The sequence below is a fragment of the Molossus molossus genome, unplaced genomic scaffold (genome assembly GCF_014108415.1).
Source record: "Molossus molossus isolate mMolMol1 unplaced genomic scaffold, mMolMol1.p scaffold_m16_p_1, whole genome shotgun sequence".
Taxonomy (NCBI): Eukaryota; Metazoa; Chordata; class Mammalia; order Chiroptera; family Molossidae; genus Molossus; species Molossus molossus.
This window is the reverse complement of record NW_023425344.1, coordinates 29013477-29275253: the sequence shown is the minus strand read 5'-3', so window position 1 is coordinate 29275253 and position 261777 is coordinate 29013477. Positions and strand designations below refer to the sequence as shown.

Here is a 261777-nt window from a genome sequence, read left to right as displayed (position 1 = left end):
TGAATATTTTTGCATTAATTTTGAATTTTTAGAAAAGTACACTAAGTACTATCTATATCCATCACTGAGAATTTTGGCATGTCCTTAAATTTGTGCTTGCCTCCACCTGGTCCTAGCCCTGGTTAAATTTAGCCCAGTAGGTCTTGCTGGTCACCTGGTTAATGGTTTCTTTAGGAAAGAAAGGCTAGTGGCTATAAAAATAATCTAAAGGAATCAAAGTCTATTTTTTAAATATGCAATTTGAGTCCTACAAAAATAAATGAAAGAAACAATGAAATTCTCAACCACAAAATAAACCAAATTTTAGACACAATTCCAATCCTTTATTTTCTAACAAAGCCAGGGTATTTCACCTAACCAGCCACCAGGTGTCTCTGTAAACTCCCTGCTGGTCCCTGCACGGGATGTTGAGGATAACGTCATAAGTGAAATCTGCGGTTTTCAACCAGCGAAGAGCTGGCGCGCGCACGCGCACGCAGCACACACAGTTTCAAATATCAGACCTACAGAGATCCATCCATTCATCCATTCACCCAGGATTGCTGGGTAATAGCTAAATGTTTATTATAAGAGCTCTTAACCTATCTATGAGATAGGTTATTAGAGTCAGTCTGTCAATATATTTTCTAGAATGTTCCTGCATCAGTCTTTCCTCATCTCTTAGATTAATCTCTAACAGAGCACAACCCTGCAAGACCAAATCAGAGCTTTCCAGGAGCATTTCAGATCTATCTTCACCCAGCTTGTAGGACTAGGTCTCTCGACTCATTCCTTCAGGATGGGAAATTTTGAAAACAGTATTCAAATCACTTGCTTATGTTAACAAAACAAAAACAAATTCATGAAGAGCTGTAGTCAAGGCCCGAAAACAAAGTGGTGGAAATGCTGTGCCATTCTTTAAAATAAGTTTACTTAGGCGTGTTCTCAGCCCCTCCCTTCACACCACCTCACCCTGCCCTCAGAAGGAAATGTAAACAGTGAACTGACTACTTCCTCTGACCTTATTTTCTTCTGAGTTTATTCTGCGAATCAGCCCTTTTTCATTCAACACCCAAGAAGGACCATAGATACTTCCTCCAAGGGTCCGAGAAAGTGACTCTTGCAGGAAACCTCTGTGATGATGCTTCTTGAGTTTCCCCAGCTTGTCCAAGACAGCATCCCCTCTTCATTTTTAAATTACTACTAACAGCAATAAGAGGAGCAGTGGTTAACGTTTATACAGTGCTCACTACATGCTTGTCAGCGTGGTAAGAGACCCTGACAAATGGTATGTTCTTGAAAGGTCTTTGCTCTGGCCTTCCATGACCATCGTGCTCACCTGGTTTTCTCCTAGCTTTCTGGGCAACTCCTTCTCATCTGTCCCCTTTTTCAACATTGGATTTCTCGGATTCAGTCCCGGTCCCTCTTCTCTTGGTCAGTGGAGCAAAAAATTGCAGCAGTTAAAATAAAATCTCAAACTACAAGAAAAGAAGAAGCCATAATGGGTTCTGACAATTAATTGCATGTCCAGAAGAGGGGTGCCAGCTGCAGGCTTGACCCCTCATCACCAGGTAGATAAATTCTTTTTTGTTGCTATTGTTACAGATGTTTCTCCTTCCCCCCCCCCAGACTCCCTCCTACCTATCCTGCGCCCCCTACACCCCCCCCCCACCTCCCAGCCAAGCATTGTTGTCTGTGTCCATTGGTTATGCATACATGCATGTGAGTTCCTTGGTTTACCTCATCCCTCCCCGTGAATTCTTTATATTAGTGCTTCTCAATGTTAAAGTGCAATCAAATCACAGCATGGGGGCGGGGGGGGGGCAGGAATGTCTTTTTAAAATGCAGGTTCTGAGTCAACTTGTCTGAAGTGAGATTCTTCCTCCCACATGATGCTGACACTGCTGGTCTATGGGCCACACTTGGAGGAGCAAGGCTCTGGAAGACTCTGTAGTTGTAATGAGGTACGGATAAAGCACACCTAAGTTGCCAACTACACCAACAGACCAGATCAATGATAACAATGGCTGACTTGTGGGAATACAGATTGTGAAAAATTAAAAGAATACATCTTCTGGTTTCAAATTTGATATCTATTTGAACTTAAAAGGGACTTAAAAATTCTGTGACACCAGAAATAAGGCTTATTTTTTAAAGCGTTCAATCTAAAGATTAACTGTGCAGGTTTGAATTGCTAAACCCAGTATCCCCACCAAATATCAATGACTTGCTAAATCAGAATCTGCAACTTTGGCTAATATGAAATTTTTTTTTTGAGGGGGGTGAATCTGTGTGATTATTGCAACCATAAACCGATATAGAAAGAGGAATTCCAGGAAGATATACAATAAAAATAAGAATTAAAATATGGATAACAATGAGTATGTTGAACAAACAATCTTAAATCCATGGTAGTAGCAATTTTAAAATATTTTTATAATAGTTTCTGTAATTATTATTATAATTAGTGTGTATTTTGTCAGCTTTTTAAGATGTTTGATATGTGTATTTAAGAAAATCCAGTGTGTTCATGTTGTGATTTTAATTGAATGAATAGAAGAACTTAATTTAGGCTTGCAATCAACACTTAAATGTTTACAGAAAATTATTTTCTTAAAATCATAAACTTTGCTTTATTAGTTATATACATACTATACAATGAGGAAGATGTTGACTGTTGAATATTGAAAAGAATGCTAATTGCTTAATAAATTTCTGAGACCATCTTGTTGATCTTTTTTTTTTTAAAAAAAAAGAATAATTTATTGACTCTTAGAGAGAGAGGGAGAGGGAGACAGAGAAACATCGATGTGAGAGTGTAACATCAATCGGCACAACCAGGTATTGAGCCTGCAACCCGGGCATGTGCCCTTGACTGAAATCAAAATGGCAACCTCCTGGTACGCAGGACTACACCCCACCAGCTGAGCCACACCAGCCAGCGTTTGTTGATCTTTGAGTGTATCCCACACTCCAAGTTCCCCACTAAAGCAAGACTTCTGCAATTCCTTCTTCTTAGAAAGTGCCTCCCCCAGTGTTCACGCATCTATTTGTGTGTTAATGTACTTACTGACTCTCTTACCCTGGACTGTGAACTCTGTGCCACTATAATCTTTATAGCCCTAAAAAGTTACTTATAGTATTTCATGTGCAGATGAGGAAGGAGGCTTGAGAGTTTTAAGTAACATGTCCAAGTGGCAGAGCTGGGATGGAACCACGGTTTCTCTTACCTGCAAGCCCATGATGATTATTATTATGCTGAAGCCAATCAACACGACTCTAATGATCATGCTGCTCGGGTACTCTGCTGTGGTCTGCAAACACAAAGCCACACAATTACAGAAATTCCCAGAGCTTTTTCCCATAAGATTAGGACAAATCTTTAAACACTGCTTCCTTAAAGGATCAATCATGGGCGAACATAATAAAAATAGAGAGCTATAATTTAGGCCTTAATATAAATTATGTCACTTGCCCTTTATATAATTCATACACCAATAAGAAATTGAAGGTCGTGCCCTGGCCGGTTTGGCTCAGCAGTTGGAGCATTGGCCTGTGGTCCAGAGAGTCCCAGGTTTGGTTCCCACTAAGGGCACGTACCTTCATTGCAGTTTGTCCCCGGCCCTGGTAGGTCGTGCGGGTGGCAACCACTCGATGTGTCCCTTTCACGCCGATGTTTCTCTCTCTCTTTCCCTCCCACTCTATCTGAACAAATAAATAAAGAAAGAAAGAAATAAATCGAAGGTCGTGCAAAGTGATATTCCTAACTTTTTTTCATGGAAAGACAGGAAAGCACAGTAGTTGATTGCTGCTAAAAGGATTCTGTGTCCAGACTCCCTGGGTTCAAATCTTGGAACTGCCACTTTTTAGTTAAGTGGGCTTGGGTACGTCACTTAAATTCTCTGTGTTCAGTTTACTCATCTTCAAAGGAGGGCTAATGAAGGACTTAACATGAGGTTGTTCTGAGGATCAAATGAGGTAATACGTACAAAGACCTTAAAACTGTTACTCTATCTCTAAAAATGGTAGCAAACATTTACTATGCCTCTGACAATTTATTACAGACACCCAACTAGTTAGTTAAGAAATCATCTTGACCCCAGTACATTGGACTTTCATGTCTTCTCCACCGGATCAGATCACTGCCTTATCCATTTTGTCTGGGACTTGCTAACATTTTACCCTGCAGGCATGATATCTCTCTCCATGTGCCCTCTTCCTCATTTCCACTGTGGCATTTCTTTTCACTGTGTAATTGAAAACTCAGCTGCAGAAGAAGGGTTATTTACAGCTGGAAAAAATTAGTGTTATTTAGTTGGAGCTTTTCTGCAACCATCAGTCATCACTATGAGAGCATGCACATCTCCATTGCAGCATCACTCTGTTTTCCCAGTGCCTTGTAATCATTAATTAGCTACTCAAAACAATCTTTATTGAATGTCTGCGAGAGAGAAGCCTGATCCAGCCCTATTCGATCAGCATCTTCCTTGAGCTCAAATTCCCTCACACCAAGCACTTACCGACAGCTCTACTCGCATGGCTTGCATGAGCTCTAGACATGGCCAAAATCTAACTCGCCCTGGGCACTGACCTCCCCACCCACCATCTGTGCCTGCGTTTGTTGAATGGAGCCACCATTCCCATCTCCTGTGCAAAAACTGGGAGTTGTCCCAGACTCCCCTCACACATCACCGCATCTCATCTCTCACCAGAACTGATCAGCTCCATCTTCTAAGCCCACATGGCCTCTCTGTCTCCCCTGACATACAACAAGGTAGTGGACTATTGCAAATCACCTCAGGGCCGGTCCCTCTACTTCAGTCCCTCCTCCCCTGGTCCCTCCTTCACATTGCCACCCCCCAGATCTTTTGAAATCTGACCGTGTCACACACCCTCCCCATTTGAAATCCCTCCATGTCCCTTCACCGTCTGTCCGTAGGGTGGAGTCACACTCTGAGACCCAGCGTCTCCTCCCTTCACAGCCTCAGCTGGGCCTTCCCCACACACTCACTTCCTGCCATCCGCACATCGCTCTAAACCGAGGGGCTGGCTGCACTCCTTCACGCCTCTGTAGGTGTGGTCCCCTCAGCCCCAATACTCCCTGGACCCTGCCCAGCCAGTGAACAGTTTCTCCTCTTCCTAGACCCATTTGCAGGGCCGCCTAATTGTGAAGCTGTTTCTCAGCCTCCACGGGCAGCATTCTTTCTATACCTCCCACTCTGTGCTCTTGAAGTCTCTCCCCCCTCCTTCTATTCCGATGCCTATCTTATCATTTAATGGTTTACATGTCTGTCCCCAACCAGACCAAGCACCTCCCAAATGCTGTATTTGTCTTGGTATCCCCAGTGCCTGGCACATAAGAGGCGCCCAATAAATGCTCATGAAATACACGATTGTAGTGGCAAGAGCTTGGGAGGCCTCCCGCTGGGCCGGCTTCCTCCCGTGCCACACCTCCCAGGCAGTGCTGGGGGCCTCCCTGAGCGATGGCACTGCCTGCTGTCCACCGCGACAGGATGGTGGCAGCTGAGTGCTTCGGGTCTCAACGCCCCTGTGCACGTACCTCTGCCAAGCGTGGCTCCCTGAGGCGCCTGAAGAGGAAGATGAACAATCCCAGATGTGAATGCTCCTGGCAAACAACGCAGCCCTTGTTTCCAGGTGCATTAGGGTCCAGCTTGTCGGAGAAGAACCCTGTCTTAGGGGGGCTGAGCTGTGTTTGGCCTGGGAACCAACAGGTTCCAGTCAGAACAGAAGGAGCTGATGCGGCCCAAATCCCGTGTTGTAACAGCCAAGGGTCATACATATGTGCTCAGATTCTAAGCTCCTAGAGAAAGAGATCTGTATTTAACTCATGTTAGGTTGAAAGTCCCCTCCCCCCGCCTGATCCAGGGAAAATGTCACTTACTTGGGTGTTTTTGATGAGAATAAATGTTTTCAAATAAAAATTAAAACTGTTTTCTAGTACCAACAGGCCCTGGGAGGTAAGTTCTGACAAGAATTGTGCTGCTAAATTCACTCTTACTGCAAATATTTACTGAACGCGGGCAGTGAGTTTACAGGTTAATACACTGTCCCTTCCTTCAAGGTGCTTATGAACTATTTGAAGAAAAAAGACAAACTTCTAAGAAGAGCTGAATAATAACATAACAATATTCAAACAAGTAATATAAGAAGAGTATGCCCTAAAGCGGTGACTTACTGCCAAATGAGAGGTTCAGAGTGCAGAAGACATTGGCCTCTAGGGTGGACGAACTCAAAGAACACAGAGATAACGGGGCTCTCCCCTGGCAGGTTGGACAGCCCAGGGGAGGGCGTGGGGTGGGGCATCTTGGTAGAGAGAAAAGAGCAGATCCTTTGGAATCTGGGGGTTAAGTTTCTGTTTTTCATTTCTTTTTTTTTTTTTTTTTTCTTTTTCTAAAAATAATAGTTTATTGATTTTTTTTTTTCCACATCTTTATTGTTGGATGTAAAATGTATTACAGATGTTCCACATTTTTCCCCCATTGACCCCCTCCTCCCCCCCTCCCGCCCCCCTCCCACCTTTTCCCAAACTATTGTCCGTGTCCATTGGTTATGCATATAAGTTCTTTGGTTTATTTCTTCCCAACCCCTTTCCCTTTGAGGTTTGTCAGTCTAGCAATGAATTTGTGCTTCTTAATCCCTTCACCTTTTTCATCCATTCCCCCAACCCCTTTCCCAACTGGCAACCAACAAAATGTTCTCTGTATCTATGAGAATGTTCCTGTTCTTCCTGTTCATTTTGTTTGTAGATTCCATTGTTGATAGATATGTACTCATTGCCATTTTGTTTGTTCATACATTTTATCTTTTTCTTTAAAAAGACCCTTCATCATTTCATATAATAACGGTTTGGTAGTGATGAACTCCTTTAACTTTTTCTTGTCTGGGAAAGTTTTTATATGTCCATCGATTCTAAATGACAGCTTTGCAGGATAGAGTAATTTTGGTTGTAGGTTCTTGGTTTTCATCACTCTGAATATTTCTTGCCACTCCCTTCTGGCCTGCAAAGTTTCTTTTGAGAAATCAGCTGACAGCCTAATGGGAACTCCCTTGTAGGTAACTAGCTGCCTTTCTCTTGCTGCTTTTAGGATTCTCTCTTTGTCTTGAACCTTTTGCATTTTGATGATGATGTGTCTTGGTGTGGGCCTCTTGGGGTTCATCTTGTTTGGGACTCTCTGTGCTTCCTGGACTTGTATGTCTGTTTCCTTCACCAAGTTAGGAAAGTTTTCTGCCATTATTGTTTCAAACAGGTTTTCGATTTCTTGTTCTCTCTCTTCTCCTTCCGGCACCCCCAAGATGCGAATGTTGGCACGCTTGAAGTTGTCCCAGAGGCTCCTTACACTATCCTCAGTGTTTTGGATTCTTTTTTCTTTTTGCTGTTCTGGTTGGGCGTTTTTTGCTTCCTTATATTCCAAATCGATGGTTTGCTCCTTGGATTTACGTACTCTATTATTGAAGCTATGTAAATTATTCTTTATTTCAGTTAAAGCCTCCTTCGTTTCTAACTGTGCAGCGATCGTTTCTGACTGGTACTTTTTTATGCTCTTGAGGCCCTCACTGAGTTCATTGAGCATCCTTATAAGCAGTATTTTGAACTCAGCATCTGTTAGGTTGCTTATCTCCATTTCGCTTAGTTCTTTTCTTGGGGTTTTGTTCTGTTCTTTCATTTGGGACCTGTTTCTTTGTATCCTCATTTTGGCTGCCTCCCTGTGTTTGTTTCTGTGTATTACTTAATGAGAAGTATGGGGCTCGCTGAGACCAGATGCTGCTCGTTTGAAAGAATTTAGGAAAAACCTGAAGCAGGATCCAAGACAGGCCAATCCTATGGTTAAGCAAGTAGCGACAGCTTGGGTGGGCTTGAAAGTTGTGTGGGGCGGGGCGGGGCAGGGCCTCAGGGAGTCAGCAGGGCGGGGCTACCAGTGTGAGCCAGGTTGCTGGAGTCCCAGATATGGCGACTGTCTGCCGCCCCAGGGAAGGGCTCACCAAAGGAACAAAGGCCTCTTACAGCACGTTTGTCCCGGAGAAAGCCCCCTCTCCAGCCCTTGCTCCAGTGCCAAACAGCTCAGTTCTTCCCTGTATTTCTCTGGTGCCCCTCGAGCTGCCTCCCCTCCGAGCTTAGAGGGAGAGAGTCCGAGGAGTCCGTGTGCGGGCCCTTTAAGGAGCTGCCTGTGGCTCCAGCCAGGTCAGCTTCCCTGAGCCTCAGTTTCTGCTGGTTTTCCAGCCAGAAGTTATGGGGATTCTCTTCCTGGCACTGGAACCCTGAGCGGGGCACCTGGTGTGGGACGGGGACCCCTCAGTCCTCAGGAAGGACCTTCCCAGCCGCGGGAGCCTCCTGATTTTTATCCGCCACACTTGGGTGTGGGACCAGCCCGTCGCGCCGCCGCGCCGCTGCCGCCACCCCTCGCGCCACCGCCCCTCCTACCGGTCTGGATATAGCTGCTTTTTTTTTTTTAATTCCGTAGCTGTAGGACTTCCATTCAGCTTGATTTCAGGCGGTTTTGGATGATGGTTGTTCTGTAGTTTTGTTGTAACTTGGATGTGGTTGTGGGAGAACGCGATACTGCGTTTCCCTACGCCGCCATCTTGACTGGAAGTCCTGTTTTTCATTTCTTAGCTAGAGATCTCAGGCATCTGTAAACCTCTCTTCCCTCAGTTTCCTCATCCGAAAAATAAGACTAACGTGTCCGCTTCATGGGCTCCATGTATCACTCCAGACCGAAAACATTTAGCATAAACAGATGTGTTAAGCCCTCAAGAGCTATCACAGGAGGAGGGTCAGTAAATATTGGTCCTCCCTCTTTCTTTATCTCCCAGGTGTCTGTCGCTTTAAAGGAGGGGTGGCCAGACTCAGTGGGCCATGAATAAGTGGAATGCAGGACATGGGGTCAGAAATTTGGAGACCGAACAAGCTCTTCTTCACCCTCCCCTCTGAAACATTCCTGCCCTCCTGTGCCACCTGCTATAAGAAAGTGGGTCTGTCGTTCCTGGGGCCAGAGCTCCTGATATTAGCAGCCTCTCCCTTGAGCTGTGATGAGGCCTGGCAGGAGCCAAGGTCACTTAATTTTTTTAATTGCAAAAGAGAACCACTAGGGGGCCTAGAAGTGAGAGTTGGGCTCTGACCCCATTGATCAGGCGGAATGCCTTTCCCCCTAGCTGGAAAATGAAGTCAGTGTCAACAAAGCAAACATGTAGTCCAAGAACAATACTTTCTGCATCTTCTGCAAACTCTTGGTAAAGAACACAGCTCCGTAGAGCCTAAAACCATTCTTAACTCAGCCCATCCTCCACAGCCTATCAGGCTGGGCCAAGGGTTTCTGAGCCCAGATTCCATTTTTCAATGTTGCCTCCTGATTAAAAGCCCTTTGGCTCAGCAGGATTATCTGTAATGATAGTAAATGGCTCGTACGACGATCAGGCAATCTTTTCACATCTTGAGCTGCAATCCATCTGGTAAGCCTTGTCACTGTCTGCATCCAGAGCCCGGGATTCTCAGCAAAGCCATCCACCTGGGGTTGTTGGCGTGGTTCTTGTTCTCCACCCCCACCTTGTTTCCCACACCATAAGCAGAGACTTGGATATCTATCTACTCTACCTACTTACAGCAATCTTCATTAAAATCAATTATCCATTTGCAAAACAAAAAAAAACCCTCAGGCCATGGTGCCTGTGAGGTTACAAAAACTCAGTTCCCCATGACCAAAACTGGGTGGCAAAGCTTATTTCCCCGTAGCAGGAGCCTGCTTTCACAAGGGTTCCTCTCTTACATTTTCTTTGAGACACGCACACTAAAGCAACCATGGAAATGAGCATGATTTCTCAAGCAGGTTGCCTAGAAACCACTCCCGTGTTTCTGAAACTAATTTAAACATGAAAATTTAGCTCCTGACTCATGCCAGGAATGCATGTCATGGTTTTCTCAGTATTTTACTTTCTTTTTCTTTCACATTACAAAATAATGCAATGTTTATTGAAGAAAAATGGAAAAGAATATAAAAAAAAAAAAGTCTAGGAAGAGAAAAATCCCCTATAATCTCACTATCAGAGGCAGCCATTCCTGTCATTTGAGGGTATTTCTTCCAAGCTTTTTTTTTTCTATGCATTTTTAATATTATTTATATTAGTACTGAATTTACATAGATGGTGTTTTTTGCACTTAGGGTATTGTCAGCATTTCCCCATCTGGCTACAATTTTCAGAAACCTGATTTTTTTTTTTTAATGAATACATTATATTACAGGCCATTCTCCTTTATTTATTTAACCATTCTCTTAATGCTAGACATTTAGGTTATTTCCAATCTTACACCATTTTAATAAATGTCATGATCATTTTAGTACAGAATATTTATTTATCTCTATTCCCTCAGGATAAAGTCATAAATGGAGTTTCAAAAAGTCTGAACATTTTTAAACCATTTTTAAAAAATGAACTAATCCATGTTTATGATTTTAAAAAATTTAAACAGTACATTAAAAAGTAAATTTCTGTCTAGCATTTCCTATAGGTAACCACTGCTACCAGAAGCTTTCTATGAATATAGAAACACATATATATCATTTATTTATTTGATACTATAATTGTTCTACCCCACTTGCTTTTTTTCACTTACTGGATCTTGGACAGCTTTCTACATCAATCCAAATTGATCTATTATTTTTAGAAATTGCACAATATGCCATCAGATGATGTACTATCTCTTGATGCCCTGGACAGAACTTCTTGATGCCCTCAATACATAGTCAGTGAACTGGGCTCCCAGCAGGTGGTCTGACTCTACATTGTCCACACACACACACACACACACCTTTGCTGCAGGAGGGGACGGATGGTGGCAAAGGTAACAACAGCCTTACCTGGATGGAATTAATCGGTATCATGGTCTACAGAGGTCTCAAATCTTTTTCGTTTCTTTTTCTTTCTTTCTTTCTTTTTGGTTTGTTGTTGTTCTTTTTTGTTTAACTGAAAGTTTTACCAAACTGGTATCCTTTTACCCATCTTCCCCTATTTCCCCCACATATGTGATACCATGCAGTATTTGTCTTTCTGTCTGGCTTATTTCACTTAACATAATGCCCTCTAGGTTCATTCATATTGTTGCAAATGGCACAATTTCCTTCCTTTTAAGGCCAAACAATATTCTTCTGTGTGTATATGTGTGTGTGTGCATGTATATGTAAAACATTTTGTTTATCTTTTCATCTATCAACAGATACTTAGGTTGTTTCCATACCTTGGCTATTGTGAAACATGATGCAATGAACATGGGAGTACAGTTATCTTTTCAAGCTGATTTCATTTCCTTTGGGTATATATACCCAAAAAGTGGGTTTGCTGGATCATACGGTAGTCCTATTTTTAATTTTTTGAGGATCCTCCATGCTGTTTTCCATAATGGCTACACCAAATTCACATTTCCACCAACACTATATAAGGGTTTCCTTTTCTCCACATCCTCTCCAGCATTTGTTATCTATTATCTTTTTGATAATAGATACCCTAAAAGATGTGAAATGATATTTCATTGTGGTTTTGATTTCCTGATATTGGTGATGTTGATCACCTTTTCATATACCAGTTGGCCATTTACATGTTTTCTTTGGAAAAAAATATTCAGGTCCATTGCCCACTTTTAAATTTGATTTTTTTTGCTTTTGAGTTGTATGAGTTCCTTATATTTTGGATATTAACCCCTTATCAGATATATGGTTTGCAAATATTTCCTACCATTCCATAGGTTGCCTTTTCATTTTGTTGATGGTTTCCTTTGCTGTGCAGAAGCTTTTAGTTTGATACAGTCCCACTTGTTTATTTTTTGCTTTTGTTGATTTTTCATCTTCAAATTTTTCTGATCTCCACACTTATTGATTAAAATCTTGAGTATTCCCTGGCTGGTGTGACTCAATGGGTTGAGCATCGTCCCATGCATCAAGAGGTCGCAGATTAGATTCCCCATCAGGGCACATGTCCTGGCTGCAGGCTCGATCCCCAGTAGGGGGCATGTATGAGGCAGCCGATGGATGTTTCTCTCTTTTTCTTCCTCTCCCTTCTCTGGCTCTAAAAATCAATAAAAACATATTAAAAATTTTTGAGCATGTACACCGTGCCATTTATGTATATCTATTTATTTATATATTATATACATATATTACTTTATGAATATAATATTTACGTGATGGAACAGATACAAAAATAGACATTTTAATGGGTTGAATTAGAGATGAGGTAGACATTAAATTTATTTATTAATTTACATATATAATTATATAACAATAAATAATAATAAAATTATTTTACTCTTCTTGATAAGAGCAATGTGATTGAATATGCTTTATTATATTTTAAAACATTGGTTTGACATCTTGTATAACAATTATTCTGGGGTCTGATTCTAAGTTCAGTTTATTTCTGTAGTTGATTTTAAGGGTTGACATCACAGGAAGAGACCCCTCACAAACATATGTATATCCCAATGGAAAAAAAACATTGCTGGCTCCATTTATGGTCCTGCCCACCAAAAATGCAAAGTTGTTTTGGAGATTTACTTGTGCTTGCATTGATAAGATTATTTTTAATTCAGGGGTACTTTGGAGATAGCATTTAAAGCTATTTATCTATTTTATAAGCTTTTGCTTAATTAAAATTAAATAGTATATTCCATAAATCCATTTAACAAGGTGCATGTCCAAAACAGACTCTCAGTCTTCCACTTCAAACCAGCTCCGCCCACCGTCTTCACTGTCTCAGTTGCTGACAACTCCATCCCCCCAGTTAGTCAGGCCAGAAACCTTGCGTCTCTTCCTTGCCTCCTTTCCTTCTCCCAGCTTCACGTGGGATTTGTCAGCGAATGCTATTAGCTCTACCTTCAGCACATAGCCAGAACCTGAGCACTTCCTGACTCCTCCTGTGACTGTCCTTGTCCACGCCACACCTTCTCTTACCTACAGTTACTACAACGATACCTTGACCATTTGCTCTGCTTCTTCGCGTTCCCCTCCTCAATCCCTGCATCATCGGTTCCCTGACAATGGTTGTTTCCTGCTGGTCTATGATTTGTCATGTCTGTATCACATATTTAACATTTTATTAAAATAGTTTTTAAATTGAATTTAATTTCTTTACTTTGCCCTAAGCAATAACATCTGTGAAATGACAGGTTTGTTGTGCTAGTTATATATATGTGTGACATAATTATTACCTTAAAAAAATGTTTGTATTGTCCGGCTGGTGTGGCTCAGTGGTTGAGCATCAACCCATGCACCAAGAGGTCGCCGGTTTGATTCTCTGTCAGGGTACATGCCCAGTTGTGGGCCAAACTCTCAGTGGGGGGCATGCAGGAGGCAATTGATGCTCTCTCTCATCAATGTTTCTATCTCTCTCCCTCTCCCTTCCTCTCTCTAAAAATAAATAAAGAAAAAAATTAAAATAAAAAAATGTCTCTATCAGCAGAAATGCATATCGCACTTGAAGAAACATTGCATTATTTCATTCAATCCCCCCAATGAACCAATAAAGGAGGTAATAATATTATCCCCATTTTATAGATGAAAAAACTGAGGCTCAGAGAGGTTAAATAGCTTCCTCAAGAGCTTCCACCATAGCTGAGATTTGAAACAAGGTCTGATTGACTTAAAGACAGTCTCCTCCAGTTTCTCCCAAGGAGAAGGAAGGTGGAGACCCCAGAAGCTAAGGAAGAAGAGCAAGTTTTTACAACAAAGGGAACCATCAACAAAATGAAAAGGGAACCCACTGTATAGGAGTACATATTCACCAATGATATATCTGATAAAGGGTTAATCTCCAAAATATATAAAGAATTTATACAATTCAACACCAAGAAGATAAAAAGTCCAATTGAAAATGTGCAAAGAACCTGAATAGATACTTCTCCAAAGAGAACATACAGATAGCCAAGAGACAAATGGAAAATGCTCAATGTCACTAATCATCAGAGAGATGCAAATGAAAACCACGATGAGATCTCACCTCACACCTGCCAGAATGGCTGCCATCAATAAATCAACAAAAAACAAGTGCTAGAGAAGATGTGGAGAAAAAGGAACCCTCACACATTGTTGGTGGGAATGTAGTCTGGTGCAACCACTGTGGAAAACAGTATGGAGTGTCCTGAAAAAATTAAAAATAGAACTGCCTTTTGATCTAGCAATCTCACTTCTAGGAATGTATCCTAAGTATCTAAAAACACCAATCAGGAAGAATATATGCACCCCTATGTTCACAGCAGCATTATTTACAATAGCCAAGATCTGGAAACAGTCCAAGTGTGCATCAGTAGATGAGTGGATAAAAAAGCTATGGTACATATACACAATGGAATACTACGTAGCCATAAAAAAGAAGGAACTCTTACCTTTTGCAACAGCGTGGATAGACCTGGAGAGTATTATGCTATGTGAAATAAGTCAGAGAAAGACAAATACCATATGATCTCACTTATCTGTGGAATCTAATGAACAAAATAAACTGATGAATGAAATAGAACCAGGGGCGGATACAGGGAACAGACTGACAGCTGTCAAAGGGGAGGGGGAAGGGAGACTGGATGAAAGAAAGTGAAGGGATTAGCTGAAGAACATTTATGCACAGCCCACAGACCCAGACCACAGTGTGGTGAAGGCCAAAGGGAGGGGAGGGGAGGGGCTGGGTGGAGGTTGGCAAAGGGGGAGGAGCATCTGTAATAGTGTCAACAATAAAAATAAAGAATAAAGTTTAAAAAAAGAAGAGCGAAGACTCCTAGTGTGACATGCACATCCTCCTTTCAGCTCCCTCTCACTTCCTCCCTTTTCTTCTTTGTTTTCAATTTCTAAGAATGTCTCCCTCTCACCAAAACAGAACATTCTAGAATGCACCCCTTATGAATAAAGGCTGCCAACTCCATGTCAGGAATAAAATTCCTTTTGGTAATGTTTATCATGTCTAACATGATGATAAAGAAATCCAGCTGCTTGTGGTTGGGTTGCAGTGGGGGAGGAAGAACCGGAGTCCCTGGGGAGTCCCACACACACCTGTGGGAAGCTCAGTAAAGTGGGCTTATCACAGCCCAGGGGGCTGCTGGGAATAGGAACCTTAACAGTTACCTGAAGTGATACTCATAGCTGAGAATTATGGCAACAGGTGTGGTTGAAAGAGAAAACCCCAGACTGCCACTCACCAGCTGTGTGACCTCCGGCAAGACACTTCTCTCTGAGCCTCACTTTCCTAATCCATGAGCCAGGACAGCGATCTGTCTCAGAGGGTGATTGTAGCATTAAATGAGGAACCTACAAATTAGTGCTAAAACATGTCACTATCACCCTGGCTGGTTTGGCTCAGCAGTTAGAGTGTTGGCCTATGGACCAGAGAGTCCTGGGTTCGGTTCCCGCTAAGGGCGTGTACTTTGGCTGCAGTTTGTCCCTGGCCCTGGTTGGGGTCGTGTGGGTGGCGACCACTCGATGTGTCTCTCTCACATGGGTGTTTCTCCCTCTCTCTTTCTACCTTTCTTCCTCCCGCTCTATCTGAAGATAATTGCAAGAATGTCCTCAGGTGAGGATTAAAAATAATAATAAAACGTGTTACTATCATCATTATTATTATTAGTTACTGTAAGAACAAAAAGGGCCTCATGTTCTGAACTCAGTCAGCTTAAAGTAAATTGTAGTATAACCAATACTGTCTCTTCTACTTGAAAACTTGACTTAAAAAAAAAAAAAAAACTGAGGCGAGAAAGCAATTCCTAAAGCAAAAGGAAATTGTTAAATTTTGAACTACCCTTGACCTCAAAGTCCCACTTCATACATTGTTTCCTTTTTCCTTAATATTCTAGCCCAACATGTGTAACCCTTTGCGTCTGCCCGGGCCGCACAGGAAGTATGGACAGGACCCACAGCACATGTCTCTGCCCAAATTAGTTTCACTTCCTCCCAAGCAGGCCAGGTCACTGCAATGGCGAGCTGTTCTCCACAGTGCTGGGGGCTGCATTTGTGATTTTGTCAATGCAGGGAAGGCAAGGGACTTAACTCAGAGAACTTGGTGATGCAATAAAATTTAAGCTGCCAACTGAACTAGTACCTCATCATATTTTTTGTCTCCTTTGCTTACTCCAAATCTAGCAGGCATCCATGTTCTCATTAACAAAGCCACCAATAAGCAACATTCATAAAGAATGTTGAGTAAAGCAACCTTTGACTACTACCTAACCACCATCTGACCTCACTAGAGGGAAGCTACCTATTGAAAATAGCAGAGAAGAAAGATAAAAGGGACCTGGGTCTCCAACATCATGGAGCTACACACGAGCTCTGGAAAGCTTACGTATGATGAAATCATTAAGAAGCCTTCTGAAAACCAGATGTCCCTGTCCTTCTCAGGACCACTGCCATCCTCTGTGACTGCAAATTTCACCTCCAATCTCATCTGCTCCAGCACCAGCACAAACATGAGCCCTGTTGAACTACAGGTAGCCCTGGGAGCATCATTGTCTCTGCCTCACCGATGTTTCTATTTTATATCCTTTCCTGCTCCTGTCTGGAGAATGCTATTCCATTACCTGAGAACTATTCTGTAGAAAGAGTTCAATTGACCTAGAGGAGAGGACACCATTCTTGTTATAGTTGGAATATGATATCTGGGACCCCAGCCTGTCCCCACCACCACCACCACTGAAGTGTCAACAGCTATGTCTTAGACAATGTCTCCATTTCAGAGGATTTTATCTGTCTAACAAATCAGTTTAGTGTTAAGGGACTCGGAGCTGTCAGATACCCACCCACAGCTAAGAGAGAAAGAAATAAATGAAAAGATCCGTTAGCGGCCACTTTGTGCCAAACAATTCACATTTGTCTTATGTCTAAAAAGCTGTTCTTTGACTTTGAATGGGTTTTCCCTGATACTGTCAGAAAACATTTTACCATTAAATGGAAATAAAGGTGAAATGCCTCTCTGAAGAGGCAGAAGGAAAGAGATAATAACAAAAGGAATGTTGACACAATTTTATTTGACGCTTGATGACCTTCAGTGTCACAGAGCGGTGCTCTGGGAGCTATTTTCCCCTTTGATCTTGCAGAACAGTATGAATGGACTTCGAGGCCATCCATATCAAAGAATAACCGAGGTATGTATGGCAAAAGAATTTTCCAGGGAGGAAAAGAACACACATATTTAAGTTAGCAGAAACCTAACTCCTCTGTCTGCCTAACAATTAAGTTGTAATTCCTTCTCTACTTCCTATCCTGCCAACCAATTACTCAGTAATATCCTGCAGTGTAAAGAGCAGAGTAAAATTTAGTTTTCAGAGTTATCTCATCTTTTGCCAGGCCAGCTCTCCCTATGCACACCTGTTACCTGCTTCTTGCACAATCCCTTCTTCCTCAGGGACCAGCAAGTCACACTTATTTTGTAATCATCTTCAAATTGTGGGGCCTTAGGATGATCTGATGCAGGGATACAGTCTTCTCATGTCTCTCACTTTCTTTTCTGGCTTTCCTGCCTCCCTTACAAACTAGCCCCTTCACCCAGATACTTCCATCTCCAACAGTTTTGTCCAAGCTCTTGCTTGCCTCCACCTTCTGATTAGGCTAGCCTAGAGCATCCATGAGGCTGAAGGATATGGAATGAACATAAATCACCAGAACATCAAAATCCTGGCTTTGTGTTTCCTAGCTGTGCCATGTTTGGCAAGTTATTTTATTTTATTTTATTTTATTTTTTTTTATCCTCACCCAAGGACATTTTTCCATTTTTTGTACAGATAGAGTGGGAGGGAGAGAGAGGAAGGGAGAGAGAGAGAGAAACATCGACGTGAAGGGACACATCGAGTGGCTGCCACCCACACGACCAACCAGGGCCGGGGACAAACTGCAACCGAAGTACGTGCCCTTAGCAGGAACCGAACCCGGGTCTCTCTGGACCGCAGGCCGATGCTCTAACCGCTGAGCCAAACTGGCCAGGGCGGCAAGTTATTTTATTTAGCATTTCTGCTTTAAGAAAAAAATAGTTATAACACTTTCACATAGGGTTTTTGAGATGACTCAATGAGAAAACGTACGTACCATTGATAGCACAGCAAGTGCTCATTAAACAGTAGTTCTCTTCTCCCCCTGTCTGTTCCCCCAAAATAGTCCTGGTTTGGAGGAGTCTTTGTCAGACTACACTAAAGAGTTTGATGTTATTATTCCCTGAATTTCATTCAGTACTTCCATTCATCATTCTAAGGAACACAATAACATGTCGTTTTTGGCACCTGCCCCTGGGGAGGTAGTAACATCTCTTTTTTTGTCAGAAGTCATTTCCATAACTGGTCCTTTACTCTCACATAATGCAGCAGGATCTGCTTAGTTCAGAACTGTGAGGATCCTCAGTGGTTTCACATTTAGTACCAGGAAGCCTACTGGCCCCTTGGCAGCCAGACGGTACCGACCGAGAACTTCCCGCTTCTCTTCCACTCCGAGGGCACTGCTGAGAAAAGGGTAGGGCGGCCTGCTCAAGTGTGGCCTTCAAAGACGAGGTCGGCATGAACATGAGGCACAGTAGCCTGTGAACCCGAGACACGTAGCGGTGGGGAAAGTGGCCCCTAAGGAGCTATGTGTACAAACTCACCTACAGCCCGAAAATGGTACCACCTGCAAGTAGAGTCCGGGAGACGCTTTTACCATGAAGAGGGTTATACCTTATCTTAGCTCTCGGGGCAATCTGATTTGATGCTTTCCTCGTGGGTCCCATTTACAAGGAAAAACTACTAAATAGAGATATATTTGTTAAGATTCAGTTGAGGCTACTGTAAAAAAGAGAAACAAAAGTGGAAGTTTATTTTTCTGATGTAACAGCCTGAGCATAAGCTTTCCAGAGAAGGTATGGGGCTCCTTGTTGGAAACCCAACTTCCTCCTATTTTTTTTTCCTCTGCTATTCCCATTATATAGCTTCCATCTTGTGATGTCAGATGGCTGCTCCAGTTCCCACCATCATATCCACAGTCCAGCTGGAAAGAATAAAAGAAGAGAGGGCACCCTGCTTTACTTTATTTTTATTTTATTTTTTTATTGTGTTATTTTTTTCCAATTTTTATTGATTTATTTTTGTTTTCATACCATTGACCAGAACTATCACATGATGATATCTAGCTGCAAGGGAGGCTGGGAAATGTAGTCATGAGTCCAGCTGGAACATTACTATAAAGAAGGGGAGAATGTAATTAAGGGATAGTTAGCATTCTCTGCACAAAGGACCAGACAGAAATATAAACCAGTGAAGCCTGCTGGGTATAAGGATGTACACATATTTTGTGGGGGTGGTAGAGTCTAAATCCGACAGGAAAGTCCCACTTTGAGGGGCAGCCACTTTCACTGAAGTAATACTGTCATATAGAAATTCATGCTCAGTGTTCCAGATCTGTTGGTTTTCAAGAGAAGCCAGAAACCACTATATATATATGTACATATATATGTATATATATATATATATATATATATATACACACACACACACTCTCTCTCTCTCTCTCATTTAAAAATGTTAGCTAATAATAATTTTGTTTAACACGTATGGGCCAAACATATCTGTGGACGAGCAATTTTGGACCCTATGATTTGCATGAAATTGTCCATGTGCTTAACTCTCCGCCTTAAATGCAAAATTTTTGAAGCCCAAAGTTAGAGCTGAAAGACAAATAAGGTTAATAAAGAACTGTGGTCAAGATAAACTCTTTAAAGTAAATATGTTTGGCTTGTTAGTTGGACATTGAGACAGGAACATCATGAGTTGGTCATGAATTTCTTTCATCCTTCCAATATCATATTTCACTTTTAGGTGTGAAATCATTTTACTCTCCCTCTGCGTTGCAAGGATCAGAGAGTTAGTTAACCAAATAAATGTACTGGAGGAAATGCTCAGCTCCATTTTTCACTTGTTCGATGGAAATGACGTATGCATCAGGTACAAAATATAAGGTGGGGCAAAGTAGGTTTACAGTTGTTTGTATGGAAAACAATACAGTAGTTAATAAATAATACTACAAGAATAAACTCTGTGTTTCATGTGCTCACAACTGTGAACCTACTTTTGCCACACCCTGGATGCCACTCAGAGCTCCTGCCGTGGGAGCGTAATTGTCGCCCCAGATGCTGCCCTCTGGATCTACCACCATGTTCACATGAAGGCCACACGTCCCATGAGCTGCTCCCAAACAACGACTGAGCACAGAAGGGGGGTTTCTCCAATGGTTGGCTCGGGCTCCAGAACTCATCGCCTGGCCGAAGCTTCCTTATAAATTTACTGTGGTCAGAGACTCCTACAAGCCATCCTTGTTCCTGTCACAGGAGGCAGAATTCTCCCCCACTCTCTCCTGCTCCCTCCTCCTTTCTCCTCAACAGGCTAACCCTTCATAGATCCCTTGCATATGTAATCCCTTCGTGACATTTGCTTCAAAGCAGACACGAACGAACACATGGCGCTAGTAACAACAATTCTAGGAGCAGTGGTAATTTACTGTGTGCCACGTACCAGGCACTCTGCTCGCACAGGTACAGTTCTCAGAAGTAGAAACAGATTCCCTGGCAATAATAATAATAACTCACTTTATCGAGCACTTACTATGCAACCTTCACAAGAATTCTAAAGTGAGTCGTGAACTGTCGTTTTGATTTTTCAGACGTGGAATGAGGTAAAGTAACTTGCTCAAGGTCATACATCCAGTAGGTGATAGACCCAAGTTTGTCCTGCTCCAAAGCCCAGTTGCTTATATGTCAGATATTTGGGTAATCCCTTCCCAATTTCTGCTGTATTCCAATATTACCACATACCACCCTCACAACTTATATTATTTATGAATAGCAAATGTACAATTATTTACATAATAGTTTTCTCTAAATTAACTGATTTTTTAAAACTGAAATATATTTATTTTTAAAAGAAGCATAATATCATAAAGAACAAATTGTTATCTCTTGCCATAAATTAAAGATATTCCTAAAAATAATCACAATAAGAACAACACAATATTACCAAATTTTATCTAGACAATATTATAACATTTAAGTAGATACTATAACTAAAGACATCAAATCTGAGGTCTGCACTCATTCTGTAGTTTTTTTTTTTTTTAAGAGAGATTAGCAAGTGTTAGATGTTAAAGAAGTACTAGCTTCAAATGAAGATTGTTTTTTTGACAAAACCAGAAAACATTGAACATTTTTGAAAAGGGACTGACTTTCTCAGTCTGTGACTCAATGCTATGCCCTCATGTCCTTAAAATCATCCTGGGTGATACGCTTTGGGGAAGAACTGATGTGAAAGTGGAGAATAAACAGTTTTACATAACTGTCCCTTGCCCCCAGAAGAAGAAATTAATGTTGTTACTTCTCAGCCCCCACTGGTCCTCAGGGCACACGGCTGTACCCTCTGGTTTATCTGGAGGGTGCAATCTTTGAAAAGTAAAACAGCTGGAGCCTACAGCTTGCGCGAACCCTGCTTCTTGGGCAGGTGTATCCGGTAGAGAAACAAAACATGGCTCTGTGGTTAGGCCGCCCAGCACCCTGGAGCTCAGCACATTCACAATCAGCCTGCCTGGGAGGGGGCCGAACCACACACAGCGACAAAGTGGGCTCTGTGAAAAAGCCTCCCAGCCTCTTTGGGTTTGGAAGAGGGTGTTGATCCAGAGCTAAGCAACACTGATGAAAGAGGGCAGGCCACACCATCTGCTGGGCTCTCCCGGGCCCCTTCCGGCCCAGTACTCCATAACATGGAGGAATGTGCTGTATGTTACAGAGACAGCAGATGAGATCCCACAGCCACAGATCCCACAGCTTTGCTGCAGTGTAAACACATTTCAGGAAACCATACCCCCATTCTCTCTCCACGGTTTAAGTCAAAAAGAAGAGCCCAGCCCTGGCCGGTTTGGCTCAGCGGTTAGAGCGTCGGCCTGTGGTCCAGAGAGACCCGGGTTCGGTTCCCGCTAGGGGCACATACCTTGGTTGCAGTTTGTCCCCGGCCCTGGTTGGGTCGTGCGGGTGGCAGCCACTCAATGTGTCCCTTTCACGTCGATGTTTCTCTCTCTCTGTCTCTTCCTCTCTTTCCGTCCCACTCTATCCAAACAAAAAATGAAAAAATGTCCTTGGGTGAGGATTAAAAAAAAAGAAGAAGAAGAGCCCAGTATCTGGCCACTGAATTAGACCGTGCTCTGAACCCAGCAATGAGGTGTAGGGGGCTTGTCACCAGCCCTCCCTTCTGACTCTGAGCTCCTGAATCAATTTCCATTATGTATCATTTGTATTTGTTTTGGTAAAGGGTTGGCAAATTTAGCTGGACCTGGAACTAGAGAAAGGATGGGGATGCCATAGTGCAGAAGTTTTGGATCCTCATTCATTGTCACAAAATCTTAGTCTTGTGTCCAATTTGCAGATGGGAACCCTGAATCACTAGAAACTGAAGTGAATGGCTGAATGCTGAGGTCTGACAGTGAGTCTGCCGCAGGTTCTTCATGCTGTACTTATGCAGATTTCTGAACTTTTGCATATTATTCTTCCGAGTAAATCACCATCCCCAGTAGACATAAGTAGTAGAGGAGGAGGAGGAATAATGAGCATTTATCCAGTGCTTAACACCTTAAAGGCCTCATCCAATTTAATGCTAAAACTCATATGGGATTAATAGATTGCTTGCTTGATTGTTCCCTCTCTGCCAATGAGAAAATTGAAACACAAAGAGGTTGTCAAAGATCATCCAACACAAGGATTCAAGCCCAAGTGCTGTGACCTCATGTTTGAACTCATAACCACTATGCTGCCTTTTGAGTCAGACATACTGGAGTTCAAGTCCAGGCTCTGTCTGCTAGTAACTGTGCAACCTTGAGCAAATCACTTAACCACTCTGACCACTGTTTTTTTTATCCCCCCCCCCCCCTTTATTGATTTACAGAGAGAGGAAGTGAGAGGGAGAGAGAGAAACATTGATGAAAGAGAACATTGATTGGCCGCCTCCTGCATGCCCCCCACTGGGGATTGGGCCCACAACCAGGACATGCGTCCTGACCGGGAATCGAACTGGCGACCTCTTGGTGCATGGGTAGAGGCTCAACCACTGAGCCACACCAGCCGGACTGTTTTCTTATCTTTAAAGCACCCACCACTTAAGGCTTGCAGAGCTCAATAAATGTTGAGTATTATTAGCACAAAATGGTGGCTCAAAGGATTGATCACTTCCTCTTTACTTCTCTAGTGACTGCCCTCTTTCCAGTTACTCCCAGCTGTTGAGAAAAGCAGAGCCTTCCATTTTACCTCAGCCACCCCCACACGGCTAATCGGGGGAGGGGAAGCCATACGACAAAAACTCGTCCATCCTCGCACAGCCTTTCCTCTTTGGAGCTAATGCAGGGTCATGGCAGGCCCCACAAAGCACTTTCAGAACCATCAAGGATGCTTAAAGGCACTGACAAAATTCAGGAGATAGATGGCATCACTGAGCTGTTTGTCATAGAAGGTGATGTCCCTAATATGGGAGCCCCCGAGAACAAGTCAAATTGGGCTCAAGGTCTATGTGTGCCCCAGGACATTTCACAGAATGAGTCCACTGTGAGAAGTAAATTGAGGAATTGAGAACCATAAAGTTTGCAGAATTTCTACATATGATGGTTTTTAAATGTCTGTGAATTCTTTGACAATGTTCGTATCAAGAGGTGGAGTGTAATTCCCTTACTCTTGAATATGGACTGGACCTAGTGACACTGTGTGACTTCCAAGGTAAAGTCATAAAAGGTGTTTTAGGCTGCCTCTCCCTCAGGATTCTTGATCTTCAAACCCAGCTGCCATAGTAGGAGGAAGCCCAGGGGGCAATGCAGAGGCAAGTGTGGGTGTTCCAGTCCTCAACGCCAGGGGGGGTCCTAGAGAACACACAGCCTGTGAGATTACTCTGGCCCCAGTCACCTTCTGACAGCCACCCACGAGGGACTCCAAGCGAGAACTGCCCGCTGAGCCCAGACAACAGTAAGTGATTGTTATGTTGTGCTGTAAAGTTTGGAGTGGTTTGTTAAACTGCAGTAAATAACAGGAACACTGCCATGTATTTCACAAAGCTCTGCCTGTGGATCACCGGTAGCTACCATGAGCTTTATGTTACTATTGGTTGTTGTTTCTCAGAAACTATTAGTTTAGCACTTATTTTGATGATGCATATGAATTGATTTTTGTTAGGTGCTTATCAAATGTTTTTATGATCCATGGTATGCATTTTAATCAACTTATTTAAAAATAACTTCATAATGAGAACTGTAAATGTAAGTCACCGAATATGTACTCCTTCGGGAAAAGCAGCTAGGTAGCCTTTTCTTAGAATAAACCTGAGGAGTCTTTAACTCCCTAAGCCATCAAAAATGGGGAAGTTTTAAAGGAATTGACCCTTGAAGTCCTCTTTGAAGCAGGACTGGAGCAAATTGGCAAGCAGAGCCATGATCCCTAGCAGCCCCTGTGTATCAGGCTATGAAATAATAAAGCAGAGGTTCTGTGCAAACCATCAGCCAACTGCCCAGTGTTTTCTAGGAGCTAACTCTGTCTTCAACACTTATGGATATAAAAGTTCCAACTCTTAGCAGCTGCAAAATTTAATGGGTAGCTATATGAACATTAATACACACATCTACATACAAACACACATACATACACAAGTCCCCACTGTCTTGACTCCTGTGTGTCCTGAACAAATTTCTTAACCTCCTCGTCTCAGTTTTTTGTCTCTATAATGGAGATAACAATAATAGCATTTTCCTCATAGATTGTTAAAAAGTAAATGAGCTTAGAATACTAGAATTAGAGCAGTAGAATAGAGCATGCTCAATGAATATTAGTGATTATAATGACTCATACAAATACATACACACATAGAAAAGAGACTGGAGTAAACTGCTCCAAAGAATTGCTGTGTTGCCCTGGCCGGTTTGGCTCAGCGGTAGAGCGTTGGCCCGCGAACCAATGAGTTGTAGGTTTGATTCCAGTCAAGGGCATGTACCTTAGTTGTGGTTGGTCCCCAGCCCTGGTCGGGGTCATGCAGAAGGCAACCAGTTGATGTCTCTCTCAAATCAATCAATCTCTCTCTCTCTCTCTCTCCCTCCCTCCCTCTCACTCTGTCTGAAAATAAATGGAAAAACATCCTTGGGTGAGGATTACAAAAAAAAAAAGAGTTGTTGTGGTTATTCTGGGTGAAAAGATTATGGTTGCTTTTTGTTTCCTTATTTATACTGTCTTATATTTTTAAAACATCGTATAATAAACCTGTATGTCTTTTATAAATTTTTAAAAAACATCATTTCAATAGAAACTACAGTATAAGAAAAACCTTTAAAAAAAAATGGAGGTGGTTACTGCAAAGATCATAGAATTATAAATAACATTTTTAATGTTTTAAATTTATTTTTTAGTGTTTTAAATTTTGTTATTTTTAAAATTGAATTTATTGGGGTGACATTGGCCAATAAAATCATATAAACTTCAGTCATACAACCCCACAACACATACATATATTGCTCACCACCTAATTTTCTTAGTTAATGTCTACCATGACGAAATAACTGCTTGAGCTAAAGCTGACCCCTAATTTTCTTAAACTGACTTAATTAGTAGAATTTTTAGGGCTAGGAACATGAAGATGGAGGCTGAACTGATACTCAGCCATATAATACAAAATCAAGATGTCATCATGCTGTAGAGTTTCATTGGATGATTAGATGGAGATTAGGGAGAACATCAGTCAGTAGTCATAGAGGCTTCTCAGAGGTGGTGAGGCTCAAGGTAGACACAGGAGAATGGGGGTCTTTTCCAGGGTCCTGGTTCCACACACACACACACACACACACGCACACACACAGAGTTGAGCTCTAACTACACCAGGTTCTAAGGGAATAAAGAATGATCCTGCCCAGCCAGTGTGGCTCAGTGGTTGAGCGTTGACAAATGCACCATGAGGTCACCAGTTTGATTCCTGATCAGGGCACAAGCCCAGGTTGTGGGCCCCATCCCCAGTGGGGGGCATGCAGGAGACGGCCAATTGATGTTCTCTCTCATCGATGTTTCTCTCTCTCTCTCCCTTCCCCTTTCTCTCTCTCTAAAATAAATAAAGAAAAAAATTTTTTTTAAAGAAATGATTCTTATCTTCAAGAGTTTACTGCCTAATCATGAAAGCATACACATAAACAAGTAATCTTCCCATTTAATACAGGAAATGCTAACATAGCTGCACACACAGGTGCCAATGGGGGATAGACAAAGGACATTAACACACCCTGGGGTTCAGACTGGCTTCTTAGAAGCAGAATTTTTTGAGCTAAGGGTTGATGAATGTCTTAGTCAGCTTTGGCTGTTCCTATAAAAAAAAAAACAACAACCATAAATTAGGGGCTTAAACAACAGACATCTCTTTCTCACAGTCTGGAAACTGGAAAGTCCAAGATCAAGGTGCTGGCTAAGGCAATGTCTGGTGAGAGTCGTCCTTCTAGCTTGTACATGGCTGCCTTCTTCCCGTATCCTCACATGGGGGGCGGGGGGGGGGGGGCTCTGTTCTTCTTATAAGGGCTGTAGTCCCGTCACGGGGCACCACCCTCATGACCTCATCTAAACCTAATTACCTCCCAAAGGCCCCTTCTGCTAATGCCATTACCTCAGGAATTACAACTTCAATATATAATTGGGGGAGGGGGGACACAAACATTCTGTTTATAGCAAAGGACGAGTGGATCCCAGGCATAGAAAGATGGGCATTCCCAGAGGCAGGAACAGCATAAACAAAGGAACAGAAGTGAAATGACTTGGTGTGCAGAGTCAAGTATGAGCAGATTGGTATTACCAAAAGAGTACTTATCAAACATTTTCCCACCCACAGAATGCTGTCCTCACACAGTAATAAAGCAGGTTAGCTGTGTAGGGGCAGTAGCCCATAAGGCGTGTCCTCACAAGGTCTCAGGCTCCGAGGCTGATGGGGGAGGACTGGATGCAGCACGGAGGACAGAGAGGACCACCCTGCTGTGGCCGCAGGCTGGGGCCAGGCCTTGGATGGCCTGCTGTTCTCAGCCTTTGCAGGAATGCAGTGAAGCACCCTTGAGGGGTCTGTCTGAGAAGTTTGTGCGCAGATTTGTGCTTTGGAAAGAGGAGTGGTTCTGTTTCTCTGAGGAACTGATTCATACAAGGGTTTACCTCATTGTCCAGCTAGCTGAGGGAGAGGCAGGAATAAAATGTTATTTTTGTAATAATTTATTAATTCAGCTTCACCACAGTTCCTCCCACAGTGGTGAGTGCAGGAGCAGGAGCAGGTCATGGTCTTAATTGGCATTCCTAAGGCATGGCTCTGATAACTATGCTTACCAGCTTGCTCAAAATCTCCAGTGATTCTTTGTAGCCTTCCAATGAAGCCCCAATTACATGGTCCAATGTTCAGGGGCCTTTGTGCCCTGGGTTCAATATCCATTCCCAGTTCTACCTCTTAAAACCAATAAATGATTATTGATACACCAGTATTCACTCTCTCCCCTAATAAGATTGTGCCTCTACATCCATTGTCTTGTGACTTCTAGCCCCCTGCATAGGAATAGGATAGAGTCCTGCTTCACTGATTTGGGGCTTGTCCTTGTAACTTGCTTTGCCCCATGAAATATAATCAGATGTGAAATCTACCCATTCTCCCAGAAACTTCAACTGCTGTGCAGTTTGGCTGAACTAAGGGCAAGAGGCCTCTAGGAAGATGGGGAAGACGAGTGTAGAACTCTCTCACGAAGATTGTTTTACTTTTCAAGTAATGGAGTAACAGCTGCCCACTCTCAAACTTGTTCTCGGAAGTCCAGATTTTCTGCTCTGCTCTAATGCGAAATTGTTTCATTCTAAGCAATAGGCAGCCTGTGTTTCTTGAGAGTTTGTGAAGTCATTTATGATTTGGGGTGTTTCCATTACAGACCAAGGGATTTCTTTTTTAATCTTAACTCAGTGTTTTTAGGAAAAAAAAGTCTTAAATGATGTCTTGTTTTCTTTTTGCCATGTAGTAGAGAAGGGGGAAAAAAATCTTAACAGGTGGTGCCAGACTCCCAATCTAAATATAAAATGTCTTTGTTTAGGGCAATAGCTTTGTAGGTCATTTGTGATGGAAAGTGAAACCCTGAGACATGGGAGAACAGGTGGGGGGAAAATGAGAGATGGCTAAACTGTTTTGCATTAGAAATAATAAGAATAAGGGCAAAGGCAGGAGGCAGGGAGAGAGAGCTGAGATTAAAGGGGAATGGAAAGAGGCAAAGAAGAAAGAGCAAAAGATTAATCAAAGGGCAGGAGGCTGGAAACCAGATTGGTTGAAGCAGATACCTCCAGTGGTCTTCAAAATCCTGTTTTCCCTTTCTGGCATGATACTAGAGTTTCAGCAGGGCACATGACTGCCCTGTTAAAGACTACATTTTCCAGAGTTCATTGCAGCCAAGGTGGTCACATGACTATGTTCTTGCCAATGGAATGAGAATGAAAGTGATGTACACAATTAATTGCTTAGAAAGAAATCCTTGGCCTCCATTTCCTTCTCTTCTCCTTTTTCAGTGGGCTTTTGTGGATGTGGTTTGACCATGCAGATGAAGACACTGCTATTCCCAGAGGGTGGCAAAGCAACAAGATATAAGGAACATTGGTTGGAGTTAGAGCCGAGAGTAAAATTGCCATTCAGCCTGGACAGAGAGAGAGAAAGTCACAGTAGTTTTTCAGCAGGGGGGAAGGAGGAGGATCTTGCTGTTTCAGCAGCTTAGCCTACATCTTAACTAATACAATGGCAAATCACCCTTTTGAAAAATGGAGATAACTATTACTCAGTTTTTAAAATTTTGTATTTTTCTGTGCTGTAAATTCTCCATCTTTTGACTTTCGGAGAAATGTGTTACAACTGTAAAGGCCTGTGTGAGTATGAGGTGTGGTAGAGAACAAGGAGAGTCTCTGGGTCCATAGCTGGGCCTACTGAGCACAGACAAGAAAGAGAACACATGCACCATGGTCCTGTGAAAAATGACATGAGTGGAGCCATATTAAAGTAGGGCTGGAGTAGCCATTTCAGAGGAACTGCCCTGCATGGCCTGTTTTATTTATCTTACAAACCAGACCAACATTGCAAGAAGTCAGTAAGAATGAAAATATCCTGTTTGCAAAGACTGATGAAATTGGACTTTGCTGATGATTAAATCACTAACCAATCAATGAAGTTCAAATCTAGCCTTTTGTCTGATGACTGACTCTCAAGCCGATCTATGAAGTACAAATCTAACCTTACCTTATCTAGCATCAATGAACTTTTCTTAATACAACTTACTTCATCTTCTTCCCTCTTTCCCTTAAGAACCCTGTGCCCCTCTCCTAAAGAAGGGAACATTATTTGGGCTTCTGCTTAAATCTGTACTCCCAGATTTGCGATTCTTTTGATCCCAAATAAGCACTTTTGTTGTATTATTGTATTCTAGACTTATAGCATATTTCCAAACCTAGAACAAATACTCCAAAAATTTGTATGAAACCACAAAAGACCCCAAATACCCTCAGAAATCTTGAGAAAGAAGAAGAAAATTGGAGGTATCACACTACCTGATATCAAACTATACTAAAAGACCATAGTAATCAAAACAGTGTGGTACTGGCATAAAAACAGGCATATAGATCAATGGAACAAAATAGAGAGCCCAGAAATAGAACTACATCTTTATAGTCAATTAATATTTGACAAAGAAGGCAAAAATATACAATGGGATAAAGGCAGTCTATTGAAGCCCTGGCCGGTTTTGCTCAGTGGTTAAAGTGTTGGCCCACGGACCAATGAGTCTCGGATTCAATTCCAGTCAAGGGCATCTACCTCAGTTGTGGTTCATTGCCAGCCCTGGTAGGAGTCATGTGGGAGGCAATCAGTTGATGTGTCTCTTTCACATCGATGTCTTTCTTTCTCTCTCCCTATCTCTTTCCTTCCTACTCTATCTGAAGATAAATAGAAAAATATTCTCGGGTGAAAATTAGGAAAAAAAAAAAAACCAGACAGTCTATTCGATAAATGATGTTGGGGAAATTAGACAAGATACATGCAAAAAATGAAACTGGATCATCTTCTTATACCATATACAAGAATAAGATCAAGTGGATTAAAGACTTAAATGTAAGACTTGAAACCATAAAAATCCTAGAAGAAAACATAAGCAGTAAAATCTCAGACACTTCTTGTAGAAATATTTTTTTCTAATATATCTTCTTGGGCAAGGGAATCAAAAAAATAATAAACAAATGGGACGACATCAAACTAACAAGTTATTACATAGGAAAGGAAACCATCAACAAAATTAAAAGACAACCCACTGAATAGGAGAACATATTTGCCAATTATACATCTGATCAGGGGTTAATATCCAAAATTTATAAAGAACTTATACAACTCAACACAAAAAAAAACAATCGAATTAAAAAATGAGCAAAGGGCCCTGGCCGGTTTGGCTCAGCGGTTAGAGCGTCCGCCTGCGGTCCGGAGACACCTGGGTTCGGTTCCCGCTAAGGGCATGTACCTCGGTTGCAGTTTGTCCTCGGCCCTGGTTGGTCGTGCGGGTGGCAGCCACTCGATGTGTCCCTTTCACATCGATGTTTCTCTCTCTCTCTCTTCCTCTCTCTCCCTCCCACTCTGTCTGTACAAAAGATGGAAAAGTGTCCTCGGATGAGGATTAAAAAAAATAAAATAAAATAAAAAATAAAAAAGTTGTTGTTTTAAAAAAAAAAAAATGAGCAAAGGGCCCTGGCCAGTTTGGCTCAGCGGTTAGAACATCGGCCTGCGGTCCAGGTTCGGTTCCTGCTAGGGCATGTACCTCGGTTGCAATTTGTCCCCGGCCCTGGTTGGGTCGTGCAGGAGGCAGCCACCAGATGTGTCCCTTTCGCGTCGATGTTTCTATCTCCCTCTCTCTCTCTCCCTCGCTCTCTCTCCCCCTCCCTCCCTCCCACTGTATCTCAACAAAAAATGAAAAAATGTCCTCGAGTGAGGAGGATAAAAAAAAAAAAGGGCAAAGGACCTGAATAGACATTTCTTTAAAGAGAACACACAGATGGCCAATAGACATATGAAAAGATGCTCAACATCACTAATCATCAGAGAAATGAAATTTAAAAGCACAATAAAATATCACCTCACACCTGTTGGAATGGTTGTCATCACATATCAACAAACAAGCTTTGGTGAGAGTGTAGAGAAAAGGGAACCCTCATGCCCTGTTGGTGGGAATGGAGACTAGTGCAACTACTGTGGAAAGCAGTATGGAGTTTCCTAAAAAAATTAAGGATGGAATTACCTTATAACCCAGCGATTCCACTTTTGGGAATATACCCAAAGACACCCAGAACACTAATTCGAAAGAATATAGGCACCCCTATGTTCACTGTAGTGTTATTTACAGTAGGGTACTTAGAAGTACCCTGAGTGCCCATCAGAAGATGAGTGGATAAAAAACCATGGTACGTTTACACAATGGAATACTACTTGGCTGTAAAATACTGTAGATGGAAATCTTATCTTTTGCAATAGGATGGATGGACTTGGAGAGTATTATGCTAAGTCAAATAAACCAGTCAGAGAAAGAAAAATACCAGATGATTTCTCTTATATGTGGAATCTAATGAACCAAATAAACAAACAAAATAGAAACAGACTCACGGATAGAAAGAATAGGCTGACAGCTGTCAGATGAGAGAGAGGATGGTGGGCTGGGTATAAAAGGCGGAGAGATTAAGCAAAACAAACAAACAAACACCTCACCCTGGTTGGTTTGGGTCAGCGGTTAGAGCTCGGCCCGCGGACCAAAGAGTCACAGGTTCAATTTCAGTCAAGGGCACGTACCTCGGTTGCAGTTCGGTCCCTGGCCCTGGTCAGGGTCGTGTGAGAGGCAACCAGTCTATGTGTCTCTCACATTGATGGATGTCCCTCTCTCTCCCCACCCCCTCATTCCCTCCCTCCCTCCCTTCCATTCTGTCTGAAAATAGATGGGAAAATATCCTCGGGTGAGGATTTAAAAAACAAACAAAACTCATAGACACCGACATCGGTATGGTGCTTACCAGAGGGAAAGATAATATCAGATAATAATGCAGCATTAAAAGAAATAAAGTGATAGAGATTAACCAGTAACTCTTGAAAATGAGGCGGCATTGCCACCAGCATCCCGGGCTTTCTGCTAGGAGCCCTTGAGAGAGCTTGAGCGGAGGACCTGGTGAACACACACCCCCCAGGAGCCTCCCAAGGGCCACACTTCACCTCACTTCACCCTGTAAGGCTCACTGCTGCCCTGTGAGATACTGTTAGGGCCCACTTCTCCAGAGGTGGGTCAAGTCCTTTGCTTCAGGTCACACAGGTATAGGACAAACCTGGTCAGAAGATGCTGACTCTAAAGCCCCTTCACTTGCTCACCACTCTTTTCTACTTCTGGTCTATGGATAAAGCATAAATCCTTTCCAATCAAATCCACCCTCCTCCCAAAGCTCCCACCCACTCCTGTCTGGGAGCATCCCCCAACCCCTACCCCCACCCCCATGTCTCCCGGGGAGAAGTTAAAAATCCAAACACAGCCACTAAAAGCCGCAGGGCCTGAGGGAAGCCATTTATCCCTAATTCCCTAACTGTTAAAAGCAGCATAACCATGACAACCCACTCTCAGGGCTTTCATTAGAGAGTCCAACAGCGAAAACCAGCCTAAATCAATGTGAGGAGGAGAGGGGTTCCATCCTCCCAAGCGCAGCTGGTTCCATGCTCCACCAGCACTCCGAGGTGCTGAATGCACCCCCGACCCCCGCAGGCTGGCTTCAGCCCGCGAGAAACTGCCCATCCCTCTGTAAGAGCAGCAGCTCCAGCCAGCACCTCTGCACACTGCTGGGCCCGTCCGGTCCGGGAGAAGGTCCTCTCCCCAGCAGGTAAGCGTCTAAAGGAGGAGTCACACGTGCTGTCCTCACCGTCCAGCCAGGCAGCGTCTCCTGCCCAGTTCCAAGGAGAGAGAGAGGAGCCGGGCAGAGGGAGAGGACTTGGGTCAACCCTTCTCCATTTCCACTCTCGCTCTCGGTTTTCTCTCCCTTTTGCCATTTCTCCAACAATTTGACCTCGGAGCCTTCCCTTCTAGTATGTCTCTGGGGTTCTCCTTCCTGTTGGCAGTTTCGGCCGAAAGTATTTGAAATACAGGTGTCCCCTGTTATCCGCAAGCAGGGCGTGCCTCCAGCTCGCTGAAGGAGGCCAGAATCAGCCCAGGTAAAGCACAGGTGCTCGTGGACACGGTGCACAGCCCTGGCGGCCTGGTGCGGGGACGCCGCGTGTCCTTCAGGGAAGGGACTTGGTGGGGTCACGGTTGCTGCGGGGGGCAGGGTGCTGCCAAACACACGCTGAATGCTATTTTCACTTTTTTAATATATAAAATAAAAAATCCTCTTCGGATTTCTTTCAGTTAGCAGAACAGGTACTAGTGTAGGTCTTTTGTAAATGTAATGACGTAATGCAAACTCAAACAGCAGGGGATGCCTGCCCAGGTTTTCCTAGTCATCCAGGTGTGTCCGGGCAGTAGGGGCCCTGCCTCCACCTACTGCCTCCAGGCCAAGGAAAGACACCAGCTCTGCCGCCTGGTTTTGTTTGGGCCTCCGCTGGATTCACTAGGACGCCTGGAGAGGGAAACATGCAAACACTCTGGCGGCAAAGTGCATTGTGTGCACCGTGGGCGACCTTCTGTAGGCCAGCGGGGCATCTTCCCACCTTTTATTTCACCATCACCAGCAAGACTGAGGATGCCCCGGAAATGGCCAAGCTGAGCTTTGGGCTGAGTCTCCACACAGCCCGCCCATGTGCTAAGTGCATGTCCTCATTTAAACTTAATTGCATTAGGCGGTGCATACTACTGCTCCCTCATCCAATAACAAATTATTATTTTACAGACAGAACATTGATATTTAGAATGTTTTTTGTTTTTTTTTATCCTCACCCAAGGACATTTTGCATTTATCTTCAGATAGAGCGGGAGGGAGAGAGGGGGGAAGAGAGAGAGAGAAACATCAATGTGAGAGAGACACACCCAGTGGTTGCCACCCACACGACCCCAACCGGGACAGGGACAAACTGCAACCGAGGTACGTGCCCTTAGCGGGAACCAAACCCAGGACTCTCTGGTTCACAGGCTGACGCTCTAACTGCTGAGCCAAACCGGCCAGGGCTAGAATGCTTTTTAAAAAATATTTTTTATTGATTTGAGAGAGAGAGGGGGGAAGGGAGAGGAAGAGAGAGACAGAAATATCAATGAGAGAGAACATCAATTGGCTGCCTCCTGCATGCCCCACACTGGGGATTGGGCCCACAACCTGGGCATGTGCCTGACCGGGAATCAAACTGGTGACCTCTTGGTGCACGGGTTGATGTTCAACCAGTGACCCACACCAGCAGGGAAGATATTTAGCATGTTTAATAACATGCCTGAGGTCACTCGGAGTTTTAGTCCTTAAACTTTTTTTTTTTTGTGGTATGTGCCCCTAGCAGGAACCGAACCGGGGACTCTCTGGTCCGTAGGCCGACGCTCAACCGCTGAGCCAAACTGGCCAAGGCCACTCGGAGTTTTAAACTGAGGTCACCTGACTATGGCTTTCACTTCCCCAAATACTGTCCCCTGGTCTAGAGGAGTTATAGAGGGGATTAGACCCAAGTTTACTTTGGGCCCAGAATTGATTTGTCAACATGAAGTGACATGGGTGATGTTGTGTCATGGGGATTATTACACATATACGGTAAAATGGTCACAGATGCCTTGGTGAATGGAAACTATTAAGTGTCCCTAAGCTTGCTCCAGGCGCTTCATGGAAACCAGGGCTCTCACTGACTCATGTGTACTGCCGATACTTAATGGTGACAGCAGCCTCCTTCTTTGATGTGGCTTTGCTCTCAAGCTCATCTTGCCAAACTGCTAGAGAGAAATACAATTCCTTCCGTGGGACTAAATTCCTACTCATGTTGGCTGCACCACAGAGGAGGACGAAACGCAGAGAATTAAAGAGAGCAAGTGGCTGAGCTTCTAGCTGCGCTCGTCAGGAAGATGGGTACCCCAACCTGTGCAACCTCACAATCTGCCACTCACTGTGGACAGATGGAAAATGCGTGAAGCGTTGGACGGCTCCCCTCAAGCTGTCTTCACAGCAAACAGACCGAAGCACTGTCAGGAAAAGAATAAACACTGTGAAATAAGAACCTTGTCAGAAGAAACGAGAGTCACTCGAGTTTTCTTTCTCAGCCTTGTACTCTGCACCCCAGGACCTGAAGCCTTCCACAGCCTGGCCCAGCATAATCGGGGGCCTCACTTCTCTCTCTTGGCAGCGCCCCAAGGGCAGGAACATAATAGCCTCATGTTCCACTATTTCCCCAGCACGGAGCATAGCGCCCACCAGAGAGTGGGTGCTCAGGACCCTCTTAGTGAATAAAGCTGTGGAAGTCTGAGACCCTGAAGGCAACCTAAAGAATCCTTTGAAATCAAACCCATTTCCTCCTGGGAAACACGGACCTTTCGCTTATGAAAGTACAGGGGAGGACATGTGGGGACAGAAACTAGAGGGGACTGGGGCAGATGATCGCCAGACACTCCTAAAAGGAAAAGCATGTGCCAAATACAGTGGGTACTTATGTAATGTGATCAGAAGCGCTGCTCTACATTTTCAACACCAGCTTTTATGTGGGTTAAGACATTTCTGCTTCCTTTGTTTGAATTTGAGACTTACATCCCCACTTAGGTTCTCAAGCTCAAGGTTGAGGTCTGGGAGGCAGCCTATTGGAGCGTACCAGCAGCCAGAGCCCTCACAGTGGCACATATGCATGTGTGTGTACGTCTGTACGCCTATATAGAGGCTTATCTGTAGAAGATATATGTGTAGACTCTAATTATAATCACACCACCACTGCAGCCTCTGAAGCTGTCTCCCAATAAATAAAATTTCTCTTATTCGGCCAGTGTGGTTCAGTGGTTGAGCATCGACTCATGCACCAAGAGGTCGCTGGTTTGATTCCTGGTCAGGGCATATGCCCAGGTTGTGGGCCAAATCCCCAGTGGGGGGCATGCAGGAGGCAGCCAGTCAATGTTCTCTCTCATCGATGTTTCCCTCTCTCTCTTCCTCTCACTTCCTCTCTCTCTAAAATCAATAAAGGAAAAAATAAATAAATACATACATAAATAAATAATAACATCTCTCGTCTCTATCTTGGTCTTAAACAAGTTAAGAAATAAAACAGAAGAGAAAGCTGGAGGCCAAGATGTCACCTCTGTCACTGGTAAAGCTAGTCGGAAGACATAGCTTAGCGTGAGAGCTAAATGAGCTCGCTTCCTGAATCGAGAATCAGGTGGATTTCCCCCCATGTCCAACAGTGCTCACCAGGAGCAGGGCTGGAGAGAGGCCAGCACCGAGGGACCTGTCTGGAGGACTTTCGGCATGAATGATCAGAGGCAAGCAAACGCTCTCCCTGGGCAGGTCCAGCCCCAAGAATGCAGAAAACTGAGCTGAACATACCCAGTTGTTTTCCCTAAATTTACCAACGAGATGAGGCAGTCCACCTCCAGGTGTGGCATGTACAAAAGGCAGAGAACGAGAGACCCAGAGTTACATTCATCAAGCTCCCTTCACAGGAAGGAAGTATCAGGAGTAAGAAAAAAATGTTTCCCCAGTAACAAGCACCTGTAACATTTAATCACATGGATTAACTGTTTACATATTGTCTCCCACTTAGGACTAGGAACTCCTAGAGGGGAGGAATTGTGCTTTATTTATCTTTGTTTGCCAAAGCTTTGTATTTGGAAGGCGTGCGAATGAATATGGACCCAGAGACCAGACAGCCCTAGGTTCAAATCTCCTCTTCGGCCAATTGCCGTGGAAGCATGAACAGATTATTTACCCAGAGTTTGCAGATGGATAGCCCACAAACCACATCCAGCTCAGACATAATCTGTTTGCCTCACACAGTGTTGGCACACCACTGTCTTAAAAGCTTGTAAGTTAGTTGACAATACTTAAAACATAGGCAATTTCACATAAAGATCTGGATTTCTGGCTTCTCTTGAAAACTTGGAAGACCTGAGGTGGTAGATTGATTGCAAAAATGGCTTCAGTTTTTCACCCCTCCTTTTGTCCACACACTTTGCAATGTTACTCTATAGTTCTTTCCAGAAAGGGTTGGAGTCCATATCCCCAGCCTTTATCTCTGGATCAGCCCTGTGACTTGCCTTGGCCAACAGAATGTGACAGAAATGACAGAGTGCTGGTTCTGGTCCTGGAGCCATGAGGTCTCGGACACCTTTCTTTCTCTCTTGGACCCCATGTAAACGAGCATGGGCAAGCCTGGTGGAGGATGAGAGATCATATCAAAGACAAGTTGTCTCAGTTGTCCCAGCTGAGGCCCAAGCTATGTGAAAGAACCTAGCCAGATCAGCAAAGCCAACCCACAACTCACCTGCTAGCTGACCACAGGTGCATGAGTGAATCCAGCCAAGCTTACCAGACCCACCCACCTGACCCACAGATTGCGGACAATAGTAAATGCTTATTGTTTTAAGCCACTGGTTTTGGGGTGGTTTGTTATGTAGCAATAGCTGACTGATACACCTGGCCATGTTGGGCCTGTTGAGTGTCCCTCATGGCAGGGTTTAACACGGATGAGCAGCTCCTGGAGATGAGGCATGAATTTTGCAGCTGCCCATGGTTCCTGCCACTGTTCTCTATTGTCTCTCTGACAGGGTAGCTGAGTGATAGTTGACATTTATTATCACTCTTGCGCTATTGTTTCTCTCATCATTGGGTTAAGAGTAAACAACCATAGTTTTCATAACCATGATTATCAATAGAGATTGAGAGAGTTATATAATACATTTAAAATATCTTCTTACACTTATTCCATTTATACGTACCTCAGTTTGAGTTCTTGATTTATCCCCTCTGAACCTCAGTTTTCTCTGTACAATGGGGTTAAATACACATTCCTCAGAGGGTTCTTTAGGAATTGCCCGGTGTAGAAGGATAGTATATTGTTTAGCACATAAACTCCAGAGCCAAATTGCTAGAGTTTAAATCCTAGATTTGCCCTTTACCAACTAAATTCACACACAGTGCCTAGATAAGTGTAAACTGCCCCCGATAGATGTTCAATAAAGTGACTGTAGTCTTTTACCTCTGTAAGAATTATATTTTTAAATACGTTTTTATTGACCTATTTTTATTAATTAATTAATTTATTTTTGTTTCAGATGTTTCTCCTTTTCCCCCACTGATTCCCTCCTCCCCCTCCATCCCCACCCTGTCCCCAGCTTTGTTGTCCATGTCCATTGTTCATGCATACATGCATATAAGTTCTGTGGTTTATCTCTTCCCTCCACCCCCTCTTCTGGGGATTGTCAGTCTGTACCCCACTTCCACGTCTCTGGGACTACCCCATTCCTCAGACTGTTATGTTCATTACATTCCACAAATAAGTGAGATCATATACTTGTTTTTCTCTGTTTGGCTTGTTTCACTTAGGATAATACTTTCCAGGTCCCTCAAAGGATAAGAGACCTTTCTTTCTTACAGTTGCATAGTACTCCATTGTGTATATGTACCACAGCTTTTTTATTCATTCGTCTACTGATGGACATTGGGCTGTTTCCAGATCGTAGCTATTGTAAATAGTGCTGCTATGAACATGAGGGTACATATATTCTTTCTGATTGGTGTTTCAGGCTTCTTAGGGTATATTTCTAAAAGTGGGATCACTGGGAGAGAGAGAGAGAGAGAAACATCGATGTGATAAACATTGATCGACTGCCTCCTGCATACCTCCTGCCGGGGATCAAGCCTGGACCTCTCAGTCCATGGGACAAAACTCGATCCACTGAGCCACACTGCCTGGGCAACCCCTGTAAGAATTATTTCTAATCTTTACATTGTTCTAGTAAGTTATTATCAATCAAAGCTAACTTTAAAGGATATTATTAATTTAGAAACATTTAAGAACTGAGAGGGACCAAAACAATATCAAATTACTGAGTATTAATAACTTTTATAAGAATTATAAAATATTTATGCTTACTGATCAAGTTATAAACACCTTTTGAAGACACCCCAGAGAAATAATAAAAAGGCAAAAAGCACATAGACATTTACAGCATCCATTTATACAATGAAATATTTAGCCATAAAATCAATATCACCAGGGAAAACATGAAAATTTGTTCAGAAAATAATGTTAAGTGAAAAAGTATATAACAAAATAGTATATATATATATATATATACACACACTAATTGCAATTCTATAAAACTATATGTTGAGAATGATTGGAGAAAATATTAGATAATACAAATTGTTGCCGTTACAAGTTTATAAGATTTTAATTAAATTATTAACAAGTATACTATAATGTTAAAATTCAGAAAATATAGATTGTTATACTACACTATCATTTTAAAAAGTAAGTGTGGCCTATTTCCTCAAACTAAATCATAATGTCTTATTTTATTGGTATTATTCATCAATAAATTTAATTGAGTGTTAGTATGTTTTATGGGTAGACATAAGAACAAGCTATTGTATAAGCAAAAAAAATTTCCCTCCTAAAACCTGCAATCTGAATACTTATACTCAGAGTCTTTCCCTCACTCCCACAAACCTACATTCATCCCTCCTTGTCATTAAAAACCAAACAGAACGAAACACAACTGCAACACTTCTAGTTCCAGATAAGACTATGTCAGGAGAAACAAACAAAGTGTATCCTCACCAGTCACTGCACGGAGAGCACGTTGCTGTGTTCACCACAGGGAGAACAGCTGGTTCTCCCCGGCTCCATGTCGTCGGATGGAACATTCCCCCCGTGTCACCGGCATACTCGGCTATGGCACGTCTCCCTCCTCCTGGATGCTCCCACTGAATAGAAGCCCCTCTACACACTCCAACATTCTTCCAAGACAGTTGGGATGCTTTTGTGGTTTATATTAAAAATGGAGCCCTAGCCCGTTTGGCTCAGCGGTTAGAGCATTGGCCTGCGGTCTGGAGAGACCCGGGTTTGGTTCCCGCTAAGGGCAGGTACCGCGGTTGCAGTTTGTCCCCGGCCCTGGTTGGTCGTGTGGGTGGCGGCCACTCGATGTGTCCCTTTCACGTGGATGTTTCTCTCTCTCTTCCTCCCACTCTATCTGAACAAAACATGGAAAAATGTCCTCCAGTGAGGATTTAAAAAAGAAAAAAAAAGGAGGAAAGGGGCTAGTGATTGGGGACAGCTTACTGAGCTGGGTGAGACTCAGTTCTCTTCCTGTATCTGCCAGTTAATATGGACTCTGTTTTCCCTGTCTGTAAAATGGGATGATTCTTTTTGCATCTTCCTATTTCACAGGTGGTGGTGGTGATGGTGATGATGGTAAGAGCAGCTCATGAATACCTACTATGTGCCAGACCCAATGCTAAGCTCCTAACGTTCACTTATCTCACTCAATCCCCACAAAAACCCATGAGAAAGAAATGTCTATTATCCCCAATTTACATTTAAGAAAACAGGGTTTGGAAAGGCTACATAATTTGCCTTTGGTCACACAGATAACAAGTAACCATGAAAAATTTAAACTCAGATCCATACAATGATCCTGAAACTAAGCTTTTAACTTTTATGCCTACATCTTTGATGTAAATTTGTAAAAACATCATAGGAAATCATGTTAAATATGCAAAAAAGCTGGAAGACACATATTATAAAAGTAATAAAAGGACAATTTCATCTTATTCTTTGTATACATTATTAGATTCCAAAATAAGTTTTGTTTTCTGAAACACTCTCCCCTACTTATTGAGGAAAAAAACAAACAAAAAAAGGTTTTTGGGTTGTTGTTTTTTTTAAATTGCTCTCCATCCCAGGAACTTGCAGTCCTGTGACGCCAGCTCAGGGCACCAGAGGGGACCTTCACGTCATAGAGACCAGCTGCCTCCTTTCAAACTGAGACGCTGTGCCAGAGCGCAGAGGGTCATGGTAAGGCCACAGGGAGCTCCAGCTCCAGCCTGATTTTGCCAGGCTTGTTGAGTTTCCCCCTGGTCCCTTCCACAGAGCTTTAATCTCTGTTCAGATGGTTCTTGGGGGTATTAAAAAGTTCACCCGCCCTTCCCTTCCTGTCTCCCTCCCTCCCCCGACTCCCACCGACCACATCCTTGGCCCTTGGGTCATGGTCAAGCTGTACTGGCTGGGCCTCCGCTTTCACAGAGCTCTGCACACAGGAGCAGGAAGGGCTGCAGGTGTGAACTCTGACGAGATGCTGAGAGACTTCCCCCAGACCCCAGTTGTTCACCACACTCCGATGATCTCATGCAGTAGCAGAGGAATAACGTATAACTAGATGAAATAAAGAGCTCTGTAGAAATACAACTGACGAAGGCCCCACTTTAACATTTCAGTGAGACCAAAACTGAAAATTCTCTATGGCACACTCCCCAATCAAGCTTTCGCCAACACCCTTTAGCTAAAACTATTCTTGATAAGGTAACTTCTTCATTAAAATATCCAATGGACAACTCTTTGGTCTCTTTCACTTGAACATCAGAGCATTTGACACAGTTGAAGACAGGATCAGTGTCCAGATAGTGATGTCACTTGGCTGAGAGGTCCATTAATGTCCCAGTGACAAAGGTCTGGCAGTTAGCACCAAAGTGAATCAGCATTGTAGTTGTTGAACATATATGTGTGCTTAAGATAACTGTGTATAGGTCCCCCTATGAAATAAGTTCAGATCTTCTCAACTTCACTTCTTTTTCCAATTACAGTTTACATTCAATACTATTTTGTATTAGTTTCAGGTGTACAGCACAGTGGTTAGACAATCATATACTTCACAGAGTGGTCCCCCTGGCCCCATACATAGTTGTTGTAATATTATTGGCTATATTCCCTATGCTGTACTTTACATCCCCGTGACTATTCTGTGACCACCGACCAGTAGTCACAAAATAGTCAACTTAGCTTTTTTGTTGTCTTTAGGAAAAAGCACCAAGTCTGTATAAATCTGTTAACAAAAATCTGTTTAACCTAATAGGATGTAATATTATCAACTTCCACACACACCTCTGCCACTTGGTGAGAGTCCATGATGCATCAGGAATTGCATAGTCTAATGGTTTGGGTCATAGGCTTACTGGAGCCTTTTGAAGCCTCATTACCTGGGTTCAAATTCTGGCTCTGAGGTGTCCCAGCTTAGGGAACAAGAGAAATATAAAACACATAAGGCGCCCTGGCCGGTTTGGCTCAGTGGTTGGAGCGTCGGCCTGTGGTCCAGAGAGACCTGGGTTTGGTTCCCGCTAATGGCACGTACTTTGGTTGCAGTTTGTCCCCGGCCCTGGTTGGGTCGTGTGGGTGGCAGCCACTCAGTGTGTCCCTTTTGTGTCGATGTCTCTCTCTCTCTCTCTCCTTCTCACTCTATCTGAACAAAAAATGGAAAAATGTCCTCGGTTGAGGATAAATAAATAAATAAATAAATAAAAATAAAACATGCAAGGCTACCATGAGCAATTGCATAAGCTGCTAACTGCAGAAAAGTGCTCAGCCAACAAGTGAGTGGCGGCCACAATTTTGCCCACACTCCCCTCACCAAGCCCTGTGTCCGGTGCAGGGTTACGTCCACCCGAAGGAGGAGGCCCACAAGATGTATCTCTTCAGAGGAAGGGATTTTTTTTCAAGTTTACACAAGGTTATCAAATGGCCTAGCAGCAACCCCAAAACTAGGTTCTCAAGAGGCAACCCTGAAATCGGGGCCTCAGTCTTCAATGTAATTCGGTTGTGGGGTCAGTTACATTTAGAACCCCAGAGCCTAAAACACTGCCTGGCACACAGCACTCAACAAATATTTGTTGAATAAATGAATGTAAAGCAACCTAAGAATAAGATATAAGTGATGACTGTTGTGAAATATAGCAAGTTTTCTCAAAGTGTGATCCAGAAACCCCTGGGGCTCTCCAAGACTTTCAGGGGACCACGAGGTCAAACCTATTTTCATAATGATACTAAGGCCTTACTCGTCTATTTCACTTATTCTCTACAAGTGTACAGAGTTTAAACAAAGTTTATTGATAGGGTTTCAGATTCCACATTGCAACTAACCTTTAAGAAACTACCACAACGCCCTGGCCGGTTTGGCTCAGCGGTTAGAGCGTCAGCCTGCGGTCCTGAGAGACCCGGGTTCGGTTCCCGCTAAGGGCACGTACCTCAGTTGCAGTTTGTCCCCGGCCCTGGTTGGGTCGTGTGGGTGGCAGCCACTCGGTGTGTCCCTTTCACGTTGATGTTTCTCCCTCTCTCTCCCTCCCACTCTATCTGAACAAAAATGGAAAAATATCCTCTGGTGAGGATCCAAAAAAAAGAGAAGAAATTACCACATCAATTTTTGAAGTACAATCAAAGAAAAATATCCACAATTATCTGAAAAGGCTATTAAATATACTTCTCTTTGTTCTAAATACATATATGTGTAAAGCCAAGTTTTCTTTAAATATTGTATCCAAAACTATACTTTGCCAATTACACAGGATTGAATGTAGAAGCAGATATAAACTCAGCTATCATTTATTATTAGATGTTAAAGCAATTTTCAAAAATATAAAGCAATGGCATTTTCTCACTAAAATGTTTTGCTTAGAAAGATACAATTATTTTTCACTTATGAATGTGTTCTTTATGTTAACATTTAATGAATGTATTATAGTTAGTTTAAATGAATCCATATCTAAATATTTTGTTATAAATAATTTATCTGCTGTAATTTTAATTTTAATATTAAAATTAATAGCTAGAACTCATATGAACAAAAACTCCAGGTTTTTCAATGATTTTTTTTTCTTTATTGATTTTAGAGAGAAAGGAATAGAGAGGGAAAGAGATATAAACATCGATGACAGAGAGCATCGATTGGCCTCCTCCTGCATGCCCCCCATTGGAAATTTTGCTCACAACCTGGGCAATCGAATCTCTTAGTGCATGGTCGATGCTCAACCACTGAGCCACACCAGCTAGGCTCAGTGATTTTTTAAGAGTGTAAAGTGGTCCCACAACCAAAAAGTTTGAGAACAGCGGATATGAAGCAAACTCTAGATTATCAGAATTACCTGGGAAACTTTGTAAAAATACAGATTCTGCGTCCCAGCCCTCCAGATTCCGTTCCGGTGGCTCTGTAAAAGGGCTCTGAGAATTTGTATTTCCTAAGAACTCACCCAGTAATTCTGATCATCCATCACTGATAGAAACAGTAAATATAATAGAAGTTTGGGGACATATAGGATCCAAATGTGCAACCACTGTCAGCGAAGACTTTGTTTATCCAACATTTACTAAGTACACACTAAGTTCCAGGCCTCGTTGAAAATATTGGCCAAACACAGGCTGTGTTCTGAAGCAACCCACAGACCCGTGGGAGAGACAGATAGGGCAGGCAAGAGTTACAGCACACAGCCATGGGGTCGGTGATGGGGAAAACAGGGTGCTGTCTGCAGAAGCAGGGCACCCCGTTCCAGAAGAGCTGGCCTTAAGCAATGAGAAGGATCTGTAGAAGGGTGACAGGATATTAGGAGTGGTGACCTGGAGGCAGAGAAGGTCACGATGCCATGTGGTGGGCAGTATGGGCTGGCATGGAGGCTGGCTAGAGGAGAGAGCAAGATATGGATAGACAGGGTGGGTGGGTCAGACGATGGAGAAGTTTAACCCCAATGAGTGAGCTTCTTGCAGTTTGGTGGAGATATAATGAGAGACATGATTTAGGGCGACTACTCTGGTGACATATGGAGAGCGAGGGGCTGGAGAACGGGACACCTGTGAGCTGGAAGTTAGCATAATGTGATTCTAGGAGTCATCAAACCAGGTGGCAAAATAAACAGCAATGTTCATGCCCATTGCCTGAGAAATTAGATAATCTGCTGAAAATCAGACAGTGAGATAGAATAACCCTTCCCTGAACTTTCTGCGCCCTTTTTGTTTGAATTTTCTGAATCACTTTATAGCAGCGGTTCTTGAAATTTTAGGGTCATTGACTCTTATGAGAATCTGATGAACATTTTAGACATTCTCCCCAGTGGGTAAAAAGGAGAAATAAAGCCAAAAAAAATGGTGTATGACCAGGCAGGATTCTCTCTACTTCTATGTTCCCTTACCCTCACATCTTCCTCCTCCTTTTTTCTAAAAGAGGTGTCATTTGATGAGGGAGAAAGATTCTCTCAGCAGGATAAGGCACCAGAATTTTCCTATACGAAATAGTGAATAGCCCTGGCCAGTGTGCTCAGTGGTTAGAGCATCAGCCCGACCACTGAAAGGTCAAGGGTTCAATTCCAGGTCAAGGGTATGTACCTGGATTGCAGGTTCAATCCCAGGTGGGGGCGAATTAAGGAGACAGCCAATCCATGTGTCTCTCCCACCCTCCCTTCCACTCTCTCTAAAAATCAGTGGGAAAAAAATATCCTCTGGTGAGGATGAGAAAGGGAAGGGGAGAGGAAGGGAGGGGAGGAAAAGGAAAAGGAAAAGGAAAAGGAAAAGGAAAAGGAAAGGGAAGGGAAGGGAAGGGAAGGGAAGGGAAGGGAAGGGAAAGGAAGGGAAGGGAAGGGAAGGGAAGGGAAGGGAAGGGAAGGGAAGGGAAGGGAAGGGAAAAAATCAACAGAGAAAGATTGGGGGTAGAAATTTCACTCTGAAGTCCAGGAAACAACCGCCTAGGAGCGCAAAGAAGGCACCGCAGGGGAGGAAGCAGGCACAGAGCCCAGTGGGGTGGAGGAGGGTGGACTGGACCCTGCAGGTCTGAGCCTCGGTGGAGAAAGCGCAGAGCTGCGCTCAGTGAGCGGGAGCCACTGCCCAGGGCTGAGGCTTCCTGTCTGGGAAGGGCCTGCACCTTTACACTCCCCAGACATTGTAGCCACAACCAAGGGCAGGTTTTACCTCTTCACTTATCTCAGTTCCTGGTGCACCTTCCTCTTCCACAGCACTTGAGACCGGTCTTCCCCCAACCAGGCTGCTGGTCACAGTGGTGCAAGCTGCTCACTGAACGAGGCTGGAGGCGGAGAGGACCGTGGGGACAACCCGGCCTGTGCTGCACTGGCCAAGCTCTGTGGCTGGCCCGGCGTGAGCACCCAGAGCTGGCACCTTTCCTGGTTCTCACCAAGGCGCCCTGCAGGTTAGCCGCTGCACCACCTGCCTAACCTCTGCTCTTCCTCCTCTTCCTTTGCCACAGGGCCCATGGCAGAGAATGGTGTTCGTAGGTCCCCACAATATCATGTTGTCTGGGGACACGGGCCAGCCTCCCATGTCCCCTCCTCCATCTCCCCCTCGGCCTCTCCGGAGCTCCTGGCGCGTGGATTCCCTGTCTCAGAAAAAGCAGACCGAGGGTGAAGGACACAATGACTCACTACATGATAAGTGCACTTTCACCAAGAGCAGAAAAGAAGAAAACACACCCAGGCAGAACAGGCAGCCTCCCTTGCCCCTCAGCCCAAGCTCAGGAAGAGAAAGGCTTGAAAAAGGCCAGCCCCACGCTGAGCCTGAGTGACAGGCGCAGCCGAAACCACAGGGGAGCGCTGCCTTCTCCCGCCCGGGCGGGCGAGCACACCTTGGCCGGGGTCCAGCGCTCACACCTGCTGTGGCTCCGACTCAGGGTAAGGCTGTCGCCCAAGCTCATTCGGGCCTGATTCCCTCCTCTCTACCTTAGGAGCTTTGACAGTGTGGGAAACGCCAGTGCTACCCCACAGGCCAGCACACACACACACACACACACACACTCACACTCTCTCTCTCTCTCTCCAGGGCTTGGGCTCCTGCTCCCTCAAGCATCATTCCCTCAAGAGCAAGCTAAGCCCAGAGCTGGATTTGGAGCCGAGTAGGGACCTGGTACTACAGGGCCTTTCACTTCAAGGAGACCAGGAGCCCATAGTTATCATGTTAGTGGTGAACATTTATGGTGCACTTAATTACAAACCAAGCCCTTTCCAGTCAATACCTCACTTAATTCTCACCTCTTCCTGAAGTATTATTCTCTTTGTTTCATAGATGGAAAAAAGGAGGCTTGGAAACATAAGCTTGCCTAGAGACTCCTACCGGTTCCCGACCCATCAGTGATCTCCTCCTTCTCTTTAGACGTAACCACTGCATTGTGACCTCTCCTTAAGGAAGGGGCCTCAAGGTGTCCCCGTCAGAGATTCACACTTGAGAGGAATGGCCAGATAACTATTATTAGACTAGACACAGGAAAAAAAAAAGGATGTCTGGTTAAAGGTCAACTAAACTGCTATCCGACAGTCAACTGGGTGTGGAGGTGGGTGATTGGTTTCCAGAACAAGTCTTAATCCCATCAGAAAATCACAAAGGCAATTGCATAGGTAGAAGGAGGTTTTGAATTATATCACACACCGAAGGGTCTGTCCCAGACCAATTGTCTGGGATAGCTGTTCTTTTTAATGCTATTATGGTGAACATCACATTATATTGATGTATAACATAATTATATAATGATAATACATAATCACGGTGTCACAAAAATCCTGAGAAAGTCAGGATCGTGCTATATCCCTGGCCTATAACAGGTGCTTAATAAATGTTTATTTGGAGAATGAAAGAGCAAATGAATGAACTTTCTCAAACAGAGGAGAAATGAGTGATCTATATCTATACCAAGGCTCAAAGTTCAGTCCAAAGACCAGGCAGGGTAGGTCTGCAGACTGTTACTGGGCCACGCAAGATAAGCCTGGGAATCGAGAGTATATTCAGAAAGATTTTTGTAGCATTTGGATAAGTTTATTGAATCTAATAATAATCTAATAATAAAAAATGGAACTTGCATTTTATATGTCCTCTTTAAATCTCATTTTCCGCTGTTTATCCTTTGCCTTTCTTCTTCTTCTAGGAATTCACTGTGCTTTTAAACAGCATTGGTCTGCAATGATTGGAAATCTTTTTTTAAAAAGGTCTTTTACCACAGCAGTTTAATCAGATGATCACAGACCCATCGGAAAGGGCAGACAACTGTATCACATCAGAAATTCCATTCCGAAGAAATATCCTGACAGGAAGAAACCCTGAGTCTGACCGACAAGACCTTCAGCCCGCCAGCTCTAACAAGCCTCACACAACGTGACCTGTCGTATTTTGGAGGGGAGGGAAATGGAGGTGTCCGTCCAAGTCTTCTCATCTACAGCTTCTTAGAGCCATGCCGCAGCTTGGAGGCCCGGCGCCTCACTCTCCGGCCTACCCCACCCCCAACTGCAGAAGGAACCAGGGAGAATCAAAGATGTCTGCATCAAAGCAGAGCAAAATCCGAGGCTCTGTGTTGTGGCAGGATGGGGGTTTTCTCCCCCCCCTCGCCCCTTCCTCTCCCTCCTCCCCAGCGCCCCCTCCCAGCCCTTCCTGGGAGGAAGTCTGCTAAAAGGGAGCAAATTGACTCTTCTTTCTGACAGGTGTCAATAGTAACCAAAGAAAGGTGGGGTTTTTTCATAGCTTTTTCCCTCTGAAGGACTTAAGCCTCCTCCAGGGACCTTCTATATAGAGTCCAACCCTGCGTGAAGGGCAGAAAAGGTAGAGAAAGATGGGGGGAGGGTGCAGGTGAGGAAAGAGAGGGACCAGAGAGAGGAGAGCTGGGTGGACGGTTTTCACCCCATCTAATGAACTTACAGGTGACTTGGTAGGAGAGTAAAGAAATCTCTGGACTCCACATCTGTCATATTAAGATTTTTCTTTCTGGGACTGGATGTTCCCACCAGCCCTCCAGTTATGTAACCAAAAAGCCAGTGTGTGGCATCAAATGGATGGGACCATTATCGGAAGTGTGGTGTTCAGGGACATAGGCTTCAGCCAGATTGGGCTGTCTTGACTCTGACACATGCTGGGTGTCTGACCTTGAGTCCTCTGTAAAATGGGGATGATAATAGTGCCTTTATCTTGGGTGCTTGCAAGTAAATATATTAACTTATGTAAAGCACATAGTGCTAGACGGATCTGTGGTTTTTACTATGGCTTTAAGGAAGGACACACACACACACACACACACACACACGTACACGTGCATTTCCAGTACAAAGTTCAATAGATGCCGTTAACAAATGTGCTGACAGGTTCCTTGGGAGACTGGGGCAGTCGCCATGCTGCCTTTACACACAACAGCGTAGGAGTGTGTATACTCATTAACACGCTGACACGGAAAGCCGTGCACAACACAGTAAGTGAAAAAGCAGATGGGAAATCAGATTGTACCATACGATCCTATTTTTGTAAAATAAACACATATGTGTATGAGAAAAATTCTGGAAAGATAAATACAAAAAAATGATGGGACATTATCAGAGTGATTTTTTTAAATGTATTGTTGAAAGTATTACAGATGTCCTCTCCCCCCTCCCCTTTCCTCCACTCCTCTCCTGCCCCCTCCTCCCAGAGTGATTTTTTTTTTTTTTATCCTCACCCGAGGACATTTTTCCATTTTTTGTTCAGGTAGAGTGGGAGGGAGAGAGAGGAACAGAGAGAGAGAGAGAGAAACATCGATGTGAAAGGAACACATCGAGTGGCTGCCACCCACACGACCGATCAGGGCTGGGGACAAACTGCAACCGAGGTACGTGCCCTTAGCGGGAACCGAACCCGGGTCTCTCAGGACCTCAGGCTGACGCTCTAACCGCTGAGCCAAACTGGCCAGGGCTCCCAGAGTGATTTTTATTATTGTCTCTTTGCATTGCTATTTTTTCTAATATTTTCAACAATAAGCATGCAATATTTGTACAATTTGGTGGGGGATAGATATAGAAGTATAGATCTGTATAAAGCATCTCTTTCCTTATGATCCCTTTAACCTGCCCCAACCCGGCTGGCTTGCAGATTTCCCTTCTGAGCATCCCAGTGGAGGGCAGGCGAGCATCCCCCAGGTTCCCCGGAACCATGGAGCCCGGCCCTGAGCTGTTCGGGGCTCACGGCTCTGGCTGTTGAGCTTGTCGGTGCTGCTGGCTGCCTGTTGTGTCCTGTGTCTTTCCGCCCCTGTACTGTTGCTGGCCTTTGCCTCTGACATTTTCTTTCTTTTTTTTTTTTTAATCACCTGCCAATGCGCTGACATTTTAAGCAAAGGGTAAACCTTTAAACTCCCCTCACTGAAACTGAAACAAATAGACACAGAACCCATAGCTCAAAGGTAGAGGCTGGAAGGTCTGAGGCCTGAGGGAAGAGCTGAGACCTGGTTCTCCAGTCCCAGTTTTGCCTGAAACCAGCTGTGCATCCTCAGGTAACAGTAATCGTATTTTTATATTATATTAATTATATTATATTATATTATATTATATTATATTATATTATATTATATTAGTATACTATATAATTACACATAATAACCTTCTTCCCAATCCAAAAGTATAAGTCTGGTAACAATATAATATAATATATCATATTACGTATTAAATAATATAGATAAAATACCAGATAGTATAATAATAGTAATAATACAATAAAAACAATAAAGAAGCAGAAGAAAATGCCCTGGTCATGTTGATTTAGATGTTGGACCCTCAGTGGAAGTATATACGGTAACAGAGGAGAGGAAAAATTAGTGAGTCTATGGGCGGTATCCAGAAAATTGATGCAAATATGGTTTGGGGCCTGGATTAGCAGATAATTTCCTTCTTTCAGGCTTTTCTATTTATTGAACAGAGATATAATAATCTATGTCTGTTTAACTCACATAATGAGTGTTCAGCAGACAACCACACAGTGGGGGTCCATTTAAAAATACCTGTTCTGCCCTGGCCAGTTTGTCTCAGTGGTTAGAGCATTGGCCCTTGGACCCAAGAGTCTTGGGTTTAATTCTCAGTCAAGGGCACATACTTAAATTGCAGGTTTGATCCCAAGCCCTGGTCAAGGTCTTGTGGAGGCAACCAATCCATGTGTCTCTTTTACATCGATGTTTCTCTCTTTCTCTCAATACCTCCCTTCCAATCTCTTTAAAAAAAAAAAAAAAATCAATGGAAAAAATATCCTCAAGTGAGGATTAAGTGTGTGTGTGTGTGTGTGTGTGTGTTCTGATAATAAAGATGATCAGGGCATGGAAAAGGAGACCTCACTTCTGGTCAGCAACTGTGTGTGTGGCCATCGCCTTTGTGGGCCTCATCTCTTTCACTTCTACTTCACAGGGTCATCCTGAGCCTCAGACAAAAGCCTGGTGGAGTGGGAAAAGGGGAGTTTGGAGCCAAGAGATCAATGTATGGTCCTGGTTCTGCCAAGCATTAGTTAGTGCACATAGATGAGTCATTTAGTCTTCTCAAGCCTTAGCTTCCTCGCTTGCAAAATAAGCCAGATACTAATAATCCACAGTGTTGTGAGGTCACATGGGAAAATGTACACAGCATGCGTGATAACCTAGAGAATGCTAAGCAGATACTGGCAATTATTATCATAAGACATGGAAAAGCACTTTGGACACTTTTATTTTATTTTATTTTATTTTATTTTTAAAATCCTTACCCAAGGATATTTTCCCATTTATTTTCAGATCGAGTGGAAGGGAGAGAGACACAGAGAGAGAGGGAGAGAGAAACATGGATGTGAGAGAGACACATCTATTGGTTGCCTCCCACACGACCCCAACCAGGGCCGGGCACAACTGCAACCGAGGCACATGCCCTTGGCTTGAATTGAACCTGCAACTCTTTGGTCTGTGGGCCGACACTCCAACCACTGAGCCAAACCAGCCAGGGTGCACTTTGGATACTTTTAAAGTGCTGTGTGGAGGCATGTGTGAGACGAAGATAACGAGGATTGATTCACCAGGAAACAGAGCCCAGCATCTGCTATAAGCACGGCACCGGTTCAGATGCTGGGGCAATCAAAGGTGGGTGGAGGGGCACCTGGCTGCAGAGAGAAATGATGAAGAGAGGAGAAAAAGGAAGCACAGGTGATGTGTGTACAGTGATTTATTTGGGGCTTTCTGAAGACTTTTTAAAAAAATGTCTTCAGTCAAAATCCTCAGTAAATCTCCCTGAGACAACAGCTCTACCCTCCAACAACTGCCGTTGGGTTCATTCCGATGACTCACTTGCAAACTGCCCTCTGCCTGCTTCTGTCAGTTTGAATTCCCACAGAGGGGCACCGTGCTGAGTTCTAGTTAAACAACAGGGCTGCGGGGCCAGCGTGCCGGCGGCACCTGCAGACGGGCCCTCGCTGCGTGATCTCGCTGCTTCTCAGGCACGTGCTGCCACGTGCACTCGCGGACGCGGACTCGCTCTGCAGTGCCCAGCAGGAGAGCTCTAGCCTCTACTTTGCGTCCTATCTAAACCCTGAATTCTAGTCGTTTCCTTCCTGCTTTTCAGAATCCGTTGGAAACCACTTGCCCCATAAGCCCCATCACCGCTCTGCTTCTGTTCATCGCATCACTTTTCTGTTCCAGTCCCTCTGCGAATTCATTCCCTGGAACAGTCCTAACCCAGCAGGCAGGTGGCTTGGAATCCCCGGTGAAGACAGTCACTTCGAGGGGGGAACTGGGTATTGAACGCTGATTATTGTAAAAAGCCTGTGTATCCTTCACTTGGGGCCAGCAGAGGAAAGGTTAAGCCTGCTATTTTTTCAGAAGGGTGGTTTACTTTTATTTTTATTTTTATTTTTTTATTTTTTTATCCTCACCCGAGGATATTTTTCCATTTTTTGTTCAGATAGAGTGGGAGGGAGAGAGAGAGAGAAACATCGATGTGAAGGGACACATCGAGTGGCTGCCACCCGCATGACCAACCAGGGCCGGGGACAAACTGCAACCGAAGTACGTGCCCTTAGCAGGAACCGAACCCGGATCTCTCCGGACCGCAGGCCGACGCTCTAACCACTGAGCCAAACTGGCCAGGGCAAGGGTGGTTTATTTTTAAATGAGGTCTGTCTACATCATCTAGACTTCTCCTCCATTAGGAAAATAAACTACCAAATATTGTCTCTCCCTCTTCCTAATTTAGTTTCTTCATAGCCCTGATCACCCATCCACATTTATCTGATTTGTTGATGTGATTATTATCTGCACACCCATCCCTATCTAACTAGATCTGAAACGCCACAAAAGCAGGAACTTGGCTAATTGCACTTAGTGCTAAGGTCAGGTTCAATGGGGGAATGGAAACAAACACATACTTATGAAACAACATGGCAAGTCCAGTGTTGGAGAGATGCTCAGGTCATTATTTCTTTAGTGACTGGGCCCTCTACTTTCTTCAAATCTCCCCTCTAAAGAACCTAAGGAGCTTTATAAGTGTTGAATGAATAAAGGAGCAGGTGGAGATCTCTTTCCACTTAAGGAACTGAGCCTCTGTTCATTCCTCCTGGGAGATATGAAAGGCACACCTGCTTTGTGCTAAGCAACAATACTACACATCGCAAAGGGCGGAAAACCTGGAGCTAAAAGCAAACTTATGAAAAGTGAACAAGTTAAAAACAAAAACAAAAAAAACCTCTCTACTCATGAAGCTTAGAGAAAAGAGCACCCAAAAGAATGGTAAGAAGAGCGAGGTGGTCAGGAGCTTTGAGCAGGTCATTTAATAGTCCCAAAATCTTAGTGTCTTCATCCACAAAACAGCAGGGTCCTCTCAGCTCTGAGGTATGTAATATGACAACTGAAAATAATATATCTGCCATTTATTGAGCACGTACTATGTACCAGACATAGTACAGCCTTTACCCATATGAATTCCTTTAATCCTCAGTACCCCATGATATAATTGTCTCCGTTTTATAGATGAGGAGACTGACGCACAGAGACGTCAGTTAACTTGCACAGGCTGCAAACCTAGTGAGTGGCAGAGCTGGAATTCAAGTCCTGTAGACCTGAACTTTAAACAACTTTTACAATTATGAATTATATCGGGCACACAAGAGAATATTTTCAAAGGGTAAATAACAGAAAAAAATTAAATGATCACTCACATACCCACCTCCCAAACAAGAAATATAACATTACCAATACCTGTGTTACCCTCCCTGGGTGACCCTGCTACATCATGTTTCCTTCCTCCCCAAAAAAGAAAATCAACTATTTAAATGTTGTGTTAATCATTCTCATGATTTTAAAATGTTTTTATCCTAAATATTATAATAAGTTTTGTTTGCATTTGAACTTCACATAAATGGAATCATAACTATATATATTATTTGCTACTTCTTTCTCAACAATGTCTATATTCACTTATGTTAATATGTATAGCTACAATTCAGTAATTTTCATTGTTGCATAGTATTCCATGTGTGAATATACCAACATTTATTTAGCTGTTCTTTGTTGATGACAATGGATTGTTTCTAGTTTTTGCTATTGACCACAATGCTACTAAGAATATTCTCATATATGTCTCCCAGGAAATCTATGCAAATACATCTCTTGAGCATGAAATTTCTGGGTCAAGGGTGTAGGATATTCAGCACCACTAACTGATGCCAAACTGTCATACCAATTTACACCCCTATGAGCAGCATATAAGATTTCCTTTCATTTTGTATCCTTGCCAATTCTTGATAGTCATACTTTTTAATTCTTTGCCAATATGATGATGTGAAAATGATATCTCACTGTGGATTTTGTTTGCCTTTCTCAAACTATTAGAGAGATTGAGCACTTTTTCTATTGTTTATTGGTCATGCATAATTTTTCTTCTGTGAAATGTCCATTTTTAAATTGGGTTATTTTTCTTATTGATCCATAGTACTTCTTTATATATTATGGATAATAGCAGAGCTTCTCAAATATAAGTATGTTATTAGAAGCTCCACAAATCTTGAACATTGCTATTCCAGAACTATTTGTTTGCTTATTCAAATTAGGCTTAATCAATGTACTCCTCCTTTCTCTTCCAAGCAAACAGATGTCGAGAGTGATGTTTCCTGGGTTTTGAGGGTAGAACAGGGCAGTCACCCAGACTGGCAAGCCTATACCTTCAGTAGAAATTTGAGTAATCACTTAATGCCAGCACATATAGACTACTTTCCATATTTAGTGAGTGTATCAGTCAGAATCCTATAGGAAACCAAATTTATTCTAGGTGGTTCCGATGAAGAGACTTGAATGAAGGCACCACTGGTAGAGTTCTGGGTTAGGGGACCACAAGAGGGAAGTCGCTGCACCCCAACACTAGCACCAGCTGGAAGCCATCATCTTCTTCAGGGCTGATGGTGAGGTGAGGAAATACTGTCCGCAGTGAGAAGTGGAGCCATGGAGAAGCTGCCCAAGCAGGAGCGTGGCTTTTCTCATGGAGTGAGTCACAGCCATTGTCACATGAGCATCACCAAGGCAGGAGAGGAATAGGACCCAAACCCGACTGTTCTTTCCTCCTACCTTCTGACCTCCAGTCTCCCTCCAGCTGAAGGCAACCCGGAGGCGATGCTGGGCAGTGCCAGGGTTAGCCTCCCGGGCACAGAGAAGGGCAGTGAAGGCTGGAAACGGAAATGGGAGGAGCGGGGACAGCGGCAGAGACCAGGTAGGACAAAGGTATATGAACCACCGGAGACTTCACAAGAAGAAGGACAAAAAAACTCACACCAGAAGGCTGGTGAGCCCTCATCATCACCGTGCCCCTACAGTACGTAACCGTAACCGAGGTCGTTCTAACCTTCCTAGCTAAATCAGCAAGTGTAATGGACATCAAATAAAATTCCTCATATGCCCGGGCCAGTTTGGCTCAACATTTAGAGTTGTCAGCTGCAGATCAGTGAGTCAAGGGTTCGATTCCAGTCAAGGGCACGTAATTCGGTTGCAGTTTGATCCCTGGCCCTGGTTGGGGTTGTGTGGGAGGCAGCCAATCAATGTGTCTCTCTCACATCGATATTTCTCTTTCTCCCCCTCTCTCTTCTTCTCTCCCTCCATCCCACTCTATCTGAAAATCAATGGAAAAATATCCTAGGGTGAGGATTAAAAAAATAAAAATGAAATTCATCATATAATTTTTATTTTTTATTTTTTTCTTTGGTACGTGCCCCTAGCGGCAACCGAACCCGGGACTCTCTGGTAGCAGGCTGATGCTCCAACCGCTGAGCCTAACTGGCCAGGGCCAGCATGTAATTTTTAGCTGGTCAAGTTTAATTATGCCAAAATCACATGGTAAAACAGGGACACTGAAAAGTAACTGTATGAGGGAGATATCTCCATTTATCTGTCAGTTTCTTATCAAGAGAAAGAGAATAACATCTACTTGTGAACGTTAAGAGGATTGAATGAGATGAGGTATGTGAAGTGCCTAGTACAGGGCCTGGAACAGCAGTGCTCAAATGTAGTTGCTGCTATTACCATTGTGTCATTTTATTCCTCTTACTGTACTTGACACTGCTGCAGACGGAGCTGGCTTCTGCATCCCGCATGTGGCCCACTAGTTCTAGAATATTCTCATTTGATCTAGTATATCCAGCCTATGTATCTGCATAGGAACCCACCAAAAATATCATCACACCTCCATTTAAACAATCGCTTACAGATATAAAGCACTTCCACAATCCCCACTGAGTTAATTTTCAGAGTAACCCAGGAATTGTCTCCGTCTTAGGATAGGGAAGCTGAGGCTGAAAGACACACAGCCAAGATGTTCTGACTCTACAATCTATCGCAACTGCCTGGCCTCTCTCTCCCTCATATGGCTCTCTAATTACCATTAAGTATTAGATTCCATGCCAGGATATATTTTAGCATCAACTAAAACAGTTAAAGGGGACTTCAGGTTTCATCAAGTACTCTTTATGAGCGTACACCACAAGCAATGTCTATGGTTTACTTTATTTCTTCTGGTGAGAAATTGCTCAAGATCTTAGCCGGTGACAACCGAAGGAAACGCAGGCTCCTACCCTCGAGCTGTTCTGATCTGACTCAGCCTATAGGAGTGATTGCCTTCTTGGCATTCAAGACGAACATGCCAGAATCCTGTCCCCTCTGTCGTATTGTAACCCTGCAGATGTGCCAAACCGGAATCCTTCTGTCGCCTCTCCTGCGTGGTCCCCAACCCTTAACAGCAAAGAACCGGCTCTGCTCTCCCCTGTTGCTCCATCATTTAAAGGAAGTACCCAAAACTTGAGGGACAGGAAAGAGAGAGAAGAAAAAGATAATATTTTCCAAGCTTTTTAAAGCATCAAAACATGATGTGTTTCATCTCTGCCAATTCACATGTAATCAACCTGTGAAATTATACTTAAAAGCCAAGGGTTGGGTCGGGGACCTTTGCCGACAACGGTGCTCTGGGACTTACAGGGCCCTGTTCTCATTGCCAGAAAGAAGGAGAAAATGGGAGAACTATGTTCAGACTTGGAATAGTTCATTAAAAATAATTTTAAGCCCTGGCTGATTTGGCTCAGCAGTAGAGCGTCAGCCCACAGACCAAAGAGTCGCAGGTTCAGTTCCGGTCAAGAGCATGTACCTTGGTTGTGGTTTCGTCCCTGGCCCTGGTCAGGGTCATGCTGGAGGCAACCAATCGATGTGCCTCTCACATATCAATGTTTCTCTCTCTTCCTCTCCATCTCTTTCTCCCTCTCCTTCTCCCTCTCCCACTCTATCTGAAGATAAAATGGAAAAAAGTATCCTCACGTGAAGATTTTTTTAAAAATAATAATAATTTTAAAACACAGGCCACTTGACTGATGGGGGGAGGCCTACGGGCTACATGAGCTCGGATGTGGCAAAGCCATGCAGTCGGGCTGCTCTGGGAGGAAGTAGGGTGCAGTGGTTTTGAGCAGAGCTGTGGAGTCAGACAGACCTGCTCGAGAGTCCTGCGGCTGCCACTCACCTGCTGTATGGCCTGGACTTGTCACGTCCATGTGCTGAGCCTCAGTTTCCTTGTGCAAGATGGTGGTGCTCACTATAGCGTGGCCACCTACACACCACGTGGTGACAGATGCACACAGTGCTGAGCACACTGTGGGCACATGCGAAGTGCTCAGCAATCAGTAACCATCAGGGTGCTCACAACTCTTGTCACTCAGCCTAACTTCATCACACGAGATTCTGCTTCCCATTTAAATAGTCAGCAGAAAGTGAGAAAGAGGATGACTAACTCAACCTCTCAAATCAACTCTTTAGTGCAAACAAGAGCATAGTTCACAGTGCTGCTTGGAAGAGTTAAGAGTCAACGTATTCTAGTCTCACGGATGGTCGTGCAAGTTCTGAAGTGTAAGAAACGTGTGCCTGCGTCTAGGCAGGCAAACATGAGCATACGCTCACGTAGAGCATACATTGCACGGATTCCAACAAAAATGACCTATTTTCACTTCTTACCCTGCAAGGCTGGCGGGGGTCCGTTTCCTTCCTTTGCCTACTCTGCGACCCAGCAGCCCAGTTTCTGTCCTCTCTCCGATTCAACACAAGTTTGTTTAGCTACGGTTTCTTCCTTGTGCTGGCCCTGGGGACATCAGTCCCATCGGAGGGCCCATCACTGGGGAGGGTTTACACCTGGATTCCTGTTCTCAGGGATGAGGGTTCCCAGAGGGAACATGTAGGCGTGGCTCCTGCAGGAGGCAGAGGGCTCATGGTGTGTCTGTCCAGGCGACTACGCCCTCTCTGGCCTTCCCTTCTCCTCTAGAATGGAATCACCTCCTTTTCCCTCACTTTGAACCACTTCCCCATTTTCAGAGATACCGCCACCTCTCATCTCCCTTCAGCAAGAAAGAAAATCTCAGGGACAGACAATTTGAGTGAACAGAAATTCATTCCTGCTAATAAGTAGATGGTGCCCACCCTAAAGACTGGCCCTGAAGGAAAATCCGTATGAGCTATTTAATACTGCACGTTGACAGAAAGGACGAAGCTCAACAGGGCTGTGAAGGAAGGTGAGCTCCCATAGCCCCCCTGCCTGGCCCTTTAAACCCTCCAACACTCTGGCTGTGCAGTACGGAGAGCTGGATACACCGGCTCCCAAGGGAAGGGACACAGGTGACGTAGAGGCGAGGACAAGCCAAGGCACTGGAGGACTGGAGATGTCTGCGGGGAGGCAGACACATCAGCCCCAGGGAGCCTCAGGAACCTCGGCCCCAGAGACTAAGAGCCAGGTTCCAGCCCTTTCACTGGGTGTGGGTGAGAGAACAGTATGGGGCACACATTTGATTCCGACATCGATCATAGCTATAGAGACTTGACCACACAAGGAAACAGAAAAATCAGTCTGGTCTGTCAACAGAAATCTAATCATAGTCATGTATGCCAACTGCCTTACCATTTGAATGTAATGGCCATATTATACCATAACAATGATGTGCTTTAATAAATGTGGTTCAGAGTAGTTCAAGTTTTATTTGATTGGGCGAGTAAATGACGTAGTTGGTGCCAGCCTTCAAAATTTATATGGTCTGCTGTTCTCAACGTGAACAGATGACCAATACCATTGTTTTTAAGCTATAATATAGAATGGGGTTTGAGGGCGTCCCTGTTAATTCACTATTTTCCCTGATAACATTTTATTATCTGAAAAATTGCTATACAGTTTTCCTGTTTCCTGTGCTTAGAATTTAATTTTTTTTTTACTCAGGTGCTTCATATTCATAAAATAGTAAAAGCTATAAGTTCTACTTTTTTCTGCATAGGTACACACATATGTACATAAACACCTTATTTAATTACTCTGATTAGATCCTAAAATTAATAAGTTATGTTGTCATGCCCGCTCGGTTAAGAGCTCAAGTAACAAATTCAAGGAACATGAGATCTTTAAATTCTGTTCCAAGCTCTGCTGCTATCACTAGGGGCAATCTGATTCTCTACCCAAAGGTTTTCCTCTCATCTGTTTTGGTAAATGAAAAAGGAATACTTAGTGCATAACTGGAGTTCTTTGGCTGAAAGGTAGTATCGTAAATAAGAAATACTTTTTTATAAAATTACAGAAAAATAGACGGATAACTGTTTAAAATCATTAGGCAGTATTAAAGTAGCATGTTATTGAATGTGTTTTATATACAAACTGAACAACAGCTGGGTGGAAAGTCAATGGACGTTTTGAAACTCGATTACCTAGTAAAATCTAGTAGGCAAGTGGCTCCAACAAAATTCCTACTTCAGATGAAAATAACACCACAAACACACAGCAGAGTCCTGTAAGGTTGTTTCACTCCGACAGCAGTGTGTGTTTGTGAGTGTCTCAGACATGAAAACTATTATATACAAGAGTTCTACATTGTGTTATCATTTAAATAAAATGTGTCTTTAAATACAGAATTTTTTGGAAAACTCACTTCATTGTCCAAAATTATGAAGTCCATTTTATGTTTTTAATCGGAGATAGAAAATTCATGATAGCTTCCCCAGAGATCTCCTAGTTGGACTGGATGAGGAGTTCATTTGCAGAGTGTACTTAATAAAAATATCCCATGGCCAAGTCCCATCAGCAAACTAAATCCGAAAGGAAACAGTGCTAGGGATGTACCCCGACAGAGCATCAGTCCTTGCTGTTGGCCTGCTCTCCCTGTCCCCAGTAGTCTTGGGTAAGTACATGAGCGTTGGGTGAAGTCTCCTGGAGGTTAGAAGATCTTGCACTCATTAATGGAGAAGAGCTTCCTTCTGTTGCGTCTCCTGGCTTGGTTGACAGCAGTTCGGACCGCACATTCAAACACCTGCTGTACTCCGCGGTTGCTAAGGGCTGAGCACTCCAGGTAGCCCTTTGCTCTCACATCCTGGGCCAGTCTCTTCCCATCTATGGCACTGATGCAGGAGGCCCTGTGGGGCCCCATCTCCCGCTGGTCAGTCTGGGTGGCCACCACCAGCACGGGGGTACAGGGCAAGTTGCTCCTGATTTCACCAATCCACTTGTTCTTCAGGTTCAGGAAAGAGTTATGGTTGGCCACAGAGTAGCACATCAGCACCACATCCGCCTGCTGGTAGGACAGAGGACGAATGCTTTTGAAGGCATCGTTGCCAGCTGTGTCCCAGAGACCCAAGCTGATCTGCACACCATCCATGAAGACGTCCACGCCCGTGTTCTCATACACCGTGGGCTTGTAGGCCTCTGGGAAGGTCTCTGAGGTGAAGCGCACCAACAGGGAGGTTTTCCCCACAGCAGAGTCTCCCACCAAAACACACTTGATGGAACTCAACATCTTCCCAGCCTGGATCCCTCGTTACAAGTTCAGAATCCCTGGATGGTTGAAACAAATGCCATTCAACACAGGGAATAACAACCAGATGGGTGTGTGTTCTCAGGACCTCCAACAGCACTTTGCAGACTGCTACTTCTCTCCATCCATCCGAGAGAGACCTCAGTCTACTTTGAATGGCTCCACGCTCTGGTCTTCAACTAGAAAAGAAAGAGAAGAGGGAAAATTGAGGCTTTCTTTTTCCTTTTTCGATGGCTAAACACAGGGTCCTCACTGGCAAGCTGACTAAACACGGGGTCCACGCGAGTGTAGCCGTCCTGCCCACTGGTCTGACCCACTCCTCCCCAGCAAGGAAGGCTTGGATCTGATCCCCTCGCTCATGCACCCACAACTCCACCCAGTCAAGAAGCAGAAGCTGATTTTATCTCAAAAATCAGCCTAGTGATAAAAACACAAGCAACTGCTCTGATCATAACATGAAAAAGACCTCAATAGCAACCTGGTGTGTGAATGAGACGTTTTCAAACAGCTCTCTGGCTTCCGCTCCAAGAGGCAGGGCCGGCCGCTGACAGCGCTCGGTCGTCAGTTTCTGATGGATCTCAGCCACCCTGGGAACTGCAGGGAAGAGAAACATTGTGAACACTGATATTCCAAGCACTTCCTTTCATTTATTAGCTAACCAGCCAGTCCTTGGTTTATGTGGAAATTTGTATTGAAGTCAGATTTAAAAAATTACCAGAACTCTAAGAATTTGCTGTGTTTTTCCCTTGAGGTTTCCCAAAAAGTGGCCACTGATACAGCAGAAAGGGCACTGACCCTGGCATGTCTGTCTCTGAGATCAGATTCTATCACTTACACAGCAACATGGCTTTGAGCATGAGTTACTTGATCTCCAAGTCCTGTTTCGCCCATCTGCAAGATTATGATAAATTTAAGAACCGCGTCTCAGAGATGTGAGGATTAAATTATTTCTCTTTCAACGTTTTTGGATAGCTACCTATATATCAGGAACTCTGCTAGGCCCCAGGTTAAACAAAATAATGTGCTTAAAAGTCACCATATTCAGTGCCTGTGACTTACACAGGACTGCATAAATATGTCGGAATCTGAATTTCCTGAAAGGGTCAAGTAAATTCTCATTCACTGTAGGTGAGAGAGTTCCAGGCGATGAGATCAGCTATGGAGACAGTGTCCTGTTGGCCAAGACGCATCACGTCAAGGCCAGCCCAGCTTCCAAAGGAAAGTCTTTCAGATCAAAATCAGGTAAAGGTTATTAATACAATCTGGGCTTATAAACTCCCGCACTGTGATCTTCCTAACACGTCACACATAAAGCAATGTAAAGCTGGTCTAGAGGTCTGCTTCCATTTTTTTTTTTAATCCTCACCCGAGGACATTTTTTGTTCAGATAGAGTGGGAGGGAGGGAGGGGGGGGGGAGAGAGAGAGAGAGAGAGAGAGAGAGAAACATTGACGTGAAAGGGACATATTGCCACTGAGGTACATGCCCTTAGCAGGAACCGAACCCGGGTCTCTCTGGACCACAGGCCGACGCTCTAACTGCTGAGCTAAACCGGCCAGGGCGGTCTGCTTCCATTTTTAAAGATCACTCCTCTAAATCCTGACATTCACTTCCAAGGCATTTTTATCCTTATCAACCCATAGTCTCTGTTTATTTAATTAGATATAATAACCTTTGTAAATGAGCTAATCAAATAAACAATTTATATGATTTTCAAATATTCATTTTTTTAAACTCACAAGGGGTGGGTGTCTTAGCCAAGTTACTTAACCTCTTCAAGTCTTGTTTCTGGTGTGCTGTTGGTGTTTTGTTTTGTTTTGTTTTGTTTTTTATAAAAATGAGAACAAGAAAAGCACCTTTTGTGTCACTGTTGAAAGGATTCAGCATGTGGGGACTCTGGCTTGGCACAGAACCTGGCACGTGGGATCTGTAAAGAGCCATCCTGTTGCCTATTTCCACTGCTATTTATTTAAAATACCAATATTGAATGTCCATAGCATAGGGGTCAGGGTGTCAAAGGTTCAGGTAGATTCCATCTGAAAACTCATATTGGGTTACTCTTCATGGATGATGGTCCTGGACATCTCTTTGTCACCAGGCCTTTGAACAAGGTCTCCCTGGGGCTCCATCAGGTCTCAAACTTTAGATTCTTAAACTTACAGATGACTTAAGTATATGTATCTGGGGGACACACCCCGCCCCCCACCTTGTTACCACGGTCAAAGTTAAGACCTCTTAAGGCATTTTTAAGCTTTATTCTGACCCCAGTGTAGCAGGACCAGAACTAGGAAAAATGTACACATAATTTTTGGTTATTAAATAAAATCTTTCTAATAGATTGAATAGAAGGCAAATTTCCTGACTAAATATCTGCAAAAAGAAGTAGATGAGGCAAAATTGTTAAGAACACAGGCTCTAAGGTCAGGTAGATCTGGTTTGAACCTGGACTGCCCAAACTACTACCTGTATGACAACCTCAGAGAACTTTCTTTTTATTTTTGACGTGAAAAGGACACATGGAGTGGCTGCCACCCGCCTGCAACCCAAGTACGTGCCCTTAGCGGGAACCGAACCCAGGTCTCTCCGGACCGCAGGCCGACGCTCTAACCACTGAGCCAAACCAGCCAGGGCCCTCAGAGAACTTTCTTAACCCTGAAGCCTCAGGCTCCTCCTCTGTAAAATCAACATAATAATACCTCCACCGCTGGGTTGTTGAGAGTAGTAAGTGTGCTTAGAGGTATAAAACCCTTAGCACAGTGCACAATGTAAACATACTATATGTACATAGTCAACACATAGCAAACACAAAATAAGTAGTCCTTAATATTAATATCACTGTTAGATAATGACTAAATATAATGATAAACAGTTATCAACGATAAGCGGGGAATTTAGCAGCACTAAAGAGGATTTTTCCAGCAAAGGATACTCTGTGTATCTTATACCCAGTTATGACTACAAAAAAGGGGGGGGGGGGTCTTATAGCATTAAAACATATCGCTAACACGGACAGAGAAAGTCTGTTGCAGCTTCGCCATTTAGAGCGCTCCAGAGTCCCACTGGAGAAAAGTCGTGACCCTCCCTCCCAGCCTGTCCCGCTCAGAGGCGCCAAGTCAGCTCTTGGGCCACCATTTCCCAATCGGTAGAGTGGTTGAACGAGGTTAGCTTTCTCTGTGGTTCTATTAAAACTGAAGCCAAAGGAGAAACCTTTATTGCCTGCCACAGCGAATACAAGAACATAAACCTCTGCATTATTCCGTAGCAGTAAGGACGGAGATAGACTTTGATGACATGATAGCCTTCAGCAGATGGCTAAATAAGGAGCTGGGCGAGGGCGGGGAGGAGCTCGGCTCCAGGTTAGAGCAATACCCTATATAGACATGACAGATCGTCTTCAGATGGTGTGTCACCTGTGCCCAAGATGGAGCCACCATGGGTCACATCGTCCATGTGGAAGGTTAATGAGCTTGATTTCGGTGGAATTTCTCCTAAAGGGAGCGGTCCTCCCTAAAAGGGTTGCCAAGTGAGAAACAGAAGTGTGTTTTCAGTGATATTTCACAAGCGGCCCGATCATATGTCTCTCAATGCAGAAGAGTTAGAGCGAGTGACTTCAGAGAGCGCCACAAGTGACCCTTCAGGACTTAAAGCAGACTAGAACTTAAGAGCCTTTCATCCCAGCACCTCTCAGGTCTCCATAACTTGATTTCTCTATCCCTTCTCCTTTTTTTCACTGTTTTCACAGAAAGGATGCCTTCAACAGGCCCCTATGGTTCACACATAGAGAAACGACAGAAAGGAAGCTTCATCGTGCAAAGGCAGAGGTGTCGGGTGCTTCTACCGGCCACAGCAAAGGGACAAAGGCAGACGAAAGGAAGGGCTTAGGGTGAGCACCCTAGTCCATTTCATCTACTGGAGTACTGAGGGCTGTCAGCAGGAAATCCTCAGTTCTCATCCCAACCAACAGATAACCATCTTCACTATCACTCTTTCTTCAGACATACTCTGTGCTTCTCTATGTACCTGGAAAGACCTGCCCTTCACTCACCACCACCCCCGACCCCCAACTCTCACCTCTTCTTGAAAATCTTCTTTGATCACCGGACCCACTGGTAGACCAGGTGCTCTCTGTGTAGCCATACTAACCCCAGCTGCCTGTACCTCTAACATGGTCATCATCACACTGCTGAAATGGTGGTCCTCTTAGGTTTATCCCTCATCTGTGAAACTGGAATAAGATTGACCTTACCTTCCTCACAGGGCACTTATAAGGTTCAGGTGGAAATAATAACAATACAGCAATACTCTGTGCTTGGACTCTCACAAGACTTTGTACATTTGGAACCACTCTCTTGTTTGTCATGTAAGAAAGCCCCTTCAGAACCATAGAGCACAATATAAGACTTAGGTGAAATGATGACTATTACTAACTAATAATTATAGCAGGTTTTAGGTTATCTGGACTGTATAAGGTGGCTTACTTCAAAATGCTGATGGAACCCTCAGCTGTTTTCTTTTTCAAAAATATGAACCCATGGTTTGTCCCCATGTATAAAGCTATTTCAAAATAGTCCAAAGACCTAAATATAAGACCTGAAACAATAAATTACATAGACGTAATCATAGGTACTAAAGGTTCTCTAAGATCAATTACGGACATTAGTCTTAGAGAAGATTTTATAAATTAGACCCCAAAGACAAAGGAAGTAAAGGCAAAAATAAAAGAATGGATTACGTCAAACTAAAAAGCTTCTGCACAGAAGAAGAAACCACCAACAAAACAAAAAGGTAAGCAACTGAATGCAAGAAGATATTCACAAACACCAGCTCTGACTGGTTAGGGGTTACTATCCAAAATATGTAAAAAGCTCATACAGCTCAACACCAAACAAACAAAAATTCCAATTTTAAAAATGGGCAGAGGACCTGAACAGACACTTCTCCCAAGAAGATATACAAATGGCCAACAGATATATGAAAAGATGTTCAACTTCACTAGCCATTAGGGACATGCAAATCAAAACTACCCTGAGATACTACTTCACATCTGTTAGAATGGCTATTATCAACAAGACAAGTAGTAACAAGTGTTGGAGAGGTTGTGGAGGGGAAAAAAAACCGTCATTCATCGCTGGTGTAAATGTGAACTAGTACAGCCACTATGGAAAACACTATGGAGTTTCCTCAAAAAATTAAGAATAGAGTTACCACATGACCCACCAATCCCTCTCCTGGGTATCTACCCGAAAAATGTGAAAACATTAATTTGCAAAGATATATGTATCCTTATGTTCATTGCAACATTATTCACATGTGGCCAAGATATGGAAACAACAGAAGTGTCCTTCAATAGATGATTGGATAAAGAAGATGTACATTTATACAATGGACTACTACTCAACCACAAGAAAAGATGAAATACTGCCATTTGCGACAACATAGATGGACTGTGAGAATGTTCTGCTAAGCAAAATAAGTCAGTCAGAAAAAGCTAAGAATCATATGATTTCACTCATATGTGGAATATAAAACTGAAACTCATAGACACAGACAATAGTATGGTGGTCACCAGAGGGAAGGGGACTGGGAGGGTGAAGGGGGCCAAATATATGGTGATGGAAGATGATTTGACTTTGGGGGGTGGGCACATAATGCAATATACAGATCATGTATCATGGAAATGTACATTTGAAACCTATATAATCTTATTAACCAATGTCACCTCAATAAAAAAATAAATAAATAAAGTAAATGTTTTCCTTTAAATTTGATTCTCCTGATTTTAAATGAAAATAAAGAAATTGTGTGTGTGTGTGTGTGTGTGTGTGTGAACGCACGGCAGCCATTGGCCAGGGATGGCCCGTCAATTACAGAGAATACATCAAAATGCACGCTCCTCAAAAGAACTTCGGGCAAAGGACCTGCACTGGCAGCAGTCAATTCATTCATTAAGGAAATTGATTCTGCCATAAATCTAACACATTTAGATGATTAGGAAATCGTCATGCTCCTCAGTAACTCAGCTCCCACCCAGTGCCCTCCATCAGTGACCCCTACACGGTCCGGAAGGAACACCTCAGCCAGAGCAGGCCTCGCCCGGGGAGGGGGAACCCATGGAGAGCTCCCCATCTGGCAAGGGGGACTGGATGCTTTATTTTGTTTCTTTTTCTTGCCAGGAAAGAGAATCAATTCAAAAATTCTTATGCAACTTAATATTAAAAAAGAAAAGCATAACCATCTCTAAATTTTATCACTCCAAACACTCAGTTTTCATTCTCTAATAAATATACACTTGTATATATCTTCTAAATGTATTTTCAGATTTTGAAAAAATTTTATTTTCAACATAGTCTACACACTTGCCAGACTTTAGATAAATAGCTTTCCATTGTTCCAACAATTCATAATTGTACATCCATCCCCACTGCTAGCAGAGTCCTTGAGTCAGTTTAGCATTTCCTTATAATTAACAGCTGTGCCATTTTATACATATACCCATATATATGTGGCTTGTGTGTATGTAATTATACGTAGACACACACACATGTGTGTGTGTGTATATAAAAAGTTATTTTTATGTGGACAATTTTCTTGGGGAACATATTCACAAATGTGGCATTACTGGGCCAATGGGTCATTTTGTGACTTTTATTTACATTATTGAGCATGTTCCAGGGACTGTACCAAATTCTTTGTATATATTATTCATTAGTTGTTTTATTTGTGTGTGTGCGGTTTTTTTAACCATTTGTTGTGCAGGCACTGCACGAGATCCTGAGGCATAATGGTGAAGGAGATAGTTGCTGTCCTCCTGGAGATTACTGTTCCACAACTACAGCGACTTCAGGCTGTGACAGTCTTGCCTTCAGTCACACAGTGAGAAAATCGCAAAGGCAAAGTTAGCCCGAAACAGTCTGACTCCAGAGATGCAGCAGGTCCCATGTTACCCACACACTGTAATTCCCACAGCCCGATCCAGTGCATCCCCGGTAACGCTATGCTTCCTATGCAAACTTTCAAGACACTTTTTCAGCCGTCCCTTCCAACCAGGTCTTCATTGCTCCTACATATAAACCAGTTCTTTTTTTTTTTTTTTATCCTCACCGGAGGACATTTTTCCATTTTTTGTTCAGGTAGAGTGGGAGGGAGAGAGAGGAACAGAGAGAGAGAGAGAGAAACATCGATGTGAAAGGGACACATCGAGTGGCTGCCACCCGCACAACCGACCAGGGCCGGGGACAAACTGCAACCGAGATACGCGCCCTTAGTGGGAACCGAACCCGGGTCTCTCAGGACCGCAGGCCGATGCTCTAACCGCTGAGCCAAACCGGCCAGGGCTAAACCAGTTCTTGATATGTTACAAGAAGCATGCTATTTCTTGACCGGGAAGCTGGTTCCACAGTGTGTTCAGTGGGAGAATTCATCAAGCTGTAGACCCATGACATGTTTGCTTCTCTGTCTGTAGATCAAACGTCAGTAAAAGTGTGTGTATATATATATATATATATATATATTTGTATGTGTGTGAGGGGTACATGCCCCTAGCGGGAACCAAACCTGGGACTCTCTGGTCTGCAGGCCAATGCTCAACCACTGAGCCAAACTGGCCAGGGCTATAAAGTATTTTTAAAAATAAGGTTACTGCCTTTGCAGTGAACATCTTCTCAAGTATTATTTTATCTTGTTTCCTCTTGCAAAAATTAATTTAACTAATTCTCAACCCTACTTTAATTTCCTGTAGCATGTTTGTAATTGCTATAAATAATAATGAAGTTCCCCCTCACAATCACAAAAGCAAATTACTTCCAAATCAGTATATTTTTATACACAGATCATTCTCAGTTCTTTTTGTTCTAAAAGTCTGCTTGCAAGATGCTGGTTTACAACTTTTAATACATGTTCTCCAAAGTCAAAGATCTAAGCAATGTTGATATTCCTAAGCCTAAAGTCTATCTAGCCCCATCATATTTGAATTTAAATGGAACATCACCAAGCCCTGAGGCCTTTTATTATCTCTGTACCCTTGAAGCCTCTCTGAGCTGTGAGCCCTGCATCCCCCACCCCCAGGCCAAGCAGGGACTGTGACACCCTTCCCCTCCCCTGTTCCAGCCATCGTGCCCTGCCTGGTCCCTTCCACTCCCAAGAGCACAATAGTTGATTATCACCAAAGGTCTAGAGGTTTTAGCTTGTCCAATACAGAGTCAAAAACAAGGACAGCCAGTCAGTCAATTGCTCAGGACCATTAAGAGACACCAGAACCTATCTCAAAACTAAAGTGATGGGAGAATGTAGTTCCCATAACTTCTCTCAAAGTAACAGAAGGAAGATTCTGAAAAACTGGAATCAAGGGTACAGCCCCCACCGAGCACGCTGAAAAAGAAGTCACATCAGAGTCTCTGAACTTCTACGGAATGTGAATGCCATTTACCAAGGGACTCATATTTTCTCCGTAAGCGATGCATGTTGGGGCCCAAGCTGAACTGTTTGAGGAGAGAGAGCAAGCAGCAGATACATGCGTATCAAACCGTCATATGTAATGATGCTATCAACTTTCAAGCAAGGTTGCCAAACTATGGCTCACCCGTGGGCCAAACATGTCATCTGTTTCTGTGTGGCCAGCCCATGAATTAAAAATGGTCTTTACGCCCTGGCCAGTTTGGCTCAGCGGTTAGAGCGTTGGCCTGCGGTCCGGAGAGACCCGGGTTCGGTTCCCGCTAAGGGCATGTACTTCGGTTGCAGTTTGTCCCCGGCCCTGGTTGGTCGTGCGGGTGGCAGCCACTCGATGTGTCCCTTCACGTCGATGTTTCTCTCTCTTTCCCTTCCTCTCTCTCCCTCCCACTCTATCTGTACAGAAAATGGAAGAATATCCTCGGGTGAGGATTAAAAAAAAAAAAAAAAATGGTCTTTACTTTTTAAGTGGTTAAAAATAATCAAAAGAACAATATTTTGTGATGTGAGCATTATATGAAATTCAAATTTCAGTGTCCATAAAATAGCATTTATTGGAACACAGCCATGCTCTTCCATTTATGTACTGTCTATGGCTACTCTCATTACAACTCAAAGCTGCAACAGAGACTTTATGACCCACAAAGCCTAAAATATGTACTATCTGGCCCTTTACATAAAGAGTTTGACAAACTCTGCTATATAGAGAGAGGCAATTCAGAGTCTGAAGGAAAACACAGACTCTGGGGTCAGGCAGTTGGGTTTGGCTCCAATATCTGTGACTTACTGTGAGACCTTGGGTAAATTGCTTAACCTCTCTGACATCTGTCCTTTGTCAGTAGAGGAGGTAACATGGCGATTAAGAGAATGGACTCTGGAACTATACTGCCCCCCAGCTCCACTAACTACTGGCTGTGTGATCTCATGAAAGTTACGAAATCTTAGCTTTTTCATCTGTGAACAGGGAATAATGATAGTACCTATGGTACAGGTTTGTTGTACAGGATTAAATGGGTTAGTGTATGTAAAGCACATGGAATGAAGCCTGGCACAGACTGAGTGCCACTGAAGTATTTACCCTGAAGGGCTGTGTTAGAATTAGTGTATGTCCAACCGGTGCCCGGAACAAAACAGGCACTCTCAAACAGTGACTGCTGTGACGGTGTTGTTATGAACCAGTATTACAAAACCCAAAGAGAGAGCAGTGAACTCTCCCGGTGGAGAAAGGAATGGTGATTAGGGAACCCTGTGTTGAAAGGTGTAAAGGAGGCTCTTGGTTGCTTTGACATTACCTGCACTCTTTTTTTTTTTTTTTTATCCTCACCCGAGGATATTTTTCCATTTTTTGTACAGATAGAGTGGGAGGGAGAGAGAGACAGAAACATCGATGTGAAGGGACACATGGAGTTGTTGCCACCCGCACGACCAACCAGGGCCAGGGCCGGGGACAAACTGCAACCGAAGTACATGCCCTTAGCGGGAACCGAACCCGGGTCTCTCGGGACCGCAGGCCGACGCTCTAACCGCTGAGCCAAACCGGCCAGGGCGACATTACCTGCACTCTTAACTTCCTAACCGGTATAATCACCTCCACTAACGTCTCTTGGTCTTCTTTGCCCCAATTCTGCCGAATTAGCTCTTTGCAAAAGAGCAAAAAAGTCATAGTGAAAATAACTTAAAAGAAAAGAAACTCAAGAGTGAAAATGCATTACACACACAAAACCAGATCACAAATCAAAGTAACTCTGAGTGAGAAAGACCCTCTTGCCCTGCAGGTCTTTTTTGTCTGACAAGGTGAGGGGGCTGTGGGGGCTTCTGCTTTAGGATTTTATGTTTTCTCTTTAAAGTAGATCCGTCTGATCTTTACTCACTGTGAAAATATGAAATCTGTCTGATGTCTGAGTGGACCTTCACTACAACCCAGAGTTTCCTCACCCCCCACCCCCATGCCAGAACCACTACCTCTATGATCATTCAATACAGACATTCAAGCCATCAGTGGGGAACAGCATCCCCCTCTCATTTGCTGATCTAATCAGACTGAAGATGTCCTCCCCACACTGGCTAATGACTCTCCTCATTTTCTCTAGACTATTTCTATACACTCTTTTTTCCTGATTATTAATAATACATATAGATTATAGAACATTTCTTTTTTTTTTTTTTAATTCTTTTTTTTTTTATCCTCACCCGAGGACATTTTCCATTTTTTGTTCAGATAGAGTGGGAGGGAGAGAGAGAGAGAGAGAAACATCGATGTGAAAGGGACACATCGAGTGGTTGCCACCCACATGACCCAACCAGGGCCGGGGACAAACTGCAACCGAGGTACGTGCCCTTCGCGGGAACCGAACCCGGGCCTCTCTGGACCGCAGGCTGACCCTCTAACCGCTGAGCCAAACCGGCCAGGGCGAACATTTCTTTTTTATTTTTATTTTTTTTATCCTCATCCAAGGACATTTTAGGCCATTTTTGCATGTATCTTCAGATAGAGTGAGAGGGAGAGAGGGAGGAAAAGAGAGAGAGAAACATTGACATGAGAGAGACACATTGAATGGCTGCCACCCACATGACCCCAACCAGGTTGGGGTCAGGGAAAAACTGCGACCGAGGTACATGCCCATAGCGGGAACCAAACCTGGGACTCTCTGGTCCACGGGCCAATGCTCTAACCACTGAGCAAAACTGGCCAGGGCTATAGAACATTTCAAAAACACTGAACTATTGAAAGGACCTAAAGGAAAAAACCAACTACTACCTAGAACCAAAAGTTGTAAGATATTAGTGTACCTTTTCCTGTTTCTTTTTTCAGTGTGTCATTTTTTTCAGAACTAATACCACACTTTATATATACATTGGCATCTTGCTTTTTTATTTAACATTTACATAATTAATATTTTCTATATTATTAAGGTTCTTCAAATAGAATTTTAATGACTATATAATATTGTTTTATGTGAATGTAGCATTATTTATTTAACCAATTGCCTATTGTTGGGCATTTTAATTGTTTCTAATTTTTACCATATTAGCATGGAGTGAATATTTAAAAAATAAATTTGTATAAGTATAAATTATTTCTTTAGTACTAGATATGAGTGCAACTACTGGAACCAAAGAGATGAAAACGTTGGATCAAGTTATATTCCATAAGCTGTGTACACGAGTATTCATTTGCTCATACTACCAACTACCAATGGGTATAATATTTGCCAATTTGATTTGTTTTCACTCGCATCTCATTTATGACTAGTGAAAATTAAAATTCATGTTTTCATTGACCACTTACATTTTTTCTTTTGTAAGTCATCTATTCTACCTACTCTTCTAGCAAGGTAATCATTATTTTAAAATAATTTTTAAAAATGTTTTTAAAGATTAAGGCTATCAATCTTTTTTTTGTTAAATAAATATGTTGCAACTTTTTATATATGTATTTTATATTCTGGGCATTCCCCTAATTCCTGGCACTCCCCCATCATTGATAACCCCTAAATAGAATATAAAATAGTATGTCCCCTGATGTGGAAAGAAACAGCATGATTAGATGCCTGAAAGGTCACCTCGTTCAACCCACTCATTTCCCCCACAAGGAAGAAGTGGGTTAGCTACTGGGGGCTGACTTGAGATCCAGAGACTGGATTGGCTGAGTCAGCACTTTTTCCATTTACACAGGATTTTTTCAAATACTGTGTATGACATCTACACTTTACAGCCCATACTCAATTTCCTTAATAATTTAAATACAAAGCACATAGAGATAACTTAGATTCTTCAAATTGGTGACTTTTTACTCAAAAGATAGCTCCCAGTTTTTATATAAAAATACTTTCCAAACAGATGTTCCCTTTCTGGTGAACTTCCTTTGAGAGATAAATCACATCTCTTAAGGGGCAATCATTAGGCCTTCTAACATTCTCTAGAATTAAGATAAACCCTAATTTACAAATCACACAAGCTGTAAAAGTCAAGGTATTTTGTTCTGGGTATTTAGCCCAGAGCCCTGAATAGAGTGTGATGATTTGGTTTCAGGTTCAACGCCTAAAATTGCCAATATTCCATCATTTGTGAAGAGCCCAGGTTGTGGTGTCAGGGTCTCAGTTAGATTCTCATCTTCATCACTGATTAGCAATATAACTTTGAGCAAGTCACATAACCAGAACTACAAAATGTGAATAATGACACATCGTTTGTAGGATTTTTAAAGCAATTAAAAAGGAGCTATCTCCCCTGCCTGGCGGAATGCCAAGCCTTAGTAGATAAGGATAAAAATAAACACTAACATGGAACTTACCATTGGTCAGGCACTGTTTGCAGTTGTTCATGAAAGCTCATTAATCATTACAACAGTACTATGGGGTCAATATCATTGTTTCCTCATTTTACAGCTAGGAAACTAAGGTACAGAATTACAGTAACTTGCCTACAATGACAGCTAGTGAGGAGAGTTACTGGGGTTTGGACCCCAGCAATCAGGCCTCCAAGCCCATTCGCAATGCCATCTCTACCTCTCTTCCCACTAGCTCTCATTTTGAGGAAGCCTACCTACCATTGCAACCTTGATGAAACTAAGCAATCTGCTGTGATCTGAATGTTTGCATGTCCCTGGAATTCATATGATAAAACATAACCCCAAGGGGCCTTTTGGAGGTGACTAAGTCAGTGTGGAGCCCTCATAAGTAAAGTTAGTGCCCTTATAAAAGAGACCCCAGAGATTTCCTAGCACCTTACACCATATGAGGACATAGTGAAAATGCACCAGCTAGGACTCTGGGATTGAGTCCTCACTAGTCATCAGATTTGCACGGACCACAATCCTGTATTTCCTAGCCTCTAGAACTGTGAGAAATTCATTTCTGTTGCTCATAAACCACCCAGTCTATGACATTTTGTTATAGAAGCCCAAGCAGACTAAGACACGATCCTAAAATAAAGGCTGGAACTGGAGAGACATTTTTCAGCTGGTGGGTGATTTCTTTTTTCCTCCAGGCCTGGTTTCTAACAACAATGAAAGATAGTGGCTCCCTTAAACAGATATCCTCACACATCATTGGTCAATGTCAAAGGTGCATTGACATTTGCAATTTAACCGAATCCAACTGCACACTTAGTATATTTGTCACCCAGAGTCAAATTTCCATTTTAAAAGTATTTTTCAAATGCAGTGAAATACTTCATGAATGAACTAAAACTTGTATTTATCAATCAAAATATTACACTTTGCAGTTTGCACTCTGTTTTACTGTTTTCAATTTAAACACAGAACTCCAAAAGGTCACATAGAGAAACAGAATTGAAGTAAATCAAGTTCTGTTTCATAGTCTCCATAACCATTGTGCTGTCTGTTTCTAATCTACTATTTAAACTCAGGAGTATGTATGTAGTGCCACAGGCGTGGGAACTGCAATCTGCCCTCAAAGTCACCACTAAGAATTTACTCTGACTTTATTACTGCCAGCACATGGCAATAGTAAAAAGCAGACCCATGTTGGTCTTATTGTTGATTTTAAATTCTCAACAGATAATGTATTCCCTTATTGCCTGTACCTGAGTGGACCCCTTCTACCATCCTGCCCTTGGTATCCCTTTTCCAGTAGCTATTAAAATTTTCAAAGCATATACCTTTTTTAAAATTTTTTATCCTCACCCTAGGACATTTTTGCATTTATCTTCAGATAGAGTGGGGAGGAGAGAGAGAGAAACATCAACATGAGAGAGATACATTGACTGGTTGCCACCCTCACAACCCCAACCGGGCCTGGGGATGAACCACAACCAAGGTACGTGCCCTTAGCAGGAACCAAACCCAGGACTCTCTAGTCCATAGGCCGATGCTCTAACCGCTGAGCCAAACCAGCTAGGGCAAAGCATATGCCTTTTAACCCAGAAATTCCTGTTCTTTAAACACACTGTCCTGTCGTATATACACAAGTAGTCAAGACCTATGTGCAAGAATTTTCATTGCTGTATCATTTATAACAGCAAAAAAAAGAACTGGGGATAACTGAAAAGTCCATCGAGAGGCAGTGGTTAAATCAACCCTGCCATATCCATCGGTAGAGTCCAATACAGCATTCAAAAGAAAGGAGTCTGCCTATATGTACTGAGCAAGAAGGGTAACCATGACATTATTAGCAACTGAATAAAAGGAAGCAGTTGAACAATTTGATAAAGGATCCATTTGTATGGAAAAATAAATAGACAATCCTGGTCTGGTGCCCTTGAATGCCCAGAATGCCCAGAATGGCCGGAATGGCCAGAAGGATGTTGGTTCAAGCAGGACAAAGTGTCTGCATGATGGTGGGAAAATCCAAGCTCGCTGTAGATTCTCAGCTCATCTTATGCATGTCCTTTTATCGATAAAACCATACTAGAGGGCAGCAGTTACTCCTTAAATTGTCTAAGGAAGAAAAAGAACAAAGAGGAATAATCTACGAACACAAGTGGGTATAGCCTTTCTTAAGTTTTTTAAATGCCCTTTTGGAATATAGATTAATGTGCTTTCTATATTGATTGTATTGCAGATATAACACACAGCAGAGAAATTAAATGTCTCCCTAGATGCTCAACTTCTGATCAAGGACTTATAACAACCGGGAGAAACAAGTTTGTCACAACCTGAGACAACCAGGATACTTCAGAGCAGAATCCATTTTTTGTTTGTTTGTTTGTTTTACTGTTTAATTCATTGCTTATGCATAATATTCTATTAACATTAAGTTCCAAATCCCATAGAATTCTGAGAAAAAATGTCAGGATATCTGCCTAATTTAATTGGCTTTAAACTAGACCTGCTTTTTTTTTTGTAATTGATTTTTTAGAGAGAGCAACAGAAATATCAATGTGAAAGAGATACATGCATCGGCTGCCTCCTGCACACCCCCTACTGGGGAGCGAGCCCAAAACCCAGGCATGTGCCCTGACCATGAATCGAACCAGGACCTCTCAGTCCATGGGACTATCCACTAAGCCACAGCAGCCGGGCTCAAAGAGACTAATGGGAACAGAAGATTTTAAAAAGTTGATATAGCTTAGACTAAGCCTAGAGGTTTAAACAATTTTTTTTTTTTTTTTACTTAATTAATAATGTCTCTGACCCTCACTTTTTTCTCTCTCCAGGAGAAGAAATGACTCCCCGGGGGAGGGAGTGTGCCGGCCATGCAAAGGCAGAGGCATGGCTGCACTTCATCATAGTAAGGTCCCATGTCGCGGGGACCTTAGAGAATAAAATCCTAAATTAGAGAGAAAAGAAGCAACATTCTGCATACAAATAACCTCATGCTCAGTTTCATCCCACAAAAAAAAAAAGAAAATGTAAATGGACAAGTGCTATAAAACATGGCGCATGCAAAATGCCGAGGACAGCGCGCTCTGTCTCTGAGAGCGGGAGGGAGGGAGGGGTGACGTTTGAAACGGGCCTTGGAGGAGGAAAGGAAATGGGAGTGGTGGGCCAAGTTCAGACAGAGGAAGTGGCTGGTGCCAGGTGTGCACATGGGAAAGGTCTGTGTATTTGGATGGTAGAGAGTTGGCTTGTGTTTCTCAAGCACAGGTGGGAGATGACCTTAGAAAAGGGACACTGGGGCCAATTTTCAAGAGCCTTTTACAACCTATAAAATAACCTCCATCCAGCCCTCTTCTCATTACCTTTCCTCCCTCCTGATCCCACTTCACCTAACCATCGCTGCAGTCTCTCCAGACTACGTAACATCCCCCAACTCCCCCTGTCTTTCCTGAAGCAACAGCCTTAAGCGCGCTGCTCTCATCTCCTGAAATAGGACCTTCCCTGCTCCGACTCTGCCTGGTAAAGTTCTCTGTGTCCCGGAGTCCGGCTCCAGTGCCACCTCCTCCAGGAACTAACTCCCAGTGTGTGTTATTTTTCTCCCTTATTTGAGCTCACATGTGATCTTTAATTGTTTTTAATGTTTACTTTGTTGACTAGTTAATACATGCCTACAGTAAAATTCAAAGAATACAGAAGTGAAAGATATGTCTCCTTCCTATGCCTGCTGCCCTCCAGGGCCCCAGGCATTTTCTCAGAGGCAACCATTGCCTTAGGTTTCCTATGCATTTTCCCAAAGCTATTAATTATGACATGTATTCACAGGCATCCACATATGGATGCATATGTGTAATTATCATACACACACTTTGATATATATGTCTGTGTGTATGTGTATATGTATATATACACATATATAGTTTATATATACACACACATATATATACACATATGAAATATATATATATACACACATATATATAAATTGCACCATACTATACTACATTCACGGAACGTTTTTCTTAGCTGCAGATTTTGTGTTGCCTGATTCTAACTTCCTTTAGTATAGGACTCAGCAATTCCTCCTCTGTAATAGAGAAATTTTATAAATATAAAACTAAATATGAATGGAAAGTCAATATTTATGTAGAGGCAGCCTGCAGGGACAGAGCCTTGGACTGAGACTCAGGTTCAAGTGCTAGCTCTATCATTAACTATGTGACTTTGCTCATGCCATTTAATCTCTCCATACTTCAGCTTCTTCATCTGTAAAATTGGGTATTGGATTCGATTAGCTCTGAGGGCTCCTCTGGTGCTAATATTCCATGTTTCTATGAAAGCAGTGGTATCACAAGCCTCTTTGAGAGCAGATGTGAACAGAGAAGTGTGAGGGGGCAGACAGCTCCAAGTTCCTGCCATGAGTGACCTTCCCAACTCCCAGGCTTTTCCTCTTGCCTTGCTTGTCCTTCTGTCTCTACCCCTCACCTTGGCCCAGGGGCATGTGTACTAAAAAGCCCTCAGCATGGGCTCATCAGCCAAGCCAAGTACAAGGGGCCCCCCAGCAGGTGTCTGATTTCAAGACTGTTCAATAGCAACCATCTTAGATTTATATGAGATAGAAACAGAATGTGGACCTCTTTACCTGGGAACATGTCCCAGTCCAAATTAGACTGCACTGGTATAATTTGTGACACAGAGAACTGAATGCCTTGGAGAGTTTTCAGAGACTGAATGGAGAAAACACCAACCCATTTACAGACCTGGGCAGCAGAACAACTAGATGGTCGAGGTGATTGAAGGGCACAAAGGTCATCATCATTTAAACCCCACAAAATCCCTGTTATCCAAGGCATCCTCATGGCTTTCCTGGACAAAAAGGCAACCACTGACCACATCACTCATTTGCCTCCCAAATGCCCATACCACAGACAGAACTTCTCAGCCTGGTAAAAGCATTCCCTGCAACCTTTAAACAGCTGAGAAAACATCACTGACCAGATATCCATAGAGGAGCAACTAGTACAGGTCCTAGCACAGAGGGCTGCGGAATAACCATCTGCCCTTGGCAGGGTGACTTGCAGTTCTTACTAGAGTAGCCACCACTCCTACCTGGAGTTTAATGTTCATCCTTTATGCCAACTCTTGTGCCTCCCTCTATACAGATATTATCAACATGTTTGAAACCAGGAGGCACAATCTTAAATTTGTTTCTAGCAGCAGAAACTTTCAGAAAACATGCAGAATTGACTTGCCATCTATTCATTTTTGCCTTAATTTGTCTCCACTTTTTAAATGCAAGACAACTTGCCACACAGGATAACTTTTCAAAGGAGAACAGAACCACACACCTTCTTTATCATTGAATTCCTTATTGTCTTAGAAAAATATTTAATAATGTGGAAAAATTACATGACAACAAAGTCTCATGAAAAAAAGAGCAAGTTCAAAACAGTATAAGCTACATGATCTTGATTTTCAATAAAAATAGAGTAAGGAGTAAGGAACTATACCAAGATGTTGACAATGTTTTTACTGGTACAATCACACACTTTTTTTTTCCTCCTTTTTTGGTGCTTATGTGTATTTTCCAAATTTCCTTCATACACACATGCAGCTTTTATAACAAAAGAAAAAGTTGTAAATAACTCATTATTCGTTGTAAAACGAAATATATAAATATGTTCTGCAGTTCCCTCATGGGTAGAAGTAGTATTTGCTGGTATCACTAAATAGTCACTCTCAAAAAAGTGTGGCAAGGGGGGGAAAGGAGGGACATCTGTAATTTTTAAAGCATATTAATAAATTATTTTTTATAAAAAGAATAATCTAAACACTAATGAGGAAAAAACAATAACAACAGTGTGGCACAGGAGGCCTGACTCCTGGGTCAGGCTCGACCCCTGGCTAATGAAATGACCCTGAACAAGTCCAGGACTTCCCTCCTGCCACATCTGTCAGGTGAGCAGGTCTCACTGGATCCATAAGTCCCTCTCTTTCTCAGTCTGGTATTCCTCACAGCAGGGCTCTTTCAGACACCACTCAAGTAAAAAAATAAATACATAAAAATTTTAAAATAAAAAAATTTGAATATTTCAGTGATTTGGCTTGTGCTCAGAGCACCCTGCTCAGCATTCTAGAAAAATTCCGGGGGGAACTAAGATCCTAATCTAAGAGATTTCTCGTGTAATAGAGATGTGTGTCACTGTTAGGAGATATGGGAACTTCTTTCTTTTGTCATTGAGTACCAGAATGGTCAACAACATGCTTTAACCTCAGGTTCAACGGGTTCACTGTCTCCTTATGGCCTTGTGAATGAGTCAGAATACAGGAAGTCCATTAGCCAAGATTCTCTCCCCACTAACAGTGACTGAACAAACACTGTAAAAGTACGATTCTCAGACTTGTTTGTTTTCTGTTTCCATGCATGACCAACCCTCTTCTTTCTGATTAATACTTCTTCATGCAAATTCAACTTCTCAGGAGATAACTCTCTAGTCATCTTCATGTACTAGGCTACCCTAGTTGTGCCTTAGTGGTACATGCCCACTTGAAATTACTTTTAAAATACAATAGTAAGACTCCAAAAGAAACCACCATGGACATCAGCATTAGCCAACCTTCTTAAATCCATAATTTCAAAGTGAACTGAAATGCACCACAAAGTCATCCCTTAACCTCATTCCATCTTCCTCTAACCACTTGCACATTCTGCCCATATCTTGTAACACTCACAGATGCCAAGCAGTCATCCATCAGAAAGCTTCCTTCGGCTTTCTCATCCCCAAAGTGCTTCCCTAGTAAGATTGCATTTGAAAACCTCCCAGTGAACTCTTCAGGGCTCCATTTCCCATGAGGCTCTATTAGCCTGGCCCAAGGCGTGTGTGTGTGTGTGTGTGTGTGTGTGTGTGTGTGTAATCAAGCACTAGAAAAGTGAGACCCACACTTGCTATTTTTCTAAAATAAGGTCCCAGAAAACTTCACTGTCACAGAGTCAACTATTAGTGGGTACACTATGCCCCCTCCTTTTTCATCACTGGACACATATGAGATAAAGGGCTTCCTTGTTCTATCACATGAAACTCTGTTACCTTGTCTTCTTCCTGCAATGATATTCTCCTGGCTGAATTCCAGTGTCTTCTCAAGAATGAGTCATCATCACTGATACTTGTGAGTAGAACTGAGTGTTCTGGGATCCTCAGTTTGAGGAAGAACTGTAGTTCAAAAGTATCTAATAAGGTCCCCACAGCACAATTCTTGATCTGGGATAATCAAGAGACCCAGCTCGGAGAAACTCTTCCCACAGGGAGATGGCAAAGGACGCAGCTCCCTGATCCAGCAGCAGCAGCAGCTGCCATCCCTGCTAAGGCTCCCTGCAAGAAAGTCTGACCCTCAGCGTTTCCAGCCAGACGGCACAGCAGGCACCCAGCACGCCCCCTTCAGGGGACAGCCTTACTAGAGAGTACCGGCCCACCTGGGCTGATAGTAAGGGTGATGGGAAGCCCGGTCCCTACTGAACATCCCTCCCACCATCGGAACAGTGCTTTCTCTAGAGGCTTAGGGCAAAGCCCTTTTTACCATTTCCACATTTACATGAATGTGCTTCCAGCCTCTTCCTTTCCTCAAAGCCGGTTTTGATTGAGGGGGAGGAGATTTCACAAAAAGTAAAAACTGTTTACAAAGAAAGGTGAAACATGGGAAGATATGATCTCTTGGGCATTAATCCCACTCTCTGGGCCATTCCTATCTAAGTCTGGGCCCCTCCTAAATTAGAATAGCTGCCGTGGCCTACCAGTTTCCTGTTTGTCTGTGGATTGATCGTCTGAAGAGTCATTGGTCTAAATTCTCAACAATATCATCCACGTGTTCATTTCTCCAACATGTACTGTACTCATGTGTTGGACATCATACTAGATGTTGCCCAGGGGACAAAGTAAGCTGAGGAATTCTAGTCCATCCCAAAGTTAAGTGTCCAATAAGGATCACCTTTGTTTATAACACTGATCATGACCCCCGTGTTAAGGAAGCATTTGGTGTTCATCTAGTACCCACCCCACAGTGCTGTGACGTGCCATTAGCCCTCGGAAATAGCATTATTCACAACTTACAGATAAAGTGATCGAGGTCCAGGGGGGTGAAGTTGTTGACCCCCAAATTGGATTATCATCAAAATTACCCTGAGAGGTTGTTTAAAATGTTTTCCTGGGCCCCTCATGGGGACATTCTCTTTCAGTAGGTCTGGGAAGAACAAAATGAACTATTTTTACAGCACTGGGATGACTCAGAAGCACAGTCAAATTTGAGAAACAATGTTATACAAGTAAGCATAGCTTTCTCAAACACCTTTTCATTTGACCTTCACAATCTGGGAAGTAAGGATTATTATACATATTACTATCCTCATTTTACATGTGAAGCAGCTTCAGCACACACACACACACACACACACACACACACACACACACACAATCAGCTCAAAAAACAAAACAAAATCTCTTTCCCCACTGTCTTTTTTTTTTTTTTAATCCTCACCCGAGGACACTTCTCCATTTTTTGTTCAGGTAGAGTGGGAGGGAGAGAGAGGAACAGAGAGAGAGAGAGAAACATCGACGTGAAAGGGACACATCGAGGGGCTGCCACCCGCACAACCGACCAGGGCTGGGGACAAACTGCAACCGAGGCACGCGCCCTTAGCGGGAACTGAACCCGGGTCTCTCAGGACCGCAGGCCGACGCTCTAACCGCTGAGCCAAACCGGCCAGGGCTCTTTCCCCACTGTCTTTTTCATCTAGTATGAACAAAGCAATAGAACTACCATAATTGATTAGCTCATAAACAATAATTTATGACATGGCTATTTTCCAAACTTCTTTTGGTCTTTGTACCACCAATATGAGAGCAATCAAACGCCTCGCTATGAACCTAATAAAACCTCCCCAAAGGTATCAACCAATGTCTTTCTTCATCACTTCATTTTTGCCATTAAAAATAACATTAAAGCTACTTAAGAGACATAACAACCATATAATGGATGGACTTTAGATACTGAATTCAATTATAAAAATATATTTTTAAGACATTCAGGGAAATATGATTATGGATTGGATATTAAAAGACTCCAAAGGATTTTTGCCCATTTTATTAGGTGGGATAATGGCAGCACAGCAGTGTGAGAAAATAGGCTTGATTTTAGAGACGTATAAGGGTAAAGTGACATGATGTCTGGAATTTACTTGAAACCATTTCGCAAAGGAATAAAAACAGATGAAACACATGGAAATATCTTGACAATTGCTAAATTGGAGCGATGGGCAAATGGGGACTTAGAGATGTATTCAAAATTTTTACTATAAAACAACTTTTTAAAAAATCAACAACCTTACTTCCCCAAAGTGCCATTTTCCCCTAGTAAAGGCACGTTCTCAATGCTTGTAAAAACAACTTGCCATAATTACCTATCAGATATCCCCCGGACATCTGCTTTTCTTTCTCATTTGTTCTTCAAATAGGTGTGTGTTTTTTTAAACTAATGGCAATGGAATATATTTATAATGAAAAATATTTGTTTACCTGAAATTCAAAATCTAACCGGCGTTCTTTGTTTTGGCTTTTTGCCAGATCGGCAATCCTAGCCGAGGAGGGGGAAGCCCTAGGCAGGAGTCAGGGTATCTGGGTTTGGTTTCATCTCTGCCACTGGCCGTGGAGCCAGAAGCCAGCTACTCACCTTTCCTGGGCGTGCCTTTCATCATTCATAAAACAAGAGTATTTCATTCCAGCTCAAAATGCTATGAAGTGTGGATACTACTCTTATTCTAACTCCACAGACAGAGATACCTTTTAAACAGCATGCCTAAGTGACCTCCTCTCTCAAGGGAATGTTAAGAGGGAAATTCAGGCTCTGGCTGGTTTGGTTCAGCGGTGACAGCATTGCCTGAGGGCCAAGGAGTCCTGGGTTTGATTCTGGCCAAGGGCACATACCTCGGTTGCAGTTTGTCCCTGGACCCAGTTGGGGTTATGCAAGTGGCAACCAGTAGATGTGCCTCTCTCACCTCTCTCTCTCTCTCTCTCTCTCTCTCTCTCTCTCTCTCTCTCTCTCTGTCTCTCTGTCTCTTCCTCCCTCTCTCCCTCCAGCTCTATCTGAAGATTAATGTAAAAATGTCCTCGGGTGAGGATTAAGAAAAGAAAAAAGAGGGAAATTCAGTAAAGCAAAGGCGTATTGTCCCCCAAACATCAGGCTGAGAAGCCAAGCCATCCACAACACCCTGTATTGAGTGACTACGGGACACCGGACCCTGAAGCAGGCACTAACTAACATTTTATCCTCACAACAATTTCACATGGTGGAGAATATTATCCCCATGTTATAGATGTGATGACTGAGGCCCCGAGAAATTAAATAACTTGCCCTTGTTAATTCCAAGCCCTGAGCTTTACATGCAGAGGATCCTGCCCTGGAACAAAACTGGTGGACAGCTTCTAGCTCTTAAGTCAGGCCTTTTGATTTTTCTCTAGGAACTGAATCCCCATCGTGCTGGGCATATTTATGTTAAAATACAAATACAATGGGTTTTATTGCTTCTCATTTCATCTATTGATATTTATTGATTTATTAATAAACAGCTTTCATTAATTGCTTCTTAGATGCACAGCATTTACACTGGACATTGTACAGGGCCCCTGTTCTTCTGGAATTTAGCCTATTGTGGAGACACGATGCAGGTGCGTGGGTCGGACAACTACAAATAAAGACATTGGGTACACTTAATCGCTTAATTAGATACAACAAAGAATGAAAACAGGCCGGAAACACAATAGAATATAAAGAGGATGGAGGCGTGCATGGGCTGGGGACCCTGTAAAGAACTGGTGGAGGACGCAGGACTTAAACTAGGCTGTGAAGGGAAGACTTGAAAAGGTTGGAGAAGAAGGAAAAGGTCTGTTAGGCGAATGGAGTCACCTAAGAATCCCCAGAGGAAGTGACTTGGAACAGAGTCTCCGGGGGGAAAAGAGTTTGAAAGATAATAAGAGAACCGCATATGCAAAAGCAGAGGACTGGGACCCAGTAGATCAGGGTGCCTGGGCCGCAGACTATAGTGAGGAAGTGGTAGAGAGGAGAAGGAGAAGTTGGGCCTTGTGTCTATGAGGAGTTGAAAGCTACTGAAGGCTTTGGTGTAGAGTAATGTGCTCACATTGACATGTGAGGGTAATTGGTCCAGCTGTAAAACATATGTTAGGTACAATGAAGTCTGTTCCATTCAGTCTACAAAATATGTATATTGGGAGCCTAGTGTACTAATGTACAAAGATGAATGGACACAGTTCCTACTCTTAAGAAGTTCACAGTCTAATGAGAAAAGACCACTGTTATAAGAGAGTATGGCTTGTTCACTAATTTAATTTCTGACATTATCTGTAGTAGACACTGTTAGTTTTCTACTCAACATCCATGCCTCTCTTTGTCATTAGTAACAGAATCCCATTTTGTGTGTAAGGCAATGTGCAAAACCTCAGGAAAAGGATCATGCTTGATCTAAGTCACTATTTCTCAACCTTTTTTTCATTATCACACCCCTAAGAGCATTTTAGACACTTTTTTCCTAGTCACTCATGAAATTTTAATACCATAGATATACTATGCCTATTTGTGTATTACATGTATATCTGTACTTTATACATAAAAAGAGTAAGATTTTCTTCTGCCTCCCCCCCGCCCAGTGAGATTCTCCCCCTCAGGAATGATAGTGGCACCACCCCACCCTCACCCCACCACCCACCCTACCCCATCCCTACCCCATTCCTTGCTCTCCCACCAGTTAAGGCAGCATGTTCTAAAACAATTAGACCAGTTGGTTCCTGTTTCCCCACCTTCCTGGAAGTGGGTGGCCATGTAAGCCAGCTCTAGCAGTGACACAGAAGGTGGTAACTGTTCTGGAAGTCTCTGGGAAAACCCTGGTTTCCTAGAAAACACGACGGCCACTGCCACGTCAGGCTCCCTTCCACCTTTACCCAACTCTGCCCCTCCCGACGGAGGCACAACCCTCGGGCTCAGCAGCCTCTGCAGCCACCACAGAAGTCCCGAGCTCTGCGGAGACCCAGCCGTTGAGCAACTGGCAGCGAGGCCCACAGACCGCCAGACTTCGTGCTACGTGGGAGAAAGGAGTGCGGTTTGTCAAAGTTACTGCCAGGCAGGTATTGTATAACTGGTCGCTGAAAGCATTGCTAACTGAAACGGTGCCGTCTCCTGCACAGTCGCCGCCTGCCACGACCGTGAGTTGTCGTTAAACCCAAACCAGATAGAAGCACGCCCCAAAACAAAACATGTAATTCGGAATATTTCACAAATCAAACACGAAATGTTACCCATGTCTCAAGGGAAAACTTTCTTCTTCACTAAACTAATCAACTTTTCAAATCATTTAAAAATACTACAATTGCCCTGGCCGGTTTGGCTCAGCGCTTGGAGCGTCGGCCTCCGGTCCAGAGAGACCCAGGTTCGGATCCCGCTAAGGGCACGTACCTCGGTTACAGTTTGTCCCCGGCCCTGGTTGGTCGTGTGGGTGGCAGCCACTCGATGTGTCCCTTTCACGTCGATGTTTCTCTCTCTCTCTCTCTTCCTCTCTCCCTCCCACTCTACCTGAACAAAAAATGGAAAAAATGTCCTCGAATGAGGATTAAATAAATAAATAAATAAATAAATAAATAAATAAATAAATAAATAAATAAAATAAAAATAAAAATACTACAATTGCCCTGGCCAGTTTGGCTTAGCGGTTGGCTCAGCGGTTGGAGCGTCGGCCTCCGGTCCAGAGAGACCCAGGTTCGGTTCCCACTAAGGGCACGTACCTCGGTTACAGTTTGTCCCCGGCCCTGGTTGGGTCATGCGGGTGGTGACCACTCGAAGTGTCCCTTTCACGTCAATGTTTCTCTTTCTCTCTCTTCCTCTCTCTCCCTCCTACTCTATCTGAACAAAAAATGGAAAAATGTCCTTGAGTGAGGATAAAAAAAAAATAAAAGTAAAAATAAATAAATAAAAATACTCCACTAATATTTGGCATTTGAAACTAACAAACTTTTAGCTATTTGATATGACTATGTAGAAAAATGGCCATGAAAGGCTACAAGATAATTCTCTACTTTATAACAAAATGAATACATTTATGATTTGCATAGTAGTTATATCTTTCAAAATAGTTGAACGTCAATTATTTCTAAATTAAATATTTAAGATGCATAAGGAATATGTGCTTCTTAAAGGATCTCTTGCCTGGCCAGTGCGGTTCAGTGGCTGAGCGTTCACCCATGCACCAAGAGGTTGCCGGTTTGATTCCTGGTCAGGGTACATGCCCAGGATATGGGCCTGATCCACAGTGGGGGGCATGCAGGAGGCAGCCAGTCAATGTTCTCTCTCATTAATGTTTCTATCTCTCTCTCTCCCACTCTCTTCCTCTCTCTAAAATCCATAAAGAAAAAAAAATTTTTAGAGGCTCTCTTTAGAAATATTTTCACGTTAAAAAATTTTAAAGTAATCATCTACATTCATCACTTGAATGTTTTATATTTAACTTAAATTCTGATACTAGCTAAAGCTAATTCTCTCTTATTTTAAAAACATACACCAATCACATACTATTTAATAACACCAAAATCTTTCATTAAAAGTGATTTTTCTATGGCTAATCAAAGTTCAAGGCAAAAAAGACTGCAGATTTTTCTAAAGCTAAAGATCCTCTAAATCTTAAAAGACAAAATTTAATTATAGGCTTAGGGCTTTCAAAGCATTAGGTTTCCTTAAAAATGTCAAAATAATCCTCATAGCAAAATCATTTCACTAATTTTATTATTAACCTCTCACCATAAAATGACTTTCTTTTAAGGAGGATTTTTGGCTTTTTTGTTATAAAAATAACATATGCTACTTATAGAAAAACAGGAAAAAAATAAAAATCATTTTTAAATCATGTATAATCTTATACACTAGATGATAACTTTTAACATTGGCTTATCTATCTTCATATTCTGAATTCATGTATAAAATATATAAAGGTATTTTTAAACATAAATATAAAATTGTAAACACTGATATTTTATACTTATCATTAAAGGTTCTTTAAAATGTTTTAATAAATATTTAATAAGCTGACATTTAACTTATTTAATTATACCTTTCTATTGGACATTTTAGGTTTTTCTATTATAAAAGAAAAGCTTTGCTTTTATAATAAAATACCTCTTTTTATTTTCTTAAGAATAATTCTCGAATGCGAGGGCAATCTGGCTGTGACATCTGTCACCCAATTGATCGCCAGGGTTGATTCGGCTGATCTGGCTGGCTAGGCAGTGTCCCCCTCCTTCCTCAACGATCCATGTGCGTCCCTCCCCAAGCTGCATGCTTGGTCAAAGGGAATAACCTTCCCCCCAGAGGAGAGGACCGGTCTTTGGCCAAGGGTATACGAGTAGCTGTGTTCCCCTGCTTGAACCTTCAAACAAGCTCTCAAGAATAATTCTCATTCACTCATATGTGAGATATAAAACAAAAAGAAACAAATTAACAAACCAAACTAACAAACCCATAGATACAGACAACAGAATGGTGGCTACCAGAGGGGAAGAACAAAAAGTGAATCAAATATATGGTGACAGAAGGAGACTAGATTTCGGGTAGTGAGCACACAATGATGTATACAGATGTTGTATTATAAAGTGTACACCTGAAATTTATATAATGTTATTAACCACGATGTTAACCCAATAAATTTAATTTAAAAAATTATATGATGTAAACTTTAAAACATACACAAAAAGTAGAGATAATACATTTATAAAATCCATTTGTTCATCATCCAGTTTCAACAGTTATCAACTCACATCTAATCTTGTTTTACCACCCTCCAGTAAATTCCTCCATTTTACCTCTTTCCAACCCGTGATCATGTTGAAGAAAATCCCATACATTGTATCATTTAATCTGTAACTATTTCAATAGGTATCTCTAAAAGACAAAGACTCTTCTTTTTCAACATAGCCTCAAAACATTATAGTTTATGGCATGAAATAGAGAAATTTTCCATTTTTTATGTAACTTTAATCTTGTTCTTACTTTATAATTTTATAAAAATTCACTTATTTTGTTTTAGGATTTTAGTATACAGCCTTTGTAGAAAGTTTTGAAAATACAAGTGAAGAAAAACACGGTTGAATTTTAAAACTCATATATATCACTCCCAATGTTATGGTATGGAATATATTCTGGAAATATTTAAAAATTTATATTTATAAAATTAAATCATATTATTTTATAACTGGATACTACATTCTAAATGTCACTTCATGTCAATAAATATCAACTGACATTTTCTAAGGGTGTATAATATTCTATTGTAAAACTGTATCATAATTTATTTTACTCAGTGCCTTAATGCTAGATATTTAGACTGAGTGAAATCTTTTCCCACCATACTAATTAAATACATATTAAGTGCCTATTGTATGCCAGACACTATATTTGGAACTGAAGATACAAAGGTGAAACACACACACACACACACGTACAAACACACACATATACACACAAAGAATAATTCTTAGAAATGGTCAAAAGTTAGAACATGTTAAGGTTATTCATTCATTCTGCCCAGGTACTTGCAATTTTTCTGAAAAGGGGCCTTCCTAAAGCACTCCAGACTAATTTAAAATAATAATTTAGAACAGAGCATATTTAGAGGAGAACAAGGGACCATTCAACTCTTTTTCTTATTGGCTGGTGATACTGTTTATAGATCATACTTTGGCTAATATTCTTTAAAAAAGAAAAACTTGATCATAATTTTAAAGACCCTGAAAAGACTCTAAAAGACAATGATGGTAACTGAATTTGTTTTGTTATTTATCCTGTATTTTACCTTAATAATTAGTTTTTTAAAGATCTAATATTTAAGAATTATTAAGCACTCTCAAAATTGGCAAGAAATGAAAACTAATTATAATTGATACATAAGATAATGAGCTACATACCTGTTGAGAAATAAAACCAGTCATGATCAAATATATAAAGGAAGAAGCACTAACATTTAAATTTCAAATAGCATATATAAGTGTAGCAAACTTTAAAAAGTCTGATCATTTCAGCTTTTTAAAGAAAGGGCCAGGAAATCAGAGGAAGTTTTAAGATAATATAACTTCATAAGATTGGTTGGCTACAGGTAAAAAAAAAAAAAAAGTGAACATAAACAGACTGAAAATGCTGGTGACTTTTTTTTTTTTTCATGAGTACAATAATTGCACAATCTCGTTTTTAAACTGAAAACCACAGGAGTCTGGCCCCTATCAGCAGAAAAACTTTTATTTTTCCTTCCACATATGTGCGTTGGGTCTTTCCTGCATAACATGTCAAATGAGTAGCCCTTGGGAAAATCCAAAACTACCCGTTTGGGTTTTGAACCTCTGATCCAAGTTTTACGTAGAACTCCTCTGTGGCGGTGAAAAAAACTGTCCATGTATTTTCATGGCTCTAGAATCTAACAGAAACGTGGCCACAACCTACATTTTGAAATTGCTCTTCCTGAGATAGAGGATGAAAAAAAAAAAAAAAAAGAAAGGAAAAGATAGCTTTAGGACTCAGAAAATATACCATAGCTGCCCTTTGCTAACCAAAGATCCTTTTAAGCATCAGCTAAATTTCTAGTACATTAGGAAGCAAAGATTACTTTAAGCTTCTTCTATAGATTTCACACATTTTGAAGGGAGAGCACCAAGATGATGGCATTTTCAATATATAAAAACTTAATTACTGCCCTGGCCAGTGTGACTCCATTGGTTGGGAGTCATCCCGTGCACCGAAAGGCTGCCAGTTCAATTCCCAGTCCGGGCACACGCCTGGCTGCAGACTTGATCCCTGGCAGGGGACGTGGAGAAGGCGGCCAATTGATGCTTCACTCTCACATCAATGTTTCTCTCTCTCCCTCTCCTTTCCTCTCTCTCTAAAAATCAATAAAAAATCTTTTTGAAAAAAACTTAATTACTTATAAATAAAATATATACATGTATATTTACATTAAAAGGCATATGCCACATTTGCTACAATGTACATGTATTACTATTATATTTTTAAACTCAAGATTTTTTAGAAATGTCTCTGATCTTACCTAGTATTCTGTGTGTAGGAATATAGTGACAATATGTTTTTAGCAGACAGTAGGAAACCGTGGTACTGTCAACATGTAAAGTGTCTCTGCCTTCCCTCCTCCTGTTTCCTGTATGTATGTCCATCTCCCCTTCCAGTCCCTCATCACGACCAGAGGAAGAGAGAGAGAGATTATCAATACAAATGTCAGCAAGTTACTACCCAAAGATATTAGAACTTGAGGGAAATCAGGTTTCATACAAAAGAATATATATACCGAACAGAATTTCTAGACCCTTTAAGGGCTTTTGTAGTTGATGGCAGTAGTTTTACATTTACATTTGAGTCAAAATATGTGGCTTTCCTTTTACTTGTCACAATAATCACAGGCATTCTTACGCTTCTCAGCCATGGCTGAGATCATTTTGAGCTCACACTGAGGCAAGGACAGGCAGAATTTTTTCTCGCAACGGAGAAAAAGGCTCCTGAGGAGACATGTGTATTTAGAAGTGCTCAGGAAGGCAGCAGCGGGAACAACAGTGGGGACAGCAAAGGAAAAGTAGGGATCCTGTCCAAAAGAGAGGATCCTCTGAAAGAAGGAAACACGTCAAGGGAGAGGTCAGGGCCCTGCATCAGTAACTGGGTTACTCGTTGTAATGACAAAGCAGGAGAAGCTGTCTCCAGGGGACAAGGGGGGGAGAGAGTTTGCTACCTGCCCTTGGTGTACATGGAATATTTCTGTTTCGTAGAATGGAACCGGGGATTCCATGATGCAGTACTATTATTATAATGCATTGGAAAAGCCCTGGCCTGTATGGCTCAGTTGGTTGGAGCATCATCCCATACATTGAAAAGTCACAGGCTTGATTCTCAGTCAGGGCATATATCCAGGTTGTGGGTTTGATCCCCAGTTGGGGTGCATATGAGAGGCAACCAATTAATGTTTCACTCTCACATCTATGTTTCTCTCTCTCCCTCTCCCTTACTCTCTCCTTAAAATCAATAAAAGCATGTCTTTGGGTGAGGATTAAAAAATAAAGAAATAAGCCCCGGCTGGTTTGGCTCAGCGGTTACAGCGTCGGCCTGTGGTCCCGAGAGACCCGGGTTCAGTTCCCGCTAAGGGCACGTATGTCAGTTGCAGTTTGTCCCCAGCCCTGGTTGGTCGTGCGGGTGGCAGCCACTCGAGTGTCCCTTTCACATTGATGTTCCCCTCTCTCTCTCTCTCTGTTCCTTTTTCTCCCTCCCACTTTACCTGAACAAAGAATGGAAAAATGTCCTTGGGTGAGGATTAAAAATATAAAATAAATAAAAAAATAAGATACATTGAAAAATACATTCAATACATTGACTTGAAGTTGGCAGGAGACCTAGTCATGGGTGTACAATAATTGAAATGGTTGTAGAGGTTGAGGTGCACTTACTTGAATATATTAGTTATAGAATTTCCTTTTCTGCCTCAAAGAAAATTTATAATTGTTACATTATGCCAGACCAAGAGAAGCCAGAAATATTTCACAATGTATTTAGCCAATTGCACATACTTTTCCTCTGGGGCATTGTAGATGGGGTGCAACTCCATCCTGTACCTCCCCGCACGATGGCCGTGACACAATAACTAGATCTTACTGATTTCAACAGAGTTGGCTAATTTAAACAGAGGGGTTTGGGGCAAACCATACCTTGCCTGAGCCCTCATCACAGTCCATGTGAACAGGAAATTAACGAGGCATGAGCTTTCAGCCAAAAACATCCATTTCCCAAATTGCAAGTCAGATATCCACTAACGGAAGATGGCGAGCTGGGCTTCCGTGGTCTAAAGGCGACACAGGAAAAGGACTATCTTCAAAGCCATCAGGGCCCAAGCAGATGTTCAGCCTCAGATATGAAAACCTATATTTTACACTCAGAAGCAAGCAAATCGCACCGTCTAAAGTCCTTCACCTCTCAAAGCAGCTGCGCGGGTCTCCGGTACTCGCCGGGGCGTCAGCCCGCCCGTGCCCCTCACTAGGCCCTGGAGTTGGCCACCTGCGCGCACCTCTGTGCCATCCAGGTACCACCTGACAGTAAATAGGGCATTAAAGTAGAATCTTGCAAGACGGCTTTCCCTAAGAGGAACTGACCCTGGCTTCACATAAGAGAATTCCGAATTAAGGATTTCACACAGCCACCGTTCTCTGAAAAGAGCCAGCTCTAGCCCCCGTGTTTCCTGACCTAGGGATCCAGCTCTGTAAAACGACACACACATCAGCCATCTTGTTCTCGGCTTAGCCATCAACTGAAGAGTCAGCATTTCTCTTAAGCGGCTAAATCCCACACCAGCAATTACCAGAACATTCTCAACCTCTGCAAGGCCTCCTTGGGTGTACTGCCAGCCTCTGTTATTAACATGAGGCCTCTGGACTACTGGGAGCCCAAGGATGGGTGGTAGAGGATCCCCAAAGCCCCTAAATATTATAGATGTGCATGTTCCTGTATGCGTGCTTTTTCTCAAGGAGAAGGTCTTTGGTTCTTATCAGAGTCGCAAAAGAATTTGTGACCAAAAAGTAATTAGGAAACTGCTCTAGGTGTAAGTCAGTCAGTTCATGGAAAAGCCCGTTCAGTGGGGAATAGCAGTCAGCAGGTGCTTGTGGATGGTGGCAGGCCCTTGCCCACCTAACAGACCCTGCACCTCCACGGCTAGAGAAGGGTTGCCGATGTATCCTTAGTTACCATGCCATGTCCCAAGGGACTAGTGACCTGCTGGTAGGATATGTGAAAACTTTTTTGAGAAAAAGAACCATCTTCAGTGCAAGGTTGGAACAATTCAAGACACTGAGAGCTCATTACTATCTAAAGGTCTCCTGAGGCCGGGTGAAGTCGGTGTCTCAGTACCATGGCTTCAGCCGTGTCATTTACTTTCGATATGTTTATTTTGTGATGTGTTATTGTTATGGCATACATCTAATCACTATTACTACCTTGAGTGCTAAAGTTCTCTCTATGAAGTGTATTTCATCAACAATTAGACTTCCTTTCCTTCCCCAGATGTTTTCTGGACGAAGCACTGCACATTCTCCTCAAGTTCATTCTTAATGACCACCTCCCAGTGGTTTGCAATAGAATGTCTGAGGGCCCTAGACTCTCCCTGTGACCATTTCTGTCTCTGCCACCTGCTTATAGTTGCCCTGTTCACAACTACTTTCAGTTGGTCCAAATGCATGTTCAACTGCATAAGGAATTTTGTGGTACAAATGATACTTCTTTCAGGAGTATCTTAAGTACAGCCTCCTGTTTTTAGTTTGTTTCTATAGCTTTATCCAAAAACTTGTCCCTTCTGGGCTTTCTCTGTTATCATACCCCTTTTACACTATAAGCCTCAAGGTAACAGCCTCATCCCCAACACACACACACACACACACACACACACACACACACACACCACAGATACACTACCACCTTCAATGCTTCTCAAAGTGTGACCTGCAGAGCATTTGTAGCAGAACCTTTATGAGGTGGGAGGACTTGTTAAAAATGGAAACTCCTGCCAACTCCCAGACCAATTGGATCAGAATCCACATAGGTGGAACCTAGCTGCATCTGTTAACATGCCTGCCATCCATCCAATAAAATGTGAGAACTCATGATTTAAAACAACCATTTCCTCCCTGGTTTGAGCCCTATTGTTTTCGGATCTAAGTGAAACTATATTCAAATCCACCTTGTTCATCTCTAAGATCAGCATCTCCCTGTCTCTTCCTAAGAAATATTCTTGTCTCTCTCTCTCTCTGGCTTTTGCTATTAGCTCTTCTGTGACTACTGAGCCTCCGCAGTCCACCTTGGCAAGTCCTCGGTACCCAACCCATCACTTTTTCCTCCTTCCTGAGCTGTCCTAAAGGAAAGTCTTTAGCATCTGTCACCAGAGACTGCCTGGATTCAGACTCCCTTCACTGTACCCTGCCCAGGGATTCACAGAACATACTTGCTTATCAGAGGCAGGCCCCCATCTGGTCCACAAAGCTCCTCATAGCTTTCCTCTTAAATATTGAAACAGATAGGCCTTCCTGTCTTTTATTTGTATTGTGTTTTATTCATTATGTACTTTTCAGTGCACAGGATGATTCTCCAACCAACTGAGCCACACTGGCCAGGGTTATTACCTTTCTTTTTAATAACTTAATTAAGTTATATAACTCAATTTTAATGCTGGGTGTGTTTAACAAGTAGCTTGCAAATTTTCTGAAAATTTTACAATCAACTCTTACAACTAAGATCACTTACATACAGGCTTTCTCTACATTTTTTTTTAATATAAGGACACATACTACTACAATAAATGAAGTAAAAACAAAATTCCATTTTACCATTCAAACACACCAATGCTTTCATTTTTTTATCCTCACATTTAATCCTCATTCATAATGAAACCAGAATGTAAGTGAAATTTTTAACCCTGATTTTCTAATTTAGCACCATATCAAATACATTTTCATAACTACTATAACTATGACCTCCCATCACTACAAAATAGTCCATGAAATTAGTGCTGTCAGAATCACAATACTTATTTAGGTTATTCTCAGATTTTGCTGTTACCAGTGATAACACAGTGAATGTGTTCACACGCTGTTTTCTCCTTCTTTGAATCATTTATTTCAAGTAAATTCCCAGAGCGATAATTAATGGATCAAAGCATATGAGTATTTTAATGGCTCTTGACACATATTGCCAAGTTGCCATATTTCTATTTTATGCAACTCCTTGGTGGTATGCTGATAACTGTTTAATAGATTTTCCTAAAAATAAAAAAAAGTGTGAGGGGCCTAATTTATAGTGTTTGCCAATTTCCGTGGTGTAGACACTCCTACCACGGCCAGTTTCAAGCTACCAACATCACATCACCGAATGCAAAGATGGAAAGAGATGCTCAGTAGCACATCATCATATAATATTTCTATCCTACAACTAAATTGGAGCAAATAACTTCACAAGCATAGATAATAGTAAAATGTAGGAAATAGTGCGTTTTGAGTATTTATTACCTTTATCTTTTTTTTTTAATCCTTACCCGAGGACATGCTTATTGATTTTAGAGAGAGGGGAAGCGGGAGAGAGAGAAAAAACATCAATGTGAGAGAAACATCGATCAGTTGGCTCCCATACGTGCCCCTACGAGGGACTGAACCTGAAACCTGGGTATGTGCCCTGACCAGGAATTGAACCTGCAACCTTTCAGTGTACAGGATGACTCTCCAACCAATGAGCCACACTGGCCAGGGTTATTACCTTTCTTTTTAATATAATTTAATTAAGTCATGTAACTTAATTTTAATGGTGGATGTGTTCAACAACTAGCTTGCAAATTTTCTGAAAATTTTACAATCAACTCTTGCAACTAAGCTCAAGCGGGCCCCTGCACACCACCACAGATATCTCGCTTGGCATTTTTTGCCAAGGGCACATCCTTTTTCTTATTGAAGCCACTGAATTTTCACCTTATTCCTATCTCTGTCGCAAACAATAACCATGCTTGTAGATTAGCAGATTATATAAATACATAATGAATAAAACATAATATAAATAATAGACAGGAAGGCCTATCCAGGGCCATTAATTCTGTCCATCTCCCTCCAATTTGGACAACATTCTCTTTATGCATTCATCTTACGAGCATTTTTCCATGAGGTCACCTATAATAACTACTCAGTCATTTCTTTCCTCGAACAATGTCTGAATGGACGACAATACGTAATTCTCATGGCAAATGTGATAAGACCATGTTACATGTTACTTAACCACTCTCTTCCTGGGTACTCTTTTTCTATGAAATGGGGAAGAGGTCACTGCTGACTTCAGGTTTACGAGAAGCTACGTGGAGAGATAAGAAGCTCCCACTAATCCTCTAAGAAACTACTGAGCATTTCGTCATGCTCTGAAATTCTCTCCTGAAAGAAATCTACTAGGATTCTGGTTCACTGGAGGAGAGAGATTGGGAGGGTGATATGACACTTTCACCATTGAAAGCAAATTCCTTCCTTTGGGCTCCCTGAGTGATAATAAAGAGCCTCTCTGTGTGTAAAACACCTTAGAATTTTTAAATTAGATTTACTGGTGTGAAATTGTTAATAAAATTATATAGGTTTCAGGGGTACGGGAAGCAGCCCAAGTGCCCACCAGTAGAGGAGTGGATAAAAAAGCTGTGGTACATTTACACAGTAGAATACTACTTGGCCGTAAAAAAGAAGGCAATCTTACCTTTTGGGACAGCATGGATGGACCTGGAGGGTATTATGCTAAGTGAAATAAGTCGGTCAGAGAAAGACAAATATCATATGGTTTCACTTATGTGTTAAATCTAATGAACACTTTAGAAGTTTTTAATGGCACCCTACCTGTGTGTTAAAATGTAAATACGTATGGCCGACAAAAACTCTACACATGCTCACACCCTTGACTATAGCCATCCCGCTCCCAGGAACACTCCTAAGAAGTCAGTTCAAGACAAAAAAAAATCCTTGTGTGTGACCGTAGTAATCACAACAGAGGGAAGATCATTTGGCCTCATCTCAGCACTTACGCACTTACCATCTCACTGCATCGAGCTCTGGTCAGAGAGTCCTGGATTAATGGCTCCCAGCTGCTCATCTGTGCAACAGTCTCCAAGTCACCTGAGGGGACAGGGTATGTACTTGTCACCACACGGCCACAGATGCCCGAAATGACATGCAGTCAACTCAGAAAGTTGTCTTATAGTCTGAGAATCTGATATGGGAAGGCTTAAAATAATTAGTTTCTAATCTTTTCTCTTTTTCATACGCATTATTCCTATAAAACATCTGACCCTGGGCCTGTTCCATACCTGATGCTCAAAATATATTAATTCCAGCCTCGGACCATCAGCCCCATTTACTTACAGAGAGCTTATTCCCAGGCCAGGGACCATATCATTCCAGTGTCCCCAGCCAAATTCTTAATAAGAATCATAATTGCTACATTTATTGAGAATTAATAGTATGCCCGGCACTAGGCTAAATGCTTTACATAATTTTATTTCATTTTATCCCTATAACAACCTTCTGAAGTAGGTATTTTCAGTTATTATTACAACTACTTTACAGATTTTTTTTAAATCTGAAGATTGAAGAAATTAAGTAATGTGTCCGAGTTACCCATAGCTCAGAATCGACGGCACCAGGTTTCAACACAACGCAATCTGGCTCCAAAGTCTGAGTTCTTATTCACTATACTGTATCTGTGTTACTATGTAGACACAGATATTTCATGGTCCAGGAAGAAACGGGGGGCGGGGGGGAGGGAGGCTCCAAATCACTAGGAAAAGAGCAGCAGCAAATCCATGACATCTCATTCAGACATGCAAAGGAAATAACACGTATTTCATGACATTTTTGGACTGGCTTTTAAAGAATAGAGATTTGCTTATAATCGGCCAACCAACTCATCCTTCCAAGAGGAAGGCTATTTTAATTACCAGATGATTGAAGGGTCTCCTTAAAAAAGGAGTAAGCAGGAATGGGGGTCTCACGGTACCCCGAGCCCTTTCTCTACATAGACGGTGTGCTAAAGGAAGACAGCAGAGGACGAGAGCACCATGGACACGCAGAGCCGTCTGAGGATGGAGAGGCGAGCATGTCCAGGCTCCCTCTCCCACCGAACTCTCTTACAGCCACGAAAGCAGAGAAAGGGGAGCAAAGGACAGGGGAACACGAGAACTCCACTGGTCCATTCTCAACAGCCTCTGAGGTTCTCCATGACCTGTCTGCACGTCCAAGCTTATTTCCTGCCAATGTGCAAAACAGACTTTCTGCTTTTCTTGGGCCGGTCTCCTCATCTAGACTGGTCCTCTCCTCATCAGCCTCACCTTCGGGCCTTTGCCCACCCAGTCCTCCTAATGTGCATTAACCTTCTTCTCCTTCTACCGAAATCATGCATCTTTCCAAAGCCCGTGACTTCCAGACTACTGCAGCCTGAAGTCCCCTTCTCAGGACTCCTGTAACTCTTACAGCCTTGCTGGCCCATTCACCACTCAATTCCCGTCTCATACTGCTTTCTGAATTTTACTTTCTATATGGCTACTAGATAATAAGGTCCTTCAAATACAAAGACTATAGAAATTCTTTATATTTATACTATATCCTCTACACCACCAGCTTAGAATTTATAATTGATCATCAACTACTTGTTGTTTACTTTAATGGCAGTTTTAATTTAATAAAGTGCCTAAAACTAGTGATTTCCCAAATTTTATTTACTTACAACCCAGGCTACTGACTGGCACCTCACAGCATGTCTCCAGATCAAACCACCGCAAAAAATAAAGTTAATTAAAAAAAATAAACGTATACATCATATACTATTTTTAGAAAGAGGACTTTAGCGTTGGCAATATGTAAAACAAAAAAAGGTAGGAATTCCAGATCCATCTACATCATTTGGATTTTGGTTCTGTTTCTTTTCTGAATTAGAAAATTTTAAAACTCGTCTTTGCACAACTTAGGGAATCTTTAGATTTACTTCATCAAACGTAGGGTGATATTTAAACTCCCCAATTTTTAAAATTTTTCAATCACAGCTGACGTACAATATTACATTAGTTTCAGTTGTACAACATAGTGATTAGACCTTTATATAACTTACAAAGTGATCACCCCAATAAGCCTCATACCCATCTGACACCAAACTCAACTATCCAAATACTTGAGCTCAGTCATAGTCCATCACAAGCCTATCAGTTCTCCAGAATAATATCTAAAAAACTAAAAGCCAACTATTGCAACATTTAACGTTTCCAAAACAATATGCATCTTGTTAGGACTTGTGGGGGGACAACTGGGTATCAGAGCACTGTGCCTTTCTCCCATAATGTCGTTCCATATTTCACAACAGGTAGAACAAGGTGTTTAGCCTAGAGTAAAAGCTAAATAAAATTAGAAAGATTTCTTTTGACACCGACGGAATATTTTTAAAGAAGCAAAAGTCTTACCTGTTATAGAATGCCGAAGACATTTCTTGATACCAAAATGACTGACTCCGGAAGTCAACGTCGTTCAGTGCAGGTAAGTAAAAACAAAAGCAGCCAGGGCCTTTGACTGTTACGTTTCCTTCCAAAGTCAACCTTTTCTTCCTCCCCAAGCCTAGAACTGATTCACACTGGAAAATCTAAAAATGTAAGAGCTGGGCTGGTAAAAATTCCAACCCAGACGTTGGGGAGAGTGTGCGTGGTGACTGAGGCAGCAGGAACCATCGAATGTGACAAAAGAGGTTAGCGAGTTCCTGTGCCCAAGGCAGTTTCCTGTCGCTGGCTTCTCCGAAGAAGGGGTTTCGTTCGTGTGGGTTTCAGGGTGTGTGTGCACGTGTTTCTCTCCATGACAATATGAAAAGTTCCCCAGATAAGAGGCAGAATAAGACACTTGCCGCACGGCTGGGCTTCTGTTTAATATATCAACCCTCCTGGGACCATTTTTTCTCCCCCATCCCTCCCCTTCCCACCAGCAAACCACCCACATAAAACAGGAAAGGAAGAGTGAAAAACCGAGATGATTCCTTAAGGAAGTGAAATACAGCAGAAAAAAGAGAAAAAAAGTCCAGCTTCTAACCGGTCTTGGTTAATTTAAGCTTAGGAAAAAGCACCTTAAAACTTACAAGTCAGCTTGATGAACATACTTTGAGGGGAAACCAGTAGGTGGGTGGTTTGGTTTGGTTTATTAATAACTACCAAATAATAATCCGGAGTAAAAAAAAACAACAACAACAGACTCAGCCACAGCAAGAGCTTAAGCAGCCCTGCCACATGCTCCGGTTTCACAGCCCAGCACCTGTGTGGTGAGCGACGTGCCTGGAGTGGTTTTCAGACTCCTCAGTTTCCTTATTTGCCTTCGAGCACAAATTGACTTGTTTGTCCTCCAGTGCGACCCAGGTGTAGAGACCATCTGCATTTAGATTATGGCTAAATTGCCCACACCAACAAATTTAACTTCCATGATGTGTTGTTCACAATGTCCCATGCCTCAGATCCTTCAGTTATCACAAACGCTACTATCCGGGGTGAAATCTTGGTCCAAATACCCACATGCCATAAAGAAGAAGTCAATTCCATTCAAGTCAACAAACATTTAGAGAGCCCCTACTATGTGTGAGATCCAGTGTCGGGTGCTGGGGCGGGGGGGGTGGACAGGAAGAGGAATGAGATGAAATGTCTCACCATGGTCAAAATTGAGTGAAGGAGAAAGACATGGACACAGAGGAAATGCTGTGAGTCAGGGTCTATTTAGCTGGCACACACAGAATCCTGGCACACACAGAATCCTGGCACACAAGAGTCAGGTAAAAAGACAGTGTACACAACCATTTTCCCAATTAAAATAGCCACTGAGCCCTGGCCGGTTTGGCTCAGTGGTTAGAGCGTCGGCCTGCGGTCCAGAGAGACCCGGGTTCGGTTCCCGCTAAGGGCATGTACCTCGGTTGCAGTTTGTCCCTGGCCCTGGTTGGGTCGTGTGGATGGCAGCCACTCGATGTGTCCCTCTCATGTCGATGTCTCTCTCTCTCTCTCTCTCCCTCCCACTCTATCTGAACAAAAAATGGAAAAATGTCCTTGGGTGAGGATAAAAAAAAAAAAATAGCCACTGAATGTGGACCTGAATTCTCTCATAATATTCCAAGGGGAGGTGGCTGGCTTCCAGGAGGCCCTACAGCCCATTATTTGTGGGCCATCTTCATTGCTGCAGACTCATGCGTTATGTGTCTGATGCTGTGCACTGAGGGAAAGCACAAAGACCAAGATGGACATAGTCCCTGTCCTCACAGTACCTTTGACCTAGAGTAGGGGTGATAAACCAAAGCATTCAAATAAATGCAATAAGTAGTAACCAGTACAAAGGAATCGGAGAAGAAGCTGAGCTGGAGAGCAAGACAAAAACTACATCCTGGAGGTAGTCAAGGAGGGCCTCCTGCAGCAATTGGCGAGGAAGCTGAGACTTAAAGCTGTGACTCTCAGCCCGGGCTAAAATTTAAAATCATCTGAGAAGCTTTTAAAAACATCAATACCTAAGCCCTGTCTCCCAGAGATCTTAGTTTAATTTGTTGGGTTGGGGGTTGGGCATCAATGCAAACTCCCCCAGTCATTCAAATGTGTTGCTACCGTTCCGACGATGAGAGAGGAGCCTAGGGAGAGAAGAAGGGTGGACCATCCAAGCAGAGGCCGCAGTCTGTGCAAAGCCCCTGAGGTAGGAAAGAGCTGGGGTAGTTCAAGGGAGTGACAGAGGACTGATGTCTGGTAGTGGTAGCAGGAATAAACAGTGCAAGGTGGACGTTCTCAGAGTTGGACATGCTCTTACTAAGCCCTAAGAGACTCTTACATGAGTCCAAGTGTCAATTGCTCATGTGCAGGAAGAAGTCAATCTGCCGGGTGAGATCTTTGAGCCCTCTGACGAGCACATTATCTTCTAGAAAATTCTCCATGGAAAGTCAGATCACATGGCTGGTAGATACTTTATTTACCTCCAGTTTTGGTCACCCAAAGATTTAGAGCAGCTAATAAAAATACATACAATTTAGCCCTGGCCGGTTTGGCTCAGCGGTTGGAGCGTCCGCCTGCGGTCCGGAGAGACCCGGGTTCGGTTCCCGCTAAGGGCATGTACCTCGGTTGCGGTTTGTCCCCGGCCCTGGTTGGTCGTGCGGGTGGCAGCCACTCGATGTGTCCCTTTCACATCGATGTTTCCCTCTGTCTCTCTTCCTCTCTCTCCCTCCCACTCTATCTGTACAAAAAATGGAAAAATGTCCTCGGGTGAGGATAAAAAAAAAAAAAAATACATACAATTTAGTAAGATAAAACAAATTATTACAAAAGAAATTAGCCCTGGCCGGTTTGGCTCAACGGTTGGAACATTGGCCTACGGACCAAAGAGTCCTGGGTTCAATTCCCGCTAGGGGCACGTACCAAAAAAAAAAAAAAAAAAAAGAAATTAGTCCGGCCGGTGTGACTCAGTGGTTGAGCATCGACCCATGCACCAGGAGGTCGCCAGTTCAATTCCCAGTCAGGACACATGTCCAGGTTGTGGGCCCCATCCCCAGTGGGGGCCATGCAGGAGGCGGCCGATCGATGTTCTCTCTCATTGATGTTTCTGTCTCTCTTTCCCTCTCACTTTCTCTCTCTGTAAAATGAATAAAGGAAAAGACGAGGCCAAGAGAAATGAAGACAAAAATTAAGCTAAAACCAAGGGTGAGGTTGACGCAGAAAATGGATACCGTGTGGTTCCCAAGCTTTTAAGCCACCAGTATGGAACGGCAAACACCGTCACATAAAACACTGAGTGCCCAATGGGCAAAGACCAGTGTAATGCTCAAGACAGTGGGGCCTTCCTGCCTTCCCCGAGCTGAGACCAAAGAGAAACTTGGCGCCTGAATGCTCACAGAGAGGACATCACAGTGGATGTGAAACATCACCCTTAGACTAAACACAGCCCTTGGTAAGTCCTGATTTCTCCCTCAGCGTAGGCCGATTTTATCTCACGCAGGAGGACTTCCGGGGGGGGGGGGGTGAGGAGTGCTGGAGATTAGTGCAGTATTTTCTATCCCAGGACGTGGCTTCCATGTGCCAGTTTAATGCAGAGATGAAGCACAACGTCACACACGCCTCGGGAAATTTAGGATGCGAGTTTTCTCATCTGAGCTTCTAAAAGATTTGGGGTGGCAAAGAGCTCAAAGTTGATCATACTTCCAGCAAGAGATCCAGTGGTTTTCTCAGGGTCCCCGTGTCCCTGAAAAAGCAGAGGAGTTGGGGCAGGACCTTGCCTGCCTGCACAGCGCTCCTCCACCTCCAGCAGAAGGTGTCCTTTGGAAAACAAAGTGAGAGGAACCACAAGCTCCTAAGTTCAGGGCCTCGGGCCTTCTACATTTTCTTCACAAGAGGTCCTACGTAGGCAAACACTGCCACCCAGCCTGGACTGTGCGGGGAAGGGCCCTGCCACATCTGCCTACAAGTCTCCCTTCCCCTCGAGGCTCCTTGCCGGACGCACTTGCTCTCTCTGCACCCGAACTGTGGCTTTAGATGTTCTCATATAGTCAGGCTCTGTGCTTCTCCCTGCTCCCGATGGAGACACGGTCATCTTCATGTATACTTTCACCCCAGAGGGGTTTTCTTGGTGGGGGTGGGAGAGGGTTGGGGACAGCTAGCTAGCTACCTTTCTTCCTTTCGTGGAAATCTCTTTTTCTCCTCCCTCCCCCTTTCTCTCCACATTCCCCTCAATCTTTTAACAGACAGGAGTAATGGTGAAGGGAAGAAGAAAACAACGAGATACGAGCACACACCGCAGGGGGTGGGAACGTCCAGCCCGCAGGCCTTATAAGGCCCACGAAATCAATACCAGCGAACACCACACGCCTCACCAAATTAGCCTGACCAAATATAGCAGGGTAATTTTTAAGTTGATAATTTTGTATGGCCAACAAATGATGTTATAAACATCTAAATGGCCCGTGGCAGAAAAAAGACTCCCCACCCCTGCTACAGGCTTGCAGACACACACACACACACACACACACACACACACAGACCCAGACGTCACACCCACCCACACACACACACACACACACACACACAGACCCAGCCGTCTCGGTGTCAGTTCTGAGGCTGCACTGTTGAGCCTTAGGCCAGAGGCCGGGAGAATCCTGGGACAGTCATAGTGGCGGCAGAAGGAAACTTTCGGTGTAGAGTTCCTAACAGGAACCAGACCTTGTGATAAGCCATACTCCCGGAAGCCTTCCTTGACCACCACCCTCCCCCACTGCAGCTCGGAGAGGTGCCCTCCCATGAGCTCCCACGGCCCCCTGACAGCACTCACCCCAGCCCTGTAAGGTCCAGTCAGGAGGCCCTCAAGGCCCAGGGCCTGGCCTTGCTCACTGGTGCAACTCAAGCACTAGTCACATTTGCTAAACAATAGACTGAGTCTCTCATCTAATCCTCACAATAGCTCTATGTGGTAAACATTTTTTTTAAATTAATCCTTAGCCGAGTATGTGTTTTTTATTGATTTTTAGAGAGGGGGGGAGAGAGAGGAAGAGAGAGAGAGAAAGAGAGAGAGAGAGAGAGAGAGAAACATCAATGTGAGAGAAACATCAGTTGGTTGCCTCCCATACTTGCCCTAACCAGGGACTGAACTACAGCCAGGGTATGTGTCCTGACCAGGAATGGAACCCACAACCTAGGTATGTATGTGCCCTGACCGAGAATCAAACCTGCCACCTTTTGGTGCACAGGACAACACTCCAACCAACCGCACCAGCTGGCCAGGGCATAAACATTTTAAAGTATATTTTACAGCCAAAGAGACCTCAACTGGTTAAATAGCTTACGAAAAGCAAAAGATTAACCCATCCATCTGTCCTGGCTTTTCACGACCGTTTCCCAATGGAGAGAGCTGGGCCACGTGGGGAGGGAGAGGCAGCCCCAAGGCCATGGTCATTTCTCTCTCCCAGGTGCCCCTCCTCTGAGATTCTCAGGCAAACACAATCCCTTAAAAGTAGAGACTTGCTTTCTCAAAACAGAACAGCTTATTTTCTCTGTAACAGTTTCCTAAGAATAAGGATCTCCTTCACTGAGGATTTTAAAATAATATGACAACTGTCTGTGTGCCCTGAATTCATGCCTGAGTGGTGCCCTTCATCACTGCAAAGATGTGCTGCTCTTTATACCAGAGGGAACTCTTAATGCTGATGGTAATTGTAATGAAGAGTGAATCTTGGAAACCTTGGCATAGCAATCATTTACTCAGTTATTTCAACCCTGGGTTAGTAAGAGGCACCCCCTTCTTCTCACTGTTAGCTTAGTAACTGAAATGATTTTGATTTAGTAGGTAGTTTTTAATGTTTACACAGACTCTCATGTTGACTAATGAAATAAATTATTTCAGTTGGTTCTGAAGATGGAAAATATATACTAAAGGCTTGTCTAAAGGCTTCGAGCGTCAAACCCCCAGCATTAGTCACACTGTCATTGTTCTTACCCAGCTCCCCACTAAGTGATAACAACTGTATTAAAGCAAAACACGCACTCCTGACTGAGAGCCCACGATGGCGTTGTGAAATGTTAGCTCTTCATAACACAAAGCGCTTAATTCCGATATGTAATATATCAGTGTAAAATACATTCATATAAAGTTCCCTTTAAAATTCTAAATGTTAAAATATCTCAGAAACGCCCCAGGCTAGAAATCACATGAATGATTTCCTCCTTCAATTCATTATGAACAATAGCCTCCTGAACCAGATGACAATATTGTTTCAAACATCTTCTAGCTTCCTCTTCCAGCCGTAACCATAACAACATCATTTCCCCCACTGTTCGTCTCATCATCTATTTTCTCTCTAACTGTTTTAATGTAACATAACATATTGCTTTTTGTTTCAGTAAGTGTTAGGTTGTCAGGAGTCTCAACTGCCATTCTGTTTGCCCTGTGTAACTATGTGTACCTAGCAAACATGCACATCCTGGTTCGTTTTATTACAGAGCTATCACTCACAACAGTGCAGGGTCTTGTTGCAGAGGTCGGTAGCACCCAAAGGAATCATTCGAGCCGTGGCCCTAAAGTTAAGGTACAACTTTTTCCTTTTATCTGTCAAAGCACAACTAATGTAGCCCAGTGACCAGCCCCTTTGGTAGTTGGTGCACTTTTCTAACATCGCAGACACTGGTCAAAGCATTTCTAGAACTTTTTTTACAACATACGTCAGACACAATTTAATAAGCTACAAAAGAAACCCAGTATCACTTCATTCTATTCACAACTTGCTTTTGACTGAAAATACAATCTGGCTTGGTCACCCACCTTATTCATTGGATGTAGCTCCCAGGAGCTGTCTCCTCAAATCAAATCCACCCGGAAAGGGCAAAGATTTGCTATCACTGAAGAAATTTCAAAGAATGTGCCTCAGGCTCTGAGAGCAAATCCAGAAGAGGAGTTTGAAACATGATGTAACAGCAGCATCTTTGGGTCAGGTGTACAAACTCCCAGGGGACGGCTGCAAAGCACACAACATTCGCTCTGATGTAGCAAGTCTGGTCTGTTTAAAGAAGAGGGAGAAGGCCATCGCTGCTGCCGCTTGCATTCATGTTTCACCGTTGCCTTGATAGGGATCTTGGGTTTGGGCACAAACTTCACAGGGTAACTGCAGCTCAGCACACCTGCTCGGAGCGGGGGCTGGCAAAGGTTTCAGTTATAAGGGAAAGATCACTGAGTGCTCACTTGTCACCTTTTCAAAATAACAGAGCTCCGCACAGGTCCAGAGGGAACAGGTTAAGACTTGCACCCAAAGACGATCTGAAATTTTAGAGAGAGCATAAATTTGGATTCAAGCAAAGCAAGATTCAAATCCCAGCTCCACTTATGAGCAAGGATGAGGCTCTGATCTTCCCATCTGGAAAATGGGTATAACAGTATCTATCTTAGAGAGGTTTTATAAAAAAGCTGTATAGTCCTTGGAATACGGTGGACACTCAATACACAGTGGCTATCAATAGCCACTCGTGTTTTATACCTTCCCCTTCTGGAGTTCTTTCCCTCCATCCCTACCCCCTCTTTGAATAACAACTGGTGAATTTCAGAATTTGAGAAGCTTTGCCAGCGCCCAAATTCTCGTTGACTAAAGTCATATAAGCTTACACATCACAGGGTTCTAATGTCATGTGTTTATTGTCTCAACAGTTAAAAGGACCTAGAAAGTTTAAAATCAAGTTGTTAATGGTACTTCATTCCTTATGCATAATCTGAACAATCACGAACACTCCAGAAATGCCTGATGAAGTCATCTGCTCACTACACTGCAAACATCTTAAGATGAGAATTTATTCTTTTTTTTTTTTTTTTTTTTTTAGAGAGGGAAAGAGAATCACTGATTGGTTGCCTCCCATACATGCCCTGACCGGGAACCAAACCTGAAACCTAGGTATGTGCCTGACCGGGAATCTAACCTGCAACCTTTGGCACACAGGACAACACTCCAACCAACTGAGCCACCCAGCCAGGACAAAATTTATCCTTTCTTTCCTCATTCAACAAATATTTGCTGAACACTTGCTATAATATTTACTGAGCGCTGTGATAGGCTCTAGGGAGACAGCAGTGACCACAAAAATAAACTAAACTGCTCTCATGAGTTCACATGTACTGAAGAGATAAGCAGTGGCCATGATAATTTAGTAATGCAGTTGCCACTGTATTACAAAAGATACTGTGTTATGCTAGTTACTAACTGGAAAATAAAGCAAGGAAGAGGGATAGGAAGCTTGGGTGAGGTGCATATTACATAGGGTGGTTTTTTTAAAAACATCGAACAGCCATTTTAATGTTTAATCGTCCTTAACATCAGCATATATCCCTTGGCGTACTGATCATTTGACTTCTCTCACTGATAAGAGCTGTTCTCCCTCCCTGGGAGAGAGGAGTTAAGCACCCGGCTCTGTGGGCAGCCTCCTCCAACTGTGATGCTCACCTCCCAGTCCCAGCCCTCCACCTACTGCTTACTTCTCCACCTTTCTGATCCTGTCTGGGCTTCTTCTCTGAATCCTTGTAAGTCATTTTCATGATGGACTGCTGACATCTAGAGAGAATTATGACTAGAGCTAAATACCTGGTGGAAAATTCCAGGGTAGCAACTCTTTAAGACACATTGTCACAATGCTGCCCTGCCCTTCAGCTAGTCTCCACTCCTTGATCTTACCAAGTCATAATAGTAACAGTAAGCATTGAACACGTGCCAGTTAAGCACTTTATATGCATTTCCTAACTTAACCACCCCAACAATTATGAGGTAGATACCACAGTTTTCTCTTTTTGCAGAGGAAGAAACTGAGGCACAGAGAGCTTACGTATCTTGCTCAAGATCACACAGGCAGTAACTGGTACAGCTTGATTCCATACTCCATCTTTACATTTCTTTACGATAGGGCCAGCTGAATTTTGCCAATATCTTTGCTACCCTTGAACACAGAATACAACTGTATATTGTTTAAATATTACTTGTTAGGTCTCTCACACCAGTTGGGCACCCCAACATCCCAAGCTTGTTTGCCTAATCCTGAATTCTACATGGTTCATGGACAAAGGTTAATTTTAAACTTCAACAGCTGCCATTATGAAAGAAAGAAAGAAAGAAAGAAAGAAAGAAAGAAAGAAAGAAAGAAAGAAAGAAAGAAAGAAAGAAAGGAAGGAAGGAAGGAAGGAAGGAAGGAAGGAAGGAAGGAAGGAAGGAAGGAAGGAAGGAAGGAAGGAAGGAAGGAAGGAAGGTTTCCTTTGCACTTTTAAAGAATAGTTCTTTGCCCCCTTTGTCTTTTTTTTTTCTAAGATGTCTCCCATTTCCTGCTTTAGTGCATAAGCATGAATTTTAGACACATTCATTTCAGATGCCAATGTTATTAGCTATTGCCACTACACAAATAAGCAGGAGGAATTCCACCCACTGCTGAATACTTGTGCTGGGCATGAATGTGAAGGACGTGTAGAAACGGCTTTCATGTGCACTCCCGAATGAAGTTCTGGAAGCTGTTGCAGACATACAGTGATTTATACTTGGCACCGTCTTCTGAAACTCACACAGAACTAGAATTGATACGGCTTGTCAGTTCATAATCTCAACAGGTGGGTCTCTTAAATGAATAAAATACATGTTATAGTGACACATAATTAACACAAGGAAGTTGAAAATAAGATGGCCAATGGTGTTTTAATTACACATAGCAGTTTTAACTATTTTTTTTTTGCACAAATGCCCAGAATATGTGTAGATTTTTTGGCTTTGGCTGAACGATGTTTTTTGTTGTTGTTGAAGATCCCATTTACAATATTAAAAATGGTTAAGAAAAATGGGGACCTGCCCTGTCTGGTTTGGCTCAGCGGTTAGAGCGTCGGCCCGCCAACCAGAGAGTCCCGGGTTCGGTTCCCGCTAAGGGCACGTACCTCGGTTGCAGTTTGTCCCTGCCCCCCCACACCCCGCTTGGGGTCATGTGGGTGGCAACCGCTCGATGTGTCTCTCTCATGTTGATGTTTCTCTCTCTCTCTTCCTCCCTCTCTCCCTCCGGCTCTGTCCTCGGGTGAGGATTAAAAAGAAAAAGAAAAATGCAGACCACTTTAAGCTTACCAGAAAGCAGCATACTGCTGTTGACTTCAACAGAAAACCTGTATTTGACTTGTTGGTAAATCTGAAATAATTTGGCCTGAGCTTTGGGAAGCCACATTCAGATTACCAGATCCCTTCCTTCTTACCAATATCTTCTTGTCTTGGAAATACCCACTTGCTCAAATGATAAATGTTGAGTCAACTAAGTAAAGCTGTGAATTCCGTTCACTTTAATACTGATGCAGCCTTCATGGAGGGAAGTAGCTTAAAACATCTGTGTGAACGTTTGTACTTATTTATAAATGCAACTAGGCCCTTAGGTTAAAAAAAAAAAACCCACATCATTCATCCAGCTGGGACTTGACGCCAGCTGGCACTGCTTAGCAGGAAAAGTAGTTCTGGGCTCAGTGAAAGAGAGACAGGTTCGAGCAGCAGAGGAAATCGCTGTCTTCCAGGAGGCACTAATGTCATTTCTTTGTTGCTGGGGGCTCAGTCCTCAGAATTAGATAATTTCAAAAAATATTTAATGACATGAAAGCATGTTCACCATATGCTACTGTTAAGTGAGGAAAAAGGGCAGGATTCCACACTTGAATTTGAATTCAACTTGCTATCATATACATAAATGCAAATAATAACGGAGGTAACCTCTGGTTGACAGGATACAAGTGATTTTTATGTTTTCCTTTTTCTTGTTCTGTACTTCCCAAATTTTTTTAAATTAAATTTATTTATGAAACATTGGTTAATAACATTATATAAATTTCAACTGTATAAAAGTATAATTCAATATCTGTGTACTCCATTGCGTGCTTACCATCCAAAATCTAGTTTCCTTTTGTTACAATATATTTGCCCCCCTTTACCCAATTCTTCCTCCCTCGACCCACTTTTGCCTCTGGTAACCACCATTCTGTTGTCTGCATCTATGAGCTTGTTTTGCTAGTTTGTTAGTTACATTTTTATTTTATATTCCACATCAGTAAAATCACAAGGCTTTTGTCCTTTTCCATCTGCCTTATTTCACTTAGCATAATACCCTCAAGAGCTATTCATGTTGTCAAAAAGAATAAAATACCTAGAAATAAACCTAACAAAAGAGGTGAAGGACTTATACACTAACAGTTATAAGATGTTGTTGAAAAAAACAACAACAAAAATGGAAAAATATTCCATGTTTATGTGTTAGAAGAATTAACATTGTTAAAACTTTCATATAACCTAAAGCAGTCTACAGATTCAATGCAATCCCTATCAAAATCCCAATGGCATTTTTCATAGAAATTGAACAAAAGATCCTCAAATTGCTATGGCACCACAAAAAATCTTAAATAGCCAAAGCAATCCTGAGAGAAAGGTACAAAGCTGGAGGTATCCCACTCCTTGATTTCAAACTTTACTACAAAAATATAGTAATTAAAATAGTATGATATTGTCACACACACACACACAGTGCTCGCTTCAGCAGCACACACACTAAAATTGGAACGACAAGGGAAGACCAGCATGGCCACTGCACAAGGATAACATGCAAATTCGTGAAGCGTTACATATTTAAATAAAAAAATAAAAAATAAAAAAACAGACACACAGAGCAATGGAGCACAGTTGAGAGCCCAGAAATAAACACACACATATATGGGCAACTGATTTAGAATAAAGGAGCCAAAATCATACAATGAAGAAAAGAAAATCTCTTCAAATAAATAATGCTGGGAAAACTGGACAGCCACATGCAGAAGAATGAAACTAGACTCCCATCTGACACCATGCACAAAAATTAACTCAAAATGGATTAAAGACTTGAATGTAAGACTTGAAACAATAAAATATCTACACAAAAACATAGGTACCAAGCTTCTGAACCTTGGTCTCAGAAGTGTTTTAGTGAATTCGACTCCAAAGGCAAGGGAAACAATATCAAAAATAAATGAATGGGACTGCATCCAACTGAAAAGCTATTGTGCTGCAAAAGAAACCAAGTTTTCTGACTCTGAGGTATCACCTTACACCTGTCAGAATGGCCGCCATCAACAAATCATCAAACAAGTGCTGGTGTGGATGTGGAGAAAAGGGGACTCTAGTACACTGCTGGTGGGAATGCAGACTGGTATGGCCACTGTGGAAAACAATGCAGTATTTCCTCAAAAATATTAAAGATAGAACTGTCATTTGACCCAGTGACCCCACTTCTAGTAATATATCTCAAGAAGTCTGAAACACCAATCAGAAAGAATATATGCACCCCTATGTTCATAGCAGCACTATTTATAATAGCTAAGGTCTGGAAACAGCCCAAGTACCCATCAGTAGATGAATGGATAAAAAAGCTATGGTACATATACACAATGGAATACTATGCAGCTGTAAGAAAGAAAGATTTCTTACCCTTTGGAATGACATGGGAGGACCTGGAGAGTATTGTGCTAAGTGAAATAAGCCAGTCAGAGAAAGACAAGTATCATATGATCTCACTTATTTGTGGAATACAAAGAACAAAATAAGCTGATGAACAAAATAGATCCAGAGACATGGAAGTAGGGAACAGACTGACAAACCTCAGAGGGAAGTGAGGTGGGGGTGAGGGGCGGGAAGAGATAAATCAAAGAACTGATATGCATATATGCATAACCAATAGACTCAGACAACAGTGTGGTGAAGGCAGGTGGACAGGAATGGGGAGGAGGGTATCAGTGGGGGAATAATGGAAGGATATCTGTAATACTTTCAATAATAAAGATAAATTTAAAAAATAAAATAAAATAGGAAGAAATAATGAGGGGAAAAGAGAAATCAGGTTTCCTATAACAAGCACCTATTATTTTTTTAAGCCAGACAGAAGAATTATTGTTGATTTTTTTAACTGCATTGAGCAAGTTTACCTAAGTTTTCTCCATAAACCCTTGTCACTGATGCAGTTGCAACATGTTTTACGCAATAACCAGTGATTTTATAGAAGTTGATTCTGAGGAGAATCAGTGAACCACAGCTGAACCTTGCAAAGTCATCTTCAGCTACAGAGTCACATTTAGATTATTCCAAGATGCAAATTCCATTTCCATGTAGACTCTAAATCAATGGATTCCAGAGGTTTTTGCATTAAACCTCCTGAAGTCATACCTTCAATTTCCTCAAGATGAAAATCATAGCTGGGAGATAGATCCTAGGCTATGTAGTAGCTGTGTCTTCTCATGGGAAAGATAAAGGGGTAATCAGAAATAAAAGAGTGAGGTTTCCGGGAAACTTGTTCAGTGTCTGAACTCAAAAAGAAAGAGGTAGTGGGAAATGCTTGATGCTTATTAGAGGAAAACATGTTTGTGACAAGTGCAGTCAACGATTGCAAGATTTGGTTTCAAACTAAACCTGCTATTTTCTTGTTATGATTACATTATTACAGTTGTGTACTTTTTAATCATTTAGGAGAAAATGGAGTATTGTTATAAATTCTCCTTACTGAGTGCTTTCTGTTTAGATGACATTGAAAATTATACATAAAATTTCAAGATTAATCATAAACAAATCTTTTTACCTTTTTAACCGTATAAACCTTTAAAAAGCAAAATTTTTATTAAAACATTTTTAATAAAAATTTTAAGACTCAAATTTTTATCAAAAACAAAGTGGTTTTTATAATTTTGAGCAAATATATCTCTATGATGTTTATTATTCGAAATATAAAATAACACTGTTTTAGCTTTTTGTAATTCCTGTCTTTTAAATTAATCAGATTTTTTAATGTTTTGGAAGTAAAATATTAAATTACTAAGTTTTCTTTTAACTTTGAATTTTTGTGTTTTCAAATCAATTTACAACTTACAAAGTACTTGTATGTAGATTATCATATTTGATCTTCACAAGACCACTGTAATATACCAAAAGCCAGTATTATTATCATTCTCAGCAATCTCATTTATAAATCAGAAAACGGAAACTCAAAAAGTTAAGAACAGTTAAGGCCACACAGCCGGTGAATGAGAATACTCTCTAGCTAACTTATTTCCACAGTATTTGCACTACCAGAAAACAAATTACTTTTCCCAGATGTTTCCTTAAGGCACGATAAGAGGTACACATTGAATTGAACAAAGACATGCAAAAAATTGAGAAAATCTGTTACTAAAAGGATCATGGAATTATTAATATAAACGGTAGGATATAAAACTAAAGTATCTGTATAGTAAAATTCTAATTCATATAAAAAGGATTCATATATCTGAAAGACTAAAAATAATTACATCAAATAATCATGATCATCTCCAATGGTGAAATTAGAAATCATTTTTTCAGTTACTTTTCTTTAAAATTTTTGCAACTCTGAAATTTTTTAATAATCAGTAAGTATTAACTCCAAAACCAGAAAAATAAACATTACAAGTTATTTTTAATAAAGTGCTATAAACATTCAGTTTATTCTCTTCAGTAATTCTCTAATGCATTCTGTTTCGCTTCAGTTTTTTGGTTTGCTAGAATTTTTTATTTTAAAAAAGGCAGATGTGGTTTCAAAGGCAAATGTAAAAAAAAAAAAAATAGTAATGTGAAATCACAGCACTGTACTTTAAAAGCTTGGTTCTCTATTCTAGTCCATGTAGCAATGTAGAGCAGGTTTTGAGACCTTAACCTAAAACACCATTTCTATGGTTTTCTTTGTCTTCACAATAAACCCCAGAGTTTAACTGTTAACTTGGATGACTATCTGCCCAATAGTCATTTCTTTTTCCTTGCTAAAATAACCTCTATTTTGGAATGGACAAAGTGTCTCAAATCACAGAATGATTCATGATGCCCAGTCTAAGACAGTGAAAGAGAATTGTCTTGTTCCTGCCTTCCCAGCATCTCTTGCAGCTATGGGTACCTATGTGACCTAGTTCCAATCAATGAAATGTTCAAGAAAGTCTTTTGGACATAACTGATGAGGGTTCAATTTCCAAAATATACAAAGAACTCATACACCTCAACACCAGGAAGATAAACAATCTAATTAAAAAATAGGCAAAGGACCTAAATAGACACTTCTCCAGAGAGGACATACAGATGGCCAATAGACACATGAAAAAAATGTTCAGTGTCACTAATCATCAGAGAGATGCAAATAAAAACTACAATGAGGTATCATCTCACACTTGCCAGAATGGCTGCCATCAATAAATCAACAAACAACAAGTGCTGGTAAGGATATGGAGAAAAGGGAACTCTAGTACACTGCTGGTGGGAATGCAGACTGGTACAACCACTGTGGAAAAAAGTATGGAGGTTCCTCAAAAAATTAAAAATGAATCTGCCATTTGACCCAGCTTTCCCACTTCTGGAAATATATCCTAAGAATCCAAAAACACCTATCATAAAGAATATATACACCCCTATGTTCAAAGCAGCATTATTTACAATAGCCAAGATCTGGAAACAGCCCAAGTGTCCATCAGTAGATGAGTGGATAAAAAAATTGTGGTTCATTGCACAACGGATTATGCAGCTGTTAAAAAAGAAGGATCTATTACCCTTTGAGACAGCATGGATGGACCTGGACACTATTATGCTAAGTGAAGTAAGCCAGTAAGAGAAAAACAAATATCACATGATCTCACTTATAAGTGGAATCTGAAGAACAAAATTAAATGATGAACAAAATAGGACCAGAGGTATGGACGCATGGAACAGAATAACAGGTCTCAATGAGGCAGGGGGTAGAGGGGGGATAGGAAGAGATTAACCAAAGAACATACATGCATATATGCATAACCCATGGACAGACCATAGCATGGGGAAGGCCTGGGGTGGGGCAGGGGTTGGTGGAAAGGAGCAAAAAGGAAGAAAATGGGAGACATCTGCAATACTGTCAACAATAAAATAAGTAAAATTTAAATAAATATAAAAATTTTTAAAAATTTCTTAAATGTCTTTGGGTGTTCCTAGGAAATGTGTTCCTCACCACTTAGATCAGGGAGACACAGTCATAAAGCATCTGTCTTCATCACTTCCTGCTTTGGGTTTTATCATGTGAGAAAGTGATGCCCTGAGAGTTATAGCAGCTATCTCAGGACAAATGGGAAAAACAAGAAAACCATAGGGATGAAGAGACAAAAGCCTGACATTGTTGACCCACTCACCACCTCTTAATTTTTATTATGTGAGATATCAAATCTCTGTTTTAAGCCACAGTTAGTTATTCTAACTAATACTTGAAACTGAACATCTAACAATATAGTAAAAAGAAAATAGAAAAATCTGATGATGAAGGTATCAAAATCTTACAAAATGTAACACACATAAAAACCTAGCCAACGCCCTGGCCGGTTTGGCTCAGCGGTTAGAGCATCGGCCTGCGGTCTGGAGAGACCCGGGTTCGGTTCCCGCTAAGGGCATGTACCTCGGTTGCAGTTTGTCCCCGGCCCTGGTTGGTTGTGCGGGTGGCGACCACTCGATGTGTCCCTTTCACATCGATGTTTCTCTCTCTCTCTGTTCCTCTCTCTCCCTCCCACTCTATCCGAACAAAGAATGGAAAAATGTCCTCGGGTGAGGATGATAAAAAAAAAAACCTAGCCAATACCCAACCTAAATAGCCAATAGTGGAGATTGCTATATAGACATGGTAAAGTATATACAATATTGTATGTCAAATATGTCTCAATAAAGCTAGAAAATATAAAGAAATGGTTGGGTAGATTATTTAATTAGGATATTACACAGTCGTTTAAAAATATTATGTAGGAAGACCATGTGGCCAAATGAGGAGGTACTCATGATGTAAGATCATGTGAAAAAAGAAAAAAGAATAAAAGGACTTAGGCTTGTATATGCACTGTGATAATAGCAATGTTTTCAGAGACTGTGAGGAAATAAACCCAAAACACTAACAGAAGTTGTGTTAAGGAGATAGGATTGCCAATAGACTCTTTTTATCCATTCTTCTCTTTTCTAAATACTTTTAGAATATAAAATAAAGTAACATAAGCAGGCAATATAATTCCCTGGAGAATTTATATCAAATACAAATTGATACATGGCTCTGCCTACCCTTCTACCTGATCTCCCACCGCACATCCTGTTCCAGCTGCAGCGAACACTGTGCCCCTGTGTGTGTTCACGCTTTTCCTCGTGTGCGAGGCGAACATCGCCGGTTGTGGCGGAGACTGCTGGTTATCCCCCAAAATCCCTTTCCTCAGTAATAGAAAATAATTTCCAACTGAGCACATTGCAATCGGTCTTGTGACTTTGTTCTGGCTACGGAGGTGTGGGTAACCTCCAGAAATGCCCTTGATAGGAAGAGGTGCGCTCTTATTTGTCCTTTCCTTCTTAGACACTTACGTTTGAACAGCCTGCTAGGACCATGAAATAAAAGCTGTGCGCTGAGCTTGGAGGAACAAGGTAGCGGAAGGGCTGGGCTCCGGAACAGTTGCTGCCACACCAGCCCTAGAGCACCTACCTCTGCGTGCTGCACGGAAGAGGAATAGACTCCTATCTTGCACACCCCGGCTTTTGTTTTTTGGGTTTTCTGTCACACACAATCTAATCTAATGTTAACTGATATATTAACTTACAAGATAAAGTGGTCACAAAAATGCTTTTAGGAGAGGGATGACACTATCTCTGAACTGCTGTCCAGAAGACATGAACAGAAAGTTGCGAGCCTGGGGCTTGCATCAAAGGAAAACAAAAGGCTGAAGAAGAGAGAGGGGCGGGCAATACAGTGAGAAGCCAGGGCCACCAATGCCTATCTGGGAAATAACGATGACTAATATCAAATATTAAGTCACCTGTTGTACTCTGCTACAATATAATTCCCTAATGTTACCACCAAATCCTCAGTAAAAATCAAATATACACCACAGCCTGGAGTGAGCAGGTTTTTTGGAAAATCAAGGAAAAGGGGTCAGGCAAAGTAAAACAACAGCAAAAGTAAAACACCAAAAGACTGTACATTCAGTAGAAGCTGGAAATAGAGCCTATAAATAAATATCAGCTTCCCCAAATCCTCAGGAAAATGGGTAGAAATGCTGTGTTTCCTACTTAACATGAAATGATTTTTAGAGCCAAATTTGTGCATATATTAATGGTATATTTACATATATTTGCATATCATTTTTCTTTATACCAGAAATAGAGTCATTCTAGACCTATTGTTTTGCAACTTATTTTTTGTTTTCTTTTAACCAATCAATATGCCATGGATATCTTTCCAAATAGATTAAACTCATCCTTTAATAACAGCATAGTATTCCATCATGTGGAAGTACCATAACTAATTTAACTAATCCATAATGATGAAAATTTGCTCTTTTGCTATTGCAAACAGTGCTATACTGGTACAAAACAATGTAGCACTTGAATGCAATTGTGCATGAGTTATTAAGTATTCCTGTGGAATAAATAACAGAAAGAGACTTTGCAGGGTTTCAGAGTAGGTGTATTTTTTATTATAGCAGATATTACCAAATTACTTTCCAGAGAAATCCACCAGTGATGTATGAACGTGTCCACTGGCCTCTACTCCCACCACACTAGATGCTACAAACCTTTTTAGTTTTTGTGACCTGAAAAGTGGTATCATGCTAATTAGTTATTAGTGAGATTCTACATCTTTTCACATATTTACTGCTCAGTTGTATTTCTTCTCTGAAATGTATATTTATATCTTTGTTCATTTTTCTATTGAATTGTTTAGTTTTAATATTTAGAAAATCTGTTTATATAGTAAAGATATCAATAATTTATCTCTATATATTTTACAGAAATATCTCTAGATCTGTCATTTGTCTTTGTTTATGGTGTTTTTTTGCTGTGCCCAAATTTTTAATTTTAGAGATTGCTTAGAAAGACTTTATCACCCCAAAATGTAAACAATATTTTTCTATGTTTTATGATCATTCTTTCAAAATTACATGACAATAATGGAATAGTTAAGATTACAGTCTTCTAGTACCAACCTGCCTGAGCTCAAATCTTGACCATGCTGTGTAACCTCAGAAAGCTGTTTAGCTTCTGTGTGCCGTGATTTTCTCAACTATTAAATGAGGATAATAATAGCATCTACACCTCATAGGGCTGTTGCAAGGATTAAATGAGTTAGTATATACCAGGTGCTTGGAACACTCCTTGCAACACAGAGTTGCAATAAGCATCAGTTACTATTGTTTTGCTATCTTATTGACAGCAGTTTTCCAAAGTGTTTTTATATCTGATTTGACCCATGAATAAACACTCCAGAAATGTATCTAATCCTTATAAATGGTCTTAACCTTCCTGCCACCTACTTACATCAATAAAAATGAAACTCTGCAACCGAACACAGACAGAAAACCGAAGACTGCAAATGAGAAGGGCAGGGTGCCACACAGTGAGCAGAACACAAGTGCCAGCTACACAACTCAACAGTCATAAGCAAGTCGAAGAGCATAAGACAGGAATGATGTGTTTCAACTGTGAATCTTGTCCCAATAGGGCTCTCAAGCAGCAGCTGCACAAACCTGTCTTATCCCATCTGAGGCAAAAGTGTCATTTGTATTCAAAGGCAGCTCATTACCCATACATTTAACCAATACATTCAACAAGCCTCACTGAACACTTAGTGTTCGAACCTTTCAAAAACTTTGTTTAGTCCTGGGCAACTTCATGTTGTTATTTAGAGAGCTTGATCATTGCCCTTATTATTCACTACAACTAGAAGACAAAGACTGTGCTGGAAGACCAAGACAGTGCACAAGGTTGTGGGTTTGATTCCCCATCAGGGCACATACCTAGGTTGCGGGTTCGATCCCCAGTTGGGGTGCATTCAGGAGGCAATCAATCGATGCTGCCCTGAGTATTGCTAGTTCTTCTTATAATTCTTTTATCCCTTCCATATCTGTGAGTATATTTTTGGGGCCTAAAGCTGAATGTGTTTTTCTTTTCTTTTCTTAGTGAGTCTTCCCAGAGTTTTCTCTATAACATTTATATATCTTGAGGAACGGCTTTAGATTTTACTTAGCAATTCTTGTTTCATTTTTATTTTCTAATTCATTCATTTTTTTCTATTTTACCATTCATTTGTATTGACACTAACAGGTGACAGAAAGGTAAAACCTGCTTTTAGATTGTACTCATTTTTTGTTGTTGTTGTTGTTCAGACAGAGTGGGAGGGAGGGAGAGGAAGAGAGAGAGAGAAAGAGAAACATCGACGTGAAAGGGACACATCAAGTGGCTGCCACCCGCACAACCCAACCAGGGCCGGGGACAAACTGCAACCGAGGTACATGCCCTTAGCGGGAACCGAACCTGGGTCTCCCCGGACCGCAGGCCAACGCTCTAACTGCTGAGCCAAACTGGCCACGGCTGTACTCATTTCTCCGGACCGCAAGCCAACACTCTAACTGCTGAGCAAAACTGGCTAGGGCAAAATATCTTTTTTTTTTTGGGGGGACGTGCCCCTAGCAGGAACCGAACCTGGGACTCTCTGGTCCTTAGGCCGACGCTCCAACCGCTGAGCCAAACCGGCCAGTGCTGTACTCATTTCTGAGCGAACAATTCATCCCTGTTACTTTCTTTGCTTTATTTTATTGTTTGTTTTCTCGTTTATTTAGTTAAATGCTCAGTCATTTTCTTTTCAGTTACTCTCATTTCATATTAAAGGCATTTAGTTATGGTAGTTTTATTTTAATTTAAAAGGGCAGGGGGACCCCAGCAGACATCTAGGCTACATATGATTTATAGGAGCAGAGTTGCTCTCACAGTCAGACCTGGGTGCCAGATGACTGCGGAGAAAATGGTAGAACGGAGACCTGAGAGCACCCTTCAGGAGAACCAAAGACGTGCACTCTACAAATGAAGGGTCTGATGACAGATAATGAGATAATTTGACTGATATTAAAAGGTCTGATGGCCCAGGCCAGGTGTCTCGGTCAGTTGGAACATCGTCCCATACATCAAAGAAAAGGTTGTGAGTCTGACTGCCCGTCGGGATACTTACCTAGGTTTCAGGTTCTATCTCCAGTTAGGGTGCGTGTGGGAGGCAACCAATCGATGTTTCTCTCAGACATCAATATTTCTCTTTCTAAAATCAATAAAAACATACCCTTAAGTGAGGGTTAAAAAAGATGTCTGATGTTTTCTCACAGAACCTGTGCTCTAGTTGAGCAAGAAATCTTAAAAAACAAAGCAGCATCCCTGGCCAGTTTGGCTCAGCGGTTGGAGCATCAGCCTGCAGACCAGAGAGTCTCGGGTTCGATTCCAGTCAAGGTCACATACCTCAGTTGCAGTTTGGTCCCCAGCCCTGGTCAGGGTCATGTGGGAGGCAACCAGTCGATGTGTCTCTCTCACATCATTGTTTCTCCTCCCCCCCCCCCCCCCACTTCCCCATCTAAAGATAATTATTTGGGAAAATATCCCCAGGTAAGGATTTAAAAAAAAAAGGCAGCAAAGAACTACCTCCTTCCCTCTTTTCCTTTCCTTTGCACGATACCACAGAGAACCTATTTATCCCACAGAGAACCTATTTATCCCACAGAGAACCTATTTAGCCTTTCATCACCAACCCAAATTCAAAATAGTGTGTGAATTCTGTTTTCAAAATTGAGCTTCCTCTAGTCACTGCCCCAGGCCTCTTCCCACCCTGCAGGTTGGAAATCGGAGGGAAATTCTGGAAGACAAGAGAACAGGGCAAGCTGTTGGTGACATCTGTTTTGACTGCGAATTCTAGACGCAAGCATATGGAGCTTGACTAATTAGTTAACTCAGTAAAAAGAGATATGTCACAACTACTTGGGCCTTTATTATGGTTTCTGGTCTCAGACTTTCTCTAAGTCACCGCAGAGTGATTTCATTGCCCTAATCCTGCAGTTTTTCATTGGAGCTGGGGGAGGGGTGGGGCACGCCTGTGAGAATCAACTTGGGAGGGTTTTTGTTGTTGTTGTTGTTGAAATAGTACACTCTCCACCCTTTGAGAAATGAACAATAATCGAGTCAAAGAAGTGGGGAGATAGCAAAAGATAAAAATTAATCTGGAAATCTAGTTTTGAAAGTGATGAGAAATGTGGATAGGCGGAAAGGGAGAGGAGGAGAAAGTTCTAGCTCAGGAAAAGGAAATATTATTGGTTTATCAGTGAGGATGATATTCAAAGTACTTAATGAGAGTCTGGCCCAGGCCCCACTGTAACTAACTGGTCCCTTCACATTGGCATATCCCCACTGAATATCAGCCTGGCTCAGGCTCAGGGGAAGGTGTAGTTGGGAATATCCTGACCACCGCTTTGAGTCTTCGAATACGTTGCCTCCTTGCACACAGCACATTCCCCTCCATCTCCAGCTGTTAAAACCTTGCGTAGGTCTTCGTCCTCTATGAAGCCTTTCCTGGCTGTCCCAGTCAAAATAAACTTCCTTGTCTGTTTCCCTGTTGCCTTTCCCCATTCCTCTAATATTTACAATAAGTGCTGCATCGTCATATAGCAATGATGTGTCCTGTCGTCTTTCCTGCTACTCCATAAATTCTTGGGGGCAGGCACTGTATCCCCACAGTACCAAACATGGTAGAAATCATATCCAAGTCCTCATCCAGCTATACAAAAAAGAAGAACTCTCTGTCAAAATGGGGTACCGTCCAGAAAAGCCATTGGAGTTAGGGCAGCCATTTGCCTTTTGCCTTTGGGTTGCGGATTTGCTCACATCCAAAATCTGAACAATTTTCTTTTTCTTTTTTTGGTACGTGCCCTTAGCGGGAACTGAACCCGGGACTCTCTGGTCCGCAGGTTGATGCTCCAACTGCTGAGCCAAACCGGCCAGGGCTGAGCAATTTTCTGAGGAGGAAAACAAGTCGGTTTCCTAAACCAGCCTCTGTGAGAAGACAAGGGGCACAAGGGGGAGTTGCCCTGGTTACAAGGGATGCCCTCCACTGAGGGTGAGAGTTGAACTAAGTAAGGAGGAGGCCCTCTTTTGTCCTGGGCATGGTGATTGGGGAAGCAAATAGGCAACATCAGGGAGGTGTCAACTGGGCATACTCTCAGAGATACCTACAGGACACACTGCATGGTGCTTTTGCAAAAAGACAAAAAAAGCTTTGGAACAGCATAGATTCAATATAAGCATTCCTTCATTTAATCAATAAATATCAATATTGCCATGGTCAGGCCATGTGCTGGATATTGGGAAATTGTAATATATGATAATGCATGTGGCTGGGAAGGTTGCATTGAAATGGTCACTCTGACTTCAACACTCACAGCTGGCTTAGATTAATCAAGCCCACCGTAATTCGTCTGCTAGGGCTGCCACAGGAAAATACCACAGGCTGGGTGACTTACACAACAGATATCATCTCACAGTTCTGGAGGCTAGAAGTCCAGGATCAAGCCGTTTCAGGGTTGGTTCCTTCTGAGGCTGTGAGGGAAGGATCTGCTCCGGGCCCTTCTCCTTGGCTTGTGGATGGGCCTCTTCTCCCTGTGTCTCCTCACACTTTCTTCCTTCTCTGCGTAGCTCTGTGTGTGAAGTTCTCTTTTTCACAAGGACACCAGTTCATTGGGATTAGGGCCCACCCAAATAATCCATTTTAACTTGATGGTCTCTATAAAGACCCTACACATTCTAGGGTACCTTGGGGTAATGAATTTGGGGAGGACACAATTCAACCCATACTGCCCACCCACCTAAATGTCACCAGACAGCCTTGCCTGCTTCTCCGCCAGCCGGCACTATCCCTGGAAGCAGAGAGGCAGCAGGGACGTCAGTCACGGCAGCGACTAGGTAGAGACGGCACTCTCTTCCTGCCGGGGTTGGCAGCCTTGTCCTGGACCTCACGCTGGCAGCGGGACAGGCCCACAGCAACAATGACGATGACAGCATGTTCTGGCCTTCCACTTGGCAGGGCGTGGCAAGGGCAGAAGGGGGCCTGAGGAAAGTGGAAACCGAAAAAATATGCAAGCCAGGCTACACATGTCTAAATGCTTCTACCAACCCCCAACAGAACTGATAAAGTCATTAAAGTGGACACCACTAAAAAAAAACAATACCCATCTGCTTTCACTGAAATATCAAAACTGAATTCTCAAACAAGTTGCAAAAAGATAATTAAATCTCTCCACTGTAAACAAAAAAGCAAACAAACAAACAAAAAACATATATCATATCACTTATTCCCTAGTTTCAATTCCTTTCCAACACACCAAAGAGGAACTAAAGTACAAAAGACATCATTGAAGAAAATGAGAATATTCGAAATACAGTTGCACCGTCTTAAATGGCCCGTGATACATTAACTCAATAGTTAATGCGTAACTTGCTATGGCTATTGAACAGAAAGTGATCTCATTTGGCAGCATCTGGCCAAAAAGATATAGCTGAGAAAATATGTATAGCCAACAATTTCTAATTAGAGCACAAAAGTGGATGAGGTCTGCAGAGCTCGTGCATGTATCCTTAGAAGTCTACCTCATTCATTTTCTGTTTTCTTTGTAATTTTTAAATATATTATCACAAGTAAATATATTATCACAAACAAGCACTTAATGCTGGGATGGCGAGTGTGTATAGTAAGTAAGTGGGCAACAAAATTTTTGGAGGTTAATGACTGAGGGTGGATTAGGGTTTAGACTCCAAGTAATCCGATTGCTAAAATTTGGTGTAAAAAAGATACAGGGATTCCCTTTACATTTCAATGGTATCTGGTTAGTATTCTGAATCTCATGAGAAACCAAATGAAAATACATAAAGTATTATCTACTCTCTGGATGTTGTGTGGGGCTCATGGGCTAATTTCTGACCTCTAGTGGTAAAGCTGTAATAAGGCCCTCAAATCTCCAAAGATCTAAAAGGAAGATAATCACCCACAATTTCAGAAGGTATTGATCTCTTTGACCCTGGGTAGTTCTGGGATATTAGTGAATTCCTTGGCTGACTTCTGCTTACATCTGATTTCAACCTTCATGCTAGCAGACTTATCTAAGAACTCCAGACCTTGGGTTTACATTCAGACTCTTTTCTCTTCCTCTCCCCAACCTCTTCAGAGTACTAGGGCTTAGGAGAAAACCCAAAAACAAGCAAGCAAAGAGAGGAAAGAAAGGTGTGGACAGCCCTGGCTGGTTTGGCTCAGCGGTTGGAGCGTCAGCCCATGGACCAATGAGTCGTGGGCTAGATTCCATCCAAGGGCACATACCTGGGTTGCAATTCGTCCCCGGCCCTGGTTGGGGTGGTGCACAAGGCAGCCACTCGATGTGTTCCTTTCACATGGATGTTTCTCTCATTCTCTCTCTTCCTCTCTCCCCCTCCCACTCTATCTGAACAAAAGTGGAAAGATGTCCTTGAGTGAGGATAAAAAAAAAGAAAGGTGTGGATAATTGGCACCCATAAAAGTGCTAGCAAGCCCTTGCCAGTTTGCTCAGTGGTTAGAGCATCAGCCCACAGATCGAAGGGTCTTGGATTCAATTCCCAGTCAAGGGCACATACCAGGGTTGCAGGTTCAATACCAGGCCCCAGTTGGGGTCATACAGGAGGCAACCAGTTGATGTGTCTCTCTCACATCAATGTTTCTCTCTCTCTCCCTTCCACTCTCTCTAAAAATCAATAGAAAAAGAGGATCTGGTGAGGATTAACAACAACAACAAAAAAGTGCTAACAAGTACAGATATATCACTGAATCACACATAATAAAGTGTTTCCAAAAACAAAAAGTAATACTAACACACCAAAAGGCATGAGACATTTAGACATCTGAAAGTAAAATTCTTCCACCATCATTTATAATTAGTTGAACTTAAATTTTCGAAACCACAAAGTAGATATAACCATTCAGACATTGGCCCCACAGGTCGGAGATTACACCACTAAAGAAAAAGATTGCCAACACAATATTGTTTTAAAAATAATAGCAGAGCAAATATAAGATGTGGGAAGAAACTTTTTCAAGGAAAAATAAAACTATCTTCCTTAATGACAACAGGGTCACTGTTTTGACTCAAAGCCATTTCTGTTAACATATACAACAAAATTGGAAAATCCCCATTCTTAATTAATCACAGCGCTCCGTAGAGACTCACTACATCTGATCCATCACAGGCCTTTCCATTGTCTAAACCTTGTCCTTTCAAACCCACATACACCTGCGACACTACCACACCCACACCCCATGTTTTTATCCCCACTATTGGCACTTTCTTATATTTGTATGTACGTAGGTAGGGATGCATGTACTTTTACCTTGTTTACCTCTGCCCTCTGCCTAGCTCCTCAACCAAAGTTAACCACCTGCTGAATTCCACAACCTCAGCGCTCTGCTATAAAAACGTGTAGTCTGTTTCCCGTTCTCTCTCCCCAACCCCACTTCCCACCCCAGCTACCGTGTTATGAGGAGCCCAGGCTCCGCTGGAAGCCCGTGTGTAAAAGTTCTAGCACACAGCCCTAGCAAACCTATCAGTTACCAACCAAACTGCCAGTCGTGAATGCATGAGCCTTCAGATAATTCCAGATTCCTTCCATTGTCTTCTTCGGCTTTCATGTCTTCCAAATGAGGCCCCAGACACCATGGAAAACACACAAACCACCTCCATTGTGCTTGTAGTCTCTGCTGTGCTTGGCCAAATTCCTCACCCACAGAATTCAGGAGCATAATAAAATTGCTCTCTACGTCAGTAAGTTGTAGGGAACTTTATTAGACAGCAGTAACTGGGAAAGGATTAATCCACCCTTTCTAACGCCTATATAGTGTTTCACAGTATGGCCATAACATACCTTGTTCACTCATTTCCTTTGCAGGGCATTCACTTTGTTTCCAGTTGTTGCCACTGCAAACATTGCTACGATAAGTATCCCCGAGTATATGTATATCTTGAGATTTATGCTTTTATTTCCATGAGCACTGTAGGTAGAAATTGCTGGGTAAAATGTGTATTTTAATTTTTACTAGATTTTTTTTTTTTTACCTTCTGATTCATTATGAGTTTATCTTTGGGGAGGGTTTTGATTTACTGATCTTTTCTACTATTGTCTACATTTCATTAATATAAGCCTTTCAGAATTAATTTCCTCTTCTACTTTCTTTTATTTATTTATTTATTTTCTTCCTAATTTTTTAAGATGAGCACAGAGTTCTTATATTTCTAATCTTTCTGTACAGCTTGGTTGGGTCTTGTAGGTTTGGTCATGTTAGGTTTTCCTTTTGTGCTTTAGAGAGTTTACAATTTTAATTTAAGTTTCTAATTTGATCCAAGGATTATTTTAGCAGGGTGGTCTTAAGTTTCAAACAAATTAAATGGTTATATTATTTTTATCTTTTACATTTAGTTCTAACTTCATTAATTTACTTTAATTTCATTGGATAATGTGACCTTTAAAAATCTTTACTTTTAAAGTTTTTTTTATTATTTTTATGGCAAAGTTTATAATAAATTTTTATAAACAGTCAATGGCCATTTGGAAATAGGTATGTACTTTCTGTTTAAAGAGTGTAAGATTCTGTCTATATTTATTAAAGCAAATATGTTGATTATATTAATCTTTGTATGGTTTTCCTTATTTTTCTCTATTAGATCTAGTTCTGAAAGAGGTATAGTAAAATCTACTCTAATGTCATGTTTATTAAGTTTAACTTACATTGTTAATAATCTTTTGGCTTAAATATATTTAGCTATTTTATGTTTGATGTACATCTTCCTATGTTGTCTTTTATGGGCAATGTTCTTCCTGTTTATCAATAGTTCCACCTTGTTTGATATTAATATTGTTTCTCATAGTTTGTTTAATGTTTGTTTGCATTTAATGTTTGTTCCACCTTGTTTGATATTAATATTGTTTCTCATAGTTTTAATGTTTGTGATATTGCTTTTCCAATCTCTTTATTTTAAAACACTTCTTTAGCCAGGCCAGTGTGGCTCAGTGGATTGAGCGCCATCCCATGGACTGAGAGATCCCAGTTCGATTCCTAATCAGGGCACATCCCCAGGTTGCAGGCTTGATCCCCAGTAGGGGGTGTGCAGGAGACATCCAATCGATTTTTCTCTCTCACATTGATGTTTTTATCTCTCTCTCCTTTCCTGTCTTTAAAATATCAATAAAGACATATTTTAAAAAAACTTTAAATATGTCTTTATTACATTAAGTGTGCTTACATAGCTGGCTTTGTTTTAACCTAATATGACAATCTGTCTTTTGATAAGAAAATTGAGCTAATTTACATTTATGATAATCACTGATATTCTTGATTTATTACTTCTCTCTTGTTTATAACTACTATTGAACCTACTTCATTAATTTCCCTTTTTTCCTTTAATTTATATTTACTAGCATTAACTTACACTTTTTTCTTTAACCTTTTTATTTTTATTTTTTCTTTCCATTTTATTTTGTGTGCATTAAGTTATAATTTGTTCCCTCTTCCCTCTTACTAATTTCAAAATATGCTTTTCCATTTCACTAGTGGTTTCCTGTTTTCAATATGCATCAACAAACATATTTTATTACTATTCTATGAAAAGTTATTATTTCCCACATTTGTCTATGTCCTGATACCTTCCCTCCTCCTAAATCATACTTTTAGAATGCTTTCACTTTCCACTCCCCTCCTCCCAATTCCACTTCTTGGGTTTTGCTGAGAAATTCTACAACTTTTACTTCCAGGCTTTGATAGGTAGGTCTCGTTTATCTTAAGAGTCTTTACTTTAACACGTGTAATACACAGTCCCAGTCATTCCATAATTATCCATGTACAGTACAAGGCTCATCATTCACTCACCACCTTCTCCTTTCTTGAGATTGCTGTTCTCCTTAATTTGCTGCGTAGTTAGAAGCCTCTCTTCAGTTTCCTCAGATGGACTGTATCAGTGATAGTCCTGGAATCCTTACATTTCTGCATCCCTTTCAGCATGGCAGGAAAATGATGCTTGGCTGGAAAGAGACCTCTTAGGTTACATTCCTTTCCTCTCACTGGGTACCGATATTCTGATGTCTGAGGCCAGTCTGATTTTTTTCCCTTTGTAAATAATTTCTTCTGTCTAGAAACATAAGTTTTATCTTCAACCTTGGGATTCAGGAATTCTGTCAGAAGAGTTATAAGTGTGTGTCTTTTCTTATCAATCCTGCCAAGAATTTTGTGAGCACTTTAAACTGCAAATATTAACCTTCATTTAGCTCAGGAAAATCTGTGTCTATTGAATTTGGCATTTCCTTTGTAATTCACTCTGGAACTCCCGTTACCCGCATGCTAGATTTCCTGGATCTGTCCTCCCTTCTTCCAGCATAAAAAGGTATATTAATTATTTTCCTGATAATAATGGATCATCACACATCAGCTCAATTATCTGATTTGCCACTTGGTGCTAGAAAGCAGCCTAAAATGAAATATAATAATTTATATATAATTTACACACTAGACAATTCACTCTATCAAGTATATTTTTCATTAAATTTTAACATATGCATCCATTAAATTGTATCTATTTTAAAAAATAAAATAAAATTCTATGCAGCTGTAAAAAAAGAAGGATCTCTTTGAGACAGCATGGATGGACCTGGCAAGTATTATGCTAAATGAAATAAGCCAGTCAGAGAAAGATAAATATCACATGCTCTCACTTATATGTGGAATCTAATGAACAAAATATGTCCAGAGACATGGAAGCATACAACAGACTGACAATCCCAGAGGGAAGTGGGGAGAGGGAACAGGAAGAGATTAACCAAAGAACTTATATGCATGGCCCACTGGCACAGACAACAGGTTTGGTGAAGGCCTGGGGTGGGGCAGGAGCCTGGTGGAGGGGGACAAAAAGAGGGGAAAATGGAGGACATCTGTAATACCCTCAACAATAAAAATTAAAAATTTTAAATAGTAGTCTAGCCCTGGCCAGTTTGGCTCAGCGGTTAGAGCATCAGCCCTCAGACCAGAGAGACCCGGGTTCGGTTCCCACTAGGGGCATGTACCTCCATTGCAGTTTGTCACCGGCCTCGGTTGGGTTGTGTGGGTGGCAACCACTCAATGTGTCTCTCTCACATCAATGTTTCTCTCTCTCTCTCTCTTCCTCCCTTTCTCCCTCCCACTCTATCTGAATATAAATGTAAAAATGTCCTCAAGTAAGGATAGAAAATATATATATATTCTAAAAGCAATACAGACTTTTTTTTAAACTGCTCAATGAAAGTAAAATTTCCTTTTCCTATCTTTGACTCCTGGAGTGTACCCCTAAAGTGACCTGCTCTTGCTTCTTATAGAACTGTTCAGATATTTTGCAAGTGTAACACAGCCACGTTTTTACTGTGGGAGTATTCATAGCTTCTTTACATCCTCCTGCCTACAAACAAAAAGTTCTGATATTTACTCTCTGACCCCTTTCCCCTTTCCATTGCCCTATCATGTAGACAGGATAAATGGGGTGGAGGGGGGCTTATGTGTTAAAAACCAAAGAACTTGAGGTAGGAGGGAGCTTTATATCCAGAGGCCCAGGCCTTTGAGAGAGAGAGAGACAGAGAGAGAGAGAGAGAGAGAGAGAGAGAGAGAGAGAGAGAGAGAGAGAGAGAAGAAATGGAAAGAAAGAGGAAAGGGTGGTATCCCAGAACCTGCAGAGATAACAGAGAGAGTTTTAGTGGATGGAAGAAAGTAAAAAATATGGAGACAGAGGCTTTGGGGTATTACAGGTTATGAGAGAGTAAAAGACAGAAAGATTGTGTGGGAATGCAGACTTAAAGAGGTGTTCATACAAATTATGTTTTATATAACTTGGGTTATATAAAATACAAGAGTTTCATATTAAGTCCTTTGACTAGAAATACTTTTACTGTATTCTGAACATAATACCCTCTGAGGCTGAGTCACTGGGGCCCAGGTCTATTCTTTTCACTCTACGTGTGAGTTTGCATCTATGTGTGTGTGTATACACAGACATGTATAGTATGTAAGTGTATTTATCTACATATATCCTTTTTAAAAAGACAAATGGGAGCATACTGTAAGTAACCTTACATACCTGGCTTCTTTTCCCCTTAAACATATAGATTGACTTATTTATATCCTGCCTTACTTACTAAAAATATTTGAGTTAGTTTACAATGAAATCACAGGCACAGGCCGTAAAATTATTAACCTAACTCCAAGGACAAGAATCAATAAAATAACAGCTAAGGTTGAAACTATATTTAGAAAGTCTAGCTAATCATTTCATCTCATGAGAGTAATAAAAAATAAGGTGCTTTAAAAGTAGATTCCTAAGTAACCAAATGCCAGGCGTTATTTTTGGAGGGAGAAAATTAATTTCACCTAAGACGAGAGAACAATGAAAAGAAAAGGCTCGGGGCTTACAGACAGTGAGCACTGCTTACTACACAGCTCCACCCGTGTCAGTCAGCAGAGAGAGTCGGGAAAGTGCCAGCAACTCTTAATTGCTGTATCTCACAGTTAAGCATTTCAACTTTGTACACACAGCACCCTAAATTCCTTCCTCTACTATACCTGTTCGCCAATCACTCACCCTGCTTAGCCCACTGACGTCTGTTCCTCTTCTCTGACTCCTGCGAATTGCTGGAGAAAAGTCACTTGATACAATAAACAATGTGAATCAGGAAACTGAGATAATCCAAAGTCATGGGTAATTGTTAAAGTATATTTCATAGGTCTTGATATATTCAGATGGATGAACGACCAGGAAAGAAGTGGCTTCACACGAAGCAGTGGAGTGCACTGCAAGGAACTGTTTCAGAAAGAGCTGAGAACCTTTCTGTTGCCCCCAGTCCGCTCCGCTCCTCCTGACGACTCCATCCAGTGGGTGCAGAACAGTTGGTTCACGCAAAGTAATTCTTATAAATCTTCCCTCAAGGTGGGGCTGTGTGAGTCAGATGCTATCTGTGAAGGATGGGGACCATGCCAAATATATACATATATATCTTTTAATCCATCAATTCTTCCAGCAGACTGTGCTTCAATCTTCCTCTCCACTCCGCCTCTGCGGCCCATCACCCTCCTGGGCAATACGTACCTAAATGGATGATCCAAAAATTTGGTATAAATTCTGTGACCTTCTCCACTCTGATAACCATCATCTCCATGCTCGGCCATAAATCAAACTCTGTTGGTAACAAATAGAGGCGTCCCTAATATCTCCAACTCTGGAGTTCTCTCCCTTCCTACCATCTCCTTCCACTCCCCTCTCCCTCACGCTTTCTGGACCTGTCCTTTACCTGCAAAACACCTTCACTCTTCACCTCCTTTCCATCAGCTCCCTCTGGGTTCTACAGACTCCTTACCCAGTCTGTATCTCTCAGTTAAGCATTTCAACTTTGTACACACAGCACCCTAAATTCCTTCCTCTACTATACCTGTTCGCCAGTCACTCACCCTGCCTAGCCCACTGACGTCTGTTTCTCTTCTCTGACTCCTGACAATTGCTGGAGAAAAGTCACTTGATACAATAAACAAGTACCAGGTGTTTAGGATGCAGCTCTCAGTCTGAAATGTAGTTCTGCTATTTATTAACTGGGGACGTTTGGGCAAGTGACATAATCCCTCTGAACACCTGTTCTCTAATCTGTAAAACAGGGTATATCCATTAGCATGCTTTCAGCTGGAACAGAAACCCAACCCAGAGTAGCTTATCGTCTCCCATAACACAGTGGCTGAAGATTGGTTCCAGAGTTAATTCAAGGGCTCTATGATGACATCAAGAACAAAGGTTCTTTTCTTTTTATGCTCCATCATCCTTAGTACATTGGCTTAGGCCTTAGGTTTATCTTTGCATAGTTACAATGATGGCAACGTCATTTCCAGGCATTACAAACAGACACAAAGTCTGGGGGGGAAAGGGTGCACTTCTTCCCAGGTGCCTCTTTACATTAGAGAGAAAAACCTTTCCTAGAACCTTCTCGGGAGAATTCTGAAGTCCCTTTGGCTTGATCACATAGCCACGCTTTGAGTTTAACCAATCACTGGCAAAGGGAAATGGGACTGCCAGATGCCTTTTGCACCAATCACAATTCACCCTCTGGGGCTAGAGGGGTCAATCACACTGCCACCAGATGCCTGAACAAAAAGGTGGTGATAACAAGAAAGAATCCCATTGGGTAGGCCAACAACCTATGCTATGTGATTAAAAAGATTATATTAGGTATATTCGCAAAATACCTAGTGGTGCCTGGCACATGGTAGAAATAATGGTTTGTGGGGGATTCTTTTGTTTTGTTGATAATCCTCACCAGAGGATATTTTTTCCATTGATTTGGAAAATTTTTCCAATTTTCCATTGAGGGGGGAGTAGGAGAGAGAAACGATGTGAGACACATTGATTGGTTGTCTCCCACATGTGCCCCAACTAGAGCCAGTGATCAAACCTGCAACCCAGGTACATGCCCTTGACTGGAATCGAACCTGCGACCCACTGGTGAGCAGGCTGATGCTCTAACCACTGTCCATGCTGGCCAGGGCAGAAATGATGGTTTTAAAATACATTCACAAATTCTTTCCTTTAAAAAAAAAAAAAAAGGTAGAGCTAATTTCCCTATTCTTGAATGTGGACTGAACTTAGTGACTTGCTTCTAACAAACAGAATTTGGTGGACATAATGGGGTGAGACTTCTCCCACAACACCATCCCAGGCATTGCAGCTGCTGTTTTGCTCTCAGGGATTGCCCCTCATTGGTCCATGGGCCAATGCTCTAACTGCTGAGCCAAACCGGCCAGGGCTTTAACGTTGTTTTAAACCACTAACTTTTGGAGTAATTTTTTTTCACAGTAATAGATAACTAACACAGGTTTTGGTACCAAAAGGGGTTTCTGCTACAAAACAATCTAAAAATTGTGGGAGTAGGTTTGGAACTTGGCAGTGGACACAAGCTGGAAGAACCTTAAAGACAGAATTAGTGAAAACTTAAACTGTTGGTGAAGTCGGATGGGCTTTGAGGAGGCTGCCAGGGAGGGCAGTCTAATTGTCTTGATTTGAATCTGGTTCCATCAACTCTTATCTGTGTAATCTTGGGCAAATTGCTAAAGCTCTTTTTACTTCAATTTCCCTCATAGGATTGTTATGAAAATTAAATAAGCTCCTGAATATAAATTTAAAATAATACATTTCTTGATTTCCGGTCAAGATGGTGGTATAGGTCAACTCAGTATCGCCTCCTCTCACCACCACATCAAAATTACAACTAAACTACAACGCAACTATCATTCAGAGCCGCCTGACATCGAGCTGAATGGAAGTCCTACAACTACAGAATTAAAGAAGCAGAAGCAGCTGATTAGGTTGCAGTCAAGGTCTCCAACTCCCTCCTCCCTTGATGTATGAAAAGAATTCTGAGAAACAGAATGTTCCAGATCACTACCCCAGGTATCCAGGTTGAATCACCTTGGGAGTGGAGACCCCCCCCTTGGTCTCCTTTCGGTTATACCTACGCAAATAGCCAAATCACATTTTCCTCTCCCTCTAGGGGCTGCCAGCCCCCCATCCATAAATCCCCTATAGAACCCTGCCTGTTAGCGATACCGGCGCTGACCCCGTCTTAGGAGTCAGCCCGGCAGGTAACTCCCCAGTGAAGTCCTCTTGCCTGAATCCAGGTGTGTTCCTCTTTCCGCAGACCTTTCAGCAGCCACCTCAAGACTGGAAGGAGGGGCCGAGGCATGGAGGGGCTGGTCCCTCACCCACGTGTGGCGGATAAAAATCAGGATACTTAGGCTGGGTATATCCTCTCTGAGGAGTGAGGGGGTCCCTGTCCCACACCAGGTGCCCCGCTCAGGGTTCCAGTATCAGGAAGAGAATCCCCATAACTTAGGGCTGTAAAACCAGCGGGAACTGAGGCTCAGGGAGGCTGAGGCTTGTGGGGCCCCAGGAAGCTCCTCTTAAAGGGCCCGCACATGGACTTACTCGAACTTGCTTCCTGTAAGCTCGGAGAGGAGACAGCTTGAGGGGCGCCAGAGACATGCAGGGGAAAACTGAGCTGCCTGGCCTCAGGACGAGGGCTGGAGAGGGGGCTTTCTCCAGGACAGATGTGCTGGCGGAGGCTGATGTTCCTTTGGGTAGGCCCAAAGTTGGGTGGGGTGGGGTGTTGGGATCATCAGGGCGGGGCAAACAGTAATAGCCAGGTTGATGGAGACTTCCCTGGGGCGGCAGAGAGCCACCATATCTGGGACTCCAGCAACCTGGCTCATACTGTTTGCCCCGCCCTGGTGATTACCTGAGGCCCTGTCCCACCCAACTTTTGGGCCCACTCAAGCTGTTTCCCAAGACTTTACCATAGGATTGGCCTGTCTTGGATCCAACTTCAGAGTTTCCTAAAATTTCTCAAACAAGCAGCATCTGGTCTCAGTTAGCCCCATACTTCTCATTTAAGTGGCCCCAGGCCTGGTACTAGAAGCAGCCAGCCTTGGTTGACAACTTGGCTTTTCCTGGGCACCTCCAAGCCCAGCACAAGAAGCAGCCATCAGCAGATCACTTTGTAGCTTAAGCCTGGTGACCCCGGACAGAACACAGGCAGTGGCTGACCTTGCCCCGAGCCAGCACACCCAGTGGACAGCTCCAGACCATATCGAAACACCACCACCCAACCACCCCCACAAGTGACACACTCAATGAGCAGACTCAGTGGGTACCAGAGCCCTGATGAAGCTAAGTTTTGCTCTGTGTGGTGGGCCCCTACACAGCTGATCCTCCAAGGTAGTCGGAGGCCAGAGGTCAGTGGGCACAGCCAGTCCTTGCAGCCGATCAGCCTAAGTAAATCCCTCCCATTGACGTGCCAACAGCAACCAAGACAAGAGTGTACAGTCCACACTAGGGGTGCACTTCGAGAGTCCAGCTGGGGTGATCAAGAAGCCTGTGCCATTAGATCCTACAAGACACCTACAACAATAGGACATCCTACAAAGCCTAGGAGACATAGCAACTTTACCTAATACATAGAAACAATTTCAGGGAAGCAGCCAAAATGAAGGGACAAAGAAACATGTCCCAAATGAAAGAAAAAAAACAAAACCCCAGAAAAAAGAATTAAACAAAATGGAGATAAGCAATTAGTCAGATGCGGAGTTCAGAAAACAGGTTATAAAATTGCTCAAGAAATTTGGTGAGACATTCAAGGAACTTAGTGAGACCTTCAAGGAACTTAAGGAGACCTCCAAGGAACTTAGTGAGAACACCAACAACATCAAAAAGGACCAGTCAGAAACAAAGAATGCACTAACTGAAATAAAGAATAATTTACAGGGAATCAATAGTAGAGCAGGTAAAGCCAAGAAGCAAACCATCGTTTTGGAATATAAGGAAGCAATAAACACCCAATCAGAACAGCAAAAAGAAAAAAGAATCCAAAAAAATGAGGATAGTGTAAGGAGCCTCTGGCACAACTTCAGGCATGCCAACATTCACATCATAGGGGTGCCAGAAGGAAAAGAAAGAGAAAAACAAATTGAAACAATGATGACAGAAAACTTCCCTAACTTGGTGAAGGAAATAGACATAAGAGTACAGGAAGCACAGAGAGTCCCAAACAAGATGAATCCAAAGAGGACCACACCAAGACACATCATCATCAAAATGCCAAAGGTTAAATACAAAGAATCTTAAAAGCAGCAAGAGAAAAGCAGTCTGTAACCTACAAAGGAGCTCCCATAAGACTGTCAGCTGATTTCTCAAAAGAAACTATGCAGGCCAGAAAGGAGTGGCAAGAGATATTCAAGGTGATGAAAAGCAACGACCTACAACCAAGACTACTCTATCCTGCAAAGCTATCATTTAGAATCGATGGCCATATCAAGAGTTTCCCAGAAAAGAAAAAGCTAAAGGAGTTCATCACCACCAAACCAGTATTATATGAAATGTTGAAGGGTCTTCTTGAAGAACAAAAATATCAACAATAAAATGGCAATTAATACACATCTATCAACAATTGAATCTACAAATAAAATGAGCATGCAGAACAGAAACAGACGCATAGGTAACAAGAATTTGTTGTTGCTTGCCACATGGGTAGGGGCTGGGAGGATGGGTGAAAAAGATGAAGGAATTAAGAAGTACAAATTGGCCCTGGCCGGTTTGGCTCAGCGGTTAGAGCGTCGGCCTGCGGTCCTGAGAGACCCGGGTTCGGTTCCCGCTAAGGGCACGTACCTCGGTTGCAGTTTGTCCCCGGACCTGGTTGGTCGTGCGGGTGGCAGCCATTCGATGTGTCCCTTCACATCGATGTTTCTCTCTCTCTCTCTCTCCCTCCCGCTCTATCTGAACAAAAAATGGAAAAATGTCCTCGAGTGAGGATAAAAAAAAAAAAAAAAAAAAAGAAGTACAAATTGGCTTTTAGACTGATGAACCTCAAAGGGAAGAGGGGAGGGAGGGCGGGAGGAGATAAACCAAAGAACTTTATGCATATATGCATAAACAATGGACACTGACAATAGTGTGGGGAAGGCTGGAGGGAGGATGGGGTTGGGGAGGAGGGGATCAATGGGGAAAAAAGGGGCGGGCACCTGTAATATATTCAACAATAAAGATGAGTTTAAAAAAATAATTTCTTTCTATGTTCCACGGCAGAGTTGATTACAGCCGAGGACCTGCAAACCGGATTGGGTAGAAGCCAAGGAATGCTACCTTGGGTAGCTAAGAAAAAAATAGTCTTTGTGGTGGGTTACCCCATTAGGGTAGCATTTCTTCAAGTGTGAGCCACTTGAGGTATTCATTTAAAATTCAGGTCAAGATAGTGGCGTAGATACCCACAGTACTCGCATCCTCCCACAACCATTATTAAAATTAAAACTATAGCCTTGGCTGGTTTGGCTCACCGTTTAGAGCATCAGCCCAAATGATACACGGGTTCGATTCCAGTCAAGGGCACGTACCTCAGTTGCGGTTCGTCCCTGACCCTGGTCAGGTTGTGCAGGAGGTAACCAGTCAATGTGTCTCTTTCACATTGCTGTTTCTCTCTCTCTCCCCCACTCCCTCCTCCTCTATCTGAAGATAAATGGAAAAGTATCCTCAGGTGAGGATTAAAAAAAAAAAATTAAAAGTACAGAACCACCATCATTCAGAACCTCTTGAAATCTAGCTGAATAGGGATTCTAGGGATTTAAATCTAGGGTTTTAAAGAAGCCGTATCAAGACCAGCAGGAGGGGCAGAATGTGGAAGGGACTGGTCCCACACCCATATGTGGTAGATAACAATCAGGAAGGATATCTCAACTGTGGGGGTCCCTCTGCGAAGCAAGAGGTCCCAGCCCCACACCAGGTCCCCAGGCCCGGGATTCAGCCCTAGAAACAGAAGTCTCCATAACATCTGGTTGTAAAAACACAGCAGAAATTGAGGCTAGGACTGAGCTTCTGGAGTCCTAGGCAGTTCCTCCTCAAGGGCCCACGCATGGACTCATTTACTCTAGCTCCAGTGCTAGGATAGCAGCTTGAAAGGCACCAGGGACAAATTGGGAGGAACTGAACTGTCTGGCATCAGGGCGAGAGCTGGGGTGGGGGGCAGCTTTCTCCCAGACAGAAGTGCTGGCAGGGGCCACTGTTCCTTTTCTGAGGCCTCTGCCCACAGAGTCAGCAGGCAGGTGCCATATTTCAGTCTCCATCAACCTGGCTATTACTGTTTGCCCCGCCCTGATGATCCTGACACCCCACCCCACCCAACTTTGGGCCTACCCAAGCTGTTTCCTGTGGCTCTTCTATACAAATGGCCTGTCTTGGCTAATGCTTCAGATCCCCCTAATATCTCTCAAATAAGCAGCATCTGGTCTCAGCATATCCTGTACCTCTCGCCAAGTGGCCCCAGACCCAGCACTAGCAGCTGCTGGCCATGGTTCGCAGCATGGCCTCTCCTGGGCACCCCCAAGCCCAGCACAAGTAGAAGCCATCTGCAGATCACTTTGTAGCTCATGGCCCCCAGAAGGGTACAAGCAGTGGCTGACCTTGGCCTCCCAGGAGGCCCCAGGGCCAATGCACCTGGTGGACAGCTTCAGACCATGTCAAAGCACCACCCAACCACTTCCATAGTGACATACTCAAGGGGAAGACTCAGCAGGCACCAGAGCCCCAGTAAAGTAAGTTCTGTTCTATGGGGCGGGGCCCCTGCACAGCTGATCTCTATTGCAGCAGTTCTCAACCTAAGGGTTGTGACCCCTTTAGGGGTCAAACAACCCTTTCACAGGGGTTGCCTAAGACCATCGGAAAACACAGATTTCTGATGGTCTTAGAGACCGAGACATGGCTCCTCTATCCATCTCCAGGCGGGTCCACCCACATACAACATGAGGAACTGTATTAAAGGGTCACGGCATTAGGAAGGTTGAGAACCACTGCTCTACAGTAATCGAGGGTTGCAGCCAATCAACCTGGGGGTAAATCCTTCCCACTGACATGCCAACAAAAATCAAGGCTCAACGACAACAGGAGGGTGTACATAGCCCACACGAGGGCGGGAGATGTCGGGGGGCACTTTAAGTGCCCAGCTCAGGTGGACAAGGAGGTGTGCCACTGGACCCTACAGGACATCGACTATGTAGCAGCAGCTCTATCTAATACATAGAAACAAACACAGGGAGGCTGCCAAAATGAGGCGACAAAGAAACATGTCCCAAATGAAAGAACAGAAAAAGAAAAAAAATTGAGACGACCAATCTTCAAGATACAGAGTTCAAAACACTCATTATAAGGATGCTCAATGAACTGAGGGGAAGAGTAGTTGAACTTATGAGAGAACTTGAACAGTATAAAAAAGAAACAGTCAGAAATGAAGGATACACTAACTGAAATGAAGAATAATCTACAGGGAATCAACAGTAGAGTAGATGAAGCTGAGAATCAAATCAGCACATTGGAATATGAGAAAGCAAAAAAAACAACAACACCCAATCAGAACAGTAAAAAAAAAAAAAAAAAGAATTTAAAAATTGAGGATAGTGTAAGGAACCTCTGGGACAACTTCAAGCATGCCAACATTTGCATCATGGGGGTGCTGAAAAGAAAAGAAAGGGAGCAAAAAATAGAAAATCTATTTGAAAAAATGACAGAAAACTCCCCTAACTTGGTGAAGGAAACAGACATAAGAGTCCAGGAAGCACACAGAGTCCCAAACAAGATGAACCCCAGGAGACCCACACCAAGACACATCATAATCAAAATGAAAAAGGCAAAGTATCTTAAAAGTAGCAAGAGAAAAGCAGTTAGTTACCTACAAGGGAGCTCCTATAAGACTGTCAACTGATTTCTCAACAGAAACTTTGCAGGCCAGAAGAGATTGGCAAGAAATATTCAAGTGATGAAAAGCAAGAACCCACAACCAAGATTACTCTACCCAGCAAAGCTATTAATTTATAATCAAAGAACATATAAAGAGCTTTCCAGGCAAGAAAAAGCTAACGAAGTTCATTATCACCAAACCAGTATTACATGAAATGTCAAGGGGTCTTCTTCAAGGGCACATGTCTGTGTGTGTGTGTGTGTGTGTGTCTCTCTCTCTCCTCCCCCTCCCTCCCACTCTGTCTGAAAATCAATGGAAAAAATATCCTTGGGTGAGGATTAACAAAAAAAAAAAAGAAATAGTTCCCACCAATTAGATATAATCTTATGAGATTTGGGAGGCAGAAGTTGGCGGCCACCCATCTATTGCTATGGCTCATTATGCTAAAAAGTCAAGTTATGGAGATGTTAGGTTTTTCTGCAACACGTTTCTGGTGTCTGTCTAGTCACCATCTCTGGTATGCTGAGGGAAATTTGTAGCAATGGTGTCAAGGTGGCATCCTGATTCCTCACCTTTGAGTTATGGCAGAGATAGCAACTACTGTGGCAGGCTCATTCTGCAGGGTTTTGGAAATCATTCCCAGAGCCAAATCTGGAGTCCACCACTCCAGCTCTTCCACCAACTTTTTAAAATATCCTGTTTAGAGCTTAAATATATATTCAAAGTAGGAATTATAGAATGAACCCCAGCTTCAACACTTACCAAATTAAGCCAATTTTACTTCATAAGTACCCCCTATCCACCCCATCTTTTTTTTCAAATGAATCCCAGACATTTTATTTTTATGTAAATATTTCAGGATGCATCTTTAAAAAAAAAAAAAAGTAAAGACTTTTTGAGAGCAGAAGGACTGGAAATGAAGTTATAATTGACCCATACCTACATAAGAAAGTCTCCACAAATAAAGTATTATTCAGTCAGAAAAAAAAGAAAAAGAAAATCCTACCATTTGCAACAACATGGATAGACCTTGAGGGCATTATGCTAAGTGAAATGAGACAGACAGAAAAAGATGAATACTTTATTGTCTCACTTATAAGTGGAATCTATAAATATTGAACGCATAGAAACGGAGAGTAGAATGGTGGGAGGAAATGAGAAGATGTTGGTCAAAGGGTACAAACTTTCAGGGATCTAAGACACAGCATGGTGACTATAATTAACAATACTGTAGTATATACTTAAAAGTTGCTATGCCCTGACCGGTTTGGCTCAGTACGCAGAGTGTCAGCCTGCGGACCGAAGGGTCGCGGGTTCAATTCCCAGTCAAGGGCACATGCCTGGATTGCAGATTCAATCCTTGACGGCTCAGGGTCATGAGTGAGGTAACCAACTAACTGATGTCTCTCTCTCACATCAATGTTTCTCTCACTCTCGCCCCCTTCCAATCTATCTAAAAATCGATAGAAAAATATTCTTGGGTGAGAACTAAAAAAAAAAAAGTTGCTATAATGTAGAGCTTTAATGGTCTCACCAACACAACAAAATAATTATCTCAATAAACCTGGTAAATAAAGTGACAACTCTATCACCTTATTTCTTTACCCCACCTTCATACCCTACAGCTGCCTCTGTAGCTGACCAGAACTAGAGCTGCCAATTGATCATGCTGTTATTTCTCTACACCAAAGCATAATCATTCCCTGTATTAAGAAATTTAATTTTGAAACTTTTGTAATGTTAACATGTTAATGTTTAATTAGCTATTAAAATGAAATAAACCTCTAACAAATTAAATAGATTACTTGGAGGAGTACTCCAGAACCTATAAAAGGTATGACTTTATAGTTATACATGTGTAAAAGCCATGAATTTTAAGTGTTTAGGCTTTTTCCTACAATAAATCATTTAAATATTTCAATCAGAAAGCAAAGTTCAAATTTACTACCTCCAAAAAGAATTACTATTTCCTTCCTAGTGCTTCTACAGTTCTTTCTATGCAGTTTCTAGTCCTTAAGACATACACATATTTACATCTCCCTACTCTGGTTTACTTAGCTTTAAATCACTTAACCAAGTATGGAGCTTCTACACATTGATCTGATTAATAAACATTTAAGAAAATACAAAAGCAATATGCAAATATATTAACTAAGCAGTATCACTAGAAATAACTTACATACCTAGTCTAGTTGCCACAACTGAGTTATCACATCAAAAGAGATACCATTAAGTTATTAAGTCATCAACTGGAAGTTAATTCTATCAGTCATGTTGGTTACATTTGAATTTTTGAGTCAAAATATATACAACTGTGATTATCTTTTTACTATTCCTAGCACACAGTAGTCATCAGCAAAGATCTATTGAAGAAGTGTATCACGAACTAATTTTTACATTACTTGCATTCAGTGATCAAAAATGATGTGGCAGAGACTGCTATTCATTCCCCTAATATTCATTCTCTTTCCTCCAAGATAATGTCCACATTTTAATTGAACATATGGCAGTCTGAAATAAAAACAATTTCCCAGACTCTCTCGCAGCTAGATGTGACGTGACTAAGTTAACGGCCAATAAAATGTAAGTATTAGTGTCCTATGGCAGCTTCCAAAAATCTTCTATAAAAGACTGTTGGCACTTCCTTTCTTCTTTGTCTTTCCTCCAACAAAATGTAGATGTGTGATGGTTAGAGCTCTAGCCACGCACCCTGGTTTAGAAAAACGAGGGCCACACCTTGAGTATGGTAGAGTGATGAGTTAAAAGGATCTTAGATCCCCAAAACTTCATGTAAAAGAGCACACTCATCAGTACTAGACTCTATACCTCTGAAATTTTATATTGTAAGAGAAATAAACTTTTATCTTTGCTATTTGGAAAACCCGTAATACCAGCTTCCTTTGGATAAAGAAGAAAGGCAGATGTATAACTGGCAGATTTCACAGACATATACTGTGAAGCCACATCTTTCAATGAGGGTATTATCTCTTTCAACATAGTCTTACTCTCATGACAGATGCAGCTACTCTATACTAGGAGTTAAAGAACCTAAGTTTGAGTCTTACCTCTGCTACTAACTAGCCAAATCCATCAACTTCTCCAACCTTTGTAAGACATCTATATTAAAAAATTCTCTTGAATCTTGCCCAGCTGGTGTGGCTCACTGGATGAACTTTGACCCATGCACCAAGAGGTTACTGGTTCAATTTCTGGTCAGGGCACATGCCCAGGTTGTGGGCCCAATACCCAGTGGGGGGCATGCAGGAGGCAGCTGATCGATGTTCTCTCTCATCGATGTTTCTCTCTCTTCCTCTCCCTTTCTCTCTCTCTACAACCATTAAAGAAAACATATTTTTAATAATTCTCTTGAATCTTAAAATATAACATATACGAAAGTGTTCCATAGTACACATCACTACACACAAAATAGGTGATGAAATAATTATGAGATACCTGTGGATAGACGCTCTATCTCACAGTATATCCCCAGTAACAAGTATTCTATAAACACTCATCAAATAAATATTTTTAAGTTACTAAATGAATGAGTTATTCTACTGTGGAGTTAAAGTTCAAAGGTCTTTAATATTAACTGAAGTATTACTTGAGTTCTTTAGAGACACAAATCTTAATTTTGACATTTGTCAAAAGACACAAGGGTGTGAAGAGATGAACCTAGCTAGTGCATTTATCTGGTTCAAAAGTGGACCTCCTATCTGCTGTAGCAAAATAATTTAAGCTAAAATAAAAGTTGTGGTACAGAAATGAAAATTTCATGACACTTTTCCCTTGAGATTACCAAGGTACATACTCATGATAGTGTGTGTGTGTGGTGGGGGGGGGGCAGGGGGCTGGGTGGAGGTGGGTAAAGGGGGGAAATGGAGGACATCTGTATTAGTGTCAACAAATTAAAATATTTTTAAAAATAAAAATATTTTTAAATATTTAAACTACCAACCTTACCACATCAAATAAAAGATTTCCTCACACTGGACTGTGGGTAAAGCATTTTATTAAATTAAATATGTAATTTGCAAATGGTTTCATAAGAAATTTTTAAAGCAACGTTATAAAACATTTTCAATAAAAAAGTAGAGTTAACAGCAAAATTACATTTTCTTTATAGTACAAATAAAAACATTTAGTTTCTGACATACCATTTGAAATTTTTAATATATATTCTCCAACTGATCACTGCAATAATGTACTCTAATGAGAAGTCTCATGGTTAATTCAGTCATTTGTTAATAACAGGCTCATTATTTGGACCATAAAAGTCAATCTCTCAACGTTATGGAAAATAATAAAATTTCTCATTATACAATGTGAAGTTCTAAAAGGCTCTTCGGGATGTAGATGTATCTAGTCTTGTTTCTCTATTAAATTCTCTAAAGAGGCATTAAGTAATACTGTAAACTTGAATTACATTTCTAAAATAAGCACCATTAACAAACATTCTACATAAACTTACGTTACTATTTTTTGGCCACACAAACATTTAAATCTGTTTAACATGTAAAGAAAAATAAACAATATTTAACCACTGCACAGAAAAATTATCAAACTTCACTTCACTGCACAATGCAAAAGCACTTAGAAAAAGCACTTGGATAAAAACAGCAAACATTACTTTTGTATCTTTTTTATACATTTTGTCATTTTCTTAAATTGAGAGCAGTTAAGACATTGTCAGAGCAATTTCCTGAGTTTCAAACTTTCCAATTTCCAGTTCAGACCAATCTTGCTATTATATGTGTTCTTTTTCTAAGCATACAAAACACTTGAATTTTAAAAAAAACAAAACAAAAATAAAGGACTAGAAACAATCCAACAGAACTGCTTGGCTTTTCTTCCCAAATGTTTTATAATACACAAGACACTTTAAAATATGTCAGAATTTCTACTATATATTATGTCCTATATTTAAAGGCCACAGAATTGCAAATAATATGAAAATATTAATAAAGTGTGGGGGGGACTCAATTTGAAAATAATATAGGAATATATGACAACTAGTAAATATAAGACAACATGCTCCCATTTCTCAGTTTCAAGTAAGGAAGTGAATGGATTGAAAATACTGTTTAAGGTCCCCTCAGTCCAACTGCACGGTGCCTGTGGTTTCCACATTAGTTCTCTTTTACCCCTGTAGACACTGATAAGAGCCTACTAAAAGATATAACTGTTAACTAAAACCTTCTAAACTACAGAAGTGTTGTACTTTTAAAATATTAATACTTCTGCAAAGAGCCATTCTAATGAATCACTTACTACACAAATATACCAATACATAAAAACTTTGAAAATCCCCACACTATCTTTACTTTTGACACATAGGATATAGAAATGGACAAAAATTAAAACTTTGATAATCTCTGAACTACATTTAGCTTTGGCATATAGGATTTAGAAATGGGCAAAACAAGGAGTGATTATAAACATTTTTTTTCATAATTATGTGTTGCCCTATGCTAGATAGTGGGGTAGGCGGCAGTTTAGGATTAAACAACTTCATAAAAATACCTATGATGCTAAAAATGTGCCTATATATTTATAAATGATGATTAAGGAGAAATACCCTAGATTTACCAAAATAAAGCACAAAATTAAAGTTGATACAATAAGAAACATAGCTTCTTTCATTTGGTTTCTTCCACAAAACACATTACCTCTTATTCTTTTTTAGTGCTCCCACATTAGTCATAATTATAATAATATTGAAATAAGTCTAGCTGAAGTGCTCAAAAGCAATTTTTAAACTGGGTAAGGAAATATAAAAACACAGAAAATATTCAGTTGTATACTCGAATAACTCTTGGTTTTAGTATTGTTAGTCACATTTCTTACACCATATTAATTTATACATAAAATATTTTATATCATTAACAATTGTGATTTTGTAAGTAGATGAAAGAAACTTTTATTTTTAATGTATACAACTCTTCTAGACAATACAAGAAACATATGCTAAACTGTTTGCATTTTTTTCTTTTTTTAACAAATTATTACAAACATAGAGTATGAATAATACTTCAATACCAGTCACTAACCATTTCTAAATAATAAACATTTTTTTGTGTGGAAATAAATTCAATAATACAGCTCCTCTTTTAAAAGCATGCTTTCATGATACATAAAAATGTGTTTGGGAGTTTTATTTTCATTAAAATGTCTGTTATTTTAGGAAACCATTCTGTAATCCAGGATTCTTTCAGTAACAGCTCAATCCTGTAAGTCCAGATCCAAATGATTTTTTAAGCTTATCATAAAACAACCAATTGTTTATTAAAATTATGTATGTTGAAAGTATTCTCCACATCCAAAGTCAAATTTATTTAACCACTGTCTCATATTGGGAAATTATACTTTATCACATTAAACTTTTATAAAGGATATTTCAATAGACATACTAACAGGACTTTTTAGCTAACCAAAAACCAAGTCAATGAATATTTTCTTTCAGAAAGTTGGCTCTTTTTAAAAATAAAGGTAACAAACTTTTAAATTGTGCAGATTCTTTTTATATCAAAAATGTTTTATATATTTGTTTTAAGTTAATAGAATTTTGACCTTACTGAAGTTTAGAAATGACATGCCTCAATATAAAAGATAGCTCATTAGTACTATCTTAAATACCACTTATACAGAAGCAGTTCTATAAGATGGCAACATAGATATCTAATCACTTTTCCTTCTCTGAAAACTTTTCTATGGAAGGTATAAAACTGCAATATAATCTAAGACCCCAACATTCCTCCTAGAAAATGTACACACACAGAAAAAAGAAACAAAAGGTTAAGAGATCAAGATCATATACAAATACAAAGCAGAAGAAAGCACAACAGCATGTCTTCCTTCCTATAGGATATGGTAAAAAAAAATTACTTTTTGTAGTTTTGAAATAAAAAAGCATTCAAGTGTTTTTGTTAGCTCTCCTTTCTTTCATTACTTTTTTTAATACCAGCCTTTGAAAGGCATGAACCAAGTCTCAAAGCACTTTAAATACCTCTCAGAGATACCATAAGATCTTCACTAAATGTCAAACAACTATCAATAGAAAGATAATTTCTCTCTCAGAATCTGTGCACTTTCAAACATTAAAATTGGATCTGATAATTTTCTCTATGAAAATTATCTTTAAGATTTTTAAGACAACATATCTGACATTTGACTCAATAAAAAATTGAACTTCTCTTAAATTTTGAAAAACATCATAATGTTTTTGTTTTATAACTGGACATTACTTCTAATAAAACACATGTTGACAGTAAAACTGACTAAATTTCTGCAAATAAAACTAATTTTAACCTACAAACCTTCACACTTCTAAGTCAAGGACGTTTATTTTACTTTAGCATGACTTTCAAGCACCCTGGTTTAATTTCAGAGAACCTGCAGAAATGAGAAAAAAGTCATTTTAAATATAAAAATTTCAAACTGGTTAAGAAATATATCTTATAATCAATTCCAAATGCCTATGCTAACTATATGTACTATAAAAGTATTCTCCATTATTAAGTCAATATCCAGGACCAATATCTATGTTTATGTTCCTTTTAATCTATTGTCAAAATAAATATAATCCTAAGGGTGGGGGTTTACTCCTAACTTAATAGTTATTACAATTTAAGATTTATCAAAACTCTCATGCCTGAATTTGATCTTCATGAGAAGAGCATGCCATATCAAGGATAAGATGATGCCTGCACTATATTATTTCTATGCATTAAATGAGTAACAAGAATTCACCAGGCCATGAAACGGTTTCAACTCCCTCAGTGTGAAATTAAAAAAAAATACAAAAAAACCTAATCTCTAAAATAGATAATTAATCCCAACATGATAATGTTCTGGTCTAAGTACTCCTTCTGTAAAAGTAACTGAAATGACATCAGTTTTCATGTTCAGAATTAATACTACCATTTTCTATAATGTAGCCAAACAACATTTTATTACATGACAAACAAAATATGCTATAATAATTGAAACTAGTAGTAGGAAGAGAAGACTACTTAATGATAGACATCATCACCACCAACAAATCTTTATTCTTGGACTTTTCTTGTTGTTTTCTGTTACTGAATAATAATCACTTAATAAAAAAGGACATTTGTCATTTGCATTTGTCAGCTAAGATCATTAATGTCATTTAACTTATAAAAATGTGTAAATTCAGTGACTACAGTGTTTCTGCTAAAGCTTAAACACATCCAAATTATAACCATATTTCAGCAGAAGCTCCCAATTCCTTCCAAAATCCACAAATATACATTTACTTTCAAAGAAAAACTAAACAGCAATCTTAAACTATGATATGTATAATCTAATTATTGTGGATGATGCATTATCAAAGAAATACAAATACACTTATTCTTTTAGAGTTTTAATTTATGATAGAAATAGTTTTGTCAGATTACTTCAATAACAGACACATTTTTCTTTCCTGTCTGGTTTATTGGGTAATCCAGCAGACAATCATAATTTAAGCATGATTTTGTGGCTACAATCTGATGGTCAAATTTAGTTAGCTACTTTAACAAATAGTTCTGAGCACCTTCTTAGTGTTTACTATCTATATATGGGCAATTGCTATTATCAGTAATAGATATCTATACTCACCTGAAGCTATGGCTTGTGAGGTATTTAATGACGGCTGGTTTGATGCGAGCTATTCCTCCCTGGCTGTGATTTCCTCTCCCAGTAATCACAGAGAGATAGGGCTTACCACCATTCTGCTTAAATTCTGTTACAATGGGAATTGGAATAGTTATAATTCATTTAAATTACATTCTCAATAGAAAACAAACCTGAACCACTCAAAACACATATGAATTTCTTTTCATGGATTTAGAAAGTTATTATTTTAAAAAGCCCCAAAACTGCCCTGGCTGGTATGGCTCAGCGTTCGAGCGTCATCCCTCGGACCAAAGAGTCGAGGGTTCGATTCTGGTCAAGGGCATGTACCTCGGTTGCAGTTCGATCCCTGGCCCTGGTTGGGGTCGTGCAGGAGGCAGCCGGACAGTGTCTCTCTCATATCAATGTTTCTGTCGCTCCCTCCCTCCCTCCTACTCTATATAAAGTCAATGGAAAAAATAACCTTGGGTGAGGATTAAAAAAGTAATAATAAAATGAAATTAAAAAGCCCCAAAACTGGTGTTTTCAAATGTATGTTTCATCTACCCTGTTGAAGTATGGAAACCTCATAGCAATTAATCCACCTAAAGACTAATGTGAAACTTTTTCCCCTGTGGGGAGGGGAGTTCCTTGTGCTACCAAAATTTCTCTCTGGTAATTATAATAATACTGATACCTAAAAATTATTAAACACATGGAATCAGGCATTGCTTTAAGTGACTTATTAACTAAGAATTTTCATAACAACCTTATTAAATACTCTAAATCTAGCCAGCTTTGGTCTAATTACCAGTTCTGCCACTAATTAATGTGTGTTATGACCACAGACAAGTTACTTACCTGTGCTTGTTTCCTACTCAGTAAAATGGTATAGAAAACAAGCATTTAACCTAGGCCAGCGTGGCTCAATGGTTAGACAGCCCCTTACCCCAACCCCCGACCAAAGGGTCTCAGGTTCAATTCCCGGTCAAGGGTATGTACCTGGGTTGCAGGTTCAATACCCAGCCCTGGTCACAGTGAATGCGTGAGACAACCAATCAATGTGTCTCTTTTACATCAGTGTTTCTCCCTCTCTCTCTCTCTCTATCCCCCATCCCTCTTCCACTCTCTAAAAATCAATGTAAAAAAATATCTTCCGGTGAGGATTAACAAAAAGCAAAAGAGCCACGTACTTTATAGAATACCCTCAGGAATGGCTACAACACATCCACTAATTATAGCATAGAATGCAGTCTTACTGTTAAAAATAATCAAATATTAACTTACATTCTTCCAAAGAAATTATTTTAAAATACTGAATGAACCTGAGCCTCTTAAAAAAACTGCAGCTCCTACTTTAGCAATGTCCTTGAGAAAATAAAATATATAAATCCTGAAAGTCAATGATAGCTACAATAAAATTCTAAAAACCAGTTAATTATAAAACTTGATTTAATGAGTTTAATAAACACTTGTTCCTCAGTTATAAATAGCCTAAGTTTTGACCTTTAGCATAAAACACATATACATATAATAAAAAACATTCTATATTCTACTCAGTATGTTGCCCTGACTCCAGCAGATTCACAAACAGAAGGTTTTTCAAATCCTCTATCTCCAAGGCAATATTTAGCCTAGAATTTTAAGAAGATATGTGATTCTTGCATTTTTAATTCCTTCTTTGCTTAAGATCTCTATTTCTATTCTAAGCCATATCCAATACTTCACATAGTATTTTATTCAAAATTCAATTCAACTCTGCTGGGTGCTGGCTACACAAGGGTATTCACTTTGTAAAAAGTTTTTATGCTATACAATTATTATTTGTGCATCTTTGTTTATAGATGATATAACATACGTTTACTTTTTTAAAAAATTAAATCTCTTAACCAACTATAATTCACTCTCACCACTCCTTCACTACTGCTCCCCTCCTCAGTTAGTCAGCCACTTGTACCATCTCCCCCTTCAGTAGTTCACTCACTGCTCTAAACACATTCTCTAGTTGAATCACATGCCTCAAATAAAATAGGTGTTCAAAGAATGTTTGTTGAACAAACTAGTGTGTATGTTCAGGTTCACAAATTTCAGGTTATTCCCCTGCTGTTTACCACCTTTTAAAAAACTCACTCATTTTTAAGCATATATTAATTTTATTTTGATTGTAAATATTTCAGTTATGTATTTCAAAAAGATAAGGACTCTTTTTTTAAAAAAACCACAATGTCGCCCAGGCCGGTTTGGCTCAGCAGTTAGAGTGTCGGGCCTGCAGTCCAGAGAGACCTGGGTTCGGTTCCCGCTAAGGGCATGTACCTTGGTTGCAGTTTGTCCCTGGCCCCGGTTGGGGTTGTGTGGGTGGCAACCACTCGATGTGTCTCTCTCACGTCAATGTCTTTCTCTCTCTCTTCCTCGCTCTCTCCCTTCCCACTCTAACTGAAGATAAATGCAAAAATGTCCTTGAGTGAGGATAAGAATAAATAAATAAATAAATAGCTCCTTAATATCATGTTTCTAAAAATGACTAAAAAATTCACCAAAGAGCCCTGGCCGGTTTGGCTCAGCAGTTAGAGCATTGGCCTGTAGTCCGGAGAGACCTGGGTTCGGTTCCCGCTAAGGGCATGTACCTCGGGTGCAGTTTGTCCCCGGCCCTGGATGGGTTGTGCAGGTGGCAGCCACTCGATGTGTCCCTTTCACATCGATGTTTCTCTCTCTCTCCTCCCCACTCTATCTGGAAAAAAAAAGGAAAAATGTCCTCGGGTGAGGATTAAAAAAAAAATTCAAAGAGTCTCAAAAAAAATGCTTTTATGGTGATTTGTTTGAGTCAGGGTTAAAACAAGTCCACACATTGCATTTGGTTGATGTATTTCTTTAACTTTTAATCTAAAGATTCTCCCTCCCGTTGATTTTCTTTGCAATTTGTTGAAAAATTGGATCATTTATTCTAGATTTCCAGTCTGGATTATACTGATTGTATTGCCATGGTGCCATTTAACATTTTCCTCTGTTCCCTGTAAATCCCTATAAAGCAGTCGTGATATCTAAAGGCTTTATCTGTTTCTGGTTTATTTTGGGGCAAAAATACTTCATAGGTAGTGGTGGTGTATATTTCAATCATAAAACACAGAAGGGTCAGATATCTTTTTTTTTTTTTTTTGGACAATCACCTTTTATGACAAAGCAATTTAGGGCAGTCACAGGTTTTTCTCTGGACACATTTCTATACTACTGCCCTGGCCGGTTTGGCTCAGCAGTTAGAGCGTTGGCCTGCGGTCCAGAGAGACCAGGGTTTGGTTCCCACTAAGGGCACCTGCTTCGGTTGCGGTTTGTCCCCAGCCCTGGTTGGGTCGTGTGGGTGGCAGCCACTGGATGTGGCCCTTTCACGTCAATGTTTCTCTCTCTCTCTCTCTCTCCCTCCCACCCCCACCCCTACCTCCCACTCTAGCTAAACAAAAAAAGTGGGAAAATGTCCTGGGGTGAGGAAAACAAAACAAAACAAAACAAAAAAACAAGAATACCACCTGGTGGTAACTGACAGTAACTACAGGCCACCACAGGGGAAAGCAAATGGGCCTTGGCTTCCAGAAAGGCTTTGTATCTTGGGTCTGACCAAGTATCTATCACCTTACACAGTTATTTAACTCCTTTATTCCTGTAATTTTTGTAGTGATATAAAATTTACATTATAGCCCTGGCCGGTTTGGCTCAGTGGTTAGAGTGTCGGCCTGTGGTCCCGAGAGACCCAGGTTCGGTTCCAGCTAAGGGCATGTACCTCGGTTGCAGTTTGTCCCCGGCTCTGGTCAGTCGTGCGGGTGGCAGCCACTCGATGTGTCCCTTCACGTCAATGTTTCTCTCTCTGTTCCTCTCTCCCCCTCCTACTCTACCTGAACAAAAAATGGAAAAATGTCCTCGGGTGAGGATAAAAATAAATAAATAAATACATAAAATTTACATTATATGATTTTAAAATGTACAATTCAGTGGTTTTTAGAATATTATAATATTGTGCAGCCATCAACACAATCTAATTCCAGAATATTCCATCATCTCAAAAAGAAATTCTATACCTGTTAGTAGTCACTCCCTATTTGCCCCTTTCCAGCCCTTTCCCCCTGTTCCAGCAATCACTAATGTACTTTCTGTTTCTGTGAATTTTTCTATTCTGGAAATTTCATCTAAATGGAAACTGTAATATTTGGCCTTTTGTATCTGGCTTCTTTCACACAGCAAATGTTCACAAAGTGTATGTCTGTTGTAGCATGTATCAGTACTTCATTCCTTTTTATGGCTGAATAATATTCCACTGGATTGATAGTTCACATTTGTTTGTCCATTCATTAGTTGATGAACATTTGGGTTGTTTTCATTTTTTGGCTAGTGTGAACATCCGTATGATACAAGTTTTTGTGTGAACAGAATATTTTAATTCTCTAAGAGTAGAAATGCTGGGTCATAAGGTAACTTTATGTCAACTTTTGAGGAATGCCAATCTTTTTTATAGTGGTCACACCATTACATTTCCACTAGCAATCTATTAGGTTTGCTCTTCTCCATATCCCTACCAACACTTATTTTATTAAACTTTTAAAATCAGAAAATGAGAGGAATACCTACCCTCTATTCAGTCATTTATTCAAAAGTTTTTCTTGAATGTTGAAAAGGCTCTATATACAAAGGATGATTCAATAATGATCACTGATTTGATTCTAGTCCAGAAAGACAGATATTTAATAAACAATTATACAGAAAGCTTTTTTTTTATAACTATTGCTTCTATCTCTCACTCCCTCTCCTTTCCTCTCTCTCTAAAATCAATAAAGAAAAAAAAAAAGAGCACACATGTTAATATGCAAAATAAAACTCACTACCACATTATAACTAAACACCCACCAACAGAGAAATGATACATTATGATGCATTCACAGACTACTACACAGCAGTTACAATAAAAAAACAACAACAACAACAAAAAAACAAAAAAACAGATAGATCAAGACAAATAGATCTTGAAAACTATACTGGATACAAATAAAATAAGTGGCTTGGCTGGTGATACAGTGTGACACCATGTATGTTAATTTTTTAAAACAAAAGGAATACTATAGACTGGTTATGGCTGAATATGCATATGGTAAAGGTATTCCTGGACAGGAAGGAGGGAGACCAAACTAAAGGGAGGGAAGAAAGAGAAAAGAATTGGAAAGAATACAAAGGGAGAAAATAAAAAATAAAATAAAAACATGCAACATGTAGGGTAAAATGTTATCACTTGTTACTTGGATACAAAGGTGTTTATTATATTACTCTGCATGTGACCTTTCCAACATGATTTTTATGATAAACAGGTGAATTTTCAATCTTTCTTATCAATCAAATTTAATTAAGTATCTAATTCATTATAAGTGATTTGTGTTGAATTGATAGGCCTGTATAAAATATAGTGTAAAACTTTCCAATATATATATAAATCAGTTACCCCGAACAAAACAGCTATCAATGACAAGGCAGAGCTATGGGGCCACAAGGTAATAGCTAAGTCATGGGACTCTATGACTCCACATTAAAAAAGAAGATAAAGAAAAAGTCAAGTTGAGAATTCAAAAATACTATGCAATACTAGTAATGAAAAGAGATGACATCTAGTATTAGAGTCTGGGGTAACTAAAACAGATTCAATTTTTCTAGGTGCTACCATCTGATCATAATAAGGAAACAAGATGCTAAACCAACAAGATACTTTAATGTACGTGAATTACATGATATTGAATGGGAACATGAAAAAGATCCACATCCAAAGCCCTGGGAAGAAGTAGAATTTAGGAAAGAGGCAGAAAGTTGCCTTTCCTATTGACCTACAAAGACAAAGCACAACCAGAAAGAGAAAATGGGACAGCACCATAATAAAAACACTCAGAATTCCTGCCTTTTGTAATAATTCTGTAAAAATTCTATCACCTTACTTTCTTTTTTTTTTCCGTGTTAATATTCTTTTTTTTCCCCCTTTACTGATTTTAGAGAGAGAGGGAGAGGTAGAGAGAGAGAAACATCAATGTGAGAGAGAAATATCCATCCGCAGCCTCCTGCACGCCCCCTACTGGGGATCCAGCCTGCAGCCCTGACTGGGAATGGAACCAGAACTTCTCAGTCCATGGGACAACGCTTAATCCACTGAGCCACACCAGCCGGGCAACAGATATTTCTTATGGCTGTATCTCCATTGTGCAAATTACCACAGCTTTTTTATTTAATTAAATATCTACTGAACAGTTGACATCTAATAAATATCTATTAGCTTTAATAAATGTCTGTTGAACAAAGATGCATAATATTCCTGAAAATTCCCATTTATAATTCCCAGATTGCACCATGCCTTTCTTTTAACAAACACATCAAAGAAATACAAATACAGTCGACCCTCGTTTATCACGGTTAATCAGTTCCAGACTCTACCAGGATAAATGAATTTCCGTGAAGTAGGATTCTTTATTTATATACAGTCGTCCCCTCGCCGCTTCCAGGATCGCAGCTTCACTCTATCGCAGTTTGCGAACGTCGAAGCAGGAAGTGGCGAGGGTCGACTGTATAAATGAAACAAGGAAATAAAAAGAAACTGTTCATGGTTATGGCAATGACAATTCTTTCCCAATAAGGTTCTCTTGAAGAACGAACCTAATACAAACATCTATAAATGTGACACAGATATCCTCAGCCTGAACATTCACTCTCCTGAATTTGTAATTTATACCAATATAATCAAAGATGTCTTTTGTATTGAAACTTTTTCATTTTCACAGTCCTACCTTCAGTTTTCTGCTGTAAAACTGCCATCAAATGTCCTATAGCTTCATCCACATGCAGTCCATGGAGGTCTAAAACATTCTGTGGCAGCAGAGAGGCATTGACTTTCTCAAAGATCTCCATGGCAGCAAGGTGATTGGCTTCTTTCATCTTCTGCTCATGGAGACTACCCTTTAATTATAAACATATCACCAGGAAACACTTGATATTTGCTACTTGCTGGGCAATTAGGAAATAAATAGTGAGTGGCCCAACTAAGAGGTAAAACAAAAAAGGGAACTAATCTAAAATTTTTTTAAATGCAATGAGTTAATATGTAAGAATGCATCAAAACTTAAGTAAATTTTGTTGCATTAACAAGCTAGTTATCAAACTAATAAATCTTTTCCAACATGTTTTCTAATCCAAAGGTCATAGAAAACAGACACTTAAACACCACCCATCCCAAGTCTCGTCCTTTTTAATACCTTGTAATTACTCCTAGAGTCATCCCTCAAGGTTTGCTATTAGGGCTTACAGGGTTATAGCAGCTTGATACTTTCTCTGTTCAATCACAAAACAGTAAGCACAAAATAAAAAGTAAAGCACAATAATAAAAAATGGAACCACGAAAATAAAAAATCAGGCAGGTTTCTTGTGTAATATTATGCCAAATGAGCCTCAGTAGAAATTTTACTTCCCTGAAAGATGTTAATGTAACTTTCTTTTTCTGATTATAAAAGTGATGCGTTACTAAAAATTCAAATATGATATAAAGCACGAGGCCCCTGTGAGCCCACCCGAAGATGCCAATATTAACATTCGGCTCTCTTTCCTCCAGAAGATTTGTATCTGTTTAGAAGTGGTAGTGAATGGGGGAATCTAAACTAAAAGAAAATATGGACTGTCAGAATCAACTACCATTCATGTAAGCCGTAAATGCAAAAGCAACCATAGAAAAATGAGCACCTCAAATGCGATGAAATTCTCAGAACCATACACTTCTCATATATCAAGACACCTAATGCCACTTATATAATCAAATCCCCCAGAATAACTGACTTAATCTAGTCACAATACAAGTATTACCTGCTTCAAGATTATTCAGACATCATAAGTGATAAACAAAAAGCAAAAACAAACAAAAAAACCAATGATCAGTTTTCCTCTCTACCTGCTGGGCATAAAATGTGGCAACGTTTTTCTTCCCCATTCGATAAGCTTCTTTGGCTTTGCTGTAGCACTCCATCCTCTTCTGTTGGTGCAGGAAAGCCTCTGCCCTGTAGTCATCATACTCCGGGTACTCAAAATCCTGGAAGGATGATTCACATGGTATATCTTCAGTTTCTTTCGACTTCCTTGCCTGTAAGATGTTACCCAATAAGTACAGTACAAATAAAGTAGAAAATACAGGCTTTATTCTCACCAAAATATATATGAAAACTAGGCTCTACTATTTTTCATCTTTCTTCTCAGAAAAGAGACAGAATCTCCCCCAGTGTCTACCTAGTTAAGTCATGTACTTATCGATTAATGCAAAAATTTTCAAAATTTAACTTGTAAACCCACTCAAAGGGTCCAGTCACTGAAGGTAGCTCTTTTATTTTTTGTAATGGCATATTTCAATTTATACTGTTGTATACAACTCAACAACAAAATAATCCACTTAAAAATGAACAGAGGACCTAAAATGACATTTCTCTACACAAATGGCCAATAGATACATGAAAAGATGCCCAACTTCACTAGCTGTTAGGGAAATGCAAATCTAAACTACAATGAGATTCCACCTCACACCTGTCAGAATGGCTATTATCAACAAAACAAGTAATAACAAGTGTTGGAAAGGTTGTGGAGAAACAGGAACTGACCTTCACTGCTGGTGGGAATGTAAATGGGTACAGCCACTATGGAAAACAGTATGGAGGTTCCTCAAAATATTACAAGTAGAGTTATCATGTGACTCAGCAATCCCTCTTCTGGGTAACTACCCAAAACATTTTTTTAAACATTTATTTGTAAAGATACATGTATCCCTGTTTGCTGCAGTATTATTCACCGTGGCCAAGACATGGAAACAATCAAAGTGACCTTTGACAGATGATTGGACAAAGAAGATATGGTATACATATACAATGGGATACTACTCAGCCATAAGAAAAGATAAAATACTGCCATTTTCGACAACATAGTTGGATCTTGAGAATATCATGCTAAGCAAAATAAGTCACGCAAAAAAAGTCAAAAACCATATGATTTCATCTATATGGGATATAAAACTGAAAGCAACAAATGAACAAACAAGACAAACAAAAACTCATATACACAGACAACAGTATGGTGGTTACCAGAGGGAAATGCGTTGTGAAGAGGTAGTAAAGGGTAAAGGGGGTCATATATATAAGGTAACATCGTAAGGAGATTTGACTTTGGTGGTAAACACAGTGCAATATACAGATGATGTATTATAGAATTGTAACTTGAAACCTATATAATTTTAATAACCAATGTCACCCCACTAAATAAAAATAAAAAAACAACTGATAAAATAATTGAATATTATTTTTAAAACAGAAGGGCATGTGGAGTGACCATGCATGGTAGGTAGTAAAAATCGTAAGTGGATTTATAGGACCAGTTTTCAATCACCTGACCACCAACTAGCTGCTATCGTAGTATTAACTTTCTGAGATTTTGGAAAACTATCTTTCAAGTAATTGTTATATAGAAGAGAATCTTATATTAAGGAAGCAAAAGTGACCCTAATTTAAAACACAAAGTAATGAAAATAATAATTATGCAACTTTGTTTCAATGCTCTCCACAAATAGAAAATTCCATTTTTCTGAAGACAATTCTTATATGGTACATCCAAATGTATCTAAAATACCAAAAGTCAATATTAAAAAACAGCAAAATGTGACTTCTATATCCAATTTGGCTTTCATTTATACCAAAATGTTATTTACAAGCACCAATCTGATGTTTCTTAGCATGTCACTGAGGGTGGGGGAAATTAAGCACTATGATCTGAGTCAATTTTCTTAAAAGCTTAAAAGAATTCAAAGTATCAGGTGCCATACCAAGTGACTTAATGAACATTTTATAAACACTCATACCCAAATCTCCCCCAAAAATATAATTTCCAATTTCTTTTTCTTAAAACAAATCATGCTTTTCTGACATAATTAATTGAAAGTAAATTAAATAGTTAGGTTACTTGTTAAATTTGTAAAAGCTAAAAATTGTCATTAAATTACAAATATTATCAAGGATTATAATTATAATGTACTCTACAATACAATCTTTAATAAATGCCAATTAAAAATGTTATGTAAGCCCTGGCCAGTTTGGCTCAATGTGTTAGAGCTACAGCCCATGGACCAAAGAGTCACGGGTTCGATTCCAGTCAAGGGCACGTACTTAGGTTGCAGTTCGATCTCCGGCCTTGGTCTGGGTTGTGAGGGAGGCAAACAATCAGTGTCTGTCTCTGTCTCTCTCTTTGTCTCTCTGTCTCTCTGTTTCTCTCCCCCCACCCTTCCTCCCCTCACTCTATCTAAAAATCAATGTAAAAATATCCTCGGGTGAGAATTAAAAAAAAGAAAAAGTTACATAATATATGTTAAATACTATAAAACATTACATGTATTATACTATATTACTAATTGATAAAAATAATTTTTTTCAAATTTCCTGCCCATGGATATTAGAAACCAAGAGAGGTTGGGGAAAAAAAACAAAACCGTATCTAATATATAACAGTAGTTGATTGTATAATTTTGCACTCATTACATTTTGCTTACTTGGTCCCTAGAATTCTAGAGGCTTGAAAGAGTTATAGAATTTTTTTAAAAGAGAGAGAGGAATAAAATAAAGGCTTCACCATACTTCTCATTACCAGAGTAAAAAAATATATCAATATACATTCAATTTATTTTTGTAACAAATATCCAGCTTATTTTATGAAAGAACACAAGGCTGTCTCTGACACAGAATATTCATAGGACCTACATCCTTCTATCACGTTCACCAATACTAATCACAAGCTTGTTTCATAGTAATGTTTAAATATTCTATGAGTGTATGGCTTGTATCCCTGATAAAATCAAAGATTTTGTGGGGAGGGGATAATAAAAACATGTTCTATGACTTTTGAAAAGCTCATAGCGACTAACATTATGAACATAAATATTTCATAGCATTAGAGCCTCTGTTGGTATTCATACTAAAAAATGCAAATCACATTTGGGTCTCTGGAAAGAGACCCTTCATTTCCTTTTTTTTTTAAAAAAAAACCCACATACAATGAGAGATGCTTTCTCAAACAGCTACTCTCTTTTAAAATAAAACTAAGATTTATTTTTGCATCCATTGGATAGTGATGTGGTTTACTCTAACTTCATTAACAAGGGCCAAGTGAAAGATATGCTGCCTAGGAATTTACCTAATTAGTACCACTTACTCTGTTGAAAACATGATGTACTATAATATCAAAACCATTTCCTATGGTAACAAATTCATAAATTTTATTAAAGGCTACAGGGGAAAAGTAGTAGTATTAATAAAACAGTTTTAAATAGTAGTTTCTTGAAAACAGATAAACCAAAACACTAATGGTACCATGATACTCTACTTTAATATCTGTGGTCTCTCAGGGTCCTGGGATATCAAAGACAGACTAATCTGCTCATAAATGTGAAAAGATTTTTATCAGTGTTGTGACACCTGTCTACATTTTTTTAGAAAGATTAGCAAAACCCTCCAAAATAACTTAAAGTTTACATTTTGGCCAACATTTACATAACTCGCAAAATCTCCTTTTCTGATTCCAACATTTTCCAATCATCTCCAACTTTGAGCAAGTACACCTCCCCATTGTCTCCTCTAGCGCCATAATGATCCACAGAGCCTCGCCCTATTGTCAGAAGAGAAGTAATCTTCATTCCCAATTTGACCTTGAAAGCCTCATCATCATCTTACATACTCTCTGCATCTTATAATACACTGCACCTATCAATTGTGATGAACACAGGCATCATTGGTATCATTTGGTTCCTGCCCCATGTACAGCACTAACAGATCATATGAATACCAAAATTACCTACATCCTATATAACAACTAAGTGATGGTGAATATTCAAAGAAAAAATGGAACACACAAGTTTTCCCTGAGTGGTCTTATGAATAAGTAAGATGAGCAGGATAATTAATTCTGTAAAAAAACAAAAACAAAAAACTAAAGCTAATACAAGATTAATATGCAAAATCAATTATAGTCTATGCACTTATCAAATCCAAAAATAAAATTAAGAAAACAATTCAACTTATAATAGCATCAAAGAGAGTAAAATATTTAAAAATAAATTTAACAAAAGACATGCCAAACTTAATACTCAAAACTACAATACCCTGGTTGAATGAAACTAAGAAGACCTAAATAAATTGAAAGATACTCCATGTTCACAGACCAGAAGACAATATTGTTAGAATGGCAATACATCTCAAACTGATCTACAAACTCAATACAATCCCCATAAAACTTCCAGCTAGCTACTTTGATGATCCTAAAACTCACAGGGAAATGCAAATGGACCAGAACAGCCAAAACAATCTTGAAAAAAGAACACAGTTGAAAAGTTACACTTCCCAATTTCAAAACTTACTACAAAGCTACAGTAATCAAGACACAGTGTGGTACTGGCATAATGATACACTTACAGATCAATGGAATAAAATTGAGAGTCTAGTAATAAACTTACAGTCAATTCATTTTCAACAAGGGTAAGAAAATTCATCGGGGGAAATAATAGTCTTTGCAATAAGTGGTACTATGACAACTTAGTCACATGCAAATGAATGAACTTGGACCCTTATCTCACACCATAAACAAAAAGTAACTCAAAATAGATCAAAGATCTAAATGTAATATGCACTAAAACTATAAAATTCTTAGGGAAAAAACAGGTGTAAATCCTCATGACACCAAAAGTAAAAGCAATAAAAGAAAACAGATAATTGTGCATCATCAAAATTTAAAACTTATGCTTCAAAGGACACCATCAAAAAAGTGGAAAGAAAATCCTCAGAAAGGGAGAAAATTTTGCAAATTATATGACTGATAAGAAACTCAAATCTAATATGAAGAACTCTTAACCACTTAAAAAATTATTTTAATGGACAAAGGATACAAATAGACATTTTTTCAAAGATACACAAATGGCCAAGAAGCACATAAAAAGATGTACATCATCATCAGTCATCAAGGAAATCAAAATAAAAATTACAAGCAATCACTTCTGTACTAACCATATCTTTTATTTCCTAAACTCTGATTCTTTGACATCTGGGGCCTTGCTAACCCCTGAAGAAGCAGCCTCCCACCCCAACCCTGGGGTTTACGATTTCCTGGAGATAGCAAACAACTCACCTGCTAGTGCATCTTAATCTGCAAACCAACCAATCTAAAGCCAACATCACAACCACCTACTTTTGGGTTTGGGGGTTCTCACCCTCTGGGTCACCATCAATATACCCTAGGTCACCCAGGCCAGGTACCAGAAAACTAGGGATGGTTCCTGTGTCCCAAGTCTACTGAAATTATTCAAACTAGCCAATCCTAAGCCTGCTCACCCATTGCTTCCCACAGAAACCACAAAAAGTCTCTTACCCACATTTCCTCCCTACTCCCCCTGGCTTCTGATCAACCCTGGTGCTTCCCCATATGGCCTGGGTGGTGGGCCATACTTCCTGTTACTAGGGATCTGTGCATAAAATAAACATATTCCTTTATGCCATCTCCATGTCTTAGTGTCTTACCAGGTACCCTTAAAACAACTTCACACCCACTAGGATGGCTACAATAAAAAAGACTGATAATAACAAGTGTCAGAGAGGATGTGGAGAAATTGTAACCCTTATACACAGCCGGTGGGAATTTAAAATAGTGCAGCCACTTTGGAAAAAAGTTTGGCCGTTTTTCAGATGATTAAATATTTCTGTCCACATATTTACAGCCTAAGACCCATCCATACTACAACTCCATTGTTATTTAATTAAGCCTCATAGTCTATTGTGTAGAATCTACACAGAAAAAGTTACAGAAATTCAAGTGCTTGTGGTACACAATGAAAATGACATTGAAGGAAAAACACAATCAGCTATAAATTCACTATTTTGAGTAAACATTCTAAAATAAACCAAATATGCTACTGGTGGTTAAATTTCCAATCTAGTAAAAATGGTGAGAAATAATCATTAAATTATCTCAGTAAAACAATTCCATTTTCATATTCATTTACCATTACAGTAAAAAATAAGCAATGCTATACCTTTTTCTCCTTAGACTTCTGTGCAGTATAAGTGACATTCTCATTTTGGTGAGCAAACTCTTGCGCTACAACTGTTTTTACAGGGTCTCCTTCAAGAACACAGTTTAAAAATTGCACTGTGTGTTCTAATGAATAGCTGTAGAGAGTTTAAGTACAAATATAATGTCAATCAATGAAAATAAAAGTTATGTGAAAACATGAACATAAGCAATCCTTCAAACATTTCAGAAGATAAAATATGAACTCGCCTTTATGTTTTAAACACTGAAATGAAATGAAATGCCCATCATGCATCTCAAAGACTCAAGAATGACCAGAGGGAAACTGGTAAGTATAGGCTCTCAAAAACTGGTTTAAAAAATTAATACTAAAAGGTAACATATTGATAATTCATTTTCTGATCTTTTATTCTAGGTAGACTATAGATAACAAATCTTTCATCTTATCACCTAATATTTCTTAAATCCCTTATTGGATTCACACATGGTTTCAGTTTCCTTCAAATATCACAGACAATAGATCTTTAAACTGATATTTTTATTTGTTGAATTTCACTTTTTACTTACACCATGGGGTTTTTAGTCAAAGAAATCTAAGCAGCAATTCAGAAAGGAAAAAGTGAACACTATTCTACATTATTCTCACCCCTACATTATTCGGGCATGTTTTCATGGTGATAGTATATTATCTGTAGTATGAAAGTTTAGAAATTGACAAACACCTGAAACACTCATGTTCTAATATCTGAAAAAGCTCATTCCAAAGCAAATTATAAATGACTTCAATACTGCTCATTATTTCAGACTATTTATGCCTCTGATTTCTTCCAATGAAGAAATGAGCACTAAGAAGTATTTTTGAAACATGGTAACTAGTTATCCAAAATAATGTGATATTTTCCTGTTCTTCAGTTTATGAAAGACAACCTTTGAAGGAGCACCATTTGGGACTACCAATTCCACTTTAGGTCTCTCTTTCTCTCTCTCTTACTGTCTCAGATATGTTGAACACGCAAAAGTTTCTAGGGGCTGGAAGCTACCAGCAATTACCCACATCCTAACTAGCCCTTAAAATCATCCAACTTATCCACTCATGGGGCTGGAAGCCAGCATCCACCACTGGTGTTGTTTGAAGGGTACAGTCCTAGAAAATTACACCTCTGGCATATACTACAGCAATGGAACCAACCAACCTTTCTTACCAGGATGAAGTGGAAGTTATCCAGCTGTTGGCAGGCAAATGGAGGCAACTTACTTTGAGGGCCTGACTGACCCATCACATTGGGTATTCTCAAGAACTCACCCAGTCCCCTTACTCTGCCTAGGGAACCCCAACTCTGGGTTGTTTCATATCAGGCCAACTTGTCCCAGGTCCCCATAGAAGAGAGTTGCCATATGCCAGCACCACCTCCCTAGCCCCCAGCCCCTTGGGAGATTTTTAACACATAGCCCTAAAAAAATAGAAGGTTAGGCAGCAAAAAATAAAAAGGAAAATTGTGGACTGGCACAATAACATTGAAAACTTGATTTAAAGTGACATATTTAGAACTCTGTGCACTTTCATGTAATATTTATAAAAACTAGTAGTATTAAATCACAAAGAAATCTCAAATTCCAAAAAGTAGAACTCTCCAGGCCACACTTTTTTTTTCTTTATTGATTTGAGAGAGAGAGGAAGGGAGAGAAGGAGGGAGAAGGAGAGGGGGCGGGGAGAGAGAGAGAGAGAGAGAGAGAGAGAGAGAGAGAGAGAGAGAAATCGATGGCCGCCTCCTACATGCCCCCCACTGGGGACTGGGCCCACAACCTGGGCTTGTGCCTGACCGGGAATGGAACTGGTGACCCCTTGGTACATGGGTCGATGCTCAACCACTGAGCCACATGGGCCGGGCTCCAGGCCGCACTTTTATATCACAAGACAACAAAACAAAATAAACAATAACCCTCTCCCTACCACCACCACCCAAGCCATCAAACCATTTGGAAAATTAAACTCTTGGGTAAATGAGAAAATCAAACTGCATTCAAGATTATTTTGAAAATACTATATATCAAAATCAAAACATTATGCAGAGAAAAAGTCACACCCTTAAATGTATTTGTTATTTAAGACCGAAAAGAAACAAACCAAAGAATTCAAAATACATCAACAAATTTCAGAAAGAAACTATCAAAAATAAAAAGTCATCAAAAATAAAATAATGATAAGAGAACACAGAACAAAAGTCTTTCATCAATAAACCAAGAGCTTATTCTTTAAAAGGGCCAATCTAATAAATAGCAAAAACAGAGCGTAAATGGATAAAAGAATATTAGGAAAGGAAAAAGGAATATCATTATTTACAAAAGTATTATGTGCAATTTAACAATGATAAACTTGAAAACCAAAGTAAGCTGATGATTTTCTATAAGACAAACTACCAGAAACGACTGAAAAAAGGCACACATCTGAATAAAGTAATAACTTTAAAAAGACAGTGAAAGGTTCTAAAGACCTTCTCCCTGAAAGGACAGAATCCCAGAACATGCAAGGCACTGATTCATTTAAACTTTCCAGGATATAGAGAAAAATAGCAGTCTTGCCAGGTTATTTTATTAAGCCTAATACCAAATAAGACCCTGAAACCAAAAACTGACAAATATAGCACAGGAAAATTAATCACATTTAATTACTGTTGCAAAACTCCTGAAATCAATTCCTTACACTGCATTAAAAGAAAAAACAAAAAACAAAAATCAGAAGGTAAACTATGTTTTATTCCAAGTCTATTATTGTGATTGACATAAAATATACTAATACTAAAGAAAAAATTTATATTAGATTCTCAAAAGACTTTTAAAAAGACACCTATTTAAAACAACTCTTGCTAAAACAGAAATTTAAGAAATATGTAAGAAGAAAAGTATATTATTCAAACCAAAAGCATTCCTAACGTACCAAACATCAAAACACACTATAATAATTAAAACAATATGGTGGAAATCCAGGCCCAAACAAAGAGTACAATGGAATCGAAGGGTCTTTAAAAGAAAATGTATAGCATAGGGAATATAGTCAATAACTACATGTAATAACTATGTATGGTGTCAAATGGGTACTAGACTTATCAGGTGATCTCTTCTTTATAAGTTATATAAATGTCTAGTCACTGTATTGTACACCAGAAACTAACATAATATTGTATGTCAACTTTAATTGAAAAATTTTAAATATATATTTTTAAAAAACACAATGGCATACCAGGTCACACTCATCAGAATTAAAAAATGTTAAAGTAGCCCAGGCTGGTTTGGCTCAGCGGTTAGAGCGTCCACCTGCAGTCCGGAGAGACCCCGGTTCGGTTCCCACTAAGGGCATGTACCTCGGTTGCAGTTTGTCCCCGGCCCTGGTTGGTCGTGCGGGTGGCAGCCACTCGATGTGTCCCTTTCACATCGATGTTTCCTTCTCTCTCTCTTCCTCTCTCTCCCTCCCACTCTGTCTGTACAAAAAATGGAAAAATGTCCTCGGATGAGGATAAAAAAAATAAAAAAAAAGTTAAAGTAAATAGCAAATGTTGGCATAATAGAAAAAGATGTATATTTTGAAATGTAGTAAACATTAGTGGTATATTTAATGCCAGTGGTTAAAGATGATCTAGTCACCCAGTTAATCATTTGGAAAAACAATTAAGTTAAATCTCTACCTCATACTATACACATTAGAATAGTAGATAAATAAAGAATTTTTAACAAAAATACTAAAGAAGATATTTTTAATTTTTGTAATCCTCATCCAAGGATGTTTTTGTAATTGATTTTAGAGAGAGTGGACGGTGAGAGAGAGAGACAGACATCAATGTGAGAGAGAAACACCGATCAGTTTGCTTCCCATACACACCTTGACCAGGGATTGAACCCAAAACCTAAGTATATGCCCTGACCGGTTTGCTCAGTGGTTAGAGTGTCGGCCTGCAGTCCAGAGAGACACGGGTTCGGTTCCCACTAAGGGCACGTACCTTGGTTGCAGTTTGTCCCCGGCCCTGGTTGGGTCGTGCGGGTGGCAGCCACTCAATGTGTCCCTTTCACGTCAATGTTTCTCTCTCTCTCTCTCTCTCTCTCTCTCTCTCTCTTTCTCTGTCTCCCTCCCACTCTATCTGAACAAAACAATGGGAAAAAAAAAAAATGTCCTTGGGTAAGGATAAAAAAAAACCACAAAAAACCTAAGTATGTGCCCTGATCAGGGATCAAACCTGCAACTTTTTGGTGTAGAGGACAATGCTCCAAACAATCGAGCCACCAGGCCAGGACAAGAAAATATTTTTTATAAAACTGATATAGTACAGACTTCCTAAAAAAGACCTAAAACACAGAAATAATAAAGAAAAAGATTTTCTGATAAAACAGAAAACATGTTTATGATCAAAATGACTATACTGAGTTAATAAATAAGTATCACATAAGGAAAAATAATTATAATCTGCATTAACAGATTATATATAATATACATAATATATAAAGAACTCTCATAAATCTAGAAAAAACACAGGCCCTGGCCAGGTAGCTCAGATAGTTAAGAGTGTCATTCCAATACGCCAAGGTTAAAAATGTGATCCCCAGATGTAGGCACATACAAGAATCAAGCAATGAATGCATAAATAAGAAAAACAAACAAACAAACAAATAAAAACCCATAACCTGTTTTGGTGAAGTATATATTTGTAAGTAGACATAAAAGTAAAGAGGTACACATGTATGTACACACATTAATATGTACAACTGCTATGTGTGAAAAAAACTGAGGACGCATATAAACCAATTGCCAGAAACTGCTTCACTTTCTACATTAGGTACACTTAATTAAATGATTTATAATATACCTATATTATTTTTGTTATCAGAAAAATGCCAGATTAAAATATATAACATATATTTTCAATGACATCACAGTAGAAACTACAGACAATTCTTCTAGCACTTACTTGTGGTCCTTGAAAATGTCCACCAGAAAATTTTGGTTAATGGCTGGAAATATCTTAAAGAGCTGTTTCTCCTTTAGTTTAGTGGCACAATCTTTTTCAAACATAAGTGGTTCCCTTTTCTAAAACAAAACAAAACAAAAAAACCACCCTTAAAATGGAATTTATAATACTAATTATGCTGATCCAAAAGCATGGTTATTTTGTTGCAAAAAGACTAATAATTTAAAAGCAATCACAGACTTTCTTCACTATTTAAAGGCTGAAATTAGTAATATAAGTATTCTTGCACTATTTATTTATATCCCATTTTTACAAAGTATTTGAAGCTGCTCAAAAATATATATATACACACAATCACACATATACATATGTGTGCATGTGTATATAAATATATACATACACACCCAACACATTCAATCATATTACATAAAACAGAATGAAGATATCTACATAAATAAACAGGATATAAATAAATGAAGAAGTCAGAGAGTAGAGAAAATAAAGGTAAGAATACAGAATAAAGCTAGCAAGTAAAATTAGTATATAAATGCATGCCACAAAATCCTGTACAATTGCTAAAGGTGGGCCACAAATTCAGTTCTGAGCTTCTTAGTGGCCAAAGCAAAGGGGGAAACAAAGATTCTCAGTGTCCATAAAATAAAAACAAACCAGTTGCTCAGGAGAAGTACAGCTTTTTCTGGTACTGAGACCTGAGAGAAATTTCTCCCATGGGTCTTCATAAAAGGGACACTGTGTGATGCTGTGAACAACGTCCTCAAAAACATATTCTCCTCAATGGGCAGAAACTACAATGTACAAATAAGTAGCAAATTCAGGTTGACAGAAAATCTTAAAATTCACAATTTTTAAAAGTTTCGCAAACATATTTACTTCAAAATAACTATGAGAATTGTTACTAATTGTTATTTTTTCACCAGTCATATTTGCCAAACCAAAAGAACTTTATAAAATGTGCTACTTTAATCCTAACCTAGGATTATGGTAAACATTCTTAAAGTGATTTCTAACTCTGAGACAATTTGTGGACATTGTGATATAATTAAATATTTTGTGAGCTACAAAGATCCTAATGTCTGAAAAATAGACTTCTACCAAATTTTAAAGGTAACTGAAAATTCCTAAATATAAAAATTACATAAGTCTAGGATAACCCTAGAATAGTTACTGGTTTTGAAGCCTAACCATATTTAGGCCTTTTATAAAACCAAATAACAATGAAAGAGGAACTACAGGAGGTGACCATCTGACCAGTAAAAGAATGGATTGGTAAAACTGACCACATCATATATTGCAGAGTGACAGAAACAGCTGCCTCAAGAATTAGAAATAATTCATGTTTTATTTAAAATATGCATTATAATCTGAACTTACTAAAATATTCAGTGATCAGATTTATTAGCAATCTACTAGGCCAGGGTCTGGAAACTTCAAATTCAAAAAACTAAAAACTCATGACTTTAATCATCTTAAAATTAATTTTTCTATTCATACATTATGCCTAAAGTTTATTTTATATTCTTTGCTTTAAAAAACAATACAGCCTGGCCAGTTTGGCTCAGCGGTTGGAGCGTCAGCCTGTGGAGCAGAGTTCCAGGTTCAGTTCCCCCCAGGCCCTAGTGGCTAGGGGCACATACCTAAATTAATTAATTGATTAATTAATTAAAATTAAAAAAATAAAAAACAATACAAAGTGTATTTCTCCTTTTGGAACAAAGTGAGGAGAAAGCATCACAAAATTCTCTTACTGGGGGTTCTACCTCAGAGAGAGAGTCCTTGGGACCAAAAGAATACAGCTTCTATTAGGCAAACCCATATACAAAGACAAGCAAAATTACTGATAGGAAAAATAAAGTGCATTAAGTTGGGAAGTCAAAGATGTTCATTTGTTCACTATTATACTGAGAGATTAAAAGGCAGGTTAGAACCATAAATAAAAGTTTCAGCAGTGGAAAATGGCATTTCAACAAAAAGTGTCACACCATTTGGGCATAAGTTCTAGGCTTTCCCTATTTTTTAAGAAAATCCATTTGTCTACATATAAAAATTGAAGAAGATATTTGAAACAACACTAAATTATAAGATCCTACTGAAGAGATTGTTCCTTGGATTATATAAACATGCAAAGATGGGAATGCTAGCATATTTTAAATTTAATTAACAAGATAACTGAAGAAAGTAAATATAAAGGTAGAAGAATCCCATCATTCTTCTTATGCCCCAATTCTTTGTTTTTCAACCAAATATAAAGGTGTTCCTTTGAGCAGTCAAACGAGTAAGAAAGAAAGTAAACGTGTTTTTAAGATCACTACCTAAGAGTTATTTTTTTCCTTGAGAATTGGACTAAATAACCTTTAAGGTCTTTTCTCTTCTGATTTTTAAATTCTCTAAATAATAATTTTCAGAATTCCAAAAAAGCCTAAGAAGAACAAACGCAAAGGAAAACAAATTCACTTATGGCTCCGTGTAATTACATACACTGAATAAGGAACAAAAACAAAGTTCCAAGTGAAAAGAAGCTTCTGTTTGAACTTGTTTAACTGAAAGTTATATAAGGGTATCTAATTTTTAAATAAAATTTATTGTCTAAAATGTTCTCTAAAAATTTTTGTTTCAAAGATAGACACTTCTTTAACAGCAAGACAGGCCCTGGCCGGTTTGGCTCAGCAGTTAGAGCGTCGGTCCACAGACCAAAGAGTCCCAGGTTCGATTCCAGCCAAGGGCACACAGCTCGGTTGTAGTTCGTCCCCAGCCTCGGTTGAGGTCGTGCAGGTGGCAACCAATTGATGTGTCCCTCTCACATTGATGTTTCTCTCTCTCTCTCCCTCTCACTCTATCTAAAGATAAATGTAAAAAAATAAATAAATAAAATAGCAAGACAGACATTTCTTATTACCAATTTATGAATGGAATTATCTTTAAATGAAAGATTTCCTTCACGTTTCTCGAATTTAAAAATTACATAAATGGCCCTGGCTGGTTTTGCTCAGTGGTTAGAGCATCAGGCTGTGGACCAGAGAGTCCTGGGTTCAGCTCCCGCTAAGGGCACATACCTCGGTTGCAGTTTGACCCCAGACCCAGTTGGGGTCGTGTGAGTAGCAACCATTTGATGTCTCTCTCTCACGTTGATGTTTCTCTCTCTTCCTCCCTTCCTCCCACTCTATCTGAAGATAAATGCAAAAATGTCCTCAGGTGAGGATAAAAAAATTTTTTTAAATTTACATAAATGTTAAAAAGCTAAGAAATATGCATCTCAATCGCCTGAAAAATTAAATCTAAAACAACTGATTTAACATAGATTGGTTTACTGTTGTATTTCTCAGAAGCAAAAACCTATAGTTTTCAACTATGTTTAAACACTTTTCAATTTTAACATTAACTTCAACCAAGTTAAATACAGATTTCAGACTAAGAAATATATAATCAAATGAAAATGACAAAGTAAACATACATAATCAACCTAGAGTCAGAAACAAAGGCTTAATATTTATACTAACTCATACCAAATCGTGTTTTTCCTGTAAGGCAATTTCCTCTGACATTATTTCTCTGAGTGATACTTTTTTAGTTTGAATATTCCAATGATCCAATAAGGGTAGCATTTCAGGTGCTGCTAAAGTCTTCAGTAATTTTTTGCCTGTTTTCTGAGATGATTTGTGTTCAGAGTTATCAAGACCAATATGCCCAACCAGGGAAGGATCTACAAAAACAGTATAAATAGTGTCAGACCCTCAACAACAAAAAGACATACAAATAAAGCATTATACATTGTTATATCTACCTCAGAGAAACCCAGGAAACATGGTTTTTTACTTTTAGCTTTTAAATATAATACAACTCTGAAGTTTCTAAATACACCTTCATGTAACTAGAAGTGAGGAATGACATGTATAAATGTAGGAATATTTCAAATAAGCCATGATCTGGGTATCACTGGAAATCAACTAAATGCTTCCCACTCTTTTTCATATCACATCGACACACAGAAAATAGTGACATATACAATGGTAAACATAGAAAGTTGCAGCAAGTTCAAAGTGAACACTGGTCAGCTCTGTCTAGGCACTCCAAGGACTGAAAACATTAATATTTAAACAAATCTGTAACCAACCCACTGGAGGCACCCAATAAATGCAGAGCAAAATATATTAAACATTCAACATAAGGGAGGAACTGAATATTCTAAAAAGTTCACAACATTGTGTAACAATGTCAGCATTTCTAAGGGATAGCAACACATTCTGATACATTCGTTAGCCTTTTCCGGACAGTGAAAAAACAGTAGATACTGTCATTCACACAACTCTTGATACCCTTTGGGCACCTCTAGCTCTCAAACAGCTTTAGCTCTTAAAGCTACGACACGAGCACATCCTAAGAATCTTCAACCTGCAGTCCCAGTGTGGAGTGGACAAAAGAAATATATGGAGGAACTCATAAACAAAAGGAAGACCCTATTAACAGGTCTGCCACCCTATACTAATCACTGAGGACAATGCTATCAAAGAGAAGTCTTCTAGAATCAAATATGTTCAATTTGGCAGATGTACCAAAAAAAGCAGGCTGACTTTTGCGCTCTAAGAATAGCAACATCAAGAAAAATTTCAGACTTCCAATCAAGATGGCGGCGCAGGTAAACACGGTATCACGTCCTCCCACAACCACATCAAAGTTACAACTACACTACAGAACAACCATCATTCAAAACCGCCTGAAATTAAGCTGAAGGGAAGTCCTACAACTATGGAATTAAAGAAGCTGCATCGAAACTGGTAGGAGGGGCGGAGGGCGGAGGCGTGAGGGGCCGGGGCGAGACAGGCTGGTACCACACCCACGTGTGGCGGATAAAAATCAGGAGGCTCCCTCGGCTGGGAAGGTCCTTCCTGAGGACTGAGGGGTCCCCGTCCCACACCAGATGCCCTGCTCAGGGTTCCAGTGCCAGGAAGAGAATCCCCATCACTTCTGGCTGAAAAACCAGCGGGAACTGAGGCTCAGGGAGGCTGAGGCGGCTGGAGCCCCAGGCAGCTCCCTAAAGGGCCCGCGCAAGGACTTATCGGACTCTCTCCCTCTAAGCTTGGAGGGGAGGCAGCTCGAGGGGCACCAGAGACGTACAGGGAAGAACTGAGCTGTTTGGCACTGGAGCGAGGGCTGGAGAGGGGGCTTTCTCCGGGACAAACGTGCTGTCAGAGGCCTTTGTTCCTTTGGTGAGCCCTTCCCGGGGGCGGCAGACAGCTGCCATATCTGGGACTCCAGCAACCTGACTCACACTGGTAGCCCCGCCCTGGTGACTCCCTGAGGCCCTGCACCACCCAACTTTCAGGCCCATCCAAGCTGGTGCCAGTTGCTTAACCATAGGATTGGCCGGTCTTGGGTCCTGCTTCAGGTTTCCTAAAGTCTTTCAAACAAGCAGCATCTGGTCTCAGCTAGCCCCATACCACTCGTTAAGTAATACACTGAAACAAACACAGGGAGGCAGACAAAATGAGGAGACAAAGAAACAGGTCCCAAATGAAAGAACAGAACAAAACCCCAAGAAAAGAACTAAGCATGCCCTGGCCGGTTTGGCTCAGCGGTTAGAGCGTCAGCCTGCGGTCTGGAGAGACCCGGGTTCGGTTCCCGCTAAGGGCATGTACCTCGGTTGCAGTTTGTCCCCGGCCCTGGTCGGTCGTGCGGGTGGCAGCCACTCGATGTGTTCCTTTCACATCGATGTTTCTCTCTCTCTCTCTCTCTGTTCCTCTCTCTCCCTCCCACTCTACCTGAACAAAAAAATGGGAAAATGTCCTCGGGTGAGGATTAAAAAACAAAACAAAACAAAAAAAAGAACTAAGCAAAATGGAGATAAGCAACCTAACAGATGCTGAGTTCAAAATACTGTTTATAAGGATGCTCAATGAACTTAGTGAGAACCTCAGTGAACTTAGTGAGGGCCTCAAGAGCATAAAAAAGGACCAGTCAGAAATGATGGATGCACAGTCAGAAATGAAGGAGGCATTAAGTGAAATAAAGAATAATTTACACAGATTCAATAGTAGAGTACGTAAATCCAAGAAGCAAACCATCGATTTGGAATATAAGGAAGCAAAAGGCGCCCAATCAGAACAGCAAAAAGAAAAAAGAATCCAAAAAAAAATGAGGATAGAGTAAGGAGCCTCTGGGACGACTTCAAGCGTGCCAACATTCGCATCTTGGGGGTGCCAGAAGGAGAAGAGAGAGAACAAAATTCAAAAAACCTCTTTGAAACAATAATGGCAGAAAACTTCCCTAACTTGGTGAAGGAAACAGACATACAAGTACAGGAAGCACAGAGAGTCCCAAACAAGATGAACCCCAAGAGGCCCACACCAAGACACATCATCATCAAAATGCAAAAGGTTCAAGACAAAGAGAGAATCTTAAAAGCAGCAAGAGAAAGGCAGCTAGTTACCTACAAGGGAGTTCCCATAAGGCTGTTAGCTGATTTCTCAAAAGAAACTTTGCAGGCCAGAAGGGAGTGGCAAGAAATATTCAGAGTGATGAAAAGCAAGAACCTAAAACCAAGATTACTATATCCTGCAAAGCTGTCATTTAGAACCGATGGCCATATAAAGACTTTCCCAGACAAGAAAAAGTTAAAGTTCATCACCACCAAACTGTTATTATATGAAATGATGAAGGGTCTTTTTGAAGACAAAGAAAAAATATATGAACAAACAAAATGGCAATGAATATATATCTATCAACAATGGAATCTACAAATAAAATGAACAGGTAGAACAGAAACATTCTCATAGATACAGAGAACATTTTGTTGGTTGCCAGATGGGAGGGGGTTGGGGGAATGGGTGAGGAAGGTGAAGGGATTAAGAAGTACAAATTCATTGCTAGACTGACAAACCTCAAAGGGAAGGGGGTTGGGGGTGGGAAGAAATAAACCAAAGAACTTACATGCATAACCAATGGACACAGACAATAGTGTGGGAAAAGGCGGGAGGGGAGCGAGAGTGGGGAGGAGAGGGTCAATGGGGGAAAAATGAGGAACAGCTGTAATACATTCTACATTCAACAATAAAAATTTTAAAAATAAATAAATAGAATTTTTTTTTTTTAAAAAAGGAAAATGTCAATAACCAAGTAATATTTCAATCATGCTCTCAATCAAACACATGAACACTTTTACTGCTCTCAAACCAGAACAGCTTTCTCTCATTCAGAGCAAAATCTTAACAGGAAGTACCTTGACTATGTGTATTAGAGCACACCTTATGTGTTCCACAGGACACATGAAAGCTAAATAGTAGAATAGGGTCTTTTTTCATCATTATGAAAATAAAGTAAAACCATTTTTAAAGAACTTTTATTTACAAATCCAAATTCCTGGGTAACATATTTTGTGGAACTATGCTTAAAATTAGTTAAAATTCACACACACACACCAAGTTTCAATGTCAAGACAAGATCATTAGAAGTAAAAAATAAGTGCTTTACCACACAGAAACTTGCCACAGGATACCTCTTCTTGTCTTTGTCGCTCCTAAACACATATAGAACAGGGAATTGGCAAAGGAAGGTGCATTAGAAAACAAGATATATTATTTTTCTCTAGAAATCACCTTTGTAAAGTTATCAATCATTCTTGCTAAATCTAAGTAAATAAAATTAGGTAAATAAAATTATAAAGTATGACTACATCTATATACTTTTTCCACTTATAGAGCTCTTATGCTGTATTTTTTAAGTATTTTTGAAACTTAATCAATCATTACTTCAAGTCTTTAATTTAGAGAGTAAAAGCTATTTATGACTTTTTCCCTTTAAAAAAAAAGATCAACATATTGAGCTTCATCATTAATTATATAATTTAGCCAGTCTAGAAATAATCTTAATAATGGAAAGAGATAAAAATCAGTAATCTGTTAAATTAAAAGTTCATTCTCTCTCAAAGTCAAAATTCAATAGAACTCTTTCATATAACAGATTTTAATAAAGAGCAAAGGTGACAAAATGGATACAAAAGAAGCTCTTTATAAAAAGAAGCCTACCATCCTGGCCAGTTGGCTCAGTTGGTTAAGCATCATCCCATACACCAAAGGGTTTCGGGTTCCATCCCCAGTCAGAGCATATATGAGGACAACCGATCAATGTTTCTCTCACATCAGTGATGCTTCTCTCTCCCCCTTCCTCTCTCTCTATAATCAATAAACATATCGAGTGTAGATTTTTTTTAAAAAAGAAGAAGCCTACCAACCATTACAGATTCTTTCCATTTTTCATGAATCACTTTAGCCAGATTTAGATCTATATGAACCACACAGTCCTCAACTGTTAGAGACCCTTGTAAGAGGAAAAAAGAAAAGAAAATACAATCATTACTCATACATTTGCAGAAAACATACTCAACCACTTTATCATAATACTAATTTGTGTTATTAATTACTAACCTAAGTTTCTAGTTCTCTTAGAATATTTTTGTTTTTGTAGTATGTCATTGTTTTCACATTTCTTGGCTGCTGCAATTATACAATGCTTCATATATTTAAGTTATTCATGTCCATTAGAATAACTTTAATTTATTCATTTCCATTAGTCAAGACTTCAATAAGTGTGTTCTAAGAAATTAACCTTGCCTTAAAAGTATCTGGAGTAGCCCTGGCCAGTTTGACTCAGCGGTTAGAGTGTCGGCCCGCAGACCAATGAGTCATGGGTTCAATTCCAGCCAAGGGTACGTACCTCAGTTGCAGTTCATCCCTAGCCCTGGTCGGGTCGTGCAGGAGGCAACCAGTCAATGTGGCTCTATCACATCAATGTTTCTCTCTGTCTCTCTCTTTCCTTCCCTCCCACTCTATCTAATGATAAGTAGAAAAATATCCTCAGGTGAGGAATTAAAAAGAAAGAAAAAAGTATCTGGAGAGCACCTAAGGCTCATTAAGGTTCATCTGTGTGAATAAGTATGCAGTAAATATCAGAGAAAACTTCCAATATATGCATGGGATGAACACCAACTCCATATAAATACTCTCTATTTCTTCAAATTACATTTTTTTAAATCCTCTACAAACACTGTCAAAAATAAGGTAGACTGCCATGGCCAGTGGAGCTCAGTTGGTTGAGCGTCGTCCCATGCACCAAAGAGCTGCAGGTTCGATTCACAATCAGGGAACATACTCAGGTGCCTCAGTAAGGACACCTACGGGAAGCATACAATCGAAGTCTCTCTCTCACAATGATGTCTGTCTGTCTGTCTCTCTCTCCCTTCCTCTCTATGTAAAATCAATTTTAAAAAATAAGGTAGACAACATAAAATACTTTTACATTTCAATTTACATATAAAATAATTTTTAAATTGAAATAGAACTCTATATTCTATTCACATAAAGACATACATATAGCTAATTTACTTTTTCCTTACCTGAATCAATACCAACAGGGCCAAATAATTCACTGAGCTGAAAAGCCAGTTCCGGGGGTAATGCCAATTCCAGACAGTCTATGGTAAGAGATTTGGCAATCACTGGCGTGGGATTCAACATTTCAGTTTTATTTTCCTCACTAACTCCAGCCGGCAAAGTACTCCCTACCATTAGAATTTTTTCCATTTCCTGTTCATCTTCATTCACAAATTCTTCTGTGTTTGAAAATTTCACATAATCCTTTGGAAGATTTTCATGTTTCTTTATTTCACAAGAGTCAGTAAAATAAATTTCTTCATTTAATTGAAGATTTGAAGTGCTTGATACAGAGTTTAAAATATCAGACAAATTCAAAGAATGCATACTATCTCCAATTTCTGTGACTTCTAGATTCTTCTCCATTTCACTCACATCTTGAGCAGGAGTAGCTTTTATAGTACCTAAAAAAGACTGGTTAATGTTATACAGACCTGAAAGTTCTGCCTGACTATTCGGAAGTACTTCATTAGTATTCTTTAAATCTACAGTGGCATTAGGAAATACACTTATTAATCCAGGTTTTTCAGTAGTTACAGTTCTTATTTCTGCCTGCTCTGAGTTTCCCAAAACTGAATCACAAGCAGACTGTACATTAGCATTAGTGATACCAATTTCATGGCTAAATTCTGGTATAGAATTAGAATCCTCCAAGGTTCCTCTTTGGCTAATAATGTCCTTCAGATTAAATCCCAGAGAAAATGGCCCAATTTGTGCTTCATCATAAGAATTTTGGACATTCTCAAATTCAGTATCCTCACATAATTTAGTTTCAGAATCCAACAAAAGGCTTGTGGCCCAAATAATATCTTTGTTACACCTCTCATATAAGTCTTTTAGGGCTTCTAATGAAAAGGATCCAAATAGTTTACAAAGAATATTAAGATTTTCAGATTCATCAGCACTGGTAAGCTCACTTTCTTCAACAAAGGTGCTTTTATCATACATTACGCGATATGGAATTGTTTCTTGAACATCTAAGTTTGTGTTAATATTGAAAGCTTTTGGTTTAAATCCATCTAATCTTCCTGTTAACACTCTTACAGAATCTGAAACACTAATTTTATTCTTCTCTATTTTCCATAAAAGAGCAAAATCTTGTGGTTCAGTCTGGGTACACATGCCTACTTCTACTCCAGAGACTTCTTTAGGCTTTTCTTCTGTAAATTCAGCTGAAGTGTGTGGTCCTGCTACTCCAGGAATAGTTGGGGCACTATTGGTAAGAGACGATGTATGTTGCCCTTGAATCTTTTTATTTGGACAAGTCTTATTTTCACAGGTCATTTCACTAGGTAGCATTTCAGAACTTCCTAGAACAGAGCTACCCAATGTTTTTAGTTCTTCAGGGCTAGTGCCCCAACAGGCCTCATGTGTTGTGTATAAGGATATTTCACTCATAATGTCATTAGTTCCCAATTCTAGGTTGGGTTCATTTAAACCCGCCTTTGGCATTCTTGATCTGTGTTCTCTCTGAGCTAAAGAATCAGATGAAGGCCAGTCGCCCACAATGTTGAATGAGTTTTTTTCAGTATTTTTGTAAGAGTCATAGTTACAGCTACTGAGAGCTTCTGAAGCATCATCACACTGTGACTTCTTGTCATCCTCTACACTTTCATGTGAACATCCTAGTTGCTGGATACGACTTATATTCACAGGTAGACTATTATCTAATACTTTGTGTGATGGAGGGCGATTATACTTTTTGTCACTTTGTACAGATGAAGCTTTTTCAGTTTTTCGGTTCCTTTTTGTCCTCTGACCAATAGTTTTATCAACTGGCCAATCACCAACAAAATTTGACAGTTCATGTCTCGGGAACTTTTCCAAAGTTGATTTGCTTTTTTGTTTTCCAAAAGTCTTTTTCTTTACTGTTGCTCTTTCTTCCAATATTTCACCAGATGAAGAGTTTTCATTCTGAAGTGATGTAGCAGTATTTGGAAGAATGCAGTCTTCTTGATTACTTTCACCATAGCTGATACGTGGTGACACTCTCTCTACAAAACTATCTGCATCAGTTTTACTATACTCTTTTCCAGAAGCCATTTCTACTTGCGCTTCTTTTTCATTTTTGTCTGTTACTCGTACTTTGCTTTCAGAATCAGAAAAATACATGTCTGGAACTTCCTGAATGAAAGCACTTTGAATGTTAGAATTCACACCACTTATTTCTTTTCTTCCTTTGTTTAAATCTGTATTAGGGAGACATGTAACATTCTCAGGTACCACAGTTTCTTGGGTCACTTCAAGTTTCTTCTCTTCAACTAACTCTATGTGCTTCAAAGATGAGGATAAAACCTTTTCTCCTTTTTCAGAGGTAAACTCTTCATTGTCCCTTGGGCTGTAAGATTTTTTTAAAGTATTATAAGGAAGTCTCTCAATGTTACCATTAATATTATGATTTAAAATAACGAAGAATTCAACTGAAAAACAGGACACTTAACATTTATTCTAAAAACCCTAGAAATACACTGCATTAAAATTATAAAAGCTAATCTTAGTCTTTCCATAATACACTATGAACACATCCTTTTGTTGTAACCCCAACCTAGCAAAAATCTTGGTATATAGGAAGCACTAAAACTTTTTGAATTGAATAATAAATATGAGACTTTAAAATGTTTATTATGTATAAATATTAAAGTTAAGTTTCTAAATGTGTTCCCAAAAGAGGACACCACCTCCCTGGTTTCTTTCCAACCTATTTAAGCTTAACATATGTGAAACTATGTCTGCCTCTGTATCACCTGTCATTTGCTAGAGGAAAATGCTTAAGCTTCATTTTCAGTGTCACCAAGAGTCAACATGATGTACAGTTAAGAGAAATGAGAGACATGAAAGAGTTCTCATTCGAAATGTCATTTGTTAAATTTTTAAAAACCATTCTTAATGTTAATTTCAGACTCAGAACACTTTTGCCTAATCATTTCTTTCCTCAATTTGTCAACTCATCTTCCTTCCATTCTTTCTTTCTTTATTCCAGGAGCTCTTAAACTCCCACTTCTCCAGCCTTCCTACTGAAATCACACCTAGCACTGAGTTTTCTATATACTAGATGCTATTCAAAGTCCTTTACAAGTGTGAATTCATAATCCTTATGAGATCCTATGAGAAAAGTGCTGTTATTGCCATTTTATTTTTTTTAATCCTCACCCGAGGACATTTTTTTCCATATTTTGTTCAGATAGAGTGGGAGGGAGAGAGAGAGAGAAGCATCGACATAACAGAGACATATTGAGTGGTTGCCACCCGCACGACCCAACCAGGGCCGGGGACAAACTGCAACCGAGGTACGTGCCCTTAGCGGGAACCGAACCCGGGTCTCTCTGGACCGCAGGCCAACGCTCTAACCGCTGAGCCAAACCAGTCAGGGCTGTTATTGCCATTTTAGAAATGAAGAGCTGAAGTATAGAGAGAGTTTATAGTTACATAGCATAAAATTTTGGAATTTGAAACCAGGATATAAGGCTCAAGAACCCATGGTCTTCACCACTTTGCAACATCTCAATGAAAGGGCATTTATGAATTTCCTCTTCCCAACTCCCAACTCCTTTTTTTTTTTTTTTGGTTAATCCTCACCCAAGGACATTTTTCCATTGATTTTTAGACAGGGAGGGAAAGAGAGGCACATTGATTGGTTGCTTCCCACACAACCCTGATCAGGGCCAGAGAGTGAACATGCAACCCAGGTATGTGCCCTTGACCAGGAATCAAACCCAAGACCCTTCAGTCCATGGGCCAATGCTCTAACCACTGAGCAAAACTGGCCAGGGCTCCCAAGTTCTTTTTAATAGAACCTCTCTACCCCTTCCTATCATAAAATATGGACAATTCAGATCTCTCTAAATATATGTTTAAGATTCTTCTTTACTCATTTATTCAATTGTTTATAGGTCCTAAATGTTTAACAAAATCAGTACTATCCTGAATTACAAACCTTCAAAAGGCTGTAACTTGGTCCTGGTCAGTGTGGCTTAGCTGGTTGCAGCATCATCTCATGTACCAGAAGGTTAAAGATTTGGTTTCCTGTCAGGGCACGTACCTAGGTTGCAGGTTTTATCCCCAGTTGGGGCCTGTACGGGAGGCAACTGATTCAGGTATCTCTCTCACATCAATGTTTCTCTCTCTGTCCCTCCACCTTCCTCCTTCTCTAAAATCAATTTTTCAAAAAAAACTATAACTTGTATTCCTTAGTAAAATTATACCATTAATAATTAATTTTTATAATACTAGCTTGAAAGAGTATTTTTACTAATACCTAAGGAAACTAAGTAATGTGATTATATACAAATAATAACAATGAGGAGATAAAGGAAATAGATAAAGACTAGACTAGCAGGAAGTAACATTATGAAGATAAGAATATTCATTGAATAAACATGGGTCCACAATACCCTGAGGACAATGAAAGAAGTCTCATGTCATTACTCAAATAAATTTTAGTTTTCCTGTTAATCATATTCATCTTGTTTCAGGTAAGAGTATATATAAACCCTACAAGTTATCTGGCAGTGATTTCACAACTCTAAAAGTATATTTTTGAAAACTATGTTTTAAATTGAAAATATGAACATAGGGACTTTAACCTACCTAGAACTTCGGTCCTCAAAAGAATCTGCACAGAACTCAATACGTTCCATTTTTTCTGGCACCGAAGAACTCATGATTATTGGCACTGAAACAAAACGTTGATAGTGTTCCAACATTCTTGTTATTTTTTCTTTGCTTACCCCATGAATATTACGCCTAAAAATTCCAGGGGAGAAAATGGTAGGAATATTAGTAATTAAGCTTTTAAAACAATCAGAACAAATAATATCATGAAAAACAATATATTTATAATATATAAAAATAACAAAGCTGGTTTATTATGATGACAATATATACTATTTGAATGTAATTTTCATTTTATTCAGGACATCTTAAATGATCATTTTCTTAATCATTCCATACAATCTTTTCCAAAATTAATTTATCAACTTGGAAAACAGTTGGAAAATCCTAATAACTTCAAAAGAAGTTATTCTCGTCCGGCCAGTGTGGCTCAGTGGTTGAGCGTCGACCCATGCACCAAGAGGTCGCCGGTTTGATTCTTGGTCAAGACACATGCCCAGGTTGTGGGCCCAATCCCCAGTGAGGGGCATGCAGAAGGCGGCCCATCGATGTTCTCTCTAATCGATGTTTCTGTCTCTCTCTCCCTCTCACTTCCTCTCCCTCTAAAATCAATAAAGGAAAAAAAAAATTATAAATAAATAAATAAATAAAAGAAGTTAATCTCAAGCTCTGAAAAAAAATCTCTTAAGAATATGACCATCATTTCAAGGCATAAATTAGTATTAAATAGTGAGTTAAAAAAATTCCAGATTAGGTGTCCCAAAGGACCCTCCTGTTGCAGTAAAATTGAAATATCTAAGTGAATTAAAGCAACATATATTTTAATACATTTTAAGTTCAAGCAAAGAAAAAAAAAATCCTAATACTTTAAGTCTCTAGATGTCCAAATACAAAGTTTGTTACAGTTGTGATTTCACTCATGATGGCTTATTTCTTTGTGTGTTTTTGTTTACAAGCTTGTATTTAGTGGAACCTAACATCTGGGGACCTTTAGATTTTAAACTGGGGTGCTTTCATTCATACAGCATCTGAATTTGCATCTTCCAGGACAGTACGCTTTAGTCTTACTTAAAGAAAATATCTTAGTTGCAACGCTCCTATCTAAGGCTGGGTCCAATGCTTAGTGTCTGGATCCCAGAGCTACTATTAGCATTTGCCACCTGGCAAATCTAACTATTGTATTTACCTACCTCAATCTTGTCTGGTTTCAGATCACAGAGAAGCAAAGAGACAGAAAATATGAAAGGAAGGTTAAGGGACATAGACATAGAGGACAGAGCAAATAGGTCTAGTATATGTCTAATCCAAGTTCCAGAAAGAGAAAAGAGAGTATATGAGACAGAAGTGATTTAAAGAAAAATGGCTGAGAATTTTCTAGAACTGATAAAAGAAATCAAGCCTGTGATCTCAGAAGCCCAACAAATCCCAAACAAGATAAATAATAAGAAATCCACAACTAGAAACACAGTACTGAAATTGTCATTCATCAAAGATAAAGAGATGACATTAAAAGCAACCAGAAGTTTTAAAACAAAAAAGTCATCTACAAAGAAATCAACTGTTAAAATTACTGCTAACTTTACAACAAAAATGGAAGTCAGAGGGAGTCTATTATCTTCAGTAACAGAAACTATCCATCTAATATATACACACAGCAAAAGTATTTTAAAAGAATGAGGACAATAAAAGGATTTGCAGATTTAAAAAATAAATAAAAGTGTGACATGAAGTAGGTCTACATTGTAAAGAAAATCCTAAAAGATGAATGTCAGGCAGAAGGAAATTTCCAGATGAAAGATCTATAATGAAAGAAAAATTAAGCACAAAGTGATAAGTACATGAGTGAAAACAAACAGTATCTGTACATTCTGGACAATCATAACATGTAAACGGGAAGGGAGGTAAGTGCCAGAGTTAAAATGTTTAAAAGTCTTTTGTATTTGTGAGGAATTAAGGGTAGGAAAATGGTTTAACTTTAATTTAAAGTTTGCATGATAAAATTTTTAATGTAACCACTAGAAAAAAAAATAGTTTATTATAATTTCCAAATTAGCACAGAAGAAAAAATAAATAAGAAAATTTGCATTTAATCCAAAATAAAGCATGATAGGAGAAAAAAATTCAAATATATAATTTTCTGTGAAAGAAGAAAAACAATCACAGAAAGGTGAGATAAACAGCCAAGTGAGACAATAAGAAATAGGTCCAATTATATGAATAACCAAAATAACCATAAAAGAACTAAGTTTAAACAATTAAAAGCCAAAGATTAACAGAGTGGATTTGTTAAAACCCAGCCATACTGGTTATAAGAAATACAGCTAAACATAAAAAACTCAAAGGATGACAATACAAGTTTGGAAAAATAAATATCACTCAAATACTAATTAAAAAGAAGCTAGTATAGTTCTATTAGTACTAGACAAATTAGACTTTATAATAAAAACTAATATTAAGAATTAGAGAAAGTCACTAGACAAGGATAAAATGTTCAATTAATTAAAGTTATATAAAAATCTCAAGTTTCTATGCACTTCAAAATACATCCTCAGAATATATAAAGTGAAAATAGACAGAATTATAGGAGAAACTGATATATTCCACACAATACAAGGAGATTTCAACACACCTCTCTCACAGTAGATTTCCTCACCCCACTCTTAAACATTAATCCATAAAGCAAACTTGAAAAAAATAATAAAGCTATAGGAGATGTAAGCAACAGAATAAGCATGATTTAATAATATATTCACACACCATAACCAGTATACATTCTTATCAAGCAAACATAAAACATTTATTTTTTAAAAATTGACAATGAATTAGACCATAAACACATCTTTTAAAATATCAGGTAACTGGTATCATACAAACTGCATAATCTTACCTACTGAAGTTAACTTGAAAACCAATTTTTTAAAAGATAAATTTAAAAATCATCTGTTCAGAAATGTAAAAACATAGTTCTAAATAACCCAAGGGTTAAAGAATAAAATTGATCATAATATAAATTAGAAAATACATGATAAAAGGAAAGTATTATATATTAAAATTCTGGGAGCTAACATAGTACTCAGTGAAATTTATAGCATCAAATTATATTAGAAAATGACCTAAACTTTCAGGTAGAGATTTGTTCAAATAAAAGAATATTCAAAGCAAACAAATTTTTTTTGAAAAGCAAAGAAAGTAAAATAAAAGAGAAGCAGAAATGAATTAAATATTTTTAAAAATTTATAACACATCAATCAAGCATAGTTATTTATTTGAAAAGGCTAATAAAAAAATCTGACCTCTGATGAGAATAATCAAGAAAAAAAAGAAAAGATAGACATAAACATATTAGGATAAAAAGGGGAACTTAAGTATAGATGCAAGCAGAGATGTAAATAAGAGATACTATAATTGGTTTAATTAAGTCTTAATAAATTTGAAAACTTTGGTGTAATGGAAAAATTTCAACTGAACCTTCTCAGAAAGAAAAGACCAGACCCAGACAGTCTTGTAAGTAAATTCTATCGAACATTCAAACTTACACATACACATAAAAGAAGAAATACTTCCCCACTAATTTTATGAACATAAAACCATGGTACCAAAGCCAGGCAAGGCAGGGCAAGGAAGAAAAAACTGTAGGCCAATCTCACTAATTTATACAGATAATGTATCAAAAGAATAAAAAGGAATAAAGAACTGACAAATGCTACATGGATGAGCTTGGAAACATTACGCTAAGTGAAAGAGGCCAGATACAAAAGGCCGCATATCATATTATATGATTCCATTTATATGCAAAGTCCAGAGTAGGCAAATCCATAGAGAAAAAAAGCAGATTAGTGGTTGCCAAGGGGAGGGAGGAATTAGGAGTGAGTGACAGCAGGTACCGGGTTTCTTTTTGAAGTAATGGTTGTACAACATTGCAAATACACTAAAATTAGGTTGTCTTTACTTAGTATCATAATTAGTTAAAATTACCAAGAAAATAGCCTGACCAAAATTAAGTGAGGGCTATCTAAGGAAGTATAGAGCACAAAGAAAAACATATTGTCTGTCCATGTCCTAAGTAACATTTTTATTCAAATCAAACAATCAAATAAAGAAGGTGGGGGTTGAAATACCTGGACAACTGCGCAGCTAGACATTTGCTACCTTTTCCATCTATGTCTCCTCACTTCCTTGCATTATTCTAAGTCGCTAGGCAGCTACAATAATTTGTTCCTCCCAGCAGCACATGGTTCACGTATGCCAAACCCTAGAATCTGTTCTAGTTTCAGATACTAACATCATATTATCAGTAAGTAATACAGTATTGTCTACATAAGACAATTGGAATTTTTCTGTTAATTCAATTTTAGGAACAAAAAGATACAAAACTCTTCATAAACTAAATAAAAAGCCTATATGCAATACAAAATTTGTTATCAATTTTTAAATGGCAAAGCTGCAATCTAATCCATTTGGTTTCATGCATTATTCAAAAGGGGAAAAGATCTAAATGGATTTTCTATCACTGTCATTAAATAAAAAATATGTTAAACAGTAGTCTCCAAGTTTTACCTTGCAAGTTCCTTTGGTTTGAACTTCCACCATGTGTCTGGTTCCCGGAAAAGGACTTTATATTTATGTTTTTGAGACTACAAACAAAAAAGATAAAAGCATTTAAAAATAATTACTTCTATGAAATTAAATTCATTATATCCAAATTCATAGCATGCTAAAAATGAAAGAACCTAAAGATTAACTAATCTTGATGAGTATGTTACATTGGTAAAATGCACAATCTCTTGGACCCAGCAATTAACTTCCAGAAATTTATGCTACTGTGAATACTTAAGGTAAGTGAAAAGATATGTATACACCAGGATATCCAGTTCACCATTATTTGTAATAGCAAAATAAAACAACTCAGTAGCTTATGGAACTAACTAAATAAATGAATGTACAAATATAAAATGAAAACATTACATGGTAATTTTTTAAATTCCATATATATTAATGAGAAAAGATTCTCAATATAAATGTTAGGAAAGTAAGATACAGAATTTTCAGTTGGGTAAAAGAGGATTATTCACATATTTGTACATGTATAGAAAATTTATAGAAAGACTCTCAAAAACACTATTAAAAGCATCTACCTCAAGGGAGTAAGATTTTAAGAATTCTTCTTTATGGTTTGAATATTTACCATATACAATGTTTAACTTGTTGTTGTTGTTAATCCTCACCCTAGGATATTTTTCCATTGATTTTTAGATAGAGTGGAAGGGAGAAGGGGGGTAGGGAGAGAGAAAGAGAGAGGTCAATGGAAGAGAGACACAGCAATTGGTTGCCTCCTGCACAACCCTGACTCAGGCTGGGGACTGAACCTGCAACCCAGGTACCGGGAATCAAACCCGTGACCCTTCAGTTGGAGGGATGACGCTCTAACCACTGAACCAAACCAGCCAGGGCAACATGCATGATTTTTATAATTTGAGAACTATTGTAAATAATGTCTCATTGTATTTTTCTTTTTTTTTTTCTTTTTTCTTTTTTTTTTGTTTATTATCCTCACCCGAGGACATTTTTCCATTTTTTGTTCAGGTAGAGTAGGAGGGGGAGAGAGGAACAGAGAGAGAGAGAGAGAAACATCGATATGAAAGAAACACATCGAGTGGCTGCCACCGCACGACTGACCAGAGCCGGGGACAAACTGCAACCGAGGCACATGCCCCTAGCGGGAACCGAACCCGGGTCTCTCAGGACCACAGGCCAACACTCCAACCGCTGAGCCAAACCGGCCAGGGCTCATTGTATTTTTCAAAACTAATATCGATGTAATATAAAAAGCCAAGCCCTACACTTGTGCGCTAACTAGATCCATTTCCTCTTTCCATCTCAAGAATAACTGATTTCAGCAATTCCCTCTTTCTGAGGCACCATCAATTTTTCCCTACTTGAAAGAATCCCATCACACTCCATTATTTCTCCTATCTTATTCTTAATCCCACCTCCCCGCCAGCTCTCCCGCCACTGTCCTGCTCCTCTTTGTAGAAAAATGCCTCAAAATAATTACCATCTTCCGTCTCCAATTTCTCTCCTAGCCTCGTAAACCCACTCCCATTGGTTAGTCCACTGAAACTGGGCACCAAGACCATGAATTACTTCCACGGTGGCTATGGGCTCTGACTGGCTTGGCTCAGCAGTTAGAGCGTTGGCCCGCAGAACAAAGGGTCTCGGGTTCGATTCCTGGTCAAGGGCACATACTTGGGTTGCAGGTTCCACCCCCGGCCCTAGTCAGGGTCATGTGGGAGGCAACTAATTGATGTGTCTTTCACATTGATGTGTCTTTCACATCCATATTTCTCTCCCTTTCCCTCCCTCCTTTCTACTCTCTCTAAAAATCAATGGAAAAATAACCTGGGGTGAGGATTAAAAAAAAAAAAGAAATAGAAAAAATGCTATGGTTAATTCTCACTACTCTCCTACATGGCTTTTAGCAGCATTTGTCACTGCGCATCACCATTCTCCTTACGCTTTTCACTACACAATACTGTCTTTCCTCCTACCCTACTGAGTAGGTGTACTGTCTTTTTTCTAGTCCCTCCTTTTCACCCAGACCTCTTTTCACAATGGAATGCCTCAGACTTGGTCCTTGGTCCTCTACTCCAATCTATACTCACTTCCTCAGTAATATTACTCCATTCAGTGGCTTTAAATATCATCCATATGGTAATGACTCTCAAATATATAGCTTTAGCCTAGAACTTGCTCCTGAACTTCAAATTTAAAGTTCCAACTACCTATTCCACAAACTTAACATATTCAAATCTAAACTTTTAAAAACTAATACCCTACAACCACCCCAAAACTATTCGACCTGAACCCTTCACCAAGTTTCAGTTACACAGGCCAAAAAACAACCTTAATGGCTCTCTTGTCATACCTGACTCCTTTCTTTCACCTCCACATGAATTCAACAAGAAATTCAGTTGGTCTACCTTAAAAATATATCTAGAATCTAATCACTACTCACTGTCACCTTCTCTTCTATCATTTTGGTGTGAACCACATGTTCTCTTTATCAGCCTCCTAGTCTCCCTGTTCCATCCAGGTCTATTCTCACAGCACTACACTGAGTGATCCTGTTAATGGTCAAAACATGTCATGACTCTGATCAAAACCCTGTTATGTCCCTGGCTGGTTTGGCTCAGTGGTTAGAGTGTCGGCCCATGAACTGAAGGGTCTCAGGTCCAATTCCTGATCACGGGCCACGTGCCTGGGTTGCAGGTTCAATCCCTGGCCCATCAGGGTCATGCAGGAGGCAACCAATCGATCTGTCCCTCTCACATCAATATGTCTCTCTCTCTCCCTCTGTCCTATTATCTAAAAAAAAATCAATGGAAAATATTCTCAGGTGAGGATTAACAAAAACAAACAAAAAAACCTGTTATGCACTGAATGTTTGTGTCCCCTCAAACCTCATATATGGAAACCCAAACCCACCAGGTGACTATTTGAGGAGATAGGGCCTTTAAGTAGATAATTAAGGTTAAATGAGGTCATAATGGTGGGGCCTTGATCCCCTGATCCTTAAAGAAGAGACACCAAAGAACTCACTCTCTCCACCACGTGAGAACACAGCAAGGTGGCCATCTGGAAGCCAGGAAGAGTACTCTCACCAGAAACCAACCCTGCCAGTCCTTAATCTGGGACTTCCCGCCTCCAGAACTGTGAGAAAATAAATTTCTGTTATTTAAGCCACCCAACCTGTGGTATTATGTTATGGCAGCCTGGGCAGACTAAGACATCTTCCATGTCATCAAAGTAAAATCCAAAGTCCTTATAGTGGTCTGGGAGCCCTTTAGTAATCTGCCCTGCCGTCTCCCAGTCACCATGACATCTCTGACCTCATCTCCCACTACTGATACCCTCAGTTTTATGACAAGATGCCAAAAATGATCAATGCTACTCTCTGTCATTACTGACAGAAGAGCCCAAAAGTCAACCTAGACAATGAGGTAGGAGAATACATAACACCCTGTAATGAGCCTACTCACTTTCATTTGCTCACCTCAGCACCAAATTTCATACAACTTATTTCAGGGCCTGGCAACAGCCTGGGTCTCTAATTACCTAAAGGGATGTCATGTAGCTCTTAGGATCAAATTCATTTTAAATGTACACACACAGAAAAAAGGAAAGATTATAAATTTAAAGACTTTTTCAATTCCTGTATCAATAGGAAAATCTTAATATTACTTGAGAGGATTCTGAATGACTTATATCAAGTGATACGATAGCCCACAACGGAAGATATACATATATACTTAAAACAAAGTATTAAGTTTGCCAGTTGCTACTAAGCATACATGACTATTCCCTATTTACCCCCAATTCACTACCTAGCTACTTTTGTAAATGACAGTCAAGATGGTAATAGATGATAAATGACCATCCATCCCACCCCTCCACAGCTCCCATTATCTTGCTACTGAAAGAAGAAAAAAGTAATCCTTACAATAATTCCAGTCTACTTCTTTATAAAGGAAAATGAGTATGCTACTCTACGACAAGCAGGAGTCCTTTATACTTCTGAATTGGGAAGAGCCGGAGTCAATACTGAAAAAAATAGCTTTATATTTTTGATTATTATATATATAAAAAAATTATTGAAGGTTGAAGGCTAAATGAAAATCAGATACACTGTAATTTGAGGCTGCCTTTATTCTCTATGTAGGAAAATTAAGTACTAAAGAACTTTCTAAGATGACAACAGAAAGCCAAGTAAGGTTAAGGAGAAAAGCATGACCCTATGGTGAATATAATAGTGTAGAATTAGAAACTCCTAAGGCCAGAAAGCAAACTAAATTTCAGCTCCCAGTACACCAAAATGTAGTCTTTTTGTTTCCTCTATTGCCTCTGCACAGAAGTAAAATCACATTTGCTTTCAAAGGACATAATTTTCTTCAAAAAGATGAAGAAGCACACCTTCAAAATAGTACAAGTACACTAGACACAGCAAAAGAGGTAAAGGCTAGATGTGTTGAGGACAAAAGAGCAAGTGTGACATTCATTCAATAAAGAAGCATAAATTGAGCTTTAAAGTGCTGGGCATGTGCAAATCTTGGGGGAATAACCAAACAATACACATACTCACAAAAGCTTCATTCACCAATTTACTCAAAGAAAATATATTTATTATATGCCAACCATAGTGCTATACCTTGGTAATTCAATAAAAACTAAAACAACAGTTCTATTCTCAAGACTATATATAGATGGCCTAGAGTCAATTCAGCCCACCAGCCAAGTTTTGTACAGCCTACGAGTTAAGAATTGTTTTCTTCTATCTTTAAAAGATGGATGTAAAAAGAATACGCACTAGAGACTGTATGTGGCCTACAAAACCTAAAATATTTATTATCTGGCATTTTATAGAAAAAAGTTGGTCAACCCATGGTGTACTGATAAGAAGTATGTTAATGCTATGACAGAAGTAAGCCAGGATGCCATGAAAGCAGAAAGATTACCAACTCAGCTTTTTAGTAAATTAATGAATGCTAACTTCCTGAAAAAAGTGCCATCAAAGCTGGGCAAAAAAGGAATCTGGCAAATTTGGAGAACTGAAAATAGTTGAGTTTATGGAATTCTGAAGTTCTCAGAACAGCAAAATTTCAATGAAATTTACAGAATAACAAAGGACCATTAAATTTTCATTCGGCCAAATAAAAGCAATAAGGAAAAAAAAATACACACACACACACACACATATAGTGCCACACAAACATAAATGTATAGTATTACCTTTTCATAAAAGACATCAGAAAACAAAAATAAAAAATCTTAGAATTTAAAAGTTGATCCTCAGATATTTGCAAATTGAAAAAAATTTAGCTTTATGAAAAACTACTCCTGTTTTCCTTTTTGCTGAAGACTAGAGAAAGCTCAGTTTCAGACAGTCCATGCCATTTGCTTGAGATTCACTTATGTAATTAACATCCCCAATCATTTAAAACCCACTATTGTATACTTATGACAATATATGGTACAAACCAAAGCAACATATGGCTTCATTTCCCATGCCTGTAGGTTTGTATTATCTACTATTATAGGAGATATCTTCTTTTCAAATGCTTCTTTTGCTGAAAAACACAAACAGAAAATCATTTTTAATAACAATATTAAGTATAAACTTGATATTTTTAAAATCTTATTTTCATAATTTGAAAATCACAAATATGTGCTAATTTTACTTACAACTCTACTTCTAAATACCACTTCTGAGCATATGAAAAATTAAAGTACACGTAATCACTGAATAGACACGAAGGTTATAATCAGAGAAAAGTATTAAATAAAAACTTTATGATCTAAGTTGTATATGTGTTAACAGCATAAATGAAAAAAAAGTTATCATTAAAAATTTCATGCTAGCCCTGGCCAGTAATTATTGTTCAGTAGTTAGAGCATCAGCCCTCAGACCAAATGGTATTGGGTTTGATTCCCGGTTAAGGACACATACTTGAGTTTGCAGGTTTGATCCCTGGCCCTGGTCAGGGTGCATGTGGGAGGCAACCAATTGATGTGTCTCTCTCACATTAATATTTCTCTCTCTCTGTCCTCCCACCCTTCCACTCTCTCTAAAAATCAATTGAAAAAATATCCCTGGGCCCTGGCCAGTTTGGCTCAGTAGTTGGAGCATCGGCCTGCGGTCCAGAGAGACCCGGGTTCAGTTCACGCTAAGAGCACGTGCCTCAGTTGCAGTTTGTCCCTGGCCCTGGTTGGGTCGTGCGGGTGGCAACCACTTGATGTGTCCCTTTCACGTTGATGTTTCTCTCTCTCTCTTCTTCTCTTTCCCTCCCACTCTATCTGAACAAAAAATGGAAAAATGTCCTCGAGTGAGGATAAAAAAAGAAGAAATATCCTTGGGTGAGGATTTAAAACTAATTTTTTTTTATGCTAAAAGCAACAAGGTATCCTGGATATGATTCTCAAACAAAAAAGACTTTTGTAGAGAAATTAAAATACAAATAAAGTCTGGATTTTATTTAATAATAATGTACCTGTGATATTAAGATATATAATAAAAAAGAGGTAGTTAGTCTTCATCCTATTTCTGGCACAGCTCCTAAAACCCTTGGAATTTCCTAAGTAATGAAAGATTAAAGATATTTTTTATGTTAATAAAGTGACTTTTGGAATGCACCTACAGATGGGAGCTGGTTTTCAGTGGAGCTAACCTGATAATTATAAGGTTGGGCTTCCAGCCTTACTCCAAAACCTTGGGGTTGGAGAGGTGATGAAGACTGAGTTCAGTTACCTGTGGCCAATAATTTAATCAACTGTGCCTTTGTAATAAAGCCTCCATAAAAACCTAAAAGGACTAAACGGGTAGAGCTTCCAGGTTGGTGAACATGAAGGCGCTGGGAGAGTGGTGAGCCTGGACTCAAGGGCATAGATGCTCCATGCCTTTTCTCCATCCCTTGCCCACTGGATCTCTTTCACTGGCTGTTCCTTTATATCACTTTATAATAAATTGGTAATCCTGTGATAAACAGGTTTTCCTGAGTTCTGTGAGATACTCTCACAAACGTATCAAACCCAAAGAGGGGTTCATTGAAGCACAGGTAACAACCTGGGCTTTCAAGTAGCATTTAAATTGAAGGGTGGTCTTGTGGGACTGAGCCCTTTACTTGTGGAATCTGATTCTATCTCTGGGTAGTGTCAGAACTGAGATGAATTCTCAGACACCCTGGTGTCCAAGAATTGCTCATTGGTGTGGGGAAGCCTACACACATGTGCACACATTGGAACTGGGCCCAGGAAACCTTTTCAGTATCCATGTTAATTTCTTAATATAGGATGTTCCTATATAAGAGTGGTATATAGGAACTTTCCATAAATCTAAAATTATTCTAAAACAAAACAAAAAAATATAGACTCAAAAAAAATCTAAGATGTAATGCTTTGAAATAAAGAAAATATAATTATATATTGTAGTGTAAGAGATTTTCTTATAAAACCACCTTTTCCCCAAGAAATTACAACATTCGGAAAATTAATAATGAACCATAATAAATAAGCCTTACAAGGAAATCATTTGGAAGTTTGTTTTTTTTGTTTTTATTTTGAGAGAGAGAGGAAGGGAGAGGGAGAGAGACAGAGAAGGAAACATGGATTAGAGAAAACATCAACTGTCTGCTTCCTGCATGCCCCCCACTGGGGATCAGGCCACAACCTGGACATGTGCCCTGACTGGGAATCGAACCAGTGACGTCTTGATGCATGGGTCAACACTCAACCACTGAGCTACACTGGCCAGGTAAAATTATTTGGAAGCTTTAAAAGTTCTGCATACTGCCCTGGCCTGTTTGGCTCAACTGTTAAGAGTGTAGGCCGAGGACCAAAAGGTCATGGGTTTGATTCCTGGTCAAGGGCACCTACTTGGGCTGCAGGTTCAATCCCTGGCCCTGGTCAGGGTTGTGAGGGAGGCAACCAATCCATGTGTCTCTCTCACATTAATGCTTCTCTCTCTCCCCCCCCCCCCTTTCCTCCCTCCCTCCCCCCGCCCACCCCTACTCTATCTAAAAATCAAAGGAAAACTATCCTCGGGTGAGGGTTAACAACAAAAAAAAGTTCTGTATACTTTCTTACAACTCAATAATGAAAAGACAAATAATCCAACTTAAAACTGCAAAAGACTTGAACAGACAGCTCTTCAAAGCAGATAAACAAATGGCCAATAAATACACACACAGATTCTCAACATCATAAGCCACCAGGGAAATGCAAATCAAAACCACAGTGCTATACCACTTCACAGCCACCAGGACAGCTATAATCAAAAATGCAGATAATAATAAGTATTGGTGATGATGTGGGAAAGTTGGAACCCTTCCAAACTGCTAGTGAGAAATAAAATTGTGCAGTTGCTTTGGAAAACAACTTGGCAGTTCTTAAAAATGTTAACCATACACATGTATGTTTACAGCAATATTATTCATAATAGCCAAAAGGTGGATACAACCCAAGTGTTCATCGACTGATCAGTAAATAAATAAAATGTAGCATATCCACACAATGGAATATTACTTAGTCATAAGAAGGAATGCAGTACTAATACATGCTATAATATTATTGAAAATATTATGCTAAGTGAAAGAAGCCATTCACAAAACACTACATTTAATATGATTCCATTTATATGAAATAAGAGTAAGCAAACCTACAGACAGACAGTAGACTGATGGTTGCCTAGGGCTGTGAGAGGTTGGACAGAAATGAGGAGTGGCTACTAACAGGTATAGGATATTTTTAAGGTAATAAAAATATTCTAAAATTGATTGTGGTGATGGCTCTTTGACTGTCTACACTAAAAACCATGTGACTTATATCTCAAAGTTGTTTAAAAGAGTTCTGCCTATTAATTTAATATTATTATTGCTGTGGTATTGCTATAATAAGAGCATGTTGAACCACTGCTAAGTATTTTTCATTCTCATTTAAACTTTACAACGATCCTGGAGATAGATAAAGACACTAGTGGGACTTGGAGAATAAAAATAACTTGCACAACTAGTAACTGGCAAATCCAAAACTGTTCTTCACCACATCATACCATTTCCTTTATTTGTAGTTGTGTTGGTATTTTCATATTCTTAAGTTTTCACTTTAATACAGGGTGCAGCAAAAGGAGGTTTACAATTCAATAATTAATAAATAATTCAATAATTAATCAATAATAATACAAGAATAAACTGTTCCTCATACTCAAAACTGTAAACCTATTTTTGCCCACCCCTGTATTTAGTTCAAGAAGGAATAGAGAAAAAATTAACATCTGAAGATAGAAAACTCAAGTATCTCCTTCACAGTGCATTTATCATAAAAGAAAGGCTAAGTAAAATATTGTTTATATGTCTTCTTCTTTTTTTAAATCCTCACCCAAGGATATACTCATTGATTTTAGAGGAAGGAAAAAAGAGAGAAAAACATTGATCAGCTGCCTCCCATAAGTGCCCTGAGTGGGGAATTGAACCCACAACCTAGGTATGTGCCCTGATTGGGAATCAAACTCAAAACCTTTTTGATATACCAGATGATGTTCCAACCAACTGAGCCATCTGGCAGGGGCTGTTTAGATGATTTAATATGAATTTTCTATCTAAAATTCAAACTATTTATATAACTAGTCATTTCATAACAAAAAACCATCTTCAGTGAATAGACAGTTGCACTAAGAAAGAAATGAGTTTTACCTATGATCTCCCTGCAGATTGAGTTTGAGAAGAGCCATTTTTTAAAATGTATCTTTATTGCTGAAAGTATTATAGATGTCCCTCCTTTATTCCACCACTGACCCCTTCTCCCCAGTCCTGCCTCCCTCTGCCTTCACCACACTATTGTCAATGTCCATTGGCTATGCATATATGCATATAAGTTCTTTGGTTTATCTCTTCCCACCCCTCCACCCCCAACTTCCTTCTGAAGTTTGTCAGTCTGCTACCTACTTCCATGTCTCTGGATCTATTTTGTTCAAGAGACATTTTTACTCTTACACTATCCTTCATAAAAATTAAATCCAACTAGGAAAGACTGGTGGTTAACAATGCATATTCCATTTTAGGAAACAGGAAACAGAGCATACCAGACAACTGTAAACATCTTGAGCTTTTCTGAGACCCAAGTAGAAAATCTGATTTACTTCTGACAAGATTTCCATTGATTAAATGAAACTTAAACATGCCATGCAGTGTTCTATGCATTTTACAAAAATTAACTCATTTAATCCTCATAACAGTTCTGAAATAAGACTACTTCTTTTATCTCTTATTATGTAACACAAAGATAGTTACAGTTAAACTTTTATATTATATATCTAGTTATAAATTGAATTTAATTATAACCTTTTAAAAGTTATATGTCTCTATGCACCCAATATAGGAGCACCAAATATATTAAAAATCTTCTGGAGGACTTCAAAGGAGAAATCAATAGCAATACAATCATAGCAGGGGACTTCAACACCCCGCTGATATCACTGGATAGATCCTCTAGACAAAAAATTAGCAAGGAAACAGAGACTCTAAATGAAGCACTAGACCAAGTGGATTTAATAGATATCTACAGAGAATTACACCCCAAAACTACAGAATTCACATTCTTCTCAAGTGCACATGGGACATTCTCAAAGACAGACCACATGTTAGTGTACAAAGTCTCTACAAGTTCAAGAAGACTGAAATCATAGCAAGCATCTTCTCAGATCACAATGGCATGAAACTAGAAATCAATTGCAAGAAGAACATACAAAGTCATTTGAACACATGGAAGCTAAATAGCATGTTATTAAACAATAAATGGATTACCGAGGAGATCAAGGAAGAAATTAAAAACTTCCTGGAAAACCAAGGAAAATGAAGACACAACAACACAAAATCTATGGGATGCAGCGAAAGCAGTTCTGAGAGGGAAGTTCATAGTACTACAGGCCTACCTCAAAAAACAAGAAAAATCTCTAATAGACTATCTAACCTCACAACTTAAAGAGCTAGAGAGCAAACAAAAAGAAAACCCCAGAGCAAGTAGAAGGAAGGAAATAGTAAAGATCAGAGCAGAAATAAACATAGAGTCCAAAACAACAATTCAAAGGATCAGTGAAACAAAGAGTTGGCTTTTTGAAAAGATAAACAAGATTAATGGACCCTTATAGCTAGACTCACCAAGAAACAAAGAGAGAGAACCCAAATACACAAAATCAGAAATGAAAGAGGAGAAGTAACAACTGGCACCACAGAAATACAAAAGATCGTTAACTATGAACCATTATATGGCAACAAATTCGACAATCTAAGCAAAATGGACAAATTTCTAGAAACACAGTCTCCCAAAACTGGACCAGGAAGAGATAGAAAACTTGAACAGACCAATAACAACAGAAGAAATTGAAGATGTAATCAAGATACTCCCAGCAAACAAAAGCTCAGGCCCTGATGGCTTCATGGGGGACTTTAACCGAACATTCAAAGAAGAACTAACACCCATTCTCCTCAAACTATTTCAAAAAATTCAAGAAGGAACACTTCCAAACTCATTTTACAAAGCCAGCATAATTCTAATTCCAAAACCAGAAAAAGACATTACAAAGAAAGAAAACTACAGGCCAATATCCCTGATGAACATAGACGCCAAAATCCTGAACAAAACACTAGCAAATCGGATCCAGCAATACACCAAAAAATAATATTCCACCTATTCGCAGAAAACTACAGGTTCATTGAAAAAAAGAAATAGAGAAATAAAGAAAGATATAATAAAGTGGAAGCACATACCCCGTTCATGGATTGGAAGAATTAACATCATTAAAATGTCCATTCTACCAAAAGCAATCTATAGATTCAATGCAATCCCCATCAAATTACCAACGGCATACTTCACAGAATTAGAACAAGAACTTCAAAAGTTCATATGGAACCAAAATAGACCTCGAATAGCCACAGCAATCTTGAAAAGGAAGAACAAAGTTGGAAAGATCACATTACCAAATTTCAGGTTATACTACAAAGCCACCGTAATCAAAACAGCCTGGTACTGGCACAAGAACAGGCATATAGACCAGTGGAACAGAACAGAGAACCCAGAAATGGACCCAAGGCAATATACTCAATTAATATTTGACAAAGGTGGCAAGAGCATACAGTGAAGTAAAGACAGCCTCTTTAATAAATGGTATTGGGAAAATTGGACAGCTACATGCAGAAAAATGAAACTAGACCATCAACTTACACCTTACACAAGAATAAACTCAAAATGGATAAAAGACTTAAATGTGACTCATGAATCCATAAAAATCCTAGAAGAAACTGTAGGAAACAAAATTTCAGACATCATACGCAGCAGAATTTTCACTGATACATCAACTAAGGCAATAGAAACAAAGGAGAAAATGAACACATGGGACTACATCAAACTCAAAAGCTTCACAGCGAAAGATACAATCATCAAAACAGAAAGGCTACCCACTGTATGGGAAAGCATAATTGCCAATGATATATCAGATAAGGGGTTAATTTCCAATATATAGAGTGCTCATACAACTCCACAAAAGGAAGACAAAGAACCCAATTTAAAAATGGGCAGAGGAACTAAATAGACACCTCTCCAAACAGGACATACAAATAGCCAACAGACATATGAAGAAATGCTCAACATCACTAATCATCAGAGAGATGCAAATTAAAACAACTATGAGGTATCACCTCACACCTGTCAGAATGGCCGCCATCAACAAATCATCAAACAACAAGTGTTGGGGAGGGTGTGGAGTAAAGGGGACTCTAGTACACTGCTGGTGAGAATGCAGACTGGTGCAGCCACTATGGAAAACAATATGGTGTTACCTCAAAAAATTAAAAATTGAACTGCCATTTGACCCAGTGATCCCACTTCTAGGAATATACTCTAAGAAGCCTGAAACACCAATCAGAAAGAATATGTACCCCCAAGTTTGTAGCAGCACTATTTACAATAGCTAAGATCTGGAAACAGCCCAAGTGTCCATCAGGAGACGAATGGATAAAAAAGCTGTGGTACATATACATAATGGAGTACTACGCAGCTGTAAGAAAGAAAGGTCTCTTATCCTTTGAGACTACATGGAGGGACCTGGAAAGTATCATCCTAAGTGAAACAAGCCAAACAGAGAAAGACAAGTATCATATGATCTCACTTATTTGTGGAATATAATGAACATAAACAGTCTGAGGAATGGGGTAGTCCCAGAGACGTAGAAGTGGGGTACAAACTGACAATCCCCAGAAGAGGGGGTGGTGGGGGTGAGATAAACCAGAGAACTTATATGCATGTATGCATGAACAATGGACGTGGACAACAAAGCTGGGGACAGGGCAGGAAGGGAGGGGGAGGGGGGAATCAGTGGGGGGAAAAAGGAGAAACATCTGTAACAAAAATCAATTAATAAAAATAAAATAAAAGTTATATGTCTCCAAACACAAATACTAAGAGAATTTTTTTCTTTATATATTATCTGGAATCTGATGTCTATTCTTACCACGGTTCTGGTTCCATTCATGCGCTTCTCCTAAGTACTTCACATCAAACTGGTACTGTCCATTTATGTAAAAATAATCATCAGTACTAAGAATAACTCCACTTGGATTATCTTCTTGCAGTGTCCTGTAAATGATAAATGGATTTTCATTAATTTTTCTTCTATATTCTCTCCCTAATTTGTACAAGGTCATAACCCTTCCCCAAAAAACTTCAAGTATTATTATTTAAAAGAATGAGAATAGCCCTGGAAAGTTTGCTTAGTGGTTAGAGCATCAGCCCTCAGACCAGAGTCCCAGGTTTGGTTCCCACTAAGGGCAAGTACCTTGGTTGCAGTTCGTCCCCAGCCCGTTGGGGTCACGTGTGGCAACCAGTCGATGTGTCTCTCTCACATCAATGTTTCTCTCTCTCTCTCTCTCTTCGTCCCTTTCTCCCTCCCACTCTATCTGAGAATAAATGCAAACATGTCCTCGGGTGAGGATTAAAAAAAAAAGATTGAGAATATTGTAATAGTCAACAAAATCATATTGGAAATCCTCTAAGCAGAAGTTTGACTCCCAAGAAAACTGGCTAAGGCAAAACTATTTTGCTTTATGTATATCATTATTTCAGAAAATTGTTTAATGTTATAAAGTCCTTTATCCTTAACTGTAAAGGTTTAAAGATTAACAAATTTTTAATTATCAAGAGAACTGGTACCCTGGCCAGTTTGGCTCAGCGGTTAAAGCGTTGGCCTGGGGTCTGGAGAGACCCAGGTTCGGTTTCCACTAAGGGCACGTACCTTGGTTGCAATTTGTCCACAGCCCTGGTTGGGTCGTGTGGGTGGCGACCACTCGATGTGTCCCTTTCATGTCGATGTCTCTCTCTCTCTCTCCCTCCCACTCTATCTGAACAAAATATCAAAAAATGTCCTCAGGTGAGGATAAAAAAAGAAAAAAGGAGAACTGGTAACTGAAAATGCTTCAGAATCTTACCAGTCACAGGCATCCCCCTAATCTGATTACATGATACACACTAATTGATCTTCACTTACCCTAAGTGCAAGGTCACTTCAAGGTTGCTACCTTGATATTTAGCAGATTTTCAAAAGCAGAAGAGGTTTATATATATATAACTAAATTTAGTGAGTGTGCCAAAAATATCCAAAAATATAATGTTAATAGACTATTAATTTAATCTGTTAAATTGTACAAAGCTAAGATAATCGTGTGGGTTTTTTTTTTTTTTTTTGGACATCTCTCTTCCCTGATTTTGGGATTTATCTTCTACATAATTTAAGTACATGCAAAAAATAAACTAGAATCCATAGAAAATAACACTATTTATTCTTTCTTCTAAAATATGTGTTAAGTATATATAAAGCTAAATTATCTTCTGAATTTAATTTTTATTAGCATCTACTAAGTGTCAGGTACTGTTTTAAGCCCTGAGCATACATCAGTGAACAAAAAAGATAAAACTTGTTGCATCCATGGAACTTACATTCTAGTGAATGCTCACTCGATCTCACCACTTTCTGCAACTCCTACATTTATCTTCCTTTATCTCCTAAGTTTTTCCTTCTCTAACACTTCTTTTCCTTTTAAACATGTATACATTTCAGCTATCTTTAAAATTTTTTACCACACTTTTGACCTCTTTCGACTATTACCCAACTTCTTTCCTTCCCTTAACTGTTTTATTATCAATGCTTCCTTAACCTTTTATCCTCCACCTTCACAGTGAAACAAAATTGTTTTTAAGATAGCCATTCATGACCTTCTTTCCAATAAATCCAAAAGCCTTTTACATCTCTCATTTTCTTTGGGCCTGTACACTAGTTTAACATTGTGCACCATTCTCTCTGAGAAAACTCGGCTTCTACATTTCTACACTTCCCAGTTATTATTCTCTATTCATTCAAAAAAATATTAGTAGAAGGCAAAAGATTTATGTGATCTGAAGAGAAGCCCTGGCCACTTTGGCTCAGCGGTTGGAGTGTCAGCCCCCGGACTGGAGAGTCCCGGGTTCAGTTCCCGCTGGGGGCGTGTGCTTCAGTTGCAGTTTGATCTCAAACTGGTTGGGGTCGTGTGGGTGGCAGCCAGTCAATGTGTCTCTCTCATGTGGATGTTTCTCTCTCTCTCTTCCCCCCTCTCTCCCTCCCACTCTGTCTTAAGAAACAAAAAATTAGGTCCTGGCCGGGTAGCTCAGTTGGTTAGGGCATCAACCCAATACACCAAGGTGGCAGTTGGATCCCCAGTCAGGGCACATACAAGAATCAACTAACGAGCCCTGGCCGGTTTGGCTCAGCACTTAGAGAGTCAGCCGGGGACCAATGAGTCATGGGTTCGATTCCAGGAAAGGGCACGTACCTCGTTTTTGATTCGTCCCTGGCCCTGGTTGGGGTCATGCAGGAAACAGTCCCTTTCACGTCAATGTTTCTCTCTCCCTCTCTCCCCCTCCCCCTCTATCTGAACCAAAAAAAAAAAAAAAGGAAAAACATCCTCGGATGAGGATAAAAAATAATAATAATCAGCCAATGAATGCATAAATAAGTAGAACCACAAACTGAACTTCTTCTTTCTCTCTCTCTCTAAAAATCAATCAATAAAAAATGTTTTAAAAGACAAAACAATATTAGTAAGTTCCTACTTTGTGAAAAGTGCTTCTTTCTCTCCCATTTTCTAACTGTAGCTGCCTCTTGCTCCAAGGCCTCTGAAATCTAACCTGTTAGTTCTATCACCTTTTATTTTTTTAATCCTCACCTGAGGATATGTCTTTATTGATTTCAGAGAGAGAGCGAAACATCAGTGTGAAAAACATCCATTGGTTGCCTCCCACAGCTCAACCAGGGATCGAACCAGCAACCTAGGTATGTGCTCTGACCAGGAATCAAACCCATAACCTCTTTGGTGTATGGGACAATGCTCCAACCAACTGAACCATCCAGCCAGGGCAGTTCTATTACCTTTTAAGGTACCATCTTTCATTCCAATCGCCTTCAAAATGTAATACCATGACTGATTTCAATATCCATAATATTAAGTTAAAATGTTTTATTATTGTTATTAAATCAGTGAGAAAAAGCCTATAATATGTCTACAGAAGCATATGCTTATAAGTGTATGAGTGTAACATGTGGAAATTTACTGGGAGATAAATCTAGACAAGGAAAGCATATCAAAAATCAACTGAAAATGAATTCACCAAGGACATTCCCAAATATATATGCATAGTCACTAAGACTACTTACAGCCAGGATCAAATAAAAAAGACCCAGCTGAGAATAGCTTAGAGCAACAAGTTAAAATTTGGATGAAAAAAAATAAATAACTGGCAAATAAAACAAATATAAAAATTTTATGGAAATTAAAGGCTATAGGGGCAGTTGGAGACACTTTAAAAACAATGCTCTTTAACTAGTACCACCGAAAATACAACCAAGATGTCTCTAACCCTGACTCCAGTCTCCCAAACCAAACACCCACTACCTACCTTTACAAAAGGTACACAGCCCTGGCCGGTTTGGCTCAGAGGTAGGGCATCTGCCCGCAGACCAATGAGTCACGGGTTCAATTCTAGCCAAGGGCATGTACCTCAGTTGTGGTTTGTCCCCAGCCCTGGTTGGGGTTGTGCAGGAGGCAACCAGTCGATGTGTCCCTCTCACGTCAATGTTCCCTCCTCTCTCCATTTCTCTCCCTCTCTCTCCCTCCTACTCTATCTGAAGATAAAGAGAAAAATGTCCTTGGGTGAGGATTTAAAAAAAAAGGGACACAGATATGAGATAAAATAATGGAGGGCACCACATTAAGTTCTCTACCATTGAACCATCCTATGCTCTCTTCCTTCAAATCACATATTTCTAAAAGCATTATTTAACAACATGCTACAATTACAAATTTCCAATTAGCAGTAGAATTCTTGTATTTTAAATTTTAAAAATAACAAGAACAAATAGTTCTTGTATTTAAGACTTCCTTGAATTCAAAATCAATTATGGCTCTTTAACTCTCTAATCAAAGATGAACTCATCCTTTTCCCACTCAAATTAGTTTTCTTTCACATAAAGCTGTTTCTGTTGATTTCATAAACTCATAATCTTAGAATCATTTTTTTTTTTCTATTCTGCCTCTTAAAATGATAATCTAAGATGAAAAATTCAATAAAAATTCTGGTGAAAACATGCAATTAGCCACAAAGTCAGAAAAAATCAGTAGAAATAAAACATTTTAGGGATTACTAAACATGTCTATTAAGCAAAAGTACATATTCATACTTTATTATAAATGTTCAGGTTCATGCATTATACTTTAAAATTCAATTAAACCTCATACCTTGCCAAAAAAGATTTTCCTGATCCCGGAAGCCCTCTGAGAAGAACAAGAACTAGTCCAACATAAGATGTCTTCTTTCTTACAACTTGAGAAACTGGAGTTTCTTGTACTTGGTAAGCACTTGTTCCTTCTTTATTTCTCCATACCTTTGTTGGGGAAGGGTGAGATATAACGGGGGATGGAAACGTATAGTTGACAGGTCTCCAGTGTGCAGTTGTGGTAACAACAGGAGCTACAAAGCCATGGTTTCCTTGAAAGAGGTCAAAAGCAGGAATCATTGGATTCCACATTGGTGGAGGTGGAGGCGGCAGCAGGAGAGGGATAGGGGTAAGGACTGGGCAGTAATTCATATCCTTCCCCTGTGGTGGCAATTCACTATGTTTGTGTGGCTTGAAATTGAATTCTTCAGAAGGTACAAACACATCAGGGATAGAAGTAGATTTCTGATCCCCACCTGTACCTAGTAAACTAAGCCCTGGATTTTGCACGGTACAGTTTAAAGGAGCCTGAGGCTCCAAATCTACAGAGGCTTGAGAAAACTGAGCCTCAACACACTCAGATTCTAAAAGCTCTTTCTCTCTTTTACTGAGATTGCCACAACCCACCACAGTGTCATTTGCCTCATTTAAAGAACTACTGAGAAGAGAACCTTCCAATGTGTCATTCTTTACAAATGTTTTGGACTCATTTGAAAATGACTGTGAAGTTAAGGGGTTTGAACTTAAAGTAGAGGCAGAAGTCTCTAAATTTTCACTGTTCAAATCCATATTTTGTGTAGAAAGAATGGGAGTCATACTACTTGAATCTGAATTTATAAAAGAACTCGGGTCACTAAAACAATTAACATCTTCCGAAGGCAAAAATGAATATACTTGATCATCAGGAGAAGAGTTCAATTTCTCAAAAGCATTCTGTATTAAAGAATCCAAATCTTCAGTTAGCTGCATGTCTAAGAATGAGTCCATTTTTGAATCTTCACTCTCTTCTTCAGGAGGACACGTCTCCATTATTTCATGTCCTGCTGCACTTAATTGATTCTCAGAAGCAATGATGCTTTTTGAAGACGATTCTTCTATCTTGGTATCAGTAGCAGATAATTCTAATAGACAATCCATGGTACTATCAACTGTACAACAATAAGAACAGTAACAGCAATAAAATATATACATATATGTATTGAAAATATTAAAATATAATTTTATTAAAATACACATATAATTATACTGGGTTTTGTATTGAATGGAATATAGAGAAATTTGTTAATATTTAAATCATTTTTAAAATTGATATTTTACTAATATACCAGTCTGTGTCAGTACACGGTCTGAAAGATGGAGACATGCAGTGTTGTCACTTAGAAACAGTAACAAATTAGGCTAATCAAGTGCTATAAAGTAGATATTCTGATGAATTTACTGAGTACATGTAAAAAGATCTGTAATTATATATACCAAGGTTATTTCTAAAAATCCTAAAACCAGTTGATTTATTCAAAAAATACTTACCTACTGCATGTCTTTTTAAATATTAAGTATTTAAAGTACTCTTCTAGTAAATCTAATTTGATTATGTGGTCCATGCTATGAATTTCACTTAAAAAAAAAAAAAGTGAGAACTACAACCTACACATCAGACATACTTTGTACAAAGATGAGTAAGATTATTTTACAATACTTAAAGAAATTTTACACATTAAGAAATGTAAATTGCCAATTATAAAACTGTCACGGGGATATAAAGAACAGCATGGGGAATACAAGCAGTAATATTGTAATAACTACGTATGGTGCCAGATTGGTACTAGACTTACTGGTGTGATCACTTTGTAATGTATGTAAATGTCTAATTGCTATGCTGTACACCTGAAACTAATAGAATATTGTAAGTCAACTGTAATTGAAAAATAATTTTTAAAAATAAAAACATTTAAAGATTTTTTGTAGTCTAATGGAGGCAATTAAAGATAATTACATTATAGATTCAATAATGCACACTTTTATTAATATACATATGCCACAGCAGCCTCATAGGAGAGTATGGAAAGATTTCACATTAGGTGATATGTGAACTAGGACTTGAAGAGTAAAAAGAAACTTGTCAGACACAGAGGGGAAAGGCAAACCAGTCTTGAAGACATAAAACACATGTAAGGTAATAAGAGAAGTTGGTGGGCACACAGCAGAACAGTGCATAAGAGGAGATAAAACTGAAAAGGGAGCTCAAGTAAAATTTGGAGGTGTCCTCTATGCCATGGTAATATCAATTGTATTTCTAAGGGAACTTGAAGGGAAACAGGAAACTACCTATCATAGCATTTGGGCTAGAATTTTTATATGTATCATCTCACTGAATCCTCAAATAATACTATGAGGTATAGTATTCTTATAAGATAAAGAAAATAAAGTTCAAAAAGTACATTAACTTGGCCCAAGTCACACAGATAATAAGTGACAGACCCATGACTGGTAAGTCTGACTCCAATGCTGAGATCTTTCTGTTACAACATAAACAGGGAGCCATTAGATTAGTTAAGCATTTGAAATTTGGGGTTTTGTTTTATTTTTGTGTTTTGTCTTGTGTTCTTTTAAAGAATAAAAATATGGAAACAACACACAATGGTAGGTAACAGCTCTCATCTGGAGTCAGAACACCAGCATTTAAATCCCTATTTGCTGGCTATTACACTTAGAACATGTTACTTAACTTTCCTAAGCCTGACTTTCTCATTTGTGATATGGGGATAATAAAAGTACCTACCTCAAAGGGTTGCTGTGAGGATTAAATGAGATAATCCATGAAAAATTGCTGTGCACAAGGACTGGCACCTAGAAAGCACCCAATTAATGTTCCCTTAAGAAGAAAAACAAAGATGGATTGGAGGGGACAGCCTGAGAGAGAGACCAGTTAGGAGATTATAGCAATACTGCAACAAAAGCTAGAAGCCCTGCACAGAGAAAAAGAAGTTTAAAAAAAAAAAAGAAAATTCAACAGGTATTTCTATGAAAGAAAATACATGTGATAGAAAAACCACAAAAGAAAAGATGAACCAAAAAAAATTAATGTGTATAAAAGAAAAAGGTATTAAATTAAAATAAATAAAAGGTCAAGATATAGATCACACAAATAAAGTCCTTACACAGCCTGCTGAAAAAAAAGGTAAATAACAAAAACATAAACAATTAACACAAGAATTAATGAACAATTAGTACATAAAATGTTCACCATTCCTCTTTATTTAAAAAAGCACAAACTGAAAAAAAGTAATTTTATTCCTATTAAAATACTACACAATTCTGAAAAGGCTATGGTGAAACCACAATATTTATAAAGTACTTGTGGTGTTACAAATTGGCACACCTCCTTGGTAAGCAATTTAGCAGTGTTTCCAAGAGCTAAAAACTGTTCTTACCACATGACATAAGAAATAAAACTTTAGGACTAAGAAAAAAAGCCAAAAGAAGGAAAAAGCTATTTGTACCAAAATGGTCTCTGTAATATTAATTATTCATGAAAACTCAGATATAATTAAATACCTTAGAGCACAACACTCAGTGCAATATTAGAAAGCTAAAAAAAAAAAAAAATTATTTTAAAGATTCCAGTAACACAAAAAAATACTATGTTAGGTTAAGTTAAAAAAGCAAAATATACAATTTCATTAATGCTACTATTCAAACTATCAGTATTTATAAACAAGGTGCAGAGAAGATCCTAGAAAAGAGAAATATGTTTTTTGTTAGGATTCAGGGTTATATATTTTTCTTCTAATTCTTCATCTCTATGTTTGTTTATGTGCAAAAAATTAATTTTAAAGACATCAAAATCAGGAAATAAATACTGAGGTCACACTTATAAAATTCTATACACCATCATTTCTGCACATCATGTGGACTGCTGAAAACTGGTTTTCTGCATATATATCATAGACATGCTCACATCACAGACCATGTAATATATAAAAATGGAAGTTTATCACACATTACCAAAACTTCCCAAATCTAGAATGATCTTCTTATACTAATCATGGTCAATAGCAATACTAAGCGTCAACATTTAATGTACTCGTGCAGTCAACTTTCCCCTCTGCAGCAAACATACTTAATAATTTATTACAAATCATTAATAACTTCTTATACTGAAGGCTTTACCAACATACACACACACATACCCCTTGATCCTGAAGTACATACTATTATTTTTCTTATTAACAGATAAAAAAACAGACTCACAGAGGTGGAAATCCAACCCAGGTTTCTTGATTCCAAAGCCAATGTTTTGAAACCATACCACTCTACTACCTTCAACCTTTTTCAGCTCTCATTTCCATAATTATAGTTACTTTTTCATTCAATAAATATTTACTGAGGTCCTACTAAGACTCATTTGCTATTTTAGGAGCTGGGATACAGCAGTAAACAAAACAGTTTTAAATTCTGTCTTTATGAAGCTTACATTCTAGGACAGTGGTTCTCAACTAGGGATGATTTTGACCCCCAGGGAACAATGACAATATATGGAGGCATTTTTAATTGTCACAACTGGGTAGGGGGTGGGTGCTACTTGTATCTAGTGGGTATAGACCAGGGATGCTGCTAAATAGCCTACAATACACAAGAGAGCCACTCACAGGAAAGAATAATCCAGACCAAAATGTCAATAGTGCCAACCTGGTCTAGCAAGGAGGTAAAAAAGAAATAAAACATAGACTACGATATCTACACATATATCTTACATTAAAAACTGTAAATTTCTTGAAAGAAGAAACCATGCTTTATTCTTCTTTATATCCCTCAGTATACCAAACTTAGAACCTCTCCCACAGCAGATGCTCAGTAAGTGATAAACAAAGGAGAAACAAGGCAGTCATTTTTCTATATTACTACTGGTCATGGCATAGTACATGAAGTCTTCTTATAAGATACAAAGGTTGTCAAACTAAACTTTTTCTCACCTTTGAAATCACATTCAGAAAGCATCAAATACACTACATCGGGATCCAGATCAGAAAACATCTCTGAGATATTGATGAAGAGTTCTTCCTGATCAACTTTTGTTTCACACATGGAAGGAAGAGTAGTTGGCTCCTCATGACTAGCAACACTGGATACAACTTCCTTAAAGTTTGCAGTCTTCCGAAAAGGATTTCCCCCAAGATTTTTCCTTTTCCTTGGCATTCTGACTTCCACAACTAAAATGTTTCCCTTTATTAATGTAAGATGTTTAATATTCAAGTCATACCTCAAAGAAAACAGGGTTAAACATCTTGTACAATCCAGCAGTAATAGGACCTAAAATAAAAAGCAAGTAGAAATACTCAGACTACATAGTTATGTTTCCATGTCTAATATTGGAATAATATCTTTATATTTAACTCTAAGGAAGTACCATCAACTCTGGCAGCAAAGCCAAACAAAGCAGTCAAACAATTTCACTCGCTCCAAAATATTCAAGTTTTGCCAGAATTGAACATGTTAAAAATTAAGATCTTAACAAATGTAACATATTTTCAGAACAGTGAGTACACTGCTTTAATATAATTATTTCTATTAAGAAAAACCATAAAACATTACTGAACACCCACACTTGGAGGTCTGATAGGCATCACAAACTTAACATGCCCAAAACTGAGCTCCTGATCATCTCCTTCAAGTCTGCTCTTCCTAGTCTTTCCCATCTCATTGCAACTCTATCTTCCCAACTGCTCAGGGCAAAAATCTTAGAATAAGTCTTGGCTCTTCTCACCTCACATCCAACCAGTAAGCCAATTTGGTCAGTACAACCCTTAAAATGTATCCAGAATATGATCATTCCTTACCATCTCTGCTGCTACCACAGCCTCTTACACGGATTACTATAATTGTCTCATCAATCTTCCTGCTTCCACACTTGTCCCTTTAGTCTATTTAGCACAGCAATTAGAGCAACTTAATTAAACCGTAAGTCAGGATCATTCCTCTCTTCTGCTAAACTATCCACACTAGATTCCTATCTCACTCAGTAAAAGCCAGAGCCCTTAAAATGGCCTATAACCCAGACACTTGTTACCTCAATGATGTCATCCCTAATCCTGTTTTCATTGCTCATGTCACTCCAGCCAAACTTCACCACCTCCTTACTCTTCTTCAAACACACTAGCCATGCTCCCACCTGGAAACCTCTTTACATCTTGGTTCTTCTACCTGAATTACTATTTTCCCAGGTATTACTTCCTCACTGCCTTCCTATCATTACTTAAATGTTACCTTCTCAGGAAGTCAGTCCGCTAACACCACTTAATCCTTTTCCCCTTACTTGAATTTTCTCCATAAGACTTAATCATCTTCTAACAAAGTATATTATTTATTTGTTTCACTTACTTCTTGTATTTACTACCCATTATTCCAGTAAAGTGTAAGCTCTACAAGGGCAGGGACTCATGACTCATATCTGGAGAACTCCAAGCAGTCTACTTGCTTTCTCTGCCTGTCTAATAATAAACATTGCAAACTTAACATATCCAAAGCTAAATGTTTGATAGTATCCCAAAAATCTGCTCTAAACATTTGTTTGGCTACCATCACCTGTATTATTGTCTCTTAACTAATCTCCCTGCATCCAACCCTTGACCCCTACAATTTATTTTCAACTTACCAGCCAGAATGATATTCATACAACATAAGTCAGAATGAATCAGGGTCTGCTCTAAATCCTCAAGTGGTTCTCCACGTCACTCAGAGTAAAAACTAACATTCTTACAATGGCCCACCTCCCTGCTGGCCTTTGATGTACTCTGGGTATATGCATTGCATTCTCACTCCTTCCAATCTCTGTTCAAGTGATACATTCAATCATCTCTTCCTTGATTACCCCATTTAAAATCATAGCTCAGCCAGAGTGGCTCAGCTGGCTGAGTGTCATCCTGTGCACAGAAGGGTTGCTGGCTCAATTTCTGGTCAGGGCACATACCTGCGCTGCAGGTTCAGTCCCCAGTCAGGAAACATAAGGAAGGCAACCAACTGATGTTTAGCTCTTACATCAATGTTTCTCTCTCACATCAATGGTTCTCTCTCTCCCTTCCTATCTCTAAGCATGTACTCAGGTGAGGATTAACTAATAACAATAATAAAATAAAATAATATTCCCCATTCCCTCTGTCCTTAACACTTTCTAACATACCAGAAATTTTACCTTTTAATTAAACTTATTGTGTCATAGCTCTCTCCATCTTCCAGAAAGGCACTGTCATTATGGCAGCCACCGGCCACATATGCCTATTTAAATTAAAATTACATTTTTTTATATATTAACACCAGATAAAGTAGAACTTAGAGCAAATAAAATTACCAGAGAAGTATATTATATAATCATAAAAAATCTCGCCCTGGCCAGTTTGGCTCAGCAGCCAGAGAGACCCGGGTTTGGCTCCAGCTAAGGGCACGTATCTCGGTTGCAGTTTGTCCCCGGCACTGGATGGGTCATGCGGGAGGCAGCCACTCGATGTGTCCCTTTCATGTCGATGTCTCTCTCTCTCTCTCTTTCTCTCTCTCCCTTCCACTCTATCTGAACAAAAAAAAAAGGAAAAATGTCCTCGTGTGAGGATAAAAAAAAAAATCTGTCCACCAAAAAGATATAGCAACCCTAAATAAAGCCACTACAGCAGGGAAACAATAACTGGTTTGACTCAGTGGGTAGAGCACTGGCCTGCGGACCAATGAGTCGCAGGCTCGATTCTGGTCAAGGGCACATATCTCGGTTGTGGTTCGTCCCCCACCCTGGTTGGGGTCGTGCGGGAGGCAGCCAGGTTGATGTGTCTCTTTCACATCAATGTGTGTGTCTCTCTCTCCCTCTCTCCCACTCTATCTGAATATAAAGAGAAAAATATCCTTGGATGAGGATTAAAAAAAAAAAACGGACAGAACTGAAAGAAACAGAGAAATCCACAATTATAGTTAAGAGATGCCAATACCCCTCTCTCAACAATTTATAGAATAACTAGAGAAAAAAAACTGCAAGAATGTAGAACTCACTAATACCATTAAAAGGATCTAATAAAAATTAATGGAACATACAACCCAGTAACAGCAGAATACACATTCTTTTCAAGTGCCCACACAACATATAACAAGATAGACCACACCTTAGGCTATAAAACAAACCTCAACAAATTTAAAAGAATGAAATCATACGAAGTATATTCTCTGACCACAGTGAAATCAAACTAGAAATTAGTAACAGAAAGATACAAGAAAATATCCAAACACTTGGAACCTAAGCAATATACTAAATAACCCATAAGTCAAATAGGAAGTCTAAGAGAAAAGTTTAAAATACACTGAAAATATATCCTTGGGTAAGAATTAACAACAACAACAACAAAAACCAAAATATAATTATATAGAAAAGATTAGTGATTGCTAAGTGGTAAAGGACAGGGCAGTGGGTGTGGATATATAAAAAGTGGGTACAGAAACTTTAGAGATTCTTGTGGTGATGGAAATATTCCACATCTTGGCTATATTAATGTCAATATAGTGGTTCTGATACCATACTATAGTTTTGCAAATATGTTTCATTGGGGGAACTGGATAAAAAGCACAGATTTCTTTGTATTATTTATTACAACTGCATGTGAACCTATAATCTCAAAATAAAAAAGTTTTAATTTTGAAAGAAAAAGCTCATATATTAAAAACTCAGTTCCTTGCTCTGGCCAGTGTGGCTCAGTTGGTTGGTGAAATTTTTCAGCAATGTATAAAGGTCTATAGAACATTAAGTTCCATGGGGCAAATGAATATCCCATCTTAGGAAGAAGCTTTATAAGCAAAACAGGAAATAATTTTTTGAAAGTAGTAACACATTTGGGCACATTTAAATGTAAAATGCCTGTATATCAGAAAAAATGGGAGAAAATAACATATGGCAATTATTTCCAATTTCTCTCCTTCCATTCTTTCTTAAACAGGATGTTGCCTCCATTATTGCTACCACTACACTTAAATTGTTCTTAGCCAAATCTCCATTAACCTACATGTTACTAAAGGCAATGATTAAAGGTCCAATTAGCCAGGAAGATATAGCGATTCTAAGTTTGTATTCAGCTAATAAAACCCCTCCCTGTAAATATTAGAACAGAAGCCACCACCACCCCACCCCCCACAATGGAGGAGGAAAAAAACAGAAGATTTGAGCCATGCAATAAATATAACTTCACTCCCGGATGATGTGCCTCAGTAGTTGAGCACTGACCCATTCACCAAGAGATCGCTGGTTCGATTCCCAGACAGGGCACATGCCGAGGTTGCTCGATGCCCAGTAGGGGGCATGCAGGAGGCAGCCAATTGATGTTGATGCTTCTCTCTCATCAATGTTTCTAGCTCTCTCCCTCTCTCCCTTCCTCTCTAAAAGGCAAAAAAAAAAAAAAAAATCAATAAAATTTTTTTTAATGTCAGTTCCCTTTGTAAATAAATAAGTAAATAATAAATAGCCCTGGCCGGTTTGGCTCAGCGGTTAGAGCATCGGCCCGTGGACCAGAGAGTCCCAGGTTCAGTTCCCGCTAAGGGCATGCACTTCAGTTGCAGTTATCCCCAGCCCCGACTGGAGTTGTGTGGGTGACAACCACTTAAGGTGTCTCTCTCATGTCGATGTTTCTCTCTCTCTTTCCCCTCTCTCCCTCCTGCTCTATCTGAAGATAAATGCAAAAATGTCCTTGGGTGAGGATTTTAAAAATTAACCAATTAATTAATTAATATAACTTCACTTAATATTTATAGAACACTGGACCCAATAATCAGAGTACACTTTATTTTCAAATACATAGGAAACTATGCTAGAAATCTAGCACACATATAACTAGAAAACTCAATTGTTTAAAAATTAATACACTTCTACATATGAATCAAAGAAGAATATACTATGTAAATTAGAAAATATTTTAAAACAAATAAAAATGTTACATATCCAAATATGTGAGATACAACTAAAGTCATGCATAAATGAAGATGCATACAAATGCATATATCAGAAAAGACAGGCGGAAACATCAACGATATAAGCATCCAATCTAAGCACTTAAGAAGAAAAAACAAAACAGCAAATCATATCCAAAGAAACTAGAAAAAAGAAAAAAATACAGAGCAAACAGAAAATAGTAAACAAATATACAGTAAAAGGAATCAACATAGTCAAGAGATGGTTCTTCGAAATAAAAAAACCTTTTAAAAAAACTAGTGTTAATGATAAATCCCTGGTAAGAGTGATCAAGAAAAAGAGAAAGTGCAAATAACCAATATCAGAAATGAAGAAGGGGATATATCACTACCAAGCGCACAGATACATTATAAAAAAAGATAAGAGAATATTATAAATAATTTTATGCCAGTAAATTTTAAGCTTTAAATGAAATGCATATGTTATTTTTTTAATATGCCATATCATATCTGATAAAAGAAACAAGATCTGATCATTCTATATATATTTAAGAAATGGAATCTGTAACTTCAAACCTTCCCCCCAACAAAAGTCTAGGTCTAGATAGCTTCATCAGTAAATTCCACTAATTAGCCTCTAATATCATTCTCATACAAAGTGTTCCAGAGAACAGAAAAGGAGAAAACACTTCCTAACTCAGTTTACAAGACCAGCATAAACCCGATAACAAAACCTTGCAAGGACATTAAAAAAAAGAAAAATTACAGGCCTATTTCATCCATGAAAATAGATGCAAAATTTCTAAACAAATTATAAAGTAGTGATACATAAATTATGACTGATATATAAAATATAAAAATTAAATTAGTGATTTATAAAATAATGCATAACCTGAATTTATTATAATATATGCTTAATATATGAAAATCAATCAATCAATGCAATCCCTGACATTAACAAAACAAAGAAGAAAAATCACATAACCAGCTCAACATATACAGAAAAACCATTTGAGAATGTAAACATCCACTCAAGACAAAAAAAAGAATTCTGCACAAACTAAAAATAGAAAGGAACTAATGAAGATATTTACCAAAAAACAAACAAAAAAAAACACACACACCTTGTACTTAGTTGTGAAATGCTAAAAGCTTTCCCTCTGCAATCAGACAAGGATGACTGCTATCACCATTTCTATTCTACATCGCTACAGTGTACCTGAAGTGGTAGCCAGACTATTAAGACTTGAAAAGGAGCCCTGGCCAGTTTGGCTCAGCGGTTGGAGCGTCAGCCTGTGGACCAGAGTCCTGGGTTCGGTTCCCATAAGGGGCACGTACCAAAAAAAAAAAAAGACCTGAAAAGGAAAGACATAGGATTGGAAAAGAAAAATAGAACTATCATTATTCACAGACAATACAACTGAGTGCATATACAATCCAATAGAAACTACAGGTTACCTGTTAGATTACCCAAATAATTTAGCAAGGTTGCTGGACTATATTTCTCTTTACCAGCAACAATAAAAAATAAAATTAAATCTAATGGCCAGACCTATCACAACATTTACACAGCTGATAAATCCCTCCTCTGAATAACATTTTAAGGACACTCTCAGAATTTTCACATTACTCAACTTGAAAACAGTACAGTAAGTGCTCAAGAACTTAGCTCTAGGATCTCTTTTTCCCTTCCTAACCCACTCCTTTGGTGATCTCACCCAATCTCATGGCTGGCTTTCTAAATACTAAAACAAAACGTTAACAGATTCACATCTCCAACTACACTTCTCCCCTGACTCTACCAACCACATCAAACTACTCACTGCATGCCTCCACACTGTGTATCTAATAGACTCTCACACCAGGCATGTCTAAAAGTGATATGACACTCCACTGCAGACCTGCCCTAACTACAGTCCTTTCAATCTCAGCTAACGGCAATTTCCAGTTGCTCAGATCAAAAAACTAAATCTTTTTTGGCCCCTTTTTCCCTCACACTTCCTGTCTTATCATTCAACAAATCTTGCCAGTTCTAAATTCAAAATAGATTCATGTCATATGGTAACTCTATGCTGAAACCTTCTGAGGAACTGCCAGACCATTTTTCCAAAGCGGCTGCACCCTTTTTCAATTCCAACAACAATGTATGTGGGCTTCCATTTCTCTATGCCCTCACCAAACATATTATTGTCCGTCTTTTTATTGTGGCCATCCTAATGGCAACTTTGTGATTTTGACTTGTATTTCCCTAGTGACTAATGTTGACAATCATTACATGTGCATGATGCCATTTGAAGAAATGTCTATTTAGATCTTTTGCCTATTTTCAAATTTAAGGTTGACTTATCTATATCATTGAGCTGCAAGAGTTGTTTCTACATTCTAGATATAAGTCCCTTATCAAATAATTTCTCCCATTCTGAGCAGATTTCCAGTCAAGATGGCAGCATAGGTAAATGTGGTATCGCGTCCTCCTACAACCACATCAAAGTTACAACTAAACTACAGAACAACCATCATTCAAAACCACCTGAAATCAAGCTGAATGGGAAGTCCTACAACTACGAAATTAAAGAAGCAGCCACATCGAGACTGGTAGTGTGCTGGCATGTTTATAACCCCACAATTGATGATTGGTAAATTATTGTGCTGCTCCATAATTGATGATTAGGAAAGTCACTGTGTGCCTTCTAGCTGAACCTGTTTAGTCAAAAAACCTCAGTATACTGGAAAACTCCCTGAACCAAGAAATTGTTGGCAGCTGGCTACGTGTCTAGACAGAGTCCACAGAGCCCGGAGGTCTTGAGTCAGAAACTCGACCTCCCCCACTATCTCAAGGAATCAGGCTTGCATTGTGTTTGTGCAGCTCGGGGCTAAGGGTGACCCAATGTACCTTGAAATACCTGAAAACTGGGTGTTCCTGTTATCGGCAAGGCAAACTAATTCTATACAGCATTGCTGTGGCCCTGGGCATTGTATCAAGAAGATCCTATTTACCGGGAAGAGGTATAAAAGGCATGTAACAAAGCATGTCGGGACTGATCTCCAAAAGCTCCGTCACGGGTGTACGGGAATCAGACATAGGCCGGCTAATAAACGGCTCTTATTTGGACTTCAATTCTCTAGTGGTCTTTCTTTGACTCTGGAGCACCACAATATTTGGAGGCGCCAGGGCTGGTCTCCGAGCCTCGGGATCAGTCACTGGCTTTAATTCGGCTCTGGTGGTCTCTCAGTTCTCTTGCGCTACAACAAATAGAGATAAATTTTTAAAATAATAAAAAAAATAATAATAATTTCTCCCATTCTATGAGCTGTCTTCACACTTTCTTGATGGTATCCTTTGAAAATGAATTATCTATTTTTTTTTTCTTTTGTCACTTACATTTTTGCTGTCCTATCTAAGAAACTTTTGCCTAACCCCAGGTCACAAAGATTTATGCCTATGTTTACTTCTAAGAGTTTTACAGTTTTAGCTCTTATATTTCAGTCTTTAATCCATTTTGAGTTAGGTTTGGTGTATGGTATGAGATAGGGAGCCAAGTTAATTATTGTTCATGTTATCCAGCATCGTTTTTTTAGTACTTTATTTTTTTTATTACAGATACAGTGATACCTCGGTTCTCGAACGCCTCGGATTTCGACCAAATCGGTATTCGACCAGGAGATTCGAGAAACTTTTGTCTTGGAATCCGAACAAATATTTGGAACTCGAACTTCCGAGATGAGCCGAGTTGAGCCGAATGGCGTTCATTCGGCCCAGCGCGCCTTGCTTGCGTCATCAGTGTGAGTGCAGAGAGAGAGTCACGCTTTGTGGAGAGAGTCACGCTTTACACTGAATTTAACCCTTAGACATACTGTACACTTTTATTTCTTGTTGAGACTTATGTTTTTCTACATATTATATACAAATTAGGCCAGTAAATAGGCATTTTCTGGGGCTTGGAACGAATTAATCCAGTTTCCATTATTTCCTATTGGGTTTCATTGCTTCGGTTCTCGAACAATTTGGTTCTCGACCGTCCTCCTGGAACAAATTATGTTCGAGAAACGAGGTATCACTGCACCATTTTTTGAAAAGACTATTCTTTCCCTGAATCGATTTGGCACCATTGTCAAAATACAACTGACCGTAAGTGTAAGAATTTATTATTGGACTCTCAATTATATTTCATTGGTCTATATATTTATTCTGCGCTAGCATCACACTGTCTTGATTACTATAGCTTTGTAGTAAGTTTTAAAATTAGGAAATGTGCCCTGGCCAGTTTGGCTCAGCGGTTAGAGCGTTAGCCTGTGGTTCAGAGAGACCCGGGTTCGGTTCCCCCTAAGGGCATGTACCTCGGTTACAGTTTGTCCCCAGCCCTGGTTGGGTTGTGCGGGTGGCAGCCACTCGATGTGTCCCTTTCATGTCTATGTTTCTCTCTCTCTCTCCCTCCCTCCTACTCTATCTGAAGAAAAAATGAAAAATGTCCTCAGGTGAGGATAAAAATAAAATAAAATAAAATTAGAAAATGTGAATTTTCCACTTCGTTCTTCATTTCCAAGACTGTTTTGACAATTCTGGGCCCCTTACATTTCCATGTGAATTTTAAAATCAGCTTGTCAATTTCTGTGAAGAAGCCAGATGGAATGTTGATGGGGACTGTGTTGAATCAGCAGATCAAAAGTCAAATCACGTCACTCACTCCTTTGTTTTAAACCTCCCATCATGCTGTATTTCATGCAGAGTAAAAACAAACTTCTTAAAATGGCCTAGCTAAGATCCTAAACACTAAAAACTCTCTCAAATTATGTCTTGCTATTCTCTTTCTTGCTCTTTCCTAAACTCACCCAGCTTGTCCTACTTCACTGCCATTTCACTTGATTCTTAGCTGGAAGTGCAGTTCCCCAGATATCTGCCTGGCTCATTCCTCACAAGACTTACTGGTGGCCCCTCTGTAGTGAGGCTTTCCCTGAGCACCCTACGTAAAATTGCACATACACACATTCTCTCCATCTCCCTTTTACTCGTTTTTTATTCCAAAGCATTTATCACGCTATAATTTAGTTGTTATTTTATTTAATGTCTATATACCCTGAACTAGAAGTAAGCTCCTTGAAGGCAAATGTTTTTGTCAATTATGTTCACTCTTGCATTTCTATCACTAAACTAAATAATAAGTGTAAGGTCAGCAGGCTCTGAGGAGTCACATGACCTCAGGGAAAGAGACGGCCCAAGGAGAAATTGAAACCACCAATCAAGTACCTCCCCTCTTCGTTCCTCAACCTCCCCTATAAAACTTTTCTGGGAAGACATAACAGCACAATTTCCCTGACCCAAACCCCCGGACCAGCAAACCTCACCTGGAAATGCTCCAATAAAACTTTCTTGCCTGCTTTTACGGCTCTGTTTCTCTTTCTTCCTTGGCAAGAAATCTTACATTTGGTGCTGAAACCCGGGAGGAGCTTGAGCCCTCCTGGCCCGCTTCTCTCCCTCTCTCCTGAGGAAGACCAGGGACCACCGACCTCCTATCCAGTTTGACCGACATACAGTGTGGCAAGTCCCCCTGGCCCTTAGCCTCCCCTCAGTTCGTTCAGTCTCCGGGGCTCCCTGTCTGCAATCGCAGCCACATCAGGGACCTCCTATCTGTTCCGGGTGTGTGGGGCTCCGCGGAGACGTCTCGGACACTCCCCACCCTATCCGTCTGTCCAGTGACCAGAGATGGAGTTGCGAGACGCCAATTCTCATCTCTGATCACTCCGGAACTGAGGCTGACCATGGGCAATCAGGAATCTCGACGGGACTCGGAGACACCTCTAGGGTGTCTCATACTAAAATCTCTCAAAAATAGATCCCTCTCTAAAGAAGAAACTTACCTTCTTCTCCACCGTGGCCTGGCCACAATATCCACTAGACAATCTATCTAGATGGCCTCCTGGGGGGACTTTCGATTTTAATACACTCACCGACTTACAAAACTTTTGCCAAAGAAATGGGAGATGGTCGGAAATCCCTGACATTCAGGCCTTTTGGTACTTGCACTCCCGTCCTAACCTGTGTGCCTCCTGCTCCACGGCTCAGGTCCTCCTAGCCAAGGACACCCCTCCAACCCCTCCACTCCTGACCTTTCCTCATTTGCTGACACCCCAGAAGAAATTTCTCTGCCCCCTATCCGGCATGATCCCACTCCCAATTCTCCTCCTCCATATCTAGGTCCATCATCCCCTAACTCCTCTTTGCCTCCAGCCTCAGACCCCGCTCTCCCCTCCCCTGTCGGCGCCCACACCCAATCACATGGTGCCTCACAGGAAGAAGTCAGCCTTCTCTGCCCTCTCCGAGAACAGAAGGGGTAATTCGGGTCCATGTTCCCTTCTCTCTTTCAGACCTATCTGCCATTGAAAAATGCTTAGGGTCTTACTCGACTAGCCCCACCGCCTTTGCCAAAGAATTCAGATACCTCACTACAGACTAAGGGAGATCACTCAGGGAGGGACCTGATGAAAATCTGGCACTTTTTCTAAATCATGTGACCAATGCTATGATTCTCCACACCTGACTAAACCCTGCCTCTGAGGCAGGGGCTACAGTCCTAGCTACACATTTTATCTCCCTATCAGCTCCAGATATTAGAAAGAAACTAAAAAAGGCAGAGGAGAGCCCTCAGACCCCAGCCGAGACCTGATAAACATGGCATGTAAAGTCTTTAATGCCCAGGAACACTAGGCTGAGGCCACACGTCAGGCCCGAATGCAGCAGAAGGTAAACCTCCAAACTCAGGCTCTAGTAGCAGCCCTGAAGCCAACAGCCAAGCATGGGCAGGGTACAGGGAACGCCCGACCTAAGGAACATAAGGTCTCTGGGCTACCAAAGGGAACCCCACCAGGGGCCTGTTTCAAATGTGGCAACAAAGGCCACAGGGCTCGTCAGTGCCTATACCCATGGCCACCTATAAAACCATGCCCAGGCCCTGGCCGGTTTGGTTCAGCGGTTAGAGCGTCGGCCTGCAGTCCTGAGAGACCCGGGTTCGGTTCCCGCTAAGGGCATGTACCTCGGTTGCAGTTTGTCCCCAGCTCTGGTCAGTCGTGCGGGTGGCAGCTACTCGATGTGTCCCTTTCACATCGATGTTTCTCTCTCTCTCTCTGTTCCTCTCTCTCCCTCCCACTCTACCTGAACAAAAAGTGAAAAAATGTCCTCGGGTGAGGATTGAAAAAAAAAAAAAAAAAAACCATGCCCAGCCTGGTCCCTGCGTAGCAATTGTCCCTTCCAGGCGACGGGCTCATACTCAGCGCCTCCACACCGGGGACAAACCGGCCAAGCGGGCCTATCGCTTGAACTCCTCTGCCTCATGGACGACTGACGCAGCCCGGGTTCAAGGACCCATATCACCCTTGCTGAGCCCATCTCATTCTTAGTGGACACGGGAGCTACCTTCTCTGTTCTGCCATCTTACTCTGGGCCTCTCAGGTCTAAGTTATGGGAATTAATGGAAAACTCCTTTCCCCCTCGAACTCAGCCTCTCTCGTGCATTCTGGAAGGTTACCCATCCTCACAGTCCTTTCTAGTCATGCCCTTTTGCCCAATACCTCTTTTGGGCCAAGACATACTCTACAGCCTTGGAGCTACCATCTAATTGATATCTCACTGGTCGGCCTCCTCTAATCTCCTCTTACCCCTCCTTGCCGAAGACTCTCCCACCACCACTAACCTCTCTCTCTCTCTCACACCCCACCCATTCCCCCAGATACTGTTGACCCTAAGGTCTGGGACACCTCTACTCCGACAGTAGCCACACACCATACTCCCATTCATATCCAACTAAAGGAGCCCTCTCAGAACCCATCGAGGCCTCAATTTCCTATTTCAGCTGCCCACCGCGAGGCCTCAAGCCTATAATAACCCGCCTTCTAGGTCAGGGTCTACTGGTCCACACCGACTCACCCTGCAACACCCCTATCCTTCCTTTTCTAAAACCCTCGGGGGCTTATTGCCTTGTCCAGGACCTACGTTTAATAAACGAAGTGGTTGTTCCCCTCCATCCAGTAGTCCCTAACCCTTACACCCTACTTTCACACATCCCACCAGATATCACTCACTTTACCATCCTAGGCCTCATAGACGCTTTCTTTACTGTCCCTCTCCACCCCAATTCCTACTTTTTATTTGCCTTGGATGGACCCAGACACAAACACAGCCCAGCAGCTCACCTGGACTGTCCTGCCACAGGGATTTCGCGAAAGCCCACACCTATTTGGGAAGGCCCTGGCGCGGGACCTTGCTCCTGTTCACTTGAGCCTAGTACTCTCCTCCAATATGTCAATGACGTCCTCCTCTGCGGCCCCTCACTTTCCACAAGACAACATACCGCCACCCTTCAAAACTTCCTGGGTTCCAAGGGATACCAAATCTCCTCTACTAAGGCCCAGCTTCATACTAAGACTGTCACCTACAGTTGTTTAGTTGTTAGGTGTTTCTCTAACCCCCACCACAAGAAGTCTAACCACCTGATCAAACTTCCTATTGAGGCCAAACTCTCCTGGCCAGTCTTTCTCCTTCTCGCTCTCACCAGGACTAGAGCTACTCATGGGCCCTCACAGGGCTCAGCCCCTTTGAACTGCTTTACGGGACACTGTTTCTAATTAACCACCATTTCCCCATAAACTCCCCCACCTCTGGCCACATATCTCCCCTTCCTATCACTGCTCCGCCACCTCTTGAAGGAACACGCAGATCAAACCCTCCCACCACCAACAGCGCCCAGCCCACGGTTCCCCTCCATCCAGGAGACAGCATCCTCTTATTAGAACTCCAGCCTGGCTCCACTGGCCCCTCCTTCTCCTGATCCTTATTCCGGGAATTCCCAGTAAGGCTAACTAGATCCAGGCCTATGTCTGGCGTTTCTATGTACAAGAAAGCTGGACTAAAGGTGGGACAACCCACATCCACTTCCTAATCACAGCCCAGATGTCAAAAATGAAAAGCACACCTAAGCCCTAGCCAGTTTGGCTCAGCAGTTAGAGCACTGGCCCACGGACCGGAGAGTCCTGGGTTCGGTTCCCACTAAAGGCACGTACTTAGGTTGCAGTCTGTTATTTGTTTGTTTTTTTATCCTCACCCAAGGACATTTTTCCATTTTTTGTTCAGATAGAGCGGGAGGGAGAGAGAGAGAGAGAAACATCGATGTGAAGGGACACATCGAGTGGCTGCCACCTGCACGACCAACCAGGGCCGGGGACAAACTGCATAGGTTGCAGTATGTCCCCAGCTCTGGTTGGGGTCGTGTGGGTGGCAGCCACTCGGTGTGTCTCTCTCACGTCGATGTTTCTCTCTCTCTTCCTCCCTTTTCCCTTCCTGCTCTATCTGAAGATAAATGCAAGAATGTCCTCGAGTGAGGATAAAAAAAATAAAAATAAAAAAGCGCATCTAATTCCGGTAGTTCTGGTTTGTTTCCTTCACAAACAGACCCGGGATCACTGCTGCTGGTGGCCCGAGACTTTTGAAGGCTGCTTCTACCGGTCCTGTGCCATTAACTACTTCGGGCCATCCAAATTTAAACTCATCATTAAAGACCCCTGGGACGGGAAATGGGTAAAAGGTATAGAAAAAAAGTCTACACATGGGCAGCTACCCCTTAGCCGCCGTGGAGAGTCACCTGCAACCCCAAAAAGACCCATTCTCTTGGTTGGCCCTGATACGTCAAGAGGCAGAAATCTTGAATCACTCCGGACTGGGTAATGTTACTGACTGCTTCATGTGTGCTTTTCTTGGCTGTTCACCCCTCACAGCAGTTCCCCTAACCCAGGGCTTCAACGACTCTATTCCGCCCAGCCAACCCTATCCTCCACTAACAGAGGTACCCCTATTCCAGGAATTCCTCACCCAAAACTTCTCTATCTGTTACAGAGGCTCTTCTCCCTCCTCATCTCATCTCCCTTGCAACTCTGCTATCATGGTCACTGCTTTACTTAATGCACCACCTAAAGGATTCTTTTGGTGCAATGAAACCCTAACTAAATCTATAAACACCTCATTCCCTTTTCCCTGCTTACCGGTTACCCTAGTACCCCAACTTATGATGTATGGCCAAGCGGAATTTACTATCCCAACAGGCCCGCCAGGAAAAAAGGGCAGTCTTTCTCCCAGTCCTGGTAGGGCTCTCTTTAGCCTTCTCCCTCGTTGCCACAGGTATGGGAGGTGGCGCAATAGGACACAGCGTAACATCTGCTTCCCAGCTGGAAGAAAACTCCACATAGCTGTAGCGGCATCAGCAACATCCCTAGCCTCTCTCCAGCGCCAGATCACCTCCTTTGCTCAGATTTTTACAAAGCCGCATCTGCAAGGTCTCTCAAGTAGCTGTCAAACAGATGCTACTTCACCCCTACAAGCGACTCCCGTTTGAGCCGCTGACCACCGACCTCCCCTCCCCACAACACCCCTACCCAGCAGGAAGCAGCCAGACAAAAAACAGCACCCATATCTAACACAAAAGGTCGGAATGTAAGGTCAGCAGGCTCCAAGGAGTCACATGACTTCAGGGAAATGGACGGCCTGAGGAGAAATCGAAACCACCAATCAAATACCCCCCTATTTGCTATACAGAATCACCCCACCTTACTCTCGACCGATCAAGTACCTCCCTTCTTCGTTCCTCAACCTCCCCTATAAAACTTTCCTGGGCAGACATAACAGCATGACTTCCCTCGCCCGAACCCCCGGACCAGCGAACCTCACCCAGGAGTGCTCCAATAAAACTTTCTTGCCCGCTTTAGCGGCTCCGTTTCTCTTTCTTCCTTGTCAAGAAACCTTACAATAAGTGCTATAAAGAAATATCAATATTAAAACAATGTCTAGCACACAGTAAACAATCATTAAATTTCTGCTGAATGAATGAAGGATTAAAGTCCAAAAAAGAACCAAGAACAGAAAAGCAATAGGTACAGACTTCTAAGAAAGAAATATTGAATAAACATTAAAAAGTCTAACCTGCCCTAGCTGGTTTGGCTCAGTGGTTAGAATGTCAACCCACAGACCAATAAGTCATGGGTTCGATTCCAATCAAGGGCACATACCTCGGTTTCGATTCGCCCCCGTCCCTGGTTGGGGTCGTGCAGGAGGCAGCCACTTGATGTGTCCCTTTCACGTCCATGTTTCTCTCTCTCTCTCTCTCCCCCCCTCCCTCCCTCCCACTCTATCTGAACAAAAGATGGGAAAAAATATCCTCAGGTGAGGATAAAGAAAAAAAAATGAAAACTAAATATTTGATGAAAAAGAAGTAATAAAATAATTTCTGGTGATAGTATAATTTATATAAAAATATACACCAGCAACAATACAAAGATTATGATTCTACTCAATTCTTAAAATGTAAGTAATACCATGCCTATTTTACACATAAGATTACTAAGGACTACAAAAAGTAAAAATCAGGCTTAAGGCTCTTAAGTAGCAAAACTAGATCTGAACCCAGATTCTTTAGACTCCACAAACTACATTATCCCTTTAGATTCATAAGACAAAACTTTAAACAGCTATTAAAACTATATTTCATAAGTTGGCAGCGTAGGTAAATGTGGTGTTACCTACTCCCACAACTACATCAAAATTATATCTAAACTACAGAATAACCATCATTTAGAACCACCTGACATCGAGCTGAATGAAAGTCCCACAACTACGAAATTAAAGAAGTTACACCGCAACTGGTAAGACTGGTGGAGGCGCTGACATGCTGGTCCCACACCTACGTGCGGCGGATAAAAAACAGGAGGATACCTTGGCTGTGAAGGTCCTCCCTGAGGAGTGAGGGGGTCCCCGTCCCACACCAGGTGCCCAACTCAGGGCTCCAGTGCCAGGAAGAGAAATTCCCTTACCTTCTGGCTGTAAAACCAGCAGGAACTGAGGCTGACAGAGGCTGAAGCCACTGGAGCCCCAGGAAGCTCCTCTTAAAAGGCCCGCGCACAGCCCTGGCCAGTTTGGCTCAGCGGTTAGAGCGTCGGCCTGCGGTCTGGAGAGACCCGGGTTCGGTTCCCGCTAAGGGCACGTACTTCGGTTGCAGTTTGTCCCCGGCCCTGGTTGGTCGTGCGGGTGGCAGCCACTCGATGTGTCCCTTCACGTCGATGTTTCTCTCTCTCTCTCCCTTCCTCTCTCTCCCTCCCACTCTATCTGTACAAAATATGGAAAAATATCCTCGGGTGAGGATAAAAAAAAGGCCCACGCACAGACTTACTTGGACTTGCTCCCTCTGAGCTCAGAGGGGAGACAGCTTGAAATGCACCAGAGACAAGCGAGAAAGAACTGAGTTGTTTGGCCTCAGGACAAGGGCTGAAGAGGCAGCTTTCTCTCAGACTCACATGCTGGTGGAGGCCTTTGTTCCTTTGATAAGCCCTTCCCCAAGGCACCAGACTGCCACCATATCTGGGACTGGAGCAACCTGACTCTCACTGTTTGCTCCGCCCTGGTGATTCCCTGAGGCACTGCCCCACCCAACTTTGGGGCCCACACAAGTTGTTTCCAGTGGCTTTATCATAGGATTGGCATGTCTTAGATCCTGCTTTTTCATAAAATCTCTCAAACATGTAGTATCTGGTCTCCATTAGCCCCATACTTCTCTTTAAGTGGCTCCAGGCCTGGTACTAGAAGCAGCCACCCTTGGTTCACAACTTGGCTTTTCCTGGGCACCTCAAAGCCCAGCACAGAAAGCAGCCATCGGTAGATCACTTTGTGGCCCAGAATAGAACACAGGCAGTGGCTGACCTTGCCCCAGAGCCAATACACCCAGAAGACAGTGTCAGACCACTTTGAGGCACCACCGCCCAACCCCCTCCACAAGTGACACGCCCAATGAGTGGACTCAGTGCCTACTTGAACTGTGCTCAAGTAAGTCTTGCTCTGTGTGGTGGGCCCCTACACAGCTGATCCTCTGGGGTAGTCAGGGGCCAGTGGTCAGTGGGCACAGCCAGTCCTTGCAGCTGATCGGCCTAAGTGGGTCCCTCCCATTGACGTGCCAATAGCAATCAAGACTCAATTACAAAAGGAGGGTGTATAGTCCACACTAGGGGTGCACCTCGAGGGCCTAGCTGTGTGATCAGTGAGGCTGTGACACTGGACCCTATAAGACACCTACTATATAACAGGCCACCCTAGAAAGCCTAGGAGACACAGCAACTCTATCTAATACATAGAAACAAACATAGGGAAACAGCCAAAATGAGGAGACAAAGAAACATGCCCAAATGAAAGAAAAGAACTAAACAAAATGGAGATAAGCAAGCAATCAGATGCAGAGTTCAAAACACTGGTTATAAGGATGCTCAAGGAACTTAGTGAGACCTTCAAGGAACTTAAGGAGACCTCTAAGGAACATAGTGAGGACCCCAAGAGCATAAAAAAGAACCAGTCAGAAATGAAGGATGTACTAACTAAAATAAAGAATAATTTATAGAGAATCAATAGTAAGGTAGGTAAAGCCAAGAAACAAACCATCAATTTGGAATATAAGAAAGCAAAAAAATACCAAATCAGAACAGCAAAAAGAAAAAAAGAATAAAAAAAAAAAATGAGTGCAGTGTAAGGAGCCTCTGAGACAACCTCAAGAGTGCCAACATTCACATCATGGGGTGCCAGACGGAGAAGAGGGAGAGCAAGAAATTGAAAACCTATTTGAAAAAACTAATGACAGAAAACTTCCCTAACTTAATGAAGGAAACAGACATACAAGTGCTGGAAGCACAGAGAGTCTCAAACAAGATGAACCCAAAGAGGTCCACACCAAGACGCATTATCATCAAAATGCCAAAATTTTTTGTTTGTTTTTTTTCCTCACTCGAGGACATTTTTTGTTCATATAGAGTGGGAGGGAGAGAGAAAGAAACATCGACGTGAAAGGGACACATCGAGTGGCCGCCAGCGGCACAACCCAACCAGGGCCGGGGACAAACTGCAACCGAGGTACATGCCCTTAGTGGGAACCGAACACAGGTCTCTCTGGACCACAGGCAAATGCCAAAATTTTTAAAGACAAAGAGATAATCTTAAAAGCAGCAAGAGAAAAGCAGTTCGTTACCCACAAAGGAGCTCCCATAAGACTGTCAGCTGATTTCTCAAAAGAAACTTTGCAGGCCAGAAGGGAGTAGCAAGAGGTATTCAAAGTGATGACAAGCAACAACCCACAACCAAGATTACTCTATCCTGCAAAGCTATCATTTAGAATCAATGGACATGTAAAGAATTTCCCAGATAAGAAAAAGCTAAAGGAGTTCATCACTACCAAATCAGTATTATATGAAATGTTGAAAGGTCTTCTTTAAGGAGAAGAACAAAAACATGAACAATAAAATGGTAATTAATATATCTCTGTCAACAATTGAATCTACAAACAAAATGAACAAGCAGAACAGAAACAGACTCACAGATACAGAGAACTTTTTGTTGCTTGCCAGAGGGAGGGGGTTGGGGGGATACATGAAAAAGATGAAGGAATTAAGAAGTACTGATGAACCTCAAAGATAAGTGGGGAGGGAGGGCGGGATGAGATAAACCAAAGAACGTCTATGCATATATGCATAACCACTGGATACAGACAATAGTGTGGGGAAGGCAGGAGAGGGGCAAGATTAAAGAGGAGAGGGGCAGAATTGGGGTGGAGGGGGTTAATGGGGGAAAAAGGAGCAGACATCTGTTATACATTCAAAAATAAAGATAAGTTTTTAAAAAATAAAATAATTCAGCCCTGGCCGGTTTGGCTCAGCGGTTAGAGCATCGGCCTGCGGTCCTGAGAGACCCGGGTTCGGTTCCCGCTAAGGGCGCGTACCTCGGCTGCAGTTTGTCCCCGGCCCTGGTCGGTTGTGCGGGTGGCAGCCACTCGATGTGTTCCTTTCACATCGATGTTTCTCTCTCTCTCTCTGTTCCTCTCTCTCCCTCCCACTCTACCTGAACAAAAAATGGAAAAATGTCCTCGGGTGAGGATAAAATAAATAAATAAATAAAATAAAATAATTCATACTACATAGGGCTTCATGACAAATTAAAAGAAAACAAACTATATTTCAGCCGGACTGGTGTGGCTCAGTGGATTGAGCATCGTTCCATGGGCTGAGAAGGTCCTGGTTCGATTCCTGGTTGGGGCACATGCCCAGGTTGTGGGCTCAATCCCCAGTGGGGGGCTTGCAATAGGTAGCCAATCAATATTTCTCTCTCACATTGATGTTTCTATCTCTCTCCCTTCTTCTCTCTCTAAAAATAAATCAATTAAAAAAACACATTTAAAAAAACTATAATTTGGGTAGTATTTAATTGGAGATTTTTAAAAAGTGCTAAAAAGAAAGCAAGACACAAAACTACATATAATTTATAGAGACACCCAAATGGGATCGGATTAGATAGACTGTAATACTGGACCGGCAGGAAAAATCTCTGGATAATAGGATTAAAAGTAACTTTAAAAAAATAAATAAATAAATCCTCACCAAGGGTATTTTTTACATTTATCTTCAGACAGAGTGGGAGGGAGGGAGGGAGGAGAAGGGAGAGGGGGAGGGAGGGAGGGAGAGAGGGAAAGAGGGAGAGAGAAGGAGGCATCAAAGTAAGTGAGACACATCAGTTGGTTACCACCCGTAAGACCCCAACCAGGGCTGGGGATGAACCTCAACTGAGGTATGTGCCCTTGGCTGGAATCGACCTGGGACTCCTTTGGTCCATGGGCCAACGCTCTAACCACTGAGTCAAGCTGGCCCAGGGTTAAAAGTAACTATTTTTAACACACAATTTGGTTATATAATACTTTTGTATTTCTATAATACATACATTCTTCATAATCAAGGAAAAAAACCATCACTATTATCGATTAAAGCTGAATCTTGGAATCTCCTCTATACTTCCTCCAGCTTGCAAACTATATATGCCTTTTTTTCCTTGTATCTACTATATGTTAGGTACTTTGAGTTCCAGCTAATATTTAGTATAGTGAAGAAACTCATTTGTATAAAAGCATACCTAGCTGACACTACCTTCTAATTACCAATTTAACTTTGTGTATCTAGTTTATTTCAATGCCACTTATTCACTTAAGTAATGTTCATATTTAACTCTTTTATCACCTGATCTTACGTTTCTTCCTTTTTCTATAAAGAGAGCCTTATTAATATACTAATTTAAGTAAGCGTCTGTATTATATTATACCTGACCTAAATAGAGAGTATATTCTAAAACAATATGGTTAATAAGGATGGTTAAATAAGGTTTTATATATTATAGAGAAATGTAAAGGACTGGCTCAAATGAAGAACCTAAAAACCAATAATATATATTTTTATTAAGAGTGATACCACGAACATAACAATTTCATGTACACATTTTCCAAGCTCTTCCACCTCTATAATTCAATTTTAACCTCACAGAGAACCTAACCAATATATACTTACTTACTGATTATCATCGAAATATTATAGCATGGTGAGTAAAGTCTTATCAACCCTAGTTTTTCCTTGTATCTACTATATGTTAGGTACTTTGAGTTCCAACTAATAATTAGTATAGTGAAGAAACTCATTTGTATAAAACCATACCTAGCTGACACTACCTTCTAATTACCAATTTAACTTTGTTACCAATTTAACATAAGGACATATGTTCTTTTAACCACTGAAGAAGAAATTCATAGTGAATAAAAAAATCTACAATTAGAATTAGAGTAAACACAAACTCTAATAGTGGTCCAGCAATGGTCTGTAATATCATTACAGTGGATATACCAATAAATACCACTTAAGAAAAAAAAAAAACCTTTCCTCTAAAAAGAAACTTTCTATCATCAACACAACATTAAAAAAGTTTCCCATATAACTTTATAAATAAATCTGTTATATGTATATAAGGAGTAGTAATTTTAAAAATCTCACCTTTATGGGGGCAAAAAAATCTAGAAAATAAATTTCTATAATGACCAAGAAAGATTCTATTTAATACTCAGTATCAACCATCTAGGAAGAATAGGCCTAAGAAAAATGATACTGTCTGTAAAATATAATAATGCTTTAGCTCTTTAAAACCATCAGAAAAAGAACAAAAACAAAAAACATCTCTCTATAAGGAATACATAGGGAAGTTACAATACACAAACATGCTATGATCCCAGACAGGATCAGAAAACGTCTTCCTCAGAAACAAATGCTACCAAGAACCAATACATTCAATCTTTACTGGAAATTAAGTTACCTACAAGTTGATTTTAAGTGTGTTGCGATAAGGGTAAAGGTAAGGGTAAATCTCATCAAGGTACAAAGGATACTCACTGAAAAAGACCAATTATAGAAAACTTAAACAAATTAAGGTAACCAATAATCTTTTTTTTTCCGTTATTGATTTTAGAGAGAAAGGAAGTGAGAGGGAGAGAAAGACAGAAACATCGATGAAAGAGAACATCGATTGGCCACCTCCTACATGCCCCCCACTGGGGACCAGGCCCACAACCTGGGCATGTGTCCTGACTGGGAATTGAACCAGTGACCTCTTGGTGCATGGGTCGATGCATAACCACTGAGCCACACCAGCCAGACTAATCTTAAATGTATTTATCTGTCATAAGAACTATTATAATAGATCATTAAAAACATCCTAAATATTGCCCTGGCCAGTTTGGCTCAGCGGTCGAGTGTTGGCCCATGGACCAATGAGTCGCAAGTTTGAATCCGGTCAAGGGCACATACCTCAGCTGCGGTTCATCCCCAGCCCTGGTCGGGGTCGTGCAGGAGGCAACCAGTAGATGTGTCCCTGTCACATCAATGTTTCTCTTTCTCTCTCCCTTTCTCTCCCTCTCTCTCTCTCCCACTTTATCTGAAGATAACAGAAAGATATCCTCAGGTGAGGATTTAAAAAAAAAAAAATCCTAAATGTTGATGGATAAGAGCATGATTAAATAAATTATGGCAAAATTACCCTCTGAATACTATGCAGCTATCAAATAGTTTAAGGTGGAATGCAAAACCAGATGTGTATAAAAGCCAGAAAGATCTCTGAGACATATACTTAAGGGGAAAAGACAGTTGCTAAACAATATACAGCTTCTGCCCAAAGAATGCAGGAAGGTGTATTTCTCTATTATTCTTCAACATTTTCTATACTCTTTCATTACTTACTACCAGTATTACTCTTACTTATTTTAGAGCCTCAGAGTCTTGGTCTTACCGATAAATTTTCATTTTCATCTGTCTGATCACATTTCCTACATTAGCCATGTTCCTTGGATTATGACATATACGCCAATCTGGCATTTAGCCTGAGTCCCATATACAAAATAGGTGTATAAATAATATTTGTGAATGGCTAACAATGTGTAAAATATGAATGAGTAAGAATGGGCATTTTAGTAGCAGAGAAACTAAAACACACGTTAAATGGGAAAATCAGGACCACAACATAGTTCTTTGGGCTTTTTGGGTTCAATATGTTTTATGCAACCACAAACTCTTTGAGAAATTCTACTAACAAAATCTGTTAATAGCTTCATACTCTATGACTTAACAATACTTACTTACTGTCTGGATGCTATCAATGTGCTCATTAAGGCCACAGTTGATATCTGCAAACTCTACAGCTCTTGCTATTATCCAAAATATCTTCTTACTATAAAAAATATATATAAGAATTACAATATATACAATAAAGGCAAGTTAACATCAACTATAATCTTAAAATCAAAGTCCAAAAGTATGTAAATTTTTTTTATATAAGCAAAGTTATTCATTTATAATATAGAGCTTTGGTAGAGACTGCTTGTTGACTCCCCACAATATCTATCCTCACACTTTCCTATAGTGATAGGAACTTTTTAAAAAAATATATGTTTTATTGATTTTTTTACAGAGAGAAGAAGAGAGAGAGAGAGAGAGAGAGAGAGAGAGAGAGAGAGAAACGTCTATTGGCTACCTACCTCCTGCATGTCCCCCACTGGGGATCAGGCCCACAACCCAGGCATGTATGTGCCCTTACTGGAAATCGATCCAGGACTTCTCAGGCCATGGGGCAACACTCAATCCACTGAGCCACACCAGCCAGGTAAAAGTATGTATTATTTATAAATATATATGATATTCTAAAGAGAAAGCCACAAAAGTAAAGAAAAAGAAAAAGACCAACCTATCTGCCATCATTGGAGGTGACTATTACAATCTTGAAATGCTATATAAGGGGGGAAAAACTAAGCATTTATTCTGCCTTTTAAGTAAAACATTATTTCAAGGTAACAGAATAGCCCTAGTTAATGAGGGAAATTTCTCTATATAAGAAAACTATGTAAGAGGAATGTAAAAGGAAAAACAGAATCCAAAACTAATTACCATTTTATAACCCATAACTAAAGAACTGATCAAGAATCAACAGTTACCAATGAAATCTAAAGTTATGAGGTAAGAAAGTATAAAAGTTAGTCACTGGGTGAAAGGTTGATAAGAGATGTAACTGTTGCCAAAGTATCATGCCACAGATTACTTGTTAAATGCAAAAAAGAAAAACATAACTTTACAATAAAATGATCTGATTGTTACCACCTTAGTCTGGTGATCAAACATAGTGTCAAAATGGTGGGACAACTAAACATTATATGCCTCTTAATGTGAAACAATATGAGTATACAGCATTACTAAATGAAGTACTCTTCCAAAAATGTTTAACTTGAATCTAAAACACTTTTAGATCTAACTCCCAGTGTACAGAAAACACAGGGGATAGAGGAAGAAGTTACACTACACCATGAGGAAATGTTCAGCAACACAAAATGTCAAACATTCTCAACACAGCTAATAAAACATTCTCAACAGAGCTATATCATAGGGGAGGAGAGGCAGGGAGGTAAAGGGATTGAGTAGGTAAGAGACATACTTATATCATAAAAAAGATGAGATAACAACCAAATGCAATGGGTAGCTAGCTCTCCACTGAAATTTGGTTTTTGGTTTTTTTTTAATCTTCACCCAAGGATATTTGTCCATTTTTGTTCAGATAGAGAGGGAGGGAGAGAGAGGAAGAAAGAGAGAGAGAGAGAGAGAGAGAAACATCGATGTGAGAGGGACACATCGAGTGGTTGCCTCCCAAACGACCCCAACCAGGGCCTGGGACGAATCGCAACCGAGGTACATGCCCGTGACTGGAATCGAACCCGCAACTCACTGGTCCGTGGGCCGACGTTCTAATTGCTGAGCCAAACCGGCCAGGGCTGGAATTTGGTATTTTTAAAAAACAGCAATAGCCCTAGCCGGTTTGGCTCAGTGGTTGGAGCGTTGGCCTGTGGTCCAGAGAGGCCCGGGTTCAGTTCCCGCTAAGGTCATGTACCTCGGTTGCAGTTCGTCCCTGGCCCTGGTTGTGTCGTGTGGGTGGCGACCACTCGATGTGTCTCTTTCATGTCGATGTTTCTCTCTCTCTCTTCCTCTCTTTCCCTCCTGCTCTATTTGAACAAAGAATGGAAAAATGTCCTCTGGTAAGGATTAAAAAAAAAAAAAAAAAACAGCAGTAAAAGATACTTTTGGAAACAAATGTATAAATATGAATATGGTATGAGTATTTTATATTAGAGAATTATTGATAATTTTGATAGAATGATAATAGTTCTGTGGTTATGTAGAAAACTGGAAAATATATATTAAAGATATGTCTTTTCATTATTTCCAAATGGCAAATTTCAAGCTAAATCCATAAATGAACTTTATCAAAATCCAAAATATATACATAACACAAATGCACAGTATTCAAACAGGGAAAAAAATCCATTTGCGCCCTAGCTGGGTAGCTCAGTTGATGAGAGCATCATCCCAATCATCCCAGTATTCCAAGGTTGCAGGTTCAATCCCCATCAGGGCACATAGAAGAGTCAACCAATGAATACATAAATAAGTAGAACAACAAATTGAAGTTTCTTTCTCTCTCTCTCTTAACTCACTCACAAATCAATAAATAAAAATGTGTTTTTTTTTTCAAATCTCATTTGCCACTATTAATTTCCTTTTAAAAATGGTTCAGAAAATTTATACACATGTATAAAGACACATTTAGATAAAGCAAATGTGCCCTGGCTGGTTTGGCTCAGAGGTTAGCGTGTTGGCCCGCAGACCAGAGAGTCCCAGGTTCGGTTCCCACTAAGGGCTCGTACCTCGATTGCGTTTTGTCCCCGGCCCCGGATGGGGTCGTGTGGGTGGCAGCCAAGTTGATGTGTCTCTGGCACATTGATATTTCTCTCTCTCTCTCCCTCCTGCTCTATCTGAAGATAAATGCAAAAATGTCCTCGAGTGAGGATTAAAAAAAAAAAAGATATTTAGATAAAGCAAATGTGGCAAATTAATGCTGCATCCAAGCGGTGGGTGGGTATACATGAGTACAATGTACTATACTACTTTGTCTAAGCATTTTGCTAACACAAGTTTTTAAAATGTACCATGCTTTAAGTAAACTGGTTTGTTTACTTCTACAAAGTAAAAAATCTTTTTAATTCAAATACCAACCCTAACTTTGAAATTTTGAATTCAAATATGTCAAGTTTTCATAAAGCAGGGCACATGCCATATTTTGAAGGTTATATCTGGTCATGTGTCTACATGAGTTTTGAGAAAAGAAAAATTTAATCAAGTATGTTGCAAGTAAAAGGAAGAAAATAAAAGGAAAATTTTAAAAAGGTGAAAATTAAGAGAAGGATCTTGAATGGCCAAAGCAAACTTGAGAAAGTAAAATAAAGCTGGACGCTTCACACTTCCTGATTGTAACATATATTACAAAGCTACAGTAATCAAAACAATGTGGTACTGGCATAAAGACAGACATAAGACCAATGGAACAGACTATAGAACTCTCACATCTATAGTCAAACAATCTTTGACAAGAGTGCAAATCTAAACAATGGAGATGGAACAGTCGTTTCAACAAATGATGCTAGAATAACTGGATATCCACATGTAAAGAATGAAGCTGAACCCTTTAGACCACATTAAATGATTAACTCCATATGGGTTTAAGACGTGAAACTATAAAACTCCTACAAGGAAAACAATGAGGGAAAGCTTCATGATGCTAGATTTAGTAATTATTTCTTGTACAATACACAGCACCAAAAGCACAGAGGGAAAAAAAGCAGAAATAAACAAATAGGATTAAATCAAACTTAGTAATTTATGCGCAGCAAAGGAAATAATCAACAGAGTAAAAAGACAACCTACACAGAATAGGAGAAAATATTTGCAAACCATATCTGATAAGCAGCTAATATCCAGAAAATATCCAGAACTCCCACACTTCAACCAAAAAAAAAAAAGAAGTACCTCAATTTTTAAAATGGGCAAAGGAATCAACAGACCTTTCTCCAAAGATGATATACAAACAGCCAACAAGCATATGAAAACATGCTTAACATCACTAATCATCATGGAAATGCAAATCAAAACCATAATGAGATATCACCTCACATCCATTAGCATGGCCACTGTAAAAAAAAGAAAAGAAAAATAACAAGTGTTGGTGAGGATGCAGAGAAACTGAAACCCTTGTGCATTGCTGGTAGGAATGTAAAACGGTGCAACTGCTATGCAAAACAGTTCCTCCAAAAATTAAAAATATAGTATGATCCAGCAATCTCACTTTTGGGTATATAACCAAAAGGACTAAAAACAGGATCTCAAGCCCTGGCCAGTTTGGCTCAGCAATTAGAGCATCAGCCTGTGGACCAATGAGTCTCGGGTTCGATTCCGGTCAAGGGCACATACCTCAGATGCAGTTCTCCCCAGCCCTGGTCGGGGTTGTGCGGGAGGCAACCAGTCAATGTGTCTCTCTCACATCGATGTTTCTCTCTCTCTCCCTCTCTCTTCCTCCCACTCTATCTAAACAAAAATGGAAAAATGTCCTCGAGTGAGAAATTTTTTTAAAAAGCAGCTTACATTTGTTGTTTCAACTTCCCACTTTCAGCTGACTTCCTGACCCAATGTAATCGGCCCCTACATCTACTAGTTTTTCTATGGCTGCCCCTTTTCAGTCTCCTTCACTAATTCATTTTCTTCTGCTTACTCTTTCAATGTCATTGCTCCCCTGGGTTCAAATCCCGACCTCCTGCTCCACCAGCTTTTTCTAGGTTCATCCAAAATCATGGCTTTAATACCTTTAAGTATGACTCCAGCCAAGAATTCTCTAGCAACTTCAATATAGTTAACTGTCTAACAAACATATCCACTTGGATACTACATAAGCACTTCAAGCCTGAAAGGTCCAGCTTAAACTCCTTAAATGACTCTCTATAGCTTTCAACATAAAGTTCCAATTCCTTGAAATTGGAATTCAAGGACTTCTATGATCTGGCCCCTTACCTAACCCTAGCTTCCTCTTCCTCTACTTCCCCTCAGGTACTCTCTACTCATCCTGTGTCTAATTATTTGCTTCCCACACAAAGTAGGTCAGGTCACATCTCTGCCTCACACATGTTCTGCCTTAAGTCCTTCTGCATACCACCCAACCAACCCATATTTTTTCACTCAATTAACTTCCCTTCAGGAAGGCTTTCCATTATCCCAAAGTCTGACTTAGACACAGCTCTCACTGCATCCCAGATGTACCTCTACTTTAGCACCTTTGCATTTATTTGTTTAGACTACCACACTATAAGCATAAGCATCTCACAGATGTGTCTTTTTTAGTAAACAGCTCAACAAATATTTGTTATATGCCAGCAAAAACGAAAAAGCCAATTGAGTTATTTAAAATATTGGACTTACCATTTCAGTATTTGGAATACTCAGGTCCATAGTACAGGGCATCTGTTTCCCACAAATAAAGTACCTAGGAAAATAAATGTATAATCAGAAGGCTGGTTAAGAATTTAATGCATCTTCTTTGTGTCTGCCCAGAACTCCTTCTCCTCCTCTACCCCATTAGGTGTCTATTTTCTACCAACAGACCCCTGGCCATGTAAGTAGGCATGTCACATGACCTAGACTAAACTAAGCATAGTACCACATGCCCTTAGCTGCAGGAACTGGTCAAGGGATGGGCATGTGATCAAATCCATCTAGAGTCACCGACATGCAGCTCTAGGTAGATAAGATTATGCTGCCAGGAACGTGATCCTACCACATAAAGAAGCATATCAGCAGTAGGAGAAATGACACAAGTATGCGCAGACTGGAAGTACAGGAAGGACTTAATTATGGACAAGTTCCCACCTTAACACCTTATGGTCATCTCTACCCATATCATTTCTATTATACAGCATGGGGCAAAACTAGGTTTACAGTTGTTTGTATGGAAAGTAATAAATTAATAATATAATAAACTTGTATGTACTCATAACTGTAAACCTACTTTTGCCTCACCCTGTATGGTTATTGAACCAGTAATTTCTCTCTCCACAGATTATGTCAAACTGTAGTTCTGTTATTCACAACCCAACAAGTCCTAACTAATAAACAGAAAAACTAAATAAATGGAAATTATATTTCAAAAGATATATTTCATTTAAGCTGTAAAAGGGGCTACCCAGTATGCCTTTCCTGACTTAAAAAACTTTCATCTATCAGATATAATGTCTCCTTCCTTTTCCTACTAGGTAAATACCCAAATTACTATAATTACTTATTTGATATATTCTGTGCATCATTTTTGTTTAGACAGTCAATTTACCTCTTTCTTTCATTTTACCCTAACAAGTACATGGTAAGATGACAATAAGCAAGCAATTAAAATATAATAACAGCCCTGGCCGGTTTGGCTCAGCGGTTGGAGCATCGGCCTGCGGTACAGAGAGACCCGGGTTCGGTTCCCGCTAAGGGCATGTGCCTCGGTTGCGGTTTGTCCCCGGCCCTGGTTGGTTGTGCGGGTGGCAACCACTCGATGTGTCCCTTCACATCGATGTTTCTCTCTCTCTCTCTTCCTCTCTCTCCCTCTCGCTCTGTCTGAACAAAAAATGCAAAAATGTCCTTGGGTGAGGATAAAAAAAAAAAAAACAACAACAATAAAATATAATAACAGAATAAAGAGTTGTAGGGAAACAACTCATAGGCACATGTAATCCAGCCTTGAGGTATCAAAAAGGGCTTCCCCATAGAGCTATCACCTGACTGAGACTTGAAAGACAATTGTGAGTTAACAAAACCAAAAGGAGGAAAGCAGAGAACTAGGAAAGGCATTCCACACAGAGGGAAGCTTCAGTACAAAGGCCAAATTTAACTAACTTATTAAGGGAGAAATGCAACTGAATAAGCCTAGTACACTGAAGGCAAAGAGAAAAAGTGAAAAAGGATGAAGTACATAAGCCAAATCAAGAAAATTCTGAAATCCAAGTGAAGTTCAGACTTATCTTGATGGCAATGAAAAAAAATCACATAAAAAGGTTTTTAGTAGGGGAGTTACATGCTCAAGTGTGTTTGACAAATTACTCTGGCTACAGTGGGGAAAATATATTGAACAAGACGAAGAGGGTAACCACTCAGGAGGCTAGTGCCGATCCAGGTGAGAGATGATGGTTGCCTTAGGGATAAAGAAAAGGCAAAGATTCAAGAGATATTAAGGGAAAAGAATATAATAGGGCTCAGTGATCAATCAGAATATAAAAGGAAAAAGAGAAGACAGAGAATAGCCCATGTTTCTGCCAAGTTATTATTAGCTGTGTCTATTTACTGAATTCTTACCATACATAAAATATCTCATTTAATCTTCTCCTAGAAAAAAAGACAGAAAACAGGCAGTTTGTTTTATATTTTTGGTCTGAGGATGGAAGAGGAAAGGGTGGTGACTACAGTTTCAGACTTGCCTAGTTTGAGGTGTATTGGGAGCATAAAAATTGACATATCATGAACAAAGGTGATATATAAGTCAGTTATCAGGAAAGAGCTTTGGGTTGAAGATTAGAGAATTAATAGCAGAAAAGAGAGAAATATTTTTAAAAATAAAATGCCTCCACCCTGACCAGTTTGGATCAGTGGGTAAAGCGTTGACCCAAGGATTGAAGGGACACAGGTTCAATTCCAGGTCAAGGAAACGTACCTGGGTTAAAGGTTCCATCCCCAGCACCAGACAGGGTCGTGCAAGGGAGACAACCAGTCAATGTATCTCTCTTACAATGATCTTTCTCTCCCTCTCTTCCACTCTATCTTAAAAAAAAAAAAAAAAAAAAAAAAAAAAGGCAGTGGAAAAATATCCTCTGGTGAGGATTAACAAAACAAAATCTCCTGCTCTACCAACGTTCTGCCGGAGAAAACCAAGTCCAAACCCAGAGCAGGGATTCAACAAAAATCCATGGAAGATGTGGTAGAAAGTTGAGAGCCCAGGGGTAGAAAAACAAACGTGAGCCCAGGTGCTGCTGTACCCAGAAGGAAAGAAGGGGGGAAGCGAACAGAGAGTTGAACTTTCTCTATAACCTCAAGGAGACAACATTACGACAATATAGGATTACCACACAATAGAGTAAACCCAAGGCCCATTTGAAGAGATTCATCTTCGCAGAAGAGGAGCTCATTTCTTTACAGTATAAGAGAAAACATAAAATCCCTAAATTCAGACCAAAAGAAGGAAAAATGGCAGCAGAGTGAATGGAAACTACACAGACTATCTCCCAGAACCAAAGTGGAATTACAACTAAAATAAAGACAAATCACCCAGCCAGTGTGGCTCAGTGGTTGAGCATCGACCATGCACTAAGAGGTTCGATTTCCAGTCAGGGCACATGCCCAGGTTGTGGGCCCAATCCCCAATGAGGGGTATGCAGGAGGCGGCCAGTCGATGTTCTCTCTCATCGATGTTTCTATCTCTCTCTCCCTTTCTCTCTCTCTGAAATCAATAAAAAGAAAAATAAATAAATAGAGACATATCATCAGGAAAACCCAACTGAAAAGCGGCTAGAGAGAACCCTTATAGCCCTGGCCGGTTTGGCTCAGCGGTTAGAGCGTCAGCCTGCGGTGCAGAGAGACCCGGGTTCGGTTTCCGCTAAGGGCATGTACCTTGGCTGCAGTTTGTCCCCGGCCCTGGTTGGGTCGTGTGGGTGGCGGCCACTCGATGTGTCCCTTTCACATCGATGTTTCTCTCTCTTCCTCTCTCTCCTTCCCTCTCTGAGTGAAAAATGGAAAAATGTCCTCGGGTGAGGATTAAAAAAAAAAAAAAAAAAAAAAAAAAGAACCCTTATAACCAGGGACAGAAAGAGGACACCAAATTGAGCCTGCTAGGAACTGCAGAGGTGCAAGAGGCAACCAGTCAATGTGTCTCTCTCACATCGAGGTTTCTTTCTCTCTCTCTCTCCCACTCTATCTGAAGAAAAAAAAGAAAAAGAAAAAGAATACTATGAGCAATTATACATCAACAAATTGGACAATCTAGGAGAAATGGAAAATTTTCTAGAAACACACAGTCTCCCAAAACTGAATCCAGAAGAGTTAGAAAACTTGAACAGACCAATAACAACTAAGGAAATTGAAGATGTAATCAAGAATCTCTCAGCAAACAAGACCCCGGGCCAGATGGCTTCACGGGGGAGTTTTATCAAACATTCTCCTCAAACTATTTAAAAAAAAAAAATCAAGAAGAAATACTGTCAAACTCATTTTATGAGGTCAGCACAATTCTAATTCCAAAACCAGATAAAGACAGTACAAAGAAAAAAGCTACAGGCCAATATCCCTGACGAAAAACAAGCCAAAATCCTTAACAAAATATTAGCATATTGGATCCAGCAATACATTAAAAAAAGTATTCACCATGACCAAGTGGGATTCATCCCAGGGATGCAAGGCTGATATAATATTTGCAAATCAATAAATGTGATACACCACAAACAAAATGAAAGATAAAAACCATATGATCATATCAATAGATGGTGAAAAAGCATTCAACAAAATCCAGCACCCATTTCTGATAAAAACGCTCAGCAATGTGGGGATAGAGAACAGAATAAAGGCCATATATGAAAAACCTACAGCCAACATCATACTCAATAGGCAAAAAATAAAAGCATTTATTTCCTTTAAGAACAGAAACAAGACAAAGATACCCACTTTTGCCACTCTTATTTAACACAGTACTAGAAGTCTTAGCCACAGCAATTAGACAAGAAGATAAAATAAAAGGGATCCAAATTGGAAAGGAGGAAGTAAAACTGTCATTATTTGCAGATGACATGATATTGAACATAGAAAACCCTAAAGACTCCCTCAAAAATCTACCAGATTTAATAAATGAATTTGGCAAAGCAGCAGGATACAAAATTAACATCTAGATAACAAGGGCATTCTTTTTTTTTCTATAGAGCGGGAGGGAGAGAAGAAGGAAGAGACAGAGAGAAACATCAATGTGAGAGAGACACATTGACTGCTTGACACCCACACAACGCCAATTGGGGCCAGGGACAAACTGCAACCGAGGTACCTGCCCTTAGCAGGAACCAAACCTGGGACTCTCTGGTCCGTGGGCCGATGTTCCAACTGCTGAGCCAAACCGGCCAGGGCAACAATGGTATTCTTATATACCAATAATGAACTCACAGAAAGAGAAACTAAAAAAAAATTCCTATTGCCCTGCCTGGTTTGGTTCAGAGGTTAGAGCATCAGCCTGCGGACCAGAGAGTCCCAAGTTCGGTTCCCGCTAAGGGCATGTACCTCAGTTTTCCCAGCCCCAGTTGGGGTCATGTAGGTGGCACCAGTCATCGTGTCTCTCTCACATCAATGTTTCTCTCTCTTCCTCCCTTTCTCCCTCCTCTGTCTGAAGATAAATGCAAAAATGTCCTCGTGTGAGGATGTTAAAAAAAACACAATAATCCCATTTACCATTGTGGCAAAAAAATTAAGATCCCTAGGAATAAACTTAACCAAAGAAGTAAAGGACCTGTTCACAGAAAACTGTAGGACATTAAAAAAGAAACAGAGGAAAGAATTAAAAAGTGAAACCATATACCTTGTTCACAGATTGGAAAAATTAACATCATTAAAATGTCCATACTACCCAAAGCAATCTATAGATTCAATGCAATCCCCATTAAAATACCAGTGACATATTTCACAGAACTAGAACAAATACTCCAAAAGTTTATATGGAACCAAAAAAGAACCCAGCCCTGGCCGGTTTGGCTCAGCAGTTGGCGCGTCGGCCTGCGGTCCGGAGAGACCCGGGTTCGGTTCCCGCTAAGGGCACGTACTTCGGTTGCAGTTTGTCCCCAGCCCTGGTTGGTCGTGCGGGTGGCAGCCACTCGATGTGTCCCTTTCACGTCGATGTCTCTCTCTCTCTCTCTCTTCCTCTCTCTCCCTCCCACTCTATCTGTACAAAAGATGGAAAAATGTCCTCGGGTGAGGATTTAAAAAAAAAAAAAAGAACCCAAATAACCCTGGCTGGTTTGGCTCAGCAGTTAGAGCGTCGGCCCACGGACTAAGGAGTCGCGGGTTCGATTCCGGTCAAGGGCACATGCCTCGGTTGTGATTCATCCTCAGCTCTGGTTGGGGTCATGCAGGAGGCAGCCACTCGATGTGTCCCTTTCATGTTGATGTTTCTTTCTTTCTCTCTCTCTCTCTCTCCCTCCCTCTCTGTCCCTCCCACTCTATCTGAACAAAAATGGAAAAATATCCTCCAGTGAAGATAAAAAATAAATAAATAAAAGACCCTGAATAGCCACAGCAATCTTACAAAAGAAGAACAAAGTAGGAGAGATCACAATACCGGATATGAGTTTATATTATAATCAAAACAGCCTGGTACTGGCACAAAAACAGGCAGATAGATCAGTGGAACAGAAGAGAGAACCCAGAAATTGATCCAAGACATTATGCTCAATTAATATTTGACAAAGGTGGCAAGAGCATACAATGGAGTAAACAGACTCTTTAATAAATGCTATTGGGTAAATTGGACAGCTACATGCAAAAAAATGAAACTAGACCACAAACTTACACCATACACAAGAATAAACTCAAAATAGATAAAAGACTTAAATGTGACTCATGAATCCATAAAAATCCTGGAAGAAAATGTAGGCAAAAAAATTTCAGACTTCACGCACAGCAGAATTTTCACTGATACAACACCTAAGGCAAGAGAAACCAAGGAAAAATTTAATACGATGGACTACATCAAACTAAAAAGCTTCTGCACTGCAAAAGAAACAAGCATCATAATGGACAGAGAACCCACTGTATGGGAAAGCATCACTGCCAATGATACATCAGATAAGGGGTTAATTTCCAAAATATATAGAGTACTCATACAACTCAACGAAAGGAAGACAAAGAATCCAATTAAAAAATGGGCAGAGGACATAAATAGATACCTCTCCAAAAAGGACATACAAATGGCCAAGAGTCATGAAAAAATGCTCAACGTCTCTAATCATCAGAGAGATGCAAATTAAAAGGACTATGGGGTATCATCTTACATCTGCCAGAATGGCTGCCATCAACAAATCATCGAACAATAAGTGCTGGTAAGGGTGTGGAGAAAAGGGCATTCTAGTACACTGCTGATGGAAATGCAGACTGGTGCAGCCACTATGAAAAACAATATGGTGTTTCCTCAAAAAATTAAAAATTGATCTGCCATTTGACTCAGTGATGCCACTTCTAAGAATATATCCTAAGAAGCCTGAAACACCAATCAGAAAGAATATATGTACCCCTATGTTCATAGCAGTACTATTTACAGTCGCTAAGATCTGGAAACAACCCAAGTGTCTGTCAATAGATGAGCGGATAAAAAAAAGCTGTGGTACACATACATACACAATGGAATACTATGCTGCTGTAAGAAAGAGAGATCTCTTTGAGATGACACGGCGGGACCTGGAGAGTATCATGCTAAGCAAAATAAGCCAACCAGAGAAAGATAAATATCACATAATCTCACTTATTAGTGGAATATAATGAAAAAAATAAACTAATAAACAAAATAGACCCACAGACACAGAAGTAGGGTTCACACTGACAAACCTCTGAGGAGGAGGTGGGGGTAGAGGGAAGAGATAAACCAAAGAACTTATATGCAAATATGCAAAACCAGTGGACATATACATCAATACTGAGGTGGGGGGTGGGGTCAGGAGGAGGGTGTCAATGGGGGAAATAGGAGAAACATCTATAAAAAATTAAATCAATTCATTAATAAATAAAATCTCCTTTATTTATGCCAATATTTATTTAAAATCTACATACCTACAGTGTTTGGATGAGTGTTAACCAAAGAAAAGAAAGTGGGTAAGATGCAGTGAAGCTCACAGTTACTAGAGAGAGGATGTAGCTCAATATGTAGTTTAAGGATTCAGAACAAGATACCTCAAGAAATGTTTCTGTGGTATGTGGATTATTTTGAGCTAAAGGCAACCAAGACCCTGTGGGCTCAAGAAAAACTTCTGCCCCAACCCCTGTAACTACCTAGAAGAATTTGAATTAGGGGCCCTGCCCATGATAGAGATCATCAGAAATAACCTCTTTTGACCTATCTATATGGCAGGGCAAACTAGTAATTACTGAACATTTTTCTTCTTATCATCCTGCAAATGGCAGTCTGAAGCAAGAAATTCCAAGGTGCCTTATCTCATCCTTAGCTCAAAATGTCACATATCCCTCATTTTCCCTTTCTGTCTCAGAACCTCTCATGGATGTGGGGTTCCCATGCAAATTAAATTTAATTTCTCTTGTCAATCTGTCTCATGTATGATTTGATTATTGAATCAGCCAAAAGATCCACAGAAGAAAAGGGGGAATAAATCAAAGGTTCAAGTAGAACAGTAAAGATATACTCCAGACAGAAGAAACAATAAATTCAAGGGCAGAAATGAATTTTTAAAAAAACAATACAAAACAAAAAACAGCCCTGGCTGGTTTGGCTCAGCAGTTAGAGCGTCGGCCCGCAAACCAAAGAGACCCGGGTTCAGTTCCCACTAAGGGCATATACCTTGGTTGCGGTTAGTCCCCAGCCCTGGTTGGGGTCGTGTGGGTGGCAGCCAGTCGATGTGTCTCTCTCGAATCGATATTTCTCTCTCTCTCTTCCTCCCTCTCTCTCTCCTGCTGTATCTGAAAATAAATGCAAAAATGTCCTCCGGTGAGGATTAAAAAAATATATATATACATATATACATATATATATATAAAACACACACACATGTTAAAAAAAAAAATGCCTACTTCAGAACATAATAATTAAATATTATTCATGTCAGTCTCCCAAACTAATTTTTTATTTGTTTTGTTTTTATCCTCACCTGAGGACATTTTTCCATTTTTGTTCAGAAAGAGTGGGAGGGAGAGAGAGAGAAACACCGACATGAAAGGGACACATGGAGCAACTGCCTCCCGCAGGACCCTCTCAGGGTCAGGGCCCAATCACAACCAAGGTACATGCCCTTAACCGGAATCAAACCAGCGATTCATTGGTCTGCGGGCCAAGGCTCTAACCGCTGAGCCAAACCGGCCAGGACCCAAATTAATTCTTAAATTTAATGAATAGAGAGAATGTATAAAAATATTTTAAAAGACCTTGGCAAGTTTGGTTCTCAGGTGGAGCATCAGCCCCAAGACCAGAGTCTTGAGTTGGATTCCCTTTAAGGACATGAACCAAGGTCATCGGGTTCCTTTGGGAGGTAACTAATCCATGTATCTCTCATCTCTTTCTATCTCTCTCTCCCTTTCTCCCTCCCTCCCTCCCTCCCTATCTGAAGATGAATGGACAAATACCCTCAGGTGAGAATTTTTTAAAAATATTTAAAAAGAAAAGACAGCCCTGGCCAGTTTGGCTCAGCGGTTAGAGCGTCGGCCTGCGGTCCGGAGAGACCCAGGTTCGGTTCCCGCTAAGGGCACGTACTTCGGCTGCAGTTTGTCCCCGGCCCTGGTTGGTCGTGCGGGCGGCAGCCACTCGATGTGTCCCTTCACGTCGATGTTTCTCTCTCTCTCTCCCTTCCTCTCTCTCTCTCCCTCCCACTCTATCTGTACAAAAAAATGGAAAAATATCCTCGGGAGGATAAAAAAACAAACAAAAACAAAATAAAAAGAAAAGACACGGGAAATTCATCCTATTAAATACTAGAGCGTATTATGAAATACAGTAAAATTAAGAGGTACAACTACAAAAATCCAATAAAAGATTTAAGAATAAAACTATTATGAGAGTCCAGAAATAGTCCTAACTGTAGTATCTCAAAATGTATGTCATAAGATAAGCTTTCTAAAACAGGAAGATTGAATTTTTAACCGTGTTAAAATGATTTAACAGCAATTTGTAAAACAAATTAAGGTAATGTCACACTTTATACTAAAATAAATTCTGATTACAGAGTAAATTTTTTTAAATATTAGAAAAAATTGATTATATCTGTGGAACAATGAAATTTCTTAATTTGGAAGTATGTAGTAATGACAAAGGAAAAGAACAACAGATTCATGTATGAACATTCTAAATTTCTGACAATTAAAAGTAAACAAAAAGTTAAACAGCAAACTAGAGAAAAATATTTTCAAGAAAAAATACATAACCACATGTTTGGGTCTTGCTCAAAGCTTTAAGACCCAATAGATGATCAAAGGATATGAACAAACAATCCACATTTAGAAAAATACAGTGTCCATCATCAGTCTAGTATGGTTTGATGAAATTGGTACACCCAAAGCCACTGCTCAGGCAAATACATGTGGGTTCTTTAATGCAATAATTCCACTAACAGTCATAAAAAATCTACTTGCTTAGCCATTTTATTCTCCCCTGGAAATTAATGAAATCCTCTTTTAATTTTTGAAATTAGGTACATTTAGATAACACAAATTGATTAACTTCAATCTAGATGTACTAATAAAATAATTTCTGAGACCAATGCTGAGATTCTTCCAACAGCCTGCCAACCTTCCATCCAGCCATATTTTAAAGACTTTAGTATATAGTGGATAGAAAGGTACTTAAAAGTAAATTCAATATACCAAAATCAAAATTCAAAGTAATATTAAAGTCTATATATGGTTTTATATAAGCAAATTGAATTATTCATTGTAAAGTAGAAGAGGAAATGTTCAGGCCACAAACCAATACAGCACTCTCCTCTTATCAGAGAGGAATACATTCCAAGACCCCAAAGGATGCCTGAAACTGCAAATAGTACCGAACCCTACATATACTATGTTTTTTCCTATAAATACATGCATATGATAAAGTTTCATTTATAAATTAGGCACAGTAAGAGATTAACAATAACTAATAGCAACATAGGACAATTATATTGTTAATAAGTTTTGTGAATATGGTCTCTCTCTCAAATTATCTTATTGTAGTATACTCATCCTTCTTGTGATGTGAGATGATACAATGCCTAGGTGACGAGATGAAGTGAGGTTCTAAGAACCACACACAATTTAAGATTTATGAACTGTTTATTTCTGGAATTTTCCAGTTAATATTTTTGGACCACAGTTGACCATGGGTAACTGAAACCAGAGAAACCAAAATTTGTGATGAGGAGAGTGGTATTGTACATATATATAAATGGTATACATTATTATTACTATAAGGATCAGGATGATGAGGATGTAATGACTGTAAAGAACAAACACATGCTATGTGAATGTACAGTAAAATTTTTTCCCATTAGGCAGAACTTACCCCCTGGATTTTGAGAGAATAGCAAGAACTAGCTGCTAGAGTTAATAGATAACCACTGCATTGTATAGATAACCATTGCTTTGTATACACCGAAACTGCTTGCTCCCTCAGGCATAACAGCTAATCGCAAATATCTGCTTCTGTACATGCTTGCTCACAAACTCTTAGCCCAAATTCCTTAACAGGGGCTAAGACAACTATATAACCCTCCCCCTGAGCTAGGGGCTGCTCTCTCTCTGCGTAGGATGGGACAGTCACTGCGCGGCTAATAAAGCTCTCTTAATTTGAACCCAGTTTGGAGTCGAGTCTGGTCTGTCTCGTTGGTCTACAACATGACATCTGGCTTACACATTGACAGCACGCTAAATATTTTTTTAAAGGTTCAACCTCTTCGCCCTGGCCAGTTTGGCTCCACAGTTAGAGCACTGGCCCAAGGACGAATGAGTCTCGGGTTCGATTCCGGTCAGGGGCATGAATCTGGGTTGCAGTTAGTCCCAGGCCCTGGTCAGAACATGCGGGAGAGGCACCCAGTGGATGTCTCTCTCTCTCACATCCATGTTTCTTTCTTTCTCTCTTTTCCTCCCTCCCACTCTATCTGAAGATAAACAGAATATCCTCAGGTGAGAATTTTTTTTAAAGTTCAATCTCTTCTTTAATTCCTAATATAAACTACTTCTAAAGGCATTTCTCAATGATTCTGATTCTATGCTTGACCTGACAAATTGAGATTCTACCCCAAGACTTACATCGTTAATATGTATATAAAAGCTTAATCTGCATATAAAACAAAAATAGTATAGCTATTATCTAATTCATGTGGTTATTGTTTGCTTATCAAAAGATATGCATAACTATAAATCATGAAGGAAAGAGATTTTAAAAGAAAACTCATTGTTTAAAAACAAATGCACCTACACTGAAAATATTTAACTTCTACTGTGTACAAGTATTGTACCTACTTTAATAAAGAAAAACATTCACTTACTGTAACTTAAATCTACTTTTTCTATGACGTTTAAAACTCCTGTCCCCTTGACCCTTCCCCTCAAGCAATTAAAGTCAACAGGTACACAAACTGACATTCATAAGTACTGCATGCTGATCTGTACTGGAGTTTGTTTGTTTTTTATATGTTAGTATTTTTTCATGAAATAAACTGTAGCCTCCTTGTAGAATAAAGCAGCCATTACTTTCCTATTCGCACCATCTCCACCACTGCAGTCCCCATCCTAGCACGACCACTTAAATAATAAAGTCTCTGGCATAATAACTAAATATTATTTATTTCATCTCTAATCATTTTTTTCATTGTTGAAAGTATTACAGATGTCCCCCCCTTTTCCCCCCACTGACCCCCTCCTCCCCGCTTCCACCCGCCTTCCTGCTTTCCCCACACTACTGTCTCTTCTGATCTTTAAAAAAGGATGGCGTAGGAAAATTGAACCACACAGATAATCAAAACACAAAACACAGCCCTGGCCGGTTTGGCTCAGCAGTTAGAGCGTTGGCCTGAGGTCTGGAGAGACCTGGGTTCTGTTCCCGCTAAGGGCACCTGCCTCGGTTGCAGCTTGTCCCAGGCCCTGGTTGGTCGTGTGGGTGGCAGCCACTCGATGTGTCCCTTTCACGTCGATGTTTCTCTGTTTCTCTCCCTCCCTCCCTCCCTCTCTCCCTCCCTCCCACTCTATCTGAACAAAATATCTAAAAATGTCCTCCGGTGAGGATAAAAAAACACACACACAAAACACTATGTTTACATTTCAAGCGTGTAAGGCTTCTTTCACTGAAAACTGAAGGATGAGGGTTAAAATGAGTTGCAGAAAGGTTGGTGTTTGCGGAAAAACAATGACTAAAAGTACGAAAAGGCTGATGTTGGGATAAAAAGAGAATTTTTTAAAAAATCGGACAAGAGAGGCAGTTGCAGATCACTGTTTTTGAGAGGCCAGGTTGATCTCCAGGATTTTCTCCTCTCACCTTTCCTGAGTTAACCAATCCCCACCTTTCCTGAGTTAACCAGTCTCCAGGCAAGAAGCGCTTCTGGATTGGCCTAAAGATGTGGAGTAGAAAAACCAGCCAATCCTGCCTTCAAGGTAGAACTGGGCAATGGAGACATTACAACCACTGCACCGCGAGAATGTACACAAACCTGTCCGTGCCGCAAATATCTGATCCTAGATCTCAAGACTGTTGCCCAAAGGAAGATTCTTTAGAGACAACATTGAGCGCGACCTGGCGTCAACACTTTTTCTTTCCTACTACTTTAGCTCTCTTTCTGTGGGGAAGAAAGCGTGTTAACCAAAAGAGAATAAAGAATGAACTGCCCCCGCTCAGAAGACTCCTCTACGGCCAACGATTTCCAAACGGACATCTCGGAGAGGGTCCGGATGACGGGAGGGTTCAAGGAGGGTCCCAGTGCGGATCAAGACTGCGGGGTGGGAGGGAGGTGAGGACCAGGGTCAAACAGGCAAAGATAACCAAGGACGCGAATGGCTCCCCGCAATATTCAAAATCAAAACATGGGAAGCAGTGAGTAAATAAACAGCTTCACTACGTGCTCCGCAGGGCGGCCCGAAGTTCCAAGAATGTTCTGCCTGGGAAATGGCGAGGGTGCTCGGAGGGGCGCGAGGTCAAGCTCAGGCGAGGACCCCAAGAGCCCCCGGTGGGGGAAGGGCTGTGTCTGGAGCCTGGAGCCCGGCCAGAACTGGGAGGCCAGGGACGCAGCCGCGGCCCCCGCCTTCGCCCGGCCTCAGGCATTGCGCCAGGGCCCGCCTCTCGCCCACGCTTCCCTTCCCCTTCCCTTCCGTCGGGCCCGCGGCCGCGCTGCAGGCGGCGGCACCGGGCTCCGCATTTGGAACTTTGGCTTTCGGTCGCAGCGCCGCCCGCCCCCGCCTCCGGCCCTCCTCTAGGGCTCGGCGCCCAGGGAAGCCTTCCCTGCAGGACCCTCAGGCGGGCCCTGCCGCGCCACCTCCCACCGCCGCCTTTACCTGCTCCTGGGGCCGGCGGCGGGCGTCGAGGCCCGGGCCGCGTGGACGGGTGCGCGGTGCGGCAACGCGGGTCCGCAGCCCTTTCCCGCCGCCGCCGCTGCGCTCTGTGGCGCGGCGCTGGGCTGGCGGGCAGCGGCAGTCGTGGAGGGGAGACGCGCGACGGCCGCCGGGCGGGGAGACACTGCCGCTCTCTGCCCGGCCGGGGAAGAGCAGCCTCGAAGCGGCTCGCCGCGAGAGGGCGGGTGGGCGGCCGAATGGGGAGGGGTCTCGAGGAGAGGGGAATAGCTGCCACGTCGCCCAGGTGGATCGCCGCCCTCCCCTTCCCCCTCCCTCGCAGCCGCGGGCTCCCGCTGCGACCTCTGGCTCGTCCCCGGCTCAGCAGGCGCGAGGGCCCGCCCAGCGGGGCAGGCCTCGGGGACCGGACCCTCGGGCGCTCCCGCCTCCCCCGCCTGCTCAGGACAGCGAGTCAGCCTGGCGGGCTGTGCCGCGTGGGACCCGTTCCCTCCTTCCCCAAAGCTGCTCGCCCGAAAGCCCGACTAGTTTCTCCGCTTCCCTCGTGCGTGGAGGGGGGCAGGGGTCACAAGGAGGAGCAGGGCCTCTTCAGTGTGCGGGGTTTTCCGGGACAGCGGGGGCCGTTTTGCGCCGGTGGACCCGACAAAAAGAGGCCCGGAATGTGTGTCGAAATAAGCAGGGCAGGAAATCAGAGGCTTCTGGCCCTTCTCACTCTCTTCCAAGCCCCCCAAAACAAAACAGAAACACAAGGTTGTACCCGCTGGTGGCGGCGGGGAATGGGAGCCGGGCGCACTCAGGCTACAAGTTGGGAGGGACGGAGGCCGAAGCACACGGCCTCGGCGTGGCCTCGCGGGGTGCAGGGCGACGGCGGCGGGCGCGCGAACCCGCCTCTGCGCGTGCGGGCGCGCGGCCCGAGGTCCCCGCGGCGCGCTCGGGCAGCGGACGCGGTGCGGCCGCCTCGGAGCCGGGAGACAAAGGGACCCGCGGCGGCCGCGGAGTGGTCTGAGGATGTCGGGCTCTAACCGGCATTCCAAAACGCGGGCCAAGCACCCTGGCGGAAGCACAAAAGTGTGTGCGTGTTAGTTGTTGCACCGCCCGCCCTGACCTTTGTTTGCCCTTCCCAGAGCTTCAGTTTTGCTGGGGCCAAGTAAGAGCAAAGGTGTTTTCGTCGTTTTTGCGGTCGGTGTATTAGCACGTCCCCCCAAGCCTGCTCCATTTTTTTTCCTCCTAAACTTGGCTTTCCGTGGTTTGTTCTGTGTTCTGACGTCAAATATTCGGTGTTTTCAGGTACTTAAATTTTTCACGCTTGTTTTCTGCTGGTGGTGGGTGGTGGTTTTGCTTGTCCATTTTTTTCCTCCTCTCACACATCCCTTTGCAATTACTTTTTTTTTTTTCTATTTCCTGTGTTTTTCGCAGAGAATAAAGAGCCTCCTGACAGAGTAGTCCTTTACATCTAAGAGACAGACTAGCTGTCAATGGTGTCATAGTAATTGCTTTAAACTGACTAGAAATTTGGGAAAATTGGCAAATGGATTTTTATCTTCATTTAGGTCTAATTGGAACATCTTCTCACACTCAATGAAAACAGTCTAGTGTTTTTTGGTTTTGTTTTAGAGACCTCGGGATGGTAAATTTTCTCATGAAACCGATCACAGAAAATTTCCATACACACAAAAAATTTTTTTCTTTTTTGTGATCTTTTTGTATTTTTAAAGATCCTCTGAGTTCCAATGTTAAAAAATTATCGAACACCTTTATTAATGCTTTTATTAATTTTAAAACAGCAAATATTTTCAAGTACCCAGAATCTTAAGTTGTAAATAGCTATTGCTGAGAACCTAATATTAACTCTGCCTCTGAACAGCTGTTAAAAGAGACTAGTAACTGTGATACATGCCACTTTACAAATGAAGAAACCTGTTAAAGGTTCAGAAATAGCCAAAGAAAAAGCAATGAATGGTTGAAGTAGTAATTAGTAAAAAGTTACTATGCATACACCAGAAAGACAGTTTGCAAACTGGGAGCACTCAAGCCAGAACTTGGAATGAGGCTCAGAGATATATTTTTATAAAGCAGCTTATATAGTGAGAAAGCAGTGACTGTTGATTCTTCACAGTGACTGGTTAAAATATTAGAATTTTCAGTAGTTATTTCATATCAACCTTGGGAAACCATTCAAGTTTGTTTAGGATTTCCAAAAGCATAAGCAAGAAATGACCAAGGTCAAATTAGTCTTGAATAATAAGCTAAATTAAGCTTTATCTGTATGACTAAATTGGTTCTGTCTGCTCAGGCAAACTTCAAGGTTGATCTCAGTTTTGTTTTTAATTTTAACAAACCCTGGTAATTATAAACTTCAAACAAACCTAGCAAATTAATATTAATTTTGTTCATATGAAATATTCACCATGGCCATAAAAACTGGCATTTAAATTCTTGATTTTCCTGCCTGGCCCGTCTGGCTCAGTGGATTGAGCATCATCCCATGGACAGAGAGCCTGGTTCGATTCCTGGTCAGGGCAGATTCCGGGTTTCGGGCTTGATCTCCACTAGGGAGCATGCAGGAGGCAGCCGATTGATGATTCTCTCTTATTGATGTTTCTATCTCTGTCTCTCTCCCTTCTTCTCTCTCTAAAAATTCAATAAAAACATATTTTTTAAATTCTTGATTTTCCTTTGAACATTGTTAAGGATTTATCACATCTTAAGTCTGAACAATAAGAAATAAAGTGTTCTTAACATTGGAAAATATATGTCAAACCACTAAGACATCACCCAGGCTGATTATTTTTTAAGTGGTGCTTACTACATCAATAAAAACACCAATACTGTCATGTTCTAAAAGTCCGACTCAAGTGAAGAACAAAACAATCTTTTTACTCAGCATTCACGGTGCCAGACAGCCTGCCTTTGTGAATAGTATTTTAAAAGATTTCCACCTTTTGCCTGGCTGGTGTGGCTCAGTGGTTGAGCATCAACACACGCACCAAGAGGTCGCTGGTTCAATTCCCGGTCAGGGCACATGCCCAGGTTGTTGGCCCGACCCCCAGTGGGGGGCATGCAAGAGGCGGCCAATCAATGTTCTCTGTCATTGATGTTTCCATCTCTCTCTTCTTTCTTCTTCTCTCTCTAAAATCAATAAAGAAAAAATATTTTTTTTTTAAAAAAAGATTTCCACCTTTCTCATTGGTTTAAATTCTAAACCAATAGGAAAATTACAACACATTTTTTAAAGGGTGAGACATCAATCAGCATTAGGTTGAAACACTGGATAAATTTATTATCTTCTCATTCAAAATTATGTATCTTTTGCCAGACCGGTATGGCTCAGTGGTTGAGCGTCGACCCATGCACCAAGAGGTCACTGGTTCAATTCACAGTCAAGGCACAAGCCCAGGTTGTAGGCCAAATCCCCAGTAGGGGGCATGCAGGAGGTGGCCAATCAATGTTCTTTCTCATTGATGTTTCTCTCTCTCTCTCTCTCTCTCTCTCTCTCTCTCTCTCTCTCTCTCCCTTTCTCTCTCTCTTTAAAAGTCAATAAAAAACATTTTTTAAAAAGAGATCATATATCTTTCAATTTCAAAGAAGAAATTTAAGAATCTTTGAATTATTGAGTATCTTTATGTACTTAAATACCAAGGTGCTACTCCTGATCACACTCTGCTCTCTATGATCTTCCAATTGGTTATGTGACTATTGATTTTGTTAAAATATTTAATTCTCTAAAATACCAGATAAATCTGAAGAATGGCAAAACGCTTACTACTTAACACTTCAAATAAGATGAATCCTGGCATTTCATGAAGTGAAATACTGGCCTTCAAGGGAATAATAAGATTTATATTTTAGAAAATGTCTCGGATATTTGTAAATAAAATGGTCAATGCAATATAAATAAATCTTCTATTTTTGCCTAAACCCATCTTTGGTCTATTTATGGCTAAATTCTAAACATGTGTGTTTATGTTTAGAACATAAGTATGATTTCCTCCAAAAATAACCTGTACTGTGATTTTGACTTAGAGCATTCTGCTTAACATTAATTATTTACATGTTTATAATCTCCCTTAGTAGATCATCAATTGAAGATAGGTTCTGTTTCCCATTTAGCCTTGTATTCCTCACTGCCAAACTCAGAACCTTGTACAAACTCCATGGATATTTTCTCAGTGAAAGAATAAGTAAGCATTACTCTATGACACAGCATGTGGCAAATCAAAAGAAAATCTGTCTCAGGACTTTTTCCTCCTCTATGTAATAGCTGTTAAATACTTGTTTTCATTCCCAATTAAAATTAGAATAGCATTGTGCAAAAACTTTTGTGGATTAAAAAAAAAAAGGCAAATAACTTCACAGGGTGATCTAATCATAAATTCCTAACTAGCCAGGTCGTGGTGGGTAGTCAAGCCCTGGGACTGTAACTTTTTAGTAAATGGTTTATCTGCCGTAAGCAAGCCCTATCCATTGTTTCTGTACATCTAGGTTAACACACCTTTGAAATAAACCATAACTACTCTCAAGAGAGCACAAATCTTTTTTTAGCATTTTCCCCCTAAAGAATAGTTTCTTGATTTTCAGAGAGAGAAAAAGGAAAAGGGAGAGAGAGAAAGAAGTGGCAATGTGAGAGCGCAACATCAATCAGCTGCCTCCTGCACAACCCCTACCAGGGATGGAGCCTGCCACCCAGGCATGTGCCCTTGACTGAGAATCAAACTAGCAACCTCCTGGTGCATGGGATGATGCCCAACCAACTAAGTCACATTAGCCAGGACAACATTTCTAATTTTTATTTATTTTGTTCAATAACAGTTTACATTCAATATTATTTTGTATTAGTTTTAGGTGTACATCATAGTTGTTAGACAATTATATACGTTACAAAGTGTTCCAATAATTCCAGTACCCACTTGGCACCATACATAATTACTATAATATTATTGACTACATATATATATATATTTTTATCCTCACCCGAGGACATTTTTTCCATATTTTGTTCAGATAGAGTGGGAGGGAGAGAGAAACATCGACGTGAAAGGGACACGTTGAGTGGTTGCCACCTGCACGACCCAACCAGTGCCAGGGACAAACTGCAACCAAGGTACATGCCCTGAGCGGGAACCGAACCTGTGTCTCTTGGGACCACAGGCCGACGCTCTCTCTACCTGTTGAGCCAAACCGGCCAGGGCATTATTTTTTTTTTTTTTTTTTTTTTTTTATCCTCACCCGAGGATACTTTTCCATTTTTTGTTCAGGTAGAGTGGGAGGGAGAGAGAGAGAGAAACATCGACGTGAAGGGACACATCGAGTGGCTGCCACCCGCACGACCAACCAGGGCCGGGGACAAACTGCAACCGAAGTACGTGCCCTTAGCGGGAACCGAACCCGGGTCTCTCCGGACCGCAGGCCGACGCTCTAACCGCTGAGCCAAGCTGGCCAGGGCCCGGCCAGGGCATTATTGACTACATTTTCTGTGCTGTACTCTACATCCCCATAACTTAGTGTAACCACTAAGTTGTACTTCTCAATTTCTTTACCTTTTTCACCCAGCCCCCCAAACCTCCTCCCAACTAGCAACCATCAGTCTGTTCTCTGTATCTATGAGTCTGTTTTTGTTTTGTTCGTTCATTTACATTGTTCTTTAGATTCTACGTATAAGTGAAATCATATGGTATTTGTTTTTTTCTGGATTACTTACTTCACTTAGCAAATAAACTTTAGGTTCATCCATGATATCAGAAATGATAAGATTTAATTCTTTTTTATGGCCAAGTAACATTCCATTGTATATATGGAGCAGCACATTTTTATCTACTCGTCTATTGATGGGCACTTGGGTTGCTTCTATAGCTTGGCTATTATAAATAATGCTGCAATAAATATAGGATTGCATATATTCTTTCAAATTACTGTTTTGAGTTTCTTAGGATATATACCCAAGAGTGGAATCACTGGGTCATAAGGCAGTTCCATTTTTTGTTTTCTAAGAACTCCATACTGTTTTTAATAGTGGCTATACCAATCTGTTTTCTCATCAATAGTGTACAAGGGTTCCCTTTTCTTCACGTTCCTCATCAACACTTGTTGATAGCCATTCTGACAGGTGTGAGGTGATATCTCATTGGTTTTTGATGATTAGTGATATTGAGTATCTTTTCATATGTCTATTGACCATCTATATGTCCTCTTTGGAGAAGTGTCTATTCAGGTCCTTTACCCATTTTTTAAATTGGATTGTTTGTTTGAATGGTGTTGAGTTGTATGAATTTTTTATAAATTTTGGATATTAACTCATCAGATGTATCATTGGTGAATATGTTCTCCCATTCAGTTGCTTGTCTTTCATTTTGTTTATGGCTTCATTTGATGTGCAAAAATTTTTTAGTTTGCCCTGGTCAGTGTGGCTCAGAGGTTTAGAGCACTGGCCCAAGCACTGGAGACTATCGTGTTTGATTCCTGTTCAAGGGCATGTACCTAGGTTGCAGATTCTATCCCTAGCCCTGGACAGGGCATGTGGGAGGAGGCAACCAATCAATGTGTGTCTCTCACATCGATGTCTCTCTCTCTCTCTCTCTCTCTCTCTCTCTCTCTCTCTCTCTCTCTCCCCCCCTTCCCTTCCACTGCCTCTAAAAATCATGGAAAAAATGTCCTTGGGTGAGAATTACCAACAACAAAAAAAACCCTTTTTTTGTTTGATGTAGTCCCATTTGTTTATTTTTCCTTTGGTTTCCTTTGCCCGAGAAAATAACTCATCTTTTTTTTTTTCCTCACCCGAGGATATTTTTCCATTTTTTGTACAGATAGAGTGGGAGGGAGAGAGAGGAAGGGAGAGAGAGAGAGAAACATCGACGTGAAGGGACACATCGAGTGGCTGCCACCCGCACGACCGACCAGGGCCGGGGACAAACTGCAACCGAAGTACGTGCCCTTAGCGGGAACCGAACCCGGGTCTCTCTGGACCGCAGGCCGACACTCTAACCGCTGAGCCAAACTGGCCAGGGCTGCCCGAGAAAATAGATCAGAAAAAATATTACTAAGAGAGATGTCTGATATTTTATTGCCTATGTTTTCTTCTAGGAGTTTTATGGTTTCGAGTCTTACATTGAAGTCTTTAACTTATTCTGAGTTTATTCTTTTTTTTTTTTTTATCCTCATCCGAGGACACTTTCCCATTTTTTGTTCAGGTAGAGTGGGAGGGAGAGAAAGGAACAGAGAGAGAGAGAGAAACATCGATGTGAAAGGGACACATCGAGTGGCTGCCACCCGCACGACCGACCAGGGCCGGGGACAAACTGCAACCGAGGTACGTGCCCTTAGCGGGAACCGAACCTGGGTCTCTCAGGACTGCAGGTCGACGCTCTAACCGCTGAGCCAAACCGGCCAAGGCTATTCTGAGTTTATTCTTGTGTGTGGTGTAAGAAGACGGTCTAGTTTTGTTTTTGTTTTTTTTGCATGTTATCTGTTCAATTTTCCCAACACCATTTGTTGAATAAACTGTCTTTACTCCATTTTATGTTCTTGCCTCCTTGGTCAAATATTAATTGACCATGTAGGCATGGAAGAGAGGACCAAATATATATTTTTTTCTTTTATGAGTATTTATTTTATGCTGAATTTATTTACTCCCAGGCCATAAGTTTTGTTTCTTGAGTTTTTCCTCAGATATCTTTTTCTTCTGTGCAACCTCCTCTTCTGGTTTAGGCACAGTCTACTCTTTTTCAGTAAGGATCATCTCCATGTGGCAGGGAAAGCTTGTGTATGGGTTAATCTGCCCTTGAGCTCTGTGGATTCTATGCTGCATTTTGGGAACTTTGTTCACCTGGATGTGTCCAATGACCAGAGAATCTACATCTAAACTCTCAAGTTCAGCATTACTCTCTGCATTTTTAAGCATGTGCAGCAAAAATTTAGCACTCTTTTTGGACCTCTGACCCTACATACAGCGCTACTATTTGGCCTGGGCATACCTACCAACTCCACCAGTGTGACAAGGGAATGGCACAAATTGCTTCTGTAAAGTGACATCCTTCAGATACTTGGTGGCTTTTCGAATATACATACCCTTGATGGCCTGGGCAGTTTCATGGGTGTTCTTAAAGTGTATATGAAGACTTTAACCTCTTTTTTTTTTTTTTATCCTCACCCGAAGACATTTTTCCATTTTTTGTTCAGGTAGAGTGGGAGGGAGAGAGAGGAATATATATAGAGAGAGAAACATCGACGTGAAAGGAACACATCGAGTGGCTGCTTCCCGCACGACCGACCAGGGCCGGGGACAAACTGCAACCGAGGTACATGCCCTTAGCGGGAACCGAACCCGGGTCTCTCTGGACCGCAGGCAGACGCCCTAACCGCTGAGCCAAACTGGCCAGGGCTTTAACCTCTTGATTTGCATGATTTTGAGGGGTTTTCTGGGTCAAGTGACTAGCAAACCATTTTCAGAGGTCACCTCTGGCCACTTTCAGGAAGAGAGCACATAATCTTAACTATCCTGTAATCCAGTCCTTGCATTGTTTTCTCCTACCTTCATGTAATCTTCTTTACATTCCCTCCTTAATTTCAAATGCATAAAAGAAGCTGCAAAACTGTTATTTTCCAGAATATTTGAGATCTTGCCTCCCAGCATATGTTGTCAGTTTGGCTCAAATAAACTCATAAAAATTCTCTACAGGTTTGGACATTTCCTATGTTAACACTTCAGTAAAAGAAAATAGGACCACCCTGGCTGGTTTGGCTCAGTGTTTAGAGTGTCGGCCTGTGGACCAAAGAGTTTCGGGTTGATTCCAGTCAAGGACACATACCTCGGTTGCAGTTTTCCCGGCCCCGGTTGGGGTAGTGCAGGAGGCACCCAGTCTATGTGTCCCTCTCACAGCGATGTTTCTCTCTCTCTCCCTCCCTCCCACTCTGTCTGAAGATAAATGGAAAAATATCCTCAGGTGATGATTAAAAATAGGGAGGGAAAGAAGGGAGGGAGGGAACAGGAAAGAAAATAGGACCAACATAAGCTGAAACTTCTATATTTTTCAACTTTAAACCTGGTAGAAACTGGATAGTGGGTAATAGTGCTGTTATCTAAAGTAAATAAGTATCGCCCTGGCCAGTTTGGCTCAGTGGTTGAGCATCAGCCTGTGGACCAGAGAGTCCCAGGTTCGGTTCCTGCTAGGGGCACATACCTTAAAAAAAATAAAAAATAAAATAAAGTAAATAAGTATCAGTGGTCCTGGCCAGTTTGGCTCAGCGGTTGAGCATCGGCCTGCAGACCAGGGAGTCCCAGGTTTGGTTCCTGCTAGGGGCATGTACCACCAAAAGAAAAAAAAAGAAAAAAGTATCAGTGAACTTATCTTTATAAAAGAATATTTTACCAAACTCAACAGGAGCTGCACTTTCTGTGGACTTGGGAACATTACTTTAACCCCTCTAAAACTCAATTTTCTCATCTCTCAAATGCATTCATTATATCTACTTTCTGATTAAGTAAAACAGTGAAAGTACGTAACAGTGAGGCTCAATAGATGATAGATAGTTTCGTTACTTGCAGATATTGGTGGACTCAATCATGAAGAAAAAGTAATTTTCTTTGTGCAATTATTTATCTATAAAAGGCAGGGATAAAGTACTGTTTTTTAAAAACAGGAAACAAATATCCTGAGGGAAGAAGGGATGGGATACTAAGAGGAGACAACTTTTAAGAAGTGAAATGAATCTTAACTGTTCTCAAAACACACACACATAAAAAAGTAACTATGTGAGGTGATGGATGTGTTAATTAACTTAATTGTAGTAATCATTTCACAATGTATAAGTATATCAAATTATACATTTTAAGTATATACAGTTTTGTCAGTTATACCTCAATAAAGCTGGGGGGGGGGGCAAGAATGAGAGGAGGAAATCAATCTACTATTGAAAAACCAAACAATAGCAAAATAAACAAACAAAAACCAAAAACTAGGAAACTAAGAAACAATAAGAAAAAAGTTTAGGAGAAAAATGGCATTCCAGGCTGAGTGAAGTAGTCACAAAAAAACAAATTTGACTGTGTCTCAGAAACTTCTTAGCTCCCCACTAAGTATATTAGCTTTTCTGAAAATTGTAATAACTATTATATGAGAAAATTCCTAAGTGATGGGTAAATAAGTTAAAATTTTCCTTTAAACTGGAGGACTTCTCATTACATTTGTTTTTCCTTGAATAAATTCT

The 261777-nt window shown here is 40.4% G+C and overlaps 2 protein-coding genes, 1 non-coding gene and 1 pseudogene across 32 annotated transcripts; 1 reads left to right on the top strand and 3 right to left on the bottom strand.

Moving 5' to 3' along the window:
- Positions 1-59551: 59551 nt before the first annotated feature.
- Positions 59552-131881, bottom strand: RHOH (ras homolog family member H). 3 transcript variants are annotated; one of them, XM_036265832.1, is made up of 8 exons: positions 131383-131881; positions 128655-128806; positions 123580-123821; positions 107111-107178; positions 106687-106921; positions 97433-97515; positions 61512-61627; positions 59552-61212 (listed from the first exon to the last, which is right to left on the bottom strand). In XM_036265832.1, the coding sequence occupies exon 8, from the start codon at positions 61013-61015 to the stop codon at positions 60440-60442; it is 576 nt and encodes a 191-aa protein (XP_036121725.1). In that variant the 5' UTR covers positions 61016-61212; positions 61512-61627; positions 97433-97515; positions 106687-106921; positions 107111-107178; positions 123580-123821; positions 128655-128806; positions 131383-131881; the 3' UTR covers positions 59552-60439. The 3 variants fall into 3 exon arrangements, with proteins under 3 accessions (XP_036121725.1, XP_036121714.1, XP_036121703.1); XM_036265821.1 differs by having other exon boundaries at positions 106687-107178; XM_036265810.1 differs by lacking the exons at positions 106687-106921; positions 107111-107178; positions 123580-123821; positions 128655-128806; positions 131383-131881 and adding an exon at positions 99849-100249.
- Positions 111425-111530, top strand: LOC118621698. The gene has a single exon (XR_004957761.1). It is a non-coding gene; the product is annotated as a U6 spliceosomal RNA (small nuclear RNA).
- Positions 131882-147292: 15411 nt separating the features above from the next.
- N4BP2 (NEDD4 binding protein 2) lies at positions 147293-237786 on the bottom strand. 28 transcript variants are annotated; one of them, XM_036264448.1, is made up of 20 exons: positions 236314-236365; positions 232545-232636; positions 224750-224834; positions 217039-217284; positions 209375-209424; positions 204137-204282; positions 199825-199949; positions 191808-191896; positions 186330-186406; positions 181749-181904; positions 177125-179499; positions 175964-176049; positions 175204-175249; positions 171243-171439; positions 167722-167840; positions 162768-162903; positions 156615-156803; positions 155464-155632; positions 148673-148796; positions 147293-147445 (listed from the first exon to the last, which is right to left on the bottom strand). In XM_036264448.1, the coding sequence occupies exons 4-20, from the start codon at positions 217121-217123 to the stop codon at positions 147400-147402; spliced, it is 4215 nt and encodes a 1404-aa protein (XP_036120341.1). In that variant the 5' UTR covers positions 217124-217284; positions 224750-224834; positions 232545-232636; positions 236314-236365; the 3' UTR covers positions 147293-147399. The 28 variants fall into 28 exon arrangements, with proteins under 28 accessions (XP_036120341.1, XP_036120344.1, XP_036120223.1 ...); XM_036264451.1 differs by having other exon boundaries at positions 232549-232636; XM_036264330.1 differs by lacking the exons at positions 217039-217284; positions 224750-224834; positions 236314-236365 and adding exons at positions 211304-211386; positions 237754-237786 and having other exon boundaries at positions 204137-205262; positions 209088-209424.
- A 21406-nt stretch (positions 237787-259192) lies between these two features.
- LOC118623895 lies at positions 259193-260013 on the bottom strand (annotated as a pseudogene).
- Between the last annotated feature and the right edge of the window lie 1764 nt (positions 260014-261777).

Excerpts from the sequence above, each read along its gene's own strand:
- RHOH (XM_036265821.1), bottom strand. The coding sequence starts at position 61,015 with ATGTTGAGTTCCATCAAGTGTGTTTTGGTGGGAGACTCTGCTGTGGGG.
- N4BP2 (XM_036264271.1), bottom strand. The coding sequence starts at position 236,386 with ATGCTTGTTGGCTGTTTGTATATCATCTTTGGAGAAAG. Across the intron at positions 181,905-186,329 it reads AAACCAAAGGAACTTGCAAG|GCGTAATATTCATGGGGTAA; the intron begins GTAAAACTTGGA and ends TGGAATTTTTAG. Across the intron at positions 179,500-181,748 it reads TTTGAGGACCGAAGTTCTAG|CCCAAGGGACAATGAAGAGT; the intron begins GTAGGTTAAAGT and ends AAAATCTTACAG.